Below are 276,301 nucleotides of genomic sequence, written 5' to 3' on the forward strand. Positions count from 1 at the left end.
CGTCCATGTGATGTCGTGGGATAAGGAACTGGTCCGCGGAACTTGGCCAAGGGCAGTTGCAGCGGCGAATCCAACGTTACTTATCACTGTGTGCCAACGAGTGAACCTCTCCGTTCGAAATGGTTAAGTGCCGTACCTCTGCCACAGCGCGCTGGCAAAGAGCCGAAAAATCACATAATGTGCTCGCTGCACTTTCGTCCAGAGGATTACGAGTTCAACGCTGAAGTCGCGTGGAGTGCCTTTCAAAGCAGGCCGCCGGCGTAGTAGTACGCAACAACGGCGGCAGCGCGAGCCCTCAGCAGCAGGTCACGTTCATCATTGCTTAAATCGCTGAACTCGAGCCCAGCATCGCGAGCCAATGTGTCGTTGTCAGGGTCGTCCATTGCAACGAGTGTCGAAGTTGGCGTCATAAAATAAAGAACAAGCTTATCGTCGCGCACTTTCCCTTCCGCTAGCCAGCATAGTTCCACTTTCGCGCTGCTGTCGGCTCTGTCTTGGCTCTGTTTCTGGCCGCGCGTTTGCGTTTTGTGCAGTAAAGCCGTAGCGCCGTCTGCGGGAGCCGTTTTACTCACCGACGGTGCAACGTCACTGTGAGACCATGACGTCAGTACTCCTCGATCGGAGGGCGGGTGATTTAAACTGCGCTAGAGGTACGCGGACGCTGCAGAACGCATTTTCTCTTAAAATAAGTCTCTTCTTCGCACGAAACAAACGTATCGAGGTTTCTGTGATGGTATTTCAACAGTCCCCGTTGACTTAATATTAACCTTTAGTGTCCCTTTAAGCAAGGTTTAGAAGCAAGGCCGTAGAAGTTCAACCTTGTTGACAAAAATACTGAAGGGCGTCGAAACACAATCGAGGCGCTTTCGTGCGCCTCTCCAAAGGCTTCGTATCGTGACTTCTGCTGCGCTGCCCTTCCTACACTGCGCAAGTTGCTACTCGATACGGGTACACGCACATGAGGCGAAATACTGATTGACAAAGAGGTAAGGCTGACCACACATGGATAACTAGAGCGCCATTAAATAACTTCTGGTACACCCTGCGTAAGTGTATAGCGCGCACTTCCTTCTTGCCTGGTTGCAGAAGACCGCGGTCGTCTGGACGCCGTCGCCGAAGAGAGCGTAGAGCGGCAGGTTAGCGTGGCCTCGGCGCAGCGTCGCGGCGAACGCGTCCGCCCCGTCGGAGCCTTCGTCCTCGACTTGCCGGTAGCGCACCCCTCTCGCTGTAAGCTCTACGCAGCAGTAGAGCACAACGGTGCATAGCGGCACCGGCACGTCCCGCAGGTGGTAACCGCGCCGGCCGGGCTCGTACACGCACCACAGCTGGCGACCGCCGGCTGCAGCGGCGGTGGTGGTGGAGCCGCGATCGGCTTGGACATTGTTGTCGCGACGCCCCCAGGAAGACTTGGCGTTGGCGCGTCCGTCCGCGTAGCGGCCCGACACTCTGGGCTTCTGCAGGGCGCATGCGAGTCGACCGCGATAACGTAACACTGTGGACTCTACATGGAACAAATTTATCCCTACATAACCTAACCTAATCAACAATAAACCTTGGAACTATGGCCAAGATCTTTCAAGGAAGACCCGCGACCCGCTGAAGACGAGTCGCCGGCGCGTCATTCCGCGATGCGGTCTGTCGCTCCGGCGTTCTGCAGAGCGCATATGAGTAGTCCGCGAAGACGTAACACTGTGGACTTTACATGAGAAACGTTGGTCCTAGCGTAAGCTAAACTAATTAGCAAGAAACCTTGGGGCTATGGCCAAAAAGAGATCTACGAAGGCGTGCAGGCAGGATCACTATGGCGATTTTATTTTTCAGGTATACGTGGGCCTCAACGAAATTGGCGTCGTACGCTGCCAGCCACCGAGACTTGTGTTGTTCTTTCGCTAAGCAATTTGAAACTTTGCCGTCCTTACTCAAGATGTTTGCGCTTGAACGGATGATTTGTCTGCCTCATTCTCCGCGCTTGCATGCCTGTTACCAGTTTGTGACATCAGCGCAAAAGCGGCAGCGATAGTGTCAATGGCTTTAGAAGGGTTTTATGCTTTAGTTGACACGCTAAGCTATCGGACAGTGAGAATATTTTTGAGTTCACAGGTGCCGTTTCTCTTCGTCGAGTGAAAACCGATGCATCCAAATATTTTACAACACATAAACACACCGCGGCTGATGATATGCACGTGACATGTTTGGGTAGCCACGAGAAATTTTCCCATACTGTACTTACTGCTACGCCGAAAGGCTATCACAGTGTTTCTTCGACGACCTTCCGTGAACTGACGTCAGGCAAATTTAACGTAGAACGAGATAAACCATCTCCAAATCGTTCCGCAGCACGCGACAGCAACACGTTTAAGCAGTGCACGAACTTTCGACAATATTCGCTTTGAAAATATGACACATAGTGTTGATCACTTAACCGATAGACCGGCGGTATCGACCAAGAAGGCTATATTTTAAAGCTTCTGGAGTGCAGGCGGCTCAACGGAAGTGAAGCTGGTCGCCGCCATCTTGCTAGGGGCAAAACGCCCGCGCCGCCGTCGTTAGGGGTCGTAGCTTCGCCAATTCCCGGAAGGCGAGTGCTTGTTTCGGTTTCGGGGAACATGCGCGCTCCAAGCGGTTGCCGATTATCCTAACTTGATTTTTTATTTCTCTTTTTGACAATTTAAAATCGGGAGATACGCGGGAAGAGGTTGTCTTCGTGCGTCCGTCGAGCTTACCTCCGCTCATCCTTGCCACTCGCTCAGCGATATCGCAAGTCGGATCGCGCTTGGTCATCTGCTTCGGTTGTCGTCCCAAGTATAAAGATTGGAAAGATAACACAGAGAAGCTTGATCAGGCGTGCAACGAACGGAAGACGCCGGAAACCAGGCCAGCCAAGCGTTAGACGAAGACGGTCAAATGGGGGAATCACATGCGTTGCGCGGCTCTGTGGTGTTGCAACACCGGGAATTGCACTTCTGCGAAGTTTTTCTGGTTTCCTAATGACAGCAGGTAAGCACAAGTATTTCATTTTATTTCCTGAGCAGGCATTCATTAGCACCAGTAAAAAAGTTATGTGCAAGCATGAGTGGACTGACATAGGAGCAGTGTCGCTCGACCTATTCGTCATGACGGCAGCCCATCTGCTGTCGGTGAAATACTTGTACATACTGTAGGGCTTGAGTGCGTTTGTTTGTTCTTATTGCTTAGTTACTTTGCTTTAGGTTCAGCTTCGGTGTGTGCAAGCTTTTGAACACTTGTATAACAGACGAGGCGCAATGTTATTTGTTTTGCCAGCAAAACGTATTTACTAATACGAGTAATACAAGTACAGACTATTTAATGCTAATTAACTACCAGCTGGTAATCCCCCTTGCGATGAAGAGTGCTATTAAGTTCTTTCTTTATGAATGGTTGGTTCCTTGCGTTGCTGTAGTGTGAAAATAGTGTTCCAATACTCGCCGTGCTTTTCTGTATATATGAGTATGACACAAAGAATGACAGGCACATTATATGCGCTTGTAAGCGCTATAGATATATGCTCCGTCATTCGGCTTGTAGTTCAAATAATGAGATCAATTATAGGCTATTTCCTGTTCATGCAGATGCGTGTAGCGAGTTTAATATTCTGTGGGTCCTTACTTCTCATACTGTCAGTGAAATACATGTATTGAACTCGGCGTTCTTTCTGTAAGCCACAAAATGTGTCACCGTCATAACATACGTGATAGTCAAGTACCGTGTCACCAGCCCGTGATGGTTAAGTTTCGCATTGGTTTGGATCTGCTGGAATCTATGTTCGCTCATTATGTACAAATTTCAGTTGTGAATGCAAATTGCTTCCGCAGATTGACACTTTCACACTACGTGGAGGTCAGTCTCTTTCTAGAACGGAATGCGTGAATAAAAAAAAATACAACCATTCCACTGTGTGAAGATGGAATGGCAGCGAAAGCTCACGACAGTCAAAGCTCTCAAACGAAAAGCCAAGTGCTTTCGCTGCCATTCCATATTCACAGAGTGGAATGGTTGTCATTCGTTCGTTCAGCATCGCGGGAACGTTCTTCGTTGGTGGTTGTTTCGCGCCGGCGCTGTTTACATTCTCGTTGCTGTTACCTCGGCGGCGCTCCTCGTACGCATGTTGTTCTTCGGGGGTGCGAACTATACGTGTCTGCCCCATCGATAACGCAGCTGTTTTTAGCGCCGATACGCACCTCTCGTGCTTATATACTGCGATATGCTTGACGTGACGCTATTTTTCACGGCGAGCGTTCTAATCTGTTCCGCATTTTGACATCTGCGCCGCCGCACTGCCTCCGTTTGGGTTTGTTAGAACTCACTAAGTCCGTTTCTGTTGCTGGACACCGAAAAAAAACTACGGAAGGTTAGTCATATACAGCTTTCGCTGTAAAACCTTCAACAATTACTTGTGTTGAGTTTTGGCTGACTGAGAAATCGGCCAGCTGCAGTTGATCCATTTCACAACACACGACTCACTGACTCAACTCTTTTACCTAGATGATGCCACCCTCCTTTTAACAAGAAAGGAGCACCTCCGGCGCCGCACAGGTTCTCTCATACCTCCGTGTACGGTAAACCTCCCCCGTGGTCTTATCCGTGCAGAGGAGGTTGCGCTTCGGAGGATCAGGGTCGGGGTTGCCCTCACTCCTGCCGTGACTAGGAAGTGGCCGCACTTTCGCCCGTTATATCCTCGCCCTGAGTGTCCACTTTGCAAGTCGCGAAATGCTGAAGCCGACATCCACCACCTGCTGTGGGTTTGCCCTGCACTGAAACCGACGAGGCTCCGGCACCTCGCAGCAGCGGGACTCTCGCCGCATAATCCGAGCGGTTACACTGCTTGGACACAGGGACCACATTATCGATCCCTCTTGGACTTCATTAGGTCAGCAAATCTTTTTTCATTCATTTAATCATCCTTATTCACCCCCATCCCATACCCCTGTATGCCCTGAGGCATTTACCCTCGCATGAAAAAAAAATTAATAATCGGTGGTGCCAGGAAGTTATCTTCTTTATACTACCTTCCATTATATCTGCGGACTAGCTGAACTGTAGCCCTGAACTTAACAACCCAGGAATTTCAAAGCGACTCGCTACTTTCACGAAATGACGAAATGTAATATATTGCCTGCGAATATTGGTAGTTAACGACGGTTTGCTATATAAATATTTTTGATTATAATTGCTTGGCACTGGTGTGTACGAGCGCTGTCCAAAAAAACAATAGAAGCTTCCAGGGTAAACGCGACAGAGAAAACAGCGCTTCATAAACACGGCACGCTTCAGCGGGTACTGCTACGCGATTTACGCAAAGTCGTCGCGCGGCCAGCGGAGCTGCAGGAGAGCACGAACATAAAGGGGCTTTACACGAACACAGCCCACTTGCATGCGAAGTGGGAAAGAAGGGCTACGCCGCAAGCCTCTTCCTCCTCTAAAGGGTGTTGCTTCCTCCCGGTGGCGCGCCCTCTTCCTCTACCTTATGACGTCGTCAGTGACGTCATTGAGGCATTGTTTTGTTTGTGAATTATTTCCAGTTGGATATCTGGCAACCATCAGGGGTGAAAGCAGATATCCGCCGCATGGAGTTTCCGCATCCTGGTTTCACTCGCTCCCGTAGGCGGCCACTCCAGAAGCTTTAGTATATAACCTGTTGCTTGGCACCGACAAGTCACTGTTTTGAGCCACACCTGACGTGGTTCGCTCGGCTCCCGCTTTTTGCCATCGTTTTCGGATGTTTTTCGAGTGTGTACCCCTGAACTTTCCACATTTCCGGATCTGTGAAGTCACGAGGAACACGCCGATACCCGACTTTTGTGGGTGGGTGGACTTTTGTGACATTTATTCCCGTTTTTCTTTCGACTACGCCATCACTGTGTGCTGAGCCTAACCGTGTTAGGGTTCGCGAGGCGAGGCATCGCTCGCCCACCCCTTCTCGTCAGAGGCTTTTTCCACGGAATTTGTGATGGAGTGTGAGGTGGAAGGGGAGCTTTTATCCCCCGAGGACTTCACTAAAGACTCCGGGTGGCAGCTCGTTGCCGCCAGACGTTCTTTAGGGAGCAAGAGAAATGCGGCCAATGCCAGTGCGGCCGACGTTCAGCATAACGCCGGTTCCAACGCTCGGCGTCCCGCCGACCGCGCGGGCATTAAAAGCAAGATAATTCGAGGGGCCAGGATGCCTCCGCTGCCCAAAGAAGAGGCAAAGATCGTCGTGCGGCCCAGGGGAGGCCTGTGTATCAGCAAGTGTGGACCTACCGCAGTCGCAGACGCCATATGGCAGGCTGCCGGGCTCGATCCGGCGTCGCGAGACACGGACACGATGTGTCCCAACTTCCAACAAAACATAATGGTGATCAGCACACCAAACCGGGACAACGCTGCACGCTACGTCGGCATCGAAGGCATCTCCGTCGCCGGTCAACGTTTCGAGGTGAGCGCCTACGAGGCCGCCCCCCACTACACGTGCAAGGGCGTCATCCGAGGCGTCTCCCTTACCGACGGGCCCGCGGTGCTCGACAAAAAACTCGTAAACCCGAGAAATCCCACGGCGCTGGGCGCCAAAAGAATCAAGAACACCGGCACCGTGGTGGTCCTGTTCGAGGGGTACCGAGTGCCAAATTTTGTCTCCTACGGCGGCACGATCGTCAGGTGCACTTTATTTCGCAAGCAAATGGACGTGTGTTACAGCTGCGGCAGGCTCGGACACCGCTCCGACGTCTCCCCTTCGCCCAACGACGCCATCTGCAGAGGATGCGGAGAAGCAAACCCTGACGCCCAGCATAGGTGCGATCCCAAATGCAAGCTGTGCGGTGGCGACCACCTTACCGCCGCCAAGGAGTGCAAGCGACGATTTCAGACGCCATATCTCGTCAGGCGCAGACGGGGGGAACGCTCCCGCGCCCTCAACGCCGAACATTTCCCGCCCATGGAGAGCGCGAATCAAGCCCGGCAAGCATCGCCTGAACGCCAATACGGTCGCAGCCGCTCCCGGTCCAGGGGGGGATCCAAGTCTCGTGGCCGCTCCAGGGGTCGCACCAGGAGCCGCTCCGTCTCCAGGGCCAGGTCGATGTCAAGATCCCGAGTCCGATCACGATCCAGATCCGGCTCCAGGGACCGCCCAGGTTGCAGAACCCAGCCAGCATCTGGACCTCAGCCGGCCTCCACGCGTTTGGGGAAGCAGCCGACCCTCCTTTGGGCCGATCTGGCACGTCCCAAGCCCGGTGCCAATATAGAAGCTGCTCAGGCACCTCGTAACGACCCACACCCAGAGCGAGCTAGGGACGCGGAAGTCATTCGCTTACGAAAAGAGAACGACGACCTCAAGAGCATGATCAAGAGGCTAGTTAACGAAATGGCAGAGATTCGGAAACTCGTTACGAATGCGTCTGATAACGTTGCGCCAGGCAGGGCCACAGAGACTCCAATCCCAGCCCCAGTAGACGGTACTGCGACGTCCTCCAAACGTAGAGCAGTAGTAAAACAAACAGGTGAATCGGGAGCGATGTCCTCAGAAGTCAGCGAGATTAAGCAATCTCTCATTGGGCTGGCAGATGGCCTCAAACAGGTCACTGCTAGCGTCAATTGTCTCACTGATAACGTTCGTCAAATTCAGGTTGCACTCGGAGACCCCAACAGGGGCCTCGGAGCTCTCGCTGATCGCATAGACGCCATTGAGGCGCGAATGGCTACACCCGCCTCCGTCGTACAACCGCTCACCGTTCCCGCCATACTAAAGGAAGCTAGACTTCAATATCCAACCAGGGCGGCGTCAGGAGGTCCCAGTCTTTGCACAGCCCTAACTGCCCCGTTAGGTGGTAGTCCATCCGGTCCGCCATAATGGATAGGTCCAAAGAAAGTTTTCGCATTTGGCAATGGAACTGCAGGGGATATTCTAACAAAAAAGCCCCTCTGCAGCAGTTCTTCAGGTCCTTCGCTGTCAAACCTCAAGTCATTGCTCTCCAGGAAACATTAGTCTCCGCCGCCTCGCTCCAGGGCTACAGGGCCGTGTCGGGCCTGCCCGGGGGGCGAGGGATTTGCACCTTGATTGATAAAAGGCTGACTCATCTCAGCCACGACCTCAAGCTGGGGTGTGGTAGAATTGAATATGTCATGGTTGAGATCCTGCTCGACGTACCACACCAGAATCAGCGCAGAAACAGCGTGTTCGTCCTCAATATCTACAGCAACCCCAGGGACTCGCGCCAGCAGTTCAAGACCATCCTCAAGAAAGCGACCGACTTGGCCGGCCCTCGACCCTTGGTCGTCGTCGGTGACTTCAACGCACCGTACGGCATCTGGGGTTACGTCTACGACACTACCAAGGGGCGCAACCTGTGGCAAGACGCCAACGAGATGGACCTCACTCTGGTCACTGACAAGAATTTTCCTACTCGCATCGGCAACTCCGTCACCCGGGACTCGACACCTGACCTAGCGTTCGTCAGGAACGTTGAGGACGTGGGCTGGGAGAACACCGCCATGGAGTTCGGCAGCGACCACTACATTCTCGAGACCAACTTCAAGGTGTCTCGGAGTAGGATCAAGGAATTCACGTTCATCGATTGGGACCACTTTCGCAAGATTCGCGAAGAACCCAGCAGAGCCAGGGCACCCGCCACCCTCGAAGAATGGTGTGAAGGCGTCCGGAACGACGCTTCCGCGGCTACCAAGAAAGTGGAAACCGATCTCGACGTCGAGCGGATGGACAGCAGACTTGCCCACCTGATCGAGGCCAAGAACGCCCTGCTCCGCCGATGGAAGGGTCAAAGGCTCAATCGCAGACTCCGAAAAAAGATCTCGGAGCTCAACAAGGTCATCCATGACCACTGCAAGGCGCTATGCCAGCAGCAGTGGGACGAGCTCTGCGAATCCATCGACGGACAGATGCGCAACGGCAAATCCTGGGGTATGCTGAAGCACCTTCTCGACGAAAGCGGCTCAAAGTCAAATCAGAGGCATACGTTGGCCAGGGCCCTTCACGAGGCCACCAGGTCTCACACGGTCGATGAGCTCGTCGCAAAACTGGTACAGAGGTACTTGCCCGTCCGTCGCGACGGAGATCCAGTGACCCAACTCCCAGACTACCGAGGCCCTCCACGCCCCGAGCTCGACGAAGACTTCTCCATTGCCGAGGTTAGACAGGCCATCTTCGCGCTCAACCGCAAGTCTGCGCCGGGTCCAGACGGAGTCACCAACAGAATGTTGAGAAACCTCGAGGACACGTCGATCGTCTTCCTGACCGACAAAATCAACGAGTCCTGGATTAGCGGCGTTGTTCCTGCAGAATGGAAGATGGCCTGCACGGTGCTCATTCCCAAGCCCGGCAAGGCCCCGAACATCGAGAACCTCAGGCCGATTTCTCTAACCTCCTGCGTCGGCAAGGTCTTGGAGCGCGTCGTCCTCAACAGGCTTAACGGGTACCTCGAAGACAACGAGGTTTACACGTACAACATGATCGGCTTCCGCGCCGGACTCTCAACGCAGGATGCCATGAAACTAACCAAGCATCAGATTGTGGATGGCCGTTCCAGAGACGTCAAGGCTCTGCTGGGTCTGGACCTCGAGAAGGCTTTCGACAACGTGCTCCACACCTTCATCGTCAAGACCATTTCAGACCTGGGTCTGGGTTCCAGATTCCACAACTACGTCAGCTCTTTTCTGACTGACAGGAAGGCCAAGCTTCGCATTGGAGACTTCCGCTCCGAAGATGTGCCCCTCGGAGGGCGGGGCACTCCTCAGGGCGCCGTCATCTCCCCAACATTGTTTAACATCTGTATGATTGGTCTTTCCGAGAGGTTGGCGCGCGTCGAGAACGTCAAGCACACCATTTACGCCGATGACATCACCATATGGTGCTCCCGCGGCTGCGAGGGCAGAGTCGAAGAAGCCATGCAGGAGGCGATTGACGTGATCGAGGAGTATCTCCGCCCCACCGGACTTCGATGCTCCCCCGCCAAGTCGGAGCTGCTACTTTACAGAAAAGAGAAGGGAGGCAGACCCAAAGATTGGAAGCCAGTCTCTGAAAGCAGCATCAGACTTCGCACTTGTGACGGGGGGGTGATACCCAGGGTCGACGTTATTCGGGTCCTGGGCATGTTTGTCGAATACAACGGCGGAAACGGAACTGCTCTCCGCAAGATTATCGCGAAGACGGACAACGCTTTCCGCCTCGTTCGCAGAATCGCAAACCGGCATCGAGGCATGAAGGAAAGCAATCTTCTCAGGCTGATCAATGCCTTCGTACTCTGCCACCTCACGTACACGATTTCTATGCACAACTGGCTCAGAGCGGAGCGAGACAAGCTCAATGTTCTTATCCGCAAAATAGTCAAGAGGGCTCTCGGGCTACCCATCAGGACCCATACCGAGGATCTCTTGAAGCTGGGGGTACATAACACCGCCGAGGAGATTGCCGAAGCCCAAGAACGCGCGCAACTCACTCGCCTGGGCACCACAGCAGCAGGTAAACGCATCCTCGAAGAGCTGGGTTACCACCCTGCGGGATTCCCGATGGTCAGTACCCCGATCCCTAGGTGCATTCGAGACAAGTTCGAAGTCGCCCCTGTGCCCCGAAACGTCCATCCCGTCCACAACGAGGGCAGACGCAAGGCCAGAGCAGCCGCCATCCTCAAACAGATCAAGCGACACGACATTAGCGCAAGCTTCGTCGACGCTGCGGAGTACAGTGACGGGAAGACCTTTGCCGTCGTTGTGGTCGACTCGGGCGGCAACATTTCCAATAGCGCCTCAATTCGCACTTCAGACCCCGGAGTCGCCGAGCAAGTCGCCATCGCCCTCGCCCTGCTAGACGGTCGTGGGTCCGAAATTTATAGTGATTCCAAAACGGCAGTTAGGGCTTTTCAAAAGGGTTGCATCGCCAAGGAAGCTGTTCGTCTTCTTAGCGGCTCGAGTCCACATGCTCTCACAAACCATTCAATTCACTGGTTTCCCGCTCACGTAGGATCGATCGAGGGTGCTCCCCCGAACCTCAATGAGTCTGCCCACGAGGCTGCGCGTGACCTCACCGACCGCGCTTCCTCTATAAGGAGCACTGACTCCCCTCCTCTCTACGGTCACAGGGACGCTCCCGCTACTCACAATGAGATTATTAAATATTTCTACATGTCCAGAAGGGTCTTTCCACCCCCTCACCCCAAGTTGAATAGGGCGCAAGCCGTTTCACTTAGGCTCCTACAGACCAGCACATATCCGTGTCTGTCCGCTCTCCACGAGGCTTACCCCGACGTGTATCGCGACGACGCCTGCCCGTCCTGCGGCCAGACCTCCACTCTACCTCACATGCTCTGGGAGTGCGGGTCGACATACCCCAAGTTCATCAAGGAGGAGTGGGACTCGCTTTTGCGTAGCCCCGCTCTAGAAAAGCAAATCCTGGCCGTCCGGCGTGCCCGCGACCGGGCCGGTGGGCTAGACCTGCCGGTCCCGACGTGGGACTAGCCGGGTGCGCGACGAGTTCGCGTCCTCGCCGGACCTACAATAAAGTTTATTCACTCACTCACAAGTCACTGTTTACGCAGCGAATTAGGAGTAGACGCTGAAGTGATATCTTGGCTCGGAGCAGACCGGTATATATATATATATATATATATATATATATATATATATATATATATATATATATATATATATATATATATATATATATATATATATATATATATATATATATTCGCGAGGTGAACATTTGTTTGCTGACTACATTACCTATTTAAAGAAATAGAGCTTAGACCTTGGAAACACTTCTTTACTCGACGTTTCGGCCCAAAGTTTGTGATAAAGGCCGGTTGTCCGGCCGAAACATCGCGTAAAAAAACATCTTAGAGGATCACGCTCCATCCATACATGCGTATACAGCTACTTTTGACGTTTCGGCTAAAACGCCGAAAATAAATTCATGTTTTCAAGAATTTAGCAACTGCCAGGTACATGCATTTTCTCAACAATATATATGTTTACACACACACATACATGCGTACTTCTACCACGTGACCGGCTTCCCACACTTCCACACATGCTTGAACTTTCACACTCCTAATGATAACGCAGTGCGAAAAAAAAAAAAAAAAAAACACGGGAAAGGTCTCACCGAGATTTGAACTCGGATCGCTGGATTCAGAGTCCAGAGTGCTAACCATTACACCATGAGACCCTAACCAAACATTCCGACGCCGGGAATCGAACCCGGGCCTCCTGGGTGAGAGCCAGGTATCCTAACCACTAGACCACGCCGGAACGGGAACTTTTCAATTTAAGGGAGCGATTGCATCCTGGTTAAAAGCGGATCTTCAGCAGAAGAAGCAAAGAGATCTAGCAAATGATGTTTCGTACTTGTTTGATCTGCGGTTATGGTTTCTAAGCCGTCCACTATGCTGCACTGCCACTACAGAACTCCATCGCGGGCGTGCCTGCTTTGCGTACCATGCAAAGCCTCCGTGATCGAGCGGTGCACAAGTGTGCAGTTTTCTTATTTGTCGCGAGATGGCGCCACGTACATAGACGTTTGCTACGTGGAGAACCGGAGACACGAAATTTGATTTCTTGAGCAACGCATGGTCCACATTTTATTTTTCCTATTCATAGGAATCTACAGAGGGAGGTAGAGAGACAGAGAGAGAAAGAAAGGAATATGAGGGGCGGGCACAGTTACGCTTAACTGCGAGTTGCGAAGTTGATAATAATGAAACCGGTAATTTGAAGTTCAGACGATTAAATATATTCTTGCTCGCGACGCTGTTCGTTTGTTTGTTTTAATGTTCCCATTCTCGGCAAAATATTTTTTTTTTTTTCGTTGACACCGGTTACGAAACGTAGTGTGAAGATGCAACCGTCGGTCACGTCTTGCGCGTGTTCGGGGCCATACTGGAAATTGGGCGATAACTTGTGCCGAAGTAAACTGAAGCCGTCGCCCTTCGATTGCAACAGAATATCCGGTGAAGCCTTTCATGTCTGGTAGCATTCCAGTATGAATGGATGTCCAGTCGTTAGCCAGCAAACGAGGTGGATGAGAGGGAGACAGATTCTTTTTACGGGTGCTGGTGAGGTTTGCAATGGCCGTACGCCAGGCATGTCACCCTCAGGGGACACAAGCGACGCGTGAAAAATGACTCACCCATGCACAATGACCAACGCACGCCAGATGCACAAGCAACAGCAAGCCCTCGTGGTAACAAGCAACTGTAGGTCGTCTGGATCAAGCCGGTGTGCCGAACGAAGTGAATGCCAGCTCTTTGCACTCTGGGATGTGTAGCTGCTGGAGTTGAGCAGGTCTCTTGGTTGCTCTGTTAATGGGATCGCATTCTTTACCTAGCTCGCCCGCACATGAAGTTTGAAGTTTATTTGTACTGCCTGCTTACAGGAACGGGAGCAAAGGCTAAAGGCTACGTAGCCTGACAAAAGGCCTCTGCTCCTATTACAGTTCGTGTATAACGCCGGTGTACAGCGGGTGTACACCGTCTCGTTATTTCGCGACTTGTGGGTGTCTTACAGTGTGTCCCAGGCAACGACGATGATTATGACGATAAAGGACGATGATGATGACGGCGACAGGAAGACTATGACGGCATGGTGACAGCGAAGAAAAAATTTTCATTTCCTTAAGTGGAGTAAAACTGTAATATTGAAGTATCAGAATAAATTTATTAGTATAAAAAGTATTAGGAGTATTGCATAACGGGTGGGGTAACATGTTGCTGTTTATTGTTACACAAGTTCTGTTTGCTTTTGCAAAGGGATCGGTGTACAACTGAAGGAACCGGCGGACGAACGACTAAAAGGCTTGCCAGTCAAATCCGTGCGGTAGTTGAAGGCCACACGAAGGACCACGTATTCCAGTGACTCTACCACGTATGCACTGAAAACTGCCCTATTTTCCCATTCTTATTGTGCGCTTCTCATAGAAACATCGGGGAACCCAAACGGCTTTTCCCTCCCGTCCCGTTGAGTGGTGATGAACTCACCTTTTCATGGCACGGTCACGGCGTGCGTGAATGCACAAGCGGTGTCTACTGCGCCATCTTCCGCATCGGGTTCCGGTGACGCGAACAGTTTGCTCTTTTACGTCAGGAGCCCCACAGCGCCGACGCGCGTTTTGAACTGGTACTAGTAGCCTTCAAGTGTAACGTAACTAATTACTTGCTGTATTATCGAGTAGAGTTGAGGCTACATGGCGTGATTACCGGATTAACAGTTATCCGTAAAGAAGTAAGGCAATGCTTTTATGCCGGTGCTCCTTTAAGAAAACGTAATCGAGAGTAGATGTAAGCATGAAACGGCTACCGGCAAATCAGATTGGTTGGAGATGATGCTACAGCCACGATCTTAAAATGGCTGCAGTGAATGTTCGCAACGGCACATCCTACCACGTCACACCGCACCACGCCATGCTGTGCACTGGTCCACGTGAACGCAATAGTTTCGTGTCACAGAAAGAGCCTCATTGCAAATATAGTCTCGGCCAAACGGCCATTCGCGGTGCGCTGGACTCGCCGCGGAACTTGCGGACCGCTGGCGTTGAAAAGAGCACTCAGCGTGAAAAGATGTCCCGTATCTGGCTTTTGAACGTCGCTACTGGAAATGAGAACTAAAACTTCAGCGTACCAGAAGTTACAGCTTAAGTGATTTGTGAGCGAACATTATAGGAAGGACGTCCCGTTGCAGTCATTGACTTTGGGACCCTCGTCTGCATACTATTTGTTGTTTACTTACTGTTTTTGGAATGACGAATAAACTGAAACTGAAACTCGGAAGCAATATTTCTTTAACTCGTTTGGGAAGTAACTGGCGTATGAAATGGTGTTCTGACTGATTGCCCGGATGGTCTCGTTTTGTTCTCGCAACTTTCCCGGATGTTCTCGTGTGAGTGCCCGGATAACGGCTCTGGTTTTGGCTGAAGGTCACTTGAAGGTCGCCGACAACGGGAGCTAAAAGCATTTCATGCTTAAAATATACTATTTCGACGAGCGCGTTGCCAGAACTGTTTCCCGTCATTTCACATGAGTAAAAGGTAGGGTGCTGCCGTCCCGAGATAAGTGAGGCCGCGGTTGAAGTTGCCTCCCTGAGCCACAATAATGGAGTTATGCGGTACATCACCACCATAAGAACGTTATCGCGTTAAAGAAAGGTTAAACTGTGTGAATTAATACGCAGCCTCAATGTCCATACTAGCACAGCGACACTAATCTAAATTTAAGATAATTTACTTAATTTCATTGAGTAAACATGGGCACGATTGTCCGCCCACTTTTTCCTCCCCGCGGGGAAAGAAACTAGAAAAACAGCTCTCTTTCCAAAAAATTCAATTTTTTTTTTTGCGAACCCTCACAACTCTAGTGACGTATATGCAACGTTAGGTGCAAGATGCAGTGAACCCCTTGAAAACATACGGAAGGAACGGAGGGTGACATACTCTACGACGACGATAGGAACTGGCAAGTTGCTTTCGGCTTTCAAAGACAACACTGGTGCCTTAAGAATATATGATCAATGAATATGAACCTATATCCCCGCGATGTTGAAGTTGTTCGAGGTCATATTTAATTGTATTCTTGGCGAGAGGTTCAAGACGGGCGGGGCGTGCATATTCTAGTTTTTATATATAGTCAAGTTACTGTTTAAACCAGTTAAAAAAAAAACAGACACACACGACACAGCAGTTGCCGAGCGCTTGCAATGTATTCCTCGTTCCGCACAACGCGAGCACGTGCTTCACTCCCGCTTTATGCGCATGTCGTGCACTGGATCTCTCTTCGTTGCCGGAACAAAGCGGGTTCTGAGATCCGCGGCCGCCGCCGAGCAGAGCACCGCACCGCCGAGGGTCTCTGAAGCGCGAGCGCCGCTTTGTCAGTTCAACGTATCGAGATCCTGCGCACAACCGATTGAAGGCGATCAGCATTGTAGGAAAGTATTGTTTCAAGCGAGGGCAAACCCGAAAAAAATGCAAGGAGCTAGTTATTATACTTATCGCAGGTACGTGCTAATACGCTATATTCGTACATTCGCATATCATGTATAAAGTTTTTTTCTGCTTTCCTTTCTGTAATCCTAGGGCTATATATATATAAAACTTTCTGCCTCTACTGTCTTACGCTTCTCACTTTATTAAATTGTTTCGTATTTGCTACCCTTGAAGGTTCTCACTAGAATATATTTAAGGACAGCAAATACGAAAAGCAGGCTTCTTAAAGGTTCTCACTGGAACCTTTAAGGGTGAACTGAGTGATGACGAAGACGACGCGTTGAGCTTAGGCAGTCCGCCAGGCGGACGCTTGAAGAAAGCGTAGACATGCACATTGCTGAACAGAGAGATCTGTAGATGAATGGTTTGAAGCATCGGTATTGTTATTTTTTTATCTTCCTCTTTCTTCCTGTCATTTGACTGTGATTGAAGGTAAGCTGTAGATTCGACGGATTGTATATTTATTACAGTTACAAAGAGGTGTTCTGTATTGAGATGGAGGCCTTGATAGGTAGAGAGCGATATATGCCAGCGTAGGCCTTGAAGGCAGCGACAACCACATTACTAAAGCACTTTTCTTTCGTGGCTACTACAATTACTGCGGCTACTAATCCTATTACTATACTACTACTGCTGTAGTACTATTATTGTCTAGTATTACTAAACCTTATTACTTCCGCTACCTCTACCATACTACCTGTTACTACTGCTATTATTACTACTGCTGTATACTGAATACTTGTAACATGAGCCAACTTATAGAAATAAATTCTGATTCTGACTCTAACACTTCTAATGGCACTACGACTCCTACTGTTGCCACAATCACTATTGTGCTACTTGTAGTGTGTCCTCTAAGTACCAGTACCGCTTCTACTAGCTACTACTACCCCTAATACTGACTGCTACTACTAATACTATTACTATATCGCACTACTTCCACTACCACAACGATTGCCACCACTTCACCACTTTACTACCACCACTGACGTACTACTGTCCCTGCTGGCGCTGCCGCTGCTGCTGCTGTCGCCATGCGCGACTACCACCACCACAGTGACACGGGTTAATTATAACACTGACGCAAAACTTGTTTCCCGCGACGTGCAGGCACGTTTTTTGCGGCCTTAACTGTTGCGCTTGAAGTTGAGATAGCTCCACCATGTGCCACTGTGGCGCTGTTTCTTTCATTGCTTATGCATATAGAATACTTCGTCATTGTAATGTTTATTTTGGGCAATTAAGAAACCAAGGAAGAAGCGCAGACAGCGCCCCGTATAAGCGGAAAAGAATAACATCACCGTCACCTCGCAATCCAATAATGCAGCCAAACCACGGCTTTCAGAGTGCCACGGCTACAAACCTTTCTGCTTTCTATTCTTTTCGATAATACATTGATTAATTCAGTACAATAATGCAATCATGATAATAATACAACCATTAATTCCAGGGCTCACGAAAGCCTGCAAGTACGAGCCAACCAGCCCATCAAAACGTTGCTTTAATCTATTGACATTAAAATGTAAACAAACGGGGCCACAGGCTGTCCTCATGCTACTAATGCACTTCACTGAATAACGTCTATTGATTATCTATAGTCTAGTTCAGAAGATGGTGTTTGTTTCGTTTCACATATAAGGAGGGACGTCTACAGGACTTGCCTCCCTACTCGAATTCGCGACCAGAAAATAGTGCGTCACATATGAAAGAAATACATGGAGATGCGTCATATAATCCGATGCAACGTGAAGTACAATAAATTCATCTCGCAAAATGTGGCACAATTTTTACGTGGAAGGCATGGCAGGTCTAAACTATTTACCACCGAATGGGCGGTGCGACACGGATCTCGGTGCCAGCAGCCACAGCTCAAAGCATGCTCTCACCACTCAAACATATATAGTGTGTCGCATTAGGGCTGCGAAAATGTGCACGTGGTACATAACGCGTGATTTAGCGCAACGTGAAGTTCGCGAAGTTCTAATTATTATGTGTGAAGTAGACATGCGGTAGAAAGCGTCGCAGATCAAATGCAACTACACTGCGAAATGCGCGTAGTGGGACCTCTCTATCACCGCACTATACTCAGTAGCTTCAGCAGTGTCACCTGCTTATGTATGTTAGGCATCTCGCCTGATAAATATATTGTCCCCTGGACTCACCTCGATTAAGGCCTTCAGAGAAACTGCCTCTTCTGGGCGCACCCGGGAAGGACGAAAAAGCGTCAGGATTAACGTCACCTGCACGGGCGGAGAACGAAACAGACGGCACCTATGCGGACGCTACAAAGAAATGTTCACGAGCGTTAAAGCGGCAAGCTGTTTGAAACTCTAGGATCCATGACTTGTGCTGGCAACACTGTCCAAATAAAGAAAAGATGGCTACGAAGTTCATGTTGACGGCGGCTCTCTCGCTTGGTGCATGGTGCGCTCACATTTCGCGTCGGCCCACGGCGCCGAATTGAGGTGTTTCGTCGAAGCCGAAAGGGCCCTTGCTGTCTATCAGCTTATTTAGATCGGTCTCAACTATTTCAGCGACAATACAGCGGAACTAGTTGAGCTGTACGTGGCAAACGTACAGCCTGCCCAGCGAGCCGCGCATCAGTCATTTTTTTTTATAGACAAAAGCCATTTGAAGCGAGCGGGGCATTAAAAAAAAAAAGAGAAAAAAAAACGGAAGTGTTTGCGCGTAGCGAGCCTCTGCGAAAGGTGCAAGCACTTGTTCGCGGGGTCGCTCCACTGCTGCAAATACGATACATGACTGTTTTCCTTCTTAGGCAACCCTGCCCTGCAACACGTGTTGTCTATCACGCATATCTCACAATGTATAGGCAGTATAGCGACTGCCGTGCTTTCAGCAGCTGAATACGAATATCGTGCACTGATATAACGAGGCTAACGAACTGTAGTGTTACCCGGTCAGTGTGTCTTGGGATAAAACCAAATGAAAGTTCCGTTGGTGAGTCGAGGCCGCACCCTTTCATTTATAGTTAGCTGGTGCGTGTGACAAGGTCGGCCGCGTCCCATGACCATAGCGCTTGTTCTGGGCTCGTATATAGTGCGCAGTGTTCGAGGTGTGCGGCTCGGGCTTGGAAACACAACGGTCACCCGCCGCCCGTAGGAATTCTCAGACTCCGGCGAAATAAGCGGGTAATGACTGATCGGACCAAGTTGAGCCTCTTCCAACATCTTTCCAATTCTTTAACAAACGGCGCGAATAACGGGACACAGAAAAGAGACACACGGCGCAGGCGCGAACAAGCCCGGTTAGCCACTATGCTGAAGTTTATGTCTCCAAAATTTAGCGAGGGTTTTCTTTTGGCAAAGTCAGTTGCATTAGTCTATAAGTACACGACTTGGAAATGAATTCAGCCAGTTGTAATGGACATTAGCTGTGTGTGCAAAGTGTCGGAAAGCAACCTAAAGCGGCGCCGTGCGGCCGGTCGAACCCTGCAAAGCTGGGACGATCGAGCGCTGTTTGAAGCAGTTGCTTCCAAATTTATTGTGAGGGAAATAAACTGACAGTTCGACGCGTTCAATGAAAAAAAAAAAACGGCATCCTCTGCTTACACCACTAAACTAAAGCATGCTATGAAAACGATATATCGCCTCGCGACATGATGTGTGTCATGATCATCAGGCTTACCGAGGTATCATTCCTGCCATACCGTGCCCGAAAACAAAAGTACATTAGCAAGGATATTCCTGGTGCTTAAAGCGTTAGTAACAGTAACGCTGTGGCAGAAAACTATAAACGAACAACATCAAATGAAGCTTAAGAGTACATTACTATAATTCTATAATTTATTAAATCCTCTGCATATATATATATATATATATATATATATATATATATATATATATATATATATATATATATATAATGCGCGCGCGCACACACACGTGCGCGCGCACCCACACACACACACACGCACGCACGCACGCACGCACATGCACACAGTACCGCGATTTGACACGCCAGCAAGGTATTTTAAATAAATAAAAGTAAACCAATGGTCTACTCGCAGAGAAGAAAGAACTCATCCCGAGTGAAGTGTTCCGAGCAAACCAGCACAGTCTCGGTCCCCTTTTCCCAAAGACATCCGTCGCTCTTCATTTTCGCGCTTGTGCGCGGCGGCATCCCGTCGAAAATTACGCTACAGCTGCGTAGCTTTCCAGACACTTCAGTGAACTTACGCAGGGCAGCTGTAATAGGCCTGTCGTTGGCAGTTAGGTGACTTGCGCCGAATAGGTTTGACAGTGACAAAGTTGAGGCAGAGTTGGCCGGCTCAGCTTGTTTCTTCCTTTCTACGTAGCGCTGTACCAGTTTTACAATGCAATACCAACTCGCCCAATCCTCAACCCCGGGAAACCCGATGCAAAACTGCATCGACGAGCCATCCGTCGGCACGGTGCCTGCTGTCGCGGCCGGCGTGTCATTTTGGATTCCCTGACGAGCTATATATCATGGGTGCGCCGCTCGCGACAAGATGGCTGCGTAAACAGCTACCAGTTAACGCAAAAGATGAAGAGTCGAAAATATAGCGTCGGCATTCCTTCGACGAATTCTTTCTTTTGTTCTGAGAACCATAAGCTTTCAGATTGGTTGTCTGCCAGGAGAAAATAGTTACGAATTTACGAAACACAGCACACGAGACCGAACTCTCTATACAGAAGTTCTATTAACCTCGTAGCAGAACATTTATAGACTTTCTGTGAACTCGAGTTTAACAATACATTTTTTTCTAAGTGAATACCAGAAGTGAATACCACAAGTGCTTTCGTCGAGCGCGGCCGCACCGTGTGCAGCCGGGGATTCGAACCCGGGCCCAGCGCTTACGCGCCTTACCTGCAAGGCCAGCACCGCGGCTGCCATGCAGAAGACGATGACGGCGCGCTTGTGGCCACCCAGGCGCTGCAGGGGGGGCCGGCTCGAGGAAGGCACGTCTTCCGGCCGAATGTCGACCAGCGCCTGCTGGGACTGTCCGCTAGACGAGTTCAGGTACATGGCCGAAGGCACGGGTATAAGTGGGTGCGCGCGTTCGAGCGGGGATGGTGTCCTGGATGCAGTCGCCCTGAATAACGCCGGATGTCGGCGGACACAGCACGATCCAGGCTTTGGGTGGCAACTCCGTAAAGGGAGCACGCGATCTTCTTCTTCATCCTTTACGACGATACTGACGTCATTTTTCAGATATACGTTCCTCTGCTTCCGACTAGTGGTCTAGCATCAACTTTGTCTATATGAAACCTATTCGGCGCATGTCATCTAACTACCAAGGACAGGTCTGTTACAGCTGCTCTGGATAAGTTCACTGAAGCGTCTGGAAAGTTACGCTGCTGTAGCGTAATTTTCTATATGAGGGGGGTAGGGGGGGTAGAGCTCGATCATACTTAAGGTTTCTTTCTCTGAAGCCCAACCAAAATTTAGGTATGGCTAAGTTGCGCAATCTGGCATTTCTTGCTTGATTTTCTGCTTTTCTTCTTTGTTGTGCCAGTGTGGCCAACCCACCTCGTCAGTACGAGCCACGTGTTGAGGCCACAAGAAGGCAATCCTTTACATGGAAACCTATTGTCATAGAGGTATTTCGTCTGCCTTTAAGGATGTTCTGTTTACTGAAAGCTAAAAATATTTTGTTTTTTTCGAATTTTCTTTGACGGTATCTTCTTGTGATTATCATCTTCTTCTAGAATTGCTGCCCGTTATATGTCATTCTCAAATGCCACCCGATTTTCAGATATCCCCTCATAGTTGATGAGCACCATCATGTTCAGTCAAATAAGTTAATAAATCGTAAAGCGGTTTAATTAACAAGCCAGAACGTTGCACGATACACAGGCAGGTCTGTTGATCAAGCGTCGGGCACCGAGCGCGCGAGGTCTGTTCTCGAGCGAGGCGTTGACGATGCGCCTGAAGCACACGCCTGTCTTCGCTGCAACTTCCCCCCGGAGAAGAGGCCGCCATCTTGTCGACTCAAGGGGAGGAGAGGACAACCGGGTCATAGTAAGGTTTAGTCGCTGCACGTGTACAGTCTCACTTCCACAGCGCCTTAAGTCAGCGGACAGCGTGAGAGGCTCGACAAGGTAATTCACAGGAGACGTCTGTTGCCCGACGCGGTAGGGACCGTAGGGACCGACGCGGTAGGGACCGGCAGAAGTTTAGAGGAAAGGCCGGGGAGGGGTGGAAAGTATCCGAGGCCAGACGAAAGTGTCTGGATGATTTGGTGTCTGGTGTGTAAGCCGTCATCGCGACGGAACTCTTGCTGTCATTGGTCTTCAGTCGTAAAAGAGCGGGCTAGCTGGCGGCATTCTTCGGCGTATCTGGGAGCTTCAGACAGTGGCGCGCACACCGATAGGTCAGGTCGGTAGGGGAGAATCGTGTCGAAGGTGAAGGAAGGTTCGAAGTCATATACGAGGAAGAATGGGGAAAAGCATGTCGTGGGCCTGTGAGGCGGTGTTGTATGCCTAGGCCACATACGGTAAAAAGAGGTCCCAGTTGCTGTGGTCGGACGCAATGTATATGGATAGCATATCGCCCAAAGTGCGATTGAATCGCTCATTCATGCCGTTAGTCTGCGGGTGATAGGCTGTAGTGGTGCGATGGACAGTACGGCAAGCAGTAAGGAGCGCGTTAACCACCTCGGAAAGGAGGACACGTCCTTTGTCACTGAGGAGTTCCCGGGGTGCACCATGGCGAAGTACGAAGTGTTGCAAGAGGAAGGACGCAACGTCGCGGGCTGTGGCTGATGGTAGGGCAGCTGTTTCTGCATAACGTGTGAGGTCATCTACGGAAGCAACCATCCAGTGATTCCCATCAGGTGTGTAGGGTAGAGGGCCGTAGAGGTCGATGTCGACGCGTTCGAATGGTCGAGAGGGGCACGGGATTGGCTGCAAGGGGCCAGGAAACTTGCGGCGTTGGCATTCTGAATATGAGCGGAAGTACTTCTGCAGAAAACTGCACATCCCACGCCAATAAAAGCGCAAGCGGAGAGGCCTGCTGTACGTTTTGAAGAGGCCAGCGTGGGCGCATTGGGGGTCTGCATGGAAAGAGCACACATCTGCGCGGAGGTGGCGAGGGACGACGAACAACTATTTGCGACCGTTTGAAGTGTAGCTGCGGCGATAGAGCAGTCCATCCCATACCGTAAAGTGAGAAGATGGACGGCAGCGAGCACGAGAAGCGCGAGTAGCCGGGGTGTCAGATAGGCAATCCAAAGAGCTGCAATCCACGGATCTTTGCGCTGCTCCGCAGCCATATCGATGAGCGCTGGTGACGAAAACACCGAGTCGATGGCAGAAAGGCCAGTCGTGTCACTTGACGTGGGGGAGCGAGAGAGAGCGTCGGCGTCGGTGTGTTTGCGGCCAGACCGATAGACAACGCACATGTCGGAGTCTTGTAACCGGAGGACCCCGCTGGCAAGGCGGCCTGATGGGACTTTCAGTGTCGACAGCCAACATATGGCGTGATGGTCGGCTACGACATCGAAGGGACGGCCGCGGTGCAAGTATGGTCGAAATTTTCCAAGGGTCCTAATTATAGGTAAGCACTTCTTTTCAATTACGAAGTAATTAGATTCGGCCTTGGTTATTGTACTGCTGGCGTATGCTACCACGTATTTGCCGTATCCACTTTTGCGCTCAGCGAGGACAGCACCAAGTCCTACGCCGCTGGCGTCCGTGTGAACTGTGGGAGACACGGGGTCGAAATGGCGCAGTACAGGCGGCGATGTGAGCAGACGGCGCAATGTTGTAAACACGTTGTCACAAGCTGGGAACCAGGTAGAAAGGCCGATGTCGCCTCGCAGAAGGTGGGTTAACGGAGCAATGATAGAAGCAAAATTCCTGATAAGACGACACAAGTATGGGCAGAGCCCGGTGAAGCTTCGAAGTTCGTTCAGGGTCGTTCGTTTCAGGAAATCGGTGACAGCGCGAACTTTAGAAGCGTTGGGTAAAATGCCGTCTTTGAAAACCATGTGTCCGAGTATCGTTAGTTGCTTGGCTCCAAAGCGACATTTCTTCATATTGAGTTGGAGGCCTGCATTAGTCAAGCGCTGCAAGACCAGCTCAAGACGGCACAGATGAGAGGCGAAGTCAGGAGAAAAGACGACCACGTCATCAAGGTAACATAAGCACGTCTCCCATTTTAAACCACGGAGGAGATCGTCCATCATCCGTTCAAAAGTAGCAGGAGCATTGCAAAGACCAAACAGCATAACGTTGAATTCATACAGGGCGTCTGGTGTTACAAAAGCTGTTTTTTGGCGATCGGCTGGTGCCATGGGTACTTGCCAATAGCCAGACCGTAAGGCGAGTGAGGAAAAGTACTCCGCGCCTTCCAAAGAATCAAGGGCGTCGTCAACGCGCGGCAAAGGATATACATCTCTGCGCGGTATCTTGTTAAGACGGCGGTGGCCAACGCAAAATTGGATGGACCCAGCCTTTTTATTCACAAGGACTACAGGGGACGCCCAGGGACTGTTAGAAGGTTGAACAACTCCGCGCTGAAGCATATCGCTAACTTGGTCTTCCATAGCACGGCGCTCTGTGGGTGACACACGATAAGGTCGCTGGCGCAGCGGAGCGTGGGCGCCCGTATCGATCTCGTGATACGTACACCGTCGATGTGCGGCCCAAAGTCACTTGTTGACACTTGAATGTAGAAGAGTACTTATGAAGAAGGTTGAGAAGCTGGGAACATTGTGCGGGGATCAGGTTGGTATTCATAGAACTGTCGAAGACGTCCGGCGGAGACAGGGGGAAAGCAGGGCAACAAGCCAATGTACTGATCTCGGAGTAGGTGCCATCAAGAGGGGCATCGAAGTTGGTCGTAGAGTCGATGCGCTCAAAACGTCCAAGGCACTCACCGCGACGCAAAGTGAGGGGCGAGGCATAATCGTTGGAGACAAGCATATGAGTGAAGCTCCCGTTGACAGTGAGGACAGCGAAGGGAAGAAAAGATCGTCGATGAACAAAAATATGCAACGGTGTAAAAAGAGTAGTGTCATCTGTAACATCGTTCGAACAGGTAGTTGAAATCACTGATTAGTGCGGAGGTACCGTAATGTCGTCAGCAACAAGCAGCTTGGCGCCGGAATCATTAGCATCATCAAGTTGGGCGTCAGGAAGCGGCGAAAATTCGATTCGGCGCGAGAACAGTCAATGACGGCCTTGTTATTGGAAAGGAAGTCCCACCCCAAGACGATGTCGTATGAGCGTGATGACAGAACAACAAATTCGACTGTGTACATGAGTCTTTGAATGGTGATGCGGGTACTGCATGCAGCAACAGGGGTAATGTGCTGTGCACTTGCTGTACGGAGCGACAGGGCAGACAAGGGCGTCACTACTTTTCTGAGGGAGCGACAAAGTTCTTTGCTAATTACAGAAACGGCGGCTACTGTGTCAACTAGCGCAAGTGCGACAGTTCCATCTACAGATACTTCAGTAACGTTCGTCGGAGAATAGCGAGACTCTGTGCTGTTCGACATAGACGCAGTTCTTGCCTCGGGAACTGCGGCGACTAGTTTTCCTTTTCGGTAGGAGTCGGACGACGGCGCATTGGCGAAAGCGAACGGCGTCGGGGAGATGGCGAGCGGCGCTCGTAGTCAGGGCTTGCGGTGCGTTGAGAAGTCGGGCCTGACTCACGAGTCGACAAGAAGAACGGAATTCGAGGGGCGTACGATGGCGCAGGTTGGTCAACTCGGGTTGAGTTGACGGCGACAGAACCGTGCCACATGACCAAGTATGCCGCAGTAGAAGCATATTGGGCGGTTGTCGGACGTGCGCCATGGTCCAGTGTTGGCTGGTATCCTGATGGGAAACGCTGGCGGACGTGATAGTACAGCGGGCTGTGGTGGCGAGAACGTCGGTAGCACGGTCCTCGCTACAACTTCAGCGTATTTTTACAGGTTCAGGCGATGGCAACAGTGCACGCGGGGACAGAATAGCCTCAGATACTTGCTCCTGTATCATTTGTCGCAGGTTTGGAGTAAAAGATGGCATAGAGCTTGGAACGGCAGACAGTAGAGACAGATGCCGAGCGACTTCGGCACGGACGAACTCTTTGATCTCACAGAGCCGGGGGCCGTGGTCGGGAGCTGCAGTTAAGCTAGAAACAGAGACATCCTGCGTGGAAGAACGCCGGGTTAGGAGACGTTGTCTGCGGAGTTCATCGTAACTCTGACAAAGATAATCGATTTCGACGACGGTCTGCAGGTTTTTTGATAGGAGGATTTGAAACGCGTCATCTACAATGCTCTTCAAGATACGACGGATCTTATCGGATTCGGTCACTGATGCATTGACGCGTTTGCAAAGGTCGACGATGTCTTCTATGTGGTTGGTGAAGTTCTCAGCGGGCTGCTAGGAACAGTTGTGCAAGCGCTCTTCGGCACGAAGCTTTCGCACCGCGGGCCGACCGAAAACTTGGCCTGAAGGTCGCCTTGAAATTTGACCAGGTGCGAAGGTGGGATTCGTGGTTGCGGAACCACACGTTCGCGACGCCCGTGAGGTAGAAGACCGCGTTGTTCAACTTATGAGCGTCGTCCCATTTGTTGTGGGTACTCACGCTTTCATAGGATGGTATGGTATGGTATGGTACTCCTTATGCGATGGCGCACACCCACTGTGGGGGATTGGCCAAGATTTGGGTGAAATTAGGCTATCTTTATTAAAAGACTGAAATTGGTAAAGCTAACTGGAGAAAATGAACAAAAATAAAATCTTTAAGAATTCAAGACAATCTCTTTGTAGAACTTATAAAATCCTCCACGGTTGAGCAAATATCCCTGTGGCACTTTCCAAGAGAGGAGGCTCCTAGGGAAAGGATATTTATAATTGAAAAGCTCAAACCAAGCTGTGTAAATCTTAATTCTAGATTTTTTCTTAAAGAAGTGAAACGGCGGCAGAATATGAAAAAATGATCTATTGTTTCATCTTCTCCACAGACTGGGCACAGAGGGGAGGGCACCAGACCAGCCCTGTGACGATAGAAGTTTAATTTTGGTATTCGACAACGTAATCGGGTAAAGATGACTTCAGTTTTTCTGGTGTGAAAGGAATTTTTGGGCCAAGGGAATAGGAGGTGTCGATATTCTGAAAAATTAGCTACAGCTGGGTTCAAAAAGTCTTGAGTAATTGTGTATCTCCTGAATCTTGTAGTCGTCAGGTAAGCTATTGTAGGAAGTAATGGTAATACAGGGCCACTGAGGGCCTCTCTCGTGAGACTGTCAGCCATTTCGTTCATGACTAATCCTTTATGTCCAGGCACCCAAAGCAATCTAATTAAATTTATGTGGGCAGGCACTAGAAAATGAAATGTACGTAAAAGGTTAGTGACACCATTTGCTGTGAGCGAGGAACATAAGGATAAAGAATCTGTTATAATTACTACCACCGATGTTGAAAAATTTAGTTTGCGTAAGGCTAGGACTACAGCTAGAAATTCAGCCAAAAATACGGAATAGAAGTCCGGAATCCTGATTGCAAATGACCAGTCTAGAGCGGGAGAGAAAATGCCAATTCCAGATTTTTCTTCACACTGTGAGGCGTCTGTCGCAATGACCGTACTTATAGATAAACTCAATAAATGGTCCTGTAATAAGCCGTTTAATATATTATAAGGGAGATGTTTTGCATTATTTGGGTAGATGTCATCATATATAATCTGTAGGTTCTCTCGCACATCACAAATAGGCGGTACCTCCCATAGACGTACATTTAAGGGATTTATCAATGTTTGTGCGAAGACCACCTGTGGTGTATGAAAACGATGCCAATGTACTCCGAAGAAAAGTGCAGGCTGGGAAATGAATATGCATTTCATTCTTGTAATAGGGGATTCATACAATTTTAATACTGTTTGCACCGTCAGTAACCGAAATCTACACAATATTGAGGGCAACCTGACTTCTTGGTGCAATATGTTATTGGCAACATATTTCGGTAACCCGCAACACAGTCGTAGGGCTTCCCGCTCAAGTAGAACAAGGGGACGTAATTTATAAGCTCGAGCACCAGAAAATAAAACACATCCAAATTCTAAAATGGGCCGTACATACATTTTGTATATTATTAAAAGTGGATCTCTCCGCATTCCGGACCGACTGTTGCACAGCTTACGTAGCATACCAACTGCTCGCACTCCTTTTTTAACTATATGGTCAATATGGCCGAGCCAGCTGAGGGAACCGTCATATACTACACCTAAGTATTTCACCGACTCCACTTGAGGTATAGTCTCGAGGCGATAGGATATCGATATATTAACGGGATTGTTAAGAGGGAAAACCAATATCGAGCATTTTCTAACGTTAAGTGAAAGGTGAATTTTGTTTAACCAGGTTTCTATGGCGTTGAGGTAGTTTTGTAGTCGATAATATAGAGAGTGAATATCACTGTCTGATGCAAAGAAAGCAATGTCATCCGCGTATACGTATGTTTGTACTTCTTGATGTAGAGGAATGGAACACATCAGAATATTAAATAGTAACGGTGAAGTGACAGCTCCTTGTGGAACACCTCGCGATTGATTATATATACTCGAGGAAACGCCTCTCAGACTGCAGTAAAATGTTCTTCCATTTAAAAATTCACCAATCCAGTTTGAAAAGTAATTTGGAATCTCTAGATTTCGCAATATATCTAATAAAATAAAGTGTTCTACACTGTCGTAGGCTTTGGAAATGTCTAATGTCACAAGAGCACCTATTTGCCTCTGTCGCCGTGCTAATTTTATTCTGCTTTCTAGATCCACGTGAGCATGCCAAATTGAACATGATGGTCGGAATCCAATTTGGCAGGGGCTAAGCAAAAAGTCCTTGTTCTGCATAAATTTAATCATGCGGGCATATAGAATTCTTTCAATTAATTTAACCAAATTTGAGGTTAGCGCAATTGGCCTAATGTTATCTATTGTATATCCTTCCCCATGATTTTTAAGAATAGGATGAGAGCCAGTCTTCGACGTCGTTTTCGTCGCAGCCGCTGAAGATGGCTGAATTACGCTGACGCAGCGAACCGGGATAGAGAAGCGTGGGCGAGGCCGGCGGTGGTGTTTGGCTTGCGTCTTCAGGCATCATGGGTGGCAATTTCCCACTGCGGAGTTCCAGCGTTGGGGAAAACGTAGCAACCTCCACCAAAATATAGGCGGTTTAATTAACAAGCCAGAATGTTGCACGATACACAGGCAGGTCTGTTGATCAAGGGTCGGACACCGAGCGCGCGAGCTCTGTTCTCGAGTGAGGCGCTGACGATGCGCCTGAAGCACACGCCCGTCTTCATGGCTACAAAATAAATAAATAAATAAATAAATAAATAAATAAATAAATAAATAAATAAATAAATAAATAAATAAATTGTCAGGAAGATCGGCACGCTGAAAAGCCATGTTGCCATCGCGCGGCTCGGACCCAGTTCGCTTTCTGGCTGGGCCCTACCTGCTGGTACTGCGCATGTCGCTGCTATTCTACGACCCCAATAAACCCCCTTTACAATTGTTGGAGCTGCTGGGGCACAACAGGAAATTTGGAACTTCGCGATCAGACACTGCAGCCCGTCTTCTTCGTCATGGTCTGTTGTACCGCTGGAGATGGGTGGGTTGGGTTGACGCAGCGGGCCAGGCCAGACCGCGGTAGTCCGGTATAAGGAAGACTCGCTGACTGCGACCGGGTAAGCATCCACAAACAGTGGAACGACACCAAAAAACTGAATTAAGCGTCGTTTTATCTGAACGGTGTCGACAGCGTGTGGCACCACAACCATGAACGTGATCTAACGAAGTGGACGGTTTTCAAAACTAAAATGACGGAGCTATTCGGGCACCCTACCATTCGCAAGCTTCGCGCTGAGCAACCTTTACGTGGTCGTGCGCAACAGAGTGGATACACATTTGCAAGTTATGTAGCAGATGTTGTCGACCTCTGTGACCGCATTCACGTAACAATGGCTGATGCCGAGAAGATCAGGCATATCTTAAAAGGCATTGAAGATGCCGCGTTCCAGATGTTGTTGGCCCGAAATCCGGTAACAGTGTCTGAACTCGTCAGTCTCCGTCAAACCTTCGATGAACTCCACAAACAATGCGTAGCCACCCGCGAATCTCCTCCTCAGGCCACTTCAATGTCGGTCTTGTCTGTAGCCCCGGATAAAAGTTAGCCGCTGCTACAGATCAAGGAGAGCTCTTTACGATTTTTTTGCTTTGGCATATATTAGCTGCAATAACGGAGCATTCGCACCCGTGGAAGCCACCTTGCGCAACGCATTGCATCGCTCCGACGTGGTCTAGTGGCTAGGACACCTGGCTCACACCCTGGAAGGCCGGGTTCGATTCCCAGCGTCGGAATGTTTGGTTATGGTCTCATGGTGTAATGGTCAGCACTCTGGACTTTGAATCCAGCGATGCGATTTCAAATATCGGTGAGACCTTCCCACAATTTCATTCGCACTGATTGAAGCCACCTTGCGCAGCGTCTTGAAGAAGAAGAAGAAGCCGTGTGGAACGGCTGTGCTCCAAAATGCTCTCTGCTGGAAACAGCGTATCGGCCCCAGGCCGAGGATCGTCGACGCCGTTTTTGAACGAAGATGCAAGCTACAAAGTTGTCCTCCCGCGTCTACCAACCGGTAACGATGTTTTGAATTCTATCTTCCTTCATGCGGACTTGAGTGGCAGACCATACCGTGCTCCCGACTTCCGAGACGCTCTGCTTGAGGTAGTGAATACTTCAGATATTGTCGGTGTCGGACAGTATCAAATGAGCCATGTATGGATGGTTACTTGCGCTAGTAGTGCGGCAAAACAGACTCTCGTCGCCTGTGGTGAGCTCCGTGTCAAAGGGCTGCATGGTGATAGATCCGGAGACTAAAAACATCAAGCTTAAATTACTATGGCTTCCACCTCACCTTGAACCACGACGCGTTGAAGAGGCGTTCCAGGCCTATGGTCAGGTGAAGTCGGTGGAGAGAGAAGTATGGAGATGCACTGGCATGGAACAGTGGGTGACAACAAACCGGGAGGTCTTGGTGCTCAAGGACACTATCACCGTAACCTCAATACCGCACATTATGTCCATTTATGGACACCAGTGCCTTGTACTTATCCCCGGTAGGCCTCCGCTGTGCCTTCGTTGCAAGCGCGTGGGACACGTTCGACGGCAATGCAGAACACCGAGATGCTTACAGTGCCACCGATTTGGTCATTCAGCGGACGCCTGCGTGTCCACCTACGCCAATAAGCTTCGTTCTGGGCAATATAGCGCAGACGAGCCACATCTGGACCATCTCATGGATTCTACAGAGGTAGTAGATGCCACCGGAGAGACTACAGGTGGCATTAAGGACGAGGACCAGGAGTCCTTGAAGCCAATGCCAACCAGTCACAACAGCTCAAGTAATACTAGCGAAGCTACCGGCGAGGATGACTCAGTTTGCCCACCTGGCCTAGCAAGCCTTAAAGAAAAGCCCCCGATGACAAGAAAGAAGAGGAAGAGGCGATAAGTCAGGCAAGGAAACGTCCGGCACCATGCAACGACGAAGCAACGGAAAGTGCACTACAGGCGCGCGAGAAAGTGTCTCCTAGTGCTCAGCGAACTCCCTCTCCTGGTGACAAAGTCCAAAGGGCGCAAGACCACAGATTTACCTGTGGGGCGATGAAACACAAAAGCTTTAGGTGAGCAAAATGGCTACCGCCTTCACCCTCCCCTTATGTGTAGCGACACTCAACGTACGTGGGGGATATAAGGCGTCAGCAGCAGTTACTACACGTGCTTAGGCAACATGAAGTTGATGTTGGTGCAGTGCAAGAGACAAAGATATCGTCTGCTGGTGATGTCAACCTGGCGCTGCAAACTTTTCAACCTGATTACGAGGTGTGTATTAGCCAAGCATGTGGTGCTTCCGCTGGATGCTTTTTGTTAGTCAGAAAGCAGTTAAATCATTCTTCATTGTCGCTGCGTGTTGATGGGGAAGGCCGCCTTATATGCTGTGACCTCTGTTTTCATTCCCGTAATTGGCGGTTTATTTGCGTTTATGCTCCCTCAAAAGTGAGTGACAGGAAGGCTTTCTTCCTCTCACTTGTCCCGCTCCCAGATACTGACAGAGATTTGGTACTGTTGGGAGACTTCAACTGTGTTTGTCATTCCAGAGACCACTCATACCTAACTAATCGTTATGATGCAAGTGCTACTTTCCTGCATCAGTTAACCGAAGATCACAATCTAGTAGACGTGGGCGCCTACACACCATCTTCGGTGCGGTTCACGCACTTTCAAGACGTCTCCCATGCTCGACTTGATCGTGTGTATGTTTCGACGAATCTCTGGTCTAACATTCACAACTACCCCGTGAAGCCTGTATTTTTCACAGACCACTGTTTAGTAGCTGTTTCATGGGGTCCGCGAAAATTTCGCAGGTTTGCTCCAAACTGGGAACTGTGGAAACTTAATACACAACTTTTGCGAGAGGAAAGTTTTGTAAACAAAGTGAAAGAATTATGGCTAGAAATAACACAATGTCAACAGCTTCCTTTGTTTGCTCAATGGGAAATGTTCAAAAATAGAGTAAAAAATGAGGCGATTGCCATTTCATGTGAGCTGTCTCAAAGAAAAAATAAAGCTGAAAAGCATTACCTTCATGATCTACTTCACAAGCTGCACGCTTTCGAAAGCCAGGAACCAGGGTTGTATAGCGATCAAATAAACACAGTTCGCGCACAAATACAGAAATATGAGACGGAAGTGTACAAAGGAGCAATGGTGCGTTCTGTAAGGGTTGAGGGACGGACTTCGGGATGAAACAAAACTTGGGAAGGTTTATTTTACATTATGTACAGAGAGGTGAGACTCAAGTAACAGTCGTACAGTCATTACGGGCCGGCAGCAACTCGGACGCTGCGGCCCGCGGCAAGAAGTTCGAGAGAGGTGAATCAGGGAATGCTCTGGTCTCTCTGGAATGCTTCTTTTTAAACCCTTCGAGCACTGGAAGTCGCATCATGTTCGGCCAATGAGAGAGTCCGCTCAGATGACGCCATTTTCAGCCAATGGTAGGCGCCCGGGCAGTGGTGTCACACCCGGCGAAGAGAGTCGCCGTGGTACCCCCCCCCCCACCGCGGCCTTGCCTTGCGGACTTCCGCACCGTCTGGTTGTCACGGCGAATTACCGCCGTCAGGCCGACCCGGTACAATAGCGCCGTCTTGGTCCGGGACCCACTTCCAACAGTGCCGGGCTATCCCCTCGCTTTTCTGGAAGAGTCAAGCAGTGAATAGCGACCGCGGAGCACACGAAGTGGGGGCCGCCAACTTGTTTGCACGTGTCTTGCCTCAGGAATGTGTCATCCATGTTTCTGCATTCCTTACTTAGCAGTGGCGCGATTCGATGTGGTCTGGGGAACTCGGAAGTAGGCACAGGAAACAGCCCCATATCTAACAGTTCACGCACAACTCGCTTCACAGAGGAATAGCCCACAAAAAGGGCTCTCGGGGATGAGAAGCGATACGCGCTTTCCAAGCAAATATTAGAAATTGAGTCTGGTGGGTCTATATACACAGACACGTCCCAAATAATAAGCCATTTGAAGCTCACTATAAAGTTCTTTTCGCTGCAGTTAAGCCTCAGAATGGATACGAAGAAAACGCTGATCAGTTTATTTCGCTTATGCCACGCTTAGAAGAAGATGATCGACTCAGCGTTGATGGGCCAATAACTCGAGAAGAAATTAATTTTGCCGTCGAAACGCTGCAGAAGAACAAGACGCCTGGTCCTGATGGCCTTAGTGCTGAATATTATATAAAATTTCAGGAATTCCTGTGTCCTTTTCTGGAGCAGCTTTTGGAGGAAGCCTATCAATATGGTGAGCTTCCTCCATCTTTCTATCAGGGCCACACAACCTTAATACCAAAAAGCACTGATGATGAAACAATAAAGAGAGTAAACGGATATAGGCCGATATCGTTATTTAACGTGGATTACAAGATATTTGCAAAAATACTGACAAATAGATTGCAGACAGTCACAACAAAATTAGTAGATGATCATCAAGCATGCGGAATTCGAGGCCACTCTATACAGACAAATGTTCATATCGCACGTTCAGTCCTTGAGTGCACAGAGGGTAGTACGGATCAAGTAGCTCTTCTCCAGCTTGACCTCGCCAAAGCCTTTGATAAGGTTCAACACGAATTTTTGTTCCAACTATTGCGACATCTTCAGTTAGGGGATGTATTATATAATGGTATAACACTTTGTTATAAACATTGCACCACAAAGTTAATTGTGAACCGTACACTCTCAGATATAATACAAGTACAGTCATCCGTTCGTCAAGTACAGTCACTCTTCGCCATATACTTAGAACCGCTTTGCTTAAGCGTGGTTTGCGACTCGAGCCTTAAAGGATACATGTATGCCGATGAGGAAATTGAAGTGCTAGCTTATGCAGATGACATTGCGTTCTTTTGCGTTGATAAGCCAAGCATTACGAAGGCAATAAACGCTACCCTGCATACTGAAAATATTTTGCGCCAAAAAACAACACACACAAGAAAGACGACGACCCCTGCGTTTCTGTGAGACTGCAGGAGCTACTGTAAATTTTGACAAAAGTAGAGGCTTTTGGCTAGGCATGTGGGCGCTCACTCCCTCTGTATTCGCGAATATTCATTGGAATCAGTCTCCGTTGAGATATCTTGGAGTACCTCTCGATAACTTCCGTAATAGTGGACCTCATTGGACGTCCACGATAACCACTATCCATCGAAAGGTTACAACCTGGCAAGGATGTCACCTTTCGATTTTTGCGAGAGCTAAGGCATGCAATACATTTCTCGCTTCTAAGCTTCTTTATGTTCTGCAGGTCTTGCACTGCTCACGTGTCCATGTCCAGGCATTTCATAGAATATTTGCATGTTTTATTTGGCATTCATCATGGGAAGCCATGAGAAGGGACAACCTTTTTCTCCCGCTTGAATAGGGAGGCCTGGGTCTTGTGCATTTGTTTGTGCGACAATTGGTCATGCGCTTATTTTACCTTAAAAATGTCCGTCATCCATTCCTTCTCGCAGTTAATCGAGCACGTCTTGCGTCACACCTCCCTTTTCTTTTTGTCACGACAAACTTTGCTCAGGAACTACCGTTATGGGGCTTCTTAAAGGAACTTGTCGACACTATTTCATTCTTAAAAACCAGATTCAACCTTGAATATTTGTTTACCGTTAATCGCACATCATTAAATGTAGCACTTATAGATAACCTTTTCCCTGAACCTCTGTACCGAAAGCCGTATCTGTCTCTGTTTGGTCAAGATGTTCTTTGCCGTGTCCGTAGAATGTGCATAGCACCAGCAGCGAAAATGTTTTTCTTCAAGCTGCACACCTCCACACTGCCAGTTAAAACGTGGCTTCAGGAAAAAGGAGTGTATGTACCATGGAATTCAAATTGTAGACTTTGCAATCAACCCGAGACAATAGAACATTGCTTTATACTTTGTCGTGACGCATTTCTTTTTTGGGACAGCTTACAAAAAACTATCAAAAAAGACTTTCTTCTCACATGTTTTGGTATCCGGTTCCTTCCGTTCAAAAAGACAGCCAGTAATACACCATATGATTTGTTTATGTTATTAGGACTTTATTCATTATGGAGAAGTCGAATGATCGACAGACATACCGAGCCACCTTGCTCGACAAGGTCTATCTTCCGAGAAGAGACTGCTCAAGTCCGTAGTGTGGTAGCTACATATGATCCCGTCCCTGAATGGATTTCGCGTCGTGACGCTTGTGTTTGTTTGCCAGAATTTTGAACTGTCATTGGACTGCATACTGTGAATTTGTTTCTCTTGTATGTTCATATGTAATGCAACTGCATTGGTTTGCCAGTACCGATAATTCCATGCAATGAAGAAAAAAAAAATTCTGGCGTGGTCTAGTGGCTAGGATACCTGGCTCTCACCCAGGAGGCCCGGTTTCGATTCCCGGCGTGGGAAAATTTGGCTATGGTCTCATGGTGTAATGGTCAGCACTTTGGACTTTGAATCCAGCGATCCGAGTTCAAATCTCGGTGAGACTTTCCCGCAATTTTTTAGCTGCTTTGACGTGTATTAGATGCCATAGCAGAGCATTCGCACTGATTGAAGTCAACTTTCGCAGCGTGTTACTCCGTTCCGGCGTGGTCTAGTGGTTAGGATACCTGGCTCTCACCCAGGAGGCCCGGGTTCGATTCCCGGCGTCGGAAAATTTGGATATGGTCTCATGATGTAACGGTCAGAACTTTGAATCCAGCGATCCGAGTTCAAATCTCGGTGAGACCTTCCCACAATTGTTTGCTTGCTTTGGCGAATATTTTAGATGCCATAGCAGAGCATTCGCACTGATTGAAGCCAACTTGCGCAGCGTGTTACTCCGTTCCGGCGTGGTCTAGTGGCTAGGATACCTGGCTCTCACCCAGGAGGCCCGGGTTCGATTCCCGGCGTCGGAAAATTTGGATATGGTCTCATGGTGTGATGGTCAGAACTTGGAATCCAGCAATCCGAGTTCAAATCTCGGTGAGACCTTCCCACAATTTTTTGCTTGCTTTGGCGAATATTTTAGATGCCATAGCAGAGCATTCGCACTGATTGAAGCCAACTTGCGCAGCGTTTTACTCCGTTCCGGCGTGGTCTAGTGGCTAGGATACCTGGCTCTCACCCAGGAGGCCCGGGTTCGATTCCCGGCGTCGGAAAATTTGGCTATGGTCTCATGGTGTAATGGTCAGCACTTTGGACTTTGAATGCAGCGATCCGAGTTCAAATCTCGGTGAGACCTTCCCACAATTTTTTGCTTGCTTTGGCGAATATTTTAGATGCCATAGCAGAGCATTCGCACTGATTGAAGCCAACTTGCGCAGCGTGCTACTCCGTTCCGGCGTGGTCTAGTGGCTAGGATACCTGGCCCTCACCCAGGAGGCCCGGGTTCGATTCCCGGCGTCGGAAAATTTGGATATGGTCTCATGGTGTACTGGTCAGAACTTTGAATCCAGCGATCCGAGTTCAAATCTCGGTGAGACCTTCCCACAATTTTTTGCTTGCTTTGGCGAATATTTTAGATGCCATAGCAGAGCATTCGCACTGATTGAAGCCAACTTGTGCAGCGTGTTACTCCGTTCCGGCGTGGTCTAGTGGCTAGGATACCTGGCTCTCACCCAGGAGGCCCGGGTTCGATTCCCGGCGTCGGAAAATTTGGCTATGGTCTCATGGTGTAATGGTCAGGACTTTGAATCGAGCGATCCGAGTTCAAATCTCGGTGAGACCTTTCCACAATTTTTTACTTGCTTTGACGAATATTTTAGGTACCATAGCAGAGCGTTCGCACTGATTGAAGCCAACTTGCGCAGCGTGTTACTCCGTTCCGGCGTGGTCTAGTGGCTAGGACACCTGGCTCTCACCCAGGAGGCCCGGGTTCAATTCACGGCGTCGGAAAATTTGGCTATGGTCTCATGGTGTAATGGTCAGCACTTTGGACTTTGAATCCAGTGATCCGAGTTCAAATCTCGGTGAGACCTTTCCAGTATTTTTTGCTTGCTTTGGCGAATATTTTAGATGCCATAGCAGAGCATTCGCACTGATTGAAGCCAACTTGCGCAGCGTGTTACTCCGTTCCGGCGTAGTCTAGTGGCTAGGATACCTGGCTCTCACCCAGGAGGCCCGGGTTCGATTCCCGGCGTCGGAAAATTTGGCTATGGTCTCATGGTGTAATGGTCAGCACTTGGAATCCAGCAATCCGAGTTCAAAGTGAGACCAATCCGAGTTCAAGTGAGGTCTCGGTGAGACCTTTCCACAATCTTTTACTTGCTTTTGCGAATATTAGGTACCATAGCAGAGCATTCGCACTGATTGAAGCCAACTTGCGCAGCGTTTGACTCCGTTCCGGCGTGGTCTAGTGGCTAGGATACCTGGCTCTCACCCAGGAGGCCCGGGTTCGATTCCCGGCGTCGGAAAATTTGGCTATGGTCTCATGGTGTAATGGTCAGCGCTTTGGACTTTGAATCAAGCGATGCGGGTTCAAATCTCGGTGAGACCTTTCCGCCATTTTTTAGCTGCTTTGACGTATATTAGATGCCATAGCAGAGCATTCGCACTGATTGAAGCCAACTTGCGCAGCGTTTTACTCCGTTCCGGCGTGGTCTAGTGGCTAGGATACCTGGCTCTCACCCAGGAGGCCCGGGTTCGATTCCCGGCGTCGGAAAATTTGGATATGGTCTCATGATGTAACGGTCAGAACTTTGAATCCAGCGATCCGAGTTCAAATGTCGGTGAGACCTTCCCACAATTGTTTGCTTGCTTTGGCGAATATTTTAGATGCCATAGCAGAGCATTCGCACTGATTGAAGCCAACTTGCGCAGCGTGTTACTCCGTTCCGGCGTGGTCTAGTGGCTAGGATACCTGGCTCTCACCCAGGAGGCCCGGGTTCGATTCCCGGCGTCGGAAAATTTGGATATGGTCTCATGGTGTGATGGTCAGAACTTGGAATCCAGCAATCCGAGTTCAAATCTCGGTGAGACCTTCCCACAATTTTTTGCTTGCTTTGGCGAATATTTTAGATGCCATAGCAGAGCATTCGCACTGATTGAAGCCAACTTGCGCAGCGTTTTACTCCGTTCCGGCGTGGTCTAGTGGCTAGGATACCTGGCTCTCACCCAGGAGGCCCGGGTTCGATTCCCGGCGTCGGAAAATTTGGCTATGGTCTCATGGTGTAATGGTCAGCACTTTGGACTTTGAATGCAGCGATCCGAGTTCAAATCTCGGTGAGACCTTCCCACAATTTTTTGCTTGCTTTGGCGAATATTTTAGATGCCATAGCAGAGCATTCGCACTGATTGAAGCCAACTTGCGCAGCGTGCTACTCCGTTCCGGCGTGGTCTAGTGGCTAGGATACCTGGCCCTCACCCAGGAGGCCCGGGTTCGATTCCCGGCGTCGGAAAATTTGGATATGGTCTCATGGTGTACTGGTCAGAACTTTGAATCCAGCGATCCGAGTTCAAATCTCGGTGAGACCTTCCCACAATTTTTTGCTTGCTTTGGCGAATATTTTAGATGCCATAGCAGAGCATTCGCACTGATTGAAGCCAACTTGTGCAGCGTGTTACTCCGTTCCGGCGTGGTCTAGTGGCTAGGATACCTGGCTCTCACCCAGGAGGCCCGGGTTCGATTCCCGGCGTCGGAAAATTTGGCTATGGTCTCATGGTGTAATGGTCAGGACTTTGAATCGAGCGATCCGAGTTCAAATCTCGGTGAGACCTTTCCACAATTTTTTACTTGCTTTGACGAATATTTTAGGTACCATAGCAGAGCGTTCGCACTGATTGAAGCCAACTTGCGCAGCGTGTTACTCCGTTCCGGCGTGGTCTAGTGGCTAGGACACCTGGCTCTCACCCAGGAGGCCCGGGTTCGATTCACGGCGTCGGAAAATTTGGATATGGTCTCATGATGTAACGGTCAGAACTTTGAATCCAGCGATCCGAGTTCAAATCTCGGTGAGACCTTCCCACAATTGTTTGCTTGCTTTGGCGAATATTTTAGATGCCATAGCAGAGCATTCGCACTGATTGAAGCCAACTTGCGCAGCGTGTTACTCCGTTCCGGCGTGGTCTAGTGGATTCTACTTCCGGCTACCGTACGGTACGGTCGCAGAATGTCTTGCTCCGTTGGGGCGGTTGAAGCGGCCCAGCAGGGCCGTGGAATCAGGTTTACGGAGTCGACTACACAGGAATACCAGCTTGTTTTGCCTCATCTGCCTTCAGGTATGACGGTTTCTAAGACAGTGTTTTTGCACGGAGACTTAAAAGCAAGACCGTATCGCGTAGAACATTTTCGCGATGCGCTTGTCAGAGTACAGCTTATGCCGGAAGTGCTGGCCCTTGGGGCCTATCAAATGAATCATGTGTGGGCGATAACCTTCAAGGATGAAGACGCAAAGAAAAAGATACTTTCCCTCGAGGCGTTCAGCGTCAAGGAGCACCGGTGCGTTGTTATTGACCCGTGCAAACAGGATGTGCGGATGAAGCTTCACTGGCTCCTGCACACCACGCCCGACGACGAAGTTCGAACGGCTTTGGCACCTTTTGGCAAAGTTATTGAAATTTCCAAAGAGAAGTGGCGTGTTTCAGGCTGTTACGAGAAGGGCTCGCACACACGTTTGGTGTCCTTGCGCCTGAAGTCCGGTTTGACGGTCGAAGACCTGCCGCACCAGTTGCGCATAGGCGAAGACAACGCACTTGTATTCGTATCTGGTAGAGCGCCGCTCTGCCTCCGGTGCCACGGCACCGGTCACATACGGCGCGAGTGCCGGGTACCGCGCTGCGGTGCCTGCCGTCGCTATGGCCACGAGGAGAGCCAGTGTGTACGCAGCTATGCCAACGTAACCGGAACAGGTGGAAGCGACATTGTGCAAGAGCACCTTATGGACCAGGCCGACGCCGAAGAAGCTTCTGTGGGAAGTGGGCATCAGGCGAGCAGGCAAGAGAACCCGCCTGTAGCGTCTTCTGAAAAGGACAAAGAAGTAAGAACGGAGGACGAAAACCGACAACCGTCCCACCCAAGCACACCCGAAAGTACTCCCGAGATGGAAACAAATCTCGGAGGTGGCGCATCGGCTTCGCAGAATGACTCGGAGAACGAGGCTCTCCCGAAAAGTGAAAAAGGAAGTCAACCGGCAACAGCCATTACTAAGAGACCTCATGAGAAGGTGGCTAGCGACGAGGATTGCTCCGACCCAACGAGCGCTGTGGGACCACCACCGCTGAAGTCAACGACCACTCGTAGGAGCAGCTTCAAGCCCAAGCCGACGGTCCCACCAGACCGGTTGCAAGGGCTGCGAGTGCCTCCGCGTTAGCGGGGGTACTTTTTTGCCTTCTTGTTCAAGTGTATGTACGAGGACAATCATGTTGAGACTTTGGTTGAGTTTAGTGTCTTCAAGGTAGAAGCCGGGCTAATTACCCGTGTGGACGAATCCGCCTGCTGTGCACACTGACCGGTGATGTAAGTCTCCCTCGCCTGTTTTTGCGTAGCGTATTAGGTATTGTGGAAAAAAAAAATAAGAAAATGGACCCAAATCTTTCTGCACTTCGTATTGCAACGTTGAATGTACGGGGATTGACAGCAAGACGACGGCAAGTGCAAGTTAGTCGCCTAATGCTCGATAATGACATAGATATTTTGGCTATTCAGGAGACAAAAATCGAGAGTCAGGAAGCAACAGACCGGATGGTCGAGACCTTTAAAGCAAGATATAACGTTTGTGTGTGTCATGCTGCTGGCAAGTCCGGAGGATGTGCCCTTTTTTTGCGCAATAGTATCGGAATATTAGAGGAAGCAGTCCTCACCAGTGAAAATGGTCGGCTAGTCCTGTGTGATTTTTCTTTTAATGAAGCTGAGTGGCGTCTTTTGTGCATCTACGCCCCGAATAGAGAGAGGGAGCGCAAGGTTTTCTTCGAGTATGTTGAACCGTTTTTGTCTTGTGAAAGGAAAGTTGTGCTTCTTGGTGATTTTAACTGTGTATGCTTGCCTGAGGACACAGTCAAAAATGTACATATTAGAGATTTGAGCGCTGATCTATTGAACACAGTTACACAAGAAAAATATATGTTTGATGTTGGGGATGTACTGCGTGGTAATTGTGTGCAGTATACGCATTTCCAAGGTGCGAGTCATGCCAGGTTAGATCGCGCATACATTTCAGCAAGCCTTATGCCATTATGCTTCAAATACATGGTAAAGCATGTAAGCTTCAGCGACCACAGCCTGGTCATGTTTGAAATAGGCACGAAACGAAAAACTTCACAGTTTAATTGGAATCTTTGGAAGCTTAACGAAAAGCTGCTACATGATGAAACTTTTATGCGGGCAGTGACAGAAAGAATTGAAGCTGTTAACTCTGATAAGTCTGACAGGATTGGTGCGTTGTGGGAACAACTTAAAATTGATGTTAAAATTACTGCAATTGATAGAGCATGCGCACTGCGGCACAAATCTAAACAGGAAGAAAAAGAACTGCGAAATACTCTGCACTATCTTTTAAATGCTGAAACCACAATACCTGGGCTGTTTTCAAAAGAGATTAAAGAAGTTAAAAGAAAGATGGAAGCCATGGAAGCTGAAAAATATAGAGGGGCCGTGATAAGAGCGCGGGCTGAACGGCTCTGGCTGGGGGAAACCCCAACCAAGCGTGCACTGGGAGACGAAAGATGCTACGGCGCAAAGAACGAAATCAAAAGAATTTGCTATCGTGATGAAGTCACGACTGATCAAAATGTGATCCAGACAGCATTTGTTGAAAGATACACGGGTTTGCTGGGGTGTAAGACACCTGTACACGAAGGCTTCTTTACAGAATTTATGCCACTAATGCCGAGGTTGGACGACGATGCGAAAAATACCCTGGAAGCTCCCATTAGTGTTAATGAAATCGAAACAGCAATAAAAGAGTTAAGTGTAGGAAAGTCGCCTGGGCCTGATGGCCTTGGCGCGTCATTCTACAAAGCTTTTAAACAGGAATTGGCTGAAATACTCTACCATGTTATTAATGAAGCGTATGACAGCCGTGGAATGCCTCCATCTTTTAAAACAAGCCATATTGTACTAATACCTAAAACAGATGACCCCTCGAAATTACTTTCAGTGGAAGCATATCGACCGATAAGCCTTGCAAATGTTGATTACAGGATATTCATGAAAGTGTTAGCTAAAAGACTGCAAAGTGTAATAACATTGGTAGTTGGTAAACACCAAACATGTGGCATAAAGGGGAGGACAATTTTCACGAATGTTCATACAGCTCGAAGTGTACTGGAGTGCTGTGATATGGTACGCGGGAACGTGGCGATGGTACAGCTGGACCTTGAGAAAGCCTTTGATAGGGTAGCGCACGAGGCGATCTTTAGATTACTGGAATATACTAACGTTGGCAAGGTGGTCCTAGATGGGGTAAAAATGGCTTACACTGATTGTACTACCAATCTAATAATTAATAAGACATTAAGTGATCGAATATCAGTTGTAACTGGTGTAAAACAGGGAGATCCGATTTCAGCATTATTATTTGCAATGTTCTTGGAACCTTTTTGTCTTAAAGTGCAGAACAACCAGAATATACGAGGTTTCCGTTTCTTGACGCATGAAATTAAAATCTTGTCTTACGCAGATGACATTGCAATTTTTTGTGGAGACAAAACAAGCATTAAAGAAGCAGTAAAAGATGCCAAAGAATTTTGTAGCTTTACTGGCAGTGCCATAAACTGGCAGAAGTGTTTAGGTTTCTGGCACGGAGAATGGGAAGATAAGCCAGAATGCTATGAAAGCATAAAGTTCACAACTGTGCCATCCAGCTACCTTGGTGTTCCGCTTCAATATTATAAAGATGCAACGAGCCAGTGGGCAGAGCCAACTGAAAAAATGAAAGCGCAAACATCAAAGTGGGGCGGACGAAGTATGTCTATTTTCACCCGTGCGACGGTGTGTAACTTGTTTTTGGTAGCGAAAGTGTTTTATATGTTACAAGTGCTGTGTATGTCAAGAATTTGTGTGCAGAAATTGCACAGAATATTTGCTGTTTTTTTGTGGGCATCTGGTTGGGAAAGGATGAGTCGTGTAAACTTATTTCATGCGGTGGGGAATGGAGGTGTAGGTTTATCTCATTTGTTCTTGAAACAGGTCGTGTCGAGATTTGTGTTTTTTCGCGACCAAAGTGACGCGTTCTTGCGCACTGTTATTCAACTGCGATTGTGTGATGCATTGCCGGATTTTATTGTTACGTCACACACGCTTCGTAATGTAGCTGTGAAAGGATTTATGCGTGAAGTTGTGGATAGTGTCCGTTTTCTGAGAGCGCATTTTTCAGTAGATTATCTGTCAGATGTTTCCAAAAAGAAGCTTTACAAGGACCTTATTTATGTCATGTGCCCTACACCGATTTATCGTTCAGCATACCATTTAGGACAAGAGCGGAATGTGCTGAAACGTGTAAAAGGTTTTCCTGTGAAGGCTTCTACAAAAACTTTCTTCTTTATGTAACACTGCGGCACACTACCTGTCAAACCTTGGCTCCAGGAAAAAGGTATCTTTGTGCCTGGGAGCGTCAACTGCATCATTTGTAAAAAGCCAGAGACAATAGAGCATATTTTCTTGAATTGCTGGGATTCCATATTCTTATGGGACATCCTACAGAGAACTCTCAAAAAAGATTTGCCATTAACGCCTTTCGGGATAAGGTTTCTGCCTGTTGAGCAAACAGAGATGGTGCCGTACGACCTAATAATGTTGTTGTGCATGCACAGTCTCTGGAGGACGCGAATGGCGGTCAGAAATGCAGACCAAGTTGCACGACCAGCAAAAGAGTATTTTGTTGAAAATATTGTATATGTACGTGACGCATATAGGTCTTTATGCGAGCCCCCAGAATGGCTATGGATCTTTGACCACCTCACGACAACAAAATACCTTTAACCAAGCTGTATAATGTGTAATACAGCCGGTGTTTTTATCGCCTCATTTTATTGTGAATGTGGTTTTGCTTTGATTTCAAAATTGTGAATGTAGTCATTCCATGTTTTTTTTTCCGTATTGTATCGCTAACAGGCAATAAATAAAAAAAAACAAAAAAAAGTTCCGGCGTAGTCTAGTGGCTAGGATACCTGGCTCTCACCCAGGAGGCCCGGGTTCGATTCCCGGCGTCGGAAAATTTGGCTATGGTCTCATGGTGTAATGGTCAGCACTTTGGACTTTGAATGCAGTGATCCGAGTTCAAATCTCGTTGAGACCTTCCCACAATTTTTTGCTTGCTTTGGCGAATATTTTAGATGCCATAGCAGAGCATTTGCACTGATTGAAGTCAACTTTCGCAGCGTGTTACTCCGTTCCGGCGTGGTCTAGTGGCTAGGATACCTGGCTCTCACACAGGAGGCCCGGGTTCGATTCCCGGGGTCGGAAAATTTGGATATGGTCTCATGGTGTGATGGTCAGAACTTGGAATCCAGCAATCCGAGTTCAAAGTGAGACCAATCCGAGTTCAAGTGAGGTCTCGGTGAGACCTTTCCACAATCTTTTACTTGCTTTTGCGAATATTAGGTACCATAGCAGAGCATTCGCACTGATTGAAGCCAACTTGCGCAGCGTTTGACTCCGTTCCGGCGTGGTCTAGTGGCTAGGATACCTGGCTCTCACCCAGGAGGCCCGGGTTCGATTCCCGGCGTCGGAAAATTTGGCTATGGTCTCATGGTGTAATGGTCAGCGCTTTGGACTTTGAATCAAGCGATGCGGGTTCAAATCTCGGTGAGACCTTTCCGCCATTTTTTAGCTGCTTTGACGTATATTAGATGCCATAGCAGAGCATTCGCACTGATTGAAGTCAACTTTCGCAGCGTGTTACTCCGTTCCGGCGTGGTCTAGTGGCTAGGATACCTGGCTCTCACCCAGGAGGCCCGGGTTCGATTCCCGGCGTCGGAAAATTTGGCTATGATCTCATGGTGTAATGGTCAGCACTTTGGACTTTGAATGCAGCGATCCGAGTTCAAATCTCGGTGAGACCTTCCCACAATTTTTTGCTTGCTTTGGCGAATATTTTAGATGCCATAGCAGAGCATTCGCACTGATTGAAGCCAACTTGCGCAGCGTGTTACTCCGTTCCGGCGTGGTCTAGTGGCTAGGATACCTGGCCCTCACCCAGGAGGCCCGGGTTCGATTCCCGGCGTCGGAAAATTTGGATATGGTCTCATGGTGTAATGGTCAGAACTTTGAATCCAGCGATCCGAGTTCAAATCTCGGTGAGACCTTCCCACAATTTTTTGCTTGCTTTGGCGAATATTTTAGATGCCATAGCAGAGCATTCGCACTGATTGAAGCCAACTTGTGCAGCGTGTTACTCCGTTCCGGCGTGGTCTAGTGGCTAGGATACCTGGCTCTCACCCAGGAGGCCCGGGTTCGATTCCCGGCGTCGGAAAATTTGGCTATGGTCTCATGGTGTAATGGTCAGCACTTTGGACTTTGAATGCAGCGATCCGAGTTCAAATCTCGGTGAGACCTTCCCACAATTTTTTGCTTGCTTTGGCGAATATTTTAGATGCCATAGCAGAGCATTCGCACTGATTGAAGCCAACTTGCGCAGCGTGCTACTCCGTTCCGGCGTGGTCTAGTGGCTAGGATACCTGGCCCTCACCCAGGAGGCCCGGGTTCGATTCCCGGCGTCGGAAAATTTGGATATGGTCTCATGGTGTACTGGTCAGAACTTTGACTCCAGCGATCCGAGTTCAAATCTCGGTGAGACCTTCCCACAATTTTTTACTTGCTTTGACGAATATTTTAGGTACCATAGCAGAGCGTTCGCACTGATTGAAGCCAACTTGCGCAGCGTGTTACTCCGTTCCGGCGTGGTCTAGTGGCTAGGATACCTGGCTCTCACCCAGGAGGCCCGGGTTCGATTCCCGGCGTCGGAAAATTTGGCTATGGTCTCATGGTGTAATGGTCAGCACTTTGGACTTTGAATCCAGCGATCCGAGTTCAAATCTCGGTGAGACATTTCCACAATTTTTTACTTGCTTTGACGAATATTTTAGGTACCATAGCAGAGCGTTCGCACTGATTGAAGCCAACTTGCGCAGCGTGTTACTCCGTTCCGGCGTGGTCTAGTGGCTAGGATACCTGGCTCTCACCCAGGAGGCCCGCGTTCGATTCACGGCGTCGGAAAATTTGGCTATGGTCTCATGGTGTAATGGTCAGCACTTTGGACTTTGAATCCAGCGATCCGAGTTCAAATCTCGGTGAGACCTTTCCAGTATTTTTTGCTTGCTTTGGCGAATATTTTAGATGCCATAGCAGAGCATTCGCACTGATTGAAGCCAGCTTGCGCAGCGTGTTACTCCGTTCCGGCGTAGTCTAGTGATTCTACTTCCGGCTACCGTTCGGTGCGGACGCAGAATGCCTTGCTCCGTTGGGGCGGTGTTTGCGGCTCAGACGAGCCGCGGTAACAGGAATGCTGCTATGGATAGCCAGGACTACCAAGTTATTTTGCCGCCTCTGCCTACAGGACCATGCGTGGCCAACACGCTCTTTCTTCACGGAGACGTAAAGGCAAGGCCCTACCGAGTCGAAGATTTTCGAGACACGCTGGTTCGTCTGGGTCTGCTTCCCGAGGTTGAGGCCTTGGGGGCTTTCCAGATGAACCACGTGTGGGCGGTTACTTTCAGAAGCCCAGATGCTATGAAGAAAATGCTGGCCCTTGAAGACATTACGGTTAAGGAGCGTCGCTGCCTGGTGGTTAACCCAGCCAGCCAGGATGTGCGGCTTAAGCTCCACTGGCTCCTTCACAACGTGCAAGATGAGGACGTCCGCGCCGCGCTCACGCCTTTTGGGAAGGTTACGGAGGTCTTCAAGGAACGCTGGCGCGTGCAAGGCATCACCGATAAAGGTTCGTCAACCCGCATCGTATCGATGAAGCTGAAACCCGGAGTTACCATAGACGACCTCCCGCATCAACTTCGGGTCGCCGGCATCATGACACTGCTGGTTGCGCCTGGGCGTGCCCCGCTCTGCCTGAGGTGTAATCGCACAGGTCATATTAGGCGAGAGTGTCGCGTACCGCGCTGTGCTTTGTGTCGACGCTTCGGGCACGACGAAAGCTCGTGCGTACGAACGTACGCGAATGTGGCGGGACCATCCAAAAGTGATGAAGTCATCCAGGAGCACACAATGGACGCATTCGATGCTGAAGAGACGGCTGGAAAAGGTGGCGTGGTGCAACGTCCTGATCCAAAGGAAGGCATCCGTGAACCAGCGACGAAAGCGGACACCAAAGAATTAGAGGAGAAGCCCGCTCGAGCTGAAGAAAAAGAGCAGCACGCGGAAAATAATGACAAGAACAAGACAAGCAACGAGCCTCCGGAATCGCTCGGACCCTCTCCGAGTCCCATGGACACGACGGAGCCCCTTAAAGGAGCGGGCCCGGTAAAACGTCCACTCGAAGTTAACGAGAAAAAGGACGGAGGATCAAGTGGATCAAGCCATGAGGAACCGCTTGCGAAAACACCGAGTGGCCGTCGGTCGAGCTTCAAGCCGACGCCTAATATCCCACCTGGCAGGAAAGGGCCAGCGTCGGGACTGACGTGAGCCCCCAGCAAGTGTTCGCAGTATGTGTGAGTACTGAGGTGAGGGAGGGGAGGATGTAAAGACTCACGTTGCATTCGAACGAAATGAGTGTCAGTAGTCTGTTTAAGAAGGACTTCAGTCTCACGCGCCTCCTCACATTACCATGAAAATACGTCTAGACACAGCCTTACGATTTGGTACAATTAATGTCCGAGGTCTTGCAGGAAGGCGCAAGCAATATCAGCTTTGTCGCCTGCTCATGAAAAAGAATCTTGACGTAATCGGTGTACAAGAAACAAAAGTCGATAGTGAAGAAGGGACAGATCAAATGTTGCATTCATTTAGGTCACGTTTTTACGTGTGTGTTTCGCACGCATGCGGTACTTCAGGTGGTTGTGCGCTTTTTCTGAGGAGTGCTATAGGCCTCTCAGTAGAAAATGTGTTCACAGACGATAGTGGCCGGCTTATTGTTTGTGATTTATGTTTCTGTGATAATAAGTGGCGCGTCATTTGCTTGTATGCGCCTAACAAGGTGAACGACCGAAAGAATTTCTTTGAAAGTGTTGAAAACCATTTGCAGTGTGATCGAATTGTTGTGATGATGGGTGATTTCAATTGCGTCTGTAATGTAAAAGACAGAGCTGGAAGCCCACCTATTCATGATGCAAGTGTGCAGTCTTTGAACGTAGCGATAGAAAAATACAATTTAGAGGATGTTGGGGATGTGATGTCCAATGCAGAGACGCCACCATTCACCCACTATCAGCGAAATAGCCATGCCAGGTTGGATCGCGCCTACGTTTCAGCGGATATAATACCATTGTGTTTTCTATATGAAGTAAATCATGTTTCCTTTACCGATCACAGCTTAGTCAACTTTGTAGTTGGTCCGAAAAAGCCGACCAGTTTTAACTGGGAGTTGTGGAAATTTAACTTTAAGCTCTTAGAAGATGAATTATTTTTGATGGGTGTTAATGATAGCCTTCACGGATGGTTCGAGACAGAACGCAAAAGTTATGCAGAAGCGTGGGAGAATTTCAAACAAGACGTTAAAATGTTAGTCATAGAGAGGTCTGGTGCCTTGCGCCGAGAGGAAAAGAAAAAAGAATTACAAATGCAAAATAATTTAAATTTTTATTTAAGTACTGAGAATGTCAGTCCCGGAAAGTATACGAAGGAAATAAAAGAAATTAAATCCCAGTTAGAACTAGTCGAAGCTGAAAGATACAAAGGGGCCGTCGTACGCGCACGCGCAGAAATGTTATGGTGCGGAGAACAGCCGACGAAGCGTTCACTCGGGGACGAACGAGCTTATTCCTCGCGGAACGAGATAACAGCCGTAACATACGGCAGTGAGGTTGTACGAGATAAAGAAACAATAAGACAGGCTTTTTATGAGCATTACTGCGAACTACTAGGACAAGAAAGCATTCGCGATGAAGGATTCGATACTGAATTCCTGCCGCTATTGCCAAGCCTTGAAAGGGAAGTAACGGAAAGGCTCGAAGAACCGATTACTTTAGAAGAAATAAAATGTGCGATCGACTCACTAAGTTCCGGAAAAACGCCAGGGCCAGACGGTCTCAGCGCCGCTTTCTACCAAGCTTTTAAGCAAGACATAGCCACTGCCCTTCATAAAGTAATTGTGGAAGCGTATGAGAACTGCGTGCTGCCCCCTTCTTTTCGTCAGAGTCACACGGTGTTGATACCAAAGTCCGAAGACCCTCATGTACTACTGTCGACAGGGGCGTACCGCCCGATAAGTCTCACAAACACAGATTATAAAATATACACGAAGGTTCTTGCACGGAGACTCCAAAACGTGATACAACAATTAGTAGGGTCGCACCAGACATGTGGCATAAGAGGACGATCCATTGTCACCAATATACATGTAGCGAGAACAATATTGGAAAGTTGTGACGCCTTCTCAGAAAAGGTAGCACTGTTGCAACTCGATCTTGAAAAAGCGTTTGACAGAGTGTCACATGATATCCTTTTTCTTGTTTTAAAACATGCCAAGATAGGTTCTGTTCTTTTGCAAGGTGTTAAAATGTGCTACGCTGGCGTATCTACGAAACTAATAGTTAACAAACAGCCTACGGCTATGATAGAAATTAAGTCAGCACTCCGCCAAGGATGCGCCTTATCGTCTCTACTTTTTGCATTGTACGTTGAACCATTTTGCTTAAAGGTTATCAGTAGTAATAACATAAGGGGATTTGCAATGGACTCCAGAGAAGTTAAAACCTAAGCGTACGCGGACGATATCGCCATATTCTGTCGAGACAAGCAAAGCATCTCCAATGCAGTACAAGTGGCGAACAGATTCTGCAAGGTCACCGGAAGTGCGATAAACTGGAGTAAGTCATTGGGCATCTGGCATGGTAATTGGAATGATAAAGTGGAATTTTTTGAAAATATGCAGTGGACCACGACCCCTGCGCGGTACCTTGGGGTACCTCTGCAATATTACCATGATACAAAAGACTATTGGCAAGAAGAACTAGAGCAAGTTAAAGTTAAAACAACAAAGTACGGGGGTAGAAATTTATCGATTTTCGCGAGATCAACCGTATGCAATGTTTTCCTTTTTGCAAAAATCTGGTATGTACTGCAAGCACTGTGCATGTCAAGAATGACCATCCAAAAGATACACAGAGCATGCGCTGTTTTTATATGGGGATCCACATGGGAGAGAACGAGCCGCACTAATTTATTTCGGTCGGTGAAGTCAGGAGGCCTTGGTTTGGCGCATTTGTTTTTGAGGCAAGTTGTCTCAAGATTTCTTTTTTTGCGAGATCAGAAGGATCCCTTCTTGCGAACAGTGTGCCAACTACGTTTACGAAACGCGTTACCTCAATTTATCGTAACCTCAAGAACTGCAAATGGCGCAAGTCTCCGCGGATTTTTACGGGAGGTAGCTTGGTCCGTAGAATTCTTGCATGCTCGCTTTTCATTTCATTATCTTGCTATTGTTGCAAGAAAAAAATTGTATAAGGACCTAGTTGACGTTTGTATGCCTGTTCCTTTGTACCGATCTATGTATTCACCGAGCACAGGAGCAGATGTATTGAAGCGAGTGAAACGGATGCCAGTGCGATCTGGGGTTAAAACGTTTTTCTTCCAATTGCATACTGGAACTCTTCCCGTCAAACCTTGGCTACAAGAAAAAGGCCTCTTTGTCGCATGGTCGGTCAACTGCAGCAGGTGTAGAAAACCAGAGACGATCGAACACATATTTTTGGATTGCTCAGACGCACTTTTCTTGTGGGACATTCTGCAACGTACACTAAAAAAGGAGTTACCTATCACACCGTACGGCATCCGTTTCCTTCCAATTGCCAGTGAAGATGGTGTTCCTTATGATATGCTTATGGCGCTGATTCTACACAGTCTGTGGAAAACACGCATGGACGTCAGGCATGAAAGACTGGTTATTCGCCCAGCTAGAGAGCACTTTACTGAAAGTATTTTGTTCTTGCGCGAGGCTTGCAATGTACGACTAGATAAGCCTGAATGGGCTACCTTGTTAGATGAACTCGTCTGTCTAAAGAGGTTCTAACAATGCACGCTTGCCAAATGACGGCAGGCGGTTATATCACCACAGCACTGTACATATCATCCTTACGCCATCTGTATGTCTGTTTCAGTTGTCAAAGAATGGCAATAAAGAAAAAAAAAAAAAAAATCCGGCGTAGTCTAGTGGCTAGGATACCTGGCTCTCACCCAGGAGGCCCGGGTTCGATTCCCGGCGTCGGAAAACTTGGCTATGGTCTCATGGTGTAATGGTCAGCACTTTGGACTTTGAATGCAGCGATCCGAGTTCAAATCTCGTTGAGACCTTCCCACAATTTTTTGCTTGCTTTGGCGAATATTTTAGATGCCATAGCAGAGCATTTGCACTGATTGAAGTCAACTTTCGCAGCGTGTTACTCCGTTCCGGCGTGGTCTAGTGGCTAGGATACCTGGCTCTCACCCAGGAGGCCCGGGTTCGATTCCCGGCGTCGGAAAATTTGGATATGGTCTCATGGTGTGATGGTCAGAACTTGGAATCCAGCAATCCGAGTTCAAAGTGAGACCAATCCGAGTTCAAGTGAGGTCTCGGTGAGACCTTTCCACAATATTTTGCGAATATTAGGTACCATAGCAGAGCATTCGCACTGATTGAAGCCAACTTGCGCAGCGTGCTACTCCGTTCCGGCGTGGTCTAGTGGCTAGGATACCTGGCCCTCACCCAGGAGGCCCGGGTTCGATTCCCGGCGTCGGAAAATTTGGATATGGTCTCATGGTGTACTGGTCAGAACTTTGAATCCAGCGATCCGAGTTCAAATCTCGGTGAGACCTTCCCACAATTTCTTGCTTGCTTTGGCGAATATTTTAGATGCCATAGCAGAGCATTCGCACTGATTGAAGCCAACTTGTGCAGCGTGTTACTCCGTTCCGGCGTGGTCTAGTGGCTAGGATACCTGGCTCTCACCCAGGAGGCCCGGGTTCGATTCCCGGCGTCGGAAAATTTGGCTATGGTCTCATGGTGTAATGGTCAGGACTTTGAATCGAGCGATCCGAGTTCAAATCTCGGTGAGACCTTTCCACAATTTTTTACTTGCTTTGACGAATATTTTAGGTACCATAGCAGAGCGTTCGCACTGATTGAAGCCAACTTGCGCAGCGTGTTACTCCGTTCCGGCGTGGTCTAGTGGCTAGGATACCTGGCTCTCACCCAGGAGGCCCGGGTTCGATTCACGGCGTCGGAAAATTTGGCTATGGTCTCATGGTGTAATGGTCAGCACTTTGGACTTTGAATCCAGCGATCCGAGTTCAAATCTCGGTGAGACCTTTCCAGTATTTTTTGCTTGCTTTGGCGAATATTTTAGATGCCATAGCAGAGCATTCGCACTGATTGAAGCCAACTTGCGCAGCGTGTTACTCCGTTCCGGCGTAGTCTAGTGGCTAGGATACCTGGCTCTCACCCAGGAGGCCCGGGTTCGATTCCCGGCGTCGGAAAATTTGGCTATGGTCTCATGGTGTAATGGTCAGCACTTTGGACTTTGAATGCAGCGATCCGAGTGCAAATCTCGTTGAGACCTTGCCACAATTTTTTGCTTGCTTTGGCGAATATTTTAGATGCCATAGCAGAGCATTTGCACTGATTGAAGTCAACTTTCGCAGCGTGTTACTCCGTTCCGGCGTGGTCTAGTGGCTAGGATACCTGGCTCTCACCCAGGAGGCCCGGGTTCGATTCCCGGCGTCGGAAAATTTGGATATGGTCTCATGGTGTGATGGTCAGAACTTGGAATCCAGCAATCCGAGTTCAAAGTGAGACCAATCCGAGTTCAAGTGAGGTCTCGGTGAGACCTTTCCACAATCTTTTACTTGCTTTTGCGAATATTAGGTACCATAGCAGAGCATTCGCACTGATTGAAGCCAACTTGCGCAGCGTTTTACTCCGTTCCGGCGTGGTCTAGTGGCTAGGATACCTGGCTCTCACCCAGGAGGCCCGGGTTCGATTCCCGGCGTCGGAAAATTTGGCTATGGTCTCATGGTGTAATGGTCAGCGCTTTGGACTTTGAATCAAGCGATGCGGGTTCAAATCTCGGTGAGACCTTTCCGCCATTTTTTAGCTGCTTTGACGTATATTAGATGCCATAGCAGAGCATTCGCACTGATTGAAGTCAACTTTCGCAGCGTGTTACTCCGTTCCGGCGTGGTCTAGTGGCTAGGATACCTGGCTCTCACCCAGGAGGCCCGGGTTCGATTCCCGGCGTCGGAAAATTTGGCTATGATCTCATGGTGTAATGGTCAGCACTTTGGACTTTGAATGCAGCGATCCGAGTTCAAATCTCGGTGAGACCTTCCCACAATTTTTTGCTTGCTTTGGCGAATATTTTAGATGCCATAGCAGAGCATTCGCACTGATTGAAGCCAACTTGCGCAGCGTGTTACTCCGTTCCGGCGTGGTCTAGTGGCTAGGATACCTGGCCCTCACCCAGGAGGCCCGGGTTCGATTCCCGGCGTCGGAAAATTTGGATATGGTCTCATGGTGTAATGGTCAGAACTTTGAATCCAGCGATCCGAGTTCAAATCTCGGTGAGACCTTCCCACAATTTTTTGCTTGCTTTGGCGAATATTTTAGATGCCATAGCAGAGCATTCGCACTGATTGAAGCCAACTTGTGCAGCGTGTTACTCCGTTCCGGCGTGGTCTAGTGGCTAGGATACCTGGCTCTCACCCAGGAGGCCCGGGTTCGATTCCCGGCGTCGGAAAATTTGGCTATGGTCTCATGGTGTAATGGTCAGCACTTTGGACTTTGAATGCAGCGATCCGAGTTCAAATCTCGGTGAGACCTTCCCACAATTTTTTGCTTGCTTTGGCGAATATTTTAGATGCCATAGCAGAGCATTCGCACTGATTGAAGCCAACTTGCGCAGCGTGCTACTCCGTTCCGGCGTGGTCTAGTGGCTAGGATACCTGGCCCTCACCCAGGAGGCCCGGGTTCGATTCCCGGCGTCGGAAAATTTGGATATGGTCTCATGGTGTACTGGTCAGAACTTTGACTCCAGCGATCCGAGTTCAAATCTCGGTGAGACCTTCCCACAATTTTTTGCTTGCTTTGGCGAATATTTTAGATGCCATAGCAGAGCATTCGCACTGATTGAAGCCAACTTGTGCAGCGTGTTACTCCGTTCCGGCGTGGTCTAGTGGCTAGGATACCTGGCTCTCACCCAGGAGGCCCGGGTTCGATTCCCGGCGTCGGAAAATTTGGCTATGGTCTCATGGTGTAATGGTCAGGACTTTGAATCGAGCGATCCGAGTTCAAATCTCGGTGAGACCTTTCCACAATTTTTTACTTGCTTTGACGAATATTTTAGGTACCATAGCAGAGCGTTCGCACTGATTGAAGCCAACTTGCGCAGCGTGTTACTCCGTTCCGGCGTGGTCTAGTGGCTAGGATACCTGGCTCTCACCCAGGAGGCCCGGGTTCGATTCACGGCGTCGGAAAATTTGGCTATGGTCTCATGGTGTAATGGTCAGCACTTTGGACTTTGAATCCAGCGATCCGAGTTCAAATCTCGGTGAGACCTTTCCAGTATTTTTTGCTTGCTTTGGCGAATATTTTAGATGCCATAGCAGAGCATTCGCACTGATTGAAGCCAACTTGCGCAGCGTGTTACTCCGTTCCGGCGTGGTCTAGTGGCTAGGATACCTGGTTCTCACCCAGGAGGCCCGGGTTCGATTCCCGGCGTCGGAAAATTTGGATATGGTCTCATGGTGTAATGGTCAGCACTTTGGACTTTGAATCCAGCGATCCGAGTTCAAAGTGAGACCAAGTGAGGTCTCGGTGAGACCTTTCCACAATCTTTTACTTGCTTTTGCGAATATTAGGTACCATAGCAGAGCATTCGCACTGATTGAAGCCAACTTGCGCAGCGTTTTACTCCGTTCCGGCGTGGTCTAGTGGCATTCTGCTTCCGGCTCCCGAGCTGAACGGATCGCGGGATCATGAGCTCCAGTGGAGCGGCTTATGCGGCTGTTAGCCGCGGCAACAGGCTTTCGACATCGGAAGATAAGGACTACCAGATTATTTTGCCTCGTCTACCTACAGGACGCATCGTGTTAAACACAGTTTTTTTGCACGGCGACACTCGTGTTCGCCCGTTTCGCGTAGAGGATTTTCGGGACGCGCTTCAAGCTCTTGGTATGCTCTCTGGCGTCGTCGCCCTTGGAGCGTACCAAATCAACCACGTATGGGCTGTGACGATGAAGACAGCCGAGATGGCCCAAAAGCTGGCTGCACTGAAGGAGCTTCAGGTCAAGGGGCGTCGCTGCCTGGTCATCGACCCTAAAGAACAGCAGGTGAAGCTTCGTCTTCACTGGCTTCTTCATGGTGTGGATGATGAAGACGTAAAGACTGCGCTGGCTTCCTTTGGCAAAGTCACGGAAGTAACCCGGGAGCGCTGGCGGGTGGATGGCGTTTCCGACAAGGGCTCGACGACCCGAGCTGTGCTGCTGCAGCTGAAGGCTGGACTGAAAGTCGACGACCTGCCCCACCAGATCCGCGTCGCCGGCGAGCTTGCGCTGGTCGTAGCCCCAGGTCGCCCCATGCAGTGCCTGCGCTGCCGGGGCTCTGGTCACGTTCGTCGAGAATGTAAGGTTCCCCGTTGCTCCCGGTGCAGGCTTTTCGGACACAACGACACGGACTGTGTACGTTCATACGCAGCAGCCGCGGGGTCGGCGGAGAGCGAGCCGTTGACATCAGACCACATGATGGACGTGACCGAGGCCGAGGATGCGGCCAAGGGAGCTGGAAGCGGCAATGCGGTGGCAGAAGCGAGCGGGACGACGACGCCGACTAAAGGAGGACCGAATAATGTCCCTCCTCCCGACGAGCCAGAAACCGCACTAATCAGCGTCAGGGTGACCCAGACAGAAAATGAGAGCCGCCAGCCGGCTACAGATACTACGGAGGCAGCGGAAAACGACAACGCGACCCCTGCTAGCGCCCGCGTCGAAAGCGTCTCGGCACCGGTGAAGAGGTCCCTGCAGCAGGAGGAGAAAGTGGACGGAAAGGCCAGCGGTGACTCCGAGGCGCCGCCAGCTAAGACGCTACCCGGCAGGCGCTCCACCCTCAAGCCTAAGCCTAACCTGGAGGCTGACCGTAGGCTCACCCCGAAGCCGACCAAAGACGAACTCGGACGACGGCCACCGGATGGCCACGGAGGCGTCTAGCGGTCAGCTAGACGTTAAGGTGAGCACCATGCTCCGGGCCTTCTCCCCTCCCGTTTAAATCAGTAATGGCTACCAACCCGTCGCTTAGCCTCGGCACGCTAAACGTTCGAGGTCTGGCCGCCAAAAGGAAACAGAGTCAGGTGTATCGACTGCTAGTGGACCACGACCTCGACGTTTTAGCAGTGCAAGAAACCAAGGTAGACGGCGAGGAGGAGACCGGGAGCATGGTGCAAAGGTTCACGTACAACTACTATACGGTAGTGAGCCACGCCTTAGGGACTTCGGCGGGGTGTGTCTTGTTCGTGAGGAAGCTTCCAGGCCTGGTTATAGACGGTTACTTCTCGTGCTCTTCCGGTCGACTTGTCGTTTGTGATTTCAGCTATTGCGATGTCCAATGGCGCGTGCTGTGCATTTATGCGCCTAATACGATGCAAGAAAGGGTAAATTTCTTTTTGAACTTGAGGCACCACTTGTCTGTGCACAAAACGATAGCCTGTGTTGGGGACTTCAATTGTGTATTGAACATCGAAGACAGGTCTACGCGACGCGTAATTTACGACAAAAGCAGCGATATCATGGCGCAGATCATACATGAATTTGAATTAGAGGATATCGCTCAGTGTTTCGGGGCTGACCGAGAAGTGAAGTACACCCACTTCCAGGGAACAAGTCATGCACGATTAGACCGTATCTACCTGTCATATCATTTAGTAGAAAAATGCCAGTGCTATGCAGTTACTGCCGTATCCTTTTCTGACCACTGCCTGGTAAAATGCAGGGTGGGCCGCAAAAAAGAACGAAACGAATTCGTCTGGGAACTGTGGAAAATGAATGCTGAGCTTCTACGGGACGATACTTTTAACGAGACGGTAGTGAATGCTCTGAATTCTTTTGGAAAAGACAGTTCTATGAAATTGGGCGAGGAATGGGAGCTGTCGAAACAAACTATTAAAATCAAGGCAATTGAAAGAAGTAGCGTACTACGATATGAAGAGAAGGCAAGAGAAAGGGATTTAAAAACATTACTGGAAAAATTCGTGACGCTCGAATGCATGCAACCCGGAGCTTATCAAGAAGATATGCGTGCTATTAAGAAAAAGCTCGAGGTTTTCGATGAAGAGCGTTATCGAGGTGCGCTCGTGCGCGCGAGAGCAGAAAGACTAGCATGCGGGGAAATGCCTTCGAAAAGAGCACTGGGATTAGAAAAAAAGCACTCCAGACGCAAACAGATTGAGGCCATCGAATATAACGGGCTGGTAGTAACTGATACGAAGAATATAGGGCGTGCCTTCTTTGAACATTTCCAAAAGCTTTTCGCATTCAGGCCCGTCAACATGCAAAGTTTCAAGGACTTATTTTTGCAGCGAATGCCACAGCTGTCGAGTGACGTTAAAGAAACGTTGGAAGGACAAATAACTGAACAGGAAGTGATAAAGGCCATCGAAGACCTGAACCCTGGCAAGTCACCAGGTCCAGACGGTCTTTGTGCCGCTTGGTACAAATCGTTCAAAAGCCACCTAGCTCCTATCTTGACCGCAATTTTCAATGAAGCATACCAAATGAAAATATTTCCACCATCTTTCGGCCAGTCCCATACAGTACTAATACCTAAAACAGAAGAGACCGAGAAGCTCAAGCAACTTTCCTCCTATAGACCCATAGCGCTTACTAACTGTGACTACAAAATACTGATGAAGGTGCTGGCATGGCGTATGCAGTCAGTCATTAAGGAAGTAGTCGGCCCACACCAAACGTGTGGCATTCGCGGAAGAACAATCTTCACTAACATTCACAAGTTGAAGTGTGTGCTGGAGTGTTGTGATGCCATGTGTGATGCAGTAGCGATCCTCCAGCTTGACTTGGAGAAAGCGTTTGATTGCGTTTCTCACGAGATATTGCTCACCATCCTTGAACATGTTAATTTTGGCCACATAATCACTGAGGGGGTGACCATGGCGTACCGGAGTTGCTATACAAGACTTATAATTAATCAAAGGCTGGGGGCCCCCATTAACGTGAAGCGCTCCGTTCGCCAGGGTTGTCCACTCAGCCCACTCCTGTTTTGTGTTTACATAGAAACGCTATGTCAGGCCATCATTGAAAATGAATACATTAAGGGATTTTGCCTCCAAGCAGCAGAGGTGAAGTTATTGGCATATGCTGACGATGTGGCCGTATGTTGTAAAGATACGCAAAGTGTATTGAACGCTGTGAGTATCGTCAGACTGTTTGGTAATGCCACTAATAGCTTCGTGAACTGGCAGAAATGTTTGGGGTTTTGGCACGGGGGATGGGCGTCCACCCCAGACCACTTTTCGAACGTCACCTGGGTCACGACGCCAGTTAAGTACCTTGGCGCACCCCTTGATGCCTACAAGGACAGTAGCGAGTACTGGAAGGAGCGGACAAAAGAAATAAAAGAAAAAGCCGACCGATGGAACGCCGGTCACCTGTCAATGTTCGCGAAAGCAACAGCGTGCAACATGTTTCTCGTAACAAAGATCTTGTACGTAATGCAGGTCCTACAGTGCTCTCGGATTAATGTGCAGAAACTGCACCGCGTGTTCGCTGTTTTCGTGTGGGCATCGAGCTGGGAGCGATGTAGCCGAGATAATCTCTTTCGGCGCGTGAAGGATGGTGGTCTGGGGTTGGCGCACCTCTTCTTGCGTCAACTAGTAAACAGGTTCTTCTTTTTTCGAGACACAAATGACCCATTTCTACGCACCGCTATCCAAATGAGGTTGTCAAGATCACTTCCCGAATTCGTTGTAGGCACCGAAATAATGCCAGGACCAGTTCGTGGTTTCTTTAGGGAAATAATTCAGTGTTTCCTTTTTGCGTGTTCGTTTTTCTAGTGCATATTTGTGGAGTGTAAAACGGAAAACGTTATATCGTGATTTATGTGACAGTGTATTGCTGGTACCCATGTACAGAGCCCTGTACAGTGGAGGCCCAGGCCTAGATGTATTGAAAAGGGTGAAGAAGATGCCAGTTCAACCAGCCACTAAATCGTTCTTCTTTAAATTACACACCGGTACTCTACCTGTTAAAATCTTTCTTGAACAACGTGGGTTCTACATGCCATGGGGAACCCACTGCCTTATATGTAAAAAAGCAGAAAGCATAGATCATGTCTTCATCCACTGTTGGGAAGGGGTCTTTTTCTGGGACGTGTTACAAAGGACTCTAAAAAAAGAGCTACCTATAGATCCCCACGGAATCAGGTTTCTGCCAGTATATGACGACGAAGGTTTCCCGTACGACGTCATCATGCTTACGGGCCTCCACTGTTTATGGCGCGCAAGAATGGCGGGCTACCATTGTGACCCGGATGCCCGACCAGCGCGTGTATACTTCCGGGAATGCATGCAACGGTATGTGGAAGTGCAGAAGTTGCAACAGCCTGTTCCTGAGTGGCTGTCGAGGGTTGAACCCCTTACAGCACTAAAGGAATTTTAATCCGACAACGTCGTGCCACAGTAGCGGACGGCAACGAATGTAAATATTACTGTTCTTTGTTCCGTTTGTGTATTCATTCGTTTTTGCTTCTTTGGTCTTTGTTTATATCATTTAAGGAATGTGTGTTGTGGTGACATGTCGAGGATTGGCAATAAAGAAAAAAAAAAAGGCGTGGTCTAGTGGCTAGGATACCTGGCTCTCACCCAGGAGGCCCGGGTTCGATTCCCGGCCTCGGAAAATTTGGCTATGGTCTCATGGTGTAATGGTCAGCGCTTTGGACTTTGAATCAAGCGATGCGGGTTCAAATCTCGGTGAGACCTTTCCGCCATTTTTTAGCTGCTTTGACGTATATTAGATGCCATAGCAGAGCATTCGCACTGATTGAAGTCAACTTTCGCAGCGTGTTACTCCGTTCCTTCGTGGTCTAGTGGCTAGGATACCTGGCTCTCACCCAGGAGGCCCGGGTTCGATTCCCGGCGTCGGAAAATTTGGCTATGATCTCATGGTGTAATGGTCAGCACTTTGGACTTTGAATGCAGCGATCCGAGTTCAAATCTCGGTGAGACCTTCCCACAATTTTTTGCTTGCTTTGGCGAATATTTTAGATGCCATAGCAGAGCATTCGCACTGATTGAAGCCAACTTGCGCAGCGTGTTACTCCGTTCCGGCGTGGTCTAGTGGCTAGGATACCTGGCCCTCACCCAGGAGGCCCGGGTTCGATTCCCGGCGTCGGAAAATTTGGATATGGTCTCATGGTGTAATGGTCAGAACTTTGAATCCAGCGATCCGAGTTCAAATCTCGGTGAGACCTTCCCACAATTTTTTGCTTGCTTTGGCAAATATTTTAGATGCCATAGCAGAGCATTCGCACTGATTGAAGCCAACTTGTGCAGCGTGTTACTCCGTTCCGGCGTGGTCTAGTGGCTAGGATACCTGGTTCTCACCCAGGAGGCCCGGGTTCGATTCCCGGCGTCGGAAAATTTGGCTATGGTCTCATGGTGTAATGGTCAGCACTTTGGACTTTGAATCCAGCGATCCGAGTTCAAATCTCGGTGAGACCTTTCCACAATTTTTTACTTGCTTTGACGAATATTTTAGGTACCATAGCAGAGCGTTCGCACTGATTGAAGCCAACTTGCGCAGCGTGTTACTCCGTTCCGGCGTGGTCTAGTGGCTAGGATACCTGGCTCTCACCCAGGAGGCCCGGGTTCGATTCCCGGCGTCGGAAAATTTGGCTATGGTCTCATGGTGTAATGGTCAGCACTTTGGACTTTGAATCCAGCGATCCGAGTTCAAATCTCGGTGAGACCTTTCCAGTATTTTTTGCTTGCTTTGGCGAATATTTTAGATGCCATAGCAGAGCATTCGCACTGATTGAAGCCAACTTGCGCAGCGTGTTACTCCGTTCCGGCGTGGTCTAGTGGCTAGGATACCTGGCTCTCACCCAGGAGGCCCGGGTTCGATTCCCGGCGTTGGAAAATTTGGATATGGTCTCATGATGTAACGGTCAGAACTTTGAATCCAGCGATCCGAGTTCAAATCTCGGTGAGACCTTCCCACAATTTTTTCCTTGCTTTGGCGAATATTTTAGATGCCATAGCAGAGCATTCGCACTGATTGAAGCCAACTTGCGCAGCGTGTTACTCCGTTCCGGCGTGGTCTAGTGGCTAGGATACCTGGCTCTCACCCAGGAGGCCCGGGTTCGATTCCCGGCGTCGGAAAATTTGGATATGGTCTCATGGTGTGATGGTCAGAACTTGGAATCCAGCAATCCGAGTTCAAATCTCGGTGAGACCTTCCCACAATTTTTTGCTTGCTTTGGCGAATATTTTAGATGCCATAGCAGAGCATTCGCACTGATTGAAGCCAACTTGCGCAGCGTTTTACTCCGTTCCGGCGTGGTCTAGTGGCTAGGATACCTGGCTCTCACCCAGGAGGCCCGGGTTCGATTCCCGGCGTTGGAAAATTTGGCTATGGTCTCATGGTGTAATGGTCAGCACTTTGGACTTTGAATGCAGCGATCCGAGTTCAAATCACGGTGAGACCTTCCCACAATTTTTTGCTTGCTTTGGCGAATATTTTAGATGCCATAGCACAGCATTCGCACTGATTGAAGCCAACTTGCGCAGCGTGTTACTCCGTTCCGGCGTGGTCTAGTGGCTAGGATACCTGGCTCTCACCCAGGAGGCCCGGGTTCGATTCCCGGCGTCGGAAAATTTGGATATGGTCTCATGGTGTAATGGTCAGAACTTTGAATCCAGCGATCCGAGTTCAAATTTCGGTGAGACCTTCCCACAATTTTTTGCTTGCTTTGGCGAATATTTTAGATGCCATAGCAGAGCATTCGCACTGATTGAAGCCAACTTGTGCAGCGTGTTACTCCGTTCCGGCGTGGTCTAGTGGCTAGGATACCTGGCTCTCACCACGGAGGCCCGGGTTCGATTCCCGGCGTCGGAAAATTTGGATATGTTCTCATGGTGTAATGGTCAGCACTTTGGACTTTGAATCCAGCGATCCGAGTTCAAATCTCGGTGAGACCTTTCCACAATTTTTTACTTGCTTTGACGAATATTTTAGGTACCATAGCAGAGCGTTCGCACTGATTGAAGCCAACTTGCGCAGCGTGTTACACCGTTCCGGCGTGGTCTAGTGGATTCTACTTCCGGCTACCGTAGGGTACGGTCGCAGAATGTCTTGCTCCGTTGGGGCGGTTGAAGCGGCCCAGCAGGGCCGTGGAATCAGGTTTACGGAGTCGACTACACAGGAATACCAGCTTGTTTTGCCTCATCTGCCTTCAGGTATGACGGTTTCTAAGACAGTGTTTTTGCACGGAGACTTAAAAGCAAGACCGTATCGCGTAGAACATTTTCGCGATGCGTTTGTCAGAGTACAGCTGATGCCGGAAGTGCTGATTCTTGGGGCCTATCAAATGAATCATGCGTGGGCGATAACCTTCAAGGATGAAGACGCAAAGAAAAAAATACTTTCCCTCGAGGCGTTCAGCGTCAAGGAGCACCGGTGCGTTGTTATTGACCCGTGCAAACAGGATGTGCGGATGAAGCTTCACTGGCTCCTGCACACCACGTCCGACGACGAAGTTCGAACGGCTTTGGCACCTTTTGGCAAAGTTATTGAAATTTCCAAAGAGAAGTGGCGTGTCTCAGGCTGTTACGAGAAGGGCTCGCACACACGTTTGGTGTCCTTGCGCCTGAAGTCCGGTTTGACGGTCGAAGACCTGCCGCACCAGTTGCGCATAGGCGAAGACAACGCACTTGTATTCGTATCTGGTAGAGCGCCACTCTGCCTCCGGTGCCACGGCACCGGTCACATACGGCGCGAGTGCAGGGTACCGCGCTGCGGTGCCTGCCGTCGCTATGGCCACGAGGAGAGCCAGTGTGTACGCAGCTATGCCAACGTAGCCGGAACAGGTGGAAGCGACATTGTGCAAGAGCACCTTATGGACCAGGCCGACGCCGAAGAAGCTTCTGTGGGAAGTGGGCATAAGGCGAGCAGGCAAGAGAACCCGCCTGTAGCGTCTTCTGAAAAGGACAAAGAAGCAAGAACGGAGGACGAAAAACGACAACCGGCCCACCCAAGCACACCCGAAAGTACTCCCGAAATGGAAACAAATCTCGGAGGTGGCGCATCGGCTTCGCAGAATGACTCGGAGAACGAGGCACACCCGAAAAGTGAAAAAGGAAGTCAACCTGCAACAGCCGTTACTAAGAGACCTCATGAGAAGGTGGCTAGCGACGAGGATTACTCCGACCCAGCGAGCGCTGTGGGACCACCGCTGCTGAAGTCAACGACCACTCGTAGGAGCAGCTTCAAGCCCAAGCCGACGGTCCCACCAGACCGGTTGCAAGGGCCGCGAGTGCCTCCGCGTTAGCGGGGGTACTTTTTTGCCTTCTTGTTCAACTGTATGTATGAGGACAATCATGTTGAGACTTTGGTTGAGTTGAGTGTCTTCAAGGTAGAAGCGGGGCTAATTACCCGTGTGGACGAATCCGCCTGCTGTGCACACTGACCGGTGATGTAAGTCTCCCTCACCTGTATTTGCGTAGCGTATTAGGTATTGTGAAAAAAAAAAATAAGACAATGGACCCAAATCTTTCTGCACTTCGTATTGCAATGTTGAATGTACGGGGATTGACAGCAAGACGACGGCAAGTGCAAGTTAGTCGCCTAATGCTCGATAATGACATAGATATTTTGGCTATTCAGGAGACAAAAATCGAGAGTCAGGAAGCAACAGACCGGATGGTCGTGACCTTTAAAGCAAGATATAACGTTTGTGTGTGTCATGCTGCTGGCAAGTCCGGAGGATGTGCCCTTTTTTTGCGCAATAGTATCGGAATATTAGAGGAAGCAGTCCTCACCAGTGAAAATGGTCGGCTAGTCCTGTGTGATTTTTCTTTTAATGAAGCTGAGTGGCGTCTTTTGTGCATCTACGCCCCGAATAGAGAGAGGGAGCGCAAGGTTTTCTTCGAGTATGTTGAACCGTTTTTGTCTTGTGAAAGGAAAGTTGTGCTTCTTGGTGATTTTAACTGTGTATGCTTGCCTGAGGACACAGTCAAAAATGTACCTATTGGAGATTTGAGCGCTGATCTATTGAACGCAGTTACACAAGAAAAATATATGTTTGATGTGGGGGATGTACTCCGTGGTAACTGTGTGCAGTATACGCATTTCCAAGGTGCGAGTCATGCCAGGTTAGATCGCGCATACATTTCAGCAAGCCTTATGCCATTATGCTTCAAATACATGGTAAAGCATGTAAGCTTCAGCGACCATAGCCTGGTCATGTTTGAAATAGGCACGAAACGAAAAACTTCACAGTTTAATTGGAATCTTTGGAAGCTTAACGAAAAGCTGCTACATGATGAAACTTTTATGCGGGCAGTGACAGAAAGAATTGAAGCTGTTAACTCTGATAAGTCTGACAGGATTGGTGCGTTGTGGGAACAATTTAAAATTGATGTTAAAATTACTGCAATTGATAGAGCATGCGCACTGCGGCACAAATCTAAACAGGAAGAAAAAGAACTGCGAAATACTCTGGACTATCTTTTAAATGCTGAAACCACAATACCTGGGCTGTTCGCAAAAGAGATTAAAGAAGTTAAAAGAAAGATGGAAGCCATGGAAGCTGAAAAATATAGAGGGGCCGTGATAAGAGCGCGGGCTGAACGGCTCTGGCTGGGGGAAACCCCAACCAAGCGTGCACTGGGAGACGAAAGATGCTACGGTGCAAAGAACGAAATCAAAAGAATTTGCTATCGTGATGAAGTCACGACTGATCAAAATGTGATCCAGAAAGCATTTGTTGAAAGATACACGGGTTTGCTGGGGTGTAAGACACCTGTACACGAAGGTTTCTTTACAGAATTTATGCCACTAATGCCGAGGTTGGACGACGATGCGAAAAATACACTGGAAGCTCCCATTAGTGTCAATGAAATCGAAACAGCAATAAAAGAGTTAAGTGTAGGAAAGTCGCCTGGGCCTGATGGCCTTGGCGCGTCATTCTACAAAGCTTTTAAACAGGAATTGGCTGAAATACTCTACCATGTTATTAATGAAGCGTATGACAGCCGTGGAATGCCTCCATCTTTTAAAACAAGCCATATTGTACTAATACCTAAAACAGATGACCCCTCGAAATTACTTTCAGTGGAAGCATATCGACCGATAAGCCTTGCAAATGTTGATTACAGGATATTCATGAAAGTGTTAGCTAAAGGACTGCAAAGTGTAATAACATTGGTAGTTGGTAAACACCAAACATGTGGCATAAAGGGGAGGACAATTTTCACGAATGTTCATACAGCTCGAAGTGTACTGGAGTGCTGTGACATGGTATGCGGGAACGTGGCGATGGTACAGCTGGACCTTGAGAAAGCCTTTGATATGGTAGCGCACGAGGCGGTCTTTAGATTACTGGAATATACTAACGTTGGCAAGGTGGTCCTAGATGGGGTAAAAATGGCTTACACTGATTGTACTACCAATCTAATAATAAGACATTAAGTGATCGAATATCAGTTGTAACTGGTGTAAAACAGGGAGATCCGATTTCAGCATTATTATTTGCAATGTTCTTGGAACCTTTTTGTCTTAAAGTGCAGAACAACCAGAATATACGAGGTTTCCGTTTCTTCACGCATGAAATTAAAATCTTGTCTTACGCAGATGACATTGCAATTTTTTGTGGAGACAAAACAAGCATTAAAGAAGCAGTAAAAGATGCCAAAGAATTTTGTAGCTTTACTGGCAGTGCCATAAACTGGCAGAAGTGTTTAGGTTTCTGGCACGGAGAATGGGAAGATAAGCCAGAATGCTATGAAAGCATAAAGTTCACAACTGTGCCATCCAGCTACCTTGGTGTTCCGCTTCAATATTATACAGATGCAACGAGCCAGTGGGCAGGGCCAACTGAAAAAATGAAAGCGCAGACATCAAAGTGGGGCGGACGAAGTATGTCTATTTTCACCCGTGCGACGGTGTGTAACTTGTTTTTGGTAGCGAAAGTGTTTTATATGTTACAAGTGTTGTGTATGTCAAGAATTTGTGTGCAGAAATTGCACAGAATATTTGCTGTTTTTATGTGGGCATCTGGTTGGGAAAGGATGAGTCGTGTAAACGTATTTCATGCGGTGGGGAATGGAGGTGTAGGTTTATCTCATTTGTTCTTGAAACAGGTCGTGTCGAGATTTGTGTTTTTTCGCGACCAAAGTGACGCGTTCTTGCGCACTGTTATTCAACTGCGATTGTGTGATGCATTGCCTGATTTTATTGTTACGTCACACACGCTTCGTAATGTAGCTGTGAAAGGATTTATGCGTGAAGTTGTGGATAGTGTCCGTTTTCTGAGAGCGCATTTTTCAGATGTTTCCAGAAAGAAGCTTTAGAAGGACCTTATTTATGTCATGTGCCCTACACCGATTTATCGTTCAGCATATCATTTAGGACAAGAGCGGAATGTGCTGAAACGTGTAAAATGTTTCCCTGTGAAGGCTTCTACAAAAACTTTCTTCTTTATGTTACACTGCGGCACACTACCTGTCAAACCTTGGCTCCAGGAAAAAGGTATCTTTGTACCTGGGAGCGTCAACTGCATCATTTGTAAAAAGCCAGAGACAATAGAGCATACTTTCTTGAATTGCTGGGATTCCATATTCTTATGGGACATCCTACAGAGAACTCTCAAAAAAGATTTGCCATTAACGCCTTTCGGGATAAGGTTTCTGCCTGTTGAGCAAACAGAGATGGTGCCGTACGACCTAATAATGTTGTTGTGCATGCACAGTCTCTGGAGGACGCGAATGGCGGTCAGAAATGCAGACCAAGTTGCACGACCAGCAAAAGAGTATTTTGTTGAAAATATTGTATATGTACGTGACGCATATAGATCTTTATGCGAGCCCCCAGAATGGCTATGGATCTTTGATCACCTCACGACAACAAAATACCTTTAACCAAGCTGTATAATGTGTAATACAGCCGGTGTTTTTATCGCCTCATTTTATTGTGAATGTGGTTTTCCTTTCATTTCAAAATTGTGAATTGAGTCATTCCACGTTTTTTTTTTCGTATTGTATCGCTAACAGGCAATAATAAAAAAAAAAAAACCGGCGTGGTCTAGTGGCTAGGATACCTGGCTCTCACCCAGGAGGCCCGGGTTCGATTCCCGGCGTCGGAAAATTTGGATATGGTCTCATGGTGTAACGGTCAGCACTTTCGACTTTGAATCCAGCTATCCGAGTTCAAATCTCGGTGAGACCTTCCCACAATTTTTTACTTGCTTTGACGAATATTTTAGGTACCATAGCAGAGCGTTCGCACTGATTGAAGCCAACTTGCGCAGCGTGTTACTCCGTTCCGGCGTGGTCTAGTGGCTAGGATACCTGGCTCTCACCCAGGAGGCCCGGGTTCGATTCCCGGCGTCGGAAAATTTGGATATGGTCTCATGGTGTAACAGTCAGCACTTTCGACTTTGAATCCAGCGATCCGAGTTCAAATCTCGGTGAGACCTTCCCACAATTCTTTACTTGCTTTGACGAATATTTTAGGTACCATAGCAGAGCGTTCGCACTGATTGAAGCCAACTTGCGCAGCGTGTTACTCCGTTCCGGCGTGGTCTAGTGGCTAGGATACATGGCTCTCACCCAGGAGGCCCGGGTTTGATTCCCGGCGTCGGAAAATTTGGATATGGTCTCATGGTGTAATGGTCAGAACTTTGAATCCAGCGATCCGAGTTCAAATCTCGGTGAGACCTTCCCACAATTTTTTGCTTGCTTTGGCGAATATTTTAGATGCCATAGCAGAGCATTCGCACTGATTGAAGCCAACTTGCGCAGCGGGTTACTCCGTTCCGGCGTGGTCTAGTGGCTAGGATACCTGGCTCTCACTCAGGAGGCCCGGGTTCGATTCTCGGCGTCGGAAAATTTGAATATGGTCTCATGGTGTAATGGTCAGAAATTTGAATCCAGCGATCCGAGTTCAAATCTCGGTGAGACATTCCCACAATTTTTTGCTTGCTTTGGCGAATATTTTTGATGCCATAGCAGAGCATTCGCACTGATTGAAGCCAACTTGTACAGCGTGTTACTCCGTTCCGGCGTGGTCTAGTGCATTCCACTTCCGGCCACCGTTGTGTGCGGACGTGGGTAATATGGGCTCCCAAGGAGCGGATTCAGCGGCCCTTTCAAGCCGCGGAAACAGGTCTTTTGGTTCAGTCGACCAGGACTACCAAGTTGTATTGCCTCAACTGCCAACAGGTCAGGTTGTTACGGATACCATTTTTCTTCATGCGGATTTACGAGCGCGCCCATACCGAGTGGAAGATTTTCGCGATGCCTTGGAAAATCTTGGAGCACTTTCGGACGTTATCGCTTTGGGGGCGTACAGGAGGAATCACGTTTGGGCCGTGACATTCAAGAGCGCTGAAGCAACGAAGAAAATGTTGTCAAAAGGGGAATTCCGAGTGAAGAGTCGCCGGTGCCTGGTAGTCAACCCAAACGACCAAGGCTTACGACTGAAACTGCACTGGCTTCTTTACGGGGTCAGCGACGATGAAGTACGTGCGGCCTTGGCTCCGTATGGAAAGGTTACGGAAGTAACGAAGGGAAAATGGCGCGTACGTGGTATCACGGAAAGAGCATCGACAACCCGCCTATAGTGGCCATGAAACTTGGAGCCGGAGTCACTATCGACGACCTACCCCACCAGTTGCGTGTAGGAAGCGAACTCGCCCTAGTTGTTGTGCCCAACCGAGCACCATTATGCCTCCGTTGCAACACCACTGGCCACATTCGACGTGACTGCCGTGTGCCTCGCTGTTCCCAGTGTAGGCGCTTCGGCCACACGGGCCTAGACTGCGTGACCACATATGCGAGCATCACAGGAAAAGCAAAGAAGGACGCGGATGCAGAGCTCATCATGGATGAAGCAGACGCCGAAGAAGCCGCTGGTGGGCGAAAGCAGGCCGACACAAAGAGCGCAAATCAAAAAGTTGCCCCTACCGACGCGTTGAAAGGTGTTTTTGCTGATAACACCACAGCCCAGACAAACGGAGCCCCTGTGACGGGGGAAACAGAAGAGACGGACAAAGTCAAACCCGTAGAAGCAGCGTTGGGTGCGGAAGCAGAAGCGGACGCACAGCCAATGGAACTTGAGCCAGGTGCTTCTACCAAGAGACCGCGCGACGATGCAGGCAGCGAAATGGGCAAGCCCAGTGCAAGTAGCGGAGAAGAACCGCCCACCAAGACAGTCGTGAAGACCGGCCTTCAATTGGGCAGACGACCCAGCTTCAAACCGAAACCCAGCCTCCCTCCTGACTGGAAAACTGAGGGAAATAAGCCCTCGTAACAACGAGGGTCAACGCATAGAGCAGCGATTCCACCACTTACGAACACCGAGCACCTACCATGGCGTGAGGTCCCCTAGCAACAGAGCCACAGCGGCATCGACCCGAGAACTGCTGGCTGGACGCGACGTTGCCCGTCGCCGGAAAGAATCGACCGAGTGGCAACATAAAAGATCGAGGTAAACTCCATGCGGTCCACCTGTTTCAGATTAACCATGACACTTAACCTTAAGAAGCCCCTTCGTCCAGGCACTTTAAACGTTCGCGGTTTGGCGAGCAGGAGACGCCAGTACCAATTAAGCCGGCTTTTTCAAGAAAATGATTTAGATATTGTCGCCGTGCAAGAGACAAAGGTGGAAGGCCAGGAACAGACGGACCGCATGGTGCAACCATTTAGAGCAATGTATAACGTCTGCGTGTGTCATGCGGTTGGAACTTCTGGAGGATGCGCAGTCTTTATCCGTAACAGTGCTGGTATTGTAGAGGAACAAGTTATTATATGTGGAACTGGCCGATTTGTCATACTTGATTGTTCTTTTTCTGGCTTTAAGTGGCGCATTTTGTGCGTGTATGCTCCTAATGATGAATGTGCACGTAGAATTTTTTTTCAACAGCTAGAAGAATACTTGAAGTGCGAGCGATACCTTATATTGACGGGGGATTTCAACTGTGTGTGCAGAGCACAAGACCGAGCTAATCAAATGAAACGAAGGGATACGAGCGCACAGTTTTTAAACATACTTGTGAATGATTATGAATTGGAAGATGTCGGTATTCTGTTATCGACAGGCAAAGCTTCCGTTTATACGCACTATCAAGGTGAAAGTCATGCGCGATTAGACCGAGCTTATATTGCAATGCAGCTCGTGCCATCGTGTCAAAGTTACGAGATTAAACATGTATCCTTTTCTGATCATAGTCTAGTGACGTTTGATTTAGGGCAAAAACGAAAAGAAACGAAATTTAATTGGGATCTTTGGAAGTTTAATACCAAACTGCTAGATGATGAAAGCTTTATTAGAGATATAAGTGAAATGATTAATTCCTCTATGACAGCGCAAACTAATCACTGTATTGGAACATGGGAAACTCTCAAAACTGACGTTAAGAGAAAAGCGATAGAAAAAGCTACTGCGCTGCGCCGCAAGGAAAAACAAGAAGAAAAAGAATTAACAAGCGAACTAGAATTGCTCATGTCTACAGAATGTCAGAGCGCTGGATCTTGCATGAAGCAGATAAAGGAAACAAAAAGTAAGCTGGAACTTATCGACCAAGAACGATACAAGGGAGCCATGGTACGAGCGCGAGCGGAACGATTGTGGAATGGGGAAACGCCTACTAAACGGGCGCTAAGTGACGAGAAGAGATATGCGACAAAAAATGAAATACAAGCAATAATATATCAAAACGAGGAAACTTCCGAACCCACAATGATAGAGCGAGCATTCGTAGATTATTATCGTGAACTGCTTGGGAACAAGAAAAAAATAATAGAAGGGTTTGAGCGAGATTTTCTTCATCTTATGCCACGTCTAGAAGATGACATCAAAGCAAGCCTGGAATTTCCAATCACATTGCGAGAAATTGAAGACGCTATAGATGGACTTGGTGCAGGAAAGGCTCCCGGGCCTGATGGTTTAGGTGCGCCTTTTTACAAGGCTTTCAAATGTCAGCTCAGCCAATTATTGCATAATGTCTTCAAGGAAATGTATGCAACACAGCGAATGCCGCCATCGTTCCGAACGGCTCATACAGTGCTAATCCCTAAGTGCGAGGATCCGATTAAACTGATGTCAGTAAAGTCTTATCGACCAATAAGCCTCACGAACTGTGATTACAAAATATTCACGAAAGTGTTAGCAAAGAGACTTCAAAGTGTTGTAACGCGACTAGTGGGACCGCATCAAACATGTGGAATCAAGGGCAGGACAATTTCCACCAATACACATGTAGCTCGCTGTGTTCTTGAGTGCTGTGATGCTCTCTCATGTCGGGTTGCAGTGTTGCAACTAGATTTGGAGAAAGCGTTTGACAATGTGTCACATGAAGTACTATTTTCAATATTAGAATATGTTAATGTCGGCGGACTGATATTAGAAGGAGTAAAAATGGCCTACACAGAGTGCAGCACACGCATCATTATAAACAAGAAGTTAAGTGAACCAATCCAGCTTCTCTCCAGTGTGAGGCAGGGATGTGCAATTTCCTCATTACTTTTTGATATTTACTTGGAACCTTTCTGCTTGAGTTTAATTAATAGTCAAAGTGTACGCGGTTTTATGCTTGAAACGGCGGAAGTCAAGGTCCTCGCATACGCTGATGACATTGCTGTCTTTTGCAAAGATGCCGAAAGTATCAAAGAGGTGGTTAGGTTGACTGGCGAGTTTTGCAAGGAATCTGGCTGCAAGATAAATTGGGAGAAGACCGTAGGTTTCTGGCATGGAGAGTGGAGCGAGAAGCCTGAATTATTTGCTGGCATCCAATGGACAGCAATGCCAACAGCGTACTTAGGTGTCCCATTACAATGTTATGAAGACACCGAACTGTATTGGAACGAGGAAACAGAACGCTTGAAAGAGAAGACGCAGGGATGGCAAGGTCGAAATTTGTCAATGCTTGCCCGTGCAACTACTTGCAATCTATTCTTAGTTGCCAAGTTATGGTATGTTATGCAAGTATTGTTTATGTCGCGTACTAACGTACGAAAAATTAATAGAGTCTTTGCAGTGTTTATTTGGGGAGGATGTTGGGAACGAACGAGTCGAACTAACCTGTTTTTGTTCGTCAGAAAAGGTGGTCTTGGTCTGTCGCACCTGTTTATCAGACAGATTGTGTCGCTTTTTATGTTTTTAAGAGATCAGTGTGACCCATTTCTGCGTACAGTTATGCAAGTTTTTTTACATAATGCACTACCTGAATTCATCGTCTCTACTAACAAGACTGCGATGCACCGTATAAAAGGTTATTGGCGCGAGGTTGTTGTAGCCTTTCGCATGCTTAAAGTAAGGTTTTCCATAGAAAAAAGAAAAAGCTCTACAAGGATTTGCTGGATGTTATGTTACCTCTGCCAGTGTACAGAAGGATATACACTGGAGGCTGTGAACAAGACGTCTTAAAACGGGTTAAAGGAATGCCGATACGACCGCATTTAACATCCTTTTTCTTCAAACTCCATACAAACACTCTACCTGTAAAAACGTGGCTACAAGATAAAGGAATGGTTGTACCGTGGACAGTCAACTGCATACTGTGCCAAAAACCAGAGACAATAGAACATGTATTTATTGAATGCTGGGATCCCATATTTCACTGGGACATCCTTCAGCGAACTATCAAAAAGGACTTACCTATTACACCACATGGAATCCGATACTTACCAGTCGAGAATCACGGCGACATTCCCTACGACATGATAATGATACTCAGCCTCCATAGTATATGGAAAACCCGAATGTCGGTAAGACATGCCGACACTAACGCTCGGCCTGTAAAGGAAAATTTTATTGAACATGTAGCGTATATGCGAGAGCTGTACCGAGCCCAGCCAGAAACACCTGATTGGGTTACACTGTTTGATGAGTTGATCAATTTCAAAAGTTTTTGAGATCCTTCTGTTGTTTCTGTATGATGTAAACAGGCAATAAAGAAAAAAAAAATCCGGCGTGGTCTAGTGGCTAGGATACCTGGCTCTCACCCAGGAGGCCCGGGTTCGATTCCAGGCGTCGGAAAATTTGGTTGTGGTCTCATGGTGTAGATTCTGCTTCCGGCTCCCGAGCTAAACGGATCGTAGGATCATGGGCTCCAATGGAGCGGCATATGCGGCTGTTAGCCGCGGCAACAGGCTTTCGACGGAGGAAGATAAGGATTTCCAGATTATTTTGCCTCGGCTACCTACAGGACGCATTGTTTTAAATACAGTTTTTTTGCACGGCGACGCTCGTGTTCGCCCGTTCCGTGTGGAAGATTTCCGGGACGCGCTTCAAGCTGTTGGTATGCTCTCTGGCGTCGTCGCCCTTGGAGCATACCAAATCAACCATGTATGGGCGGTGACGATGAAGACAGCCGAGGCTGCCGAAAAGCTGGCTGCCCTGAAGGAGCTACAGGTGAAGGGGCGTCGCTGCCTGGTCATCGACCCCAAGGAACAACAGGTGAAGCTTCGTATCCACTGGCTTCTGCATGGGGTGGACGACGAAGACGTCAAGACCGCGCTGGCCTCCTTCGGCAAAGTGACGGAAGTGACCCGGGAGCGCTGGCGAGTGGATGGCGTTTCCGACAAGGGCTCGACGACCCGAGCAGTGCTGCTGCAGCTGAAAGCCGGAATGAAAGTTGACGACCTGCCCCACCAGATCCGCGTCGCCGGCGAGCTTGCGCTGGTGGTAGCCCCAGGTCGCCCCATGCAGTGCCTACGCTGCCGGGGCTCTGGCCACGTTCGACGAGAATGCAAGGTTCCCCGTTGTTCCCGGTGCAGGCTTTTTGGACACAACGACGCGGACTGTGTACGCTCTTACGCAGTAGCCGCGGGCTCGGCGCAGAGCGAGCCGTCGGCATCAGAACATATGATGGACGTGACCGAGGCGGAGGAAGCGGCCAAGGGTGCTGGAAACAGCAACGTGGCGGCAGAAACGAGCGCGACGACCAAGCAGGCCGAAGCAGGAAGGAATAATATCCCTCCCCCTAAGGAACCAGCAGCTACAGTCGAGAGCGTGCAGACGGCCCCGCAAGAAAATGAGAGCCACCAGCGAGCTACGGATGCAACGCAGGCAGAGGCGGACGACAACGCGACCCATGCTAGCGCCCGCGTCGAATCCGTCTCGGCACCGGTCAAGAGATCCCTGCAGCACGAGGAGAAAGTCGACGGAAAGGCCGGCGGTGACTCCGAGCCACCACCCGCTAAGACGCTACCCGGAAGGCGCTCCACCATCAAGCCTAAGCCGAACTTGGAGGCTGACCGCAGGCTCACCCCGAAGCCGACCAAAAACGAACTCGGACGACGGCCACCGGATGGCCACGGAGGCGTCTAGCGGTCAGCTAGACGTTAAGGTGAGCACCATGCTCCGGGCCTTCTCCCCTCCCGTTTAAATCAGTAATGGCTACCAACCCGTCGCTTAGCCTCGGCACGCTAAACGTTCGAGGTCTGGCCGCCAAAAAGAAACAGAGTCAGGTTTACAGACTACTAGTGGACCACGACCTCGACGTTTTAGCCGTGCAAGAAACCAAGGTAGACGGCGAGGAGGAGACCGGGAGCATGGTGCAAAGGTTCACGTACAACTACTATACGGTAGTGAGCCACGCCTTAGGGACTTCGGCGGGATGTGTATTGTTCGTGAGGAAGCTTCCAGGACTGGTTATTGACGGTTACTTCTCGTGCACTTCCGGTCGACTTGTCGTTTGTGATTTCAGTTATTGCGATGTCAAATGGCGCGTGTTGTGCATTTATGCACCTAATACAGTGCAAGAGAGGGCAACTTTCTTTTTGAACCTAAAGCATCACTTCTCTGTGCAAAAAACAATAGCCTGTGTAGGGGATTTCAACTGCGTATTGAATGCTGAGGATAGGTCTACGCGACGCGTAGTTTATGACAAAAGCAGCGATATCCTCGCACAAATTATACATGAGTTCGAATTAGAAGATGTCGCTGAGTGTTTTCGGGCTGACCGAGACGTGATGTACACTCACTTTCAGGGCACAAGTCACGCACGATTAGACCGGATCTATCTATCATACGATTTGGTAGAAAAATGCCAGTGCTATGCAGTTACAGCCATATCATTCTCGGATCACTGCCTGGTAAAATGCAGGGTAGGCAGCAAGAAAGAACGAAACAAATTCGTTTGGGAACTGTGGAAAATGAATTCTGAGCTGCTACGAGATGAAACTTTTAATGAAAAGGTAGTGGCTGCTCTGAATTCTTTTGCAACGGATAGTTCTATAAAGTTTGGCGAGGAATGGGAGTTGTTGAAGCAAACCATCAAAATGAAAGCAATTGAAAGAAGTAGCGTACTGCGTTATGAAGAAAAGGCCAGTGAAAAGGATTTAAAAACATTGCTGGCAAAATTGGCGACGCTGGAATGCAAGCAACCGGGCGCTTATCAAGACGATATGCGCGCTGTCAAGAAAAAGCTCGAAGTGTTCGACGAAGAACGCTATCGAGGCGCACTCGTGCGTGCTAGAGCAGAAAGACTAACATGCGGGGAAACGCCAACGAAAAGAGCGATGGGACTAGAAAAAAAACATTCCAGACGTAAGCAGATTGAGGCCATTGAATATGAAGGGGTGGTATTAACCGATAACAATAACATAGGGCATGCGTTCCTTGAGCATTACAAAAAACTTTTTGCATTCAGGCCTGTCAACATGCACGATTTCAATAATTTATTTTTGCAACGAATGCCACAGCTGTCGTCTGAAGTTAAAGAAACCTTAGAACGACCATTAACAGAACATGAAGTGATGAAGGCCATCGAAGACCTGAATCCTGGCAAGTCGCCAGGTCCAGACGGTCTTTGTGCCGCCTGGTACAAATCTTTTAAAGGCCACCTAGCTCATATCTTAACCGCCGTTTACAACGAAGCATACGAACTGAAAATACTTCCACCATCCTTTGGCCAGTCCCATACCGTACTAATACCGAAAACAGAAGACACCGAAAAGCTCAAGCAACTTTCATCATACAGACCCATTGCGCTTACTAATTGCGACTACAAAATATTGATGAAGGTGTTGGCACGGCGTATGCAGTCAGTCATTAAGGATGTAGTCGGCCCACACCAGACGTGTGGAATTCGCGGAAGAACCATCTTTACTAACATTCATAAGTTGAAGTGTGTGCTGGAGTGTTGTGATGCCATGTGTGAGGCAGTTGCGATCCTCCAGCTAGACTTGGAGAAAGCATTTGACTGTGTTTCTCACGAGATATTGCTCACCATCCTTCAACATGTTAATTTTGGCCACATAATCACTGAGGGGGTGACCATGGCGTACCGGAGTTGCTATACGAGACTTATAATTAATCAAATGCTGGGGGCCCCCATTAACGTGAAGCGCTCCGTTCGCCAGGGTTGTCCACTCAGCCCACTCCTGTTTTGTGTTTACATAGAAACGCTATGTCAGGCCATCATTGAAAATGAATACATTAAGGGATTTTGCCTCCAAGCAGCAGAGGTGAAGTTATTGGCATATGCTGACGATGTGGCTGTATGTTGTAAAGATACGCAAAGTGTATTGAACGCAGTGAGTATCGTCAGACAGTTTGGTAATGCCACTAATAGCTTCGTGAACTGGCAGAAATGTTTGGGGTTTTGGCACGGGGAATGGGCGTCCACACCAGACCACTTTTCCAACGTAACCTGGGTCACGACGCCAGTTAAGTACCTTGGCGCACCCCTTGATGCCTACAAGGACAGTAGCGAATACTGGAAGGAGCGAACAAAAGAAGTAAAAGAAAAAGCCGACCGATGGAACGCCGTTCACTTGTCCATGTTCGCGCGAGCTACAGCGTGCAACACGTTTCTCGTGACAAAGATCTGGTACGTGATGCAGGTCCTACAGTGCTCTCGGATTAATGTGCAGAAACTGCACCGCGTGTTCGCTGTGTTCGTGTGGGCATCGAGCTGGGAGCGATGCAGCCGAGATAATCTCTTCCGACGCGTGAAGGATGGTGGTCTGGGGTTGGCGCACCTTTTCTTGCGTCAACTGGTGAATAGATTCTTCTTCTTTCGAGATACAAACGACCCATTTCTGCGCACGGTGATCCAAATGAGGCTTTCAAGATCACTTCCCGAGTTTGTAGTAGGTACCGAAATAATGCCAGGATCTGTCCGTGGGTTCTTTCGGGAAATAGTTGATAGTGTTTCTTTTTTGCGTGTTCGTTTTTCAAGTGAATATTTGTGGAATGCAAAACGGAAAAAGTTATACCGTGATTTGTGTGATAGTGTATTGCTTGTACCCATGTACAGAGCCGTGTACAGTGGAGGCCCAGGCCTAGACGTCTTGAAAAGGGTGAAGATGATGCCAGTTCAACCAGCCACGAAATCTTTCTTCTTTAAATTACATACCGGTACCTTATCTGTTAAAATTTTCCTGGAACAACGTGGGTTCTACATGCCGTGGGGAACCCACTGCCTCATTTGTAAAAAACCGGAAAGCATAGATCATGTCTTCATCCACTGTTGGGAGGGGGTTTTCTTCTGGGACGTGTTGCAAAGGACTTTGAAAAAGGAGTTACCGATAGATCCACACGGAATCAGGTTTCTGGCAGTTAATGATGACGAAGGATTCCCGTACGACCTTATCATGCTAACAGGCCTCCACTGTTTATGGCGCGCAAGAATGGCGGGCTACCATTGTGACCCGGATGCCCGACCGGCGCGTTTATACTTTCGAGAATGTATGCAAAAATATGTAGAAGTGCAGAAGTTGCAACAGCCTGTTCCTGAGTGGCTGCCGAGGGTTGAACCCCTGACAGCGCTCAAGGAATTTTAAGACGACAATGTCATGCCACAGTAGCGGACGGCAACGAATGTGTATATTACTGTTTCTTGTTCCGTTTTTGTATTCATTATTTCCTTTTTGTCTTTTTCTTTCGTTTCTGTGTATATCATTTAAGGAATGTGTGTTGTGGTGACATGTCGAGGATTGGCAATAAAGAAAAAAAAAAAAAAAAAAGTGGTCTCATGGTGTAATGGTCAGCACTTTGGACTTTGAATCCAGCGATGCGGGTTCAAATCCCGGTGAGACCTTTCCGCAATTTTTTAGCTGCTTTGACGTATATTAGATGCCATAGCAGAGCATTCGCACTGATTGAAGTCAACTTTCGCAGCGTGCTACTCCGTTCCGGCGTGGTCTAGTGGCTAGGATACCTGGCTCTCACCCAGAAGGCCCGGGTTCGATTCCCGGCGTCGGAAAATATGGTTATGGTCTCATGGTGTAATGGTCAGCACTTTGGACTTTGAATCCAGCGATCCGAGTTTAAATCTCGGTGAGACCTCTCCGCAATTTTTTAGCTGCTTTGACGTATATTAGATGCCATAGCAGAGCATTCGCACTGATTGAAGTCAACTTTCGCAGCGTGTTACTCCGTTCCGGCGTGGTCTAGTGGTTAGGATACCTGGCTCTCACCCAGAAGGCCCGGGTTCGATTCCCGGCGTCGGAAAATTTGGATATGGTCTCATGGTGTAATGGTCAGCACTTTGGACTTTGAATCCAGCGATACGAGTTCAAATCTTGGTGAGACCTTTCCGCAATTTCTTAGCTGCTTTGACGTATATTAGATGCCATAGCAGAGCATTCGCACTGATTGAAGTCAACTTTCGCAACGTGTTACTCCGTTCCGGCGTGGTCTAGTGGTTAGGATACCTGGCTCTCACCCAGAAGGCCCGGGTTCGATTCCCGGCGTCGGAAAATTTGGATATGGTCTCATGGTGTAATGGTCAGCACTTTGGACTTTGAATCCAGCGATACGAGTTCAAATCTTGGTGAGACCTTTCCGCAATTTTTTAGCTGCTTTGACGTATATTAGATGCCATAGCAGAGCATTCGCACTGATTGAAGTCAACTTTCGCAGCGTGTTACTCCGTTCCGGCGTGGTCTAGTGGTTAGGATACCTGGCTCTCACCCAGGAGGCCCGGGTTCGATTGCCGCCGTCGGAAAATTTGGATATGGTCTCATGGTGTAATGGTCAGCACTTTGGACTTTGATTCCAGCGATCCGAGTTCAAATCTCGGTGAGACCTTCCCGCAATTTTTTAGCTGCTTTGACGTGTATTAGATGCCATAGCAGAGCATTCGCACTGATTGAAGTCAACTTTCGCAGCGTGTTACTCCGTTCCGGCGTGGTCTAGTGGTTAGGATACCTGGCTCTCACCCAGGAGGCCCGGGTTCGATTCCCGGCGTCGGAAAATTTGGATATGGTCTCATGGTGTAATGGTCAGCACCTTGGACTTTGATTCCAGAGATCCGAGTTCAAATCTCGGTGAGACCTTCCCGCAATTTTTTAGCTGCTTTGACGTATATTAGATGCCATAGCAGAGCATTCGCACTGATTGAAGTCAACTTTCGCAGCGTGTTACTCCGTTCCGGCGTGGTCAAGTGGCTAGGATACCTGGCTCTCACCCAGGAGGCCCGGGTTCGATTCCCGGCGTCGGAAAATTTTGATATGGTCTCATGGTGTAATGGTCAGCACTTTGAATCCAGCGATCCGAGTTCAAATCTCGGTGAGACCTTTCCACAATCTTTTACTTGCTTTTGCGAATATTAGGTACCATAGCAGAGCATTCGCATTGATTGAAGTCAACTTTCGCAGCGTGTTACTCCGTTCCGGCGTGGTCTGGGGATTCCACTTCCGGCCACCGTAGTGTACGGTCGTGTAATGTCGAGCTCCCTTGGAGCGGCGAATGCGGCCCAGCAGGGCCGCGGTAACAGGACGGATGCACAGGATTCTACGGACTATGATGTTATTTTGCCACAACTGCCATCAGGTTCATCTGTTTTAAATACTGTTTTTCATCACGGCAGCGTTAAAGCCAGGCCGTTTCGAGCTGAGGACTTCCAAGATACTTTGAATCGTCTGGAACTGCTCCCCGAGGTAGTTGCCTTGGGGGCGTTTCAGAATAACCACGTGTGGGCGGTGATCTTCAAGACTGCGGAAGGAATGAAGAAGTTGCTCGGCGTAACTGATGTGACTGTGAAGAATCACCGCTGCCTCGTGATAGATCCGAGCACCCATACTCTCCGCCTAAGGCTCTATTGGCTGCTTTACCACATACAAGATGAAGACGTGCGCGCTGCTCTTGCGCCGTACAGAACAGTGACGGACGTTTGCAGAGAGCAATGGCGTGTACCAGGACTCGGCGATAAGGGCTCCTCAACACGGACGGTGAATCTGCAGCTGAAGGGTGGCGTGACTTTGGACGACTTGCCACACCAGCTACGAGTGTCTGGCATTACGGCCCTTGTGGTGGCACCGGGGAGACCGCCGCTTTGCCTGCGGTGTCAGCGAACAGGGCACATTCGCCGAGACTGCCGTGTCCCACGGTGCAAGCTCTGTCGGCGGTTCGGACATGACGATAACCAGTGCGCTAAAACCTACGCAAGCGTAGCAAGCCAAAGGAGCCGGGAGGACCCCACCGAGCACATCATGGACGAGGCTCACGCGGCGGAGGCTGCGGGAATCAAGGACAGACAACCTACGTCGGCAGCTGTTGAAACGTCCGAGAAGGAAATTGTGAAACGTGTTGGAAGCGACAACAGTGAGGTAGCACCTGTACGACAGGTTACCGCTACGCCAACGTGCGCCGTCAAACACGTCTCTGACACCACTCAAGCCTCGCCGAGTAGCGACCAAGAAGACATGGACGTCGCGAGCAGTTCGTCTGCGAAACGCCCACGCACGCAAGTTTCCGAAGGTGACGAAGGGGGCAGCGGGAAGGCACAGGAGCCGCCCAGGAAAGAAAGTTCGTACCGCCGTCCTTCCTTCAAACCAAAGCCTCACATTCCGCCGGATTCCAGTCCGACTGTACCGAAGGCGCCCCGTTAATAACGAGGGCGTCGTCCAGCAATGCCTGTATGCGAGGTGAGGGACGGACTGCAGAGCACAATCGTAAAGTTCGATCGCTTTTGCCTAGAAAGTATTGTGCGCGTTCCGAGAAATGGCAGGATGTATGGGTTCGCTTGAACTAGTATGCTTGTTTTTCTTCTTCTAAAAAAAAAAAGGGAAATGGCTTCGAAATCTGTAATAGCGCTACGCATTGGTACGCTCAATGTCCGTGGCCTGGGCGCGAAAAGGCGGCAGTACCAGGTCAGCCGGTTATTCCAAGAAAATGATTTAGACATAGTCGCTCTACAGGAAACAAAAATTGAAAGTGAAGAGCGCACCGACCGAATGGTTGAAACATTTAGAGCGCGGTACAGTGCGTGCGTTTCCCATGCTGTCGGCAGTTCCGGTGGGTGTGTTTTGTTGTTGCGGACATCTTTAGAAATTGTTCCGCAATCTGTATTTGTTTGTGATGAAGGTCGAATGATTGTGTGTGACTTTTCGCTCTGGGATTCGGAGTGGTGGGTAATTTGCATATACGCCCCAAATAATGAAAGAGAACGCCGTGACTTATTTGGAAAACTTGATGTCTATTTGAAATCTGAGCGCTATATTATCTTGCTGGGAGACTTCAATTGTGTTTGTTTTTTCTGACGACCGGAATAACAACTTGCTCGTACGCGATCAAAGTGCAGGTTTCTTGCTCGCAGCAACCCGAGAGCGTGAATTAGAAGATGTTGGTGCGGTGTTTTGCAGTGGAAAGCATACTGTGTTTACGCATTTCCAACGGGGCAGTCACGCGAGATTAGATCGAGCTTCTATATCAGCGAGACTGGTTCCGTTGTGTAGAAGCTATGACGTGAGGCACGTATCCTTCAGCGACCACAGTCTTGTAATGTTCTCGCTCGGCAAGAGAAAAGAAAACCGCCCTTTTAATTGGTACTTCATCATCATCATCATCATCAGCCTGGTTACGCCCACTGCAGGGCAAAGGCCTCTCCCATACTTCTCCAACAACCCCGGTCATGTACTAATTGCGGCCATGCTGTCCCTGCAAACTTCTTAATCTCATCCGCCCACCTAACTTTCTGCCGCCCCCTGCTACGCTTCCCTTCCCTTGGGATCCAGTCCGTAAACCTTAATGACCATCGGTTATCATCCCTCCTCATTACATGTCCTGCCCATGCCCATTTCTTTTTCTTGATTTCAACTAAGATGTCATTAACTCGCGTTTGTTCCCTCACCCAATCTGCTCTTTTCTTATCCCTTAACGTTACACCTATCATTCACCTACACCTATCAATTGGTACTTATGGAAATTCAACGTCAATCTTCTGGACGACGCAACCTTTCTCGCGTTTATAGAAGAACGTATACGAGAGATGCTTGCTAGTGAATCGGCGGGGTTTATAGCGATGTGGGAACAGTTTAAACAGGAATTTAAAATAACAGCCATTGAAAGAGCATCTGTGTTACGCTACAATGAAAAAAGAAAAGAAAATGAATTACGAAATAAGCTTAACGTATTGCTGTCGATAAAATGCACACAGCCAGAAGATTTGTCAACAGAGATAAGGAATATAAAAAATGTGCTTGAAATCATTGATGTAAAGAGATATAGGGGGTCAGTGATACGTGCGCGCTCAAAGCATTTGTGGCTCGGGGAAACGCCCACAAGACGCGCTTTGAGCGAAGAGAAAAGATACGCATCGCAAAATGAATTAAAAGAAATTGAATACGGCAACGTGCGTAGTAGCGATAGTAAGACAATACAGCGTGCCTTCTTCGAGCACTACAGAGAGTTGTTAAGCTGCAAAGGAGCGGTAGAAGCCGGCTTTGATAGCGAATACTTGCCTTTAATGCCGAGGCTAGATGATGACGTCAAGATAGTCCTCGAGGAACCGATTACGTTGAATGAGATCGAAACCGCAATTGATGAACTCAAACCTGGAAAGGCGCCCGGACCTGATGGCCTAGGGGCAGCTTTCTACAAGGCATTTAACCATCAACTAGCAGCTATTTTACACCGTGTTCTAGCCGAGGCTTATAAAGTAAAATACATGCCGCCTTCTTTCCGAAAAACCCATACAGTGCTGATCCAGAAATGCGATGACCCTGTAAAGCTGCTCTCAGTACGGTCGTATCGCCCCATAACTTTATCCAATGTAGATTATAAGATATTCATGAAGGTGTTAGCAAGAAGGTTGCAATCAGTGATGACATCAATAGTAGGCCCACACCAAACTTGTGGCATAAGAGGCCGGTCGATACTTAATAACATACATGTGGCAAGAAGTATTCTGGAGTGTTGTGATGCCTGGGAAGGAAGAGTTGCTATGATGCAACTAGACATGGAGAAGGCCTTCGACCGTGTTGTGCACAGTGTGCTCTTTTCTATTCTAGAGCACGTGAATGTTGGAAACATTATATTAGAAGGCATAAAACTGTCTTACGAAGGGTGTAGCACGAACTTATTAGTGAATAAACAACTCTCTGGTAACATTAACTTATGTAGAAGCATAAAACAAGGATGCCTGGCTTCGTCACTTCTCTTCGCAATTTACTTGGAGCCTTTTTGCTTGAAAGTTATACACAATGAGAAAATACGCGGTTTTCGTTTAATGGCCAGTGAAGTCAAAATTCTCTCGTATGAGGATGATGTAGCCGTCTTTTGTGGGGATAAAGAAAGTGTTCGTGAAACTGTTAAACAAGCTCGAACGTATTGCAAGATGTCTGGAAGCGCTGTTAACTGGGAGAAGTGCGCCGGTTTTTGGCATGGCAGCTAGGATGAGAAGCCGAATGTCTTTGAAAATTTACAGTGGACAGTCTCTCCTACAAAATATATAGGAGCACCTTTAAACTGGTATGATGAGCCTTCAGAATACTGGAGAGAAGAAGGTGAGAAAATGCGCGAGAAAACTACGAAATGGGGCGGAAAAAATTTATCCATATTTACCAGGTCAACTATTTGCAATACGTTCCTTGTTGCGCGAATTTGGTATGTGTTGCAGGTGCTCGCTATGTCACGAACTAGTGCGCAGAAATTGTATAGAATTCTTGCATCGTTTGTATGGAATTCAACATGGGAACGCACAAGTCGTCTCAACTTATTTCACTCACTGAAAGCAGGAGGGCTTGGCTTAGCTCATCTTTTTCTGAGGCAGATTGTCTCAAGGTTTATTTTCTTGCGGGACCAGCATGACCCATTTTTGCGAGCAGTGCTTCAAGTGAGACTGCATAATGCTCTCCCTGAGTTTATTGTGTCATCGTGTGGCGGTACTGGAAGCGGCTTGTGCGGGTATCTACGCGAAGTTGTAAGTGCTTTCAAGATTCTTCGAGTACGTTTCTCGTTTGATTATCTCATTATAGTATCAAAGAAACAATTGTACAAAGATCTCCGTGATGTGATGCTTCCAGTACCTTTATATCGAGCCATATTTTCTGCCGGTCCGGGTAAGGATGTTTTAAAGAGAGTTAAAAAAATGACAGTTCGGTCGTCTGTGAAAACTTTCTTTTTTCAACTCCACAGTGGCACGCTCCCAGTCAAACCCTGGCTGCAGGAAAAGGGCTTTTTTCTTCCCTGGTCAGTTGACTGCATTTTATGCCGCAAGCCAGAAACAGTAACACATATATTTCTAGACTGTTTAGATTCAATTTTTCATTGGGACGTCCTCCAGAGAACGCTGAAAGAAGATTTGCCCCTCACACCATATGGAATTAACTTTATTGCGGTTAACAATGACGGGGGTGTGCCCTATGACATGTTCATGGTATTAAGCCTGCATAGCATGTGGAAAACAAGAATGGCTGTCAGACATGCAGATCCTATTGTAAGATCGGTAAGAGAAAACTTCATTGAAAGTATTGCCTATATCCGAGATGTGTACCAATCCCAGGACGAACAGCCAACATGGTATCCTGTACTTAATGACCTAGTGTCATTAAAACGTTTTTAGCAATGTCGCGTCAACAAGCTACTGGTTGGCTCTTTTAACATTTTTGTATTGGTTTCTCTGCTTTGTTTTGTCACATTGGAAATAAAGAAAAAAAGTCTAAAGAAAAAAAAATTCCGGCGTGGTCTAGTGGCTAGGATACCTGGCTCTCACCCAGGAGGCCCAGGTTCGATTCCCGGCGTCGGAAAATTTTGATATGGTCTCATGGTGTAATGGTCAGCACTTTGGACTTTGAATCCAGCGATGCGGGTTCAAATCTCGGTGAGACCTTTCCGCAATTTTTTAGCTGCTTTGACGTATATTAGATGCCATAGCAGAGCATTCGCACTGATTGAAGTCAACTTTCGCAGCGTGTTACTCCGTTCCGGCGTGGTCTAGTGGTTAGGATACCTGGCTCTCACCCAGGAGGCCCGGGTTCGATTCCCGGCGTCGGAAAATTTGGATATGGTCTCATGGTGTAATGGTCAGTGCTTTGGACTTTGAATCAAGCGATGCGGGTTCAAATCTCGGTGAGACCTTTCCGCCATTTTTTAGCTGCTTTGACGTATATTAGATGCCATAGCAGAGCATTCGCACTGATTGAAGTCAACTTTCGCAGCGTGTTACTCCGTTCCGGCGTGGTCTAGTGGCTAGGATACCTGGCTCTCACCCAGGAGGCTCGGGTTCGATTCCCGGCGTCGGAAGATTTGGATATGGTCTCATGGTGTAATGGTCAGCACTTTGGACTTTGAATCCAGCGATCCGAGTTCAAATCTCGGTGAGACCTTTCCACAATCTTTTACTTGCTTTTGCGAATATTAGGTACCATAGCAGAGCATTCGCACTAATTGAAGCCAACTTGCGCAAGGTGTTACTCCGTTCCGTCATTCTACTTCCGGCCACCGAGCGTGACGGACGGCGAATCATGAGCTCCAGCGCAGCGGCGATTGCGGCCTTCGGCGGCCGCGGAAACATGCCTGAAGAAGTTCAAGATAGCGAGTATCAGATTATTTTGCCAACTCTGCCCACCGGACGTGTTGTTTTGAACACGGTTTTTTTGCACGGAGACCCACGAGTGCGACCGTTTAGAGTCGAAGATTTCCGAGACGCGCTGACCAAGACCGGTACGCTGCCTGACGTGGTGGCTTTGGGGGCGTACCAAATCAACCACGTCTGGGCGGTGACTTTAGGCAGCGCGGAAGCAACGAAGCGGCTTCTCGCCTTCAAGGAGCTGAACGTAAAGGGGCGCCGGTGCCTTGTCCTGGACCCAGAGGACCAACAGGTGAAGCTTCGACTCCACTGGATGCTTCATGGCGTGGCCGACGACGACATTCGGACGGCGCTTACGGCGTTTGGGAAGGTCACTGAAGTTACCCGTGAGCGCTGGCGTGTTCAAGGCGTCCACGAAAAGGGTTCAACCACGAGAACCGTGCTCCTAAAGATGAAGCCTGGTATGAAGATCGAGGACCTGCCGCATCAGATAAGAGTTGCAGGAGAGCTGGCCCTAGTAGTCGTGCCCGGACGGCCGATGCAGTGCTTGCGCTGCCGCGGCACGGGCCACGTACGGCGAGAATGCAAGATACCAAGGTGTTCGAAATGTAGACGCTTCGGCCACGGTGAGGAGGAGTGCGTACGGACCTACGCAGTTGCTACAGGAACTGCGATGGCAGTAGATTCGGCGGACCACATCATGGACGTTGACGAAGCGGAAGCAGCTGCAAAAGGAGCCGGGCAATGCGAGAAGCCTGCAGTGACTGCAAAGACTTCGGTGACCGAGGAAGAAGTAAAAGAAACGATAACCAAAGAAAGCAAAGAAACGGCAACGATACGCTGCGAAGGAAAAGAAGACGGGGGGGCGACTGGTGCCGAGGGAGCACCAGAGCCGGACGTGTCTGAACCAGGGAACAGCCAGGAGCCCCTCGACAAGAGCGGCGGCCGAGCGTTGAGTGTCACCGGCACAGCGAAACGCACGCACACCGAACGCGGCAACGAAAAGGACCAGGCGGCGGTCGCTAGCAGCGAGGAGCCACCGACAAAAACGACACAAGGGAGACGACCACTCTTCAAAACAAAGCCAAATGTGAGGACGGAAACGAGAGTCGCCGAAAAGCAGGCCTTGCAGCTAGGCCTACCTGGTCAAAAAGGTGACCCCGGCACCAACAAAAGCGTCTAGCGACGTGCTGGACGCGAAAGGTAAGCACCATGCTCTCGGCCTCTTATCACCGCAGCAAAATGGCTTCCGTTCTCACGCTTAAAGTTGCCAGCCTAAATGTACGAGGCTTAGCCACAAAGAAAAAGCAGAGTCATGTGCTGCGCCTTCTAACTGACCAAGATATCGATATGCTTGGTCTACAAGAAACAAAGGTCGAAGGGGAAGAAGAGACTGAGAGCATGGTGCAGCGTTTCACGTCTAGATTTTACGCCATTGTCAGTCACGCAGTTGGTACTTCTGCCGGGCGTGTCATGTTTGTCAAAAAACTGCCTGGTCTAGTTATTCAGTCGCATGTTTCACTTCCTTCAGGACGAGGGCTTGTCTGCGATTTCGTTTTTTGTGCTACTGAATGGCGCGCTGTCTGTATATATGCACCCACCGCAGTTGACGAGAGGACTGTCTTTTTTGAATTTATTAAGCAACGCCTGAACACGGAAAGGCAGCTCATTCTGTTGGGTGACTTCAATTGTGTTCTGAGCGCCGATGACAAAACTAGTACGCGTACTTTCAGGGATAGTAGTACTGCCGTTCTTATTCGATTAATTGATGAATTTGCTTTATAGGACGTGGGAGAATGCCTGGTGAGCAGGTGTCCAGTTAAGTACATTCATTTCCAAGGTACCAGCCACGCCCGACTCGACAGGATTTACGTGACTGCATGTTTGGTCCCAAAGTGTCATGGCTATGACGTAGTTACGCCCGCGCCCTTCTCGGATCACTGCATGGTTCAATGTTTTATTGGTGTAAAAAAGCGAAGCAGCTGTTTTCAGTGGGATCTTTGGAAGTTAAACAACAAACTGCTCAATGATCAAGAGTTCGCTAAGGGAACGGAGGAAGAAATTAGTAAAGTCACTGAAGGGGGAATACATGAATTGGGCCAGGAATGGGAACTGTGCAAGCAGCAGATCAAAATAAAAGGAATTGAAAGGGCGAGCTGCATACGGTACCAAGAAAAACTAAATGAAACGCAGTTAAAGTCTATGCTAGAAAAATTATTAGCTCTGGAGTGCAAGGCACCGGGATTATACATGGAGGACGTTAGGAAAATAAAACAAAAACTAGAAATTAATGAAGAAGAACGCTATTGTGGAGCGCTTGTGCGCGCGAGAGCTGAACATCTAGCCGTGGCGGAGACGCCCACAAAACGGGCGCTAGGGATGGAAAAAGCGCACGCAAGAAGGAACCATGTCACTGAGGTACAATGGGCGGGTCGCACCGCAACAGATAATAGAGAAATCGGGCAAGCTTTCTTTGAGTATTACCAGGCATTGTTCGATTTGCGTAATGTCGACCTGGACCGGTTTAAAGAATTGTATCTGCGGGCGATGCCACGACTAGAAGAGGAACAAAAAGCAAGACTGGACACGGCCATTAGCGAGCAGGAAGTAGAGCGTGCAATAGATAATTTAAACCCTGGTAAATCGCCTGGGCCTGATGGCTTGAGTGCAGCGTTCTACAAAACTTTCAAGCAACAACTAGCTCCATTGCTGACTGCGGTATTCAATGAGGCATATAAAATAAATGTTTTACCAGTGTCGTTTGGAACGTCACACACTGTACTTATTCCGAAAACCGACAAAGCAGATAAACTTAAGCAGGTATCGTCGTACAGACCTATCGCTCTGACAAACGTAGTCTACAAAATCTACATGAAGGTTCTTGCTAGCAGATTACAGAGTGTTATAGGCGAAATAGTTGGCCCCCATCAAACGTGTGGGATCAAAGGCCGTTCCATCGTTTACAACATTCACAAGTCGAGGTGTGTACTCGAATGCTGTGACGCCACATATGCACGTGTCGCACTACTACAATTAGATTTGGAAAAGGCATTTGATTGTGTGCCACATTGTATTTTGTTTTGCATCCTGGACTACATCAATATAGGTTCGGTCATCCGGGAGGGAGTGAGCTTGGCGTACCGAAACTGCACTACGAGGCTACTTGTTAATAAGTTGCTGGGGGCCCCCATAAACGTACGACGGTCGGTGCGCCAAGGTTGCCCCCTCATCCCTCTGTTGTGTGATATATATATTGAGGCACTGTGGTCTGAACATAATACAAAGCGATGAAATTCATGGATTTAGACTACAAGCAACCGAAGTGAAATTGCTTGCGTATGCAGACGATGTTGCAGTTCTTTGTAGGGACAAGGAAAGTGTTAGTAAAACAGTTGAAAGGGTGCAGTGCTTCAGTGAGCTAACCGGAAGTCGAGTGAATTGGGATAAGTGCCTGGGATTTTGGCACGGAGAATGGCCTTCAACCCCAGTCACTTTTGCCAACGTGGCTTGGGTAACAACGCCTCCGAAGTACTTGGGGGTGCCGCTGCAATTTTATAGAGACACTGATCCGTACTGGCGAGCGCAGCTGCAAGAGACGCGAGAAAAAGCGGACAAATGGATAAGCGCTCATCTATCTGTCTTCGCAAGAGCTACGGTGTGCAATCTTTTTTTTATTACTAAGTTGTGGTATGCAATGCAAGTGCTACATTGCTCCCGAGTAAACGTGCAGAAGCTGCACCGTGTATTTGCTGTCTTTGTTTGGGCGTCCACATGGGAGAGGTGCAGCCGCACGAACTTGTTTCGGCAGGTGAAGGCCGGTGGTGTAGGACTGGGACATTTGTTTGCGCGACAGATTGTAAACAGGTTTTTATTTTTCCGTGATGTTAGAGACCCATTCCTGCGCACAGTGTGTCAACAAAGACTCGGGGAAGTTTTGCCTGAGTATGTTGTTACAACGCAATGTATTTCAAGAAGCGTTTGTGGTTTCTTTAGAGAAATTGTTCAAAGTGTCAAATTTCTAAGTGTACGTTTTTCGATGCAGTATTTGAGTAGCGTTAAAAGGAAAACATTGTATAGGGATGTTTGTGACGCGCTGTTACCAGTGCCCTTGTAAAGGACCATACACTCTGGAGGCCCAGGTGGCAATGTTTTAAATAGAGTTAAAAAAATGCAGGTGTCGCCGGGAGCCAAATCTTTCTTTTTCAAGTTACACACTGGAACTTTAACTGTTAAGTCCTTTCTAGAGGAAAGGGGTTTATTTCTACCGTGGGGTTCCCACTGCCTTATATGCAAGCAGCTTGAGACAATCGACCACGTTTTTCTTCATTGCTGGCAAGGGGTATTTTTCTGGGACGTGCTCCAAAGAACCATTACAAAAGAATTACCGCTAGACTCTCACGGGATCCGGTACCTGCCAACCGATAATGAGGATGGCGTCCCCTTCGACCAGATTATGCTGATGGGCCTCCACAGTATATGGCGCTCCCGAATGGCTGGCTATTTTTGTGATCCGGACGCGCGACCAACACGTATGTATTTTCGCGAAGGCGTACACAGATTCCTGGAGGCTTTGAAAGCGCAAACAGATGTTCCTGAGTGGCTGTCAAGGCTGGAGCCTTTGGTAGAGGTCCGGGAATTTTAAAGATGACAACGCCAGGCCTCCGTGGCAGTTAGGCCACTCGTGCCTTCTCGCGCACTATATATTTTGTGTACTTTTGTTGTATACTGTGTCGAAGACCGGCAATAAAGAGAAAAAAATAGTGGCTAGGATACCTGGCTCTCACCCAGGAGGCCCGGGTGCGATTCCCGGCGTCGGAAAATTTGGATATGGTGTAATGGTCAGCACTTTGGACTTTGAATCCTGTGATCCGAGTTCAAATCTCGGTGAGACCTTTCCACGATTCTTTAGTTGCTTTGGTCAATATACATGATATAGCAGAACATTCGCACTGATTGAAGCCACCTTGCGCAGCGTGTTGCTCCGTTCCGGCGAGGTCTAGTGGCTGGATACCCGGCTCTCACCCAGGAGGCCAGGGTGCGATTCCCGGCGTCGGAAAATTTGGATATGGTGTAATGGTCAGCACTTTGGACTTTGAATCCTGTGATCCGAGTTCAAATCTCGGTGAGACCTTTCCACCATTCTTTAGTTGCTTTGGTCAATATACATGATATAGCAGAACATTCGCACTGATTGAAGCCACCTTGCGCAGCGTGTTGCTCCGTTCCGGCGAGGTCTAGTGGCTGGATACCCGGCTCTCACCCAGGAGGCCAGGGTGCGATTCCCGGCGTCGGAAAATTTGGATATGGTGTAATGGTCAGCACTTTGGACTTTGAATCCTGTGATCCGAGTTCAAATCTCGGTGAGACCTTTCCACGATTCTTTAGTTGCTTTGGTCAATATACTTGATATAGCAGAACATTCGCACTGATTGAAGCCACCTTGCGCAGCGTGTTGCTCCGTTCCGGCGAGGTCTAGTGGCTGGATACCCGGCTCTCACCCAGGAGGCCAGGGTGCGATTCCCGGCGTCGGAAAATTTGGATATGGTGTAATGGTCAGCACTTTGGACTTTGAATCCTGTGATCCGAGTTCAAATCTCGGTGAGACCTTTCCACGATTCTTTAGTTGCTTTGGTCAATATACATGATATAGCAGAACATTCGCACTGATTGAAGCCACCTTGCGCAGCGTGTTGCTCCGTTCCGGCGTGGTCTAGTGGCTAGGATACCTGGCTCTCACCCAGGAGGCCCGGGTGCGATTCCCGGCATCGGAAAATTTGGGTATGGTGTAATGGTCAGCACTTTGGACTTTGAATCCTGTGATCCGAGTTCAAATCTCGGTGAGACCTTTCCACGATTTTTTAGTTGCTTTGGTCAATATACATGATATAGCAGAACATTCGCACTGATTGAAGCCACCTTGCGCAGCGTGTTGCTCCGTTCCGGCGTGGTCTAGTGGCTGGATACCCGGCTCTCACCCAGGAGGCCAGGGTGCGATTCCCGGCGTCGGAAAATTTGGATATGGTGTAATGGTCAGCACTTTGGACTTTGAATCCTGTGATCCGAGTTCAAATCTCGGTGAGACCTTTCCACGATTCTTTAGTTGCTTTGGTCAATATACATGATATAGCAGAACATTCGCACTGATTGAAGCCACCTTGCGCAGCGTGTTGCTCCGTTCCGGCGTGGTCTAGTGGCTAGGATACCTGGCTCTCACCCAGGAGGCCCGGGTGCGATTCCCGGCATCGGAAAATTTGGGTATGGTGTAATGGTCAGCACTTTGGACTTTGAATCCTGTGATCCGAGTTCAAATCTCGGTGAGACCTTTCCACGATTCTTTAGTTGCTTTGGTCAATATACATGATATAGCAGAACATTCGCACTGATTGAAGCCACCTTGCGCAGCGTGTTGCTCCGTTCCGGCGTGGTCTAGTGGCTAGGACACCTGGCTCTCACCCAGGAGGCCCGGGTGCGATTCCCGGCATCGGAAAATTTGGATATGGTGTAATGGTCAGCACTTTGGACTTTGAATCCTGTGATCCGAGTTCAAATCTCGGTGAGACCTTTCCACGATTTTTTAGTTGCTTTGGTCAATATACATGATATAGCAGAACATTCGCACTGATTGAAGCCACCTTGCGCAGCGTGTTGCTCCGTTCCGGCATGGTCTAGTGGCTAGGATACCTAGCTCTCACCCAGGAGGCCAGGGTGCGATTCCCGGCGTCGGAAAATTTGGATATGGTGTAATGGTCAGCACTTTGGACTTTGAATCCAGTGATCCGAGTTCAAATCTCGGTGAGACCTTTCCACGATTTTTTAGTTGCTTTGGTCAATATACATGATATAGCAGAACATTCGCACTGATTGAAGCCACCTTGCGCAGCGTGTTGCTCCGTTCCGGCATGGTCTAGTGGCTAGGATACCTGGCTCTCACCCAGGAGGCCAGGGTGCGATTCCCGGCGTCGGAAAATTTGGATATGGTGTAATGGTCAGCACTTTGGACTTTGAATCCAGTGATCCGAGTTCAAATCTCGGTGAGACCTTTCCACGATTTTTTAGTTGCTTTGGTCAATATACATGATATAGCAGAACATTCGCACTGATTGAAGCCACCTTGCGCAGCGTGTTGCTCCGTTCCGGCATGGTCTAGTGGCTAGGATATCTGGCTCTCACCCAGGAGGCCAGGGTGCGATTCCCGGCGTCGGAAAATTTGGATATGGTGTAATGGTCAGCACTTTGGACTTTGAATCCTGTGATCCGAGTTCAAATCTCGGTGAGACCTTTCCACGATTTTTTAGTTGCTTTGGTCAATATACATGATATAGCAGAACATTCGCACTGATTGAAGCCACCTTGCGCAGCGTGTTGCTCCGTTCCGGCATGGTCTAGTGGCTAGGATACCTGGCTCTCACCCAGGAGGCCAGGGTGCGATTCCCGGCGTCAGAAGATTTGGATATGGTGTAATGGTCAGCACTTTGGACTTTGAATCCAGTGATCCGAGTTCAAATCTCGGTGAGACCTTTCCACGATTCTTTAGTTGCTTTGGTCAATATACATGATATAGCAGAACATTCGCACTGATTGAAGCCACCTTGCGCAGCGTGTTGCTCCGTTCCGGCGTGGTCTAGTGGCTAGGATACCTGGCTCTCACCCAGGAGGCCCGGGTGCGATTCCCGGCATCGGAAAATTTGGGTATGGTGTAATGGTCAGCACTTTGGACTTTGAATCCTGTGATCCGAGTTCAAATCTCGGTGAGACCTTTCCACGATTCTTTAGTTGCTTTGGTCAATATACATGATATAGCAGAACATTCGCACTGATTGAAGCCACCTTGCGCAGCGTGTTGCTCCGTTCCGGCGTGGTCTAGTGGCTAGGACACCTGGCTCTCACCCAGGAGGCCCGGGTGCGATTCCCGGCATCGGAAAATTTGGATATGGTGTAATGGTCAGCACTTTGGACTTTGAATCCTGTGATCCGAGTTCAAATCTCGGTGAGACCTTTCCACGATTTTTTAGTTGCTTTGGTCAATATACATGATATAGCAGAACATTCGCACTGATTGAAGCCACCTTGCGCAGCGTGTTGCTCCGTTCCGGCATGGTCTAGTGGCTAGGATACCTAGCTCTCACCCAGGAGGCCAGGGTGCGATTCCCGGCGTCGGAAAATTTGGATATGGTGTAATGGTCAGCACTTTGGACTTTGAATCCAGTGATCCGAGTTCAAATCTCGGTGAGACCTTTCCACGATTTTTTAGTTGCTTTGGTCAATATACATGATATAGCAGAACATTCGCACTGATTGAAGCCACCTTGCGCAGCGTGTTGCTCCGTTCCGGCATGGTCTAGTGGCTAGGATACCTGGCTCTCACCCAGGAGGCCAGGGTGCGATTCCCGGCGTCGGAAAATTTGGATATGGTGTAATGGTCAGCACTTTGGACTTTGAATCCAGTGATCCGAGTTCAAATCTCGGTGAGACCTTTCCACGATTTTTTAGTTGCTTTGGTCAATATACATGATATAGCAGAACATTCGCACTGATTGAAGCCACCTTGCGCAGCGTGTTGCTCCGTTCCGGCATGGTCTAGTGGCTAGGATATCTGGCTCTCACCCAGGAGGCCAGGGTGCGATTCCCGGCGTCGGAAAATTTGGATATGGTGTAATGGTCAGCACTTTGGACTTTGAATCCTGTGATCCGAGTTCAAATCTCGGTGAGACCTTTCCACGATTTTTTAGTTGCTTTGGTCAATATACATGATATAGCAGAACATTCGCACTGATTGAAGCCACCTTGCGCAGCGTGTTGCTCCGTTCCGGCGTGGTCTAGTGGCTAGGACACCTGGCTCTCACCCAGGAGGCCAGGGTGCGATTCCCGGCGTCGGAAAATTTGGATATGGTGTAATGGTCAGCACTTTGGACTTTGAATCCTGTGATCCGAGTTCAAATCTCGGTGAGACCTTTCCACGATTTTTTAGTTGCTTTGGTCAATATACATGATATAGCAGAACATTCGCACTGATTGAAGCCACCTTGCGCAGCGTGTTGCTCCGTTCCGGCATGGTCTAGTGGCTAGGATACCTGGCTCTCACCCAGGAGGCCAGGGTGCGATTCCCGGCGTCGGAAAATTTGGATATGGTGTAATGGTCAGCACTTTGGACTTTGAATCCTGTGATCCGAGTTCAAATCTCGGTGAGACCTTTCCACGATTTTTTAGTTGCTTTGGTCAATATACATGATATAGCAGAACATTCGCACTGATTGAAGCCACCTTGCGCAGCGTGTTGCTCCGTTCCGGCATGGTCTAGTGGCTAGGATATCTGGCTCTCACCCAGGAGGCCAGGGTGCGATTCCCGGCGTCGGAAAATTTGGATATGGTGTAATGGTCAGCACTTTGGACTTTGAATCCTGTGATCCGAGTTCAAATCTCGGTGAGACCTTTCCACGATTTTTTAGTTGCTTTGGTCAATATACATGATATAGCAGAACATTCGCACTGATTGAAGCCACCTTGCGCAGCGTGTTGCTCCGTTCCGGCATGGTCTAGTGGCTAGGATACCTGGCTCTCACCCAGGAGGCCAGGGTGAGATTCCCGGCATCGGAAAATTTGGATATGGTGTAATGGTCAGCACTTTGGACTTTGAATCCAGTGATCCGAGTTCAAATCTCGGTGAGACCTTTCCACGATTTTTTAGTTGCTTTGGTCAATATACATGATATAGCAGAACATTCGCACTGATTGAAGCCACCTTGCGCAGCGTGTTGCTCCGTTCCGGCGTGGTCTAGTGGCTAGGACACCTGGCTCTCACCCAGGAGGCCAGGGTGCGATTCCCGGCGTCGGAAAATTTGGATATGGTGTAATGGTCAGCACTTTGGACTTTGAATCCTGTGATCCGAGTTCAAATCTCGGTGAGACCTTTCCACGATTTTTTAGTTGCTTTGGTCAATATACATGATATAGCAGAACATTCGCACTGATTGAAGCCACCTTGCGCAGCGTGTTGCTCCGTTCCGGCATGGTCTAGTGGCTAGGATACCTGGCTCTCACCCAGGAGGCCAGGGTGCGATTCCCGGCGTCGGAAAATTTGGATATGGTGTAATGGTCAGCACTTTGGACTTTGAATCCTGTGATCCGAGTTCAAATCTCGGTGAGACCTTTCCACGATTTTTTAGTTGCTTTGGTCAATATACATGATATAGCAGAACATTCGCACTGATTGAAGCCACCTTGCGCAGCGTGTTGCTCCGTTACGGCGTGGTCTGATTCTACTTCCGGCTACCGTTCGGTGCGGACGCAGAATGCCTTGCTCCGTTGGGGCGGTGTTTGCGGCTCAGACGAGCCGCGGTAACAGGAATGCTGCTATGGATAGCCAGGACTACCAAGTTATTTTGCCGCCTCTGCCTACAGGACCATGCGTGGCCAACACGCTCTTTCTTCACGGAGACGTAAAGGCAAGGCCCTACCGAGTCGAAGATTTTCGAGACACGCTGGTTCGTCAGGGTCTGCTTCCCGAGGTTGACGCCTTGGGGGCTTTCCAGATGAACCACGTGTGGGCGGTTACTTTCAGAAGCCCAGATGCTATGTAGAAAATGCTGGCCCTTGGAGACATTACGGTTAAGGAGCGTCGCTGCCTGGTGGTTAACCCAGCCAGCCAGGATGTGCGGCTTAAGCTCTACTGGCTCCTTCACAACGTGCAAGATGAGGACGTCCGCGCCGCGCTCACGCCTTTTGGGAAGGTTACGGAGGTCTTCAAGGAACGCTGGCGTGTGCAAGGCATCACCGATAAAGGTTCGTCAACCCGCATCGTATCGATGAAGCTGAAACCCGGAGTTACCATAGACGACCTCCCGCATCAACTTCGGGTCGCCGGCATCATGACACTGCTGGTTGCGCCTGGGCGTGCCCCGCTCTGCCTGAGGTGTAATCGCACAGGTCATATTAGGCGAGAGTGTCGCGTACCGCGCTGTGCTTTGTGTCGACGCTTCGGGCACGACGAAAGCTCGTGCGCGCGAACGTACGCGAATGTGGCGGGACCATCCAAAAGTGATGAAGTCATCCAGGAGCAAACAATGGACGCTTTCGATGCTGAAGAGACGGCTGGAAAAGGTGGCGTGGTGCAACGTCCTGATCCAAAGGAAGGCACCCGTGAACCAGCGAAGAAAGCGGACACCAAAGAATTAGAGGAGAAGCCCGCTCGAGCTCAAGAAAAAGAGCAGCACGCGGAAAATAATGACAAGAACAAGACAAGCAACGAGCCTGCGGAATCGCTCGGACCCTCTCCGAGTCCCATGGACACGACGGAGCCCCTTAAAGGAGCGGGCCCGGTAAAACGTCCACTCGAAGCTAACGAGAAAAAGGACGGAGGATCAAGTGGATCAAGCCACGAGGAACCGCTTGCGAAAGCACCGAGTGGCCGTCGGTCGAGCTTCAAGCCGACGCCTAATATCCCACCTGGCAGGAAAGGGCCATCGTCGGGACCGACGTGAGCCCCCAGCAAGTGTTCGCAGTATGTGTGAGTACTGAGGTGGGGGAGGGGAGGATGTAAAGACTGACGTCGCATTCGAACAAAGTGAGTGTCAGTAGTCTGTTTAAGAAGGACTTTAGTCTCACGCGCCTCCTCACATTACCATGAAAATACGTCTAGACACAGCCTTACGATTTGGTACAATTAATGTCCGAGGCCTTGCAGGAAGGCGCAAGCAATATCAGCTTTGTCGCCTGCTCATGAAAAAGAATCTTGACGTAATCGGTGTACAAGAAACAAAAGTCGATAGTGAAGAAGGGACAGATCAAATGTTGCATTCATTTAGGTCACGTTTTTACGTGTGTGTTTCGCACGCACGCGGTACTTCAGGTGGTTGTGCGCTTTTTCTGAGAAGCGCTATAGGCTTCTCAGTAGAAACTGTGTTCACAGACGATAGTGGCCGGCTTATTGTTTGCGATTTATGTTTCTGTGATATTAAGTGGAGCGTCATTTGCTTGTATGCGCCTAACAAGGTGAACGACCGAAAGAATTTCTTTGAAAGTGTTGAAAACCATTTGCAGTGTGATCGAATTGTTGTGATGATGGGTGATTTCAATTGCGTCTGTAATGTAAAAGACAGAGTGGGAAGCCCACCTATTCATGATGCAAGTGTGCAGTCTTTGAACGTAGCGATAGAAAAATACAATTTAGAGGATGTTGGGGATGTGATGTCCAATGCAGAGACGCCACCATTCACCCACTATCAGCGAAATAGTCATGCCAGGTTGGATCGCGCCTACGTTTCAGCGGATATAATACCATTGTGTTTTCTATATGAAGTAAATCATGTTTCCTTTACCGATCACAGCTTAGTCAACTTTGTAGTTGGTCCGGAAAAGCCGACCAGTTTTAACTGGAAGTTGTGGAAATTTAACCTTAAGCTCTTAGAAGATGAATTATTTTTGATGGTTGTTAATGATAGCCTTCACGGATGGTTCGAGACAGAACGCAAAAGTTATGCAGAAGCGTGGGAGAATTTCAAACAAGACGTTAAAATGTTAGCCATAGAGAGGTCTGGTGCCTTGCGCCGAGAGGAAAAGAAAAAAGAATTAGAAATGCAAAACAATTTAAATTTTTATTGAAGTGTTGAGAATGTCAGTCCCGGAAAGTATACGAAGGAAATAAAAGAAATTAAATCCCAGTTAGAACTAGTCGAAGCTGAAAGATACAAAGGGGCCGTCGTACGCGCACGCGCGGAAAAGTTATGGTGCGGAGAACAGCCGACGAAGCGTTCACTCGGGGACGAACGAGCTTATTCCTCGCGGAACGAGATAACAGCCGTAACATACGGCAGTGAGGTTGTACGAGATAAAGAAACAATAAGACAGGCTTTTTATGAGCATTACTGCGAACTACTAGGGCAAGAACGCATTCGCGATGAAGGATTCGATACTGAATTCCTGACGCTATTGCCAAGCCTTGAAAGGGAAGTAACGGAAAGGCTCGAAGAACCGATTACATTAGAAGAAATAAAATGGGCGATCGACGCACTAAGTTCCGGAAGAACGCCAGGGCCAGACGGTCTCAGCGCCGCTTTCTACCAAGCTTTTAAGCAAGACATAGCCACTGCCCTTCATAAAGTAATTGCGGAAGCGTATGAGAACTGCGTGCTGCCCCCTTCTTTTCGTCAGAGTCACACGGTGTTGATACCAAAGTCCGAAGACCCTCATGTACTACTGTCGACAGGGGCGTACCGCCCGATAAGTCTCACAAACACAGATTATAAAATATACACGAAGGTTCTTGCACGGAGACTCCAAAACGTGATACAACAATTAGTAGGGTCGCACCAGACATGTGGCATAAGAGGACGATCCATTGTCACCAATATACATGTAGCGAGAACAATCTTGGAAAGTTGTGACGCCTTCTCAGAAAAGGTAGCACTGTTGCAACTTGATCTTGAAAAAGCGTTTGACAGAGTGTCACATGAAATACTTTTTCTTGTTTTAAAACATGCCAAGATAGGTTCTGTTCTTTTGCAAGGTGTTAAAATGTGATACGCTGGCGTATCTACGGAACTAATAGTTAACAAACAGCCTACGGCTATGATAGAAATTAAGCCAGCACTCCGCCAAGGATGCGCCTTATCGTCTCTACTTTTTGCATTGTACGTTGAACCATTTTGCTTAAAGGTTATTAGTAGTAATAACATAAGGAGATTTGCAATGGACTCCAGAGAAGTTAAAATCTTAGCGTACGCGGACGATATCGCCATATTCTGTCGAGACAAGCAAAGCATCTCTAATGCAGTAGAAGTGGCGAACAGATTCTGCAAGGTCACCGGAAGTGCGATAAACTGGAGTAAGTCATTGGGCATCTGGCATGGTAATTGGAAAGATAAAACGGAATTTTTTGAAAATATGCAGTGGACCAGGACCCCTGCGCGGTACCTAGGGGTACCTCTGCAATATTATCATGATACAAAAGACTATTGGCAAGAAGAACTAGAGCAAGTTAAAGTTAAAACAAAGTTTGGAGGTAGAAATTTATCGATTTTCGCGAGATCAACCGTATGCAATGTTTTCCTTTTTGCAAAAATCTGGTATGTACTGCAAGCACTGTGCATGTCAAGAATGACCATCCAAAAGATACACAGAGCATGCGCTGTTTTTATATGGGGATCCACATGGGAGAGAACAAGCCGCACTAATTTATTTCGGTCGGTGAAGTCAGGAGGCCTTGGTTTGGCGCATTTGTTTTTGAGGCAAATTGTCTCAAGATTTCTTTTTTTGCGAGATCAGAAGGATCCCTTTTTGCGAACAGTGTGCCAACTACGTTTACGAAATGCGTTACCTCAATTTATCGTAACCTCAAGAACGGCAAATGGCGCAAGTCTCCGCGGATTTTTACGGGAGGTAGCTTGGTCCGTAGAATTCTTGCATGCTCGCTTTTCATTTGATTATCTTGCTATTGTTGCAAGAAAAAAAATGTATAAGGACCTAGTTGACGTTTGTATGCCTGTTCCTTTGTACCGATCTATGTATTCACCGAGCACAGGAGCAGATGTATTGAAGCGAGTGAAACGGATGCCAGTGCGATCTGGGGTTAAAACGTTTTTCTTCCAATTACATACTGGAACTCTTCCCGTCAAACCTTGGCTACAAGAAAAAGGCCTCTTTCTCGCATGGTCGGTCAACTGCAGCAGGTGTAGAAAACCAGAGACGATCGAACACATATTTTTGGATTGCTCAGACGCACTTTTCTTGTGGGACATTCTGCAACGTACACTAAAAAAGGAGTTGCCTATCACACCGTACGGCATCCGTTTCCTTCCAATTGCCAGTGAAGATGGTGTTCCTTATGATATGCTTATGGCGCTGATTCTACACAGTCTGTGGAAAACACGCATGGACGTCAGGCATGAAAGACTGGTTATTCGCCCAGCTAGAGAGCACTTTACTGAAAGTATTTTGTTCTTGCGCGAGGCTTGCAATGTACGACTAGATAAGCCTGAATGGGCTACCTTGTTAGATGAACTCGTCTGTCTAAAGAGGTTCTAACAATGCACGCTTGCCAAATGACGGGAGGTGGTTATATCACCACAGCACTGTACATATCATCCTTACGCCATCTGTATGTCTGTTTCAGTTGTCAAAGAATGGCAATAAAGAAAAAAAAATCATTCTGCTTCCGGCTCCCGAGCTGAACGGATCGCGGGATCATGAGCTCCAGTGGAGCGGCTTATGCGGCTGTTAGCCGCGGCAACAGGCTTTCGACATCGGAAGATAAGGACTACCAGATTATTTTGCCTCGTCTACCTACAGGACGCATCGTGTTAAACACAGTTTTTTTGCACGGCGACACTCGTGTTCGCCCGTTTCGCGTAGAGGATTTTCGGGACGCGCTTCAAGCTCTTGGTATGCTCTCTGGCGTCGTCGCCCTTGGAGCGTACCAAATCAACCACGTATGGGCTGTGACGATGAAGACAGCCGAGATGGCCCAAAAGCTGGCTGCACTGAAGGAGCTTCAGGTCAAGGGGCGTCGCTGCCTGGTCATCGACCCTAAAGAACAGCAGGTGAAGCTTCGTCTTCACTGGCTTCTTCATGGTGTGGATGATGAAGACGTAAAGACTGCGCTGGCTTCCTTTGGCAAAGTCACGGAAGTAACCCGGGAGCGCTGGCGGGTGGATGGCGTTTCCGACAAGGGCTCGACGACCCGAGCTGTGCTGCTGCAGCTGAAGGCTGGACTGAAAGTCGACGACCTGCCCCACCAGATCCGCGTCGCCGGCGAGCTTGCGCTGGTCGTAGCCCCAGGTCGCCCCATGCAGTGCCTGCGCTGCCGGGGCTCTGGTCACGTTCGTCGAGAATGTAAGGTTCCCCGTTGCTCCCGGTGCAGGCTTTTCGGACACAACGACACGGACTGTGTACGTTCATACGCAGCAGCCGCGGGGTCGGCGGAGAGCGAGCCGTTGACATCAGACCACATGATGGACGTGACCGAGGCCGAGGATGCGGCCAAGGGAGCTGGAAGCGGCAATGCGGTGGCAGAAGCGAGCGGGACGACGACGCCGACTAAAGGAGGACCGAATAATGTCCCTCCTCCCGACGAGCCAGAAACCGCACTAATCAGCGTCAGGGTGACCCAGACAGAAAATGAGAGCCGCCAGCCGGCTACAGATACTACGGAGGCAGCGGAAAACGACAACGCGACCCCTGCTAGCGCCCGCGTCGAAAGCGTCTCGGCACCGGTGAAGAGGTCCCTGCAGCAGGAGGAGAAAGTGGACGGAAAGGCCAGCGGTGACTCCGAGGCGCCGCCAGCTAAGACGCTACCCGGCAGGCGCTCCACCCTCAAGCCTAAGCCTAACCTGGAGGCTGACCGTAGGCTCACCCCGAAGCCGACCAAAGACGAACTCGGACGACGGCCACCGGATGGCCACGGAGGCGTCTAGCGGTCAGCTAGACGTTAAGGTGAGCACCATGCTCCGGGCCTTCTCCCCTCCCGTTTAAATCAGTAATGGCTACCAACCCGTCGCTTAGCCTCGGCACGCTAAACGTTCGAGGTCTGGCCGCCAAAAGGAAACAGAGTCAGGTGTATCGACTGCTAGTGGACCACGACCTCGACGTTTTAGCAGTGCAAGAAACCAAGGTAGACGGCGAGGAGGAGACCGGGAGCATGGTGCAAAGGTTCACGTACAACTACTATACGGTAGTGAGCCACGCCTTAGGGACTTCGGCGGGGTGTGTCTTGTTCGTGAGGAAGCTTCCAGGCCTGGTTATAGACGGTTACTTCTCGTGCTCTTCCGGTCGACTTGTCGTTTGTGATTTCAGCTATTGCGATGTCCAATGGCGCGTGCTGTGCATTTATGCGCCTAATACGGTGCAAGAAAGGGTAAATTTCTTTTTGAACTTGAGGCACCACTTGTCTGTGCACAAAACGATAGCCTGTGTTGGGGACTTCAATTGTGTATTGAACATCGAAGACAGGTCTACGCGACGCGTAATTTACGACAAAAGCAGCGATATCATGGCGCAGATCATACATGAATTTGAATTAGAGGATATCGCTCAGTGTTTCGGGGCTGACCGAGAAGTGAAGTACACCCACTTCCAGGGAACAAGTCATGCACGATTAGACCGTATCTACCTGTCATATCATTTAGTAGAAAAATGCCAGTGCTATGCAGTTACTGCCGTATCCTTTTCTGACCACTGCCTGGTAAAATGCAGGGTGGGCCGCAAAAAAGAACGAAACGAATTCGTCTGGGAACTGTGGAAAATGAATGCTGAGCTTCTACGGGACGATACTTTTAACGAGACGGTAGTGAATGCTCTGAATTCTTTTGGAAAAGACAGTTCTATGAAATTGGGCGAGGAATGGGAGCTGTCGAAACAATCTATTAAAATCAAGGCAATTGAAAGAAGTAGCGTACTACGATATGAAGAGAAGGCAAGAGAAAGGGATTTAAAAACATTACTGGAAAAATTCGTGACGCTCGAATGCATGCAACCCGGAGCTTATCAAGAAGATATGCGTGCTATTAAGAAAAAGCTCGAGGTTTTCGATGAAGAGCGTTATCGAGGTGCGCTCGTGCGCGCGAGAGCAGAAAGACTAGCATGCGGGGAAATGCCTTCGAAAAGAGCACTGGGATTAGAAAAAAAGCACTCCAGACGCAAACAGATTGAGGCCATCGAATATAACGGGCTGGTAGTAACTGATACGAAGAATATAGGGCGTGCCTTCTTTGAACATTTCCAAAAGCTTTTCGCATTCAGGCCCGTCAACATGCAAAGTTTCAAGGACTTATTTTTGCAGCGAATGCCACAGCTGTCGAGTGACGTTAAAGAAACGTTGGAAGGACAAATAACTGAACAGGAAGTGATAAAGGCCATCGAAGACCTGAACCCTGGCAAGTCACCAGGTCCAGACGGTCTTTGTGCCGCTTGGTACAAATCGTTCAAAAGCCACCTAGCTCCTATCTTGACCGCAATTTTCAATGAAGCATACCAAATGAAAATATTTCCACCATCTTTCGGCCAGTCCCATACAGTACTAATACCTAAAACAGAAGAGACCGAGAAGCTCAAGCAACTTTCCTCCTATAGACCCATAGCGCTTACTAACTGTGACTACAAAATACTGATGAAGGTGCTGGCACGGCGTATGCAGTCAGTCATTAAGGAAGTAGTCGGCCCACACCAAACGTGTGGCATTCACGGAAGAACAATCTTCACTAACATTCACAAGTTGAAGTGTGTGCTGGAGTGTTGTGATGCCATGTGTGATGCAGTAGCGATCCTCCAGCTTGACTTGGAGAAAGCGTTTGATTGCGTTTCTCACGAGATATTGCTCACCATCCTTGAACATGTTAATTTTGGCCACATAATCACTGAGGGGGTGACCATGGCGTACCGGAGTTGCTATACGAGACTTATAATTAATCAAAGGCTGGGGGCCCCCATTAACGTGAAGCGCTCCGTTCGCCAGGGTTGTCCACTCAGCCCACTCCTGTTTTGTGTTTACATAGAAACGCTATGTCAGGCCATCATTGAAAATGAATACATTAAGGGATTTTGCCTCCAAGCAGCAGAGGTGAAGTTATTGGCATATGCTGACGATGTGGCCGTATGTTGTAAAGATACGCAAAGTGTATTGAACGCTGTGAGTATCGTCAGACTGTTTGGTAATGCCACTAATAGCTTCGTGAACTGGCAGAAATGTTTGGGGTTTTGGCACAGGGGATGGGCGTCCACCCCAGACCACTTTTCGAACGTCACCTGGGTCACGACGCCAGTTAAGTACCTTGGCGCACCCCTTGATGCCTACAAGGACAGTAGCGAGTACTGGAAGGAGCGGACAAAAGAAATAAAAGAAAAAGCCGACCGATGGAACGCCGGTCACCTGTCAATGTTCGCGAAAGCAACAGCGTGCAACATGTTTCTCGTAACAAAGATCTGGTACGTAATGCAGGTCCTACAGTGCTCTCGGATTAATGTGCAGAAACTGCACCGCGTGTTCGCTGTTTTCGTGTGGGCATCGAGCTGGGAGCGATGTAGCCGAGATAATCTCTTTCGGCGCGTGAAGGATGGTGGTCTGGGGTTGGCGCACCTCTTCTTGCGTCAACTAGTAAACAGGTTCTTCTTTTTTCGAGACACAAATGACCCATTTCTACGCACCGCTATCCAAATGAGGTTGTCAAGATCACTTCCCGAATTCGTTGTAGGCACCGAAATAATGCCAGGACCAGTTCGTGGTTTCTTTAGGGAAATAATTCAGAGTGTTTCCTTTTTGCGTGTTCGTTTTTCTAGTGCATATTTGTGGAGTGTAAAACGGAAAACGTTATATCGTGATTTATGTGACAGTGTATTGCTGGTACCCATGTACAGAGCCCTGTACAGTGGAGGCCCAGGCCTAGATGTATTGAAAAGGGTGAAGAAGATGCCAGTTCAACCAGCCACTAAATCGTTCTTCTTTAAATTACACACCGGTACTCTACCTGTTAAAATCTTTCTTGAACAACGTGGGTTCTACATGCCATGGGGAACCCACTGCCTTATATGTAAAAAAGCAGAAAGCATAGATCATGTCTTCATCCACTGTTGGGAAGGGGTCTTTTTCTGGGACGTGTTACAAAGGACTCTAAAAAAAAGAGCTACCTATAGATCCCCACGGAATCAGGTTTCTGCCAGTATATGACGACGAAGGTTTCCCGTACGACGTCATCATGCTTACGGGCCTCCACTGTTTATGGCGCGCAAGAATGGCGGGCTACCATTGTGACCCGGATGCCCGACCAGCGCGTGTATACTTCCGGGAATGCATGCAACGGTATGTGGAAGTGCAGAAGTTGCAACAGCCTGTTCCTGAGTGGCTGTCGAGGGTTGAACCCCTTACAGCACTAAAGGAATTTTAATCCGACAACGTCGTGCCACAGTAGCGGACGGCAACGAATGTAAATATTACTGTTCTTTGTTCCGTTTGTGTATTCTTTCGTTTTTGCTTCTTTGGTCTTTGTTTATATCATTTAAGGAATGTGTGTTGTGGTGACATGTCGAGGATTGGCAATAAAGAAAAAAAAAAAAAAAAAAATCCGGCGTGGTCTAGTGGCTAGGATACCTGGCTCTCACCCAGGAGGCCCGGGTTCGATTCCCGGCGTCGGAAAATTTGGCTATGGTCTCATGGTGTAATGGTCAGAACTTTGAATCCAGCGATCCGAGTTCAAATCTCGGTGAGACCTTCCCGCAATTTTTTACTTGCTTTGACAAATATTTTAGGTACCATAGCAGAGCGTTCGCACTGATTGAAGCCAACTTGCGCAGCGTGTTACTCCGTTCCGGCGTGGTCTAGTGGCTAGGATACCTGGCTCTCACCCAGGAGGCCCGGGTTCGATTCCCGGCGTCGGAAAATTTGGATATGGTTTCATGGTGTAATGGTCAGAACTTTGAATCCAGCGATCTGAGTTCAAATCTCGGTGAGCCCATCCCACAATTTCTTGCTTGCTTTGGCGAATATTTTAGATGCCATAGCAGAGCATTCGCACTGATTGAAGCCAACTTGCGCAGCGTGTTACTCCGTTCCGGCGTGGTCTAGTGGCTAGGATACCTGGCTCTCACCCAGGAGGCCCGGGTTCGATTCCCGGCGTCGGAAAATTTGGCTATGGTCTCATGGTGTAATGGTCAGAACTTTGAATCCAGCGATCCGAGTTCAAATCTCGGTGAGACCTTGCCACAATTTTTTGCTTGTTTTGGCGGATATTTTAGATGCCATGGCAGAGCGTTCGCACTGATTGAAGCCAACTTGCGCAGCGTGTTACTCCGTTCCGGCGTGGTCTAGTGGCTAGGATACCTGGCTCTCACCCAGGAGGCCCGGGTTCGATTCCCGGCGTCGGAAAATTTGGCTATGGTCTCATGGTGTAATGGTCAGAACTTTGAATCTAGCGATCCGAGTCCAAATCTCGGTGAGACCTTCCCACAATTTTTTACTTGCTTTGACGAATATTTTAGGTACCATAGCAGAGCATTCGCACTGATTGAAGCCAACTTGGGCAGCGTGTTGCTCCGTTCTGGCGTGGTCTAGTGGATTCCACTTCCGGCCACCGTAGTGTACGCTCGTGTAATGTCGAGCTCCCTTGGAGCGGCGAATGCGGCCCAGCAGGGCCGCGGTAACCGGACAGATGCACAGGATTCTACGGACTATGACGTTATTTTGCCACAACTGCCTTCAGGTTCGTCTGTTTTAAATACTGTTTTTCTTCACGGCAGCGTTAAAGCCAGGCCGTTTCGAGCTGAGGACTTCCGAGATACATTGGATCGTCTGGAACTGCTCCCCGAGGTAGTTGCCTTGGGGGCGTTTCAGATGAACCACGTGTGGGCGGTGACCTTCAAGAGCGCGGAAGGAATGAAAAAGTTGCTCGCCGAAACTGATGTGACTGTGAAGAATCACCGCTGCCTCGTGATAGATCCGAGCACCCATGCTGTCCGCCTAAGGCTCTATTGGCTGCTTTACCACATACAAGATGAAGACGTGCGCGCTGCTCTTGCACCGTACGGCAAAGTGACGGACGTTTGCAGAGAACAACGGCGTTTACCAGGACTCGGCGATAAGGGCTCTTCGACACGGACGGTTAATCTGCAGCTGAAGGGTGGCGTGACTTTGGACGACCTGCCACACCAGCTACGAGTGTCTAGCATTACGGCCCTTGTGGTGGCACCGGGGAGACCGCCGCTTTGCCTGCGGTGTCAGCGAACAGGGCACATTCGCCGAGACTGCCGCGTTCCACGGTGCAAGCTCTGTCGGCGGTTCGGACATGACGATAACCAGTGCGCTAAAACCTACGCAAGCGTAGCAAGCCAAAGGAGCCGGGAGGACCCCACCGAGCACATCATGGACGAGGCGGACGCGGCGGAGGCTGCGGGAATCAAGGACAGACAACCTACGTCGACAGCTGTTGAAACGTCCGAGAAGGAAATTGCGAAAAGTGTTGGAAGCGACAACGGTGACGTGGCACCTGTACGACAGGTTACCGCTACGCCAACGTGCGCCGTCAAAGACGTCTCTGACACCACTCAAGCCTCGCCGAGTAGCGACCAAGAAGACATGGACGTCGCGAGCAGCTCGTCTGCGAAACGCCCACACACGCAAGTTTCCGAAGGTGACGAAGGGGGCCGCGGGAAGGCACAGGAGCCGCCCAGGAAAGAAAGTTCGTACCGCCGTCCTTCTTTCAAACCAAAGCCTCACATTCCGCCGGATTCCAGTCCGACTCTACCGAAGGCGCCCCCGTAATAACGAGGGCGTCGCCCAGTAATGCCTGTATGCGAGGTGAGGGACGGGCTGCAGAGTACAATTGTAAAGTTCGGTTGCTTTTGCCAAGAAAGAATTGTGCGCGATCCGAGAAATGGCAGGATGTATGGGTTCGCTTGAACTAGTATGCTTGTTTTTCTTCTAAAAAAAAAAGGAAATGGCTTCAAAATCTGTGATAGCTTTACGCATTGGTACGCTGAATGTCCGAGGCCTGGGCGCGAAAAGGCGGCAGTACCAGGTCAGCCGGTTATTGCAAGAAAATGATTTAGACATTGTCGCTCTACAGAAAACAAGAATTGAAAGTGAAGAGCGCACCGACCGAATGGTTCAAACATTTAGTGCGCGGTACAGTGCGTGCGTTTCCCATGCTGTCGGCAGTTCCGGTGGGTGTGTTTTGTTGTTGCGGAAATCTTTAGAAATTGTTCCGCAATCTGTATTTGTTTGTGATGAAGGTCGAATGATTGTGTGTGACTTTTTGCTCTGGAATTCGGAGTGGCGGGTAATTTGCATATACGCCCCAAATAATGAAAGAGAACGCCGTGACTTTTTTGGAAAACTTGATGTCTATATGAAATCTGAGCGCTATGTTATCTTGCTGGGAGACTTCAATTGTGTTTGTTTTTCTGACGACCGGAATAACAACTTGCTTGTACGCGATCAAAGTGCAGGTTTCTTGCTCGCAGCAACCCGAGAGCGTGAATTAGAAGACGTTGGTGCGGTGTTTTGCAGTGGAAAGCATACTGTGTTTACGCATTTCCAACGGGGCAGTCACGCGAGATTAGATCGAGCTTATATATTGGCGAGACTGGTTCCGTTGTGTAGAAGCTATGACGTGAGGCACGTATCCTTCAGCGACCACAGTCTTGTAATGTTCTCGCTCGGCAAGAGAAAAGAAAACCACCCTTTTATTTGGTACTTATGGAAATTCAACGTCAATCTTCTGGACGACGCAACCTTTCTCGCGTTTATAAAAGAACGTATACGAGAGATGCTTGCTAGTGAATCTGCGGGGTTTATAGCGATGTGGGAAGAGATTAAACAGGAATTTAAAAAAACAGCCATTGAAAGAGCATCTGTGTTACGCTACAATAAACAAAAGAAAAGAAAATGAATTACGAAATAAGCTTAACGTATTGTTGTCGATAAAATGCACACAGCCAGAAGATTTGTCAACAGAGATAAGGAATATAAAAGATGAGCTTGAAATCATTGATGTCAAGAGATATAGGGGGTCAGTGATACGTGCGCGCTCAGAGCATTTGTGGCTCGGGGAAACGCCCACAAGACGCGCTTTGAGCGAAGAGAAAAGATACGCATCGCAAAATGAAATAAAAGAAATCGAATACGGTGACGTGCGTAGTAGCGATAGTAAGACAATACAGCGTGCCTTCTTCGAGCACTACAGAGAGTTGTTAAGCTGCAAAGGAGCGGTAGAAGCTGGCTTTGATAGCGAATACTTGCCTTTAATGCCGAGGCTAGATGATGACGTCAAGACAGTCCTCGAGGAACCGATTACGTTGAATGAGATCGAAACTGCAATTGACGAACTCAAACCTGGAAAGGCGCCCGGACCTGATGGCCTAGGGGCAGCTTTCTACAAGGCATTTAAGCATCAACTAGCAGCCATTTTACACCGTGTTCTAGCCGAGGCTTATAAAGTAAAATACATGCCACCTTCTTTCCGAAAAACCCATACAGTGCTGATCCCGGAATGCGATGACCCTGTAAAGCTGCTCTCAGTACGGTCGTATCGCCCCATAACTTTATCCAATGTAGATTATAAGATATTCATGAAGGTGTTAGCAAGAAGGTTGCAATCAGTGATGACATCAATAGTAGGCCCACACCAAACTTGTGGCATAAGAGGCCGGTCGATACTTAATAACATACATGTGGCAAGAAGTATTCTGGAGTGTTGCGATGCCTGGGAAGGAAGAGTTGCTATGATGCAAATAGACATGGAGAAGGCCTTCGACCGTGTTGTGCACAGTGTGCTCTTTTCTATTCTAGAGCACGTGAATGTTGGAAACATTATATTAGAAGGCATAAAACTGTCTTACGAAGGGTGTAGCACGAACTTATTAGTGAATAAACAACTCTCTGGTAACATTAACTTATGTAGAAGCATAAAACAAGGATGCCCGGCTTCGTCACTTCTCTTCGCAATTTACTTGGAGCCTTTTTGCTTGAAAGTTATACACAATGAGAAAATACGCGGTTTTCGTTTAATGGCCAGTGAAGTCAAAATTCTCTCCTATGCGGATGATGTAGCCGTCTTTTGTGGGGATAAAAAAAGTGTTCGTGAAACTCTTAAACAAGCTCGAACGTATTGCAAAATGTCTGGAAGCGCTGTTAACTGGGAGAAGTGCGCCGGTTTTTGGCATGGCAGCTGGGATGAGAAGCCGAATGTCTTTGAAGATTTACAGTGGACAGACTCTCCTACAAAATATCTAGGAGCACCTTTAAACTGGTATGATGAGCCTTCAGAATACTGGAGAGAAGAAGCTGAGAAAATGCGCCAGAAAACTACGAAATGGGGCGGAAAAAATTTATCCATATTTACCAGGTCAACTATTTGCAATACGTTCCGTGTTGCGCGAATTCGGTATGTGTTGCAGGTGCTCGCTATGTCACGAACTAGTGCGCAGAAATTGCATAGAATTCTCGCATCGTTTGTATGGAATTCAACATGGGAACGCACAAGTCGTCTCAACTTATTTCACTCACTCAAAGCAGGAGGGCTTGGCTTAGCTCATCTTTTTCTGTGGCAGATTGTCTCAAGGTTTAGTTTCTTGCGGGACCAGCATGACCCATTTTTGCGAGCAGTGCTTCAAGTGAGACTGCAGAATGCTCTCCCTGAGTTTATTGTGTCATCGTGTGGCGTTACTGGAAGCGGCTTGTGCGGGTATCTACGTGAAGTTGTAAGTGCTTTCAAGATTCTTCGAGTACGTTTCTCGTTTGATTATCTCATTATAGTATCAAAGAAACAATTGTACAAAGATCTCCGTGATGTGATGCTTCCAGTACCTTTATATCGAGCCATTTTTTCTGCCGGTCCGGGTAAGGATGTTTTAAAGAGAGTTAAAAAAATGCCGGTTCGGTCGTCTGTGAAAACTTTCTTTTTTCAACTCCACAGTGGCACGCTCCCAGTCAAACCCTGGCTGCAGGAAAAGGGCTTTTTTCTTCCCTGGTCAGTTGACTGCATTTTATGCCGCAAGCCAGAAACAGTAACACATATATTTATAGACTGTTTAGATTCAATTTTTCATTGGGACGTCCTCCAGAGAACGCTGAAAAAAAGATCTGCCCCTCACACCATATGGAATTAACTTTCTTGCGGTTAACAATGACGGGGGTGTGCCCTATGACATGTTCATGGTATTAAGCATGCATAGCATGTGGAAAACAAGAATGGCTGTCAGACATGCAGATCCTATTGTAAGATTGGTAAGAGAAAACTTCATTGAAAGTATTGCCGATATCCGAGATGTGTACCAATCCCAGGACGAACAGCCAACATGGTAACCTGTACTTAATGACCTAGTGTCATTAAAACGTTTTTAGCAATGTCGCGTCAACAAGCTACTGGTTGGCGCTGTTAACATTTTTGTATTGGTTTCTCTGTTTTGTTTTGTCACATTGGAAATAAAGAAAAAAAAACTTCCGGCGTGGTCTAGTGGCTAGGATACCTGGCTCTCACCCAGGAGGCCCGGGTTCGATTCCCGGCGTCGGAAAATTTGAATATGGTTTCATGGTGTAATGGTCAGCACTTTGGACTTTGAATCCAGCGATCCGAGTTCAAATCTCGGTGAGACCTTTCCACAATTTTTTACTTGCTTTGGCGAATATTAGATGCCTTAGCAGTGCATTCGCACTGATTGAAGCCAACTTGCGCAGCGTGTTGCTCCGTTCCGGCGTGGTCTAGTGGCTAGGATACCTGGCTCTCACCCAGGAGGCCCGGGTTCGATTCCCGGCGTCGGAAAATTTTGATATGGTCTCATGGTGTAATGGTCAGCACTTTGGACTTTGAATCCAGCGATCCGAGTTCAAATCTCGGCGAGACCTTTCCACAATTTTTTACTTGCTTTGGCGAATATTAAATGCCATAGCAGACCATACGCACTGATTGAAGCCAACTTGCGCAGCGTGTTGCTCCGTTCCGGCGTGGTCTAGTGGCTAGGATACCTGGCTCTCACCCAGGAGACCCGGGTTCGATTCCCGGCGTCGGAAAATTTGGATATGGTCGCATGGTGTAACGGTCAGCACTTTGGACTTTGAATCCAGCCATCCGAGTTCAAATCTGGGTGAGACCTTTCCACAATTTTTTACTTGCTTTGGCGAATATTAAATGCCATAGCAGACCATACGCACTGATTGAAGCCAACTTGCGCAGCGTGTTGCTCCGTTCCGGCGTGGTCTAGTGGCTAGGATACCTGGCTTTCACCCAGGAGGCCCGGGTTCGATTCCCGGCGTCGGAAAATTTGGATATGGTCTCATGGTGAAATGGTCAGCACTTTGGACTTTGAATCCAGCGATCCGAGTTCAAATCTCGGTGAGACCTGTCCACAATTTTTTACTTGCTTTGGCGAATATTAGATGCCTTAGCAGTGCATTCGCACTGATTGAAGCCAACTTGCGCAGCGTGTTGCTCCGTTCCGGCGTGGTCTAGTGGCTAGGATACCTGGCTCTCACCCAGGAGGCCCGGGTTCGATTCCCGGCGTCGGAAAATTTGGATATGGTCTCATGGTGTAATGGTCAGCACTTTGGAATTTGAATCCAGTGATCCGAGTTCAAATCTCGGTGAGACCTTTCCACAATTTTTTACTTGCTTTGGCGAATATTAAATGCCATAGCAGACCATACGCACTGATTGAAGCCAACTTGCGCAGCGTGTTGCTCCGTTCCGGCGTGGTCTAGTGGCTAGGATACCTGGCTCTCACCCAGGAGACCCGGGTTCGATTCCCGGCGTCGGAAAATTTGGATTGGTCGCATGGTGTAACGGTCAGCACTTTGGACTTTGAATCCAGCCATCCGAGTTCAAATCTGGGTGAGACCTTTCCACAATTTTTTACTTGCTTTGGCGAATATTAGATGCCTTAGCAGTGCATTCGCACTGATTGAAGCCATCTTGCGCAACGTGTTGCTCCGTTCCGGCGTGGTCTAGCGATTCGGCTTTCTGCCGCGCTAGCGAGAGGACGTGCCGATCATGAGCTCCGTAGAAGCGGTGCTTCAGCGGCCCAGCAGGGCCGCGGTACCAGGAGTTTTGCCTCAGAAGACCCGGAATACCCTTGCTGCCTCAACTTCCGACAGGTCGGATTGTTTTAAATAGTTTTTCTGCATGCGGATGTGAGTTCCAGGCCGTATCGTGTGGAGCATTTCTGAGATGCGTTGGCTAGCTTAGGCCTACTTCCTGATGTCATCGCCCTATAGGGGCGTATCAGATGAGCCACGTTTGGGCGGTGACTTTCAAGAGCGACGAGGGCGTGAAGAGGCTTTCAAGCGCCAAGGACCTCAAGGTGAATGAACATCAGTGCATTGTCATTGATCCATCCGATCAGGCCGTGCGGCTGAAGCTGCATTGGATGCTACATAACGTGTCGGACGAGGATATACGGACAGCCCTGTTATCGTACGGAAAGGTCACGGGCGTTTTCCATGAAAAGTGGCGTGTTCACGCAGTTCAAGATAAAGCATCGCCGACACGTGCGGTGTCCCTGGTTCTGAAGACGGGTATGACCGTAGAAGACCTGCCCCAACAATTTCGTGTAGCTGGTGAGCAGACCCTAATTGTTGTACCGGGGAGAGCACCCCTTTGCCTGAAGAGCCGAATCACCGGACATGTCGGACGTGATTACCGCGTCCCGAGATGTGCAGTTTGCCGTCGCTACGGCCACGAGGAGACGGAATGTGTTAAGACTTACGCATCCGTCACAGAACCTGCGCTTCGAGGGGACGTGGCTGACCTGTTAATGGACGAGGCTGACGTTGATGAGGCTTCCCGCGTGCTATATATAGTTTCACCGTCGGACACAGTTGCAACACCTTCTGTTCCGGCTGCTATATCCACGAAGGTGGGAAATGTGCTGCCTACGGACCCGAAAGATGCAGTGCAAAGGGCATGCGACGAAGGAGGCAAGGAAGAATCGGCCGCAAAATCCGCCACGGCCGAGGTGTCCGCCACGGAGCACGGACCGGCAACACCCTTGATGGACGTCGAAGAATCGAGTGCAAGCAATGCGGCTATGAAAAGAGCGAGGGGCTCAACCGGCAACCTGGGCGGCAACCTTGACAACGGGGCCATAGACGAGCCGCCGCCAAAAGCGCAGGCGGATCGTCGTGTACGCGTGCGCCTGAAACCAACCATCCCGCCGGACAGACGGCCGGCGGCAAAGCCGCCTAAGTAGGACCCGGCGCCTACTGGGGCGCCCGGAGTAACGTCGTGAAGAGATGGCTGCATTTTCGGAATCAGCCTTCGCGTACGCTCTAAAGGTACGCGTGTGGATCGAGCGGTTGTCAGTGGAAAAGTTATGTATGCAATGTTTTCTGCAGTGTGTTCGGATCGCTTGTCTTCCAGCGGCACCGTGCGATCGGCTTGCTTTTGTAGATGAATGGCGGTGAAACTAGAGACATCATTGAAAGTTGCCACGTTAAATGTTCGGGGCCTTGGAGCGCGACGGCGGCAATATCAACTTAGCCGCTTGTGTATAAAGAAGGAACTCGATGTAGTTGCCTTGCATGAAACTAAGGTTGAAACTCAAGAGCAGACCGATCGCATGGTGACGCCTTTCACGGCGCATTAAAATGTGTGCGTGTGCCATGCGAATGGCACATCAGGCGGATGTGCGTTGCTAATACGGAAGAGTGCTGGTATTATTGAAGAAAGTGTAACTGTTTGGGAAACTGGTCGCATGCCTATTGTAGATTTTTCTTTCTCTCGCGTGTTGTAGCGGCACATATGCGTCTATGCGCCAAACGATGTCAATGATCGATTGCTGTTTTTTGAATGCATCGAACAATATCTATAGTGTGATCGCTTCGTCATATTTCTTGGTGATTTTAACTGTGTGTGTTCTCCGGAATGCCGACTAAAAGGGAGACGGGTTCGCGATAAAAGTGCTCTCCATTTGAGCACACTAACTGAAAAACCACAACTTAGAAGATGTGGGCTGAGTCCTCACTGAGGGTATGATTCCGCAGTACACGCACATTCAGCGAAACAGCCGAGCAAGGTTGGACAGAGTGTATGTTTCTGACGACATGGTCCCCATTTGTAATAGTTATAACGTCACACCACAATCGTTCACGGATCATAGCTTGGTAAGCTTCTCGATAGGGGAGGAAGTTAAAAAAACACGATTCAACTGGAACATGTGGAAATTCAACGAAAAGCTGCTTGAGGATGAACCATTTGTGCGCAGAGTTAAGGAAAAGATAACGGAGTTGATGACAAATGAGGATGAATATTTTATTGCTACATGGGAGGAATTTAACATTCAAGTTAAGTTCATTGCAATAGAAAGAGGAATCAGCCTTCAGCACGATAAACTGCAGAAACAAAGAGAGCTTCAAAGACAGCTAGAATATCTGTCAAGCGCAGAAAATACAGTTCATGATCAATTAGCTGAAAACGTAAAGAAAGTAAGACATGAGCCCTCCCACTCCAGAATATCCCAGAATATGTTGCAGTCTACGTTGTCATAGGCTCCTGTAATGTCTAAAAAGGCCACATATGACGGTCAGCTTTCTACTTTTGATGTTTCAATACACTGAGTAAGAACAAATAAGTTATCATCTAAACACCTACCTATTGTGAAGCCATTCTGAAGTTCTCCCAAAATGACATTATTGTTGAGTAGCCTTTACGGAATCCTGCCTGGTCCTTTGGTTGACGGAAGTCTACTAAGGTGTTCCTGATTCTATTTGCAATTACCTTAGTAAATACTTTGTAGGCAACGGACAGTAAACTGATCGGTTTATAATTTTTCAAGTCTTTGGCGTCCCCTTTCTTATGGATTAGGATTATGTTAGCGTTTTTCCAAGATTCGGGTACGCTCGAAGTCATGAGCCATTGCGTATACAGGGTGGCCAGTTTCTGTAGAACAATCTGCCCACCATCCTTCAACAAACTTGCTGTTACCTGATCCTCCCCAGCTGCCTTCCCCCTTTGCATAGCTCCCAAGGCTTTCTTTACTTCTTCCGGCGTTACCTGTGGGATTTCGAATTCCTCTAGACTATTCTCTCTTCCATTATCGTCGTGGGTGCCACTGGTACTGTATAAATCTCTATAGAACTCCTCAGCCACTTGAACTATCTCATCCATATTAGTAATGATATTGCCGGCTTTGTCTCTTAACGCATACATCTGATTCTTGCCAATTCCTAGCTTCTTCTTCACTGCTTTGAGGGTTCCTCCGTTCCTGAGAGCATGTTCAATTATATCCATATTATACTTCCTTATGTCAGCTGTCTTACGCTTGTTGATTAACTTGGAATGTTCTGCCAGTTCTAGCTGTAGGGTTAGAGGCTTTCATGCATTGGCGTGTCTTGATCAGACCTTTCGTCTCCTGCGGTAGCTTACTGTCTGACGGAGTTACCACCGACTTCTATTGTACACTCCTTAATGATTCCCATAAGATTGTCGTTCATTGCTTCATCACTAAGACCCTCCTGCCGAGTTAAACCCGAATATCTGTTACGTAGCTTGATAAGGAATTCCTCTATTTTCCCTCTTATCGCTTACTCATCGATCGGCTTATGTCCCAGTTTCTTCCGTTCCCTCCTCAAGTCTAGGCTAACTCGAATTTTTACCATCCTATGGTGACTGCAGCGCACCTTGCCGAGCACGTCCACATCTTGTATGATGCCAGTGTTAGCGCAGAGTACGAGGTCTATTTCATTTGTAGTCTCGTCATTCGGGCTCCTCCACGCCCATCTTCGGTTATCCCGCCTGCGGAAGGAGGTATTCATTATCCGCAAAATGTTTCGTTCTGCAAACTCTACTAACAACGCTCCATGGTAGAGTGTATAAGCGCGACTGGACGAGGACGAAGAAAGAAACAGATACACAGACACAGCGCTTTCTTTTCTTTTCACAGAGCTTTCTGTTTCTTTCTTCGTCCTCGTCCAGTCGCGCTTATACACTCTACCATGGATTCTAACCAACTAGCCCACCAACGTGTTTTAATTACGCTCCCCTGCTATTCCTATAACCTATATGCCATGTTCCCCCACTAACTTGTCTCCAGCCTGCTTCTTGCCAACCCTGGCATTGAAGTCGCCCGTCAGTACAGTGTTTTTGTTTTGACATTACCCATCGCCGATTCCACGTCTTCATAGAAGCTTTTGACTGCCTGGTCATCATGACTGGATGTAGGCGCGTAGACCTGTACAACCTTCAATTTGTACCTCTTGTTTATTTTCGCAAGACCTGCCACCCCCTCATTAATGCTATACTATAACCTCTACTACAATAAATCTTTATTCTGCCCGTCTCTGAAGGCACGGCATATTTCGCGCATAGTCCAAGCTGCCTCCTTAATGGTCGCGCACCGCCATAGTTGACCTGCCCCGACGTCCTTCAAGCACCACAGGCTGCACAGGTGTTACAGGGCCGTAGACGTGTGCGGGCGGGAATGACTGCAGGTGTGTCTGCTGCTGGAGCTGTTGGGAGAACAGGTTCCGGTACACGGGTTGCAGCAGAAGGTTCAGCTTCGCATGGAGACTACCGATCTCGTAGTGGAGCCTCGCGTTCTCCTGTTCCAGGAAGGCAACCCGCATAGCAGTCAGTTTCTCCTTGGCCTTTCGGGTATCCCGGGACCTCTTGGCGGCCTCGTTGTTCCTGCGGCGTCGTTCCCTGTACGCACTGTCCTCGTATTTGGGTAGGCGGGGGCGTCGCTGCCGGTTGCGGGTGGGGCCGCCGTTCGGGGGGCCACCGGTTGCGGCGACGACGCCTCCGTTGGCGGTGAGTGCTCCTCCGTGCTTAGCAGTTTCGCCGTTGGCGACGGGCCCGCTGGTAGATGTGTCGCCATTGGTGATGGTCGAAACGGACGAGTTGCTGTTCTCCGGCGACGTCGGGTCGCCTTCTTCACCGTTGTCGGCACGGCACGTCGCGGCGCCGTTGCTCAGTGGCGGAGGCGACGTCGTGGCTAGCTGGCGCGCATAGCCGGCGGCGCCAGATGGAGAGCCCGTCGTCCTCGAGCCCGTGTGGTGTCCTTCTTGGCATCCTTTCACGAACTCGGCCCGCAGGCAGGTGTCGGGAAACACCGCGGACCCCGCTTCGGCCGCCTGGACGGCGTGGTGGAGACCCGTCGTCGTAGCTGGAGCCGCAGGCAAGAACTGGTCGGAAACGCTGTACAGATCCATGCCGAGTCGCTCGCACTTGCTCGTCGTTGACGAGGCACTCGGCGGCGGGCTAGTAGACGCGTTGACCGACGGATGAAACTGCAGGGGCGTGGTCGCCGGCCGCCGGCCGTATCCGTTCTGGAACGGGGCCGGCGGTGACGTTGAGGCGGGCGTGTTCGTCGTCGTGCGAGGTATCAGCAGCAACGGGTTACGATGATGTAACTCCGGGGACGGCAGCGGGTTCGACGCTTCTGGGTGCGAGCAGGCGGCGCCGAGAGAAACGCTGTCCGGAGACGGCCTCCGGTCGTCTACGGGGGACAACGGCGAGGAACAGGAGGACGCCGCTGCGCTCTTGAGGGAGAAGTCTAGCGGTTGTACGGGCGGCTCGCGGTCTCCTTTCGCGCTCCCGCGAGCGCTGCGGCCGCAAAAGTTGCGGTCAGGACAGCAGCTGGCATTCGGGGACAGGTGGTCCATGTCGATCAGTGGGCTTGACGGGCGGACGGGTTCGGGGTGCCGCGTCACCTGCTGGTGGTGGCGGTCCGTGACGTTCCTTACGATGCTTCCAGAATAAATGTTGTGCTGCGTTGAGAAGAAGCAGAAAAAATATGCATTTTGATTGCTTCACTATATAAATTTGAACGAGAGCATTCGGGGTGATCATTCTTAAATTTCTCGCAACTTGTTAAAGATCGGCTGTGGCTGAGAACATAATTCTAGTCTCTCAGCTGTATTATTAAGACAGGCCGAGATTACTTGCACAAGAAATCAAAGCACATATATCCAACGACAGAGAGAGAACTTTATTTAGGTCCTGAGGTAGGCCACCGCTCAAAGATATAGAGCAGCGGGCCGCTCCCACGTCGGGACGGGTAGGCCGAGCCTCGCTGCCGCGTCGCGGGCCCTCTGGACGGGCCTGAGCAGATGTAGAAGGTCTGAGCTCCTGAGCATGGAGCTCCATTACTCTTCGGTCATGCGTTGACGACCCCGTAATGAGGCGCACTGCTAGAGCATGTGATCTAACGTACAAGCGACGCCTTCGATGAGGCCTTCGATGAAATGGCATCGGAAACAAGGACTAGGGTGTGACCTGGTATGAAGCATGCGGAGGGTAGGCGCCTATGCTCTAGAGAGCTTCTCATGGGGTACGGGGAAGACCCTCCTGCCCAATTCATGTTTGATGATCTGATTAAAGGTGAGGAGAACGGCCCTAAAGCGCGCTAGGTCGTAGTCCGAAGATCTCCCAGGCTGCCAAGTGCGGTGAATTGATTCGCGCCCTCGGACGTGGACGATCTCGTTCAGTATGGCCATGGTGGCCACATGTGATCCGAGGTGAGCCGGAAACCAGGTGATTGTGCGAGGAGAAACATCCCTGTGACCTAAAATGCGACTTACTTCAGCTGTTACCGATCCGGACGCGAAGGCCTTGACCGCTGCTCGTGAGTCTGTGTATATCTGTTACCTATAATCGTCAAGGAGAGTGAGGGCGATAGCTACCTGCTCAGCCTTAGCGGGAGTGGCGTTCCGGATAGAAGTGGAGTGGAGAACAGAACCTGTGTGATCAGCCTTGATGGCCGAGAAGCTAGCCGGTCGACTGTACTGCACAGCGACTACAAAGAATGCGGACTCCGGGTTTGCACGAAAGTTTTTAGCGGTCCTTCACCCCTGGCCCTCCGCCTGCCCGCATCGTGCTGTGAAGGCACGTTGCGAGAAAAAGGAGAGACCGTAATGTAAGCCCTTTGCTCATTGAATAATTACTATATATATATATATATATATATATATATATATATATATATATATATATATATATATCACTGTAAACGAAAATAAACCCACCTGGGAGTTTTTAAGAGGTGATGTGCCCTAAAACCTCCCCTCCTCAAATATTTACTCCGATGTATGGGAGCAAAACAGCGCCATTCCCTCGTTTCACTCCGCTGGCTAGCTGCGGGAGTATTAAGGCGACATGACGCGATTTTACTCCGTTTAAAAATCTTGTTCTCCCGTGAAACTCCGACAGGAAGTTTTAAAAAACTCCCCTCCGCCGATACAGGTTGGTCACGTGGCGCTTCCCATGAGGCTGTGCGCCTCGACAGTGACCGGGCGCGTTCGGCGGAGCGGGCAGTGCTCATGGCTGACGGTTTGTTTACGTCTGTGAAGTGTCGTTCCGTGACAGCGTTTCGTCAATTTGTTTCCCGTATTTCCTTCCAGAAAGTGTTATAGGCATGCCTGCTCACTGTATCTCAGCTTCAAGTACATTAGCTGTGATCACTTTGCTGAGAACGATGATTGCAAGAGCCACGTTTTCAAGTGCGGAAAAAGGCTTAGGTATACCTCGAAGCTGCTCACTGGCTCGTGATGTCGGCTCACGTTCTGGCTGTGTTTTCGTGCTGCGTCATCCTGTCTTGTGTTCTTCAGTACGTGAAACGCGACTTCTATGTCCTTTTGAGTACATGCTGACAACGTCCAGTGCAGTGTTTGAAAGGACCGCGTAGCAATGGCAACAGCAGCCACTGTTCGAGCGACGACATCCGTGCTAGTCGCGCATGAATGGCGTAACCCAAGTTCGTTGCGGTGCTGTGTTACCAGTGAGAAAGACCGGAGTGCAAGCAACTGTTTTTATGCATCTGTGAACGGATATCCTCGCCCGAAGAAAAACGATAGGACATAAGTATGCGTGCTGAAAATAAAGCTTCTTATTGAGCGATGTGACTCGAATTGTTATCGCGCATATAGGTTTTGGTCACGTCGTTGCTTCCGATATTGCATTAACATTACGCTCTATCCGAGACACTGGTTTAGACGCATGCCTGCTGGCTCGGAGTTTAGGGATTCACTCGACAGATCAGCTATGTAGCTCCTTTTCGCAACCGAGACAGATTGCTTGGACGCAGAGAAAGTAGTGCGGTGTATAAAATGTATGACTGCGCATTTTTCGGTGTTACGTCGGCTGCTGCGGGTCATGCTCACACGTAATAATTTCTTGCTACGCTACCACTATATCGCAAAAATTTAATTTGGCTATGCAGGACATGTACTTACATTTTTCTTGCTTACTGTAACTAACGCACTACTTTTTGGCCGCGAACGCCGGCTGTGTGCGAAGTCGCTTCAGCACTCACAGAATGAGATGATAATTTTGAAAAATTACGCCATTACCTTTTTTCCTCTCACAATTTTGAATTAACAGTTTTGTGTTGATTAAGGTATTCTGTTAATTTCAGAGAGGCAGATCTCGTATGAACGAGCATGTGAGTCGTAATTCTGAAAACAGCACAGCTGCTCCCTAGGCGGTTTCGAGGCACACAGTATCGTGGCTATATATACTGGCACCGTTGCTTCTTGAGTATCGCGTGTACGTGGGATGTCTTTCAAATTTCTGCATTGGGCGTTTCTGAAATGTCTATGTATGTCATGATATATGTGCTTTCATTGACTTGTTTCGTCGAATTTGACGCGGTCTCGTGTGAATATTTTGAAATTTGACCAGCAACCTCTGCATGTAAACATGTTCGTGCAAACTCACGCGATGCCTCTTTTTATACTCCCGTTGCACCTCGAAAAAACTCCGTCCATTGCAAAACAAAAAAGAAAGAAAAAGTAACCCCCATAATTCCACGCAAAAATTCCGCTCGTACGGAGTAAAAATTCTACTCCGATCATACGGAGCATAAAAAACTCCGAACCGGGGGGTCGCTAGAGGACAAGCAGTATACTCCCACCTCGGAGTGATTTCCGTTTACAGTGATACAGCACATATTGCAATTTAGGAATTGTAGCCGGTGAGCTTCCAACTCGTATTCACTTGGAATCAGTTTCCAGAATAGACGGGTTTAGTTTAGCGTGTTTAGCGTAATAGCGGGCTCAGGGGAATAGCGGAATCGAAATGCGCATACGCAGAACGCTAGATGACCCACACCGCTCAGCGTACGCACGCGCTTTCGCAGATTTATAGGGGCCGTGAACAACACCTCGGGCTCGGCGAAAAACATAGTCCGCGGGTAGCATAGGCTGCTGTGAATATCTCAGCCAAGTTGTGCTGTCGTAGGCGGTGCGCGAAGTCACCTTCCTCTAAAACACTTTTTCAATACCTGCAGCTTATTTTCTTCTGGACGCTTTATTTCGTAATAAAGGGGATACCCAAACGCGACTGCTATTGGTAGCTGCGGTCGCCTACGTAGCGTAGATATCGCGGTCGCCGCGAGGTGCCGCCACGAGTCCATTGTGCAAGCGCACTGCGGCTCGCCGCGTTTGGCTTATGTTTATTGCGTCAAAGGCGTCGAAATCAACTCGTGGCATCTATGTTAGTATCCAAAATGAAATTTGAACAACAGGCCGCGGTGACATAAAAAGCGGAGTTTTGTGGGCACGCCCCACTCCGCCTTAACCTTCGCAGAGCAAGGCATTTGAGAAGGAACGGGAGCACAGCGGAGGCCGTGTTTGATTGCAAATAACTGCGCTCCTGCTAAATGCATTGGGGTACTTCTTGCGGCGAAGTATTTCTGAAATACCCTATTTTCACTTCAAACGCCTTTCTCTACTTCGATAAAAAGTGGTTAAGAACCCTTTGACGTCACCGTCTTTGCGTGGTTTACGTAGCTTACGCAAAACATGGCTGCGGTCTCGGCCGCCCGCTTCGAACTGAATATGGCGCGGTTTTTGTAGAATTCACTCCCTTTCACCCAAAAGGAAATGATGAAGCTCATTAGGGCCCAGGACCAGATTTCTCAAATCCTGGCAGTCCAGAGGGCCCGCGAGTGGGCCTAGCCAGGTGACGTTGAGTTTACTCGCGTCTATTGCGGACCGAAGAAAGTTTCACTCACTCACTTACTCGTTGCAAATGACCACGTCTCAGGTCACTTCGACGACATAGTATTTCTGTTTTCGGATAACCTTGAGGAATTTTCGAGATAGCTTCTTGTTTAGAACGCGTCCAAGCTTAACGAGAGAAACCTCCTCAAATGATGATGATGAAGATGAAGTCGTACCTTTCCGGGTGGCCGTTACAATTACGGCCGGGCGAAATGGCATTAAAAAACACTACAAATATGCGTTCCAGGTAGAATGGCTGTGTCGGAGATACCAACGTCACCTATCCACGAAGTAGGTAGATAGGCGCGACTACGGCATATGGCCTCTGAGATCAAAAGGTTCCAGGGACTATGGTAGACAGCTTGTACTGTTTCAACACATATCGGCGGTCATGGAGAGTAAAATACACCGTACGCCTGCGTTTCATTGCACAGCCTCGCACACTTTCCGCAAGTACACACAGACAGAATCACTTGAGTGCACTATGTATTCAAAATTCAAAATGTCATTGAATAGCCACCCGCACGTAAACTACGCTATTAGCACCGAGAACGACCTAGAGGGGCGCTGCGAGCGCCGCTCGCGTGACGTCAGGGCACGGACTCGCGCCTGTCGTCTGCTGCAGTTCGGGCGGTGTCCGGACGCCTTCTGCAGTGTTTCCGTTTGTTCGCTCTCGTTCCCAATGCTTGTATACTTATGACGGGCCTCTCAAATGTATATTTTACGATGTCTTCGTTCGCGAAAATGTAATCAAGGAGCTTATTTCCTAGACAATATATTTCTCGAAGGAAACGCTATAGTGTCACCCGAGGGAGCTCAGACCAGCCCATTACGGGTTTTTCATGCGCGGATCTACACTTTCCAGTTGTAGCTAATGTGAAGAATAAAAGCATAGACGCAAAAGCACAGCACATAAGAATCTATTTAGGATTCCATACCAACCATGATGCAACATGAGTGTCACAAATAAACACTGACTATATATGACTTCTGCAACGTTTATCTTGATTTTAACCCGCTAAAACATGTTTGCTCACGACGAATTTTTCTATTTCTTCAAGGAAACCCCTCTGCAATAACACGTGGACTTAACTACCACTGCAGTTTAGATTCGGCCCGCACCACTTGCGTTTTTAACTGGTTCTCAAAATTAGGCCGTTCTTCACCGGTTAAATTTAAGTGGCGGTAACTTGAAGCAAAGCTGATTGAGGTTTACAGCTGGTTTCAGTACACAGAAAGGAATCTACCAATATTTATTGCCTTTCCGTGCTACACGTTCAACTCACTTGAGCAATTTACTGGTGCTTCTTGCTTGAGAAACAGGCATGATGAATCTGTTTGGAGAACTGACACAGGCTGCTTCGGTCAAATATTTGAGTGAAATATGCCTTTTGGTCCGGTTCGCTGCAGCCAGCAAGAAGCCTAAGGCCCATTCATTAGTAGTGTTGCACATATTCAAGATATCATTGTTCCCCAGTGGAGGTCAAGTGTTCATGTGAGACTTGTGGTGTCTTCTTTAAGATGCGGGTACGCGACGTTTTCTCTCATGCACTGACGAAGCAAATAGTTTGTGTAATTAAACACCGAAGTATCGAGACATGTTCAGGCAGGATGTGCTTGCACTTTCCATTTCAACGCAGCCTAAGCTGCCCTGTAGTGCCTCGAGTATGCTATAGGCATTGTAATTGAAGCTGTAAAGAGCTACTTCATGGTTTCAATTCGAAGTTGTTGTGAAATGCTGGGTTTGGCGAACAAAGCGCGCCTCGCCATAACGACAGTCGGTTGCTTCCGTTGCGGGAGGAGTGTGCCACAGCGTCGATAAAAGCTAGTGAGGGCCACTGACACATTTCATCGCTTGCAGGTGATTGCATGTTTCTCGATCTTAGGCACAAAATTTTCTTTCATATGTTTGCTGTTATGGTGTTCGTGAAGTATATATATACTATACACGATGCGCCGTCGTGTTAACAGCCAATGCGTTTCTGGGTGCATATTTCAGAGAATGGTGAAAGTAGTACCAAACCTTCTCACGCAAAATGCGCGCCTATCTCTTCTATTTAGGCCTTAATACAGTTGCCACATTTGATCAAAACAACTCACCGGAGAATTATGAAGAAAGCTTCGCTGGGCAGTGTCCTTCTAATACGGATTTATAATGTTGACACCAAACATCAAGGTGTTTCTTCCACGTAAAATGCTATGTCTCTCATACTTAAGTAATAAGGGAATGTTAAGTGTTTAAAGAAGCATCATAAATAACTTCGCGTGTTGAACTTGCAGACGTTCTTTTTAAGCAAAATTTATGAACAGACCGGGTGCATATATGCATTGCAAGACCAGTAGACCCCTTCAGCACTACATAGCTTGCGATATCCAAGTAGCAAATTTTCATGACTCACGCGGTTTCAAAGAAACTGCGGTCCACGCATGGCAAGAGAAATAATCCGAAATAACCGTCTGAAAGTACGGCTCAAGCCGCCAATACCCCAAGCACGCACCAAGAAAACGAGCGCGCGTGGCAGCCGAGCGAGCCGGAGCGAGCGAGGTCCTGGCTGTGATGTCGCTCGCGAGAGGGCGCCACTCCAAATTCTCGCCGCTAGTAACGCCATACTAATTCGCCCTTTCCAGATACGCTAGCGCCACCGCGCGGATGTTTTCGGTACCCGGGAAGGGGTGATGGATTTCCCGCTCACGCGGTTTCTGCATCTGTGTGGGCGTTTTGGTACTCTTCGATATGGAAAAAGAAAACAGTCGACGAGTGAAGAACAACCGCATGTGTAGTGTGCCACAATGCACAAATCATGCAGTATTTGGAAAAGTAAGCCTGCACCACTTCCCAAACAAAAAAAGAAACAGAGGAAGTTGGGGGCGGTCAAGCTCCGCATCGGGAAGCAAGTGAGCGAAGAAATGGTCGCATGTAGCGAGCATTTCAACAGACTTGTCTTGGAGGTACCTTGGTGAGTTTAACTGACTGTTGCTCAACGATTTCATGCTATTTTTGTGGCAAGCCCTTACGAAAGCCGGCTGAAGAGAAACGCCGTGCCTCCGCAAAAGATCCCGCTGCGGTCCCACGAAGCAAGAGCCAGACCTAGGGTTGGCCGAAGAACTCCCTCTACAGATTCCCAAAGTAAATTTAAGTACGCAATTGTGTCACCATTTATTAAGTTTTCTGCCTGCACTCGAGCTGTTTCGGCAAATACTCTGCGATGGTGCCTGACGCTGCGTCGCGAGCATTGCAAACTAGAGAACGTATTCCGCAACTGTTCTTATTCGTTTTATGCGAGAATGAGGCAGGCGGTCTATGCACCAGGCGCTTGCCGATTTTTTTTTTTTTCCGTAGTGAAAGGTGTGTACCAATCGGAGGTCGAGCGCACGCCTTTCTGATACTGTATTTTTGTTTGGCCTGAAAGCATCTCTTCTATAACAATGTTGCAAGAAACAAGGGCCATGGACTACGTACCTGAAGCGGTCATTGATGAAGAATGCGCATGCGAGCTTCCCTACAGCACGCGAAAACGCTAATCGTGCTGGAAACGGGGCGCGCTGGCACACCTCTTCGTGTCGCTGATATATTGTAAGTCGGCACTACTGAAATGTTTACGTGTTATCTGGCATCATCAACAAGCATTCCGCATCTAAGCCGGTGCATGGAGCCATTTATCTCGCTGATCTCGCCGTGAATGCACACAACGTTTACTTTATGCAGCGACACGGGAAGTACTGCGCTTTGTTTACATCCGAGCGCTACCGATTAACTGCTTGGTGTCAGTTCTTGTACATCGCGTACAGATTACAAAACGTAAGGAGAAATAGTGACCACTTATCTCGTCGTGAATGCACACAACGTTTACATTATGCAGCGGCATGGTGGTGGGGGGGGGGGGGGGGGGTGTTACTGCGCTTTGTTTACATCCGAGCGCTACCGATCAACTGCTTGGTGTCAATTCTTGTACATCGCGTATAGATTACAAAACGTAAGGATAAATAGTGACCTTTACGGTGCCGGTTACACTCCAGACTTGCACTTCTATATTATGCAGCGGGCCTCTCACGGCGCTTGTCTGCAGGCAGAGTGACTCGATCAGGACAGCCGCTCTTGTTGTCTCTCATATTCCACATCATACTATAAACCGTTTTTTCGCAGGCGCCGCCATATTGTGAGCGCAGTGGCGCCGCCTATGAGCAGCGCCATACTGGCTTGGGTGAAAGCGGTCTTTTGCATGGCAGGTGTACGCTCGGCGGTTGGTTTTGGCGTTTGTTTTCGCGGTCGTGCGGTCTGTTTAGTATGACGTGCGTCTTCTACGTGGTAAATGGTTCTGTGAAACGTGCTGGAGTGGTTTAAGGCGTGATGGCCGGAATTTCTGCTGGCGTTGAGGTGGACGGAACACGCAGCGCGATGTGTGCGCGCATATTTGAGCCTACGATCAGCTTAGATCAATTGTGTATTTCTGAATATTCCAATCACTAATGTTACCTTATTGAAGTATTATCCTGTATTTCTAAGCTGCGGTTTAGGAGCCATGAAACATACGCGACGATCGTTCTGTTACAATAGAAGCTGTGCTGTTATACTTTGACAAGCGTTCAAACTGTTCGCTGTAGGTTACATTGCGTGACTACTTGCATGGTTGGATGGATGAGGTTTCCACCCATGAATAAAATAGTTTTGGCTGGTAATAGCAGCATACCTTACAGTCTGAATTAAGCTTGTCCAGCAAAGCGACCGTTTACGAACTGCGCGAGCGTCCTAAGCAGTAGTAGGTGCTGGATTACAGATATATCTGTTCTATATAGCGCATGGTCCAAGCATACGGCATCAGCGGGTATATATTTATAAACGTTGTGCGGCGTTAGCCCGTTTTCTCTTGCTTTTTAGAGAAAGAGGATGATAACCGAATTTTTTTTTTCGGTTATGTTCGTTCATTTCTCTACCACGCACTGACTCTTATTACGGAAATTTTGCGCTCAAAAATAGCCATCGCATTCTTTTTATGCGAGCCCTCTCATATATTATGGCTGTATACAGGCCAAAAAGGCAATGCCGAAGCACACAGCTTATATATGTATCGTGCTGGCTCACCAACCGCAGTGATCGCTGTGTTGAACAGCGCCATGGGCCTCATGCAGCAAGGCTAGCGTAGACATAATTTCAAGCATACTAGACTTGAAATGCGTGAGAACGATGCCAGTGTACCACAAATATTTGATAGCGCCTGCCGCTCAGCTGTTTCGTGGTTGCCTCAGTTTGGCCGTGCAGGAGCACGCGCTCTTATGTTTTATGTTTTACTCCCTACGCCAATCGATCAGACAGTGAGCTGATTTACCATTTAATGCTGGTGATACAGAGACGCCGGTTTTCTTTGTTGAATTAAAATCGATATAAGCAAAATAGTAAACAACACATACACGTACCGCGACTGATAATGCGCGTACACCGCGGCTGATTATGCGCGTACACCGCGGCTGATTATGCGCGTCACATTTTTACGCCCCCAAGACATATTTCTGCCCACAGTAGTTACCGATGCACTGAAAGGCTTCCCTGACGACCTTATATGAACGAACATGGCGTAAATTTCACAAAGTACGATCTAAAACATCTCGAAATCGTTCCGCAGCACGCGACAGCAATACTTTCAAGCAGCGCCACGCCGGATCGCCCAAGCCAGAGAGGAGGAAAGGCTCTCCACGCGCCCTATCCTCCTCGCCCGATGAAACGGTCTACATGGCCAGCGTTAAACGTAGCCTCTCCATCTACAACACATCTCCGCGTTTCCTTAGCAATGTCAAGGATCGCGCTTAGAGATACCAGAGGCCCGTGGGCCGCCTGCTTCTGTTGATGCGCACGCTTTCGTATCGCCTCCATCACCTCTATCCCCGCCGAAACCCCGCCGAAACGAACGCGAGCGTTCAGCAAGGCTAGCTGGTACATATTGCGGGACAAAGCAGGAACTCGAACGATAAAGCGCCAGCCTGCAACTAACGTTTATTCCTGCTTGAGTCCAGTGTATTGGCAAATAGCCTGGAAAGAGAATCGCAAGTGGAAAGGAATCTGGACAATGTGATTACGTCTGATTTCATACTAAGTGCCACTGACCCTGCCGGCATTGCGGAGTGCGGTCGAGTTCGTTCACGCTCCGCCGCTGGATGCCCGCGCGGTGACGCAGTGGTCACGGTCGCTCCATTTGGTGATCGCCATGTCTGAAGGGGCAAGGTGCTCACTGGTGTTGTATAAGTCACGGGTCGCATTTGTCGTCGCGACGATAGATTGGATTTTTTGCAAGCACTGCTCCAGGAGAGCACATGTAACAGACAAACGGAGGCCACAGGAGAGCACCTGAGGTTATAATAAAGCAGGAGGTGCAGGATCTCCGGGGCACCCAAGGGGTAGCAGACGGATCAAAGCTGGAAGCAGGGTGGCCCGTGGGTTGGGGCAAAGAGGCCGAAGCGTGCGAGGGGGTGTTCGCATAAAAAAAATTGGCTGTCCGCGACAGCGGACAGCCGATCTTATACGCCCCTGGCACGCGCAAGCCTCTGCGAGCCGCAACCCACGGACCAGTCCGGGTTCTAGCTTTGGTGTCCTGGAGGCGTCACAAATAATGCGAAATTTTGACACGTTGCGTCAATTAGTAACAAACACGATTGGATAAATATAATTACGTCCAGCCGCCAACTCGCGACGCTAAGTTCAGCACTTGCGCGCCCCGCGACTTCTGCCGGCACGCCGAGGGACAAACGCATACAACACGCGCTAAGAAACTCCTCCGTAGTGCCTAGGCAGAGTCACATATTCAAGAGTCATATATATCGATGGGCTCGGGGGCACAACAGCCGCTTACCTGCGACGCCTTTTCATTCTGCAGCTTCTGCTCTGGTGTAGCCCTCCACCATGCGGCAACGGACGCGCTGGTTACATGCCGGAGGTCTCTAGGCTCCCGGCTTGGCCAGACGCAGAAAATGACCTTGATTTGCCACACCGGACGGATCGTACCCCACCGATATCGCGAGTGACTACTACATCGCCGCCCAATGCTCCGCTTCACGAGCCATCGCCTTGGCTCTCACAACTGCGCCCCCTGGTTCTGCCGATACCAAGCCACCAGATAACGTCGCATTTATCACAGGACTGTATAAGTGTGACACCGTGACTCGTGGCTTTCTATGGGCTCGGGAGCACGACAGCCATGTCAACAGCGGCTTACCTGCGACGCCTTTTTGCTCTGCAGGTAAGTTATCAGTATTCATTGTATGCATGGCGTACTCGCTATATGGCCCTTGTTGTGCTGCCGTGCCCACAGTGTTGTAATCATATTGCTTTCGATTGTACACGTGTCCTTCATCGATCACTAATGCTGCCAGGAAACGTCGAGTTAAACCCGGGCCCAAACACCCGTGCAAGCGAAACGCAAACGTCCGGTGACATAATGACAGTACTGACTGAAATTCAATCTGCACAAACTTCACTGATAAAGAAAATGAAATCCATGCAACGTAAGCTGACCCAGAGCGACAGCGCTACAAAGGACATTAAAGACCGTCTTGCCGAAATCGAAGAAGACTGCGCATCCCTGGTACCAATAAAGAACAAAAACAAAAAGTGGGCGATATCCGGACTCTTGCCGATCAAAATGCAAAAGATATCTCATTGACAAAGACCAGGCTGGATGACTCGGAAGAGCGAGCACGACGCTCAAACCTAGTCTTCTTTGGATTAACAGATCGCGAACGTGAAACGTGGGCCGAGTCAAAATCGTTAATAATAGAACTATGCCGTAAAGAAATAAATATAGCTGTTCAGTCGGTGGACATCGAACGTGCCCACCGTTTGGGCAAATTCAAGGCAAACAACAACAGACCGATTATTGTTAAACTTTATCATTTCTAAGTAAAGGAACAAATTCTTTCACAAGGTAGGAAACTCAAGGGCACTGAATATGGAATTTGAGAAGGTCACTCTCCTAATACTCTAACAGCTAGAAGGCGTTTAGCCGAATTCGCCAAGACACAACAGAAACAATTCAAGCTCCGACACGACAAGCTAACAATTGGCAACAAAGCTTACACGTTCAATCGTAACAGCCGAAAGGTTTTCCCTTGTACTTTATATCCCTAGGGCCGAGGAATGCTAACTACAAGAAGACTTTCTTTTCATTTGTATTTACTAACATTAGAAGCATTTTACCGAAGCTTGACGCTCTCAGTAATCTTGCCGACACAACATTGTCTGGTCTAATCTTAATTACTGAAACATGGCGTAACTCTACAATAGAAGACTCTTGAAATACTACCATTTTCCCATTATTTCAATATCTTCAGGCATGATCGAACTACCAAACGTGGTGGCGGCGTATTCATTGGCGCACGTAAGGACTTTCAGTGTGCTTAAATTAAGACATCGTCCTCCCTAGAAATTATGTTCGTCCTATATGTAGCGCCTCTTACCCACTCGCAATAATCGCAGTCTGCTATCGCCCCCCTGGTAATGATCCTAACTTTGCTGCAGAATTCCACGAAACATTGCGTTCGGTAACTGAATTACATCACCACTCTCCGATGTTGCTGTTCGGTGATTTTAACTTTCCCGCAATAAACTGGACTAACCTGACATCAACTTCGCAACACAGTACCGAAAGCGATTTTGTTAACTCATGCCTAACCTTTGGATTAGCGCAACCTGTCACTGAACCTACATGCCAAAGTTTTAATTCTTCTAGCATACTCGACCTCATTTTTGCTTCTTATCCTCACAAAGTATCTGCAATTACGCATCTGCCTGGTCTTAGTGATCATTCCATAATCCATGCATCGTACTCCTGTCAACTTACGCGTCCACAACCTACAAAGATAACCAAAGCGATCAGACTGTATGACAAAGGGAATTACTCGGCAACTAACTCGGAACTCGCACATTTTGCTCCTTCATTCCACACCAGTTTTTTTATGCGTTCTGTCGACACTAACTGGCTGCTTTTTAAAAACAAAATTCTCGATGTATTCGCAAGATACGTACCCGTTATCACCCTAACCGAAAAACAGTCATCCCCGTGGTTTAACATCACACTAAAGCGTCTTAACAATGAAAAGAAAGGCTTTTTCGCTCGGCTAAACGGTTTAACAACGCAAGCGCATCGAATAAATATAACCTTTCAGAAAAAGAATTCCAAGCTCTAGCCAATAAAGAAACGCGCACTTTTTTTTCGCAACCGCTGCCGACTATGTTAAAAAAAAAAGAAAACAATTCTGGAAGGTTATTAAGAGGAAGCTTTAGCTCGGGTGCTCCTATCTAAATACATGTAAAAGGAGAATTCGTTTTCTTGGCAATCACTGCACCAAATTTGATGAGGTTTGTTGCATTTAAAAGCAAAACTTAAATTCTAGTGATTGTTGGTCTCGAATTTTCGAGTTATTCGTCCTTTTTTTATTAAAAATTGACAAAAATCGAAAATTTTCAAAGAACCAAACTATCAAGTTTACAACTCTGTAACTCAATAACGAAAAATGATAATACAATTATGGGAATTGTATCTAATAGTATATCTAAAGCGGACAAAATTGATATGTTACACATGAATATAAAAAAAAAATTTAGTAATAGGGAAATACAACTGTTGCAGAACTCTTGTAACCAACGTAACAAATTCACGTAACATCTAAAATGACATATCGAATTTGTCCGCTTTGAATGATTTAATGGATGCCGTTTACAGAACCGCGATATCAGTTCTCTATGCAGAGCTATGAATTTGTAAACTTCGCGCTTCTATTTTTTTCAAACGGTCAAATATTTGAAAATCCTTGTAGGAAAATTCAAGCCCGAAATCGAAATTCCGCTTCCAACAGTCACTAGAACTTAACTTTCTCTTTCAAATGCAACAAATTTCATTAAAATCGGTGCAGGGGTTATTTCATAAAAACGTTTTTGCCTTTTACGTGCATTTGAATAGGCCGCGTCGGAGTTGGGCCCGAGCTAAAGCTTCCTCTTAACCCTAATAGCTCCCAGCCATTAGCCCTTTCTGCTGAACAAGACCATCGTATTCCCGATTGTGAAACTGCTGAACAGCTTAACCGTACTTTTTCTTCCGTCTTCCCAATTGAACCTGTCAACATATTACCTCGCTTCCCTTATTTGGATCATGCAGTCATGCCTGATATTACCTTTTGTCCTTACGGCATTGAGAAACTAATTGATTGATTAAGACTTACATCATCGTCTGGTGTCGAAGAAATAAATGCTAAAATGCTGAAAAACACCAAAACAAATGTGAGTGCGATTTTATGTGCTATTTTTCAGCAGTCATTGTCATCAGGAGTGGTGCCGGAAGACTGGAGAGTAGGCAACATTGTTCCAGTCCCCAAAAAAGGTCCTCCATGATTGTGCACTAGTTATCGTCCCATTTCACTCACCAGTGTTTGTTGCAAACTAATGGAGCACGTTATTTACTCTCAGATCGTAAACATTTTATATCCAATAACCTATTTCATCCTGCTCAATATGGCTTCCGTAAAGGTCTTTCATGTGACGCTCAACTAGCTTTATTTCTTCATGATCTAAGTTCTAACCTTGACTTGAACGTACCTGTTGATACCATCTTAGACTTTGAAAAGGCATTTGACAAAGTTTCACACCAACGGCTACTCCTAAAACTTTCCCGTCTCAAGGTTAATCCATTTGTACTAGACTGGATACGTAGCTATCTCACTAACCGGCAGCAGTTTGTATTTGCTAACACGCAGACTTCTAAACGATCTTCTGTACTTTCGGGCGTACCATAAGGCACAGTTCTCGGACCACTATTCTTTCTAATTTACATTAATGACCTTTCTACTGAGAACTCTTCTAATATTCGATTTTTCGCAGAGGATTGTGTAGTTTATCGACGCATAACTAACATTTCAGATATGGATTTGCTTCAAAATGACCTAAAACGCATTGAATTATGGTGTGAAGTATGGTTGAGGTCTTTAAATAGCAAAAAAAACCTCACTAATTTCTTTCCATCGCAGACAGCATCACCAATCAGGGAAATACACCATATACGACTTCGAAATCTCGTCCATTGACTCATATAAATACCTCGGCATAACCTTTTCAACTACCCTAACTTGGTGACATCATGTCATTAACTTAGCCAATGCCGCGAATCGAACCCTCAGTTTTCTCCGCTGGAACCTAAGACTTGCTCTCCCATCTGTAAAATTATTAGCTTATGTTACATATGTCCGGCCCTGAGTTAAAATATGCATGCTCTGTCTGGGATCCTCATCAACATAACCTATCTAATATACTTGAATCAGTTCAAGTATATTAGATAGTAAATAAGCCCGGCTTATTTACTATGAATATACTTGAACTGATTCAAGTATATTAGAATTCTTATCGTGCAAGCGTGTCTGGACTAAAAACCCGAGCCGGTCTTACTAATCTAGAATCCCGACGTCATATTTCTAGATTGTGTCTTTCTCACAAGTTCTATCATTCACCACTCCAGATTTCAGCTATATTACCAGCTCATCGTCAGTCCAGCCGCATTAACCATGCAAGAGCATGGGCGCTTAAGCTTCGCCTTCAAGAGTGTAAAGCGATAGCATTCAAAGATCCCTGGCTGTTTCTCACGCTTCCCGGAAACTGGAGCGGATGCAATCGTAATGTTTACCCGGAAACGCTGGCCGCGAACGCTATGCACGGATTCGGATTTTTTTGTAGAAACGCGGCCTCTTGCGTGGGCCACGATGCGGCGGAGGCGAGCGCCAGCCGGAGGTATTGCAAGGAACCGGGTGCGCCGCTCCGTGGCCCCCGAGACACGCGCGCGCCGGCGCGCGAACGGCGGACGCCGCGGCCCATCTGTGAATTGTAGAAACGCTGAAAAAAAAACGCGAGCTTTCGCGTAACAGAATTGTTTTCTCGTATAGTAAAATTACAATCCGAGTTGTGTGTATGTCTTAGTTTACTATTTCTTTCATATATTTTAGCTTGAGAATCTCAATTCGTTCAGTAAGTTCCTTGCGTCACATCATTGGGCTGGGTATGTGTGGTTCGAAAATATGTTTCCTGTAATGATGTCCGACGCTGGATTTTCGGCGACACGGATGTTAAAAGAGCCGGTGGGCAACGCGCAAACGAATGTCGCGGCGGCATTCTACGTCGGCGGCGCCCTGAGCGAAATGAGCGGCGGCAGTTGGCAACTCTGCCGACGGCGCCTCCCTATTTAGTCTCGGCGTCTTGACAGGCACAGAGTTTGTCGAGGAGGCTATGCCTTGCGTCATCTCACCTTCCTCCCTACAAGTCTAAGTAGCTTCCTTCCGGACCCATTCGATGCGAATGACGTTAAGACGTCCAGGGAAAACACGGGAAGGCGGGAGACGGAAATTCAAGACCATGAGCAAAACGAGAACAAGGTAAAAGCGGGAGCCAACATTTATCTACAAGTGGGCTTTTTCTGTGCACACGGCCGTGTCACTGGCCTTGTCGACAGCACTAATTTATTCTCATTTCTACATCCTCGCCGCTAACACACCTTCGGTCATTGCCGCATCCGCCTGCATTACCCCCTCTAGCCTTTAGGAGAACCTTACCTTGGTTATTTCAACCTCAGTTATCTTCAAAGTGTACTTCTTTAAGCAGTCACTCATAAGCCAATGAGCTCTTGCAAATGGCTGACACGTGCATTGCCTGTCATGATAGCCTTCCCGATGTAAAGATGCATATCACTTGCTGCGCGTGCTATTTTAGTTATCACTTGGGCACCTACGCAGGAGCAAATGAATCTACGTACAAAAAGAAGTCAGATGCCGCAAAAAAAAAAAACTTGGCAATGCACCACGTGCCGAACAACCAAGGCGCGAAGCAATTCTGATACCTCAAAAGAATCTGAGAAAGCAAAGCTCAACGTGGCGGATGAAATGGCAGACATTAATCTGAAACTAGGTTTGCTGATTACAGTGAAATAAAAGATAGACGTCATTGACAGCATCGAGCGCACTATTGATTGCATAGTGAATTCAGTGTATGTGTTGTCAAAACAGTACGATGAGATTATTATTGAAATGAAAAAAAAGAAAACTAGACAACAGCAAGCTACGAAGCAAGAAATCAACACATTGGGCCAAAATAGCAAGCGGCTCAATTTGGAAATCAGTGGGCTACCACATCATGCCGACGAAAATTTGCTTCAGAAACTAAAGTGCTTAGCAGATGACCTCAAGCTGCCACAGCTTTCAGCAACGGACATTGAAGCTGCGCACCGGCTGAGTGTTAGACATTCGCCTGATAAGACAGACGGTAGGGAAATTGACAGAACGGTTCCTGTGCTTGTTTTTTTTTTTCATCCCACCGTATCAGGGACGCTGGGCACGAAAAGAGATCGGAACTAAGAAAAGCAAGAATAAAAATCTTCATATATGAAAACCTTACTGCGTGGAACAAAAAGTTGTCCTGGAAGATGCGGTCGAGAGCCCCAGAAATAGTTTACGAGCCGCCGTGACCGCGTCTTGAGAATCGGCACAACGGACGATCTTGAGAGAATTCGATAACTCATCTTTACTCACCCTTTTTTAGAGCTTGTAAAGCACGATGGGCAGCTATTGCAACACTGTTTTTTTTTCAGGCATTGCAAGACGTTATGCAATAACAAACAACTTTCCCTGTTTCACTTAAATGCTCAATGTTTAGTGCACAAGAGTGATATAATCGAAATGATCATGGATTCACTAGAACACCGGTTTGATATTCTGGCTTTCACTGAAACTTGGTTTTCAGACAATTGCAGCCCTATAAATTTTTCACTGGATACAACTGCACTTCTGTATCTCGAAAAAAATACGAACGGAGGCGGTATTGCAATTTACGTCAGAAACAATGTACATTTCAACGTCATTTCAGAACACTCTTTGACAAATGATCATTACGAATCCATCATGTTTCGATCTGTCCGCACTATAGCAGTCGTGCATCGGCCTCCATCCGGTTCAGTTAGCGCCTTTATTGAATACCTAGAAAGTGTACTACAAAGTGTACTACAAATGCCTGTTGTTCTCAGTGGTGACCTCAATATTGATGTGATGTCTTTGGGCCCCAGCAAACAAAAGCTTCATGACTGTTTTCTTTCTTACGGCTACAAAAATGTAACACGCGTACTGACAATGATCACGGCAGCACGTCAATTCTTGCTTGACTTTTGTTTTATAAGTTCTGGCATTAACAAATTAAGAGCGGGTGTCTTAGTGTCTTCTGTTAGCAACCACTTGCCCATATTTATCGTTTTTCAAACAAGCAAGTTGCAACCCAGGTCATCTCCATGTACAACCATTACATACAGGAAAATTGACAATGCTAGCATTTTAGTGTTTTAGAGTTTAGTTTCTGTAATTAACTGAGACGAGGAACTGTGAACCAACGACTCCACGGCTGCATACGTCTTATTCATTAAAAAAATTAGAAACATTTATTGGGCCGTATGTCCCATCACTAAAATGAAAGAAAGTAACAAATCGCGTAAACAGTGGATTGACAGCACACTTTTAAAGAGAATACGACACCGAGACAAACTCTTCGCCCTATTCACAGAAACTAGGCGTACAGAATTTTTAGAACCGTAAAATATATCAAGAACAAACTAGGATTTGATATTAAGCGGGTACGCGCCACATATTATGAGCAAAACGTTTGTAATATAGATGACTCAAAAAGTGTGGTAAACAATTAATAACCTGACATCAAAGGATGACAGACATAACATTCTCGAACTCACAATAAATGGTACGCCATGCGCAGGAATTGAACTTGCTAACAAGACTAACTAGCACTTTTAAGCGCTGAAAACTCTGATGCTTTTGCTGCAAATGACTGTGGCTACAACTTACAATCTGTTAAAAACATTCAAGATTCAATATATTTAGTTCCCACTACAGAAACGGAAGCGTACAGCCTCCTACATAAATTAAAAAATGGAAGTACATGCGGCGGCGATGAGATAAAGGCTCAACCGATTAAAGCAATCGCACATCTTATTCGTAAACTTCTGTCTCATATTGGCAACCTAATACTGTCTGCAGGTGTCTTTCTTGATGAATTGAAAATTGCTAGGGTGCCAGTGTTGTACAAAAAAGGTGATCCTAACGACTTCAATGATTATAGGCCAATCTCAGTTTTGCCAATATTTTCTAAAATTTTCGAAGAAATTATAAACGGCAGGTTAGTCAACTTCTGTAATTCAAAGGAGATTATTCTTGATGAACAGTATGGTATTCAAGAAAAAATTGACAGAACAGGCGCTGTTATCAATTAAGGATAAAATAATTAATGACACTGAGCAGAAATTATTTACACTCGGGTTACGTCTAGATTTTGAAAAAAAGTATTTGATTCCGTAAAACACGATATTTCATTAGAAAAACTAAGGATGTATGGTATTAGAGAAATTCATTTTGAATTAATCAACAGCTAATTAACAAACCGCGTTCAGTATGCTAATATCAATCGCGATAAATCAGAAATAGGTAAAGTTAAATATGGTGTCCCGCAGGGTTCCATTCTAGGCCCACTTTTATATTTGTTGTATATAAATGACATTATTAACATACCCTATAAACCATGTATTTTACTCTACGCTGATGACACAAATGTATTTTTTTTCTGGAACAGTCCTGACCGCACTGCAGAGGGAAGCTAATAGGTGGCTTGAAGGCCTGGCAACTTGGCTACAAATAAATAAACTTGAAATAAATGTGAAAGAAAATTACGTTATTTTTCATCCAAGCAACAAGCACCTTTCCCATCCGATAACAGATAAATTTCTTAGCCTTACTTTTGATCGCGTTACTGCACACAGTTTTCTTGGCGTGCTTTTCCAGGAAAATCTAAACTGGTCACCTCACATCAATGAAGTTCGATCTGCTATCTCACGTTCCATTCGAATCATTTCTAGATTCAGACACTTGCTGCCCGCTTGGCTGAAAAAGCAGTTGTACTACACACTTGTCCACTCTCGTTTGAATTACTGTCTTCTAGTGTGGGGAACCACAACCAAAACCAACTTATCTTGCCTGTTCTTGTTACAGGAAAGAATCTTACGCGTAATTGAAAGCAAATCGTACCTTAGGCACACCGCGCCACTCTTCAGTAAACACCAAATATTAAGTATTAACGGCGTCTTTAAAAGAAAGCAATTTTTATTTATAACAAAACGAAGACTGAACCGAATTCATTTTTATCTGGCTATCTCCATACGGAACGTCGTTATGACTTCCGGCGCAAGAATTATCACAAGGAGCAAATACGTACTAACTATGGTGCCCAAAAATTGACCTGTCAAATACCGGATTTCATAAACCGTAATCCGGTCCTTATACCTATGATGACGAAAAACATGTCTATACACATTTTCAAAAAAACATCACCACGTATTTTTCGTCGTCCCCGTTTATGAACACAACATTAATGTTGTCCTTGCAATGTAAAATACTTGTTTTTTTTTTACATCAGCCTAGAATGTGCATATTTTTTTTTCTCCCGCATTTCTTTTATGGCCTGCTTTATGTGCTTGTTTAAAAATATGTTTTTGCAACAGTACATTACTGTAACACATGTTTAACTCACTGTATTTGTATGTTTTGTTTTTTTATTTCTCAAGGTATCTTTCTTTTGAATTTCTTTATTTTCCCCGCTGAGTGGTGTGTCACCCGGTGAGGAGGGTTCTTGACGCTTTTTCAGGCACTAGTTTGCCTTTTCGTCAGTTACCTTGACAGCTATGTTTTTCGTTGTCTAAATAAAAAACTAGGAAAGCATATGTCGCCTTGAAGAAGACAAGTCCACCAGTCGAAACGTTGGCTCGCGATTTTACCTTGTTCTCGTTTTGATCATTGCATTAAAACGTCGAGTGTGACACGCGTATAATATGGCGACACCCATGGAGCTCCAGAGGGCGTTGTTCACATTTGACGCGCTGCAATTTCTGCAATGGTTTCGCGGGACGGGGGTCCCGGATAATTACAGCTGTCAAGAAGCTAAAGTGTCAACTTAGAAGAACTTCTTGTTGGGTGAGTTGGTGCATCTTAGCAAACAACTTTATAACTGCACAAACAAACGACCACAGAGAGAGAGAAAGCACACAAGGACTGCGCCTGTCCTTGCACAGTGACCTCTGCCCTCCAGAGGTCATTGTGCAGATTCAGGGGTCCAGATCAGCTGCTCGCTCCTGTCATGCCTAGCACGCTTCGGACACGCGCTACCAACCGTGCTGTGTGTCGTTACGGTGTCCTTCGATTGTGACATCTGTGCTGTACGGTGGAGCCTCGTCCTTTCGTTGCAAGCTAGTTACGGCGCGAAGTTGCAGCAAGACGCACGCCGAAATGCATAAAACGGCTGTCGCTGCGCGCGTTTAAACCAATTCGGATAGAGGCCGGTCACCGGCCGCAACGTTGAAAATAAGTTTACGTTTTAAAGCGAAACTTTTTTTTTTTTGCATTTTGCTTCTACTTTCCCGCTGCTGCTGCTGTCCGGCACACCGCGTCGTGGATTGGTTCAGAGCGTGTCTACAATCGTCCGCACGCCAAGTTTCATCCTAGTGTTTCATCCTACTATTTCATCCGCTCTATTTCATCCTAGACGGCAGCGCTCGTTTCTCCCCTGGCGGAACGATTTCCCCTCCCACGGGTTTCCGCCGCTTCCCTTCAAGGTCGCGCACGCGCTGCGCGCGAAACGCCTCTCGTTTACGACTGCGCCTCGTCGGATGACTGGAAATTATTATTGTGCTGTTAACAGTCACGACATCCATGTAAACACGAAAGCGTTGATGCCACTAGTCAAATTATGCCGATTCTCGAGAAAATGGTACGAAAAAAGCAGACGACAGACATGGATTACTGCGGTGCGCCGAACGAAATAAGCTGGCAAACGAAGCCATCTCCTTCATAAATCACTCGTGAGTGTATGACCACTTTTACATGTAGTCCACATGAATTCCATGATTACTGGTTATTTCATCCTTATTATTAAAATAAAAGCTTTCAGGTGTTCGACCACGCTTGTCCTGTCTTCTTTCGAAATTGTGGGATTTTACGTGCCAAAATCACTTTCTGATTTTAAGGCACACCGTAGTGGGGGACTCTGGAAAATTCGACTACCTGGGGTTCCTTAACGTCCACCTAAATCTAAGTACATGGGTGTTGTCGCATTCCACCCCCATCGAAATGCGGCCGCCGTGGCCGGAATTCGACCCTGCGACCTCGTGCTCAGCAGCCCAACACTAAAGCCACTAAGCAACCCCGGCGGGTATCTTCCTTCGCGTGTTTCGTTTGTGTGTGTGCTGCCCAAGAATGGAAACCACTTCAGCTGCATGCGCAAGCAGTGGCCTGAGTGCCGAGAGATTTGATATGTGCACGATGCGCTGAACATGGCCGGAGTTCATTCCTGCATCACCACTGCACCGATAGATGGAGTTACTGGGCGATACACGCCCGCGTCTTGGTCGCGCGGGCATTGCTAAAGCAGAAATTATTTCCAGTATTTTCAACTTCCGTCTCTTGAGCACACTTAAAAAATGGCCAAGCTATTTACATTGCTGCCTCTAACATGTATTTCAGGGGACGTACTGCTTAAGGTTGTATGTACATGTCGTGTTTGTGCTATGCGGCGATATATTTTGTTTATTTCCGCACAGTGGCGATGGAAGTCCGGTGTCGCCAACAGAGACGACACGGATTTGTAGCAAACATTTTGTGGGAAACTGCGAAAATGACTTTAGCTAACAGGCATCGCATGTGCCGACGATCTTTTTTTCCGGCGGCACATACGATGTTTCCAATTACCTGCCCAGTGTCACTTACATGTCTAAGCAGGCGCTGCCCTTTCACCCCATCGCAGCCATGAAAATAATCGTCAAACGTACCGATCTTCTTAAAGGCAAATAGAAGCGTGTACATGGTCCTTCGAATAAAACATTCCACGCACACACACGTAGGCACACACCGCGCGCGGCACGAAACGTGGCCGAACACGCGCAGTGCAAGAGGCAATCAAGGCGGTGCGAACGAGAGGTGGGAGAGGTATCGGCGGTGCCGTTCTTGTCTGTACATGCAACGAGCGTGACAGAAGAAAAGAGAACGCGTGTGTCGAATCAGCTAGGTAGGGCGGGAGATGAGCAAGAGCGTACTTGAGTCATGTGAAAAAAGGTTGTTGACCTTTTTCACTTTTATTTTGGTTTCGACGCCTCTGATGATTATCGCCTGTACCAAGGAAAAAAATTTGCTTGGTCCGGTGCACTAGCATGACCCCCCCTTTCTACCAACGTCCAAATACGGAGGGAAGCTAGATAGAATGAACTTTCCAGAAATGGCTACCCTGACCATCTTGTGGCAAGCATTGAAAAGAAAGTTTTGCAGCCAGTGACAGCTAATTCGAAGTTTTTTTTCCGCCAGCGCAGGCATTCCGTATCTTCGCGGGATAATTGAAGCTTTGTCCCGCTTGTTTACGAAGTGCCACTTGCACATTGGGCACGTGCCAAACTCCAAGCTACAGAACATGCTTCTGAACGTTAAGGACTGCCTACCAGGGGCGCGATCGGAGACCTTTGTTCAATACTCGTTCTGTTAAGTTGCTGCAACGTCACAAAGTTGCAGTATGCAAAATTTGCGAGAACGTGGCAGAGAGAGCAGCCAATCGGCAAGCGGTGAACTCCCCGGAAGTTTACTTCCCTTGTTTGTCGTCTGCTTGCAGACAGTATACTACAAAACGAAATGTTTCTCGTCTTCCAACGAATGAAATATTTATCTAAAAATTATTTTTTTTTCTAATGCTTAAACACGTTTTCGAATAGTAGTAGGTGTGACTACTACAATTTATAACTATTCGTTTCTCTGCGTCATCCCTAGGTGGTGTCGCGCACAGCGAGAAAGAGAATGGAAAAAGAAACGACGGGAACAGTGGCTCGCTGACACCCGATGATGGGGTCGATTTCGCTGTACAACCAACGCACTATTTGCTTCGAGAAATTAGGACCACGTGGAGTCCACATGCACCTAAATCCAAGTACCCGGGTGTTTTCGCACCCATCGAGATGCGGCCGCCGTTGCCAGGCTACGATCCCGCGACCTCGTGCCTAGCAGCCCAGCATCGTAGCCGCTAAGCAACCACCGCGGGTGACACAACACTCCGTTGCACACATAGCAGTCAACGCTGTGGAAACTACGCGACAGGTTCGGTAAACAAAAATCACTCCGCGCGTTCCGTCCATGCTTCGCAGGGCGCCAACAGTGTTCGCTCGCGCTAGCATGCACGTGTGCCTCCTCTCCTCGTGACGTGTTGCAAATAAAAGGCCCGAAATAAACATGGTCCAAAGCAGTCCTGGGTCTCTGGATCGAAGCCAGGGGAACAAACACGGAAACTATAACACGCCTGGAAAAGAAAGTCACGGTGACCATTCGGCTAATACAGAGAGTCTCCAACAGCAGGAGGGGCATTAAAGAAAGAAACGTCGTACGGCTCGTTCAGGCCTTCGCGATCAGCCACGTCGCGTACGTGGCGGCGTTCGTCCACTGTAACAAGGCTGAGAAAGACAAGATCGACGCGCTCATTGGAAAAGCGTACAGAACAGCACTGGGTCTCCCCCGATACACAAGAAACGAAAGGTTACTACAACTCGGGGTACATAACACGCTGGAGGAAATCGCAGAAGCACAGAGGATAGCGCAGCTCGAAAGACTCTCCGGATCCACGGCGGACAGAGAAATCTTGGAAAAGATCGGCATAAACTACCACGGAATGAACGGCCCCAAGATGCAGATTCACCCAGACGTCCGAGCCGCAATCAACACGGAAAATATCCCGAAGAACATGCACCCCGTGCACAATGTCGAGAGAAGAAAATGCCGCACGAAAACGATTCTCAAAAACCACGGCGCGCGGGAGGGGGTGCACTTCGTAGACGCCGTGCGGTACCCCCGAAACCGGGACGACAATGGTGGTGTCGGCGCTGACAAAGGTAACTCTCTCTTTGCAATGGCGGTCGTATGCACGAAAGGAAAGACCGTGACTAGGTCACGGTCTTTCGGCGGGGCTCTTTCGAGCGTGTTTCGTCGAGGCTCCGTAATAAAGCCCGGAATACATGGAGCGAATAACCGGCGTCCGAGCGACGAACTTCCTTGGGCGGCGAACGCCCGACGGCCGGCGTCCAAAAATTTGACGGCCGCCGCCGACCTGCCTGTCCAAATATTTTCGTCGGGCCGCCGGAAGCGTCGAGCGCGCAGCGGCGGACGACAGCAAATCGGGAGGTGCCAGTTCCGGTCGCTAGAGATGCTGGTCTTTCGCGCGTGGGCCTTTTCTCGTCTTCTGCAACCACGTTGGTGCCCCTGTTCGCCGCGCCGCGTTCGCCGTGACAATTCGCTCCATGTAGCCCGCGCTTTAGGACCTGATCGTCGGAGGCAGCGGAAGGAACGGCAATCGCATTGGCTGTAATCAACGGTCGGCAACAATACAGAACAATAATCAGCGACTCCAAGACGACTATTAGGAATTTCACAAAGGGCTGGGTCTCCACCGAGGCGGCCAAAATACTGAACCACAGAGGAGAAGACTTTAAGAACGGCACAATTACACCCAAATACCTCAAATGGACCCCGGCACATATGGGGGAAGTTACCATGAATGCCCCTCCCAACCTCAACGAGAAGGCCCACCGAGTCGCGCGAAAACTAACCCACCGCGGCACGGAGGAGGCGAAGACGACCAAGAAGCGATAAAAGACGACAGGGACAGACTGGTCACGTACCACGACATACTGACACACTACACGAAACAAAGAGGAGCATACCCACAACTCCACAAACAACTCGACAGGTCTCAAGAAACAGAGTGGAGAAGATTGCAAACCAGAACGTTCCGAAACCCAGTACACTTAAAGAGAATAAATTCAACACAATATCCAGACGCGAGCTGCAAGCTCTGCAAGCACGAACCCGCAGACATAGCGCACATCTTATGGAAGTGCACACAGATCAGTTCAGTATACGTAGAGGACAAGATAGAACCGGACCTTCTCGAGGAGCGATGGATAAGCGCTCTGACTAGCTCAGAAGTACACGACCAGTTATGGGCTATCCAGCGGGCCCGGGCAGCGGTGGAAAGGCTATGCCTCACCGCACACAATGCCCGGGTGGCCTGAGCCCGGGCTGGCAACCTCGCAGGTCCTTTTTCCATTAAAGTTTTTTCCATCCGTCCATCTAAAACAACGCATTACCAGCCGTATACAACAGCGTGTTCGTTTCTAAGGATTAAAACTTGTTTCATCCAATATTGAACCTATATAAGAAACAGTTGCACACAATTGCGGTCAGAAAACGTCGAACTATATCCATGTGCGAATGAAGCCAGTGCAAGAAGTCTATCTAGCCTTCACGTCGTTGACTGCTACGTATAGAGAACGGAGCTGCTTGAGCGCTTTCGAAGACATTTCAATTGTTGGCGGCGCGTTATCTTTATCACGGTTCGTTTTTCTGCGTTTAAGTCCGCAATATAAAAATAAAGAAGGAAAATAAAAATGAAGCATACCGTACGACAAGTCTCGATGTTGCCACAGCCCGTTGTCCTTGAGCAGCTGCTGGACAGTGACTAGAATATTAGCCTGGAAAGCCACCACAGGGGAGGTGTGGCGTTGCTATCGCTCTGACGTGGCGAACGACATCACGTGACTCGCCTTCAAGGCCAATCTAAATTGGTCGCGAAGCTTGGAACGAAAGGCGTGCATAAACGATCGAGCGCCCCTACTTGGGTGGGGGGGGGGGGGGGGGCAAACACTGAAACTAGATAACCTACGTGGAAAAAAAAAAGTTCAGAAATATTAAGCAGAATATTGTCATACGAGTAAATATTCCGTTTCAAATATTTTTGATCTACTAATACAACAAATGTTAATTCTTTCCTATTCCCCAATTTATTAGTTCGCTCTCGGGGACCCCTACCAACCAGTGATCCTGGCTCAAGACTGTGCAAACAAGCTATGGAAGGCGATGCTTTGTTTGCCTCTTTCGTCGAATTTCCCACTGCTGTTGCTGCTACTTTGGGCTGCTTCTTTCACGAACACCGCGTCGGGTGTTCCCCCACCGCGTCGAGTGTGCACAATGTTCTCTGCAGCTCCCTGGGCGTCGCTACACTAGTCGCTTGAGAGCTGTAAATATCCCTGACTCCCCTCAGAAGCATTGGACATACTTTAACATACTTGAGGAAAAGAAAAAAAAAACACGAAAGAAAGAAGAAAAGCGTCTTTGTAGCTCACCCTGCTTTTCCTTCAAGGGACGTAGATACAACTGTGGAGAGGAAGAAAAAGAGGCAGTTCCCATACAAGAGAGGGGGAAGGTGACGCGATGAGGCAAGGAAACGCCATACGACAGCGCTTGGAGGGAGAGTAAAACATCTTTATTAACAATATTTGAATGGCATGAGCAGTGTCGGAGGAATCCTCAGTCCAGGGTCCCTAAGATTATTCCGGCGATATTTCGGGCCCCTTGTATCACAGCTCGGAGGACCTCGGGAGGTCCGTCGCGGAGGGCATCGTCCCACAGCTCGGGGAAACAGCATATGCCTAAGTACGTTCTTGCTATTTCTGAAAAATAAACAGCATGCAACTATGTGAAGCGGACAAATTGCGCAGCGCTTGCAGAAGCAGAGCCGCATTAATTAAAGCGCACCGAAATGTCACGTGACACCACAGAAGCGGTTGACCCTCAAATCAGCACTTCTGTGACCGCCGCAGCAGCTTTGCGGCTATGGCATTGCTAGAGGCCGTGGATTTGATCCCGACTTTGATCCGACTTGATTCGATTTGTTATCGTGCTAGTTCACGCTGCGGCATCCGACGTGCTGGTCGTGACGATAAGTACGGAACGCTCCGCGAAGAAACGACGCGCTATGTTCGTTTACTCTCCGTAACGCAGGCTCTGAGTGTCCGACGGACCGCAAAATTAGTAAGTCGAATGTTTTCTAAATGGTATTGTTGGCCAATGTTGTCTTGTCTGATAACTGTTGCATATGAATACATTGTGTCGCAAGGAATTATGAATGTTTCAGTGAAAAAGATCCGCATATGGTCATACAATACAACTGTCTGCTGGCCACGGTATTTTTCATCCACTGAAACATGTTTTCCTTGGTGAGTTATATTGGTTGCATTATTCAAGACGAACAAAAGTGAAGTTGCTTTCGATACCTCTGTAGCAGTGTCATTTATTTCCATACTATTCGCTCACTTTAGTAAGGGAGCTACTGGAGCAATTGTCGTCAATAATAGCCTAATTACGTTCGCATTAAGACATACACCATTACTATATAGTTAAAGGACACGCTAGCCTTTCAGCTGAGGCGAGTCGGAAGCTCGCCTCAGCATAGGCCTCAGACTCAGTCAGTCAGTCAAGAACTTTATTGAGGTCCTGAGGGGGTTTAAGCCGTTGGAGATCGCACGCGGGGAGCTCCTTGGGCCGAAACCGTAGGCGACGCCCAAGTCGGGACGGGAACGTGGTGACGCTCCGCCAGTTCTTGGGCCCTCTGGACGGCCTTGAGTTGGAGGTTGAGGTCCGTGCTTTTGAGGGCTTCTTCCCAATCGGGCTCACTGGAGAGAGGGCCCTCTGGTAACGCGGTTCATTGCCAAAGCATGTGCGAGAGTGGGCCTCAGACTCAAAATAATTTTTTTTGCTTGTTATTACTTGTCTCCACTGTACGTAGATGGCTACAGTTGCAACTACCTGGCGTGGTATATTTTGGCGAATGGACATGCTTATCAGGGCTCTGTGGCGGCGACGAAATCATAAGTTCTTGTGCATGCATTGAGCTTGCTTCTGTTTTTGATTTGCAGATTTTTTTAGCCAGTAAATATTAATTGAGTAGTTTACTTCTCTTTTTTTTCTCTCTTTTTTCGTGTACGCAGGTCTGTTTCGTCTGCATTTCGTTTTGCAGGATACTCAGAGTTGAGTTGCTGTATATTGTTAGGTATGGCCGGACGCCAAGGGCCATACGTCATCCCCTTCCCCTCTCAACTTGGTCGGGCACGGTGGGTGAGACGTCATCCCCTTCCCCTCTCAATTTGGACGGGCACCGTGGGTGAGACGTCATCCCCTTCCCCTTTCAACTTGGTCGGGCACCGTGGGTGAGACGTCATCCCCTTCCCCTCTCAACTTGGTCGGGCACCGTGGGTGAGACGTCATCCCCTTCCCCTCTCAACTTGGTCGGGCACCGTGGGTGAGACGTCATCCCCTTCCCCTCTCAACTTGGTCGGGCACCGTGGGTGAGACGTCATCCCCTTCCCCTCTCATGGCCGGACCCCACGCTACCGGAGAGGTCACTCACCCGACTCTTGCTACCCATTCTGTCACCCTAATGGTCCGACGTTTATCTAATCTGCGCATTACATGACCTGCCCAGCGCCATTTTTTTTCGCTTTATGTCTATTCGAATATCGTCTGTACCCGTTTGCTCTCTGATCCAAAGCGCTCTCTTCCTGTCTCTTAAAGTTATGCCTAGCATTCTTCGTTCCACCGCTCTTTTCCCGATCCTTAACTTGATCTCAAGTTTCTTTGTCAGTCTCCAAGTCTCTGCCCCATATGTCAGCACTGATGAAATGCACTGATTATATACCTTCCTTTTCAATGATAACGGTAAGCTTACAGTCAGGAGCTCACGATGTCTGCCGAATGCAATGCAATCCATTTTTATTCTTCTGTGAATTTCCCTGTCATGGTAAGGGTTCCCTCTGATTAGTTGACCTAGGTAAACGTAATCCTTCACAGACTGGCGATCCTGAATTCTTGTTCCCTTGCCTGATTATTCATCATTATCTTTGTCTTATGCATATTAATCGTCAGCCCCACTCTTACACTCTTTCTGGTAAGGTGCTCAATCATTTGTTGTAACTCGTCTGCTGTGTTAGTGAATAGATCAATGTCATCGGCAAACCGAAGGTTGATAAGGCATTCGCCGTCGATCCTTACTCCTAAACCTCCCCAGTTTAATAGCTTGAATATTTCTTCCAAGCACGCGGTGAATAGCATTGGAAAGATTGTGTATCCTTGTCTGACTCCTTCCTCTGTAGGTATCGTCCTACTTTTCTTGTGTAGAATTAAGGTGGTTGTCGAATCTTTGTAGATATTTTCCAAGGTATTTACGTAAGCGGTCTGTACTCCTTGATTACGCGATGCCTCTGTGACTGATCGTATCTCTACTGAATCTAATGCTTTTTCGTAATCTATGAAACTCATATAGAGATGTTTATTGTACTCTGCGGATTTCTCGATAACCTGATTAATGACATGGACGTGATCTATTGTGGAGAATCCCTAGCTGAAGCATACCTGTACCCTTGGTCGACTTAAGTCCAGTGTAGCCCTTATCCTGTTGGAGATTATTTTGGTAAATATTTTTTATAATACTGGGAGTAAGCTCATAGGCAGTTCATTTCAGTAATATTTCAGTTCTTTAATTTTACCTTTTTTGTGGATAAGTATAGTGTTTGCATTCTTCCAGTTTTCTGGGACCCTTGCAGTTCTGGGACCCTTGCAGTTGATAGACATTTCGTATAGAGAGCCGCCATTTTTCAAGGATTATGTCTCCTCCATCTTTGATTAAATCGACTGTTATTCCATATTCTCCTGCCGCTTTTCCCCGTTTTGTGCCTTGCAAAGCCTTCTCACCTCATCTCTATAGTTATAGAAGGAGTTTTTATATCCTGTTCATTATCATTTCGAATGATGTTCTACTGAATCCTCTCGGTACTGTACAGGTCAGTACAGAATCATTCTGCTGCAGTTATTATGCCTTCGAGGTTGCTGATGATATTACCCTGCTTATCTTTCAGTGCATACATCTTGGTTTGTCCTATGTCAAGTTTCCTTCTCACTGATTTCAGGCTGCGTCCATTTTTTACGGCTTCTTCAGTCTTTCTCACGTTATAATTTCGAATATCACTTATTTTCGTTTTGTTGATCAGTTTTGACAGTTCCGCGAATTCTATATCGCGAGTTGGACACTTTCATTTTTTGCCGATTCTTAATTAGGTGCTTTGTTGTTTGGGAGAGCTTGCCTACTGGTTGCCTTGGTGCCTTGCCTTCCACTTCAGTTGCTGCCTCTGAAGCCAGCCTCGTTACGGTTTCTTTCATTACCTCTATGTCATCATCATCAAATCTCTATTCTAATGCTGCGTATTTGTTCGCAAGTACCAGCCTAAAGTTGTCTGCTTTTACCCTTATAAATATATACTGCCTCTAAGTTGACTTCTTTTTTCTTGACCAATTTTAATCTTTCTCTCTTCAAACTGATGTGAATCTTAGCCCTCACTAACATATATAGCCACTGCACTTTACCCTACCTATCACTTCTACATCCTGCACTATGCTGGGATCGGCAGAAAGTATGAAATCAATTTCATTCCTTGTTTCACCATTAGGGCTTTTCCAGGTCCACTTCCTGTTGATGCGCTTCCTGAAAAAGGTGTTCATTATTCTCAGCTTATTCCTTTCTGCGAATTCTACCAGCACCTCTCCTGTAGTGTTTCTAGAATCGACGCCGTAGTTGCCAATTGCCTGTTCACCCACCTGCTTTTTCCCGACTTTTGTATTCAAGTCGCCCATTACTACTGTATACCGAGTTTGCACTTTCCTGATCGCTAATTCAACCTCTTCATAAAACTGATCTACTTCCTCATCGTCGTGACTGGGCGTCGGAGCGTAGGTTTGTACTAGCCGTTAATCTACACCTCTTATTGAGTTTGATTACGACCACTGCTACCCTCTCATTTGTGCTGTAGAATTCGTCAATATATATAGCCCGCTATGTCCTTATGGTATAGGAATCCTACTCCATATTGCTTCTTATCAGAGAGAGCTCTATAGCAGAGGACATGACCATTATTCAGCAACGTATAAGCCTCGCCAGTTCTTCTAATCTCACTATAAGGACAATGCTATCCCAAACAATGTATGATACTTCGTCAAAGAGTAGTGCCAAAATTAGACAGGGTCAGTTTTCATTGGCGGCCAGTCCGGACCCAGAGATTCTTAGCACCCTCTGCTGCGTTACAGGTATGACCGCCGCCTTGGACAGGTGCTCCGCACCTGCTGGGGACTCAGGGCCGTCAGTTAAGTGTAGATATCATTGGGGAGGTTGTGGCCGAATACTGCACCAAGGAGGCCAATTCCTGTTCTAGTGAGGGAGTGTCTTTGTTCAAGCTTAGTCGGCCCTCCTATTTTGGTTGTACCTGGATTAGTACAGCCCCACTCGCTCTCGGCATCTTTCGCCGGTGTCAGGCGCCACTCCAAGCCTGCAGATGTAGTGCATTGGAGGATGTCATGTTCAGATACACCATCGTAGATGATAAATAAAGGCGGGAGGGGGGGATTTGAACTTCCGACTATCGCAACTGAGCATACGACATAGCTCTGTAAAATAATCCCGCAGTTTGCTTGGCTACCTTGTCGCCGAAAAGTGCGGCCCGGAGGTCCCTATAGTGTTTAAGAGATCCGCTGATTTGTCTGCCTTTTACGGGTTGCAGAATATAGTATAAATTCTCCAGGGTCTTAATATCTTGGTTCCCGAATTTCACGCATGCACGCGGTCTTGAACGCGCCTAGGTACACGATGTATTTTCGCTGAAATTGAACAGCACTTAAGAGGAAGCTTTAGCTCGGGCCCAACTCCGACGCGGCCTATTCAAATACATGTAAAACGCAAAAACGTTTTTATGAGATAACCCATGGACCGATTTTAATGAAATTTGTTGCATTTGAAAGGGAAAGTAAAATTCTAGTGGCTGTTGTAAGCGGAATTTCTATTTAGGGCTTGAATTTTCTTAAAACGATTTTCAAATATATCACCGTTTGAAAAAAATAGAAGCGCGGAGTTTACAAATTCATAGCTCTGCATCAAGAACTGATATCGCGGTTCTGTAAACGGCATCCATTAGATCATTCAAAGCGGACAAATTCAATATGTCATTTTACATCTTACGTGAATTTGTTACGTTGGTTACAACGGTTTTGCAAAAGTTGTATTTCCCTGCGATTAAATTTTTTTATATTCATGTGTAACATATCAATTTTGTCCGCTTTAGATGTACTACTAGATGCAATTCACATAATTGTATTATCATTTTTAGTGGTTGAGTTACAGAGTTGTAAACTTGATAGTTCCGTTTTTTTTTTTAATTTTCAATTTTTGCCAATTTTTAATAAAATATTGACGACCTAACTCAAAAATTCGATACCAACAGTCACTAGATTTTAAGTTTGTCTTTTAAATGCAACAAACCTCGTCAAATTTGGTTCAGTGGTTGCCGAGAAAAACGAATTCTTCTTTTACATGTATTTAGATAGGAGCACCCGAGCTAAAGCTTCCTCTTAAAGCTACTAATGGTGTCTCCACCCTTTCTTCAGCTTTGGACAGTGGTTATAATAGAGCTAATGAGAATGAGGAACTTGGGGGGGGGGTAACTGGCCCTGAAGTTTTTCTGGCAACGCTGCGGCCCTAAACGCTAGAAAGTTGGGAATTGTATTTTATTTTTTATTTATTTCATAATACCCCCAAAGATATGCCTCCTTTATCCTACAGTGGTGCCTTCTTCGATCAGTCAGACATGGTTTGGACATTTCGCGCTTGTAAACTGTTGGCTGCTCTGTGGCCGCCGCGGTTGCAATACAATTCTCGGTATCACAAACGAAAATAAGCAAGAAAGAATAACTGCAGATGTAGACGAAAGGAATGGACGCATATACGATCGTTCTGACGTGCTGCAAATCTGTGTGTTAATTTTACAGCTAGGTGTTGTTGCTACATGCTTTTCTTTCTTCTTTGCGTGAATATTGTAAACAACAATCTTCCCGTCATTTCTCTCTGTTCCTTTTGTGCGGAAATTTCGCATCCTGTAATTTCGCATCCGCTGCCAAAACGGGCTGTTTTGGCAGCGCGCCTCGTAAGTTGCTGAGGATAAGTTCTAGAACATTTGTAGTGTTGAGGAGTGTGTAGTGCAAACACCTATACGTGTATTAGCTTCCCCGAACACGTTTTCAAGATCTGTATAAGCTAGCTTCTATGTATTGTGGGCTTATAAAGAGGGAATCGCGGCTGGTGCAGATGCTCGGGATTTGTCTGCGTTATATTTTCTAGCGTTGTCACTAGAAAGTATGTGCAAGGTATGTCGATGGTGTATTTGTAAAGCCCTTTTCGTAAAGATTTAGTGTTGCATGAAGTATTTATAGCCTTTAAACAGTAGCTTGGAAGCGGTAAGACTAATAACTATTAGGGGTTTTACGGTGTGTGCTTTGGTATCGGGAATATTACTTCAATAAAATAAAATACAATCACCGTAATTAGTAGAGAAAGACAATTGTCTTTCTCTGCTGTTAATAATGTACATGGTGAGGATGGAGAGGGCGCTGGAAGGAACTAATATCAGGTTTAATCTCTCATACAAACAGGCGGGTACAGTAGTAGAGCAGCAGCTCCGAGGTTTATTTTATGCCAACGACATTGTGTTGCTAGCTAACAAGAAAAGTGTTTTTGAACGTCTGGCTAATATCTGTGGACAGGAAAGCGAAAATTTAGGTTTTAAATTTGGTATTCAAAAATCAGGTGTTATGGTATTCAATGAAACCAGTGAACAGACAGTAGAAATACAGGGCCAGGAAATACCTCGGGTAAAAGAATATAAATACCTTGGTATATGGATAAAGGAAGGCAATAGATATATGGAAACACGGGAAAAAGACAATAATGATGGAAGCGCCGAGCCCATGGTGGACAGCACCGTGAGTTGTTATAATCTGGTGTCGGTCTTTGTCTTATTTCGGTTGCTTAGAATGTCAGTCTGACGGGTAATGAGCAAGATATAGTCACAATCGAGGTATTTTGGGCATGCGGTAGACAAGTCATTTTAAATGCAACCACTCTCGCCCTCAACTTACCGCGAGCAGGGCAATTTAGTATTGTTCCCGTTCAATAGCTGTGCCTATACCATCGCCGAACTCCTTTGCTCGGTGAGGGTGCAGCTGCGGTAAATGCTATTGAATGACAACAACAACTTGTTCCTTCTTGCCAAGTGTGGGAACTGGGATGACTGACAGAGTGGTACGCGAAAAACATTCGTGCTCCCTCTTCCTCCCTGGATATGGACAACTCTTAAAATGCAGACCATTCTGGCACCTCCAACCAAAAACTCTTGTCCACAGACTGCGTACCTCCTGTGTGCGCGTGCTCCCAAGGCACGTAGGTTCTTTTCTTGAAACCCCTCCCCCCTCTAGCAGCAGGAAAAACCTATAACTACCAGTAAAAATCATAATCATAATAAAAATAAAAAAGAGAGGCAGATCCGACGCACTGTGGGAATAAGCGGAGCTTGCTGGTCCATTTGCGTTCACTGAAGATATTTGACGTTGATGTTGGCGGCCTACCAGAGTCGTGATGTGATGTTGAACGTTATAACACAGAGAGACGTATTTGCTCGAGGGGCTGTTGTGCGCCATTCTTCGTAGCTTACGTGAAAGTTCTAATTCCTTTACACGAGCGCATCGCATCAGTGCTAGAGCGTTGATTTGCTGGAGCGCGGCTTGCGAGTTGTCTTGACGCTGCGGGGCTTTAGTGCGGCTTTGCGTCTCTGCACGCCCTGTGCCAGTTACCCACGCGCACGAAAATTGGGCGGTGCTTATTTTTTAGAAACAGCGGAAACGTGCCCTATCATAGTTTGAAGTAAAATTATTACTGTTTGCCCGCAACTGTTGCCATGCCTAGCAGTAGCGTTTCTCTTATTGAGGAGACCCCAAAACGAAGCACGCTTCGTGTTTGTAGGGTGTGAGACCGGGCTAGTTGGTATTCCGTGCTGAGGTGACTAGCGCAGGAGTGGAGATGGGGCACTAAAGGTCGACAAGGGCGACAGCGTCCTTAACTTCTCCGGCAATCATCCCATGTATGCGAGCTACCACGTGCGAAAAGTGGCTATTATTCACCCATTTCGTCTGCGTGTTGGCTTTAAGCATTCTCTTGTCCCTCCGTAGCAGTGGCGTAGCCAGAAATTTCGTTCGGCGGGGGCTCACGTTGCAGGTGGGATGGTCGGATGCTCCTATCCAAATACATGTAGCAGGAGAATTCGTTTTTCTCGGCAACCACTGCACCAAATTTGACGAGGTTTGTTGCATTTAAAAAAAAAAAAAAACCTGAATTCTAGTGACTGTGTTTCGAATTTTCTATTTAGGTCGTCAATATTTTATTGAAAAGTGGCAAAATTAGAAAATTTTCAGAAAACGAAGCAATTAAGTTTACAACTCTGTAAATCAGCAATGAAAATTGATGTCACAATGCTGTGAATTGCACATAATAGTACATCTACAGCGGACAAAATTGATATGTTACACATGAGACTCAAAAAATTAAGTGTTATGGAAATACGGCTTTTGCAGAATCCTTGTATATAACATAACCAATTCACGTAAGATACAAATTGACACATAGAATTTGTCCTCTTTGAATGGTGTAATGGATGTCGTTTACAGAACCGCGATATCTGTTCTTGATGCAGAGCTATTAATTTGTAAACTTCGTGCTCCTATTTTTTTTTTTTTGAACTTCGGAATTTTTAAAAATATTTTAAACAGAGTTCAGGCCCTAAATCGAAATTCCGCTTCCAACAGACACTAGAATTTAACTTACTCTCCCAAATGCAACAAATTTCATTAAAAGCTATTCAGGAGTTATCTCAGAAAATCGTTTCTGCGTTTTACATGTATCCGTATAGCCCGCGTCGGAGTTGGGCCCGACCTAAAGCTTCCTCTTAAACAATTTGCCTAGGGATCAAATACACGAATAATGACTGCATTGCCATTGCCAAATATACTGCAAACGAATTCTTGAACGCTAAGCACTGTCAATACAAGTAAACTATGTATTTTTTCATAAAACAATAAGCTCGTATGTGCCAAACATTGTGCCCAACATAACTGATGTCAATGCTTCCATGTATTTTGTCTATTTAATAAGTAAAGAATATATAACACGAACTTTAGAACTACATCAGTTCGAAGCCAACAAAGCAGTGCATGCCGCTGATATGAAAAATGTAAAGGCGACAGGTCTGAGCTGTGTGGCGGATGTTGCAGCGTTTCCCGCTTGAACTTTGCCAGTTTTGTATTAACCACATCAGCGACGTGGGAACGGGCATTATCGTGGAACAGGATGACCCCATTCGTCAATTTTCCACGTAGTTTGTTCTTGATTGCGACACGCAGCCGATCCGGCGTTTCACAATATCGAAATCAATTGATAGTCTCTCAAGATTTAGCAAATTCTATCAGTAATGGCCCCTGACGATCGAAAAATAAAAGTCAACAGCACCTTTCTGGCGGAAATGACTGCCTTTGCTTTCTTTGGGGGAGGTGAATTTGAATGTTTCCATTGTAAGCTTTGCCGTCGTGTTTCAGGCTCGTAGTAGTGACATGATGGTACGTCTCCGATCACAATTGCAGACAAGAAATCGTCACCTTTATTGTGATACAAGATCAGATGAGTAAAGGCAGCGCCAATCTTCTCCTTATTCTGGCGGTGGTTCAAAATCTTGCGCCTCCATTGCGCACACAAGAGCCGATAACCGAGATGTTCATGAATTATGGCGTGAACCAAACCGTGACTGATGTTCACACACTCTGCCAGTTTATCGATGCTTATCCTCCGTTCTTGTCTCATCAGCTCATCAACCTTTGCAATATTGTTAGGGGTGCACGATGGCTTTGGTCCGGTCTGGGATCGCTTTTGCAACTTTCACGTCTTCTTTGAACCGTTTGTTCCAACGCTTCACAGTGGCCAATGAAATGCAATGTTCCATGTACACGGCAGCCATACGGCGACTAATTTCTTTTTGGTAAACACCTTCAGCTGTCAAAAACCTGACGGCACCACGCTGCTCAACTTCTGGAGAGTCCATTACGGCACGCAACCATGTTCAACCTAGTGTATGAGAGCACTAAAGAACATTTATCCTCACACCTGCGGGTCACTGTTGTTAATGAGAGATGCCTGTGTGCTACGCGCAGGCCTTGCAGATAATGAACAGAACCATAATTGCGCGGGGTGGGTAGGCTCACTTTAATTTGACTCGCCTTCGTACATTAGAATTGCGAATATACAATGGAATATACAAATGCGAAGATACAGCTTGATAAAGGGCAAAAAAGTGCCACTGGAAACGAAGTTCACTCCACGTATACACAAAATCTCGCAACAAGACACTTAAACATACGTATAAGTAAGTCTCCAATAAATCTACGTATCTAAGAAAAAGTAACGGTATATGATGCGTCAAACAAGGCAAATAAACATGTTGCGCAATCACAGATTCACAGAATCCTAGATCCTGCCCCCATTCCATCCACCCCCCCGATGTATCACGCGCGACGGAAGGCGGCGTGCTTGCTCCTCACTTTTCTCCCTTGCGCACACAAGACTGAGCCACTATCGTCGGCCCCCCCACCCCCCACACGCTTTCACTCGCTCATACAGCATGCGGCGCGGGGTCAAGATGTTATCGCACTTGGACTTTATGCGGAATATGAGGGCGACGGCGACGGCAGGAATGCGCATAGAGCGTCCATATAATTGCTGTCGCAATAATATAATAAGAGTATCCGGCAGCTGAAGCGTCCCATGGCCCACTACTTTCCACAAAAGAAGTAACAGAATACCACTTTCACCATGCGACAATTCGCTGCACTACCACAACGCTTCTTTTTTCCTTTTGTGGAGCGGGGGCACGGCAATCAACAAAAAAGAAACGCAAGGTATGTTGGTCACAATCGAATGCCTACTTTGGGCAACTAATATGGCTATTAAAGGAATATTGAAGAAAACACGAGACGCCTGGTCCTCCAAGAACCATGCGCATACTGCTCGGTATCCTATGGGCGTCTTGCGCTGGAGTTTGAGGTATAATAGCGGCGCCTGGTGGCGGCGCGGGAAACGACATCTGGGTCGTACCAGCTTGGGTCGTATTGAGCCCTGGCTGTGGCGAAGCACGTTTCTAGGCCGAGTTTTGCGTCGATTCGCACTTTTTTCTGCCCTGTTGCGAGTGCGAAAAGGCTCGTCACTTCTCACAGACCACGTCGACCACGCTGCGAGCTGGTCGCAGCCTATAGTTTAACGAAAACGGACTCTCCGTGTGCCGTGGGACGTAATGCTGGAAGCAGAAGGAATCGGCGACGCCGATCCGGAGGGACCTAGCTCAGCATCGAAAAAGCGTCACCGTTTCATCGTCACCGTCACCGTCATCGCATTTCTAGCGCATCACATTCATGTAAACAGCGGTAATGCGCTAGGAAGGCGCATCGCATTAATGCGCCAGGCGGGGGTAGATTTACGGGCGCGAGTCGACTCTCGCGAAGCATGTAAACGCAGGATCGTCGCATTAGGAATTATGGGAAGGAATTAGCCACCAACATGGCGGCGGTCCCGGCTGCCCGCTTCGAATTGAATTTGGCGTTTCTTTTGTAAAATGCGCTTCGTTCGCAGCAAATGATTGTGCAAACGGCTTTCGCTTAGTCTCAGGCCGCTTCGACGACAGAGTATTATGAATAACCTTGTGGTGTTTTCGAGATCGCTTCTCGTTTCGAACGAGTTGAAGCCTAACGAAAGAAACGTTCGAGATGTCAGCGCTACCTACCGTTAGAGTTGAGAAATAGCCCCAAAGACGGCATATGGCCTCTGAGATTCGAAGATCTCGCTGGCCAACTAAAACTAAAAAACGTGCGCTGCTTAGCGTACGTTATACTATAGCGTATAGCGCACGGTATAAGTTGCGGACGCTCAACTAAAGCTGTCTATTTCTCGGCACTCAGCCACCAACGTGCACTCGGCCCACCACCGGAAACCAGTTACACCGGAAGTCGACTGCACTTCCCTTAAACGACACCACGTGGCGCTACGTTCTCGCGAGAGTTAATGCTCTACATGTAAACGGCGTCGCATCGCCTTTCCCAAATGCGCTTGGAAATGCGATGCGCCACTGTCGCATTCATGTAAACGGGGCTAATGTGATGCGCTAGAAATGCGATGCGATGCGACACTGTCGCATTCATGTAAACGCGGCTATTATCTCGGGGGGAAGGGATTGGGGTAGGGGAGGGCCCGCTTCTGGATCCGCTACTGTTTTTTAGTGCCGTGGGACAAGTTTTCTCTTCGGACACCTGTATGTTTGTGAATGTAATAAAACTAAACAAAAACACCCTTGCACCCCCCCCCCCCCACCTCAATATTCTTAGTCAGTGCACCCTTTCTGTGGGTAAAAGGGTATATTCTTAGTCAGTGCACCCTTTCTGTGGTAAAACTTCCCTATGCTTCGCAAGAAGTCATGATGATGGGATGTTGCTTGAATGAAAACACCCTTCAAGGGTGTTATGATTCGCAATTCTCACCATCATGGGTGTAAATTATTTTACTTTGATGGGTATACAATAGATACGAGGTGCTCCGGGGTTTGTGGAAAGGTGTAGTGGCTCAAGGACTTACTTTTGGAAATGCAATTGTTTGCTTTAAATCAGGGGTACAATCAGGACTCGATGGGAACCCAAGGTCAGTGGGACGCCTCGCACTGGGCGCTCACGGGAACGCTACTAATGAAGCTGTGCAGGGTGATATGGGCTGGACTAGTTTTGAAGTGAGGGAAGCGCGCACTAAAATTGATTATGAAGAACGACTGAGGAATATGGAAGAAAGTAAATAGGCTGGGAGATTGTTGAGGTATCTGTACGGGAAAAACATTGATTCACAGTGGAGGAAAAGAACTAGGAAGCTTACCACCAAGTATGCGGCCTGTATAGGGTGGGCAGCACAGCAACAAAGAACGTCAAGCAGAAAGTCAGAAAGGCCGAAATAATCTCGTGGGTGGCGGCAATGGAAAAGAAACCTGCCATGAGTAACTACAGCAGAAATCAGGAACAAAACAATGTTTGATAACTCAAAGGGAAGCTCATTACTTTTCCAAGCGAGATCAGGATGCCTTAGAACACGCACCTATAAGCGAGATATAAGAAGGAAGAAGAAGCATGTGTTTGCTGCGGTATAAAGCTAGGGAAACGGTGGATCATGTCTTATTAGAATGTGCAGACATCTGCCCAGCGGTCTATTTAGGCACCACTGGCCTCCTTGAAGCGCTTGGGTTCAGCCAGAGCAGGGGAAAAGTAAACATGTCCGCAATAGAGATTAGTAAGAGGTGATTGGAAGATTTGTGGAAGAAAAGTAGGGAAACGACGAAAAAAAAAACGGAGACATCCAGAACCAGAGTTCACCAAAGGGGATTTCTTTGTGGGAGTTCACCGTGCTTTCCTTTTTTTTTCTTGTGTGGGAGTTTATCTTTTTCTCAAATGTCCCCTCATCTGCCTTGAGGGACGCCCCGCACACTGCACGCTTTCCCGGCTTTCTTCCCATGTATTGCACGGCTTTTTTCTAATGGAAATACTATAATACTTTAATAATTCAAAGCACATGCCTTCTAGCAAGAACCGATACGCCTTGTATCTAAATCCTTAAAATGCCCCAAAGTAATTCTCGCCTGTGTTGTAAAAGCAATCGATGCCGCATCGACTTAAGGTATGACACGTCTTCGCACGTGTTCAACCACGCCTCCACGCTCTCGCTTTCCCCCCAAAGCATGTGCGCATGTCGTCTGCTGCACGAACCGACGACGCCGTACATGACCTCCTAGGTCCACCGCGGCGCGCGTGGGGGTAAATCTCGAAGGCCATGCGCCGTACGAAACGATTCTGGCACTCGCCGCTAGGGTACAGCCAGTGCATGCACAATCGGAACATGCGAAAGGTGAATTTACGACGACACATTCATGCGTACTGGCGCATTCAGGAATGCGTTGCCTCTTACTTAGAATTGGCCACTGCTGCTGCTGCTGCTGCTGCAGTGCACGCCGCCCCGGGGGTTGGTTGTGACGTCACGAGAGGGGTGCGGGAGACGAGAGCTCCGGCATAGGGAGGTCACAATGCCCTCGGGAGGCCGTAATTAGGCGTGGCTGCCGCAAAATCATTTAGGCACGGCATGGTCATTTAAGCAGCTGTCTGACTGTCACACTTACTTTTTTTTTTTCCGCGAGAGATAGGAATCACATATGAGTACACCCCGCCAGTGATCCGGGGCACTAAATCTTTCCCGTTTTTCGTAGAATTGTTTACCTTCAATGTTCAAGCGGCGCAGCAATGCGCTCAGCCGCGTCAATTCCGTGTCACCTTGTCAGTTCCGCGAAACACCGAGGCGGCCACTGCTAAGGAGGTATGCTTTTGCGGCGCTCGTTTGAAACGTGTCGGTCGTTCTAAATTGTGATTTTAAGGCAATCGAAGACATCGAGGCTAACTTTGGACCACCGACGTTTGACAGTTAACTTCAAATTTAGCACTACAACCATGTATATCGTGTCAAAGAAGTAAACAGCACGAACATCGCAGCGAAGTGCTGAAATTAAATAATGGAGTTTTAGGTGCCAGAACCGCGATCTGATGATGAGGCACGCCATAGTGGGGGACTCCGGAATAATTTGGACCACCTGGGGTTGTTTAACGTGGATTGCAATGCGGCTGCACGATTGGGATCAAATCCACGACCTCTAGCATTGCCATAGCCGCAAAGCTAACGCGGCGGGCACAGAAGTGTTGATTTGACGGTCGACCGCTTCCGTAGTGTCTCGTCGACCCTGCGGGGCGATTTAATTAACGCGGCTCTGCTTCTGCACGCCCTGCGCAAGTTGCCCGCTTGACACATTTGCATGGCGTTTATTTTTCAGAAATAGCAGCAACGTACGGTACCGTACCTTGAGCTTATCCTGTTTCCCCGCAACCACTGTCGTATAGCAGTGGGTTTTCCTTGCCTTCTCACGTCACCTCCCACCATTTCTTGTATGGAATATGCCTTTTCTCCCTCTCCTTCTTCTTCAGTGCTTCTCTCTACAGTTCTATCTGTGTCCCCTCTGGATTCGCACGTTAGTAGAAAGGGAAGCGCTGCAGTTTCCTCAATGCTTCTGAGGGGAGTCATGGATAATTACAGCGGCTAAAGTGGCGACGGCCAGGGAGCTCCAGAGGACGTTATGCACATTCGACGCGGTAGGGTGAAAACGATTTTCGCCGGTCGCACTTTCTTCTCTTACTCGCGCTTGTCATCTATACGCGTAGTGCCAACACCCTCTAGAGTTGGTAGTGCGCGCAGAACACACGGGAGAGGAGCCAGCCGGGCGCCTTAGTTTGTTGTGTCGTTGACAGTGCTTCTCTGTGTTATTCACGTTTTCAGAGCAAAATGGGCAACCCCTTCGCATGTGTGGGGTGGATAAAGCTTCAAGGAATGTCGAAGAATTGTTGCCGGATGAGGGGCTCAAATGCCGGCGAAAACGTGCCGGCGATACGGTTCTGAGTATTCCCCGCAAAGCCTCATCAGCGGGAGCAACGGTAGCAATGGATCGTCGCTTCGGCGATAAATTTCTTGTTCGCATCCTTTCCTTTGTTGCCTCGGTCTTTTTTTCCACTCGATCATAGTTAGACACGTAAGCGACGAAGTTCGTCTGCAGTGCAGCATGCGGTTTAAAGTGACACTAAAGGTTAATATTAAGTCAACGTGGACTTTAAATACCATCTCAGAAACCTCGAAACGCTTGTTTCGTGCGAAGAAGAAACTTATTTTAAGAGAAAATGCGTTCTGAAGCGTCCGCGTACCTCTAGCGCAGTTCAAATCACCCGCCCTCCGATCTAGGAGTGTTGACGTCATGGTCTCATAGTGACGTTGCGCCGTCGGTGAGTAAAACGCCGTGGTAAAACGGCTCCCGCAGACGGCGCTACGGCTTTTCTGCACAAAACGCAAACGCGCAGCCAGAAACAGAGCCAAGACAGAGGCGACAGCAGCGCTAAAGCGGAACTATATGGTGGCTAGCGGAAGGGAAAGCGCGCGACGAAAAGCTAGTTCTTTATTTTATGACGCCAATTTCGACGCTCGTTGCAATGGACGACCCTGTCAGCAACACATTGGATCGCGATGCTGGGCTCGAGTTCAGCGATTTAAGCACTGATGAACGTGACCTGCTGCTGAGGGCTCGCGCTGCCGGCGTCGTTGCGTACTACTATACGCCGGCGGCCTGCTTTGAAAGGCACTCCACGCGACTTCAGTAAGTCGGCGTTGAACTCGTAATCTTCTGGACGAAAGTGCAGCGAGCACACTACGTGATTTTTCGGCTCTTTGCCAGCGCATTGTGGCGTATGTACGGCACTTAACCACTTCGAACGGAGAGGTTTACTCGTTGGCACACAGTGAGAAGTAACGTTGGATTCGCCGCTGCAACTGGCCTTGGCCAAGCTCCGCGGACCGTTCGCGCATCCCACGACATCACATGGACGTGGCATTCTCGCTGCTTGTTCCAAATGCAAGTTTCGCGAGCAAGCAGGACCACCACAGTACGACGCGATAAAGAAACAACTGAAACTCCAAAGCGCGCGCGGCGCAAAGTCGAGCGAAAACGAAACCTTCCGACCACTCATACTATACTGAAGGGTAACGTTAAAATGTTATTGTTTCTTAGAATCTAACAGAAGTAGACAAGTAGCATTTTATTCCGTCTTATAATCTAATGAAATGATCTTTTTAATACGAGTAGTTGAGTACTAGCGGCATAAATTATGATGAGGAGTGCCTTCGTCATCTGGCTATATATAGTACCGGAATTTCGCTAACATTGGTTCCAAGGCAGTTATGCCTTGGAACCATCTTATATAGGCAAGATGTTTCGACCTATGCTAATACCTTCTTTTGTCCGAGTCTTGTGTAGCGCTGTAACGAACTATGACTACTATGAACTACTATGACCCAACCAACTGGCCCAACTTGCCATCTGTGATGTGTGGTGCGCGACATGTTGCGGTGATCGGGACGGTCGAGAGCAGACGACGCTGAGTGCACGCGCGCCGAGCTGGAAGGAGGAAAACGACGACGCCGAAGAGCGCCCGGCACGTGAACGCGCGGTGCATGAAAGACAACTAAAAGAAGAAAAGCCTCGCCAATCAAGATTCGACGGTGCCAGGCATCGTTCCTGCGAAGCTCCCGATCACTGGTTCTGGTCAAGTAGCTGGCGGTTTCTTTTAATCTGTGTGTTTTACGTAATTGGTTTTGAGCTTTTGTTTAATATCTGATAAGCTTCCAGAGTAATTTCCTATTTCTTGGCAATGTCACTCTCATCGCCAGGCCAGGAGGTTTCCTCCTGGTCGGCTTCTGTTCCTAACTCTGATTTGCCGGTGGAGCTTTTCTTACGCAGTGGGACGAGCAGCGTACCTGTGGCTTTGGTTCCGAGTGATGGCGGGGCGATTCGCATGAAGAATCCCAAAGCAATTCAAACCGAACTCCGGATGGCCTCGGCCAATTTTCAACTAATCACCGAGGTTCGACAGTTTGGCCGAGGGGGCATTCTTTGCTGCTCGTCAGACCAGGCTTGTGTTCAAGATTTGCTGAAGTGCGATGTTTTTGCGACACATCCGGTGAGCAGTTTCATTCCTCATCACCTTGCATGTACCAAAGGCCTAGTCCGCGGTGTCGACATAAGTCTATGTCCGGCAGAAATCTTGGAAATGCTTTCAGCGGCAGGCGTGATTTCTGTGTATCGTTGCAGCCGTGTCGCTGATAATAAGCGCATGCCCACTGAAACAGTCATAGCTACTTTCCCTGGAATGAACCGCCCATCGGAAATCAAGGCATGGCCACTTATATACCGAGTTGAGCCTCTATCACCTCGCGTCCTTCAGTGCCTAAAGTGCTGGCGGTTTGGGCACTCGATAAAAGCCTGCAGGTCAAACACACGATGCCGAATTTGTGGAGAAGGCCATCATTCAAATGACTGTTCTTCCCGAAATGAGTCCTGCTGCCTTTGCAGTGGTCCCCACCCTGCAAATGAACCTAATTGCCCTGCAAGGGCAAAAGAAATGCAAATCCTCGAAATAATTGACAGACGTCGATGCTCTCGTCGTGAGGCCATTGGAGAAATTCAGAGCAGATCTCAAGGGTATGCTGGTATAACGGCCCGTCAAACATTGTCTATGGAGAACTCAATCTCTGAGGCTGTGGCAGCTTCCGTAGAAAAGGCATTGGAGAAAGCAATGGAGCGCTTGATGGCAAATCTCACCGACTCCCTCGTTCAGGTGCTGTCCTCACAACTAACTCCGTGGCTTCAACTAACTAATAAACCCAATATTGTTGATCCGGTGTCGGGTCTACCGCGGAGTCCACCTATTGAAATATCGACCGCGCAGCCATTCACAAATAACGATTCACCAAAGCCATCAACTCCTGAGAAAGTCGACCAAATCTGTCTCTCCGACACAGATGGGCTGGAAAATCAAGATGTAGACATGGACCCCCGATCTCTTAAACGAACAAGGTCCCCGACAGAGAAAAAATCTAGCTCTCCCATCAACTCCAAAGCAAAAAAGTACGTTAGAGAGACTCCGACTAAGAAGGACTTCTTAAAAGAGAACGTTTTAGACCAAGCAGTCTCTGCTGCTCGGATTTATTCACCATAGGAACTTTAACAGTAATTCAGTGCAACTGTCGTTCCATACTTTCGGCCGCAACAGATTTATTATATCTTATTTCTACATACTCTCCAGATATTATTATTTTACAGGAAACTTGGCTTGCTGCTGGTCAATCTTTTCATCTAAAGAATTTCAGATGTTTTCGATTGGATCGCCCATCCCGAGGCGGTGGTTTAGTGTTGTTTGTGTCATCAAAAATCTGCCATAGAGCTACTATAGCATACCAGATAATGTCCCCAGACTGTGAAATCCTAGCACTGGATATAATACTACCTGGTTGCACACCTTTTTCTATAATAAACACGTACTTCCCCATTGGAGTACACGATACCCGTTATCCAGATACCTCTATTGCTCGCAGTCAGAAGAACATCATACTAGTGGGAGATTTTAATTCTCATCATGTATCGTGGGGTTTCCGAACGGACACTTGTGGCAAACGCCTGTGGGATTGGGTCTTAATGAATCATTTCTCCTGCTTAAATTCGAGAGCACATACCTTCGTGCATGGTCAGTCCCGATCTGCCCTAGATCTTACGTTTGCTACCCCGAGCATGACAGTCACCTCCTGGAAGACTCTAGATTCCGGAACTAACAGTGATCACCTTCCTATAATTTTTGAACTGCTTACTCCGTTAACTAGTTTAAATAATAATATGCGTACTTTTGCTAACTACGAAAACTTTAAAAATGCTTTAAAATCAGCTTTACAAGCCCAGGAGGGCATGGAGATGGATATAAAAGCAATGAGCCTATGTTCAATACTAAAACAGTCATCAAAAAAAGCTAAATTTGCTGTGAAATCTTATAAGGGTGGATCGTATTGTCACGTGGTAGTGACGGTGAAGAAAGCAGCAATACGGTGGAATACAAAACTAGCTTTTATTGGGCGAACCTGTGCCCACAAAACCAGGCTACACTTATAGCACAACGATAGCGGCGAACACGGTCTGCGATCGTCGGAAATCTGATCAGCGGGTCAAGCGCGTCGGCTTTTATAGAGCAGTCATCGAATGTTCCAGACTAATCGTTGGGACCCGCGTGCCTTCCACAGAGTTCTACACCATTCGCGTCAGGCGATGAAATCCGATAACACAAGGTTCGGCGACAATTGACCGCGGATAGAAGCATCGATAACTTTCCAGAAACTTCGGATACATGCTGGCGCGTCCCGCGCTGTGTGATAGCATTTGTTAGGCGGCGAAGCGTGGTCGCCCGATAAAGATAAGTACACGTGTCAATACCCCCCTCTTAAAAAAGCATCGACCCGATGCTGCAACCAAACGAAAGTAATAAACAAAAGCACTCGTAGTAAAGAAAACGACAAAAGTAACGAAGCTCGTCAGCGTCCGTAAAAGGGTTTAAGGCGCACCACGTGGACCACTTCAGATCGTGCGCGTCGCCGCTGTGAATGCGAAATGCCGTCTGGCGCGACCTCATAGTCCAGAGCGCCAATACGTCGGATGACCTTGTAGGGTCCGAAATAGCGACGCAAGAGCTTCTCGCTCAGTCCTCGTCGGCGTATAGGGGTCCAAACCCAAACACGGTCACCGGGCTGGTACTCGACAAAGCGTCGTCGGAGGTTGTAGTGTCGGCTGTCGGTCCTCTGTTGGTTCTTGATCCGCAGGCGGGCGAGCTGTCGGGCTTCTTCGGCGCGCTGGAGATAGCTAGCGACGTCAACATTCTCTTCGTCAGTGACGTGGGGCAGCATGGCGTCGAGCGTCGTCGTCGGATTCCTGCCGTAAACCAGCTTAAACGGCGTGATCTGTGTTGTTTCTTGCACCGCCGTGTTGTACGCAAAGGTTACGTACGGCAGGATCGCGTCCCACGTCTTGTGTTCGACGTCGACGTACATTGCTAGCATGTCGGCGAGGGTCTTGTTGAGACGCTCCGTGAGACCATTCGTCTGCGGATGGTAGGCAGTTGTCCTCCTGTGGCTTGTCTGGCTGTACTGCAGAATGGCCTGGGTGAGCTCTGCTGTAAAAGCCGTTCCCCTGTCGGTGATGAGGACTTCTGGAGCACCATGTCGCAGCAGGATGTTCTCGACAAAAAATTTCGCCACTTCGGCTGCGCTGCCTTTTGGTAGAGCTTTAGTTTCAGCAAAGCGGGTGAGATAGTCCGTCGCCACGACGATCCACTTATTACCGGATGTTGACATCGGAAACGGCCCCAACAAATCCATCCCAATCTGCTGGAATGGTCGGCGAGGAGGTTCGATCGGCTGTAGTAATCCTGCTGGCCTTGTCGGTGGTGTCTTGCGTCGTTGACAGTCTCGGCATGTCTTGACGTAACGGGCGACGTCGGCGGTCAGACGCGGCCAGTAATACCTTTCCTGTATTCTCGACAGCGTCCGGGAGAATCCGAGGTGCCCAGCGGTTGGATCGTCGTGTAGGGCGTGCAGTATCTCTGGACGCAGCACTGACGGTACAACAAGAAGGTAGCTGGCGCGGACTGGTGAGAAGTTTTTCTTCACGAGTAGGTTGTTTTGAAGCGTGAACGAAGATAATCCACGCTTAAATGCCCTAGGGACAACATCGGTGTGCCCTTCCAAATACTCGACTAGGCCTTTTAGCTCCGGGTCCCCTCGTTGTTGTTCGGCGAAGTCTTCCGCGCTTATTATGCCAAGGAAGGCGTCGTCATCCTCGTCATCTTGCGGCGGTGGGTCAATGGGGGCGCGTGATAGGCAATCGGCATCTGAGTGTTTTCTTCCGGACTTGTATGTTACAGTGATGTCGTATTCTTGTAGTCTGAGGCTCCACCGCGCCAGCCGTCCTGAAGGGTCCTTTAAGTTAGCTAGCCAACACAACGCGTGGTGGTCGCTGACGACTTTGAATTGCCTGCCATAGAGGTAAGGGCGGAATTTAGCTGTAGCCCAAATGATGGCGAGGCATTCCTTTTCAGTCGTAGAATAATTGCTTTCCGCTTTTGACAGCGACCGGCTAGCATACGATATCACCCGTTCAAATCCTTCTTTCCTCTGGACTAGGACGGCACCGAGGCCTAGGCTACTGGCGTCAGTGTGGATTTCGGTATCGGCGTCCTCGTCGAAGTGTGCAAGTACCGGCGGCGACTGCATGCGTCGTTTGAGTTCTTGAAATGCCTTGGCCTGCGGCGTTTCCCACTTGAACTCGACATCACATTTGGTTATATGTGTTAGCGGCTCCGCGAGGCGTGAAAAGTCCTTGACAAAGCGCCTATAGTAGGCACACATGCCAAGGAATCTGCGCACTGCCTTCTTGTCGGTTGGCTGCGGGAACTTTGCGATGGCAGCTGTCTTCTGTGGGTCGGGGCGTACGCCTGATTTGCTGATGACGTGGCCTAGGAACAAAAGCTCATCGTAAGCGAATCGACACTTTTCCGGCTTCAGAGTGAGCCCTGATGACTTGATGGCCTCTAGTACTGTCGCAAGCCGCCTCAGGTGATCGTCGAAATTTCCGGCGAAGACGACGACGTCATCCAAGTAAACGAGACAGGTCTGCCACTTCAATCCTGCTAAAACTGTGTCCATCACGCGCTGGAACGTTGCAGGAGCCGAGCACAGTCCGAATGGCATAACCTTGAACTCGTAGAGGCCGTCTGGGGTGACGAAGGCCGTCTTTTCGCGATCTCTTTCGTCGACTTCTATTTGCCAATAGCCAGACTTGAGGTCCATTGACGAGAAGTATTTAGCGTTGCAGAGCCGATCCAGTGCGTCGTCTATCCGTGGGAGGGGGTATACGTCCTTCTTCGTGATCTTGTTCAGACGACGATAATCGACGCAGAAACGCAAGGTTCCGTCCTTTTTTTTCACTAAAACGACTGGAGACGCCCACGGGCTTTTCGACGGCTGGATGATGTCGTCGCGCAGCATTTCGTCGACTTGTTGTCTTATAGCTTCGCGTTCTCGCGTCGAAACTCGGTAAGGGCTCTGGCGGAGAGGTCGAGCGCCCTCTTCGGTTATTATGCGATGCTTTGCGACTGGGGTTTGTCGAATCCTCGATGACGTCGAAAAGCACTCTTTGTATCGTCGAAGTAAACTTCTGAGCTGTTGTTGCTTAATCGTGGGGAGACTTGGATTTATGTCGAAGTCTGGCTCGGGAACTACGGTCGTCGGGGTAGATGCGGCAGAATCCGAGAGGACAAACGCATTGCTGTTTTCCAGAATTTCCTCGATGTATGCGATCGTCGTGCCCTTGTTGATGTGCTTGAACTCCTGGCTGAAGTTTGTCAGCAACACTTTCGTGTGTCCTCCGTGCAGTCGAGCGATCCCTCTTGCGACGCAAATTTCACGGTCTAGCAGTAGACGTTGGTCACCTTCGATGACGCCTTCTACGTCAGCGGGTGTTTCGGTGCCGACCGAAATAAAAATGCTGGAGCGAGGCGGGATGCTCACTTGATGTTCGAGCACACTCAAGGCGTGGTGACTACGAGGGCTCTCCGGCAGTATCGCATTATCTTCCGACAGCGTTATTGACTTCGACTTCAGGTCGATGACTGCGCCGTGTTGGTTGAGGAAGTCCATGCCGAGAATGACGTCTCGTGAACACTGTTGGAGGATAACGAAGGTGACAGGGTAAGTCCGGTCGTGGATGGTAATTCTTGCCGTGCACATTCCTGTCGGCGTAATCAGGTGTCCTCCAGCGGTCCGAATTTGAGGGCCTTCCCATGCAGTCTTAACCTTCTTCAACTGGACGGCGATGTGTCCACTCATGACTGAGTAATCGGCGCCTGTGTCGACTAAGGCGGTGACTGCGTGGCCATCTAGAAGCACGTCGAGGTCGGTGGTTCTTTGTCTTGCGTTGCAGTTGGGTCTTGGCGTCGGATCACGGCTGCGTCGTGTTGAACTGAAGCTGGTACGTCGCGTCGTCAAGTCGTCTTTCATCGGTGTAGTCTTGGCTTCCTGATTTCGTCGGGACGGCGGGGTGTCGTTATGTCGTCGAGGTAGTTTCGTCGGTGTCTTCGTCGGCGGCGGAGGATCTTCGTCAGTTCGACGAACAGCAACCGCACCTCCATCGGTTGCTGCTTTTAGTTTTCCGGATATGGGCTCGCTGACCGGCCCCGGGCTGGGCCAGTGTATGGTCGGCGCTGCGGCGAGAGGTAGCGGCCTGGTGATGGCGAACGCGACGGTCGTCGAGAGCTCCACTGAGTAGCGGCGAGGTAGTCGGCGATATCGCGAGGGCGTTCACCTTGCTGCGGGCGCGGAGCGTTGACGGCGAAACCTCGCAGTCCCATCTCCCGGTATGGGCATCGGCGATAAACATGGCCGGCTTCTCCGCAGTGATAGCAGAGCGGGCGGTGGTCGGGGGCTCGCCAAATGTCCGTCTTCCTCGCGTAGGTGCGCTGGGCGATGGGTGGGCGTGCTGGCGGCGGCGGCGGCGGCGGCGGACGACGGAATTGCGTCGTTGCAGGGCCCTGGCGTGGTCGCGGAGGGGGACCTTGACGGCGTGCGATGGCGGCGTATGTCATCGCTTCTGGCTGGGGCTGCGGTAGTTGTGGTTGCAGCTCGGGAACTCCAAGCGATCGGTGCACCTCTTCTTTCACGATGTCGGCGATCGAAGCCACTTGGGGCTGCGACGAAGGCAGGACCTTGCGCAGTTCTTCACGCACAATGGCCCTGATTGTCTCCTGAAGGTCGCCGGAATCCAGTCCTTGGATGGCGTGCTGCGGCGTGAGCCCCTGGCGGTTATATTGCCGGGTGCGCATCTCCAGAGTTTTCTCGATCGTCGATGCTTCTGCAGAAAACTCAGCTACGGTCTTCGGCGGGTTACGAATAAGTCCTGCGAAAAGTTCTTGTTTGACGCCCCGCATCAGGAAGCGGACTTTTTTCTCCTCTGACATTTCCGGGTCGGCGTGCCGGAAAAGGCGGGCCATCTCCTCCGTGAAGATCGCGATCGTCTCGTTTGGCAGCTGCACTCTGGTTTCTAGTACTGCTTGGGCTCGCTCTTTTCGCACGACGCTTGTAAACGTTTGCAAGAAACCGCTTCGGAACAGGTCCCACGTTGTTAAGGTGGCTTCTCGATTCTCGAACCAGGTCCTGGCGGCGTCTTCCAGTGCGAAATAGACATGCCGCAGCTTGTCGTCGCTGTCCCAACCGTTAAACGTAGCGACCCTCTCATACGTCTCGAGCCAGGTTTCCGGGTCCTCGAATGTTGATCCGCGGAACGTCGGAGGTTCCCTGGGCTGCTGCAGCACGATGGGGGACGCTGGGGCTGCCATTGGGGTTGCCTTGTCCACGATCTTCTTGGTCTTCCCTGGTAGAAGTCCGTGCTCCGGGGGCAGCTGTTGAAGACGGCGGCTTGCTCGATGCTCCGGGACTACGTTGGTGTTCTCTTTGCGGTCCGGGCTTGGATCACGGCTTGTCGGGGGCGTCCGGTACATGAAAGAAAAAGCACCTCCACCAGATGTCACGTGGTAGTGACGGTGAAGAAAGCAGCAATACGGTGGAATACAAAACTAGCTTTTATTGGGCGAACCTGTGCCCACAAAACCAGGCTACACTTATAGCACAACGATAGCGGCGAACACGGTCTGCGATCGTCGGAAATCTGATCAGCGGGTCAAGCGCGTCGGCTTTTATAGAGCAGTCATCGAATGTTCCAGACTAATCGTTGGGACCCGCGTGCCTTCCACAGAGTTCTACACCATTCGCGTCAGGCGATGAAATCCGATAACACAAGGTTCGGCGACAATTGACCGCGGATAGAAGCATCGATAACTTTCCAGAAACTTCGGATACATGCTGGCGCGTCCCGCGCTGTGTGATAGCATTTGTTAGGCGGCGAAGCGTGGTCGCCCGATAAAGATAAGTACACGTGTCAGTATTGTCCCTGGTGGAATTCTGAGTGCGAACGAGATTTTAGACGTAGAAAAGCTGCATGGAAAAAGCTTTTATACAACCAGTGTCCTGTTAATTGGGCTGATTATACATATATAGCTACCACATTTAAACGAACAGTCTCAAAAGCTAAGGAGGATTACGATTCCAGGCACTACACATACCTTTCGAAGTCTAGCAATAAAAAAGCCCTGTTTAAATTTCTTCGATCTCGCAAAGCTATACCGGCCCCCGTGAACGTCGAATCTGTTGTTCTATCAACAAAAGAATTATCAGAATCACTTGAGAAAATTGCTCAAGGACTTGCGCGACGTTTCACAAATCAATTGCCGATAGGACTAAAGAAACCTCCCTTGGTAGACGACTTTATAGCAGTAACAGCGACAGAGCTTGAAGGCATTATTAATGCTTTGCCGGCGTCAGCCCCCGGTCCAGATGAAATTACAACAGGAATGCTAAAAGTTTTATTTGATTATGCGCCTCAGGACCTACTAAACATAATAAATTTCTCTCTCAAGAATTCATGGGTTCCAAGAGAGTGGAGAGAAGCTAAAATTATCCCACTATTGAAGAAAAAATCATCAGGACTTGACTTAGAAAACATAAGACCGATTTCTCTTACCTCAAATGTGGTAAAATTAATAGAAAGGGTTCTTCACGGCCGTATCAAAAATTTTATGCAGGATGATAACCTTCTCAGTCCTTGTCAGATTGGATTTCGTCCGGGCCACTCCATATGGTGCGCTCATGTAGATTTAGAGAGCCGCATTAAACTTGCTCAACGCAAACGAGAGTACGCAGCTTTGGTGACACTAGATTTAGCAAAAGCATACGACTCTGTAGAACTTTGCATTCTATTCGATAAGCTTCACTCTACGAATTTCCCAAAATATATAACCGCTTGGATCTGCGAATTTATAAGGGATAGAGAATTTTATTGTTATCAACACGGTATTTCGACGTCTAAACATAAGCAGACAAGAGGTGTACCACAGGGTTCCGTTCTTTCCCCTGTATTATTTAATATTTTGCTAAGCACCATTCCTTTGTCTCCGGAAGTACATGTTTATGTTTATGCGGACGATATCGCATTTTTTGCCTCCGCAAGCAATATACATTCCCTACAACAGTCGTTGCAAAATTACTTAGGAATGCTGGAGACATGGCTAGAGAGATTAAGTATGTCATTAAATATTAGTAAAAGTTCGCTCTTAGTCTTCCCATTAACTGCACAAGTGCATATATCTTTGCAATATCGACAGGAAATCATTCCTCAAGTTGACGAAGGCAAGTACCTTGGTGTTATTTACGATGGCAAACTCACCTGGCGCAGTCACATTGAACATATTAAAACAAAGGCAGAACGAGCCGTAACTATGCTCCGCCGGCTCAGCCACCGTCGCTCTGTACTACGCAGGGATACCCTACTGATGATCTATAAAATGTATGTTCGGCCCATATTAGAATTCGGCTGCGTGATACTTTCCGGTGGCCCCGCCTACAAAATTAAACCTCTCATACTTTTAGAAAGAGAAGCTCTACGGTCATGCCTCGGGCTTCCTAGATTTGTTGCCAACGCTGTTTTATATCAGGAAGCCCATATACCCGCCCTAGATTGCAGATTCCGCATGCTTACGGTTCAGACATATTTAAAAATTTATGAGTTTTCAAAAATGCGTACGCAATATGCTTTTATCACTGAACCATCTGAGTTTTTTCAGGTATCGTGGTCAAGATTCCACAGCCCTCAGATACTATTTGTGCAAGCACAGTTACAACAATTGGACGTGTCCATACGCCAAGTTTGTCATTCAAATAATGACTTAACAGACCTCAAAATTGAGTTCGAGGACATATTTCCGAATCATGCTAAACTGTTACCAAGGCGAGATTTAATTAACATCTTACATGACCACCTACACCAACTAACCACTGAAAATGTAATAGCCACTGACGCTTCTGTGTGCAATGAGAAGGCGGGAGTGGGGATCTTCTCTGAATCTCTCCAATGGTCTTACTCGCTTCGTCTTCCCGATTTCACACCTATATTTCAAGCAGAATTATTAGCAATTATATTAGCGTTACGAAAACTTCCCCAAAACGACCCATTAGCTGTTATTGTGACCGACTCGCTATCTGTATGTGCAGCACTGACTGCATCTTTAGATACAAGAATTCAAAGAACATTTCGTTCGATGGTACCTCCGTACTTACGGAAAGTATGTTTGCTTTGGGTACCGGGACATCATGGGTTACACTTGAATGAAATGGCCGATTCACTCGCACGAGCATCCCTCAACGGCCCTATCATATCTGTTTTGCCGACATCAGCTTATGTCACCGCGGCTAGGTATAGAAATTTCGCTATATCCCAAAACTCTACAACATCCATACTAACACCGTCTTCTGATTTCCACCATCTTGGCTTCCCATGGAATAATAATTGGTGTCCTTCAAGACAATTGAAAGTTTCTTTTACAAAATTGAGATGCCGTATACCTCCTCTAAATTTTTACTTACACAGGTCTGGTCTCGCTATGTCCCCTCTATGTTCTTTTTGCAGTGCACCTGAAACGATCGAACATTATTTTCTCTCCTGCCGCCGCTTTATAAGACAAAGAAAATTATTAGTACACTCATTCACCATACTTGGGCTATCCCTAACCTCACCAACCATTCTTTCTTTTGGTGCGACCTCACTGGGATCAAGCCACAGGGATGCTTTTCTTGCAATTTACAATTTTATTAGAGATACAAAAAGAGTACCTTGCTGACTTTCTAAAATTATCAATATTTTCTATTATTTCATTTATTTACGTTAACTTACTTTATCAAAATTCACAATATTTTCATCATACGTCTAAATTACAGTTCTAGTCTCATGCTCCACAATTTAAATCTAGTTTGGCTTTACTACTAAGCATACGAAAAACCGCCTGCTTCTTGGCCAATCCCCCATAGTGGGTATGCGCCATTGTCTGGGACACAAGACAAGACAAGACAAGAAAGACCACGGAGCGTCGGGCAGCCAATCCGAAAATGCCTAATCGGCCAGACCAAAAGAAAAAGCATGGTGCGCTGGCAGAAGGGGGGGGGGGGGTGGGGGGGGCACGCAAGAGGACACGCAGGGAGACGCCAGGAGAGTCCCAGGAAGCGACGGCAGGAGGAGGTCAACCACCGGAGCGGGCGTTGAAGACGGCCCGGGCCGTCGGGTTCCGGACCAGGACTTCACCCGCCCGGGGCCTCCTGCCAACCTGTTCCTGTGCGTCGCCCGTCTACCCGAGCGTGCCGTCAGCTCCTCAACGCCGGTGAGCTTCTGCGCCAGTGGGCAGGACGAGAACAGTCGGGCTTCGGGCCCGAGTTCTACGCCAGCTGCCCGGCCAGAACGCCACCCCCGTCTGCCGTGCCGCCTCCTGCGCGAGGCCGGCGTTCGAGCTTCTGCACCCGTGGGCGAGACGAGAACAGTCGGGCTACGGGCCCGAGTTCTACGCCAGCTGCCCGGCCAGAACGCCACCCCCGTCTGCCGTGCCGCCTGCTGCTCGAGGCTGGCGTTCGAGCTTCTGCGCCCGTGGTGGAGACGGGAGCAGTCGGGCTACGGGCCCGAGCTCTCTGCCCGGCCAGAACGCCGCCGCCGTCCACTCCTGCCACCAAGCCGACCACTTTTCCTCGCCTAGCCAGAGCGGGCGCACTCCGGTCGCCCGGTCGGTCAGCCTACACCGCGACCCATGGTGAGACCGGCACCACTCCTTTCGCCTGCTTGTCGCCGCGTCGAGACTGTGACGCGTCCCCACCCTCGTGGCAAGCCCGGACTCGCGCACCCGTTAACCACATGCAAGCCCTATGTGTGTTCTTTGCCGCAATGTCTTGTTGAGTGTTTATTTTAGGCATGCTTTCTGTTCCCTTCTATTTACTTTATGCCTTTTTTTTTAGTTTGATTAAAAGTCTTTGTGTGTGTGTTCAAACCAACGGCTTTGTCCTCAATTGGGTTCTCGGAGGCTCCGCCTAAGAGAACCGTTAAAACATTGAGTACACGAACCTTTGCCCCCATAAGTGGGTCATCACACCATCTTGCTACATAGACGAACACTGCTCGAGTTGCCTACATGCATATGCCTTGGAACGATCTTATATAGTCATGATCTTTCGACCTGCATTGTAGTGCCAGTGAATGACTCTCTGTTATACGTAATTCAGCAATTCGGGATTCGAGAAAGCTGTTGGGCATCGTCGAACTCGAACGTCGGTACGAAGCGAAACCACCCTATCTCAAGCAGAAAGCACGGCTATAGCACGGCGCAGACACAGCTATGCTGTAGAGGCACTGGAAGAGAGACGGCATATATCAAAGTCGCAGCTATCCTTCCGGGTCACTTGTCGCGAATTTCGATAGAATACTTGTTTGGGTATAGTCACCTGATAGGCACGGCAAATCCGCACAGACCTGTTGATATAAAACCGCACTATAATCAATGCTTTTGACTAGCGACTTTCAATTATCAATACGGTGGCGACGGTGATCTAAGCCTCTCACTTAGAAATCATATAGGGTGGCCCTTCCAGAACTGCTGACGTTTACAAAATTCATTCTGTTGAGATCTCTTCAACGTTTTTTCGACTAATTTCATACAGAAATGGCAAAAACATCTGCCATCTGCGGCGTCCGTATATACGCCGCTGCATATATCGGGTATACGTGCGAGCCGGCGCGCATTGTGCCGGCGGCCGTACTTGAGGCCGGGCGTATGGTATAGGGATGAATCTGACCGGGACGCTGAAGCCACCGCTTTCGAGCAAGCCTTCGAAATCATGTTTTGCCTTTCTCTCTACAGACTAACATATTCCGCTACGACGAGGACGTCGTTCGCTGCTACACGCTGAACAGCTGTGTGCGATTTGCAAGGATATTGGAGGAGAGTGGACGTAAATAGTCGCATAGCATCCAAGGAGACTATGATACGAGTTACCCGCCGTTGTTGAGATACTACCACATACGAGAAACAAAGATTGCCCACCGTTGTTGGCGTGACTAGCCCGCTCACCATGGACGATATCAGAAGGCTAACTGCTGGTGTCTGTTGTGTTCCATCTCCAGGAGAGTCGTGGTAACGAAGATTGTTGCGATGCAGTCTACTATAGGCTAAAACTACTATAACCATAGCGTAAATACAGTGGCTGAAGCGCAACCGCCGCGACAAGTGACCGGGAAGGATAGCTCCGACTTTGATATATGCCGTCTCTCTTCGAGCGCCTCTACAGCATAGCTGTGTCTGCGCCGTGCTAGCCTTGCTTTCTGCTTGAGATAGGGTGGTTTCGCTTCGTACCGACGTTCGAGTTTGACAGTGCCCGATAGCTTTCTCGAATCCCGGCACTCGAGAAAGTGTACAACATTGCCGTGCCCATATGTGTCCCATTAGGTTGGTCTCCCGTCCACATCTGCATTGGCATATCTGTTTGCGCCGTACCCTCATGTCTTTCATTACGCTTTTCGTACTTTGTAGTTTTAATTGTCCCTCTACATGTTATCTTCAAGAGTGTCTCCTTTTCTCCACAGACGCCGATAGCCGTGTGTGCAAAACTGCAACGCGGAAGTCAGCAATTTGTAAAAGCTTTTTATATAGCGAAAGCTTTACTGGCCGCGAACTTGTGATTGCGCCGTGGCGGTGCTCCGGGGAGGCACATGACGTCACACCGCGTTCCTCGTCGTTGCGTTCGCCTCCTCTCGCTTCGCCAGCTGCGTCGCATGCCTGATAACATGTCGGAGGATTGAAAAGGAGAACTCGCATGCGCCGCAACCAAAGTTGAGGCGGCAGTATGGACGGTGTTACGTTTCGCCTACAACGCGCGGTAATGCCGGCGCGGATGCAACGGACGCCGGGGCTTCGTTCAAAGCGGCGAACATTTTGGCCCGTTCGACGCCGCCGCAACGCCTCCCCGCCAAGCGTGTCCAGGCGTGTTTCAGTGCCACGTGTCTTCGTATGTGCGTGTGTGTGTGTGTGCCCACGCTTGTCAAAGCGCGGCAGCCGGGGAGCGGAGCTCCCCAAGTGAGGTGCCAGGAGGTCTGTCCGTCGGCGGGTTGGCGATGCGTCACTACACTCGGCTCACCATGTCTCTCGGCTCGACCGTGCGCGCCGTCGTGGGCTCATGCTCCGCCGTCGCGTGGGCTCATCCCGTGACCTTCCTTCTGGCCCGCGACGCCGAGAGTATAAGAGCAGCTGCCCCCGGACGCCAGGAGAGAGGCTCCGATTTCTTCTGTTGAGTTACGTGCTCTCCCGTCTCTCCACTTCGGTCGACCTGACCGGCCGCTCTTTTGCTATGTTAGAATAAACAAGTTGTTCTGTTACCAGTCTACTCTTGCTTTGCCGGGACCTTCGGATGCTTCCAGTGCCCCAGGCCGCCAGGCCAACGCTACCCTTGGGGCTTGCGACCCATTCGCAATAACGGGCGTCAGCACCGAGTCCCCAACAACTGGTTGCCAGCGGTGAGATCGCGACAACGGAGGCCAGCAGCGAAGAGATGCGGTTGACTGTATGCTGAGCAGCACAACGACCATCCGGGAGCAGCGCAACGAGCCCTGTGTGATGACTGGTTGCCTGCAGCGGAACGACTGCGCTGAATTCTTGGCTGCGAGGTTTGGTGAGTGCGGGACTTTCTTCTTCTGAGTTTTGCCAGGCTTTTGTTAGTGTCAGAAACAGAGCTGGTAATTGTGGTTGTCGTTGCTGCCGGGTTAGTTTGCGGCAAGACAATAGTAGGCAGTAGAGAAAGCAGCATTCAGAGCAGCCATGGATTTGAAGTCGTTGCGCAAACCGAAATTGCTGGAGCTTGCAAGAGAGTTGGGTCTGGATGTCTCAGACAAACTCAGAAAACCAGAACTGCTAAGGGCTATTCTTGAGTTAGAAGCTGAGGATGACTAGCTGTCGGAATGCCTTTAGACCATTGAGGAGAGGGAGACGGCAAAAAGACAGGAGCGCGAACTTAAAGAGCAAAAAGAGAAAGAAAAAGAAGAGCGCGACCGTTAACACGCTTTGGAAATGAAGCGTCTCGAGTTAGAGATGGAACGCGCTCGTAATGGAAGTCAGGCACACGGTGCAGGAGAACGAGTATTGTTCAAAATGACTGACCTGATGCGGCCGTTTAAGCTTGGAGAGGACATTGGTTTGTTCCTGGTTAACTTTGAGCGAACGTGCGAGAAGCAGGGGTTCTCTCGGGAAACGTGGCCACAGCGCTTGCTCACTTTGCTACCCGGCGAGGCGGCCGACGTAGTCGCTCGCTTGGAGAGAGAGGAGGCAGAGGATTTCGACAAAGTGAAATCGAGTCTGCTAAAAAAGTACCGGCTGTCAGCGGAGGCGTTCCGTCGGAAGTTTCGGGAAAACGAGATAGGCAGAAGTGAGTCATATACAGAGTTTGCGTACAGGCTTATGTCAAACATGCAGGAGTGGCTCAAAGAAGAGAAAGCGTTTGGTGACCACGAGAAAGTTCTGCAGTGTTTCGGGCTAGAACAGTTTTATAGTCGGTTACCTGAGAACGTGCGGTACTGGGTCTTGGATAGGCCAGACGTTAGTACGGTGGCTCGAGCCGCTGAGCTAGCCGAGGAGTTTGTGACGCGTCGGGCTCGTGGAGCTAAGGACGGTCAAAAGGGTGAATTTGGCTCCAAGTTTGAGAGGCCAAAGTTCACGCCCATGAGAGCAAAGGGGGACACACGTAGTTCGGATGCGAGTGAAAGCAGTCCGACCGAACGTACGGAGACGGCGGCAACCGAAGCCGAACGCAGAAAGCGGTTCGAGACGAGGCAAGCGCGCGTTTGTTATACGTGCCAGAAGCCGGGTCACTTTTCGGCGCAGTGTCCAGAAACAAAAACAAAAGTCGTGTTTTTGTCTTTATGCAGCACTGACGAGAACATGAAGCTTCTCGAGCCTTACATGCGAGACCTCCTCGTGAACGGGAAAGAGTGCCGAGTGCTTCGCGATTCCGCAGCTACAATGGATGTAGTTCACCCCTCTTACGTAGAACCCGATATGTTCACGGGCGAGTGCGCATGGATCAAGCAAGCAGTGGAAGCTCATAGCGTGTGTCTGCCGGTAGCAAAAGTGCTTATTGAAGGACCTTTCGGAGCACTTGAGACGGAGGCCGCAGTGTCATCTATGCTGCCCCCCCAGTACCCGTACCTATTTTCGAACAGGTCCGATCACCTCCTGCGCGAGAAGGGGCTTTTGTTTGGTGAGGCTAGCGTTCAGGCCTTAACCAGATCGAAGGTTCGGGAGCTCGCTGCAAAGGCGGTAGTTGCAGGGTCGACGTTGTTGAACGATGAAAAAGGGTCAGAGGCGCAGCAAGCTGGTATTCAGAGCACGCCCGAACTGAATAAAATTGAGCCTGTAGCGTTAAAGGCACCAGATACTGGAGAGGAAAATCCCGATGCGGGAAAGTTAGAAGAGCTTCCGGTCGAGCTTCCGGGACTAGGCTCAGTGACGAACAGGAAAGACACCGATCAAGTCATTAGTGACTTAATAAGTAAAGCATCGCTGTCGCCTGAGCAGAAAACCGAACTACACCAGCTCTTACAAGAGTTTCAAGGTCTGTTCTCTGAGAGGCCTGGTAGGACTTCTGTCCTTACTCATGACATAGAACTTACCTCCCCAGAGCCAGTACGATCCAAGGCGTACCGGGTGTCACCCCGCCAGAGCGATATTATGGAGGCTGAGGTAAAGAAAATGCTACAGCTCGGTGTTATTGAGGCGGGTGAGAGTGATTATACCTCCCCTTTGATTTTAGTTGAGGTACCGGGCAAGGAACCTCGTCCTTGCGTCGACTACCGCAGGCTTAATTCCATCACTAAGGATCAAATTTATCCGATCCCTAACATCGAGGAGCGCCTTGAGAGAGTGAGTAGCGCTCAGTTTATTTCCACCCTAGATCTTGTCAGGGGTTATTGGCAGGTTCCACTTACAGAAGAGGCTAGTAGGTATGCGGCGTTCATTTCACCAATGGGGACATTCCGTCCTAAAGTTTTGAGTTTTGGTTTGAAGAACGCGCCATACTGCTTTTCAAGCCTCATGGATAAAGTGTTGCAGGGACAGCAAGAATTCGCTTTACCGTATCTAGACGACGTAGCGATATTCTCCGCATCCTGGCCTGAGCATATGGCGCACTTGCGGGCAGTGCTAACCCGCCTGCGCGATGCGGGCTTGACAGTCAAGGCTCCCAAGTGCCAGTTAGCACAGGCCGAGGTTGTCTACCTCGGACACGTGATTGGTCGGGGTCGTCGCCGCCCCTCTGAAATAAAGGTGGCCGCTGTGCGAGACTTCCCGCAACCGCGCACGAAGACCGATATTCGGTCGTTCTTAGGTGTCGCCGGCTACTATCAGAGGTACATCCCCAGGTACTCTGATATCGCGGCTCCCCTAACGGATGCTCTAAGAAAGACAGAGCCGCAAACAGTCGTCTGGGATGAGACAAAGGAAAGAGCTTTTAGCGCCCTAAAGAGCGCCCTAACAAGCCAGCCTGTGCTACGATCGCCCGACTACACAAAAGGGTTCGTTGTTCAGTGCGATGCTAGTGAGCGAGGCATGGGCGTTGTACTGTGCCAACGGGAAAATGGAGAAGTAGAACACCCCGTCCTGTATGCTAGTCGTAAGCTGACGAGTCGTGAGCAGGCGTATAGCGCCACCGAGAAAGAGTGCGCGTGTATCGTGTGGGCCGTTCAGAAATTGTCATGTTACCTAGCTGGCTCGAGGTTTATCATTGAGACGGATCACTGCCCTCTCCAATGGCTGCAGACCATCTCTCCCAAAAATGGCCGCCTCCTGCGCTGGAGCCTCGCTTTGCAACAATATTCCTTTGAGGTGCGTTACAAAAAGGGGAGTCTCAACGGTAACGCCGATGGCTTAAGTCGAAGCCCCTAACGTGGGAATCAGCCTCAAAATTGCTTGTTACTGATGTTTTTCTTCCTGAGGCAGGATTTTTAACTTATTGCTTTTGTGTAGTGTTTCAAAGTGATGATGTGCTTTCTAGTGCAATTTTCCGATTTGTGGACGCGTTCTGAGTGCTGCTAAACTACTGTAAGGAACTAGGCAGCAGTATAAAAGGGGAAAGAGCCTGGCAGGGCTTAGTGAGGGTTGTGCCGTGTTTGCTGACTGAGCGGTTGACTTTCGGCGTAGTTCTAACGCTTGCCGGAAACGAGAACAAAAATGTCAACTCTCCCGAAGTCACTTTGCAGTGTCCTGTGTGCACCTGAACGTGAGAACGAGGCCTTCTCTGTGCGCTGCGCTCAAGAAACGCCAAAGGACGCCCGACTTCGGTTATGAACATCATCGAGCGACATCCCTCCGGACAGCGGATGCAGTCCCCTGACCATCGGGATCTCCTTCCCCCGGCGGGGCGGTCTGTTACGTTTCGCCTACAACGCGCGGTAATGCCGGCGCGGATGCAACGGACGCCGGGGCTTCGTTCAAAGCGGCGAACATTTTGGCCCGTTCGACGCCGCCGCAACGCCTCCCCGCCATGTGTCCAGGCGTGTTTCAGTGCCACGTGTCTTCGTATGTGCGTGTGTGTGTGTGTGCCCACGCTTGTCAAAGCGCGGCAGCCGGGGAGCGGAGCTCCCCAAGTGAGGTGCCAGGAGGTCTGTCCGTCGGCGGGTTGGCGATGCGTCACTACACTCGGCTCACCATGTCTCTCGGCTCGACCGTGCGCGCCGTCGTGGGCTCATGCTCCGCCGTCGCGTGGGCTCATCCCGTGACCTTCCTTCTGGCCCGCGACGCCGAGAGTATAAGAGCAGCTGCCCCCGGACGCCAGGAGAGAGGCTCCGATTTCTTCTGTTGAGTTACGTGCTCTCCCGTCTCTCCACTTCGGTCGACCTGACCGGCCGCTCTTTTGCTATGTTAGAATAAACAAGTTGTTCTGTTACCAGTCTACTCTTGCTTTGCCGGGACCTTCGGATGCTTCCAGTGCCCCAGGCCGCCAGGCCAACGCTACCCTTGGGGCTTGCGACCCATTCGCAATAACGGGCGTCAGCACCGAGTCCCCAACAACTGGTTGCCAGCGGTGAGATCGCGACAACGGAGGCCAGCAGCGAAGAGATGCGGTTGACTGTATGCTGAGCAGCACAACGACCATCCGGGAGCAGCGCAACGAGCCCTGTGTGATGACTGGTTGCCTGCAGCGGAACGACTGCGCTGAATTCTTGGCTGCGAGGTTTGGTGAGTGCGGGACTTTCTTCTTCTGAGTTTTGCCAGGCTTTTGTTAGTGTCAGAAACAGAGCTGGTAATTGTGGTTGTCGTTGCTGCCGGGTTAGTTTGCGGCAAGACAATAGTAGGCAGTAGAGAAAGCAGCATTCAGAGCAGCCATGGATTTGAAGTCGTTGCGCAAACCGAAATTGCTGGAGCTTGCAAGAGAGTTGGGTCTGGATGTCTCAGACAAACTCAGAAAACCAGAACTGCTAAGGGCTATTCTTGAGTTAGAAGCTGAGGATGACTAGCTGTCGGAATGCCTTTAGACCATTGAGGAGAGGGAGACGGCAAAAAGACAGGAGCGCGAACTTAAAGAGCAAAAAGAGAAAGAAAAAGAAGAGCGCGACCGTCAACACGCTTTGGAAATGAAGCGTCTCGAGTTAGAGATGGAACGCGCTCGTAATGGAAGTCAGGCACACGGTGCAGGAGAACGAGTATTGTTCAAAATGACTGACCTGATGCGGCCGTTTAAGCTTGGAGAGGACATTGGTTTGTTCCTGGTTAACTTTGAGCGAACGTGCGAGAAGCAGGGGTTCTCTCGGGAAACGTGGCCACAGCGCTTGCTCACTTTGCTACCCGGCGAGGCGGCCGACGTAGTCGCTCGCTTGGAGAGAGAGGAGGCAGAGGATTTCGACAAAGTGAAATCGAGTCTGCTAAAAAAGTACCGGCTGTCAGCGGAGGCGTTCCGTCGGAAGTTTCGGGAAAACGAGATAGGCAGAAGTCAGTCATATACAGAGTTTGCGTACAGGCTTATGTCAAACATGCAGGAGTGGCTCAAAGAAGAGAAAGCGTTTGGTGACCACGAGAAAGTTCTGCAGTGTTTCGGGCTAGAACAGTTTTATAGTCGGTTACCTGAGAACGTGCGGTACTGGGTCTTGGATAGGCCAGACGTTAGTACGGTGGCTCGAGCCGCTGAGCTAGCCGAGGAGTTTGTGACGCGTCGGGCTCGTGGAGCTAAGGACGGTCAAAAGGGTGAATTTGGCTCCAAGTTTGAGAGGCCAAAGTTCACGCCCATGAGAGCAAAGGGGGACACACGTAGTTCGGATGCGAGTGAAAGCAGTCCGACCGAACGTACGGAGACGGCGGCAACCGAAGCCGAACGCAGAAAGCGGTTCGAGACGAGGCAAGCGCGCGTTTGTTATACGTGCCAGAAGCCGGGTCACTTTTCGGCGCAGTGTCCAGAAACAAAAACAAAAGTCGTGTTTTTGTCTTTATGCAGCACTGACGAGAACATGAAGCTTCTCGAGCCTTACATGCGAGACCTCCTCGTGAACGGGAAAGAGTGCCGAGTGCTTCGCGATTCCGCAGCTACAATGGATGTAGTTCACCCCTCTTACGTAGAACCCGATATGTTCACGGGCGAGTGCGCATGGATCAAGCAAGCAGTGGAAGCTCATAGCGTGTGTCTGCCGGTAGCAAAAGTGCTTATTGAAGGACCTTTCGGAGCACTTGAGACGGAGGCCGCAGTGTCATCTATGCTGCCCCCCCAGTACCCGTACCTATTTTCGAACAGGTCCGATCACCTCCTGCGCGAGAAGGGGCTTTTGTTTGGTGAGGCTAGCGTTCAGGCCTTAACCAGATCGAAGGTTCGGGAGCTCGCTGCAAAGGCGGTAGTTGCGGGGTCGACGTTGTTGAACGATGAAAAAGGGTCAGAGGCGCAGCAAGCTGGTATTCAGAGCACGCCCGAACTGAATAAAATTGAGCCTGTAGCGTTAAAGGCACCAGATACTGGAGAGGAAAATCCCGATGCGGGAAAGTTAGAAGAGCTTCCGGTCGAGCTTCCGGGACTAGGCTCAGTGACGAACAGGAAAGACACCGATCAAGTCATTAGTGACTTAATAAGTAAAGCATCGCTGTCGCCTGAGCAGAAAACCGAACTACACCAGCTCTTACAAGAGTTTCAAGGTCTGTTCTCTGAGAGGCCTGGTAGGACTTCTGTCCTTACTCATGACATAGAACTTACCTCCCCAGAGCCAGTACGATCCAAGGCGTACCGGGTGTCACCCCGCCAGAGCGATATTATGGAGGCTGAGGTAAAGAAAATGCTACAGCTCGGTGTTATTGAGGCGGGTGAGAGTGATTATACCTCCCCTTTGATTTTAGTTGAGGTACCGGGCAAGGAACCTCGTCCTTGCGTCGACTACCGCAGGCTTAATTCCATCACTAAGGATCAAATTTATCCGATCCCTAACATCGAGGAGCGCCTTGAGAGAGTGAGTAGCGCTCAGTTTATTTCCACCCTAGATCTTGTCAGGGGTTATTGGCAGGTTCCACTTACAGAAGAGGCTAGTAGGTATGCGGCGTTCATTTCACCAATGGGGACATTCCGTCCTAAAGTTTTGAGTTTTGGTTTGAAGAACGCGCCATACTGCTTTTCAAGCCTCATGGATAAAGTGTTGCGGGGACAGCAAGAATTCGCTTTACCGTATCTAGACGACGTAGCGATATTCTCCGCATCCTGGCCTGAGCATATGGCGCACTTGCGGGCAGTGCTAACCCGCCTGCGCGATGCGGGCTTGACAGTCAAGGCTCCCAAGTGCCAGTTAGCACAGGCCGAGGTTGTCTACCTCGGACACGTGATTGGTCGGGGTCGTCGCCGCCCCTCTGAAATAAAGGTGGCCGCTGTGCGAGACTTCCCGCAACCGCGCACGAAGACCGATATTCGGTCGTTCTTAGGTGTCGCCGGCTACTATCAGAGGTACATCCCCAGGTACTCTGATATCGCGGCTCCCCTAACGGATGCTCTAAGAAAGACAGAGCCGCAAACAGTCATCTGGGATGAGACAAAGGAAAGAGCTTTTAGCGCCCTAAAGAGCGCCCTAACAAGCCAGCCTGTGCTACGATCGCCCGACTACACAAAAGGGTTCGTTGTTCAGTGCGATGCTAGTGAGCGAGGCATGGGCGTTGTACTGTGCCAACGGGAAAATGGAGAAGTAGAACACCCCGTCCTGTATGCTAGTCGTAAGCTGACGAGTCGTGAGCAGGCGTATAGCGCCACCGAGAAAGAGTGCGCGTGTATCGTGTGGGCCGTTCAGAAATTGTCATGTTACCTAGCTGGCTCGAGGTTTATCATTGAGACGGATCACTGCCCTCTCCAATGGCTGCAGACCATCTCTCCCAAAAATGGCCGCCTCCTGCGCTGGAGCCTCGCTTTGCAACAATATTCCTTGGAGGTGCGTTACAAAAAGGGGAGTCTCAACGGTAACGCCGATGGCTTAAGTCGAAGCCCCTAACGTGGGAATCAGCCTCAAAATTGCTTGTTACTGATGTTTTTCTTCCTGAGGCAGGATTTTTAACTTATTGCTTTTGTGTAGTGTTTCAAAGTGATGATGTGCTTTCTAGTGCAATTTTCCGATTTGTGGACGCGTTCTGAGTGCTGCTAAACTACTGTAAGGAACTAGGCAGCAGTATAAAAGGGGAAAGAGCCTGGCAGGGCTTAGTGAGGGTTGTGCCGTGTTTGCTGACTGAGCGGTTGACTTTCGGCGTAGTTCTAACGCTTGCCGGAAACGAGAACAAAAATGTCAACTCTCCCGAAGTCACTTTGCAGTGTCCTGTGTGCACCTGAACGTGAGAACGAGGCCTTCTCTGTGCGCTGCGCTCAAGAAACGCCAAAGGACGCCCGACTTCGGTTATGAACATCATCGAGCGACATCCCTCCGGACAGCGGATGCAGTCCCCTGACCATCGGGATCTCCTTCCCCCGGCGGGGCGGTCTGTTACGTTTCGCCTACAACGCGCGGTAATGCCGGCGCGGATGCAACGGACGCCGGGGCTTCGTTCAAAGCGGCGAAAATTTTGGCCCGTTCGACGCCGCCGCAACGCCTCCCCGCCAAGCGTGTCCAGGCGTGTTTCAGTGCCACGTGTCTTCGTATGTGCGTGTGTGTGTGTGTGCCCACGCTTGTCAAAGCGCGGCAGCCGGGGAGCGGAGCTCCCCAAGTGAGGTGCCAGGAGGTCTGTCCGTCGGCGGGTTGGCGATGCGTCACTACACTCGGCTCACCATGTCTCTCGGCTCGACCGTGCGCGCCGTCGTGGGCTCATGCTCCGCCGTCGCGTGGGCTCATCCCGTGACCTTCCTTCTGGCCCGCGACGCCGAGAGTATAAGAGCAGCTGCCCCCGGACGCCAGGAGAGAGGCTCCGATTTCTTCTGTTGAGTTACGTGCTCTCCCGTCTCTCCACTTCGGTCGACCTGACCGGCCGCTCTTTTGCTATGTTAGAATAAACAAGTTGTTCTGTTACCAGTCTACTCTTGCTTTGCCGGGACCTTCGGATGCTTCCAGTGCCCCAGGCCGCCAGGCCAACGCTACCCTTGGGGCTTGCGACCCATTCGCAATAACGGGCGTCAGCACCGAGTCCCCAACAACGGCGACAATTCTGATAAGCAGGAGGAGGCCTGGGGTGCTATGCAGGATACGCCGAGTTTGGCGAAACTCGGGATCTTCACGAGCTCTAGCGACACCCCAAGATGAAAGTAAAAATGGTACCGGGACACAGTTTATCTTTCCACAAGCCTCCAGTTTCATTGGTTTATCTAGATTCACTGTGGGTGGCTATCATTCCTTGGGCGTTGCCTTCTGGGCGATCGACAAACTGGGGCTCACGTGATCATACCGTCGGTGCATGGGCGTGCCTTCTTTCTCTTGTTTGTCGTTCCACCGAGTGCATTACATGCAGAAGCAAGTTATGAAACAAATGCATTTAGTACAGTATTATTAGTTACTTTAACGTGGTTTAGAAGCATTTAAAGCTTACAAGATGTTCACTGAATGTGTATTAGACTAATTTGTAATATAGAACGCTTCGCATTATACCACGAGGGAACGCTCTGCACGGTCGCGTCATCACATCCATTCACCGGTCGAGCATGGCGGCTAAACATCGAAGAGTCCCAGCGTAAACAAACTCGTACAACGAGCTTGCGGTGCGCGACGTAGTGATCAGGCTCGACGATGACCACTATTTCTTGGATAGTTCTGTTCCTCCGTGAGCAATCTTTCCGTGCACCCCATAAGACTGCCAATAGCTTCGGCGATTTTACAGATCGCAACGCGCATCTACGGTTCACGGCGCAATGCTCAAGAAACAACTTGCCCGGTGCTGCTTCTGCGAGGGCGCCGAGTTCCTCCACTCTGCAAGCGTCACGAATATTACATAGTGTGTGCAAAAGAAAGAAAGCCTATATAGCTACGATGCGACAAGGAGGTGGTGCCGACGATGGATCTCGCAACCAACACAGTGAAGGAGACATCGACAAACTGCAGATAAGTGTATTTCTGCAGTTTCATAATTAGCATAATGATAGTGCACGGATTAAGTCACTTTCATAGTAACGAACTGAATGTCCAGCAGTTTAAAAAAAGGCATTGAGAGCGAATGAGTGTTCGTGCTTTTACATGCACGCGGACCCGCGAAAATATAGAAAAGATGAAGGTAACCTTCACTAACTTGGTGAGATAACAGAAATTCATGAGTGACATTAAGCCCGCAGAACCTATGGAAGAGTATCCTTATCCAGGTGAAATATCAGTAGCAGGTACAGATATAAAGCAGGAAACTTATACAAAAGTTTCATGGTTTGAACAGCACATGGAAGCCATTACCGAATCGTGATCGCCACGTTACCGATATCCTTGAAAAAAGTTTAGAATAATTGCATTCTACCGGTTATGCAACATGGGACATAAACCTGGAGGTTAACAAAGAAACTTGAGAAGTAGAGCGCTGTGCAGAAAGCGAAGTAACAAAAATTGTTGGAGATAGCATTAAGGCAGGAAGACAGTGGCGTAGTAAACCGTGGCAACTGATATGCTAGTTGAGATTAAGAAAAAAGATGGAATCTTCGGGCAGGCCATGCACGTCTTCAATCACTTGTTGCCAATTGATAGCAGGTGATCAGATAAGCGTGACAGAATGGATGTCAAGGAGAGAGAACTGCAGCTGAGGGTGGTAGAAAATTGCGTAATTGGACAAAAATATGATGTTTGTAGGCATAGGATGCAATCAGCTCGCATAAGACGGGATTGTAGCGAGAGGCATTTGTTTTGCAGTCAACAAAAATAGGTTTGTGCTGCTGACAGTAGACTCGTGAAGGTGCGGGGACACCTCAGCTGCTGGCACACTAATGAACATGACAATTGGCTCTGAAAGAGACAACCTCTAGTTATGAAAAATAAGGCAACGTTGTCGCGACACAGTTTTACTATGCATACTACACGAAAGGCTTCCACAGCTAAGGGCACTTAGTACCAATAGTGCAACGAGCATTTTTCTTTGTAAATAATGGTTTATATGCGGTTGATTCATTCCAGTAATCCTTTTTTTTTTTTTTGCAGCGAAACATTCTGCTGCTGGAGGCACTCAATCGCCTGGTGGCAGTAGGCGAGCGCCAGGCACGTGCTCTTCAGAATGTGACAGAGGTCCAGAGGGCTGCTCCGCAACTGTAGTATCGGTGCCCCCACTGCTCTCCAGTCAAGCCCCCAGAATACACCTTATAAAGGAGCTTTCAGTTTATTATTTTGTTTATTATTCAAGAACATTATTAAAATTATTGCAGTAAACATTGTGCTGTGCATATTAGTACACTTGTAACATGCACTTGGTGTCTCTTAAAAATAGGCAAACATAAGACAACCTGTGCCACTCTTGGACCATGTAAATGAAAAATACACTAATGCAGCATACACGTCATTGTGCTGTTTGTTTTTTCGATGTGCAAGAATACATTGCGTGTTGATTAGCCACAAGATGAACGGTGTGCATAATTCACAATGAAGACAGGAAACAGCAGGAGCTTAATAATGCTATCACCTATAGACTGTGCATATGACTGCAACACTCCCCGATTCAAACGTGCCATTACATGCATGTTAGATACCACATATTCTTTAACAATGTCATATATTTGCTTGTACAAATTTTCACACAGCTTAAGCCCTTAAGGACTATGCCACCACCTCATCCGGGCTTGACCCGTAAGGAAGGGGTTCTATATCGACAACTTCGAATGGGGTCGTTATTCACCCCGGTGCTGATGAGGCACGTGTGTCCAAGTGTTTATATAAGTGACCTGTGTTGTGTGTGCCAAAAGGAAAGAGCCACTGCAGCTCACATCCTTTGGGACTGTGCTAAATGTCCGCACGAAGCTGCAACGATAGCAACGATCCCGCCGCGGCTCGAGGCCGCAACAAGGTGCTATGATCAGGATGTCCAAGCCCAGGCCGTCCAGCAGATCTCGGCGGCCCTCGAAAGGCAACGACCGAGCGAAACCGGAGGGAGGCTGCCACCCCAAAAGAGGGGCAGGCGCGGTCGGCCGAAGGAAGTAGTGCGGCCGCGGCCGAAGTAGAGGCGCCACACGCCGCGAAGACGTCATGGCCGCGTCACGGTGACGCCTCCCTAAAGGCGCCAATACACTCCGACGTAACGCGCGCGCGCGCGCGCGCTCGTCATGGCGACGTTACGTTGGCGAAAACACGACCCTCTACAGTCCGGCGGCATCTGGCGCCGACGCGACCGGCGGCATTCGGCGCGCTCGGACGTCGTCCGGCGCGCAGTGGTTGCGCTACGTCACGCCAGGTCGGCTACGCCGCGTCAGGCGTAAATCCGTCCCCATACAGTACAACGCCGCGCCCCTGCCGCAGCTAGGGTAGCGCATGCGCAGAACACCGCGCCGCTCCGTGCGCCTGTCATGGAACATCGAAACAAATCTTTCGCGCGCTTTCTCTGTCGGTAGCGATTGCGACCGCGGACTGGACTGTTGCTCGGCGATGGCACGGATGCAGACACATTCCGCAAGACGAAATTAAGCAGGAGACACACGGTACGATTCGGCGTCCGAGCCGACGTGCGGCGCCACATGCTCCGGCATGCGGCATACGACGATTCGGGGCACACGGTGCGTGCATCCGAAAGATTGAGCGGCGCGTAAGCTCCGCCCAGATACAGCCCCCCAGCTTCACTTCATATCCACATCGAGAAACACAATACAAACAACTCTGCACAACACTGCTTCGCTTTACGCGAATACTGTCAATAAAATGATGCCCCTGCGAGTGACGGAACACTTCACAACGGCGCGTTGTCTACAGACGGCTCCGCCAACAACCAGTGATACGGCCGGTAGGCCTAGCAAGGCGGACGCTGCGGCCGACGGCGCTGGCGATCCAAAGCGAGCTCGTCAAAGAGCGCTTATTTTTGCCAAAACAATTAACACTTTACGTTTAGGTCGCCCGTAATTAAATACAATTGGTTTACTCGACGCAGTCGTTGCGAAGGGCAAACGTGCAAGCGAAGCGAGCAGCCTTGCTCAGACGGTCGGTGTCTGCTGTCTGCCCGCGAAAAGCCCTCGCGTCACGGCTCCCGATCTCGCCAGTAGCTTGGTGCTAGTGTATTAGGCGCTGCTTTGCATAACAGGCACACGTTCGAGATAATTTTACTGAACTGGTAACTATTTCGTGTCGGAAACAAACTGCAGCAGGCAAGGAAAAAAATAAGACTGCGAGAAACCGGCCAGCCAGCGCCGCCTCCGTGGAGGGAGCGTCAGAGAACGTCACATGCCAGCTAGGCTGTCATTGGCTGCGGCCAAACGACGGTGCGGTTGTCGGACGCGTCGGACGATGAAAATCTCTCCGGTTTGTCGCACGCCGGACGTGCGATCCGGCACTTCGGCACGGCAAAACACCTCGATTCCGGCTGCCGTTCCGATGCGTCGGACGCCGGATCGCACACCGAATCGGACCGTGTGTCGCGTGGTCTGCGTCGAAGGAGGAACAGGTCTCTCTACATAACACAGACACGTAGCCGCTGCCACTCCTTTTCGTCGCTTCAACAGCTTTCAGTTCACGAGCATAGCGGTCCCTCAGCCGCTTCCATAGTTTCAGGCACTCTTCGACTGAAACAGGGGAAAACAAGACAAACAGGCGCTGAATGAATAGCATATCCAGAGACGTACACACACGTGCGTAGCATTGACGCTCCTGTTGAGAGGCCAGAGTACATGCCTATCTGCTCCCGCGCGTTGTTTTCCCGCTCCGCATCCCAGTAATCCATTCTTTTGGTGTCGTAGACACACGGGTGTTGCTGGATGACGTCCAGAAACCTTTCGATTTTGGAGCCGCACAGGTCGGGCACGCTTTCTTGCGAAGAGGCCATCTCGTTCTGGCTCAGCCTGCCGAGTAGTGAGTCTCTACCTCGACGAGAGAGGGCGCTAGGTGCTAACTTGCTCGGCGCGGTCGGCGCGAAATGCAGTCGGTTGCATTCGGCGCCGGACCACGTCCGAGCGCGCCGAATGCCGCCGGTCGCGTCGGCGCCAGATGCCGCCGGACTGTAGAGGGTCGTGTTTTCGCCAACGTAACGTCGCCATGACGAGCGCGCGCGCGCGCGCGCGTTACGTCGGAGTGTATTGGCGCCTTTAGCTCTACCTGAGAGTAATTTTTTAAGCCCATTCTGTACTTTGTTGGAGCTGATCTCGCATTATTTTTTTACCTCGTTCATCAGGTTTTCTCGGTTCTTTCCGCGAGTGATATTTCAAGCCCGTTCTGGAGTTTCGTGGGGCTGATGTGGAAGTATTTCGAAGACAATTGAAAGATTACAGGGATGATTTCAAGGATCCCAAGCATGAGTGATTGTTTATTAGTTCTGACATGTTTCTCATAAAAAAGTCAGGCATGAGTTAATCATCAAAGAACTATGGCCTTAAAAACGCTGTGATAAGCATAATAAATATTTGTACTAATGCACAGACTGGGGCTGGTAACTGCCCATTAGATCTCTCATAGCAAAATAAAATATATCCCAACACATTCAATGTGCAATCCCACCTTTTCTTCCACCAATCCTCCAATCGCCTCTTACTAATCCCTAATGCGGACATGTTTACTTTTCCACTGCTCTCGCTGAACACAAGGGTTTCAAGGAGGCCAGTGGTGCCTAAATCGACCGCTGGGCAGACGTCTTCACATTCTAATAAAACATGCTCCGTAGTTTCCCTAGCTTCACCGCAGCAAGCACATGCTTCTTCTCACCTTCTTGTATCTCGCTTTATAGGTGCGTGTTCTAAGGCATCCCGATCTCGCTTAAAAAAGTAATGAGCTTCGCTTTGAGTTATCGTAAATTGTTTCTTTTCTGATTTCGTTTTTTCCTCTTAAGTAGTTACTCATGGCAGGTTTGTTTTCCATTGCCGCCACTCATGAGATTATTTCAGCCCACGGAGGAAGGAAACTAAGGAGAGGCCCTACCCCCTCCGCGCGCTAGGAGAAAAGTGTGGCGGAAATGACGTAGTAGGTTCTCATTTTTTTTGCTGCTTTTTTATTTTTTCTGTTGTATGGCCACCCCTTTTGGGCCACAATGGCGGCGTTGTTATGATTTTGAGCGCTCACACGTGTTGCTCTGGTAGGTTTCGGGCCGTGGCAAAGGCGCTGAGTGGGCAGGTTTGCGTTAGTCACTGTGTCTTGTTGCGCTGTGTTACCTGCACCGTGCTCTGCCAGATGTTGCGCGAGCGCGCACGCTCCGCGCGCGACACCACGCGCAGCGCGGCGTGGTTTCGCGAAAGATGTAAACAAGAGAGGAGGGTGGCCCAAAAGGCGGGGCATCGCCATGAGCAACGCCAAATTCCGGCTTCACTTTTGCTTCACAAAGAGTGACGTCAGGGCCTCTCCTTAGTTTCCTTCCTCCGTGTTTCAGCCTCTCTGAATTCCCGCTTACCATATTGCTACGCAGTGGCGCCATCTGTGGGCAGTGTGATGCAGTGGCGCAACGCAGTGGCGCCATCTGTGGGCATCTGTGGGCAGTCGGCATGCTGCCTGTGGCGTTGACAAACGCCTGCCCTGAGTCAAAAGGGATCAGGACCACTTACTTAATTACTTACTTACTTACTTGCTTGGGCGAGCGCTCCGTCTTTCATTGCAGGTATGCGCTCGGCGGTAGTTTCAGGCGTTTGTTTTCGCTGCTCGTGTGGTCTACTTACTGTGACGTGGCGTCTTCTCCGTGGAAAATGGTTCGGTGAGACGTGCTGAAGTGGCTTAAGTCGGCGTGGCCGGAGTTTCTGCTGGCGCTGGTGCGGACGGAGCCCGCAGCGCGATGTGCTAGGGCATGTTTGAGCCTACCATCAGCCTCGGAGATCAGTGGTGTGTTTCTGAATGTCCCATTCACGAATGTCAATTCCTTGGTTCTTAGCAGTGCTTTAGGAGCCATGAAACGTATACGCGACGATCGTAACAGCGTGCGTACCGTTCTGCTACGATATGAGCATGTCCTGTCATACTTTGAGAAGCGTTCAAATTGTTAGCTGCAGATTACATTGCGTTACTATACTGGATGAGGTTTCCACTCATGAATAAAATACTTTTGGTTAGTAAAAACGGTATACCTTACAGCGCGAAGTATACGTGTCCAGCAAAGCGACCGTTTGCGAACTGCGCGAGCATCCTAAGCAGTGGCAGGTGCTAGATTACAGATATCTTTGTTCTATATATAGCGCATGGTCCAAGCCTGCGGCATCAACGTTTCTATATCTACAAACTTTGTGCGGCGTGACTATGCGAGGTCGTACTGCGGCGCTGGCCCGTTTTCTCTTTCTTTTTCGAGAAAGAGGATGATAACCAAATTTTTTTTTCGGTTGTGTTCGTTCCGTTTTCTACAACGCACTCACACGTATAATGGAAATTTTCTCTCCAAAAATAGCCATCTCATTCTCTTTATGCAATCCCTCTCATATATTACGACTTCACAGGGCAGAAAGGCAATGCCGAAGCGCATATCTTATGTATCACGCTGGTTCATCAACCGCTGTGATCGCTGTGTTCAGCAGCGCCATCGGCCTCATGCAAGGCTAGCGTAGACAGTGATTTCAAGCCTACCAGACTTGAAATGCGTGAGCACAATGACGATGTATCACAAACGTCTGATAGGGCCTGCCGCTTAGATGTTTCGTAGTTGCCTTAATTATATTGGCCGTACTTGAGCATATGTATTAGTCCCTGCTACAAGCGATCAGATAGTGAGCAGATTTACCATTTTATGCTGGTAATACAGAGACACCGCTAATTCTTGTTCCCTTGCCAGGTTATTGAACATTACCTGCATATTAATCTTAAACCTCACTCGTACACTTCCTCGGTTCAATTCCTCAATCATTTGTTGCAGTTCATTCCCGGCGTTGCTGAAGAGGACAGTGCCACCTGCAATCCGATACTCACACCTAAGCCTTCCCAGCATAACAGCTTGAATATTTGTAAGCATGCAGTTAATAGCATTGTAGAGATTTTGTCTCCTTGCCATATACCCCTTTCTTGATAAGTTTTCTACTTTTCATGTGGAGAGCAAGGGCAGCTGTGGAATCCCTGTAGCGATTTCCCAAGATATACAGGTATTATGTGTTATAGATTGGTACTCCGGACAAGGCCATCACAACAAATGTTTTATTTTTCAGAGAATGAGTGGCTTTCTGTGTATTCTATAAGAGTTATACAGCTCAACTGCCCTTTTCGTTTTCGTTTAGGGCCAGCACTGAGGTACAGAAATACTATAACGAAAGGAGACAATAGAGCTGTGTCGAGTTCGAAACTTTCGAACCCTTTTGAGAGAGTTCGAAGAAGAAAACGAAAACCTGCAGAAATGTTTTTTGGTACGATTACACCGGTGAAACGCGGTCACTGGTTGCAATAATTAGTTTTCGTTCTCCGATGTCCTCGCGAAATATGCGCAAATGGGCCGCGGCTTCTGTGTGCGTCGTATAATACACTCGTGGTAGCTGTATAGTAGACGTCCTTGCTATACCTGTTTTAGGGCTATAGCAATTGCTATAGCGAAAGCGCCATGGCATCTTCTTTCTTGCTCCCAAGAACAAACGAACGGACCAACTTTCGTTCATGTTTTTATTGCTGAACAATCACAGTGTTGGTCGATGACTAACACGACACACACACATACATACAAACACAAACAGAGAATAAAATGAAAGCTATATGGGTAGGGTGAAGGAGACAAAACTAAACATGCACAAAAACACACACATTTAAGTCACAAAATTCATTTACAAAGTAGGAACATAAAATACCGATAGGCATGCACAATAAATTCAACGCTGTACAGTAAGGTAAGCTCGATTAGTGGGAGGGGCAGTCTGGTACACGATAAACACACAAGAAAAAAGGAATGCAAGCAGATCGCGCGACCTCTCGTTCAGACTGCACAGACACGTTTCTTTTGACCTCCTGAATTACCGGAGAATTACCGCAATTACCGATGCCAGCTGGCATCGTATACACTGACCGCAAGTACACATACTATGCGGGGTGCCCCAGCCACCAGAGCTTAAAGATATCCAAATGCCACGTAGCTGGACAGAACCAAGGTAATGTTTGCCATTTTTCCAGTCTATTTTATTACATGAATTAATGAACTTCTCAAATATTACAATTAGATGAAAAGTGCCAATGAGAAAATTGTAGAGAATCACGAAAAACTCCCGACACAGCTTTCTGTTGCCCAATACGAGCTGCACAAATGTTTTTCCGAGTATGATAGAAGCCCGCGAATGCACGCAAAATGCCTCGAGCGGCCAGTCGCGCGGCAATTTTAGTAAGCTTTAGTGAGTTTCGTCTTCTAATCTGCATTAGGCCGATGCACAAGACGGAGCCTACTAAAGCTCCCATCGCTGTCGGCGACATAGAAGGGACGAGGCAATACGCAAAGTGCACTACATGATGTCTGTAGAGCGCCATCGAGGCGTAGATATGATCTGCACCTGATGTATGTGCAGTAGATTACGAGCATTTAGAGACAAAGGACTAGATGTACGCCACAACGCACGCGGATGGTCACACAAGTAGCTATCGCCGCAACAACGCAAGCTCATTTAAAACAGCATCATCGCGTTGAGCGCCTTGCTCCCCATCCGCAAGGTTTTAGCTGTTTTTCTTTTTTCTCTCGATTTCTGGATGTCTTATTAAAGGCTCCAAGCACAAGGTCGGCAGTAGTAGGCTACTGTAATTCGTTCTCAAACCGAAGACCGCGAGACATATAGTGTTACCATAGAGTTTCATACAATAACTACTAGAGGGAACTCTTGCGGCAGCGTCCACGGGAGCGGCAATGAGGGAGGCTGAGCTAGCATAAGGAATTATGGGAAGTACATGGATTTGCCTAAACTTCGTCCCTTCTTTGGCTTCAAACGGCTTCGTGACTTTGTAACCTCGTCACCTTCAACACTGTACTACGTGATAAACATATAAACATGCTTAAAATTGTCCTACGGGAGTATTCGTACGCAGGACTTCTGTATCACAGACATCCGATATGGAAATCACCAGGCCACGGACTCGTGCACCGGCAAGCGACGCAATAACGCCTTTATGAATTTATCAGGGGCCAAGCTGCAGCGCCTTGAGATGCTGTGCGCTTCGATTCGGCCACCTCGACAAGCGATCGTGCGCGTTCGCACCGTCTTCTGCGCTTATGAAAGTATGGATTGCTCCGAAAATTTACGATAATGAAGGCGCAGACATGTAATAAACGAATCCGCAAGAACGTGCGAATCCACAAGCACGAAGATCAGACAAATCCACATACATCCCGTCATTCCCCTGGTGACTCGACGACTGCGGTGCCGTGGAGTTCCCTCTATAGTATGCATTGTAAACCGAGTCCAAGCTTGCGGAATCGAATGCGATTCGAGTCGCGCGTTCGCAATGAGCCAATTGAATTGGCTCATTGGCATTGGCAAATAATCCAAAGCTAGGACTTAACCGGGAGACACATGCGCGGTAGACGTCACCGGCGCGCAGCACCGCTCACCGCTTGCGAACTGCCGGCGGGTTCACATGGGAGCGACGGCAGCGACCGCAGCGACGGCGGCTGGATGGATGGATGGATGTTATGAGCGTCCCCTTTGGAACGGGGCGGTGGCTTGCGCCACCAAGCTCTTCCTACTATGCTGCCTAATATCCTACCTAGGTTAACCAATGAAGAAAAGAAAAACACTATGAACTACGACGTCCAAATTTTCTGATCCCCTATTGCGAACTGTGCTTTTGTACGTCTCCGTCTTTTGTCGTTCCCCTACTTTTCTTCCACCAATCCTCCGATCGCCTCTTAGTGATGTCTATTGCGGACCTGTTTGCTTTACCACTGCTCCCGCTGAACCCAAGGGCTTCAAGGAGGCCAGTGGTGCCTAAATCGACCGCTGGGTACACGTCTTCACATTCTAATAAAATATGCTCCGTCGTTTCCCTAGCTTTACCGCAGCAAGCACATGCTTCTTCCTTCTTATATCTCGCTTTATAGGTGCGTGTTCTAAGGCATCCCGATCTCGCTTCGAAAAGTAATGAGCTTCCCTTTGAGTTATCATAAATGGTTTCTTTCCTAATTTCGTTTTTTCCTCTTAAGTAGTTACTCATGGCAGGTTTCTTTTCTATTGCCGCCACCCATGAGATTAATTCAGCCTCTCTGACTTTCCGCTTTACCTTCTTTGTTGCTGTGTTGCCCACCCCACAGGCCGCATACTTGCTGGTAAGCTTCCTAGTTCTTTTCCTCCACTGTGAATCAATGTTTTGCCCGCACAGATACCTGAACACTCTCCCAGCCCATTTACTTTCCTCCATATTCCTCAGCAGTTCTTCGAACTCAATTTTACTGCGAGCTTCCCTCACTTCAAAACTAGTCCGGTTCGGTGAAGCTCCGCCTATTTTCAATGTTGCCAGACTGCTCTCGACTTCTTCAGAATCCGCGTGAAGAAGTCGAAAACACGTGGGCAGCTCACGCTCCTATAACGTGCGGCACCGTCGTCTTGCATTATAAATAAACTCCCCTGTACGTTCATGGTGTGCCATAATTGCGGTAATGAAAGAGTCACGAAGCACGTTTAACTTTAGCGCGAGCTTTGTTATGACGCTTATAACGTGCTTTAAAATAAGTTTTAAATAAGTTTAAAATAAGTAAGTTGTGAAAGTATGAAAGCCCGAAGTTTCCAAACATTATATTAAAAAATGGATGCCGCCGATCTGCCGGTTGCGCCCACTAGAGAATCTAGAGTGGACAAAATTTATGGAGAAATGTACAGCTCACGTGATATTTTTTGAAATATTCACAAGTTTCGCGAAGTCCCATTCACATAACAGCGGTATGTATGTAACAGCGCCGAATGATCAGGGCATGCGAACTGAAATTGAGGCTGCACCCCGGTACAAAATACAGTATCACTATTTACAATGTCTTTACAAGTAGCACAGTCTTTTTTTTTTTACTGACTGAGGCTGAAATTTGACATTGTCGCTAAAAAAGCATCTCGCAATTTTTTTGACGCCGTCTGCTATTGCACTTGGAAAGGAGGTGTTCGCTATTCTCTCAGCTGTTGTTTGCAACAGGCCGGACGTACAATGCAACGTATGCCCGGCGACAAAGGGTCGAGATGGAAACATTAAAATAAAGCCGGCGGCCTCGAACTCCCATTGCTCTGAGACTGGGTGCATCTCGCGTTATGCTAAAGTTTTCTTCAATGCTAACTTTAACATCACTGTCGCATAAGCAAAGGCTGAGATTAAAATCAAAGCTTGCGCACAGGCCGCGATGCGCGCAGGCATCGCACCCAACTGCTCGTTGGCGCCCAGCTCTGAGTATGGTCGAGCGCCTTTACAACGAACTGGCCTGTATAACGAATTTTTTTCGCAGGCTCCAAGTGCTTCGTTATAAATTCGTTCCGACTGCATAACGCTGGGAGTGGCCGCAGGTCTCTTTTCACGACCCGGGTTACGAGTTTCCTAAAAGAGGCTCCGTGCAATGCTGTACAATGATAAGCACGTGCCCATGTGGCTTATGTACAGTGAGACGATGGTGACAGTGCCAAAAGCGAAAAATGGATGAGCACATTGATAAAACACTAACAGTCTCGTGTTTATAAAATCGTGATCAATGTGACGTCGGTGATCGTCGCAATGGTGTAAATAAATACAGCTTGCCTGGGACGGATGCACAATTTTTGGGCATTTCCCGTCTACGCAGGAAGTCCTCTTTAGCCTAGCAGTCCAGCAAGTACCGTGGCAAGCATCGCGCTCGAAATGGACAGTCTCTGATGGGATGAAAGTCTCGCAGTGTAAAAAACTATCGCAGCACGTATGTAGCCGGCAGCGAGGTCAGCTAGCACTGCACTCCCACACGTGCACTGTAAACACCGCATCCGAGCGCACCCCCGAGTTCCAGAGCGACTGTGTCCCAAGGCACGGCATCTTCCGCGCGTCGTCCAAGCTGTTTCCTTGGGTGGTCGCGCACCGCCGGAATTGACGTGCCCCGATGTCTTCCGACCAGCACAGGCCGGACGTGTAACGGCGGCGCGTACGTGTGCAGCCTGGAATCAGTGCAGGCGTGTCTGCTACTGGCAAAACGCGTTCGCGTACATGGTGGCTTTGCGCAGAACGCTGAGCTCGTTGTGGAGACGGACCATCTCGTTGCGGAGACTGGTGATCTCGCAGTGGAGCTGCGTGTTCTCATTTTGCAGCAAGGTGCACCGTATGGCAATCTCGTCCTCCTTGGCCCTGCGCGCGTCCCGGGACCTCTTGGCGGCCTCGTTGTTCTTGCGGCGGCGTTGCCAGTACGCTTCGTCCTTCTGGCTGTCGGGTAGGCGGGAGCGTCGCCGCCCGTTGCGGACGGGGCCGCCGCCCGTGGCGGCAGAGGGAGCGCCGTTCGGGGGGTCACCGTTTGCGGCGACGACGCCGCCTCCGTTGGCGGTGGGCGCGCCTCCGTTCGTGGTAGTGCCGCCGTTGGTGACGGGCCCGCTGGTAGACGCGTCACCGTTGGTGACGGCCAAAGCGGACGAGTCGCTGTTCTCCGGCGACGTCGAGCCTTCCTCACCGCTGTCCGCGCGGCACGTCGTCGGGGCGCCGTTGCTCTGTGGCGGTGGCGACGTCGAGGACAGCTGGTGCGCAGAGCCGGCGGCGGCAGAGGCCGAGCCCGCCGGCCTCGACCTCCGGTGTTGTCGTTCCTGGCGTCCGTTCGCGTGCACGGCCTGCAGAAAGCGCTTGCAATATGCCACGAACTCCGGCTGGGCCGCCCTGTCGGCGAGCCGGAAGCCCGCCGCGGCAGCCGAGGCCGCAGGAAAGAGCTGGTTGGAAACGCTGTACAGATCCATGGGGAGTAGGTCTACGGGCTTGTAAGCCTTGAAAGGCCGCACGTACTTGCCCGTCTGTGACGGGGCACTCGGCTGCGGGCTAGTAGGCGCGTTGACCGACGGAGGCGACCGCAGCGACGGGAACGCCGGCTGCTGCGGCGGTGGTCTGACGAGCGGAGGCGCCGGGGAGACCGACAGGTTGCTCCTGGGAGGCGACCGCAGAAACGTCATGAGCGGGGAGCTTTGCAGGCCCTGCAACGGGCCGCTCGCCCCGGCGTAGCCGTTCACGTATCCGTTCTGGAACGGGGCCGGCGGTGACGTCGAGGCGGACGTGTTCGTCGCCGTGCGCGGGATCAACAGCGACGGGTTGCACTGGTGGGACTCCGGGCACGGCAGCCGGTTCGACGCCTCGGGTTGCGAGCAGGCGGCGCCCAGAGCCACGCATTCCGGGGACGGCCTCCGGTCGTCTTCGGAAGACAACGGCGAGGAACAGGAGGACGCAGCTGCGCTCTTGAGGGAGAAGTCCAGCGGCTGTTCGAGCGGTGGATCGCGGACTCCGCCGGCGCTGCCGCGAGCGCTGTGGCCGAAAAAGTTGCGGTCGGGCGAGCGGCTGGCATTCGGGGACCGAGGGTCCACGTCGGTAAACGGGCTTGACGTGAGGACGGGGTCCCGCGCCTCCTGCTGGTGGTGGCGGTCCATGGGGTGGTATTGAAAGTTTCGTGAGTGATAGTAGTGCTGCGTAGAGAAATGGCACGAGAAAAACAAAAGAAACGTTAGAATCGCACCACTAGATATCTTTGAACGAGAGTATACAGGGTGACCACTCCTAAGTTCTCCGGAATTTGTTGAAGATCACCTGAGGCAGAGAACGTAATTCTAGTCCCTCAGCTGTATACTATTAGACAGGCGGACATTACTCGCACGCAAAATCGAAGCACATGTCGAACTAATTAAAAATAATCACTAATTAACTACTTGAACAATCACCTTACAGCGCATATGGCAATTTACCAATTCTAGCCCGTGAGCTTCCGACGCGTTTCCTCACGCCAGCGTTCCTCACGCCCGCAGTCATGCCTCGAATCAGATGCTTGCGCGTGCGTGACGTCATGCTCGTTAATTTAGTTAGTGGGCCTATGTTTACAAGTTTATACGGCCGATAAAGCTATTATCCTTGCTTCGCATAGCTGTCCACTAATTTGCCATCGCAATCGACGCTTCGTCTTTCGGCCGAAAGAGCGACTTTATTTTTATTTCTTTTATTTCCTTTGGCGCGACCGTGGCTCTTGTCGGCATGTTACCAATCGCGATTTCAGCCCTTCGAACTGCTGTCTTCGACGCAGACTTCTAAGAGTAACACGTTATTTTGTCACAGCAGCCATCGATCTGCAGAATGAAGCTACGTAAGAAAATGTCGTTTTGTTTCACGCCCGTTTCTTGTTGGTAGAGCACGGACAACAAATGAAGAAAACAATGTTACAGCGAAATAAACCAGATTGAAGTGCCCGGCGGCAAGAAGAGAAGCGGATGACTAAACGTCTCGGTAAATCAGATGCTACATAGACATATTCACGACACATATACATAACAGAAAAAAATATCAGATACTCTAAGTGCACTAATTGAGAAAGTGATAACTCTCGACAGCATCGAGCGAACTGACCACGCTGCGTCTCGCTTCAACGCGAACTACGCGTCGAAAGCGCAGCGCATACGAAACTATCAGCACTCGGTGCCCTCTGTACACATCGCAAGGTCGCTTTCAAGTTATGGGCACCCAGGCGGCGTGCGCAGCAGTCGCCGGTAGTGACAGGCTAAGTCCCAGTTTGGCCTTGTTTGAGCTTGAAAGTCAAGAGTTACGGAACCAGGCGTTTTCTGGGTTTGCACCTGGAGTAGTAAGAGCTCTGTCGCTCGAATAATCGTTCTCCAAGGCAACTAAAATGGCATGGCAGAATGACACCGCGGCCGCAATGCACCCGCAATCACCGCTCGGCATAAAAACACAGAAATTATTAAGACACGTCACGTATAATTCGGAACACAATTTGAGCGTTCTGTATCGCAAACAGCACCGCACGAAGCAGCACGAACAGAACCCCGCCGAGCAGAACCGCCAGCAGTTTCCAACGGCGCGACCTCGATCCGGCCCAAACCACAGTATTTTCGTCGTCGGGTGCCTCACTGCAAAGCATGCGCTGCTCCGGCCGCTGGTACCACTCCAACCGCATTTCTAGTACACTGCACTGCCACAGCGAGTTGCAGCTGAGCTAGGTAGGGGCGCGCTAATCGGGTCACTCTAGAGCTAGGGTGGCCACCTGAGGAGGTTCCGAAGCGTACGGCAGACGGAGGACAAAAAAAAAAAAATCGCATGTACGCGGTAATTTCGCTACGACACATTCATGCGCAATGACATGTCCAGAAATTTCCGTTTATAGCGAAGCCTGCTTTGACTCTTCCTTCTGCTAACGATATATAACGATATTTCTGCCGTAGTGGGGGACTCCGCAAATTTGGGCCACCTGGGGATCTTTAACGTGTACCTAAATCTAAGTACGCGGGAGTTTTCGCTTTTTGCCCCCATCGAAATGCGGCCGCCGTGGCGGGAATTCTATCCCGCGACCTCGTGCTTAGCAGCCCCGCACCCATAGCCACTAACCAACCGCGGCGGGCATTAAGTTTTCTGCAAACTCGCTTCCGCACATATACAGATAAAACACTATCATAAGCTATGAGTCAATATTCTTGTGCTTAAATCTGAATATTGATATGTCAAAACAGCGCAGCGCAGTATATAGGACGCTGGGCCTTACAAAGTTAAACAAATGAAGCAGAAGTACAAAGTTTCCCATCAATCAAATCAAATAGTTTGACGAAATTAAATGTGCAGATTCGCCGGCACCCGAAACGCAGATGACAGAGCTTCCGCGAACATTGCCGGGAATCGACGGGCTAAGTACGTTGTCACCTGGAAGCAGCCTCGTACGCAGCAGGTGTGACGTCATCCGCTATAACCTCATGCTCCTTTCGACGCTGCGCAACGCGTCAGCGAAACGAGCCCGCGCTGAGCACCCACTTCTGCGCGCATCACGCCACATCCAAAAACGTCGCTCGACGAAGAGGCCGATCAACTTTCGGAGCGCGCGCGCGGACTCCCTGTCGCGTGTGCAATTTAAGCGTCAATTTCCCGACTGCGTGCATGCGGTAGTCTACACAATAAGGCGCTTCGGCGTCCTCCTCACCCGCCGCTCTGGCGGAGGAAGATGTGAGCGTTGAGGGTGAGGCTTACAGTCATGTAAAGCCAGTCGTCAAGCCGGTAGCGCCACCTATGGGGTGCTGTGGAGAGCGGAGGCGTTCCGAACGTCGAATCAATCGCCGGACAGTGGCGCCATCTCTCCGTTCGCGAGAACCACTAATGATGATAACAGTCACATAGTCTTTCTTTCTCCGTTGCCAGCGCTAGTGCGCTCTGCCAACGGAGCCGATACCCCTCACATTCATTCCCTACCTTTCCCCATCTCCTCGTCTGAATCGATGGCGCCCCTCCCGAGCGTATCGAACGACTGGAAAACCGCGCAGTGGGGAAAACAAGAAAAAAAAATGTCAAGCTAATAACGGGGATTAAGAAAAAAAATGATATGGCATATTTATGCGCCTGTAATACGTATATATAGGCGTGTATATTACCAATATATGTATATATATATATATGCACGCGTAATAGGCCATGTACTGTTATGGGAGTCCTTACGAAGGGTACTCCTGTGATAGTCCATATCTACGCGCATTCATTGCTTATGTCTTTTCCGGTTACCATTTTTCACCTGCTAACAACAGTTAAAGTTGTCCTCCCCTCGGCGTAAAATGCGCCTGCACGTGTCGCAACTTTCTGGAACGTTGTCGCCGCCGATTCTGTCGCGAGAGCATCTAATCAGAGTGCACGTCACTGTAGGACGCGTACACCGGCACGTTGAGTGATGCGTAAATAGTCGACGCGCCTAAAGGGGCCACGAAGCACTCTTTCTTTAACTAATCATAGAATGACCTTACTATTAAAGGAAGCCGCCATACCTTCTCCATACCCTAATCTCCATACCTCAAAGTATGGGAGGAGTCGAAACGTCGTTATCGTACCGACGAGCGGCTATTTCATTTCGCCTCCACATAGCTTGCTAAAAGTTACAGAGAAGAAGCCAAGGGGGCGGGGGATTGTAGAGGCGTTGCGGCAGTTTGGAGTGTGTCCTACAAAAATATGTGGACGCCGCCCGATAACGACGGCCGCGAAAATAGTCTACAGCGAGTTTTAGGTTAGGCGACTCAGGCGGCCTGCGTACGCAACTAGGGGCGACGGTACTGCGCAGGCCCGGACGTATGGGTCTACGTATGCGCAGTACCTGTGGCGCCTAGTTCTTGCGTACGCAAGCTGCTTGCGTCCCCTAATCTAAAACGATTTGGAACGATGAAGTACACGCGCCCGCATCAACCTCAGACGAAACGCGCAATTAAACGCGACCCCGAGGCTGAACTTCCTCAGTACGGCGGCGCCACTTAGTTCGGGCGCCTATATAGAAACGCACCCTTAAACATTAACTTGGGTTTCACGTGCCAGAAACCGCAACCTGAATAAGAGGAACGCCGTGCATAGAGAGGGACGGACTAATTTCGGCTACCTGCAGGGTTCTTTAACGTGCACCCAATGTATGATAGACGGGCGTTTTCTGCATTTCGTCCGCCACCGAAAACAAACACACCCTTTCACGCACCTCAAATTGTATGCATATAAATTTGATAAATATCCGTCGGACCTTTTTATATTTATATATACAAATTAACTTTACACACTGCCCATAAGTGTAAATACTTGTTTTTTGCATCATTTATTTTGCAGCATATATTTCGGTTACCTTTAGCATTGCAAAAATGAGAAGTACCAACATGGCGGCCCCTCAGCACTTTGCAGTTGAACCGAGGCAAACTTTTCACCCAGCTTCTGCTGTAGAGTTAAGTATTCTATCATGGTGTCATGTGTTGACCAGCACTGCAAATATGAAATGGCTTTTCAGTCTTTCTGAGATTATGTAATCCAAATAGCAATTACATTATCACGCAGAATGTTCTCGCGATATCAGCCAATAAATATAGAAGGGAAGCTATTGGTGGACTTTCTCTGCTTGCCATGACGCTGCATGACGACATTGCGGAGGCGAGAGCGAGCGATTATTTTTTTGTCACTGTTTTCCACAAGAGATTGTAAATTCCCTGCTGCAGGCAGTGGCATCAATATTTGGCTCACATGATTACAAGAGCCTCGTTTACAGATCGGCAACGTTGTGTTCCGAATTTTACAATTGTTTTCCGTGGGCAGACGTTCGCAAAAAGAGTAGTCAACTTCTTACATCACGCCTTTGGCAGTGCCTTATCTTGACAGGCACGAGGAGACGATATTAAACCTGCGTATGGGGTAATAAACGCAGCTTTTCGGTACTGAGCCCTCATGTGTTAGTGTGCATTCAACATTGTGCATATACACGTGTAAATTCATTCTTGTGCAAGTGCGTGTTCTCTATTGATCTAAGCAGCAATGCATATTAAGAGTTAGTCAGTAGACTCGGACATTTCTGTGGACACATACCGTGTGTACAATGCACGCAGTCGTCGGCTTTACCAATTTCGTCGCAATTAGATCATAGAGCCAGCTTTATGTTAATAAAAAAACGTGTTCATTCCTTCACCATTCCCTTAACAGCTTCGGTGTAAAATAACATGCAAAGGAAATGCGAAGGGTGTATCCATGGCAACGGAAAAAGCAGACGTACGCGTCGTCTGCTCACTCCGTCCGTTTCTTCCCTGTGGAGAATGACGTCTCCGTGATACATCGGACTCCACTTAAACGGAACTCGAAGGTACAGACAATAGTTCTCCGTTTCTCAGAAGTACGGTTTATGCGAAGGACGCAACACTGTCGAAAAACATTGCTTCGTTTCAATAGCGTGGGGCGGTTCAATTACACAGCAGCGAAAAAGAATGCGTTATCGTACTCTGCTCGGAGTATCGCCGGCACTATGCACACAGGGAATGCGAAAACCACGCAACGCGAACCAGAGCAGCCGAGGAGGAGCCACCAGCGCGCTATCGACCGCGCGACTCCCTCTCTGCCTCTCCGCCATCGCTCCCATTGGCAACGTAACGACGAATCAGGCGCCCGCCGCAAAAATCCAGCCGCCAATTGCGACACTGCCCTCGACTTCCTTTTACTCGCTTTACTCTCGCGGGGTGTCAGCGCGACGAGAGCAGTTGCAGGAAAAGAGCGGTGGCTGGAGAGGGGGTGTTACGTAACAACGACCGAGGGACGTTGGCTCTTCCCGCATGGGTTGCAGAAGATAGTGCTAGCCTGTCCCTTCCCCGCAAGAACGACTCTCTCTCTCCGGATATTTGCCCAAGAGCTCGCTCTCTGGATTGGCAGAGACGGGAGCCACTCGCCGTGACGCAACACGCCCAGTCGGATATGTTGTAATCGTCGTTCTTGCGTCCAATCTTGCGTCGCGTGGCGACACGTAGGCGTGTATGGTTTAGCGCGAAAGCTGGTGGGAGGCGTATGCACGTCGCTCATTCTTCGCGACCGACAAACCGTGTAAACATTGCACAACGCCAACGAGAAAAGGGGTGGGCCGTGTGCGCTCTAGAAGAACGGCTGCTGCAATCTTGATTGGTATGGGGAACGTCGATGGGGCTGTGAAGCAGTCTGCCAAGCTCCGCACAGCCCCCCCATTTTTGCATAATGAATCCTTACCAACTAGCTCTGATTTCTGTCGATCTAATGTGCAATCAGATTGCCGGACGAGAGTTGGGCGGGTGAGCGGTAACGCGGAGATTTACCTCGGGCCTTCATTCGTGATGATATTCCGCTCTAGAACGTTTCGTAAGGATGAGAGGCAACAGATCGTGGCGTCGATATTGGCGTCGATATCGTGGCGACGAAATGCTTTCAAAATGCCACTCGAGGGCCGTGCCCCTTCATAAAGACACCTGTTTTTTTTTTTTTTCCTCACGTAAGAGTGGCATTAATGTCGACGCGTTGCATGTGTAAATTCAGTTAGATAAGTTCAGCTGCCGGAAGAATGGATTCGCAGGAAGCAGCAAGACACAGCAGTGTTGGCGACATATTCTGGCGCATTGTTTCACTACGCTGTGCTGCGACACATCGCAGCAAGGAAGTTTGGGTTACCTCATTTCAAGCAGAGGGGGAAAGAACGGAGGTAATATACATTGATGATAATGATACTGCTAAGTATAGCACGCATAGCAGGGGTGCCCCTACAGGGGCCGAGAGGGGGGAGGATTTATCTGTAGTGGGGGACTGCGAATTAATTTTGACTACCGGGGGGTCTTCTAACGTACCCACAATGGACGAGACACTGTGGCTGTTTTGCATTTCGCCCCCATCGTGACATAACAGAACGTATATTGGAAACTGCCGTTCATAACTTCTACAGCCCTGAGCCGTATAAATCGGGATTGGATTGGATTACCACGACCGCCCTGCAATAGCGCCGCTTGAACACAGCGGCAACGATGACGTCAGATCACGTGGCTAAACCATTGGAAATCGGTAATCTGCGCGTTAAGATGCCGCAAGGCATGCGGTGTCGCTGAAATCATCTGTGATGCGGAGACCGTGACAACCCGAGCAAATTATGTCAGTCACCGAGTCATAATTGAGAGTGGGGTTGAGGTCATTGCGATAATGTGCATCAATTTATCATCTTTTCGCTAAGCTGAACACAGTCATGGCCAAACGTACGTGAGCATATTGACTAACTCATCCTTAAGCACCCAGATAGTGCGATCGAATACTGATTTTACGTCAACACAATGCTTGGTGGTGCGATAGTTATCCCCTGACTGATTGAATAAGAGAATCTGCGGTATCTTGCATAGTTAGAGCTTCAGCGTTAAGATTATAGAGTGTAACTTCATCAAAAGCCGTGCTGATGTCGAGCTACTAAGCTCAACTCGGTTAAAATTACGTTCCAGACGAGGAGCCCTTCCGGAAAGCATGCTGTAAATGCAGGATTACCACAAGACACACTGACAGAATGTGAAACGAGGCGTCAAAGAGTCTGCAACAGGGTGAAGCTATCTATACGAAGCAGTGGTTTCGCTTAAGTAACCCGTCATTATTTCTTCACAATGAGCAGTACTCCGATCTCCTGGCAGTTCACGAAAGACTTTCTTGATATCGAGATGAGTGGAAACACATGGGCTGCGAGACGCCAGCTATATACGGAGTTAGCTGCGAAAACTTATTTTGAAAACGTTCTGGGGAACCTAGCGAGGTTGAGTGAAAATGTAAAAGGTTAGAAACCAACACGAATGCGTACACTCGTAATAAGGCCTACCACACACCTTCCCCACTTTTGCTGGTTAAAAAAAAATTGTTTTCAGAGCGTCTCATATAGGCACCGATGCGCGCGCACATGTACGAAGAAACGGACTTTGCAGGATTTCGTATTAATGCTTATCGGCTGCAGCTCAATGTCGGGATACTAGGTGAGCATGTCATTCATCAGTGAAGCGTATTTGCATTAATGTCTCAATAATACCGCTTCTTTAATAGTTCTTTTTTAACGAGGGTGTACGCAAGAAGTATGCAACCGGCGAACCTGTGCAGTGCTTTTTCCGGACTACAATCTGCACCGACGCGAAGCGTCTCTTCTGTGTCGGTTGTGGTTGAAAGTGACCTTACACGAAAGCTTACTCAGCAGTAATTTGAATGGCTGACAGTCCTGCATGCCATCTCTATGGCTGCGATGACAACACTGAACGCCTATTGTGTCACTTTTGTGCTTTCTGGGAACGTCTGGCTTGTGCGAGCGCCTTTGAATCTGTAGGGCTCTTCATGCACCGTCTCTCAACCCCCCCCCCCCCATCTCTCTATTTATCTCCCTTTTTTCTATTCCCCTTTTCCCAGCGCAGGATAGCCAACCGGCCTCTTCACGGTTGACATCCCTGCCTTCCTTTCATAGCCAACACTGACATCAAGGACAACATAGCGGAAATTACTTGTGCTTAATAAATAAAATAAAGAAACGATAAATTCATGGAAATGAAAGTGGATAAAAAACTTTCCTCAGGTGGGAACCTAACCCACAACCTTCGCATTTCGCGGGTTCGGTTCCCACCTGCGGCAAGTTGTTTTTTCATCTACTTTTAACTTCCACTAATTTATCGCTTCTTTATTTCATTTATTAAGCACAAGTAATTTCCGTTATGTTGTCCGTGGTGTCAGTGTTTGTTGGCTTCTGATGATATGACTAATAAAAATCGGGCCCCTCTGCTAACACGTATATATATATAGTTGAAATACCGGCTTGTCGCGGCGATCTTTGAAACAAACATGAAACAGTTGCTGGTACGCGTACAACATTTCTGTGAAAGTCCGGCCTTTCGACAGAATTTTGAAAACTTGAAAGAATTCAACAGTCTAAGCAGTTTTAGGGCAGACCTTTAGATTCCCCTTAACTTTTAACCAGAGGTGGTGGATGTCGAAACGATATGCGAAAGCGAACGCAACATATGGCTCTTTTTCTTATATACTGAGAGTGGGGCGATAATCGGTCGATAGTGTCACCGTCGCCTCCGAGATCGGGCGCAGCGTGCTGTCCCAGCATAATCTTGGAGATCGCGGTTTGACAAAGGCGGACTTCCAGACTGCGGAATGGTTGCCGAGATCGCGACCAGCAAAGAAAGAAATCCGACAAGCTGGATACACGCGAACCGAACCTTCGAACATGCGGTGGTAACTATTTGCTGTTAGAATATTGTAACACTCGTTTTTTTTTCTCAAACGCTGCAGATAGCGTGCGGCACGAGATACCGAGCCATATGGTAAATTGATGTGTAAACGCGACTATTGGTGGCTGCCATACCGACATCTCGACGGCAGCTGGGATGAAACTTTCGCTTGTGCGATATTTCGGTACCCACTCCAACCTTTCTCTTCGAATACAGCGAAACCTGCTCATAACGAAACTGAATATAACGAAATAACGTATCTAATGGAGTGGAACTTCCCCTTGAAATCCCCATAGCAATTCATAGTTCATTTCGTGCAATAACGAATATAACGAAGTAACGGATACAACGAAGTAATTCTGGCTCCTGCTTCAACTTCGTTATAGCGAGGTTGTAGTGGGAAAAAAAGCAGTAATGCTCTAATTCGTCCAGCTCTGAAGCAATTAAATAGCATTTAATAGGTTTATGTGAGTAATAAGGCTTTTGAGTGCACAATTTCTTCGTAAGATGTTTTCTCGGTGTTCACATTGCAAAATTTCGTGGATACATTCTGTTCTCTACCTGCATGGCGTTTCTGGCTTAGTATTGACATTACCCCCTAAAACATTTCTCCGATGCTGTGTAGCATGGAATCCGCGCCATATACGTTCAGACAACCTTGCCCGACTGAACATTCACACGCGTGGACTTTGTAAGTAAATAAGCAAGCAAGCTTGTTCTTAGTCCCTTTTAACGCAGTGAAGGCGTTTTAGGCGCCACAGGAAGAAATAAGGTTTTTGCTGTCTCTCACAGTTCACTGTTTTTTTCTCGTGTGCCGCGGCGACGCGTCTAGAGGGCGCAGCGTGTCCAGAGGGAATAGTAACACGGTTGTCCTGAACTATTAAAACGGATTCAAGCCGCTTTCTCGCAATAGAAAGCTACAAAATATAACAGTAATACAACTATTTACGTGAGTCATCTAAGCTTGGTGCGCGGCCAGCGAAAAGCTTTGCGTGTGTACCTGCGGATGTGGCTATTCGTTTTGCTCGAGTCGCTCGCTAAAGATTGCGCTGTTACCTTTTCCAAGTGGATTTCGAGAACAGGCTGATATTACTTGCGCGACAAATCGCATTCACTATGAGCAGCTAATTAAGAGGATTCACCTGATCTGACCTTTCGCTTTAATGCACACGTTTCAATTGCGAAATGGAAGTCGAGCTATATAGCGAAGCCTGCTCTGCAAAAGTATTGAGAATAGCGCCAGTTTAGAAATACGCCGCTCCTTAAAATGTGCTACGCGATATATTGACGTCCCAAAGAACGACTTTCCAAAGGCCTGCTCCTAACAATTCGAGACGAACTGAACTGGGCGGAAACGTCAATGCATTCTCTTTCTTTTTTTTTTTGCGGGCTTTGGGGAACGGATGTGATCTCTAAAGTTGGGCTATGACCTTTGCATTTACACTAAGCAGACATGGCCGCACTACTGCTGGGCTATGTATGGTTCATGTACGCGCAACGTATGTTCCAAAGTGAATGGTTAATTAGTGAATGCTCACCGTGATCTTCGATTGATATTCCTAATGAATGCAAAAAGTGTTTTCAACAAAACACGCAGTACATTGGATGAAAAGAGAAAAAAACGTCTTATTAAATTAGACTATGCAACTTCGTTATGACATGCTTTGACCATGAAAAACACGAGCGCGTTCTATAAACCGATGAAAAGCTTGGCTTCTCATCACCATAATGTGTTTACTGCGCAGGAGAAATTACCACTACAGTGATACTCTGGCATTCCGATATACTGTCTGTCTTTAGATGACATGAGGCGCCAGAATCATGTCTATAGGAGGAACAAGATTGGGAAATTCATTACTCCCAATTTCGTTGACCGATCTACATAGCCTGGTGCGCACGGAAGAAAGCTAAGATCAATAACACTTCTTTAAATCTACCCTTTAAAGTACTCCTCAAGACGTGCCAAGATTGCTAACGAGGTCTTGAATTCCGCATATTAGAGAGGTTTGAAACCTGGAAATTGAAAGTGTTTGAGCACCCGAGAACTTTGCTGCTTAATTATAATACGAGATACCATGTTTTTCTTTCCTTTCAAAATACTACCCGTCATAACCGAAAAAGAAAGATTCTTAACTGAAGAAACTCGTATATCGCAGTACCGCTACCGTATATACCGTATATAATACTCCCATATGAGTAAGCGGGTTCCCTTATAAAAAAAGATCCACCACATTTTTAGGTACGCACCTATATATCGCTGGAGTTACTAGGCAGAAATAGGCGATTTTTGTTTTCCCCGCAGGGAACTTACGATAATCTACGAATAAGCCGGCATTATAGGCGACTGGGAAATGTGCACGCGCTAAGCGTACCGCGTAACAGTTCCCCCAATTAGAAGAGGTTCCAAGCGTAACAACATGCTAACTGTGGAAAAGCAGCATCCATCTCACCGCGTGCGCGTCTGCAGTCACAAGGCACCACGTACCAGCAACGAGGCTAAATCTTGCGGGGGGGTGCCGTCGTTCTTCATGGCCGAAACGTCGTCAAGCGGGCCTCCGTCCTCGACGAGCACGGCGCCGTACCGTACAGAGCACACGCGCAAACTCAAAAGCAAACACACACGCAGAGACTCACTGGAACGACAGACCGAAGCAAGCACGACGCGTCACCGCACGGACTGAGAGGAGAGACGAGCTCTCCGGGACGGAACAGCCGCGAGCGCGAACAGTAGCGTACCGATGCGGTCACCGCGGGCACAGCCCAAGGAATGACTGCTGACGACGCAAGGGTCGCGAAGTTATAACGCCGCCGCAAGCCTGAAGTGAAAGGGGTGTCGGAGGATGACGCTGCTGCCGGTGGGAGAGGGGGAAGGTTCCCCTAGCGGCTACCTCCCATGACGTCAAAAGAGACGAGTTGGCCGATTGGCGAAGCGTCACTGGGCCCTGCAGGAAAGGGGTATTATACTCGGTCTGCACATGTAGTGGGGGAGGGAAGTGAGTACGGACACAGGTGAGAGAGAGAAAGAGTGAGAGAGTGGAGCAGAGCGCAACTGGCACGAGTGGTCAGCGCAGTTGTGAGGCAAACAGTCGTCAGCTTCTCCCAGCGTGCCTCACGACTCCTCTAGCGCCCCCCCCCCCCCCCCACGCCCCCCAGCAGATAAAAGATACCGCTGCTCAACCCTTTCAGCGTCCGCACAGTGGAGGAGCGCCTTCGCGTGAGCCCCCGCATCTTCGTGGAGAGGGCGTTTTCCTCCTCTCCAAGCTACCGGCCTCACTCCGTTGTGGCACTAGGTTCCCCCTTCGTTGTCCGTTCGCCTTTGTTGTTGCGCTTATCCCGGTCGCCTCGTATCACCCACTGCGGCTTAATTTCCGTGCCAGATAAAGAGGGCCATTTCCTCTTCTCGCAAGTTCTTAGTCAACATTTTTTTTTTTTTTTTTTTTTTTAAGTTCGCCCCGAAACGCCGGGGCTAGTATGCCAGCATGACGTCACGGACTGCGGAAGAATTTTGATGCATTTCGGCCGTTGTCGTTCGGCAAACTTTGTTGAAGCTTCGTAGGTTCAGCCTTCGGCTCTTTTAAATACAGTGTAGTCCATTATTTTACCAATAAAAGATTTAAAATATAGGCCAGAGGAAAGGGCGTTATAATGCGTGGTGTCTCGGCAAGCTGGTGCAACAACTTCAAGGCGACGTCGCAACCCGTTCATCGTTCTTGCACCTTTTCTGGCTCACCAAGCATGCTCTCGCAGTAGAAGGTTTAGTATTGCGGAAGGGCAATTTACCCAAAGCTCAAGATAATGCTTTCTCTTTAGCGTCCCTTAAAATGAAGCGAACTTTGCGCTCAGCGTTATGTCGAAGCGCAAACCGCACACGCGCAAACAAGAAAAAAAAAACGACAGAACAACACATGAAGCCACCATGAGCTATTGCATGGTGCGTGTTCCTTAGCGGTTGTCATTTCGCGCTGCCTGCATTGTCTCTTGTCCCCGTCTTGCCAAACAACAAGTTGTCTAGCACTGACAGTGGCACTGCCGCGTCACCGTAAAGGAACAGAGATTAACAAGTTCCATCGGCATGTCGCATCATACCGCGCGTCTTTTTCAAACCTCTATATCTATGAACCAATTAGCCCAGCAACAAGAAGTGACACAGTGGCGGTCAGTTAAAAATAATGAGCACACAGACGCCAAGCCGTAGATTTCATTTGCCTAAAACAGCATCACGCATCGGCCACCGAGCCAGCAGTATAGATACGCATGCCGCAGCGCCGTATTCGCTATAAGCCCGAAGTCTGAATACGTATACAGACAATCACGCTGGCCTCATCACCACAGCAACGTCGTAATCGAAAATCCTTTACCGAGAACGTGTCAAATGGTCACCGCGGGGACTCGAGAAACGGACCTGAACTGAGCAGCGCATGGTTTGATACGACCTCGAGCCGGCCGGTGACGTAAGACGTTACCACAACAACCACGTGACGAGAAATTAGGCCGAGCAGAAAGCCGATGCGTCAGACTCTTGATCAGGCATCCGACTTCTCCTGCCACAAAGTCGTGGCTATGTATAGACAAGACTGGACCCCCTAACCACACAGTAACGTGTCACCGCGAACAAGAAAGCAACAACAACAAAAAAGACGGCACAGGAGAGAGATCTGATAGCTGAATGGTCACTCGCGTACGGCACAAGAGTGAGATCGCGTGCAAGGACAAAATCATTGCCCATGACCTCTTATCCACCTAAAGCCGGCAGCTCCAAGACCGGCAGCTCCACTGCGTCACCGTCTCAACGCAATGAATGACATAGCTGCATGTCGCCACGTTTCCCTCTCTGCACTCCCAGTCCTCACACTGCAGACCACACCTATCCACACGATCGCATCTTGCAATCACGTGTGACTCATGACTCAAAAATTTAAAAGAATTAAATTATGGGGTTTTACGTGCCAAAACCACTTTCTGATTATGAGGCACGCCGTAGCGGAGGACTCCGGAAATTTCGACCACCTGGGGTTCTTTAACGTGCACCTAAATCTAAGTACACGAGTGTTTTCGCATTTCGCCTCCATCGAAATGCGGCCGCCGTGGCCGGGATTCGATCCCGCGACCTCGTGCTCAGCAGCCCAACACCATAGCCACTGAGCAACCATGGCAGGTGACTCATGACTCTCTGCATATGAAAACATGTGTCATGCTCGAGGCGACCCCCCGTTCCCCAGCGTCTTGGAGAAGGAAAATTATTTTTCTTTCACAAGTTGCTGACTCATTCCGATAAGAAAAGCTACTGTGGGCTAATCACAAGGAAAATATTGTTTCACCTGCAGAACAAAGTTCCCTTTTGGTGGGAGTGATGACGAAAGTTCGCGCTCCTTTATATTAATTAAAGCATTTATGTTGGCCGACTGACTCTGTACAGAAATTAACAAGTTTGCTTGCACTCTTAAAAGAAAGCTTGCCATCTTGTTTGTCCCCATACAATTAAATAATCATCTGTCCTGCGTGCCTTTCCTTTCTACAATATCTGCGCGCCCCGGTACACTCCGCGGCTCACCAAGGGCACACGTGCGTCATCAGCATGAAACGACATTCTTCACAGGAGACTGCCAAGTCCACAGTTTTCCAAGAAAGAAAACGAGTGGACAGAAGATGATTGCCGTTTTGGGGACAAGATATGCGGTGAGTCAGCGCGACACCGGGCAACCTGACCCCGGAATTGTAAGATCTAAAACACGTGCACGTAGAAAAATCGATAATAGCGTGCGTATAGAGCAACACCAATCGTTCGGAGCGTTCGAATCTGTTCGTTACTAGAAAAACCTAACGAAGTGCAAAAAACAAACAAAAACGCGGTCAATGACAAAGAAGACGTCAGCGCTCGTCCTGCCGTTTTCCTTGCGATTGCGCTATGAAGGAACGGTCTAAAAATCTGCGTTTTTATGGAGCTTTAGTCTGTTTCCAAACATATGAACAATTGTAGATTGCGTAAAGAAAATGAAAAGCACAAGAACAAGAACACGCGACAGTGGAAAAGGCTGGACATAGGCAACTGCGCACACAAAAGTGGAAAGCGCTTGTTAAGAATCCTAACAGCCTAGGGAACACCGTAGATGTACGCGTGTGACGGACGAATGGATGTATGTAACGAATATCTCCTTTAAAACCGGCTACCATAAGGTGGCGCAACCAAATTAGTTATAGTAACCATATCCAAAGCCTAGCTAATCAATGCAGGTGACCCATTGCCTCCACCAGTGCGACTTTAATCCATCTCCACTTTCGTGAATCACCCTTCACGCATAGCCGCCGCGTAAAGCCAGTTTCACATGCAAGCGATTGAGCGAATGGAGCCAACGGCGGCGCGGCGCCGCGAATAGCAATGTTGCCGGCAAAAAAACACGGGACTTTCAGCCCAGTTTCGGTAGTTTGCGACTACCAACATAAGCATCGCTTGGTCCCTCCCTCTCGAATTTTTATTTTATGAATAGGTATCCTGCGCTTAGCAATTCGTTGAAAAGCTCTCTTGGGACGTTGCCCGTACCACGTGTAGCAAGTAAATAAACATCGTCCTATGCGCAGGTCTTCCCGCACTATAGTCCTCCACTGGTCACGTGTCGGGGCGACGCTGCTCCGAAGCGATGCTGCCGCTCTGCCGCCGCGATGAAATTCATTACAACTTGCCCGAACCTCGCCGCTCCCGCCGCTATAAAGATGTTCGCGAATCCTGCCGCCGCGCCGCAGAAATCTGTTTCGGGCGGCGGCACTGCAGCTCGCGAAGCCTGACGTCGCGCCCGAGTGACACGTATCTTTGCGTCGGCGGGATCGAGACTGCGATACGCATGTCTCTATCGTCGTCCGATGTGATTTATGCCCACCCAAGGATGAAGGGGCTTCATCACGATCGGAGCCCCGTTAGGCATCAGCCGAATTCATTCTACAGATATGCCCTGCCAATTCGAGCTATATTTAGGGACCTGCGAATACTAATTTTGCAGAACGAAACGAATCCGAATCAAACGGCGCCAGATTTGGATGGAGCTAACGAATATGTTTTCGGATAACGAACTGCTGCTATCACCATCGATCTTCGCACCGCATACTCTAACCTCATTGGTAGCAAGCTTTTTTTTTCGCCATTGCACTACACAAACAACTCAACATTCTAAGCAAAGAAGCATGTTATTCGCATGCTCTGTACTCATAGGGGTGATTCCACGAGAGATGAACACGGGTCAAAAATTTCATATTTTAGATTTCACTGAATATTTTATATTTTATGCGCATGTCACTAGGTAGCACTAAAGTGAACGTGGGTTCTTTGCCAAATGAATATTTTAGGAGGAAAAAAATAACGAGATTCTTCAGTGTGGAGGTGCCTATTTAATGCACAAGGCATTTTCACAAATTCACAACGATGTGAAATACAGTATGTTACCGCTACAAAGAATACATTCTTGTGTGTAAAGCCTAGACGTAAAGAAGGGTCAGCTAGCACTGTTTCAGGCTTCCGTGCAAAACGGAAGTGTTCTTAAAAAATTGCTTAATTTGCTACAATCTTCAAAAGTTGCTATATTTACGATTTTTTATTAACTAAACCAGTACATGTAGCCTTTTGAAATTTGCTGGACTGTGAAACCTTAACCTATTCAACAATTGTGCTGAATATTCTTTCTGTATCACAAATTACCATTTCTACAATTCGCCTCAAGTTTGAAGTTTTGACAAAAATGAACGCTATTTAAAAATGAAAATAAGAAAAACCCAATCGTAAATTTTTCTCAAAATTTTGTAAACAACTATTCACAGGCACGTGAAAAAGAATATTAAAAGACATGTTGCATTATTTTGTTTGTAATCACAATACAGGTGGTAGAAATGAGAGCTTTGCCAGAATGCAGCAAGGTGCTGAGGAAAAGGGGACATCGGGGCAAAAAAAGCGTGCATAAGGCTCTGACTTGCCTAAACTTGACCGTAATGGCGACGTAAAGCAAGTTTTGACCTTACAATTAATACTTCTGCATAAAAGTGCCTTTAGTACACTACTTATTCGCTTGAATGGGAATAACAAAGCGTCAGCATAACCATTACGTGGCTCAATTATTTAACAGCAAGTTAACAGCAAGTGCGCCTTGCAGCTTAGATAATTTGTGCCTTCTGTTAATGCAGGGTTTTTATTTCTTTGCGTGCTACAGAATTAACAGTTAACTCTGTATAAATGTACACAGGTAACAGAATGTACGGCAGGTAAATGCCTCTAAAAATGTCGTACTGGTCATTACATGAACGTCATTATACAACCTAAGAGGCGGTGGTGGGAGTGGCGATGGTGTTGGTTAAGGCAGGGTTAGCTGGCAGGTAGCTCCAGCGATTGCTTATTTTACCGCCTCTGAAGAAAAAGAAAAAAAGGAACTGTTAGAATACTATGTAATCAAAAGTTCACAGTCCCTAAGGATCACCACTTGTCGGAAAGTTCACAGTTTCTTAGAAAAGCTGGAAAGGAGCACGAGACTTCCTCTTTCAGATACTTGGGTCTCTTGCGAAACATTACCTGGTCCGCGCACTCTCGAGGAAATTGCCTTCTGTGCAAAGCCTCAAGTAGAGCATTTATTTCTTCATTGAAGTATTGGCAGGACCAGATGAACTCTCGATCAATCTTGCTAGTATACAATGTATGGAATAGTTGTTGAAGCACCACTGACGAATGCTAAACGATGATAGCGTGCTGAAAACACGTCCTAAGTTTACGAAGCGCTGCAGTACTGGCAGTGCTTTCCGCATTTTTCTATAGGATCAGCTGATCCAGAGGGCCAGATCACGCAGTTCTAATGGAGCGAATCAAATACGCAGTGGCACAGTTTCTTGCCTGTTGACTTACTGACCTGTCAGTGCACACTTGTTGATGATCCACATATGCCGCATTGAAGTGCTCTAGCATGGAGGCAGGGAGAGGGCACAAGGAACTTCGAGCTTACCCGCTGTATACGCTCAGAAAGGCTCGATCATTTTCCATTTACCTGCAGCAGTGCGAGACACTAATACAACGCGATCGAAATTGGTGGCGTCAGGCTCGCTTAACCAAATGTGCCATGACCGTATGCCGGGAACACGTGGCAAAGATTTCCACTGGTTCCTCTTGAAGCGGCGAAAGTTCTCTACTTCATCCACATCTGCATAGAGCAGTTTTACGTTTTTCAGCGTTGCGGCCATCTGCGCCACCATTTCAGAGGCTTATAATGACTGTAGTGCTGTCTGCTCCGAGATTGTACAGCGAGGCTTGGTGCTTTACTAAGCCACCAACACCATCGCAAGCGTTTTTTCCATGTCCTGTGGCCGAAAAAAGCCACTTTGTTGATGCGTGCTCCTTCTGTGACAGCTGCTAAAGCTGATAATTGTTTTTGAAATGGCCACTGGCGCCGTCAGACACGCATGTAGCATGTTTGCAAAGCTGAAGTTCTTCCTTCATGCACTCATAGATTTTTTTCCAGCGCAAAGCAAGCGTGCGCAGCATCATGACATACGTCATCACTGAGAACCGCAAAACATTGAGTGGATCCGCTACTCGGGACGACACAAGTAAATAGCGAGACCTGTTTTTTTTTTCGTGCCAATGGTTTGATTGTACGTCGTTCGGTACAACAGCTGTCCAATTCTCTGCAAAGTCAAAGACACGGGATCCGTGCTGTTGATTCCGTTTGGCGTCGTGTATTGCTGATGCTTGAATGGCCTAATATAATCATGGGTGATCCACTTGAATCGGTCGTGGGCGAGGTGTAAAGACATAGTTCTTTGAGGTGGGTAATTGTGTAGGCCCCTTCAATGAGCTCTTCTAGCGCAGAAACACACTGTGTGGCGTTGGCGCAATACATGCAAAGGTACGCTTCTTGTTGTGGAGCAAGAAGAACCCATTTCGGCCGGAGAGAATAAAGCTTTGAGAGCCCAATAGATGTATCCGGATTGGCTTCCTTAAAGAGACCATATGTCTCCCGTACCGAGCGGGTCATGAATCTCTTGGCAGCATACTGTTTGTTTACATCAATCGAAACAGACACTACGTCCTTTTTTGTTGGGACTCTGCCGAGCACGTCCATGCTCGTCTTTGGTATAATATTCCACAGTGGTCTAAACGTCTGTTGGCTTCAACCGTGTTCTCTCAGGTGCGTCTGGTGCTGACCACATCCCACGTTTCTCGCGCCAACGTCGGGATTTGTATGTCATGTAGGCTGACAAATTTGGAATGAGAGCTTGAACTTTTCGGCGCTCCAGCTGGCTACGCAGTAGAGTCATCAAGCGCATTCGCTTTTGGTACGAAGAGCACATGTCATAGCTTTGTATAAATTTGGCGAACCATTCGGTGCACATGCCGCATTTGGTACCTGAGGGGTCCAAATGGCACTTGCAATATACGAAGTAAGATTTGGACCTTCAGTGCCACCGAGTTGAATTTGCTTTAGCACCGGGCGAAAGTTCCTTCGTCGCAGATCCGACTGCTGCTGATGAACGTGAGGCAAAGTTTCAAGTGGCACTTCTTTCTACCTCCCAGTTCGTCTTTTTCCGGTAAGAATTCATCGCCGCCCGTGGATTCACTTCCCATTCTTCTACCCTCTACCAAATCGATCAAAAGAGACGATTTTTACAGCAGCCGCATCTGAAAGAGTGAACTAAATATGGGCGCCAATGATGGCCGAGGAGAGGCATGACTCCACGAATTTATGTCGGAAATTCAGACATTTTAGGACGGCGTGGTTGAAACAGTTATAGTTTACCAAAACTGTCTTTACGTCGCAATTAGGGCAAAGTTTAGGCAAGTCAGAGCCTTATGCACGCTTTTTTTACCCCGATGTCCCCTTTTCCTCAGCACCTTGCTGCATTCTGGCAAAGCTCTAATTTCTACCACCTGTATTGTGATTACAAACAAAATAATGCAACATGTTTTTTAATATTCTTTTTCGCGTGCCTGTGAATAGTTGTTTACGAAATTTTGAGAAAAATTTACGATGGGGTTTTTCTTATTTTCATTTTTAAATAGCGTTCATTTTTGTCAAAACTTCAGATTTGAGGCGAATTGTAGAAATGGTAATTTGTGATACAGCAAGAATATTCAGCACAATTGTTGAATAGGTTAAGGTTTCACAGTCCAGCAAATTTCAGAAGGCTACATGTACTGGTTTAGTTGATAAAAAAATCGTAAATATAGCAACTTTTGAAGATTGTAGCAAATTAAGCAATTTTTTAAAAACACTTCCGTTTTGCACGGAAGCCTGAAACAGTGCTAGCTGACCCTTCTTTACGTCTAGGTTTTACACACAGGAATGTATTCTTTGTAGAGGTAACATACTGTATTTCACATCGTTGTGAATTTGTGAAAATGCCTTGTGCATTAAATAGGCACCTCCACACTGAAGAATCTCGTTATTTTTTTCCTCCTAAAATATTCATTTGGCAAAGAAGCCACGTTCACTTTAGTGCTACCGAGTGATATGTGCATAAAATATAAAATATTCAATAAAATATAAAATATGAAATTTTCGACCCGTGTTGATCTCTCGTGGAATCACCCATAGGTGAGTGCGAATGTCATCGACTTAGCCGAAGTCTGACCCGCTGAGAGTGGGGGGGGGGAGGCATACATAGCCTGCCCCATATGCGTAGCTTCTCGCGTTTTATGCCTACTATATATGGCCGCCAGGTTCGATTTTACGGCGCAGTTGGCGATTAGAAGTGTTCTAAAGATATTCGAAGAAAAAAGAAAGAATCGGCGCTTAGGAATGCATAGAGGCCCCTCGAATAAGGTACATATATACGATTCGCTACCCGAAAGTTTCGGCATATTCACGCGCACCCCCTATACGTACAAATTTCCTAACCTCGCCGCACAATCCTTTCGCCATCTTCTACCGAGTCTCCTGCGCGCCCCTGAAAGAATGCCACGCCAGAGTTAGCTGTTCAGCCCAACACAAACAAACAACAATAATTAGCTGAGCAGCGGGAGGTACAGCTCGCCAGCTCGGACCCGGGGGTGCAGAGGACACTCCTCCAGCAAGTCCAGCGGGAGGCCAAGGACAGTGGAGCCCTGGACTAAGGGAGCCGCCCATTGACCCCTTCTCCCTCATTCCCTTTCTTAATAAAGCTTTACTACAACTCGGCAATGGAGACGAAAGAGCAATCGCTGTCGCATGCCCCGCCGTCTTTGTGGTCGCTTATCCGTCGACTCGTCTCCGCTGCTAAGAAGACATCGATTGCGTTCTCCGTAATCAACGACGCTTGGCACTGGAAAAAAACATGGCTGAAAAAAAAAACAATAAAAGCTAAGGCCATAGTCCTTCCATTTTTCATGGAAGAACTCTGCTAAGGAGCAACTGCGGTCGAAAGAAGTTTAGATTGCTGGCGAGGCGAAACTCGGTTCCGACGCGGTTACTACAAAGGATTTCGCTTTAAAGATTGCAGACCTTCGGGCAACAGGCCGCGTGCGTGGTCGACGCAATCGGAGGAGGATAAGGGAAGCGAGCGCGCATCAAAAGCACGCCGGAGGGGTCTTCGAGCGCAAGTAATCGGCGCGAGGGACCAGATGTGACGCTCCGGTCCACTTGTCCAGGAGGTGGTGTTCGGGAACGCACAAAAGCGGCTATGCGCGTGGAGATGGGAGGATGAAATCGCGAGAATCGTTCGACACGGCTGTTAAGGACGGGTCGCCGAGCACTCGACTATTATTTCTAACCCTATCGCGGCAAGGCGGCGACAATTGTTCCCGCTTTTCGGGCGGTTCTTCAAAGAAAGGAAAACGGGAACCCTCTGCAGGAAGCTGCGACCTCTCGCAAGCTCCTCTTGTTAGCGCATCCCCTGTCGCACGTATACCAGTGCATTCCAGTGGCTTAAGACTGGTCTTTCCTCCCTTGTGGACACGACTGAGTGTGCACCTGTTAAACACGTGGGTTATTCAGACTCCCTATCTGGTTTGCTTTCCTTCGGGGATTTTTTTCTTTCTTTAATGCCACTGTTTTGTACACGTGTGCGTTCGTACAGTTTGCATTCACGTTTTTGTTCTTTCCCTCGCTTCCCCCCTATTTTAACGGAGCAACGTTTGCAAATTGAACTCTGTGTGCTTGCAATCGTACTCTCGATGAAGGGCGAACCCCGGCCGAAACGTCTATAAAGTCCCGTTTTTTTGTTTCTACGTTCTCCTATTTTTTTAACTGATGCTATGCTTCACCGATTTGTGCGCGCGTGCGTGCGTGTGCGTTAAGTAAGGGAAATATGCGCGGCGTTAAAGTAGTGAAGTCACATGCTCACACGATAATATCTTCTCGAAGTCGGAGCCACCGAAGTCTGAGCACAAAATCTGTTCTAGAACAGCAGACGCCATACAATCGTGTTGTGTCAATACATCATTCGCCAAAATGTCCGGCCGGTATAGCTTGCGAATGAGAAGCTTTGCAATTTCGACGTCACGAAAAAATAAAGGCAGCGCTTCAAGGTGCCACGATACACGTGAAAGCGCAATCACAGAGACAGCTTCACTGCGTGTCGTCCTTCGTCGCGGAGCGCCCGGTGATTTTCCTGTAGCCATGAGCCAGCTATGATAGACCCACACGAGTCGGTCCTGCAAAAAGAGATCGCGTTTCCGCCCTTCCAAGAAGACGAGTTACGCTTTATCGAGTTTCTCACACTCGTCAAACACGCGTTATATACTCAGGCATCCGCCCACTGTGACGATAGAGCTATCTGGCGCTGCATTTCGAAGCCAGATGGCCGGCCGTGACTGAACCTTGCGCTGCATTATATCTCATACCAGCTTATCTGCGGATGATCACAGACGACCGACTTGGGCCGCGTGCATGCCATCGGAATTAGCTGCCTTTCTACAATGTAACGAGGAGAATTATCTTTGAGAAACGCAGCCATGCTAATGCCATCTCACAATGACTCGTTATCGGTTTCCATTCGTTCGTGAAGTCAAGCAAGCAGATGCAGGGCTTCCAAAGTTTGATTTGACAGCGAAGCTGCCTGTGGCTAGGATCCGGGACATTATGGCGTCCGCGTGGAAAACTCTGCCAGAAAAGCAAGAGTGAGAGAGCCAGCAGCAAATGCATATCCCAGCTCGCGTCAGAGCTCGGTTTAACGGCCACATGTCTTCAATATAATTCTCGGTCGCAGCTGCGTCTCTGCGAATGTATGACGTAGTGTGCTGCTGAGAAGGCGACCAGGGGAGATGTTTCCCCCTTTTATTAGAATGCCGCGCTAGCGCGTTTGATTTATGCGTTTCCGCGGGCACAATTTTTCTGATTAACAAAAAATTCGTAGCAAATTAAATTTCGCTATTATGATATCGATAATAATGAAATCTTGAAGACAACCGTATTCGAAAACTAGATCTCGTTTGAATCTTTTGAAGCGCTTCTGCTCCGAGATATCTGAAATGTGTGACTCAGTACCCCCACAGTTGGCCTTTCAGGGGCGGTATTGGCATATATACATGCACGCAACGTGGCACAGGTGATTACGAAAAAAGAAAAGGGGGGGGGGGGGGGGAGGAGTCAGTGTTGCTTCATAAGCCAAGAGCTAGGAGCGCCGCTAGAGATGTAAAATTTCAAGAAATTTTACACCTCTTACTGCCTGAGATCCAGCGGCTCAACCGCACGATTTGTCCTCCACCCCCGAAAAAAAAAAGAAAAAAAGACTCAGCTCTGGAGAGGCAGTAGCTCTCAAACTCATAAAAACAAACATTCCCAAACCTACACCGATACAGCAAAATGTACCCACTAACTATAGCGGCATCTGCCCCTGGTGCGGCGACACACGTCCTACACTCTTCAACATCTCGTGTTCCACGTCCACATAAAGAGGCGGAGAAAGAGAGAGAGAGAGAGAGAGAGACTAAAGAGAAAGGCAGTGAGGTTAACCACAGTTAAAACCTCCGGTTTGCTACCTTGCACTAGGAAAAGGGAAAGTAAAGACGGAAAGAAGAGTGGGAGCACAAAGAAAGGCGTGAAAAAAAATAATAAAGACTTGTATAGCACGTCATTTGAGCCATGCATGGAAGGTACAGCTGTCCGACAGTACCCTGGGCGGGCCAAGAAGCGCTCGTCGAGCAGCCATGGTCTGTGGAGTCCTGGAATGAGGACACCAACCACTCGACCTCAAAAGCAACGACCCTCGATGAATTTAAAATTTATTTGTTATATATGTTTCATTATTTATTTAATGTAACTATAGTTACATGCGTGACCGATGGGTGGTATCGAAGCTGTCTTCCAGCTCTGCAGCCAAATGCTCCGACCATTAGGCTACGATCGCGCTTGATTTAATGACCCGTGTGCTTGTCTCGTTCAAAAGTGGCTCCCTGAAACTCTGACACGTGCGCCACGTGCCAGTTCCTCGGATTCTTTCTTCGTTACAGCTAGCGCTGTGGTAGAGTGCACTGCATCCGGGACGGGCCCACATTTTTAGGCCAGACGGTAATGCCCTGAAAGTGGATGAAGCCTGCCTACAACGCTATCGCAAGAAAAATAAAAATAAAAAAAAAATGGAAAAGGGGTCTTTGTCGCATGCGCAGGAAATGAACGGCCAGAATTTTAGTGCTTGATAAGCCTATAGACTGGCTGCGGTTTTATCACACTCGGTCGCCGGAACACGACGCGGGGATGTCCAACAGCACGACTATATAAGCAACAACTCAAAAAATCCGTATGACGAACAGTTTTGCGAATATATAAGAGGCACTGGACACTAAAAAAGTTTACATGCTTCGGGGCTTATCTTTTGCCCAAGCAATAGTCGTCATCTGCCTTGCTGGCGGATCCTCTCCTGAAAACTCGGCGCTCGCTACTTTCCGGTCGAGAATGCTGCGTCACGTTGATAACGCGCAAGCCGTTCGTGATTAGGAAGTACCGGGCTCGCAGCGCTGCAGAAAGGAAATGCAGGCAAGACAGATGACAATTATCGTTTGGGGACAAAATACAACTCAACTGGTGTAAATTTTTTTTTAGAGTGAGCTCCTTAGATGTGCCAAGAGCGTGCGAAAAAGCATATCCATTCGTGCGGCTGTGCGACCATATATGTGCACGTTCCTATAATGCGGCACATTCAATTCGTGCCGCGCCTAATTTGAGAGTCCCAAATAGCAGCACTCCAGATGTGCCGCTCAACAGATGGCGTCGAAAACAAGGCGTCGATGACGCGTTTCCGGCGCCTCCGCAATCACTTCCGGCGCGCGCGCGCGGTTAGCAAGAAAAGCGCGGCTGTTTGACATAAGCTTCACTATTACGCAGAGATCGCCGTCGCTGAGCCGTGCATTTGGACACCACCTATTCGGGTAACCGCCTAGCGCAACGTTGTCATAAACGGAGTGTGTGGAGATAAATATCGAGTCAACGTCGATTACAATTGCTCCTTCTAGGACATTTCTCGGTCCTAGAAGCACATATAGGAACATGTATAGAAAGAGAAAATAGGAGAATACACTTCTACGCTTGTAAACCTGTCCGATTTCAAATGAAGTGCAATCTCTGTATCAGGACTATACTAGCGATCTATACACGCCCCCGCAGCAAAGAAATCCCACATTCTTACGGCACGAGGAGGCCTATACAGTGTATAAGCCGGTAAAGCCGCAGAACGACTGTTGATATGACGCCGCCGTGTCATATCAACGCGAGGCCGCCGCAAGGTCACGGATTTCGACAACGGCAATTTTTTGTGCACTTAACCCTTGCAGCGCAAGGGACGTGTACCGGCGCGCTTCCGCACTTCAGTGACAACCGAGTTCTCTATGTATGCCATTCCTTTTATCAGATGTAAATGTGAGGACCACACCGAAAGTGACATTTGCCATTACCTGCTTCAAATTTTTTTACATTTTCGCGCAACCAAGAACATAAACAGTCGTGTTCGTTTTACAATATCTTAGAAGCAAAAAAAAAAAAAAAAAAGAAAGGAAATAACGCTCGGAGTTCGGTTGTGCTGTTACTTTTCTTGTTTGTAACGCAGCTTCTCGGCGTGTTATAGTACCCCAGAACGTCAGGCACAGTGACGTCAGTGAAAACTATGTATACTTTAGTTGATTTACAGCATACCTGAGGACGCTGTCTAACGCGCTTATCGTCCCTATATTGGCCTCGGAATGCCCCCCACGTTTCTTGATTGCCCCCGATGTGTCGCGAAAGGTAAGATTGCTTCGTCGCGAAGAATCCTTATTAAATTCGCCGAGTCGGGCCGACAAACTTGAGAGACGCCGTGCAGTCGGTGCTCGCGCGCTATAAGAAAACCGAATATGCCTAAGCACATCTTACGAGTTGTGAATTCGAAAGCACACTCATGTCAAATTGAACGCCGCTGAGTGGTTCTTTGAGTAATGAAATCCTCGCGGGCAAGCGATCGAGCGCGCTGAGACGCATGGGGAATTAGGTTTGACCCATAGAGTTTCTCACTACATCACCTAGAGGGAAATCTGGCGCTGCTGCGCTGTGGTATGCATGGGAATGCCGGTATATTATGACTTCGGATTGGCATCGTTCTCGGAGAGACAGGACACCTTGAAGACGCGCTTGGCAAGTACCGTTCCGTCTGTCACAATGATTCATTTTGTACTAAAACAGCACGTGAAAAGCTGTTCTAGCTTAATTATTACGCGAAAACATGTTTTGTTTAACTATGAGAACTTGTTATTGCGTGTACGACAAATTTTACGTAAAAAGTATCAGCGAGCAGCTAAATTTGGAGGACGGACGACAAGGTTCGCCCTCGCTTTGAAACAGTTGGTCGTCTGTTCTTGCTTTTCTTCGCTTGGTCATGCATTGTAGGTGAGTAAAGATGTAATATGCGTGAATGGAAACATTTTATGAAGATTTTACTTTGAGGACGCGTTATTTGTGTAGCCATATCCACGTTTTAGACGAAGCCTCTGACAACACTAGCCAACACGAGCCTCGCAGACACATATACCGTCATTCCCATGACGGCACGGTGCCCCCTTAATAAACTCGCATAGACGGTGGCGCCAGATTTCCCTCTAGGTGTTGTAGTGAGGAACTCTATGGTTTGACCTTACCGAGGCGCAGTTGGAACGCAGGCGAGAGCTTGGGTGGACAAGGAACGCGCCGATAGCACAAGCAACTACAGAACAGCGTCTGCACGCGGCGTCGCGTTGCCGTATCTGCTCCGTCGAGGGGCGCTGGTGACGCGGCGTCGCGGCGACGCCCTCTCCCCTCACGCAACATTTGGTGCACTATACTGCGGCAGCTGGTGTTCCGATTGGCCCGCTCTGCTCCGTCGAGGCGCGCGCTCGCGACGTGGCGTTGCAGCCGTTTCGCTGCTGCGGACGCCGCCGGATTTTTCGCTCAACGGGTCGTTTGATGCTTCTGCATCAAACGGATGCACGGACGTACAAAGAGAAAAATGGTCACGTACCCGCGGCGCGCAACCCGGCGCAGCGTCGTCGCTTTCGGCGAAGCTGCTCGTGGGTTCGCCGAATAAGTTGTTCCGCGGGACATTTGCGTCGGCAGCGAATGACGGAACCGCCGACATTGCCGGATCGACTACGGAACGTTCCACGCTATATGCGCAGGATGCGAACGAAGCCGCTACTCACTCTCTCCAGCTGCGATCCCGTTCGTCGTGGGCCTCTCGACTTCGGGCAGCGGCGGCACCGGACGGTGCGGTCCAGAAACGCAGTTCGGCGCCGTCCCGGTAGTGGCGTACGACAGCGCGCAGCAGAGTGACAGAACTTGAACGGGGCAACAGTAACCGTTGCTGCCGAACAGTGTCATGACTGCAGTCCTTCCCCGGTGTACCGGTGGAAAGGTGGTGGCCGGGCATCTAAAGTTATGATGTCGGCTTCTAGTGAGGGCGGCGACGGTACACTGCTGGCCGGACAAAGACGAGGATGGTTGCCGAGGGTGCATGCAGTCGTGCACTGGACAGTTCGTGGCTGGGGCGCCGCGCTTGACACGAGGGCGGCGAGCAAAACGGTTCCGGATTTCCCGCTCGTCGGTGTCACGATCGACGCGCATGCGCATGCGTGGGAAAGAGACAAAAATCTGAAGAACGAGGCACAAAAAAAAAAAAAAAAAAAACAATTGCGCGAGAACCATCGACGACGATCGCCAATCAATATGGGAATTGCTCGAGTGAAGGAATTGAATTCTGTGGTTTAATGTGCGAGAACCACGATTTGACTACGAGGCACTAGGAATGAGTGAATGAAGGAAGGAAGGAAAGTACGAACGAACGGGAACGTTTTCCTTGTCGATTCCGACCACCGCCCAACCGCGAGAACGACCGAGAGAAGGCAAAGAAAGTCAGCCGCTTTAAAATCTGCCGAACGGTCCCGTAGCTCTCCCTCTTCGTTGAAAACTCACTGTTTCACTGTTCAGTGTAATTTTTCTATTCTAACCGTCATACTTTCTTTTGATTTTGCAATATTATTGTCGCTACTGCGGTGTTTATTGCTGCTGCAGTAACAACAACCAAGTACGATGTTGTCCGAAACAGTTGTTGTGCTAGAACTGTTCGCAGGAGAATATTTCAGCCAATTGTATAGTATCGGACATATCCTTAGAGAAGGCGGTCGGCCAGTGACAAACAGCGCTTACAAGCTAAAAATTCGGGCGCGTGCAAGTCACCTATACGACGACTTTCCAAGTGTGCCAGTAGCATTCTTTTGAATCGAAAAATGAAGTTGGTAACATTTGACAGGTTTTCTTTCTTTTTACTGACAGGTGCCATGTTAGGGGTTAGGAAAAGAGCCACTCCGCACATTAGGCCCACATCTTTTCGAATGCATGCACTATTCGCGGCAAAAGGAGGCATTGTTGCCTCCTTTTGCAGCGCCTCGCAGACATCCTGTATCACCTGTGTATGACCAAATAAACTGAATTGAATTGAATCTTGGGGATCGCCCCCCCCCCCAAAAAAAATGGTTATATAGGTACCCGAAAAGAAAATTGGCCTGACAATGCGAAAAATTCAATTAGTATTAACAGCTATACGCGGAAGTGTTGAACAGGTATAATGTTATGCTTAAGATTGCGTGGTCGGGTCGCCTTCGCTAATAATACTGACCCTTTTTACGGAGCAGTTTGTTCTAGAGAAACAAGATGGCGCTGTCGGTGGTGCGCCGCACGTGGCCTCAGCGACAGCGCACGAATACGAAACTATTACCGCTTCCGCCTCGCTTCTGTGCGATCAGCTGTCGGAAATGCGACTGCATTTTCGCTAACGCACTCTGCTCCAATCACGCTGGATTGAATCGTGTGGATTGAAGACGTGTGCAGCAGTAGGCTGCGAAAATAGTGACTGACGTATTAAGGAATGGAATGAATCTGTGTGGCCAAGTTTGCGGACCGTTGCTGCAATTGTCCGCACGAGTTACCGACACTTCGAGATGTACGGCTTTCATCGAGGATGCAGAAATTGGCTCATCCGCCAACGTTGTATCGCTAACCTCCAAAGAAAGTGCTTCAGCCCCGGAACGTCGGCAAGAGTGAGTACCGCTGGTTAAACAATGACAAAGGGAGTAGTGCCGCTTCATGTCATAGTACGTTATGCGCACAGTATCTACACACATCTACCATCAACTAGCACGGAACCTTACGTCCACTCTATCGCCAACGCGGCAATGAGTGAATGGGCGCGCACTTGAATATATGCGCACCACATATGCGCAAGAAATAAAGGAATACGCCGATAGTGCACGAATGGTCGAAGCTGAATGTTTCGTGACGGTCCACAAGAATAAGTAAGCTACTAGCGATGATACATCTATGCTACAATATATTAAATGCGCAAACTAGCTACATTTCAAGCCTTGCAATAGCATTTATATAGTGATAGCAGCTATACAGGGTGTCTCGGCTAACGTTAACCAAGCTCTTTAAAAAATAAGTTATATAGTATACGAGGACGCAAACAAAGATGCTCTGTCAGCAGTGACGTGGCACACCAGGAGTATTTTTTTTTTCGTAATAGAAGGATCGCTAATTAGATGAGATTAGGCGACAATCTTTTTAAATACTAAACTGGGGACGCGAATTTCGATATAGAACTAATAAGCGCGTTTTGAAGCACCCGATTTAGTTGTTTCGAGTGTGATGTGTCTCGCGTAACTATTTTTCCCGCATTATAAGAAAGAGAAAAAAAACGCACTAAAAATGAAAAGGGCTGCATGATTACGTGTCCGCGCACCGCGAAGCCAGCGGTACGTCTCAGGCATTACTCGGAAAAATAAACTATATATACCGCACCGTTTGGTATACAAAGAAAAAATAATTACGATGATGATACATGGGTTTTATTGGCGCAAGGGCCAGGTATGACCAAAGAGCGCCAATGCATAAAGTGGTCCGAGCAGAACCGACATCGATTGGGTCACTCGCAATGTACGAACGATGAAGCGTCTCGCTCTGTCCCCTCTCCAGTACGATTGAGGCGCAACGCCCGTAATGTCGAAGGAGTGCAGCTTGCTGATCAAGCTGGCGTAAGGCCCCTTTACGCCAACTTCCCTTTCCCATCCCCTAGTGCAGGGTAGCGAACCGGAGGTTTTACCTCTGGTTAACCTCCATGCTTTTCTCTCATTTGCATCTCTCTCTCTCTACAATGCCAGCTTTACGCTGGCATTGCGCGATGGCTAATAGCCGCCAGTGATCGAGCCCGCTGTTTCTGCCGCCCAGCGACAGTTTCCTCGCGTGCTGTGTCCAACCTGCTTGGTTTGTGTCGCCGCCAGCACGTCGCTCCAGCGTTTTCTTAGAACAGCCGTCTGAGGTGTTCTAAGAACACGTTAGATCGTGCTATATCGCTTAAGGCGAAACTGCCCAATTATTTGTTTCGTCTTCTTTCTTTTTTTGGTAAGAAGATAGAACGAAGGGAAAGCGAGACCTGTGGTGACTATCGGACCAAATTTTCCGACGTTTCTCCCGCTTTTTCTTTCTTTTCGCATCGCGCTTTCCGTCTCCCAGTCCTACGGACACGCATATACACGCAAGCACCACGCAGCCTGCAGAGCCAGGCGTTCGCGTGGGCGTCAGACGCAGACGTCGCATATACGGTCCCCCCTCGCAACCGCTTTCCGGCGGCAGATCGAAAACGCCTTGTTTGCGAAGCGTCATTCAAGTGGACGGGCGATGGGGGTATAGTGGAGGCCGGGTGCCCAAAGGGTTGCACAGCGCCAGCAGCAGTCTGGCGGGATGTCAGCGGGGGGGGGGGGGGGGGGGTTGGAAGAAGTACGCGACTGCTGCCGGGTGGGAGCGGGGGTACCCCTTACAAAAATCGGTTTGACCTTTCAGTCACTCATGAGTCACCTATCAGTCACCCCTGTCACCTATCTGTAGACTCGACCTTTCTGTAGACTAAGTCCGCAGAATGTCTGCAGACACCGTGCGGACTGCAAGTAGACTTGTCTGTAATATGCGTGCCCAGTGAGTGTGTGTGTAAATATGTATATGTATCTATATATACATACATATTCTGAACCATGACATATATTATAATTACGGTTGAATAGTTTTGACCTTTCAGTCACCCATGAGTCACCCACCAGTCACCTCCACGTAGACCTAGTCTGCAGAATGTCTGCAGACACCGTGCAGACTGCAAGTAGACTTGTCTGTAATATGCGTGCCCAGTGAGTGTGTGTGTAAATATGTATATGTATCTATATATACATACATATTCTGAACCATGACATTTTATAATTACGGTTGAATAGTTTTGACCTTTCAGTCACCCATGAGTCACCCACCAGTCACCTCCACGTAGACCTAGTCTGCAGAATGTCTGCAGACACCGTGCGGACTGCAAGTAGACTTGTCTGTAATATGCGTGCCCAGCGAGTGTGTGTGTGTGTGTAGATGTATATCTATATATAAACGCATATATATACATATTCTGAACCATGACACATTTTATAATTACGGTTCAATAGGTCTGACCTTTCAGTCACCCATGAGTCACCCACCAGTCACCTCCATGTAGAGCTAATCTACAGATTGTCTGCATATTGTCTGCAGACACTGTGTGCACGGCAAGTAGGTAGACTTGTATGTAATATGCATGCCATATATATATATATATATATATATATATATATATATATATATATATATATATATATTCTACATGACACATTTTATAAGAGTTAAATCGGCTTCACCTTTCAGCCACCCACGAATCACACACGCACACAAGCACACAAACACACACAAACACGTGTGCGCATCCTGAACCATGACACATTTTATCATTGCGCTCTGTTTTGCCATTTTAACATTTTGAAAACTTGGTCACTGATTGCTACAAGAACAGTCTGATAATGGCAGTTATGTAAATCAATTATTTAATACTAATTGAAATAAGGTAATTGTTACATAACGTACATTAAATGCAGCAGTTATACCATGGCTCGAACGCAGCCTGAATTTAAGGACATATCTACCGCGCGACGCCGACACCATCCATCCGACCACCGACTGCGTGGTTGCTTTCGGCGCCGGCCCCCAGGAGGCGCTGGCCGCGACCACCGGTAAAATTACGGGTGAGATTATTTTCCCCTCTTCACCTGGTCACCGACATGTCACAGCGTGCACGCGTGCACGCCATGTGCACGCCGCATTGACGGCGACCGATGAGGTAGTGTACATGCCGTGCCGAGAGGAATTGTGGCGATTTTTGTGTGTATTAATGATCCAAAACCCCTGTGACTGCATAACGTAGCTCTCAGTGTATTTCGTGTGGTGTGCCGATGCCAATTATCGTAGTTATGACCCGGTCGCGCTTTCTTTGTTACCGGCTCATGAAAAGCCGATGGTACTCTCGCTGCGCTCGCATTCCATCACAGCGCGCGGAAGAATTTTTTGAAAGTTGTGCTATCACGTGCTGTAGTTCGTCTGCAATTCTACGCTGTTGACGCCGGAGGCACCGGGCACAGACTGTCCTTCCTGCGGTACCTGTGCGATGCGGCAGCAGCTGTCACGGAGACTCGTTTACCGAGCACGCCTAGAAAGGTAAGTCCGGCGCGTACGCGCATTCTTGTGGTGCATGAAGTGTGCATTTCTGTACGGATAACAAGATGATTAGTAACGTGACAAAAATGATCGTGCTTTTCGAATGTTCGTTCTTGTCGCAGGGCGCATTTAGCGAACAGTTTGATGAAAATTGCCCTAAAACGTGATGTTGCCAAAATCTATCGATTATTTGCTTTCTGCTGTGAAGTTTCCTTGCGCCGGGGACAGTTTGATTTGAATAGGCGCAAACATTCAAGCAGGGAAAGTTACTATTTCTGTACGTAATTTTTCAGCGAGAAATCGCATAGCCATTTCTAGAGGTACGTCGATTTGTCGTCTTCACAGCTAACGGCTGCGCGAGATGGCACCCGATTGCTGTGTACGACGCATGGCCAGATTTTAGCTTGTATGCAAGTTCTTTTATTTATATAGTGTCTTCAGACAGCCTGTATTTCTTGCGTTGGGTGTCATGTGTTTTCGTGTATTTGTAAATGGCTCCGAGATTTCAACAACAGTATCTATCTTTAATGGAAAAAATTGTTTTCTCACCTGAAAAAGAGGGAGTCTGTTCTTTTTCAATGCATTGTCCTTTGGGGCAGGGCTTTGTTGCACCGCATAAATAAATTAGGTTTTCGAACGCTTATCATGTGTTAACGAGTTTTCTGCTTGTGCAATTCGCATTTGACTTGGTACAGACGTGCGTTTGTGTGAAGTTTTTTATAGTAGATTCATGTTTGCTCCAGTTCCATTTACATATTAACTGCCTGTAATGTAATAATCGGGTATTTGTGCAACCATGCAGCTTCATGTAGCTGTTTGTACGAGACGTTTCACAATGTCACAAGTTTACAGTTTCAGCAGGGCTTACAGCAAACTGAACATTTCTTCTTGTTTAGGGATGTCAGGATTTTGTGAGCCAGAGGAATCTACACCACTTGGGAGCCTGCGGCACTTCTGCAGGCTGAACAGCGCGTCAAAGCATCTGATTTGCATGCTGCGACAAGGTGTGTGCAAGACGGTCACTGCCACACACATGAGATGTCGGTACTCACTACTTCATTCCTTGGAAGCGATATTGTTGGTCCCAGCCAAGCAGCCCGGAAGAAATCGGAGACAAATAAAATGTGCAAAGAATACTATTGCGTCTGTTATTTTATTGCATGCATGCATGCCTGTTCCCCATAGTGGGGCTACAGAAATTCTCTCTAATGTCTGCCTAAATGCTGTAATCCTGTGACCACAATCTCGACAGACTTTCTGCAGAAATGCTGTATCCTGCAGCTACACAGATTGAGCAGACTTTCTGCAGAAAGGGTGTACGAATTGGGCGCTGGGAGGTGACAGGGGGTGACAGAAAGTCTGTCACCTGTCTTCAGATATTCTGCATCCCGGGTGACTGGGGGTATGCAGAATTTCTGCAGAAAGGGTGTACCAATTGGGCGCTGGGAGGTGACAGGGGGTGACAGAAAGTCTGTCACCTGTCTTCAGATATTCTGCATCCCGGGTGACTCGGGGTATGCAGAATTTCTGCAGCAAGTCTGCAATGATTTTTGTAAGGGACTCTATACGCTTTGTTTCGCTAAAAATGTGCAGTACAGCGGAAGCTGGCGAGCTTGCTTTCGCCATTCAGAAGGAAGCTCGCGTAATGGTGCAACGCGGTATTCCTACGCGCGTTCGACAAGCTTTCGTCTGCTAGGCGATCATCTGTTGTCAAGATGGATGAAGCAGACGGCACTCGTACAGAAACAGCCACGGCAGCCCAAAAGTGCGCTCATTTGCAGGGATAACCTAACAGTATGTATTTCATTTAACGTATAGTAGGCGTGAAACCACGGTTAGGCTTTCTGTGTGGCTTAAACATTGCTGAAGAAGCCCATCAGTGCCCCAGCCCGAGGCTGCAGTGGTTCGATTACACATGGTTATAACGTGCCCGTGAACTTATTGCACCACTGAGAATTTTATAGACCACAATATAAAACAAGAAAGAAGAAGATAACAGAGAGAGAAACATCACCCCCATCCACCCCTGACTTCAAGGCGGAGAAGAAGAACAGCGAGATGATCTTCTTCGTTCTATATCTTTTTTAACAGCCGAAAGACTCGACTTTCCAAGGTGTTTGGGTCAGCGCGCTTTAACTCTTCGATACGCGCAATTTATAGTTGAACAAGCGTTGGCAAAGCTTACATGTATACTTTCTGCACACTCGTCGTCTGCAGTCGAGACCGTCACACTGACTCGCTAAAATTTATGGGCGAAAAACAAAACAACAAATACCAAGAGACCAGATCTAAGCGTATGCGAACACAGGGCACCAAGTGCAAAGCACGAATGTTCGTGTATATATGCTTCAGCACGATCTTTCCGTGATTTTTCTCGCACAAATTTAAGTATGTTTAATCAAACTAGCCCGTTCTCGAATCTGCCTCAGTCTAGTGGACGTCACACGCAGCGAAACACAAGCCCGAAGTCAGTTCGTCTGCTTCCAAACGCTGTTGCCGACAGCCAGCGCGCCAGAAGGCCACCGTCGAAAAATTCGGCGCCATGCTTTCCTCCACACGCCACTTGGCCACTGCCTCACAGACCCGGCTCGTATAGCGTTCCACAACACTGCACGTCTTTATATCGAGCCAGTGCGCGCGAGCCCGGGGCGTCAACGCGTGCGCCTGACCCCCTTCTTCGAGACTGATGGACCTGTCTGTCTGACGTGCAACCCTTCCATCCCCTTTCTTTCCCTCTTCCTTCCCTACGGTCGCGCCGGACCAAATATAGGGAGAAGGCTCAGGGTGCCGGGGAATCCAGAAAATGGGTGTAGGGGAAGCTCACGAGAGAGTGAGTGATCCACTGGGTGGTGCAGTAGTACATAGAATGCGCCATGCCGACGCTTCGAGCTGGAAAGGCGGCGAACCATGTCTTCACGGTTCAAGGCCGGGGTCTCACTCCGGTCGTGGGGGCGTAACCCTTCTTGTCGTCGGGCGATGCAGTCGTTGTTCCATGTAGACAGACGCTCGGCGCGTGTATAAGGCGCCGTCCCTGAAACTGCGCATTTCCTGCAGCTCTTGCGTGCCCCCTCCCGACTGACCCAACGGCCCGAGGCTTCGATGTCGTCGGGGAGAGGGGGAGTTGCGAGCCCACAGAAACAGAAAGCTGGCTGACTTGGAGAGTCTGCCTATATAAGAATGTCTCGTTGTTGACCTGAGACCTCTTCGTTGATTAGTTCCCAATACTGGTGGGCGCGATCGGGCAGCTATAGTTTGTGTATCACACTCTTTTATACATATCGCTTATATACGCTTACGCGTTCTCAAAAATGACTTTGGAATGTGACAGTTCATTGACAATAAAATTGTTGGGAAAGGATAGATGAAAGTATATATATATATGGGTGAGTGTGCCTTCGATGCACGGACAGCTGTTGTCGCATATATATATATATATATGCGACAACAGCTGTCCGTGCATCGAAGGCACACTCACCCGCACGGCGCTGCAAAGCACGGGGTCGCGGGTGCGAATCCCGGTCGCGGCAGCCGCATTCAGAAGGGGGCGCAATGCAAAAGCGCTGGGGACTTGGATTTAGGTTCACGTTAAATAGACGCCGAGTTGTGAAAATTAATCCAGACTCCTGTACATTAATAGTGTGCCTCACAAGGAGTTCTTGGTTTTGGCACATAAAATCCCATAATTTAATTTTTGTTAAAGCACACTCAGGAGGATTATAAACTACAGCTCTAGTGTCAAATTATGCTTGTACAACTTACCGCGATATTTTAGGCGAGATATAGGCCAGGAAAGAACCAAAGTCAAGCGACAGCTGGCGACCTCGAGCTCAAGTTTTCGCAACAGCCCGTCGTGACGTCATGAATTTTGACAGCGTCGATACAGCTTGGTCGGGTTATATGCTTATATTGGGTATAAAAAAGGAACTACATTTAGTCCTAAGTGAACCAATTAAGAGTCAGGCTGTCAAACTTCAATAAGACAAGACCGCGCAGTTTTCTCTCTCTTTTTTCCCGGGCGTGTGTGCTGGCACATCATCATCATCGTCGTCGTCGTCATCATCATCATCAGCCTGGTTACGCCCACTGCAGGGCAAAGGCCTCTCCCATACTTCTCCAACTAGCCCGGTCATGTACTAATTGTGGCCATGTTGTCCCTGCAAATGTCTTAACGTCATCCGCCCACCTAACTTTCTGCCGCCCCCTGCTACGCTTCCCTTCCCTTGGAATCCAGTCCGTAACCCATAATGACCATCGGTTATCTTCCCTCCTCATTACATGTACGGCACATGCCCATTTCTTTTTCTTGATTTCAACTAAGATGTCATTTACCCGCGTTTGTTCCCTCACCCAATCTGCTCTTTTCTTATCCCTTAATGTCACACCCATCATCCTTCTTTCCATAGCTCGTTGCGTTGTCCTCAATTTCACCAAGACCATTCAAAAATCAATACCAAGCAACTATAGCCCTACTAACCACTCCGACGCACACACCCACACACACAAAAAAAGCTTTGAAATATTTGACGTAACATGGACTTACTGGCCTTGGAGTTTCGGCGAGAAAATTAAAGCATGGAACTTTGAACTTCATTTGCTCTTCTAATAAAGAACACATTACCGCGATATGTACGAAATATATTTTTGAAACAGCATTGTTTTATCAGTCTAAATTGCTGCGGCGCTTCTTCTTAGTGCCCCTTTAACGAGGAATAGGAGCGCTCCTGCTCTCACGACATGGCTCGAATAAACGAATACGCTGGATCGAACTCACTGGCAATGTTTGTCGTTCCCATCGCATAACACGCCCCCTAATGCATAGTTGATGCGTCACCGACTGTCGTCGTTCAAAACTTCGCCTTCCCCTCTTGGACTGTGGACGACCGCTTCGCTTGAACAGGAGGAACTAAGTCAAGTGGGCGTCGCTTAGCCCGGTGTTCGAGCCTGTGGCGCGTCGTGGCCTCAAGCGCGTTATTGATTCAGCGAGGGGCGTCAAATTTCTAGAGCAGTGCGCGAGGATCTGTGTGCTTCGAACGGCGAACCGAAAACCGCCTGTTGTACCGAAACTACGGCAAACACGCCTACACGCAATCACTATACGAGCGCGACATTAACCAGCCTCTGGAAATGATCTCCAAGAAGATGCGCGTCTCATTTTCTCAGTGCGCGCACATGTGTCACCTTCGTGCAGGAGTTTGGCACACCAAGTTGACAATTCGTCTATGTATGTATGTATGTATGTATGTATGTATGTATGTATGTATGTATGTATGTATGTATGTATGTATGTATGTATGTATGTATGTATGTATGTATGTATGTATGTATGTATGTATGTATGTATGTATGTATGTATGTATGTATGTATGTATGTATGTATGTATGTATGTATGTATGTATGTATGTATGTATGTATGTATGTATGTATGTATGTATGTATGTATGTATGTATGTATGTATGTATGTATGTATGTATGTATGTATGTATGTATGTATGTATGTATGTATGTATGTATGTATGTATGTATGTATGTATGTATGTATGTATGTATGTATGTATGTATGTATGTATGTATGTATGTATGTATGTATGTATGTATGTATGTATGTATGTATGTATGTATGTTTCGTTGACTCCATCCTTGGGCTTCCTGAACACAGTCGCAGGAATGCTGAGACTGCGACGTAGAGTTTCATACTCGATTCTGTAATTCTATAATTGCTCGTCATTATCACGATTATAATGTTTTTTTTTTATTTTCTTATTTTTCCCCTTCAGCTCCTGACCAGTTTCAGTGTTATAAGTTTCATGTTTGTTTTTCTCTCTTCTTGCAGAGCTTCGTACATTCATATAAAACTTAAGATTTCGCAAACTTACTTTGTGCACGCCGCCCGATTCCTCGGTGATACACCGCTGTAGCTTATACCATAGTTACTGAGAAGTTATCATTGTAATTACCACCGTAGTTACCATTGTCATCATCATCCTCATTTGGCCGTGCTTATTTATTGATGTGAATAAATAAGACCACTTTAGAACAATCTGCCGGCTTTAAAACAGTGCCGGCTACTCTTGTTCTCCAAAAAAGTACAAAAAACTTGAAAATGTAGTTGTATGTCAGATGTTACAGATAATTACAAAGGTGTGAGCTAATTACAAACGTTAAATTTCGTGCCACTGACTTGTAAGGTGGCAGAACTGTTCTAGTAGTTACAAAAAGAAAACTTTTCTTTAAGTGGCAGAAGCAAAATTGCCGCACGACTGGCCGCTCGAGGGACTTTGCGTGAATTCGTGGGCTTCTTTCACGCTCGGAAAAACACTCTTATGTAGCGCGTATTGAGCAACAGAAAATTGCTACAGCGACGCTGTTAGCATGTAGTTCGTCGGGATTTTCCGTGTCCCTCAGCAAAAAAAAAAGAAAAGAAAAAGTGCATATCAGCCTCCGCTCGCGCTGGAAGACCGCACTGCTCAGCTCGAACCTGACAGCACAACTCTGGGCCATCCAGCGAGCCGAAGAAGCCGCTCCGAGACAAGGTCTCGGAACCGCGTCCACGGCGGGTGCCCAGACCCTCTAAAAAGACGCCGGACTCGAATCTTATTGATTTGAAAATAAAGTTTACGCTCCTCCTTTAGAATTAGGCGTACAACACACAGCTCAGTATTCATTTCAATAAATAAGCGCACGAAACAAGCGTCAAAACGGCATGATGGATGATAAGGCCCCTGCGAACAATGCGAGGCACGTTGCTTCTGCCCGCGTGTGTTTCCAGGTGAAAATTACGCTTACATAAGCTGCTCCGGTGGGAAAGGGGCAACAGCAGCATACGAATCGGTGAGGGACGTCACCAAACTTCATATAGAACAGGGATACCTGCCTAGCAACTCATTCAGTTCATTGCAAGACCGCTATGGGTAGAGCACGCACTTTTAAGATTCCCGAAGAGCAGCGTGAATACGATGAACGTCGAAGAGTGCAAAATCGTCATGCTCAACAACGGTGTCGCGCTAAGACTAGGAAGAACAATAAAACATTTCGTATCCCCATCGACGGCATTTCAGTGGCTTTCTAACAGCTTCGCTGGCCATCCATTTTCGCAGGGTCGGGATGGCGATTCAGTTTCTTTCGTGTTGCTCTACAATTTTCTCCTTCACACTTTTTTTTATCTAATTAAGATATTTGAGAAGTCGGATAAGCAATAATTAATTAATTGATTGATACTGATTATGTAATTCGGCGGAATGCGAGATAACAATCTGAGTACCTCCAAGCGACGGCAAACGACATTACCATGGTTCTATCGAGCTACGTGGCGTTTGCATGTTATAAATCTTGGTGCATGACATAGTTGAGACACCCTGCGTGTGTGTGCGTGTGTGTGGTAAAATCAATACGTCGTAAAACGACATGCACACAACAAATACCAGAGAGCACGCGTTATCATGCACGCGTTGTTTAGCCCTTTCCGGAGACCAGCGAGCAACAAGCCCACCATCGTGGCTTTTCTTTATTTAGTTTTTCTTCTTGCGAGATGTTTTCGCGTTCGCCTCACTGTTGGCAAAGTCTTATTTCGGGTTTAAGCACCCGATGTCGTGGGAAAGTCAACAGGCGCTTATCCGTCACGAGAAATGAGCGAACAGCGTCGCGACCCCCGATGTGTTTTTCCTGTCCGAGGCGATAATAAACGCGAGCACGAGTTGAGAAACGGATGTCGTCAACGTTGCTGCAAGGCGGGGGCCGCTGCCATGCGCGATGACCACGTTCTCGCCCGCATAGTTTAACGACGCTGGGGGGCCCGAGCTCCTCGAATGGGGGGCGATTAGTTTGCCGCGGGGCAAACAGGACAACTTATTTGCGACAGCCACGCCGGCAGAGCATTTGCGTCGTTATCGCAGAGGGCATAGATACATATACGGTTGAGCGGGAAAAAGCTGATTTGCGTCAAATACGTATGCAGGCGCAACTGGCACGTTGGAGTCTATGCGACTCGAAGTTTTAGGGAAAAGCTGGAGCGGTTAATTAATTGCTGCACGCCCGAAATGCGATGCGTAGAATAGTGTCCATTTTCAGTCTATTCAGCGGGTAATTTCGGGTAGTTGTTTGTGTTTATGAACCACACAGTTCAAGATTAGGCTGTCCCGAAGTGCAAGCCCAAATTGGAGGTTTTTCTGCTTTTAGTCTGTGGGTATGTGTTTTCAGGGGCACAGCCAAGAGGCGGAAGTCGGGGGGGGGGGGGGGGGCACACTGGGCAGGTATACCTGTGCTCGGTGCCTGCCTGTTTTTAGCTCGGTGATGATGACAATGATGACAATGATGTCGCGTGTAACGATGCATTTAAAAGACTAGGTTACTTACATCGCACGCTTCGTTTTGCTCCTCAAGCAACTAAACATATAGAACCCTCATTCGCCCCATACTAGAATATGGCTGCGTTGTATGGCATCCATACAAACGCTATGACGTCAAAAAACTAGAATCAGCGCACAAAAGAAAATGAAGTGCTTTTTGTTTGTGGGAGATATGACAATTAATTTTCGCCGCCTAACTTTCTTCCCCTACTTGGTCTCACTCCTATCTTCACTTCATATCTCTGCTTCCTGACTTCATATCTCTATTGAAAGCTGCACCACCTGCTGCTTGGTCTTCTAACAAGCACGATGTGCTTAGATTGACCAGCAAACAAGATCTGTCGAAAAATGTATTTGAAATAAATTCTGATTTGAAACTCCTCTTGCAGAGCGTCGCAAACTTGAATGCCTAAAATTCCGTCACACGTTAGTCAATTCTCCTCGCCTCTCCTCTCTAGATAACTATTTGATTTTTTCCAAACCATTATGTACGAGGAGTCACCATGCTCTAAATATCTCAACCTTTTCTGCGCCCACTGATTCCTTTAAAGGCAGTTTTTTTTCATCAACGATTGAAGTCTGGAATTCTTTAGCGGGTAACATCCGTTCACCACCACTGAAACAATTCACAGAAGCTTGTTTATAAATGTTGTATGTTTGTTGTTCAACCCACTCCTGCAATAGCCTCATTGAGGCTGCAGTATAAATAAATAAATAAATAAATAAATAAATAAATAAATAAATAAATAAATAAATAAATAAATAAATAAATAAATAAATAAATAAATAAATAAATAAATAAATAAATAAATAAATAAATAAACTGAAATGTAGTAACAGCACAAATACACGTAAAGAAAAAAACGGCACCCCCACACGCGTACCATTAGTAGAAGTCGTGGTATAAAGCAGCGAAACGATATGCATATCACATCCTGGCAAAGAGATAGATGGTTCAGATACGCAAGCATCATGCTGCCTTTTCATACATGGAAAGCTTTGGCAAGTTCACCCACTATTTTTTTATCTGTGCGCTTAAGGATAAATTTAATTCGACTAAATAGATGATTGCAACCATGAGCATTACACAAGCACAACTAAGAAAAATCTCCTACTAAAGTTCACTTGTTATAATGCGCTCGTATTTTTCTTACTGGAAAAAAAAAACAGAAAGGAAACCCGTACGCCTCATAACTTCCATATCCAATAACATCATATGACATATATGCGAAAAGCGGGCTCTAATATATTATCCCATATGTTTCATATCGGTTTATTGGACATGGGAATTACCGGCATGTGTAATTTTTTTCAATAAGGCTTGTCCTTTTATATTGCCCTTGTTTCCCGCACTAATTTCAGCCGAGCGTGCGTCCATCCAAACTAGAAGAGATGTCTACCCTGACTATATTTCTTATCTTCCTACCACACCGTCTCCCACATTATTTATTTATTTATTTAAAGCTCCTAAAATCACCCCTTGCCCCACCCCCATTCTGGGATTGTTACATACGAAGTTGGGGAGTATGTACATATGAAAGCGAGTCAACTAACGGGAAGAAACGGCACCTACAAAAAAAGAACGCCAAGCATGAACAACAATAACCACAGACAAACCGAAAATACGAAGCTTATTAGAAGTAGCAACTATAAACACAAACATATATACCAGAATTATCACAACAGAAAAAAAGAAAAGTTACGTACGAAAACCAAAATGCGGCGCGACAAGTAGGCGGCATCGGCGAGTGCTCACAAAAAAAAAGTACATGTCGTACATACGGCAAGTTCGCTTGATATGGGTGTAGCAAACTGAATTGTTTCTGCTGGAATTGACCTACCTACCTTTCTCGTTTGTTTTTTTTCTTTCTCACTCACTCTGTGTCTACATCCAAGCAAAGGCTACATAACGCATGCAGGCCGCTCGCTTCGTCGGCGTTCTTATAGCCCGACTTCGATCTCCATGCAACGCGGCGGTTACGAACGAACGCGAACACAAAGGGCGGCTGCGAACAAAGTCAACATCTTTACGAATTCGTCGCCCACGCTGGCACCCGCTCCCTCTGGCTTTTTCTTTTCCTCAAAGAGAGCCGCTTTCTGCAACAAGAGCGCAAACAATTCACCTGCCTTTCACTCATGACTTATTCCTCTCTCTCAAACAATTCACACGTGCTCGTGCAAAGAAAAGAAAGAGAGGAAAAGACAATAGACAAACAAATATAACGTAATGAAAGTTACTGAGCGAAAGGTGGCAACGAGTGACTGACATCCGTTTGAAGAATCGATCGAGGTGTTTGCGGCTCCCTTTATGTAGTTCCATATCGCTCCGTGTACGAAGCTCGTTCGGAGGGAAGCTCGCGTAAGCGCTCGAGCGCACTTAGAAAGTACAGTGGCCGCGGCAGCAGCTCGCTCTGTGTCAACAAAGCGCGCGGCCCACTCGGCATTGATCGCAACGCCGGCGCTCGAACGCGTTGGCGCGCGTCAGCGCGTCCGCGATGCGTGCGCGTGTGGGCCACGCCCGGCGCTTTTCCCGCCCATGGAGTCCGGCCCTGTTTTTCTGACGCGCGGCGCGGCTCGATACGAGATTACACGGCAGCGACCCAACTCGTTTCCTGAGCTGTGGGGACGGCGGGGGAGGGCAATGGGGAGGGGAGAAGGTGTCGAGCTTCGTCGAAAGTTGTAGCCGTGTCGCGCGACGTCCTTTTTTTTCTTTCGTAAAAGCGGGGCTACATATATACAGTCAATGCCGTACTTAATTGACAACAAGGATAAATAAATAAGGAAGGAAGGAAGGAGTGATCGTCGGCCTGTACTGTTTTTCTCACGCCATGGCCCGTTTTGTGCAGAGTAGAATTTTTTTTTTTTTTTAGGAAGCACATACGGGTCGTATTCAGGAAGCTTTTCGTCCGTATGTATTCGTCGGCAACAGTCGGCCGCCTTCACCGATAATGTGTCTAACGTGCCGACAGTTGTATAGTGTATACAAGAACCTTCTTCTGAGTGTGTATGGCCCCGGATCCCCTTGTTTTGCAAATGGAACAGCGGCGGACGTTGAGCAAATGCCACGCTTATTTACGCGTTGGATAATGACGTCAGCTTTGATCAGTGGTTACGCGCTTTTGTGAGCGCGTTCTATCGTCTCGTTAGTAGATGAGGAGTTTGCTATACACTCTGGAGGGTATCGCAGGAGTAAAGGTGCCGATTGACTCTTCGAGGCACTGTTTTTTAGTTTCGCAAAATGCCGGGTGGAGTCAAATGCATTCACTCCGTAAGCAACGAGACAGTGAAATGCTCTTTGTACTCTGTTCATGTGAGGCAGACAGTACGGAACGTCCGTTCCACTCTTGCGGAAACGGAGAGAGAAACGTAGGGTGTGTATACTCCTGCTTCAATTGCGCAGGAGAAGGCGCTGATGCGGAACATGGCGAGTTTTGTACAATATGTACTCACATATTGTATAAAACGCGGCGTTACTCCCCCTGCATTTCTGAATACGGGTGAGTAACACCCGTACTCGGAAGTCCGCCCGCCGTGGTTGCTCAGTGGCTATGGTGTCGGGCTGCTAAGCACGAGGTTGCGGGATCGAATCCACGGCCACGGCGGCTACATTTCGATGGGGGCGAAATGCGAAAACCCCCGTGCTACTTAGATTTAGGCGCACGTTAGAGAACCCCAGGTGGTCCAAATTTCCGAAGTCCCCCGCTACGGCGTGCCTCATAATCAGATCTTGGTTTCGGCGCGTAAAACCCCTCAATTAAATTTTTTACTCGGAAATGCATCTTAACTTGAAGCCCATGCTTGCTTTGATATAAATGACGCCCCGTGCGAACGCGGCCAAGAAGCTCATTGCGTTTCCTTCGGTGCCTCCAGGACAGGCGTCGTTTAAATCGAGTCAAGCGTGGGCTTCACGTAAAGATGCACTTCTGAATGCGGGGGTAAGACGCCGGTTCGTAAGTCGAAACCAAGGCGACATCCATTGGCATAGTGTTTTAGGGGAGACAGACAAAAAAAAATAAGAGAGGGGAAAGGAGAACAAAAAAACGCCGCAGAGGAAGTAGGTCACTATGCGTGCGAACTCAAACATAATTACTAGGTGAGGTGCGTTGTTCAATACACCTGTCCGTGTTTATGGCTAGTTTCGCCGTCGCCTCTTTATAAATGCATGTGCATTGTCGTTGTACACAACGGATGCGTATACACACGTGTCACCCTGGACGAGTCTGCTAACGTGCTCGGGAGCTTTTCTTCTTTTTTTATTTCCAGTGCTGGATAGGCGATGGGAGACGACGAAGTAATTGTACGCTGTCATTACGAGCACCTCGCGAACCGGCATTTAAAGAACATTGACGCGTATTAGGCAGGCCGTGCGAGACATAATGCTCGTGATTAGGCGTCGACTTACAACGTACGAAAAAACAAAACAAAGAAACAAGAGTTCGTTGGAAGCTAGTCCATCGAATTCGATCGGTATAACGCTCGCCCCTTGCGTGGCAATATGCCAGCTTTCAATTAGCACTGCGCTGAGACAGAATAACTTTATTTGGTGTTTTTTTTATTTCTTTTCTTTGTATGTCATTAAGTCGTTAAGACAAAGCTCGCATCATGTCGTGCTCCCGTTTTTGTTGATGCAAAACGTAATGAGCGCATTGTGAATTGTGAAAATTATCAGTTAGGATCGTGATAAAGTTACATTTAGACTGTACAGTCAAATTATTCATATTAGTTAAAAAGAAAAATAGAAACATGTATACATTTGACAGAGGATAAAGGATAAGCGTGGAGCAGGCTGGCAACAGACTCCGCCAGGGGCAGAATGCTTGCCTGCTTTTGTAGGAAGGAGGAGGGCACAGGAAAAAAAAAGAACATAAAGGGAAGGAAAAACCACCGAATTAAATAATTACACTTTCATGTTTAACTTCCAGTAGCTGTACATTTGATTAGGAGGGACTCTGTACATCACTTGGAGACCTCAGGTATAATTTCGAAATTTCTCGCTTTCCGCCCTCGTCGGAATGCAGCCAACGCGGCCGCGACTCGAACCCTCGGCTTTGTTCTCAGCCAGACAACGCCACGGTCACGGAGCTACCACGACTGCTAAAAAGGCAGATCAAAAACAAAAAGACTAAAGTAAAACAATTACAAAGAATAGAGTACGGCAGGAAGAACAAAAAAAAAAAGGAAATCATGGCAAGTCGCGCGTATAGAAGAATGTTAAAAAATAAACGGTAATAAATAAGCAACAAAACAGAAGTACTAGGTAATAAAACAAAACGAAGCAACATCTGGTGTAAATACCCTACTCTTAAGTTTAAGCGATGTGGTTATGCAGCAAGCAAAACACTTCTTTTTTGTCCAACGAACTGACGAAAAACTAAATTGCTCGAAGCAAATGAAAGCAACAGGCGCAATTTGGTTGATGCCTGTAAGCAACACAACTGTGAGTCAGTCTAACAGGGACGAAGAAAAGGAGCAACACAAGGACGAGGGCTCGTCCTTGTGCTGCTCCTTTTCTTCGTCCCTGTTTGTTTTGCACACTAGAAGCTTTTTTTAATGGATCTGTAAACAAGTGTGCGTTTACAACCCTGAAAAACAGGCCTGCTGAAAAACAGCCAGTTTTTCAGCTGGCCGTAAGGATGTAGGCATGGAGCAACTTGCAGTCGACTTCATTAGGCAAGTTCGTGAACCATACGACGCGCTTCAAAAAAGGCAGAAGAAAAGGCAAAAATAAACGAACCCGAGACACGTGAAAAAAAAAGAAAAAAAAATAATAAAAAAAGACAACAGTTATCTTTTCTTGTTTGGGAAGTCCTAAGCGCTCTTCATTACGAGTTCCAGGAGGAGGCCTTAGATGATATACAAATAAAGAAAGGTAAAAAAAAAACAAGCCTTTTCAGCCCACTGTTGTCAACCCTTCCGTGTCGGAAAGTGTGACGCTAACAAATGGAAGGAAGCTCGCGTTTTTTTATCGCTTTTTCGGCGCACGTAGTATGCGTGTGCGTGTTTTCCACCTGCATTTGCGAAAAAATCAACTCGACACTTTAGAGACCCCCCGTAGAAAAAACGAAAAAAAAAACCGGAAGCTCCTCCTTAAACTTCAGCCGTCACACAAGCACGCGAGAAAAAAAAAATCCTACCGAAGTCAGTGTATAAAGAAAGAGCGCCCTTTGCTTCCGCAAAGCGCAAGGGGGCACAGAGATAGAGAAAGCGGGAAGAAAAAAATCGTGACGAATGGAAGGGAATGAAAGAAGATGCGGGGCTGGAAGAAGGGCGTGAACTCAGTGAAGAGGAGAGGGACGGGAAAAAAAAGTACCGGATGAGGGCTATAACACAGGAACTCAAGAGCGGAAAGAAGTAGTAGCTGCGACAGTTTAAAAAAGAAATGGTTGGAAAAGGCAGTTTCTTTCGCTTTTCTTTTTTTGACTCTTTCCCCTCAACCCGTTTCCGCAACCCTATCCGCAACCCTTTCCGTTAGGGGTTCAGGAATGCGACATTGAGCGGGCACTGGAAACAAGGGAAGGAGAACTTCCCGGAAGAAAGAGGGGGGAAAAAGAAAACGCCGCTTCGGCGCAACCGTAGGCAAGGAAGAAAGAGAAATGACGACGTGGAGATGAGAAAAAGAAAAGAAAAAGAGAAGAAAAGGTTGGAGCACAAAGCGGGAAGAAGCGCGGTGTTGGGATTCGGTTGCCCGGAAGCTTCTTTCGGGAAAAGAAAAAAAAAAGAAGGGAGGAAAAGAAGGAGCACAGCGGGACGTAGCTCCACCCCTCCGTTTGGGCCTCTTATTTCTTTACAAGGTCACCGAGCAAGTGTTGCGCCTTGCGGAAAAACGGGAGGCCGAAATGAGGTCGGCCAGCTAAGGAACCCCGCTCTCTACGTGCAGCCAGTTGGCCGGCTGATGCCGCTTGCCTTTCTTTCTTTCTTTCTTTCTTTCTTTCTTTCTTTCTTTCTTTCTTTCTTTCTTTCGTTTTGTTTCGTTTCGTCGACTCGTACCCTTTCGCTTCCAAACATTCTTTGCGTGGTAGGAAAAAAAGGGCGAGAAATATCCTCCAAAGGAAAGTTGCAGGAAGCGTGTTTCGCGCCTCCACTTGGAAGTTAGGAACCTAAAGAACGTTCGCGACAAGTTTATCGTAAGAACAAACCGTGGTAAAAAAAAACAGGGATATAGAGACCACACGCAGTGGGCCATATAAGAATGCAATATATTTTCAGATTCTACTTACCATTGGATGATTATCTATAGATACACGCATGACTTCTGCTTCCTCTTGGCCTTCGGCGAGTTGCCACAATATAATATACTGCAGTTGTCAGTACTGCTGTATAGCTGCTGCGGTCTACAAGTTTAGGTCGTGCCCCTTGGCCAACTGAAACACAACAGCACATCAACTTCTGTTTGTTTGTTGCTGATATAAACTAGGTATACGTATGCACCGCAGTTATCGTTGTGTAACATATTATGCGCAGCCAATGCTGCATAAAGGTCTTTCTTCCTAATTCTTCGCCGATTACCATTTCGAGCCATTAATGAACTGTCACCGAAGTTTGTTATTTCTTTCTCGCGATAGCAAGTTATGCTTAGTATTTTATCTCGTCCGCCAAGCCTGCTGTCCGAAACTTCGTGCGCGCCATATGTGCCTCCCAAAATGCGTGATCACAAACAAAAAATTCAGTTGCGAGAGCATGTTGTGCTTTGTGTACGCACTGGTACTCATTTTAAAGAATCCTTTGCTTTTCCGCGTCAGCAGGGAAGATAGTGCTGCGTGTGACCACTGCGGCGACGAGGAAACTATCCAGCACGCACTATCCCCGATTATAGCGCGCACAGGCAGTGCACTCGCGACCGCGCTGGCGCGTCCTGACCACCGGCCATTTTCGGAGCAGACAGTCCTGGAACGCCGAACTATACAGTCGTCACACCACAAGATAGTCAAGAAACTCTTGCATTTTTTGTGTGTGTGTTCGAGTGGCTTACTAGAGATACTCTAGTTCTCATGGACGTTCCCAACCTCCTCTATATTTTTAGTGCCCTTGCTTTCATCATCATCATCAGCCTGGTTACGCCCACTGCAGGGCAAAGGCCACTGCCATACTTCTCCAACTGCCCCGGTCATGTGCTAATTGTGGCCATGTTGACCCTCCAAACTTCCTAATCTCATCTGCCCACCTAACTTTCTGTCGCCCCCTGCTACGCTTCCCTTCCGTCGGAATCCAGTCCGTAACCCTTAATGAGCCCTTGCTTTGTCTCTCCGCTATTGTTTCCGTCCTTCACTCTCCCTTGCCCTTTCCTCAGTGCAGGGTAGCAAACCAGAATCTTCTCCGGTTATTTCCCCTGCCTTCCCCACCCGTTTCCCTACGTCTCTCTGATGACTGTGTTGTTTTGTGGCGCAAGGGCCGAATATGGCCAAAGAGCGCCAGACCGGTGTTAATGAGTTCGCGATGGTGGTATGAATAACGAGAGGTAGGTGTTACGTGGCTGTAAAGAGGCCTAAAAGAACAGTCGCTGTAACATGCATGAAACCTATTTGACAAAATTATGCCAATGGTTAATGAGCTGTACAATGGGTACGAAAGGTACATTGTGAAATAATGATGATATGGTAAAATGTGTCATCGATAAACATTTGCAGGAAGCCCTACTGCCTTAACAGAGCCCTTGAGATGCAAGTGCCTGAAAGCATGTGCTATGAAAAACTGCAGTCACAGCGGCATCCTCTGGAAAGAGGATGTGCTATGAATTTATTGGTCTAAAAACATGCAAGTCGACATCATTAAAAAATCCTAGAACTGTTTTCGTGCCGAAGAACGGTTCTGCACCAAGAAACATTGCAGGATTGAGAGGGTTGTGGTGGCGGTATATAGGAGGAAAATGTTTCTTTCTGTCAGCTTCGGCTTCCCGAGACTTCAGGAGGACGTGGACGATGGCCAACCTCTCACCACATCTACCACAAGTTGGAGGCTCATTTACAGTCAGTAAAAGAATATGGGTGTCCTAGCTGTGTCCTATCCTGAGTCGTCAGAATAGGTCATCGATCAGTTCGTCGTGTTTTCGTTTTCGGGGGCCAGAAACCTAACTGTGGCTTAATCAAGTGAAGCTTGTTCTTTGTTTCCACGTCCCACAAGCGTTTGCAGTGGCTTCGCAGCTTCATTCGCAAGAAAAGCTTCAGATCTGTGTCAGGGAAAGCAGCCGTAGGAATAATAGCTAGCGGTGTGAGTGATTTGGTCATTTGGTCAGCTAGTACATTACCCTCGATACCTCTATGGCTAGGTACTCAGCATATAATGACATGCTGGTTAGATATATAAGCTCTACAGACAGCGGAATAGAGCTCACTAAGTACCGGGTTTTTGTGTTTGCAGAGTGACTTTAAGGTTTTTACGAAGCTTAGGGAGCCTGTAAGTATAATTGTTCTTTGAAGTTTTGATTTCTTTATGTGATTCACAGCCGACACCTGTGCATGGGCCTCAGCCGTAAATATACTTGTTTCCGGGCGCAATACACAGGACTCTGAGAAGGATGGACCAACGGCTGCATAAGACCCTCCGGCATGCGACTTAGAATCGTCTGTGTAAAACTCTGTGCACGAGTATACTTGTACTACAGTCATAGGAAATGCATTTTTATATGTGCCTCTGGCGCGTGTTTAGCGACCTCTATACAAATGATGTGTCACACTTTATCAGCTGCCACTGCCATGGCAGCAACAGTTTCGCTGGAGCAATATAAGACAACGCTCAAGCACCTGGAACGCCAATTTCCTCACTACGATTCTTCGCACGCAAAGAGAACGGCCTTCTCGCTGCAGGACGGTTATAGAAAAGTGTGGCCGCGGTCATATCGTTTATGCGTGAATAATACGGATTTTCATGGTTTGAACTTATTTTCAGGAAATATGTAAAACTGCTATATGATCTCTAAGGATGGAGCGACCATACAATTGCTTCTGCATAAAGACTTTGTACGGGGCTTGTAGTGACGATTCCGGTCGCGAGGCGGACTCCTAAATGATGGACAGGATCCAACATCTTTAAAGCACTTGGTGTAGCTGACTGATATGCTATCGCGCCGTAATCAATACGTGAGCCGACAAGACACCTATACAAGTTCAAAAGACATTTCCTGTCACAGGCCCATGTTGTACTTGATAGGAGCTGCAATAAGTTTATTGTTTTGAGGCACTTGGCCTTAAAGTATTTAATATGCGAGTTGAATGTCAGTTTCGAGTCCCATATGATGTCGAGAAACTTGTGCCCGGCACCTATAGGGAATCTTCTACCAGAGAGCTCAATAGCAGGACGTGGTACTATTTCACTCTTATTCGTGAAAAGAACGCATGTACTTTTCTGTGGGCTCAACTTGACACCGTTTTTGTCAGCCCATTTCGCCCCTTTATTTAAGGCATGCTGGACGTGTCGTTCGCACATAGCAAGGTTGCATGTTGTAAAGCCAATTTGCACACCATCTACATATACAGAGCAGGACATTGTTAGTGGGATAGCCATGGGCAAAGAATTCATTTTCACAGTAAACAGTGTGCAGCTTAGCGCACAACCTTGCGGAACGCCAGTTTCCTGGGTGAAAGACCTCAACAGGGAATGGCACACCCTAACACGAGAGATGCGGTTAGAAAGGCAACTTTCTATGATACTTAAAGTTCTGCCGCGGACACCCATAGCGGAAAAGTCTCGAGGAAAGTCTCGACTAAAGCTCCATGGGGTATCACATGCCTTCTCCAAATAAAAAAATACGGAGAGCAAAAAACTGCTTGTGTATGAAGGCATCCCTTATATTTGCCTCAATGAGGACAAGATGGTCTGCAGTCGACCTGCCCTCTCTGAAACCACACTGGTAATGATCTAGTATAGTCCGTTGCTCTCAAGGAAATAGACTAGGTGCCGGTTTATCATCTTTACAGAGCTTGCACAGCTTGTCAAAGCGATAGGTCTGTAGCTACTAGGTAAGGACGGGTCCTTACCTTGTTGGAGTATGGGTATTATTATATCTTCTTTCCAACAAGATGGAATATACCCAGCAGCCCACATGACATTAAACAGTGAGAGGAGTGTTTTCTATGTTTCAGGGTGGAGGCACTTGATCATTTCATATATGATGCGGTCCCCACCTGGTGCTGAGCTGTTGCAACAAGCAGGATAAGTTTTAAGCTCAGCTAAACTGAACGGGCGGTTGTAATCTTCATTTCGGGCGCGTTTCCGATATAAAGGGGCCTTCGCTCTGCTTGTTCTTTCAATCTCAGGAATGATTGTGTGTAATGAGACGCACTGGAGATATATTCAAAGCGTTCATCCAAACAGTCTACCTGGTCTTTCAGGTCATCTCCTTGGCTACTTACTAAGGGCAGAGGGTTCGTCTCCCGGCCTTTTAATTTATTCGCTCTATTCCACACCTTTGCCTCGTCTATGTAAGAATTTATTCCAGATGTGTACCACTCCCAGCTCTGTCTCTCTCTCTCTCTCTTTGCACGTCGACATGTTCTCCTGGCTTGTGATTTGACCTGTTTGAAATTAATAAGGTTTTCAGCTGTTGGAGAATTCCGAACCAATCCACAAGCTTTGTATTGATATTTGCGGGCTTTCCGGCATTCGTCGTTCCGCCATTGGATGTGACGGTTCTTTGCCAGTCCGTTGGTTTGTTTAATGCATTTTGTTGCAACATCAATAGTAAAACCTGTTAGGTATGCCACAGCATCGTCTACAATAAAATCAGAACTGCGACCCCGCATAAATATGTGAGTTCTCGAAACAGTTCCCAGTTCGCTGATTCGAGTTCCCATCGAGGAAAATGCGGCGAGCATGTATCTGGTTTGGTTAGGTTTAATGTAATTGGGAAGTGCTCACTCCCATAGGGGTTCTTGACAACAGACCACTCCAGGTACGGAAATAGTGAACTCGAAACGATGCTCAAGTCTATGGACGAGTAAGTGTTATGTGTAATATTGTAATACGTTGGTTCTTTTTTGTTCAATAAACATGCACCTGAAGAAAACAGAAAATTTTCTATAAGGCGCACGCGCATCGGAACGCGAGTCACCCCACAGGGAGCTATGTGCGTTTAGATCACCAACTACTATGTATGGCGAAGGAAGTTCATCAATAAAGCTTTGAAACTCTGTTTCAGAAAGTTAACAGCAAGGGAGGGCGTACATCGAACTAATAGTAATTAGCTTACCAAGCAGCACAACTCAGACTGCAACTGCCTTGAGGGAAGTTCGGAGTGCGCCCTTATCGACTATTAAGGCTACACCCCCCGAGAATGTGAGTGCATCATCGCGGTCTTCACGCAAAGTGGCATATTGCCTTAGAACGTCGGTCTGTGTTAATTTTAGGTGTGTTTCTTGACACACAGCACCTTTGGATTGAACTTGTGGAGGAGTTCTTTAACATCGTCAAGATTGTGGATAAGTTCTCTCACGTTCCACTGTAATATTTGAGGAGGAGTAGACTTTAATGAAGATAATGGAGGAGAGGTCGGCCTGGAGAGCGTGTCTCAAGCCTGATACTCTTCACTGGGGAAAGGGGAAGTGGGAATATAGGGAAAGGTTGGTGGCAGGTGATTAGGTTATGGTACAATGAGCTACTATATACACGTTGTCCAATACGCGGATTGGCACTGTAAACACAATACACGCAAGAGTAATCTTACCCACACAATAAATTATCGCGTAAAGACATTTCGCATCTTCTGCACGTCTCACAGGTTCTATAGGCGATCGTCTAAACCAGCCTCACGTAGAAAGTATAAGAGTGACTTTATGGCACGTGGGGCATAGTCAACTCTTCTCCACGCGCCTAAAATCTTTTCTGCGTCAGCCTGTGCATTTCAAGCTATTCCACAATGGCTAGAAATACACTGCAGCCCGGATTGAGACGCCTCAGCAAGCAGAGGCATGATATCATAAACCAGAGGACTATATGAGGCTCTGTGATTGATATAATTGCTGATGAGTTGCAATGCTGGTTTTGAGTCACAGAGCACTGTCCACTTCTCGAGACTTTGTTGGAGTATACAGCGAATTGCTTCTGGAACTGCGGTATACTCAGCTCCTGTAGACGACGTTCTGTGTGCTGTCTTGAACCATTGTGCGAAGCCCATTCCAGGTGCCGTGTAAGCCGCCGCGGAAGAGGTCTGTGTCACAGAACCATCTGCAAAAACATGTTCGGTATATCCATACGTGTAAGAAATGTAGGATAACGCGAAATGCTTGAGTCCAGCAAGCGGCATTTTCGACTTCTTCGTTATTCCGGGGATCGAGAGCCTCACCGTTGGCTTTGACATCGTCCAGAGTGGAACTTTTGGTATGTCATGCGGTTCGAAGTCCGACGGCAATAAGTCTTGCTGCGACAACACGGCTTCTGAGTAGGCGGCGACAGGCCGTATGCTTGTGAAGTTCGTCAGTGGATGATTCCTGTGTGTAGTCAGTAGCCTTAGATGCACTCGCAATGGCTCATGTTGCAGATAAACTCGAGCTGGGCACGCACGTGCCTCTGCAATAGTGCCCCATGTTTACGCACATCGTGGTAGTCCTAGGCAAATTCTCAGTGCGCGAGCCTTAGTACTTTCAAGTGTGCGCACAGCAGCAGTACTAACCCGAGAAAGTACAGGCGCACTGTAGCGGAGGTAGCCAACAAAACGTGCCTGGTAGAAGTGCAGAAGAGATTATTTGGATGGCCCCCACGGTTTTCCGGAGTTATGTCGAATGATTTTAGTAAAGCTGTCCAGCCTTTTTCTTAATGCAGAGATGTGCTTCGGCCAAGGTAAGTCACGGTCGACTCCCAGAAATTTGTAGTAGGTTACCAAGGTATAATCTTCCCATCCATAGCGGGGTAGCAGGCCGTTGACCTCTGTGTAAACGCCATGGTTACACTTCTTGTCGGTAATAGCTGCAGTCCTCGACTTTTTAGGTATGTCGACATTATTGACGCCGCACGCTGCAGCTTCGTTCTGGGTATCCATAATGAGGACGAGGTTAGTGTTGTGTATCTAGCAAGAAAAGTTAGGTTACAGGGCCATCTCCCTTTCCCGTAATGCAATATGTTTCTCTCTTTCTTGAGCGGTCAAGAGATTCTGGCCGCTCCTTAGGCGCTGGCGGCGCCGTTTGACTAGGTCGGTTTGACTAGGCACCGCTCCTGTCTTTTTTGTCCTTCTTCAGTCCGGGTCTCTTGTGCCTTGCCTTTACTCATTCAAGCATGAACCAACTAGCACAAGCAAGAGTTTTACTTGACTAGGTGGCGTGTTCATCGCCTTCTGCGAAGCGCTGGAAAGCCGCTTTTGTGAGCCCTTTGTTTGTCTCTTGGCCTCTTTCCAAGGGATGGGCCCTTGCGGCCGCCAACTGGCAGGTCGATGGCCCCTTCTTCGCGGAAGGCGGAGTAGCGTCAGTCGCAGCCGCCGGCGCCGCCGAGGGGCCGGGTGACGTCACTGCCGGCTCACTGTGTGTGGGCAGAACAGCCGCCGGAGGCCGTTGTAGCGCTGCCCCCTGACGCGCCACTTCGGCAAAGCTATTCTTTAGCAGGAAGGATATGCGTCTGCGTGCCTCCTTAAATGAAATGTTCTCTTTGATTTTGATTGCCACTACTTAATTCTTTTTTCCAAGATGGGCAGGACAGCGAGTACGCGGCGTGCTCCCCTTCACAATTCACACAGTGTGGAGGAGTGTTCTCGCATGACTCGGATGGATGTTGATGGTCGCTACATTTGGCACAGCTTAGTCGGCCTCGGCAGTTCTGAGAACTGTGGCCGACCTCCGGAAATTTAAAGCATCGGAGGGTATTTACGATATACGGCCTGACCCTGATTTTCACAAAGCCTGCCTCGATTGTTTCGGGCAGAGCACTTGAACAGAATGTGAGAATAAGATGCTTTGTCTGTATTTTTTTTTTTACCATCGCGCCTCATTTTGATTCGTTTTACACTGATTACATTCTGATGACTCCAGCCTTCAGCCTCTGTCAGATCAATCAGGTCACGATCAGATACGACACCACGGCTGGTGTTCACGGTCCGATGCGGGGTCAGATTCACTGGAACGTCCCCAAAAGACACAAGATTCGGCCGCCTTTCATACTGATTCTCATCTCGGATTCCCAAAACAAGATCTCCATTTGGAAGTTTGGAAACTTTATAGCCTTGGCCTAGAACTTCGGTTGTTGATTTTGAAACCAGAAAAGAAGAGATCATTCTCGCTGACCTTGCGATTTTCTCGGAGTGTACGACATGGAATTTGAGGAAATTTTCACTATGATGGCCAAAGAACCTAAATACTTCTTCGGTGCGCCTTCGTTCGTGAGGGTGATCAGGAAGGGGGGGGGGGGGGGAAATGAACTTGCCGTGCGGAATTTCGGTATCACCGCAAGCCACCCACCATGGAGCCCAACAAGGGAATGCTGCAGGACCGTGAAAAGACACGTCCTGCATGCGCCAGATGTACGACGTCATCATCATCATCATCATCATCAGCCTGGTTACGCCCACTGCAGGGCAAAGGCCTCTCCCATACTTCTCCAACAACCCCGGTCATGTACTAATTGCGGCCATGCCGTCCCTGCAAACTTCTTAATCTCATCCGCCCACCTAACTTTCTGCCGCCCCCTGCTACGCTTCCCTTCCCTTGGGATCCAGTCCGTAACCCTTAATGACCATCGGTTATCTTCCCTCCTCATTACATGTCCTGCCCATGCCCATTTCTTTTTCTTGATTTCAACTAAGATGTCATTAACTCGCGTTTGTTCCCTCACCCAATCTGCTCTTTTCTTATCCCTTAACGTTACACCTATCATTCTTCTTTCCATAGCTCGTTGCGTCGTCCTCAATTTGAGTTGAACCCTTTTCGTAAGCCTCCAGGTTTCTGCCCCGTAGGTGAGTACTGGTAAGACACAGCTATTATACACTTTTCTCTTGAGGGATAATGGCAACCTGCTGTTCATGATCTGAGAATGCCTGCCAAACGCACCCCAGCCCATTCTTATTCTTCTGATTATTTCCGTCTCATGATCCGGATCCGCCGTCACTACCTGCCCTAAGTAGATGTATTCCCTTACGACTTCCAGTGCCTCGCTGCCTATTGTAAATTGCTGTTCTCTTCCGAGACTGTTAAACATTACTTTAGTTTTCTGCAGATTAATTTTTAGACCCACTCTTCTGCTTTGCCTCTCCAGGTCAGTGAGCATGCATTGCAATTGGTCCCCTGAGTTACTAAGCAAGGCAATATCATCAGCGAATCGCAAGTTACTAAGGTATTCTCCATTAATTTTTATCCCCAATTCTTCCCAATCCAGGTCTCTGAATACCTCCTGTAAACACGCTGTGAATAGCATTGGAGAGATCGTATCTCCCTGCCTGACGCCTTTCTTTATTGGGATTTTGTTGCTTTCTTTATGGAGGACTACGGTGGCTGTGGAGCCGCTATAGATATTTTTCAGTATTTTTACATACGGCTCGTCTACACCCTGATTCCTTAATGCCTCCATGACTGCTGAGGTTTCGACAGAATCAAACGCTTTCTCATAATCAATGAAAGCTATATATAAGGGTTGGTTATATTCCGCACATTTCTCTATCACCTGATTGATAGTGTGAATATGATCTATTGTTGAGTAGCCTTTACGGAATCCTGCCTGGTCCTTTGCTTGACAGAAATCTAAGGTGTTCCTGATTCTATTTGCGATTACCTTAGTAAATATTTTGTAGGCAACGGACAGTAAGCTGATCGGTCTATAATTTTTCAAGTCTTTGGCGTCCCCTTTCTTATGGATTAGGATTATGTTAGCGTTCTTCCAAGATTCCGGTACGCTCGACGTCATGAGGCATTGCGTATACAGGGTGGCCAGTTTCTCTAGAACAATCTGCCCACCATCCTTCAACAAATCTGCTGTTACCTGATCCTCCCCAGCTGCCTTCCCCCTTTGCATTTCTCCCAAGGCTTTCTTTACTTCTTCCGGCGTTACCTTTGGGACTTCGAATTCCTCTAGACTATTTTCTCTTCCATTATCGTCGTGGGTGCCACTGGTACTGTATAAATCTCTATAGAACTCCTCAGCCACTTGAACTATCTCATCCATATTAGTAATGATATTGCCGGCTTTGTCTCTTAACGCATACATCTGATTCTTGCCAATTCCTAGTTTCTTCTTCACTGTTTTTAGGCTTCCGCCGTTCCTGAGAGCATGTTCAATTCTATCCATATTATACTTCCTTATGTCAGCTGTCTTACGCTTGTTGATTAACTTCGAAAGTTCTGCCAGTTCTATTCTAGCTGTAGGGTTAGAGGTTTTCATACATTGGCGTTTCTTGATCAGATCTTTCGTCGCCTGCGATAGTTTACTGGTATCCTGCCTAATCGAGTTACCACCGACTTCCATTGCACACTTCTTAATGATGCCCACAAGATTGTCGTTCATTGCTTCAACACTAAGGTCCTCTTCCTGAGTTAAAGCCGAATACCTGTTCTGTAGCTTGATCTGGAATTCCTCTATTTTCCCTCTTACCGCTAACTCATTGATCGGCTTCTTATGTACCAGTTTCTTCCGTTCCCTCCTCAGGTCTAGGCTAATTCGAGTTCTTACCATCCTGTGGTCACTGCAGCGCACCTTGCCGAGCACGTCCACATCTTGTATGATACCAGGGTTAGCGCAGAGTATGAAGTCTATTTCATTTCTAGTCTCGCCGTTCGGGCTCCTCCACGTCCACTTTCGGCTATCCCGCTTGCGGAATAAAGTATTCATTATCCTCATATTATTCTGTTCCGCAAACTCGACTAATAACTCCCCCCTGCTATTCCTAGTGCCTATGCCATATTCCCCCACTGCCTTGTCTCCAGCCTGCTTCTTGCCTACCTTGGCATTAAAGTCGCCCATTAGTATAGTGTATTTGGTTTTCACTCTACCCATCGCCGATTCCACGTCTTCATAGAAGCATTCGACTTCCTGGTCATCATGACTGGATGTAGGGGCGTAGACCTGTACAATCTTCATTTTGTACCTCTTATTAAGTTTAACAACAAGACCTGCCACCCTCTCGTTAATGCTATAGAATTCCTGTATGTTACCAGCTATATTCTTATTAATCAGGAATCCGACTCCTAGTTCTCTTCTTTCCTCTAGGCCGCGGTAGCACAGGACGTGCCCGCTTTTTAGCACTGTATATGCTTCTTTTGGCCTCCTAACTTCACTGAGCCCTATTATGTACGACGTACACTACTATAACAAAATCTGTTATAACCAAGGTTGGCTATGCCACACGAGGTTAACTCTTGCTGCCTGGAAAAAAATGGAAGTAAAAGGAAGCCAAGAGAAAACAGGAAAGAGCGAAAGTAAGAGAAAGACGATAATTGTAGAAGATGATATGGAAAAGGCAGCTACCGATTTCCCCCGAGCGGGTCAGTCCGGGGGTGCAGTCTGCGGGAAGCCGAGGCCAAAGAGGTGTGTTGCCGCCGCCGAGGGGCCGTGAAGGTCCAAACACCAGGCGCAGGATCAACCCGATCCCCTTTTCCCCGGACACGGCTAACCCGCGCCCGGTTAGACGCGAGAGGATGCAACCCTCGTATGCTAGGGTATGTGGTGTCGCAACACACCAAACGCCTGCTGACGCAGATGCCCCAGCGGCGCTCTATAGGCATATCTCTCTCACTGGTTCTTATCATCATGTCTGACGACTCTTGTGTGTTATAAGTATGATCACACAGATGCACGCGCAAAAAGCAAAAGTAATATAATAAAGGCGGACGAATTAGGCAATGGCGTGCTCCGAAATCCTCGCGGCAACAGCACTAGTTAGTTCGTCAAGTGCATGCTATAGTTACCGCCACCAAACCGTGCGGCTTGCAAACACGGAGTCTTAAGTAAGGCGCGTGAAGCTTTTGTACGTTTTCTCCCCGGCTATTCTGCTGGTCAGTGTTGAGGTGTCGGCGTCAACTAAGGTTGGACAGCGATCTTTCTTTCTATCATTATACGAAAGATTTGCTGCAACCGTATGGAACAAAAAAGTTATACATTCCCCATGGCTCCCATATCGAATAATACCGTATGATCATGGGATAACGTACGGGTGCTTATTGTGATCCCATATGTTCCAACTGGTTGGTGACGCATAGAACACACAGACGATAAGGGAAGGAACGGGCGGGGTCGCGAACGCGAACTCTCAACTAGTCTTTTTTTATTGAATGAACACACAAATCTGTGTGTTATAGTTGCGCAACCGAAGTATGGCTTATGAGGTGTGCGATATTTTTTTTCGCAATGGTAGGCGTAATCAGAAGACAAAATTGTGATAAAATTATATAAGAGAAATGCAGCTCTGCGACGTGCGATAACTGCAGCAACGTCTCCCCAAAACTTGTTGTCCGTACAACTGCGCGAATATAGTTGTCAGGGGCATTCAGCTTCAGTAACACCTTCTCTCGGCATCCACAGCTTTGTTGTCAGGGCACAGCCAAGGCATGTGGGCCGACCGTCGATTGCCGCGGGAGTGGAGCATTCGAACGTAGCCTCCGAGATTGGGATGCCATGATTTGAGAAACGTTCCCCAGTAGCTAGCCGTTGTCGATCCCCAGGCCCATTCGATGGATGGTATGCACATACAAGCCTGTCATGTATAAGCTTCAATCTCGAGAAGTAACCACGTTCAAACGGGACACAGAACATTGGTACGTTATCGTGGTGCAAACTGTTCCAAGTAACTCCTAAGTGGACATGTCTCTACACAAGCGGAGACGATGCGGCGTGCAGCCCATACTCGATAAATCGGTGCTCAAAAACTCCTCGAACAAGCGGCTTTCCGCGCTTGCAATGCTTTATTTAGGCAGCTCTTTCTTTTTGTTCATTTATTTTGATCCCTACAGTTATGTTCTTTTGCTAACCTACGATACTATTTATAGGACACCGCGGTCGGTATCAAATAACGGTACCGAATGATGTATGGCCTAACTCGATCACGCCTGATAGAACCGTATGCGTCGCCTGGCGCCGTTGCGCTAACAAAAGTATAGTAGACGTCCCTTCGTGTTGGCTTTATTGTTGGCTTGCGCCTAACCCTTCCCGTTTCTGGTTCTTTCGAATCGGACCACGTGACTTCTTCGTGATAACAGCGCCCGTGGTGCTTATGAACGGTTGAGCAAACAATTGCGGAGGGGAAAAAACGGGGAGGGGCTATTTATTCACCGGTATACCTTCCTTCTCTTTCTATCAGCGGGTACGATGTCAATATCTCATCCACGTGACGCGTACATCTGCCCCACGTCTTTCCAAAAATAGTATTCGGCCGCGTTCGTTTTCACCCATCTCCTTTTTTTGGTGCGCGAGGAAGGATCCACAGAAATGAGATCCACGACAATCACGACGTGGGGCCAGAGCAGGCAAAATAAGTAAATAAAAGAAGGAAAGAAAGAAAGGCCAATCGCTCATGCGTGTCTCTGCCTTTAGGCTACATCGGACATCACACGCTATAATCGGAAAGCGGCGATCGGTTCTTTCAGGCTCCGCTACTGCCATAACGAATTTTCGTTTTTTTTTTCCTCGCCCTGTGCGCACAATAACGACATATTCCGTATGGAAGCACATGTTGTTGACCGCAAGCTCGTCGGGTATCACGCAGGAATGATCGCCGCCTAGCCTCTGTATACGTATATCCCTTTCGTCGACAACCTCGCTGTGTAAGACGCCCGCGAGTCTTTTGCCCTGCAACCACGTGCGCGCTTTGCATTTTTGTTTACACCGTCTGATTCGCAATTTTTCGTACCTTCGCTATGTCATATATGGTTCCACGTGTTTACGCATCACGGGGCCTACGTGCTTTCGCTATGTAGTGCTCGACCGGTAACTATGGAAACGTGTGCAGACTATGTTCACGTTGCATCTCTTTTTTCAGACTGCCGTGCGGGGTACGATCCCGGGGTGAAGGAAACGAAAGGAAGAAGGAAGGAATAAATTTCTGAATGAACTGGTTGTGATCGATTCTTTCTTTTGTTCTTTCTTTGTCCGTATTTCCTCTTTTTCTTTTTCTTTGTGGATAAAGCGGCTATTGGGGGAGGGAGCAGAGGGGGGCGCTGCACGAATACACGATTCAGCAAGTCATTGAGGGCTGAATTCGCAAAATATTTAATTCATAAGTGCTCTTTGCCAATCGTCAGCCGCCTTCAGAGATAATATGTCCAGCATCGGGATTGGATGAAGCTTTCTCTTAAGACCAATAATCTATAGCGTAAGAGCTTCTTGACAATACCGGCCCGATTCATGGGAAATCCGTAACCTGGAGGAAGTTTCGTGCTAGAGTAATATTGTCCTCCGTCCCGCGAGAGGGGTGGGGGTGGGGGTAGTAGCATGAGGCTACTCCCGAGAGTAGCACGACGCCAAGGAGCTACTCTCGGACGGACGAGGATTTTCTCTTTTCGAGGCTGGTTGTTTTACCATTCCGTTGTTGTTTATCATCGTTTGAGTACGCAAAAGGTCGCGGCTTATAAGGTACCTGCCTGCAGCGAAACTCTAAAGCAAGAGAGAACAAGAATAGACATAAAAAAGATAAAAAGAAAACAAGGTGGAAGGAAATAAGGTAAGGAAACAACGAAGAGATACAACTGAAACGATGCCAAAAAGAAATAAAAAAAAAAACGGGTTCGAGGGATGTCGGTCAGGTACGTAGATGAATAAATGACAGTTAAATAGAAAAAGAAAGGGGAAATAATGCAGATGTATAGACGCACACGACCTTGTTGACGTCCTCCTGTATCGTGGGAGAAGGTACGGGAGTTACGCTATTCTTCGCGGGTTCCTTCTTTTACTGTCTCTCTCTCTCTCTCTCTCCATCTATAATACTCACTCTTCGCATTTCTCTCTTTTCTAAGTTCTATACCGGGTCAATGCCGCCGTCGTATGCAGCGGGACCTTGGAGGTCGTCGGAGATGGATTCAGACATGGTGCTCAAAGGGGTAAAAAAGAAAGTAAGAAAAAAAAAAACGTCCGTTTCGGGAAACCGGAAGCGAAGCGGAGTGCACTGACCCCCCGCGACCGCTATGCCGCGTTTCCGCAAACGGGGCAACCCAGACGGCAACGGGATGACTCCTTTTGTGCCCTCCGGTCCCTGAAGCGCTCTGGTGGTGTTCGGAAACCGGCTGGCAAGCGCCGACGAACCGATGAACGAACGAGTGGATACACCATATATAGGCAGGGTTGTTTTTTCCGCCCTTGCTACGTTTCGTCTCGTTTCGACCATCGCTTTAAAGTTAATGTGCCATTTTGCCAGACCATCGGAGACTACCATTCATTCGCACCGAAGGCCGCCATCTGAACGGAGCCCCGCCGCCAGCGCGAGCGACCCGAATTACATTTCATTCAAGCCTGCCAATTTGGGCGTGCTTTACTCCGACTCTTCTCTGTAGTGCCGTGATGGAATCGATAGTAATAAGTAAATAAAGTATAAAAGAGTCGTCGCCAACAACGCACCAGGAAAGCACCACCAAAGAGGAGTGTTATGTTAACCTGCATTATAATAATCTATATTATAACTAGGTCTGGATATCGATTAAAAAATGTGACCACATCAATCGGAACCTTCCAAACGAATAATTAATTGATCTTGTGCCACTGCGTACGAGAGCCCCCCCTCCCCCCATGAAAAAAAAAAAATCTAAACAGGGAAAATTCGTTACGTAAACATCAAAAAAGGAGAGAGGGGATAACTTGTTGAGGAATTGAGGAAACACCGAGAGGTAGGCCTGAGGTGGAAGTCCTGAGAACCGTGATATACATATATATATATATATATATATATATATATATATATATATATATATATATATATATATATATATATATATATATGTACAAGAATGATTGTTTAAGGAATTGTCTTGCATGTTGCACGCTTTAATTTATGCATCAAAATTGTTGATTTCAAAATTTATTCAAGTTATTCCCTTAACATACGCCTAAAATCTGCCCGACGACTCGTGGCCAATCCCCCTGAGTTGGCATGTGCCAATGACTTTAAGGCAATCATCATCGTCAATCGGCTCTGCAGTAGAGCCATGGCAGCGTTTCCTTTACCGCTGCTGGCACGTGGCGTTGCGCGCACAGACATTCCATAGAGTTCCTGTCGAGGAGCTGTCTGCGTGCCACGCCGTCCAGCACGCATTTAACGGGCAGCGCACTTCAAGCTATAACAACGCTGACGCTTCTGTCTTCTGCCTCTTCTCGTGCCTTCTGCCTCTTCTCGTGCCTTCTGCCTCTTCTCGTGCCTTCTGTCTTTTCTCGTGCCTTCTGCCTCTTCTCGTGCACCATAGAGGTGCGGCGGTGGCGACGCTCTTTATCATGTCAGCGTTGTGAGACGCCTGATGCCTCCCAGGCTGATGTTTCTGTTTTGGCACTACAGTATACATTGGAAAATAATTCACACCCTTAAAAGTGAATAAAGATGTAAATCTGTCCATAACTCACACCCACACGCCATTTTTGGAGTACAAGGGTGTTGTGTAAGTTATAGATCAATTTACTCCCTTATTCACGTTTGAGGGTGTAACTTAGTTTACAGCGCAGTTTCTGCTGGGCAGCAGCAGACGTCTCGCATGCTGTGTGGCTCGAGTGTCGCGTCTGTGAAGCTTCACTGCAGCGCTTGAAGTTGCTACCGCTTTCAACGCTTTGCTTTTCGGGTGAAACTGCGCAATCTCTTTTTCGACATCAGGTTAATCACGTGAGTGACATGGTCTCTAATCTCGGAGGCAACGAGTTCTATTCTGGGTAGAAACAGAAGTGTCTAAACCAGCACCAGCACGCCTCTAGTCCTTGTATAGTACCTCCATAAACTTCGGGTGGAGATGCGAGTTGCAGATGAAATGAATGCGTACAACGTGTAGGCGTAGATACAGGAGCTGAAAGTAAGCGCGCTGTAGCTTTGGGAAGAAAATTCGAGTTGAAGGCGCTAATGATGTCAGCTACGTGTGTGAGCGCGCTTGTTCCGCGAGCAAGTTTATTGATCTGCGGCTCTGACGTTTGTGCCGACTTAACGGTTCTTTTGTGAGCTGTCGGTTCTCGCGGCTATCATTTTCAATTCTTTAGGACGTGATTATGACATTTTATTTTTATTTTATTTATCAATACTGTAGGTCTTCTGCAGACCCATACAGGGAGCGGGCTTTCATCATCATAGGCATGTAATAAGATATAACAAGTTCTCAAGAAGACAACAGGAAAACATGAGGTAGATCAGAACAGTTCAACAACAATTGCATCAATATTATATTACCTACATGGTGACGCCTCGCGTACACGAAAACAGAAAATTTAGCATTATGCGTCGTATGCTATACATGAGAAAAATGTACACACGAAAATAATACAACACTACAGATACTTTCTGGGGTTTTACAACAGGAAAAAGTTATACAGGGTCCATTAGTTGCTCCACTAGAGAACAAAACTGATCTAAATTTGGATTATTTACAACTTCGCTTGGTAGCGCATTCCAAGCGTTCACAGCGCGAGGGAAGTAGGAAAACTTAAATGTATTGCAATGCGTATTAAATGGCCGGACGCACTTATCGTGGTTTGTCCTACTAGACCGACGACCAGGCGGATGAATATAGTCGTCTTTTACGATTTTGATGTGTCCGTTAAAGAGGAGATAAAAAAACTTCATAGATGCAACATGACGCCGGCAGGAAAGAGTTGCCAAATGCGCTTGATTGCGCATGTCCGTTACACTGTCGTGCCAAGAATACTTTGAATAGATAAACCTAAGAGCCCTATTCTGTAATCTTTCAAGTTTATCGCGAAGGTACTTTTGATGAGGGTCCCGCACTATGCTTCCGTATTCTAAAATAGGTCGGACCAGAGTTTTATAGGCAGTTAATTTTACGGTTTGAGGTGCGTTACTCAGTCTTCTGCGTAGAAACCCAAATTGCTTGAATGCCTTGGCGCATGTATCGGTGATGTGCTTATCCCATTTTAAGCCTTGCGAGAATCATCCGCACCCACCACGGTAGCTCATTGGAGCTGCTATGCTGAGCTCGAGGTCATGGGTTTGACCGTGGCCGCCACATTTCCATGGGCGAGAGATGCAAGAAAGCCCGTTGTGGGCCTCATAATCAGATCGTGGTTTTGGCACTTAAATCTGCAGAGTTATTTTTATAAATTTATTCATTTTTCGCCTTAGTACACAGCGAACTGTAATATGTTTTAATGGTGTGATTGTCGCTGTTATTTTTTTTCGCTGTGCAGAACATCACTGATCGTCTACCGTCTGTCTAAGAACGGAATATTCTTTCACTTATGCGATGGCGGCCACTCTCCTGCCATGGCTCACCAGGCATTGGGATAGCGCAATTATCCTTTAGCGCTTCGCGCGAATCAGATGTGAATAACTCAAGCTACGTAATGTATCCTGAACGAAGAATCATCTACGGAATATATTGGGTCAATGTACTGAATGAACGAGGAAAGGAAATCTAATGTTTGACATTGCTTTGAAAGACAAGTCATGGGACCTACATAGTCCCGACATGTAGAAGGCTACCACTTTCTGACGAGGACATTAGGCGAAAAAAAGACAAGGACGAGCGTTGCTTGTCCTTATCTGCTCTTTGGTTCATCTCATTGTGAAGTGTAAGTACTGCCACATCTTCAATAATACAGAAACGACTATAGCTTAATCATTGACGTCACTAAGACCCAACGTATTCTTCCCCAAGTGTAGTGGTTCTTGTAAGATTGCTACGCTCGGAACGCAGGGTTTCATGGGAAACAGTTACATATGAAGAAGCTCTGCAAAGTAGCTCCCCCCCCCCCCCCAGAATGTGTTGTTCTTATGACCACTGTGTGTAGCCCATATTTCACCCAACAAATGTAATGTATATAGCATGACACCTGACACATGGCGACAAGCCGTCAGCCAGGCAAATATATCCAACTTATCGATAAAGACAGCACACTCTCTCGCCACACTTTAACTAGTTTAGCCGTGTCCAGAGCCGGGATAACGTAACAATTCTGTTCCAATTCCATTTCATCTCCCCCTTTTCCAGTGGTCCAAAAGGTGCTCCGCCCGCGTGATCACCGATATCGGCCAGCCGTCAATGGTGAACGATGTATAAAAGAAATAGAATCGAGCTAAAGGAATCCTTACGTTATACTGGCACAGGCTTTTCGTAAGGCCGCGTCGACACTATGCTAAAGCCGAGTTTTAGCAGCCCTTTGGCGATATCGCATCCTTAGGGCAGTAACACTGTAATCCTCTGACTCGTGCTTACTCCGTTTTGCCGGACTGAAAGTTTACCATACTTCTAAGTGCCATCTTCAACATTCTGCGTCTCGTAGAGGCGCTATGGATATTGCAACGCGCAGTGTCACCCCTTTGAGAGTCTTTTTTTTTCTTTTCTTTTTTCAATGAGCTCGGAGAAATTCGCTATCGTGACAGAGGAGGAGCCCCTAGACTAGATGCTTTTTGAAGGGGACCATACGAAAGGGTCACTAGGGCGCTTCAATACTGGGTCTCCGCTCTGGCACCGAGGCACGCGAAAGCACCCACACATGGACCCACGACGAAGCGCAGCTGCTACGTTCAGCACGAAGAGCTGAATGGGGAACCATCGGACGTACGCGAAGGGAGAAGAAGCAAAAGAAGTTGCGGGACAAGTCGTGTAAAGAAATATGAATTCTAAAAGAAACACGAAAATGTGATCGAACGCCAAGAAAAGACGAGAACGCACAATACGTCGCCAGCAGAAAGATGCCTATCCCCTGCACACACCTATAAGCCCGCATGCGAACAAGACGCGAGTCCAGCGTGCAGAACGGAGGCGAAACGCAATCTGTCCTTTTTATGACGTTTCTCGTCGTCGCCGTTGCAAGGGGGAACACGTACTACGTATGTAGCCTTCCCGAGAAACCCAAGCCCGGTGCAGACTGGACTCGCATCAGAATGGGCTCGGACAAGCGGACGCAACGCGATTGTGGGGGAGGTTGGGGGAGGGCACGACGCCGCGGAGTTTGAGGAGAGGAGAAGACGCGAAACGGTCGTTCCCGATGGAAGTGCTTTGCAGCTTCCGAACAGGCGGTGCGGGATGCGCACGGAAGGAGAGACATGGGGGAGGTTAAAGTAAAGGGTTTTCTTTTTCTTTTGTTCAAGAGAGCGGTTCGCGCGTCCCCGTCTGCAAGTACTGGACGACGTCACAAGCCACACTGCACGCGCGCGGACCTCGGCATATGCTGTTTGATCGTCGCCTTCCGATGGGAACTGAACGTAGGCCGGGAGAGGGTTCTACAAATGGTCAGATGCTGCTGCCGGCTTCGGATCGGAGGCCCGGAGAATAAAGGGTTACGGGGAAAGCAGAGAACCCCCCCCCCCCCCCCACCCACGAAATACTTTTTTTTGACAGCCCGAGATGAAGGATGTGCGAAAGACGGAAGAAGTAAAAAAGGTACAAGAACGGGGCAAAAACGTCTAAAGCGAGACTAAAGGCGCCGAGAGGGCAGCAGCTGAAAAGAGGCCGGGCCGACGGGTATGCGCGTACGCAAGTTTTGCGCGGGGGCGGTTGGTTGCGAAGCGCGGCGCCTCTTGGAACGGGGAGGGGGAGGAAGGGACCCCTATAGGGGAGTAGGAGAGAGCGGTCTTTGTGCGAAAGGGTTACGGCGCAACGGAGCCGCGCAACACGCAGAGGGAGAGACGAGCTGCGCGAGAGCGGGCGCACGCGAACTTCGAACAATGGGAAACGGCGGGATACACAGACAGTGAGGAAGGGAACACCCACCCTCCTTCCTACGGTCACCCCGACCCTCCTTAACCTTGAATCCTCCGCGGTTGAGGCTGCCCTCTTGCCTTCCTCCTCCACCGTGAACCGGCGGCCGTATTTCATCTTTCGCGAGCAGCAGCCGTGCGGACGCGTCGTCGTCGTGCTTTCTTCGTCGCGAGCGCGGTTATGCATGTGCCATTTTTCCTTTGTCCGCGATGGTGGGGGGAAAGAGGGAAAAAGGGAAAGGAGGCAGTTCGGGGAAGCTTGCGTAGGTGCGCGTTATGGCTCCTGGAAGGGATTGAAGCAGAGAAGGGTTGTCATGGGGTGGCGGGGTGTTCGGGAGGTCTTGCGGCGTGGTTGCCCAAAAAGCCATACGTTCCGGGAACTTGTAGAAGCGAAGAAGCAAGCAAACGCGAAAGCAAAAACAACAAAAGTAAGATTGAGAGAGAAAAAAGAAACGTTTTCTGCGGCGCGTAGAAAGAAGGAAACGCGCGAGTGAGCGGGGACGAAGACGCTTTCGGAATATGAAAAATGGAAGAAAATAAGGGCAGGACAAAGTAAAGGAGCCTCGAAACTGCGCAAAACGACGCATAGCAACGAAAACACCTTTCAAACGAGAAAGAAACAAACATAAATAAACGATTTAATGGCAGCGAGGGGGCGACCTGCCAAGAAGGTTTGTGGTTTCTCGAGCCTTGCTCTTCGCTTCCTTACTCTTCAAGAAGCGCCACACGTTCGTCTTCACTCCTTCTCTTCGACCCTCTTCTCCTTGTTATGGAAGACGTGTGCACGTGACTGCCGTGTTGCGTTTTTCGGTGGCGAATGCCAGCTGCCGGCCCCGATTGTTGCGAGCGGGTTCGACGTGGTTCGGTTTTTCCCTAGAAACAGAAGCGAACAGATGCACATAAAGGAAAAAAAAGGAGGAAAACTCGGGACGCAGTTTCCATTGGCGCCGTGCACCGTGGCAGCCCGAACCCTCCTTTCCCACTCTACCGGCTGACCACGCGGTGCCGCCACCGTAGGCTCCCCGGTTCGACGAAAGCCGTCGTGGTTATTATGATTGCACTTCGGGACGGCCCCTTTTCCGACCCCTTTGCTTGCTGCCTCTTGCGCTTTCCCTAAAGGCGCTCGCTCGCTTCTGGTTATGATGAATGCGACGGGTTTTCAGGGCCACTATGGACGTTTTTCATCTGGCGAGGAGGAAACGGTGCGCGGAGAGTCTTTCCTCCTCTCTGGCATGTGCGATCCGGCGCCGCGCTGCTTGAAAGTATTGCTGTCGCGTGCTGCGGAACGATTTCGGAATGTTGTAGACCGTACTTTGTGAAATTTGCCCTATGTCCGTTCATATAAGGCGGTCAGGGAAGCCGTTCGGTGCATCGGTAACTACAGTACGCGGAAACATCTTTCGGGGGCGCAAACATTCTCGTGTGTACATGTATGTGTTGTGAACTATTTTGCGTATATCGATTTTAATTCAACGAAGAGAACCGGTATCTGTGCATTACCAGTATGAAATGGTAAATCTGCTCGCTATCTGATCGCTTGGCGTAGGGACTAAAACATAAGAGCGCATGCTCGTGTTCGGCCAACCTAAGGCACCTACGAAACATCTAAGCGACAGGTGCAATCAGATATTTGTGATACACCGACATCCTTCTGACGCATTTCAAGTATAGTAGGCTTGAAATCACTATATGTCTGCGCTAGCCTCCTGCATGAGGCCGCTGGCGCTGCCCAACACAGCGATCACTGCGGTTGGTGGACCAGCATGAAACATACATAACCTATGTGCTTCGGCATTGCCTTTTTGCCCTGTAAAGCCGTAATATATAAGAGGGATTACATAAAAAGAATGCAATGGCTATTTTTGAGGACAAAATTTCCGTAAGACATATGAGTGCGTCGTAGAGAACGGAACGAACACAACCGAAAAAGAAATTCGGTTATCATTCTCTTTCTCGAAAAACAAAGAAAAACGGGCTAACGCCACAGTACGACCTCGCATAGTCACGCCGCACAACATTTATAGATCTTTAAACGTTGATGTCGCAAGCATCGACCAGGCGCTACATAGAACAAAGATATCTGTAATCTAGCACCTACCACTGCTTAGGATGCTCGCACAGTTCGTCAAAGGTCGCTTTGTTGGACAAGTGAACTTCACGCTGTAAGCTATACTGTTTTTACTAACCAAAACTATTTTATTAATGGGTGGAAACCTCATCCACAGAACCAAGTAACCACGCAATGTAATCTGCAGCTAACAGTTTGAACGCTTGTCAAAGTATAACAGCACAGCTCAGAATTATCGTAGCAGAACGGTGCCCACGCTATTACGATCGTTGCGTATGCTTTATTGCACCTAAACCACAGCTCAGAACTAGAGGATAATACTGCAATAAGGTCACATTAGTGAATGGAACTTTCAGAAATGCACAGTCGACCTCCGAGGCTCATTGTAGGCTCAAAGATGCGCGCGGTGTGCTCCGTCCGCGCCAACGCCAGCAGAAAGCCCCGCCATACCGACTTAAACCACTTCAGGACGTCTCACTGAACCGTTTTCCACATAGAAGACGCCACGTCGTACTAAATAGACCACACGAACGCGACAACAAACGCCAGAAACTACCGCCGAGCGTATACCTCGCCCAAGCCAGCATGCCGACTGCCCATAAATGGCGCCACTGCGTAGCAATATGGCGGCGCCCATGAGGCTGGCAGCTTTTTCATTCTTTAGGTTTTCTCAAGAGCTCGAAGAAAGGGACGGCACACCTTTGTGCAACCATTTCTTGTTGCTGCTGTAGTCGTGGTCTATTGATGTTGTTGTGCTTCTCTCCCCCTTTTCCTGTTTCTCCCCCGACGCATCGTCATCATCATCAGCCTTTTTTCTGTCCACTGCAGGACGAAGGCCTCTCACTTTGATGTGCAATTACCCCTGTCCTGCGGCAACCTATTCGAACTTGCGCCTTCGAATTTCCAAATTTCATCACCCCACCTCGTTTTCTGTCATCCTCGACCGGGCTTCCCTTCTCTTGGCGCCCATTATGTAACTCTAATGGTCCACCGGTTATCTATCATACGCATTACATAACCTTTCCAGCTCCATTTTTTTTCTCTTAATGTCAATTAGAATATTGGCTATCTTCACTTGCTCTCTGATCCACACCGCTTTCTTCCTGTCTCTTAACGTTACGCCTAACATTCTTCGTTGTATGGCTATTTGCGCGACCCTTAACTTGTTCTCGAGCTTCTTGGTAAACCTCCAAATTCCTGCCCCATATCTTAGCACCGGCAGGATGCATTGGTTGTACACCTTTCTTTTCAATGGTAGTGGTAAGCTCCCAGTCAGAATCTTGCAATGTCTGCCGTATGCGCTCGAAACCATTGTTATTCTGTAGATTTCCCTCTCATGATCTGGATCCCCTGTGAGCAAATGACCTAGGCAAACGTACTCCTCCACAAACTCTAAAGGCTAACTGGCGATCCCGAACTCTTGTTCCCTTGCCAGGCTATTGATCGTTATCTTTGTCTTCGGCGTGTTAATCACCCCAACCCCACCCTTATAGTCTCTCATTTAAGGTCCTCAACCATTTTATGCAACTCGTCCCCGGTGTTTCTGAACAGGACAACGTCATCCGCAAACCAAAGGTTTCCGAGATATTCGCCGCTGATGGCAGGCGGCCCCCTCTTGAAATGGGGCTACGTACACTATGCATTTCAACAAGTTTCAACAGCGCTTAAACGAGAAGGGAGCGGGGAAAAGGTGGCCGAGCGGGCT

The 276,301-nt window shown here is 48.3% G+C and overlaps 3 protein-coding genes, 1 long non-coding RNA gene, 113 other non-coding genes and 1 pseudogene across 117 annotated transcripts; 114 read left to right on the plus strand and 4 right to left on the minus strand.

Moving 5' to 3' along the window:
• Positions 1-12,097: 12,097 nt before the first annotated feature.
• On the minus strand, positions 12,098-12,169 carry TRNAQ-CUG (transfer RNA glutamine (anticodon CUG)). Its single transcript has one exon. It is a non-coding gene; the product is annotated as a tRNA-Gln (tRNA).
• Positions 12,170-12,180: 11 nt separating this feature from the next.
• On the minus strand, positions 12,181-12,252 carry TRNAE-CUC (transfer RNA glutamic acid (anticodon CUC)). The gene has a single exon. It is a non-coding gene; the product is annotated as a tRNA-Glu (tRNA).
• A 17,989-nt stretch (positions 12,253-30,241) lies between these two features.
• On the plus strand, positions 30,242-30,313 carry TRNAV-CAC (transfer RNA valine (anticodon CAC)). Its single transcript has one exon. It is a non-coding gene; the product is annotated as a tRNA-Val (tRNA).
• Positions 30,314-34,584: 4,271 nt separating this feature from the next.
• Positions 34,585-35,760, plus strand: LOC126534945 (uncharacterized; annotated as a pseudogene).
• A 111-nt stretch (positions 35,761-35,871) lies between these two features.
• TRNAE-CUC (transfer RNA glutamic acid (anticodon CUC)) lies at positions 35,872-35,943 on the plus strand. Its single transcript has one exon. It is a non-coding gene; the product is annotated as a tRNA-Glu (tRNA).
• Positions 35,944-35,954: 11 nt separating this feature from the next.
• Positions 35,955-36,026, plus strand: TRNAQ-UUG (transfer RNA glutamine (anticodon UUG)). The gene has a single exon. It is a non-coding gene; the product is annotated as a tRNA-Gln (tRNA).
• Positions 36,027-36,119: 93 nt separating this feature from the next.
• Positions 36,120-36,191, plus strand: TRNAE-CUC (transfer RNA glutamic acid (anticodon CUC)). The gene has a single exon. It is a non-coding gene; the product is annotated as a tRNA-Glu (tRNA).
• Positions 36,192-36,362: 171 nt separating this feature from the next.
• TRNAE-CUC (transfer RNA glutamic acid (anticodon CUC)) lies at positions 36,363-36,434 on the plus strand. The gene has a single exon. It is a non-coding gene; the product is annotated as a tRNA-Glu (tRNA).
• Positions 36,435-36,605: 171 nt separating this feature from the next.
• On the plus strand, positions 36,606-36,677 carry TRNAE-CUC (transfer RNA glutamic acid (anticodon CUC)). Its single transcript has one exon. It is a non-coding gene; the product is annotated as a tRNA-Glu (tRNA).
• An 11-nt stretch (positions 36,678-36,688) lies between these two features.
• TRNAQ-UUG (transfer RNA glutamine (anticodon UUG)) lies at positions 36,689-36,760 on the plus strand. The gene has a single exon. It is a non-coding gene; the product is annotated as a tRNA-Gln (tRNA).
• A 95-nt stretch (positions 36,761-36,855) lies between these two features.
• TRNAE-CUC (transfer RNA glutamic acid (anticodon CUC)) lies at positions 36,856-36,927 on the plus strand. The gene has a single exon. It is a non-coding gene; the product is annotated as a tRNA-Glu (tRNA).
• Positions 36,928-37,098: 171 nt separating this feature from the next.
• TRNAE-CUC (transfer RNA glutamic acid (anticodon CUC)) lies at positions 37,099-37,170 on the plus strand. The gene has a single exon. It is a non-coding gene; the product is annotated as a tRNA-Glu (tRNA).
• Positions 37,171-37,341: 171 nt separating this feature from the next.
• TRNAE-CUC (transfer RNA glutamic acid (anticodon CUC)) lies at positions 37,342-37,413 on the plus strand. Its single transcript has one exon. It is a non-coding gene; the product is annotated as a tRNA-Glu (tRNA).
• Positions 37,414-37,424: 11 nt separating this feature from the next.
• TRNAQ-UUG (transfer RNA glutamine (anticodon UUG)) lies at positions 37,425-37,496 on the plus strand. The gene has a single exon. It is a non-coding gene; the product is annotated as a tRNA-Gln (tRNA).
• Positions 37,497-37,591: 95 nt separating this feature from the next.
• TRNAE-CUC (transfer RNA glutamic acid (anticodon CUC)) lies at positions 37,592-37,663 on the plus strand. The gene has a single exon. It is a non-coding gene; the product is annotated as a tRNA-Glu (tRNA).
• Positions 37,664-37,859: 196 nt separating this feature from the next.
• On the plus strand, positions 37,860-37,931 carry TRNAE-CUC (transfer RNA glutamic acid (anticodon CUC)). The gene has a single exon. It is a non-coding gene; the product is annotated as a tRNA-Glu (tRNA).
• A 176-nt stretch (positions 37,932-38,107) lies between these two features.
• Positions 38,108-38,179, plus strand: TRNAE-CUC (transfer RNA glutamic acid (anticodon CUC)). Its single transcript has one exon. It is a non-coding gene; the product is annotated as a tRNA-Glu (tRNA).
• A 171-nt stretch (positions 38,180-38,350) lies between these two features.
• TRNAE-CUC (transfer RNA glutamic acid (anticodon CUC)) lies at positions 38,351-38,422 on the plus strand. The gene has a single exon. It is a non-coding gene; the product is annotated as a tRNA-Glu (tRNA).
• Positions 38,423-38,593: 171 nt separating this feature from the next.
• TRNAE-CUC (transfer RNA glutamic acid (anticodon CUC)) lies at positions 38,594-38,665 on the plus strand. Its single transcript has one exon. It is a non-coding gene; the product is annotated as a tRNA-Glu (tRNA).
• Positions 38,666-38,676: 11 nt separating this feature from the next.
• TRNAQ-UUG (transfer RNA glutamine (anticodon UUG)) lies at positions 38,677-38,748 on the plus strand. Its single transcript has one exon. It is a non-coding gene; the product is annotated as a tRNA-Gln (tRNA).
• Positions 38,749-38,843: 95 nt separating this feature from the next.
• TRNAE-CUC (transfer RNA glutamic acid (anticodon CUC)) lies at positions 38,844-38,915 on the plus strand. The gene has a single exon. It is a non-coding gene; the product is annotated as a tRNA-Glu (tRNA).
• Positions 38,916-39,086: 171 nt separating this feature from the next.
• On the plus strand, positions 39,087-39,158 carry TRNAE-CUC (transfer RNA glutamic acid (anticodon CUC)). Its single transcript has one exon. It is a non-coding gene; the product is annotated as a tRNA-Glu (tRNA).
• A 171-nt stretch (positions 39,159-39,329) lies between these two features.
• On the plus strand, positions 39,330-39,401 carry TRNAE-CUC (transfer RNA glutamic acid (anticodon CUC)). Its single transcript has one exon. It is a non-coding gene; the product is annotated as a tRNA-Glu (tRNA).
• Positions 39,402-44,595: 5,194 nt separating this feature from the next.
• TRNAE-CUC (transfer RNA glutamic acid (anticodon CUC)) lies at positions 44,596-44,667 on the plus strand. The gene has a single exon. It is a non-coding gene; the product is annotated as a tRNA-Glu (tRNA).
• An 11-nt stretch (positions 44,668-44,678) lies between these two features.
• TRNAQ-UUG (transfer RNA glutamine (anticodon UUG)) lies at positions 44,679-44,750 on the plus strand. The gene has a single exon. It is a non-coding gene; the product is annotated as a tRNA-Gln (tRNA).
• Positions 44,751-44,845: 95 nt separating this feature from the next.
• Positions 44,846-44,917, plus strand: TRNAE-CUC (transfer RNA glutamic acid (anticodon CUC)). The gene has a single exon. It is a non-coding gene; the product is annotated as a tRNA-Glu (tRNA).
• A 196-nt stretch (positions 44,918-45,113) lies between these two features.
• TRNAE-CUC (transfer RNA glutamic acid (anticodon CUC)) lies at positions 45,114-45,185 on the plus strand. Its single transcript has one exon. It is a non-coding gene; the product is annotated as a tRNA-Glu (tRNA).
• A 176-nt stretch (positions 45,186-45,361) lies between these two features.
• On the plus strand, positions 45,362-45,433 carry TRNAE-CUC (transfer RNA glutamic acid (anticodon CUC)). Its single transcript has one exon. It is a non-coding gene; the product is annotated as a tRNA-Glu (tRNA).
• A 178-nt stretch (positions 45,434-45,611) lies between these two features.
• On the plus strand, positions 45,612-45,683 carry TRNAE-CUC (transfer RNA glutamic acid (anticodon CUC)). Its single transcript has one exon. It is a non-coding gene; the product is annotated as a tRNA-Glu (tRNA).
• A 171-nt stretch (positions 45,684-45,854) lies between these two features.
• Positions 45,855-45,926, plus strand: TRNAE-CUC (transfer RNA glutamic acid (anticodon CUC)). Its single transcript has one exon. It is a non-coding gene; the product is annotated as a tRNA-Glu (tRNA).
• Positions 45,927-45,937: 11 nt separating this feature from the next.
• Positions 45,938-46,009, plus strand: TRNAQ-UUG (transfer RNA glutamine (anticodon UUG)). Its single transcript has one exon. It is a non-coding gene; the product is annotated as a tRNA-Gln (tRNA).
• Positions 46,010-46,104: 95 nt separating this feature from the next.
• Positions 46,105-46,176, plus strand: TRNAE-CUC (transfer RNA glutamic acid (anticodon CUC)). The gene has a single exon. It is a non-coding gene; the product is annotated as a tRNA-Glu (tRNA).
• A 171-nt stretch (positions 46,177-46,347) lies between these two features.
• On the plus strand, positions 46,348-46,419 carry TRNAE-CUC (transfer RNA glutamic acid (anticodon CUC)). The gene has a single exon. It is a non-coding gene; the product is annotated as a tRNA-Glu (tRNA).
• An 11-nt stretch (positions 46,420-46,430) lies between these two features.
• TRNAQ-UUG (transfer RNA glutamine (anticodon UUG)) lies at positions 46,431-46,507 on the plus strand. Its single transcript has one exon. It is a non-coding gene; the product is annotated as a tRNA-Gln (tRNA).
• A 90-nt stretch (positions 46,508-46,597) lies between these two features.
• On the plus strand, positions 46,598-46,669 carry TRNAE-CUC (transfer RNA glutamic acid (anticodon CUC)). The gene has a single exon. It is a non-coding gene; the product is annotated as a tRNA-Glu (tRNA).
• Positions 46,670-46,680: 11 nt separating this feature from the next.
• On the plus strand, positions 46,681-46,752 carry TRNAQ-UUG (transfer RNA glutamine (anticodon UUG)). The gene has a single exon. It is a non-coding gene; the product is annotated as a tRNA-Gln (tRNA).
• Positions 46,753-46,871: 119 nt separating this feature from the next.
• On the plus strand, positions 46,872-48,088 carry LOC126534805 (uncharacterized). Its single transcript, XM_050182040.3, has one exon. It carries the CDS (start codon positions 46,901-46,903, stop codon positions 48,086-48,088), a length of 1,188 nt encoding a protein of 395 aa, XP_050037997.1. The 5' UTR covers positions 46,872-46,900.
• Positions 48,089-51,758: 3,670 nt separating this feature from the next.
• Positions 51,759-51,830, plus strand: TRNAE-CUC (transfer RNA glutamic acid (anticodon CUC)). Its single transcript has one exon. It is a non-coding gene; the product is annotated as a tRNA-Glu (tRNA).
• Positions 51,831-52,008: 178 nt separating this feature from the next.
• TRNAE-CUC (transfer RNA glutamic acid (anticodon CUC)) lies at positions 52,009-52,080 on the plus strand. The gene has a single exon. It is a non-coding gene; the product is annotated as a tRNA-Glu (tRNA).
• A 186-nt stretch (positions 52,081-52,266) lies between these two features.
• Positions 52,267-52,338, plus strand: TRNAE-CUC (transfer RNA glutamic acid (anticodon CUC)). Its single transcript has one exon. It is a non-coding gene; the product is annotated as a tRNA-Glu (tRNA).
• Positions 52,339-52,509: 171 nt separating this feature from the next.
• Positions 52,510-52,581, plus strand: TRNAE-CUC (transfer RNA glutamic acid (anticodon CUC)). Its single transcript has one exon. It is a non-coding gene; the product is annotated as a tRNA-Glu (tRNA).
• Positions 52,582-52,752: 171 nt separating this feature from the next.
• Positions 52,753-52,824, plus strand: TRNAE-CUC (transfer RNA glutamic acid (anticodon CUC)). Its single transcript has one exon. It is a non-coding gene; the product is annotated as a tRNA-Glu (tRNA).
• An 11-nt stretch (positions 52,825-52,835) lies between these two features.
• TRNAQ-UUG (transfer RNA glutamine (anticodon UUG)) lies at positions 52,836-52,907 on the plus strand. The gene has a single exon. It is a non-coding gene; the product is annotated as a tRNA-Gln (tRNA).
• A 95-nt stretch (positions 52,908-53,002) lies between these two features.
• On the plus strand, positions 53,003-53,074 carry TRNAE-CUC (transfer RNA glutamic acid (anticodon CUC)). Its single transcript has one exon. It is a non-coding gene; the product is annotated as a tRNA-Glu (tRNA).
• Positions 53,075-53,252: 178 nt separating this feature from the next.
• TRNAE-CUC (transfer RNA glutamic acid (anticodon CUC)) lies at positions 53,253-53,324 on the plus strand. The gene has a single exon. It is a non-coding gene; the product is annotated as a tRNA-Glu (tRNA).
• Positions 53,325-53,520: 196 nt separating this feature from the next.
• Positions 53,521-53,592, plus strand: TRNAE-CUC (transfer RNA glutamic acid (anticodon CUC)). The gene has a single exon. It is a non-coding gene; the product is annotated as a tRNA-Glu (tRNA).
• A 176-nt stretch (positions 53,593-53,768) lies between these two features.
• On the plus strand, positions 53,769-53,840 carry TRNAE-CUC (transfer RNA glutamic acid (anticodon CUC)). The gene has a single exon. It is a non-coding gene; the product is annotated as a tRNA-Glu (tRNA).
• Positions 53,841-54,018: 178 nt separating this feature from the next.
• TRNAE-CUC (transfer RNA glutamic acid (anticodon CUC)) lies at positions 54,019-54,090 on the plus strand. The gene has a single exon. It is a non-coding gene; the product is annotated as a tRNA-Glu (tRNA).
• A 171-nt stretch (positions 54,091-54,261) lies between these two features.
• TRNAE-CUC (transfer RNA glutamic acid (anticodon CUC)) lies at positions 54,262-54,333 on the plus strand. The gene has a single exon. It is a non-coding gene; the product is annotated as a tRNA-Glu (tRNA).
• Positions 54,334-54,344: 11 nt separating this feature from the next.
• TRNAQ-UUG (transfer RNA glutamine (anticodon UUG)) lies at positions 54,345-54,416 on the plus strand. The gene has a single exon. It is a non-coding gene; the product is annotated as a tRNA-Gln (tRNA).
• Positions 54,417-54,511: 95 nt separating this feature from the next.
• TRNAE-CUC (transfer RNA glutamic acid (anticodon CUC)) lies at positions 54,512-54,583 on the plus strand. The gene has a single exon. It is a non-coding gene; the product is annotated as a tRNA-Glu (tRNA).
• A 171-nt stretch (positions 54,584-54,754) lies between these two features.
• On the plus strand, positions 54,755-54,826 carry TRNAE-CUC (transfer RNA glutamic acid (anticodon CUC)). The gene has a single exon. It is a non-coding gene; the product is annotated as a tRNA-Glu (tRNA).
• Positions 54,827-54,997: 171 nt separating this feature from the next.
• TRNAE-CUC (transfer RNA glutamic acid (anticodon CUC)) lies at positions 54,998-55,069 on the plus strand. Its single transcript has one exon. It is a non-coding gene; the product is annotated as a tRNA-Glu (tRNA).
• An 11-nt stretch (positions 55,070-55,080) lies between these two features.
• Positions 55,081-55,152, plus strand: TRNAQ-UUG (transfer RNA glutamine (anticodon CUG)). Its single transcript has one exon. It is a non-coding gene; the product is annotated as a tRNA-Gln (tRNA).
• Positions 55,153-55,247: 95 nt separating this feature from the next.
• TRNAE-CUC (transfer RNA glutamic acid (anticodon CUC)) lies at positions 55,248-55,319 on the plus strand. The gene has a single exon. It is a non-coding gene; the product is annotated as a tRNA-Glu (tRNA).
• Positions 55,320-55,330: 11 nt separating this feature from the next.
• TRNAQ-UUG (transfer RNA glutamine (anticodon UUG)) lies at positions 55,331-55,418 on the plus strand. Its single transcript has one exon. It is a non-coding gene; the product is annotated as a tRNA-Gln (tRNA).
• A 5,251-nt stretch (positions 55,419-60,669) lies between these two features.
• On the plus strand, positions 60,670-60,741 carry TRNAE-CUC (transfer RNA glutamic acid (anticodon CUC)). Its single transcript has one exon. It is a non-coding gene; the product is annotated as a tRNA-Glu (tRNA).
• Positions 60,742-60,919: 178 nt separating this feature from the next.
• On the plus strand, positions 60,920-60,991 carry TRNAE-CUC (transfer RNA glutamic acid (anticodon CUC)). Its single transcript has one exon. It is a non-coding gene; the product is annotated as a tRNA-Glu (tRNA).
• A 171-nt stretch (positions 60,992-61,162) lies between these two features.
• On the plus strand, positions 61,163-61,234 carry TRNAE-CUC (transfer RNA glutamic acid (anticodon CUC)). Its single transcript has one exon. It is a non-coding gene; the product is annotated as a tRNA-Glu (tRNA).
• An 11-nt stretch (positions 61,235-61,245) lies between these two features.
• TRNAQ-UUG (transfer RNA glutamine (anticodon UUG)) lies at positions 61,246-61,317 on the plus strand. Its single transcript has one exon. It is a non-coding gene; the product is annotated as a tRNA-Gln (tRNA).
• A 95-nt stretch (positions 61,318-61,412) lies between these two features.
• On the plus strand, positions 61,413-61,484 carry TRNAE-CUC (transfer RNA glutamic acid (anticodon CUC)). Its single transcript has one exon. It is a non-coding gene; the product is annotated as a tRNA-Glu (tRNA).
• An 11-nt stretch (positions 61,485-61,495) lies between these two features.
• Positions 61,496-61,567, plus strand: TRNAQ-UUG (transfer RNA glutamine (anticodon UUG)). Its single transcript has one exon. It is a non-coding gene; the product is annotated as a tRNA-Gln (tRNA).
• A 95-nt stretch (positions 61,568-61,662) lies between these two features.
• TRNAE-CUC (transfer RNA glutamic acid (anticodon CUC)) lies at positions 61,663-61,734 on the plus strand. The gene has a single exon. It is a non-coding gene; the product is annotated as a tRNA-Glu (tRNA).
• A 171-nt stretch (positions 61,735-61,905) lies between these two features.
• TRNAE-CUC (transfer RNA glutamic acid (anticodon CUC)) lies at positions 61,906-61,977 on the plus strand. The gene has a single exon. It is a non-coding gene; the product is annotated as a tRNA-Glu (tRNA).
• A 171-nt stretch (positions 61,978-62,148) lies between these two features.
• On the plus strand, positions 62,149-62,220 carry TRNAE-CUC (transfer RNA glutamic acid (anticodon CUC)). Its single transcript has one exon. It is a non-coding gene; the product is annotated as a tRNA-Glu (tRNA).
• A 178-nt stretch (positions 62,221-62,398) lies between these two features.
• TRNAE-CUC (transfer RNA glutamic acid (anticodon CUC)) lies at positions 62,399-62,470 on the plus strand. The gene has a single exon. It is a non-coding gene; the product is annotated as a tRNA-Glu (tRNA).
• Positions 62,471-62,641: 171 nt separating this feature from the next.
• TRNAE-CUC (transfer RNA glutamic acid (anticodon CUC)) lies at positions 62,642-62,713 on the plus strand. Its single transcript has one exon. It is a non-coding gene; the product is annotated as a tRNA-Glu (tRNA).
• An 11-nt stretch (positions 62,714-62,724) lies between these two features.
• Positions 62,725-62,796, plus strand: TRNAQ-UUG (transfer RNA glutamine (anticodon UUG)). The gene has a single exon. It is a non-coding gene; the product is annotated as a tRNA-Gln (tRNA).
• A 5,090-nt stretch (positions 62,797-67,886) lies between these two features.
• TRNAE-CUC (transfer RNA glutamic acid (anticodon CUC)) lies at positions 67,887-67,958 on the plus strand. The gene has a single exon. It is a non-coding gene; the product is annotated as a tRNA-Glu (tRNA).
• A 178-nt stretch (positions 67,959-68,136) lies between these two features.
• Positions 68,137-68,208, plus strand: TRNAE-CUC (transfer RNA glutamic acid (anticodon CUC)). The gene has a single exon. It is a non-coding gene; the product is annotated as a tRNA-Glu (tRNA).
• Positions 68,209-68,386: 178 nt separating this feature from the next.
• On the plus strand, positions 68,387-68,458 carry TRNAE-CUC (transfer RNA glutamic acid (anticodon CUC)). The gene has a single exon. It is a non-coding gene; the product is annotated as a tRNA-Glu (tRNA).
• A 171-nt stretch (positions 68,459-68,629) lies between these two features.
• On the plus strand, positions 68,630-68,701 carry TRNAE-CUC (transfer RNA glutamic acid (anticodon CUC)). Its single transcript has one exon. It is a non-coding gene; the product is annotated as a tRNA-Glu (tRNA).
• Positions 68,702-73,780: 5,079 nt separating this feature from the next.
• Positions 73,781-73,852, plus strand: TRNAE-CUC (transfer RNA glutamic acid (anticodon CUC)). The gene has a single exon. It is a non-coding gene; the product is annotated as a tRNA-Glu (tRNA).
• Positions 73,853-78,791: 4,939 nt separating this feature from the next.
• On the plus strand, positions 78,792-78,863 carry TRNAQ-UUG (transfer RNA glutamine (anticodon UUG)). The gene has a single exon. It is a non-coding gene; the product is annotated as a tRNA-Gln (tRNA).
• Positions 78,864-78,956: 93 nt separating this feature from the next.
• Positions 78,957-79,028, plus strand: TRNAE-CUC (transfer RNA glutamic acid (anticodon CUC)). The gene has a single exon. It is a non-coding gene; the product is annotated as a tRNA-Glu (tRNA).
• An 11-nt stretch (positions 79,029-79,039) lies between these two features.
• Positions 79,040-79,111, plus strand: TRNAQ-UUG (transfer RNA glutamine (anticodon UUG)). The gene has a single exon. It is a non-coding gene; the product is annotated as a tRNA-Gln (tRNA).
• A 93-nt stretch (positions 79,112-79,204) lies between these two features.
• Positions 79,205-79,276, plus strand: TRNAE-CUC (transfer RNA glutamic acid (anticodon CUC)). Its single transcript has one exon. It is a non-coding gene; the product is annotated as a tRNA-Glu (tRNA).
• An 11-nt stretch (positions 79,277-79,287) lies between these two features.
• Positions 79,288-79,359, plus strand: TRNAQ-UUG (transfer RNA glutamine (anticodon UUG)). The gene has a single exon. It is a non-coding gene; the product is annotated as a tRNA-Gln (tRNA).
• Positions 79,360-79,452: 93 nt separating this feature from the next.
• Positions 79,453-79,524, plus strand: TRNAE-CUC (transfer RNA glutamic acid (anticodon CUC)). Its single transcript has one exon. It is a non-coding gene; the product is annotated as a tRNA-Glu (tRNA).
• An 11-nt stretch (positions 79,525-79,535) lies between these two features.
• TRNAQ-UUG (transfer RNA glutamine (anticodon UUG)) lies at positions 79,536-79,607 on the plus strand. The gene has a single exon. It is a non-coding gene; the product is annotated as a tRNA-Gln (tRNA).
• A 93-nt stretch (positions 79,608-79,700) lies between these two features.
• On the plus strand, positions 79,701-79,772 carry TRNAE-CUC (transfer RNA glutamic acid (anticodon CUC)). Its single transcript has one exon. It is a non-coding gene; the product is annotated as a tRNA-Glu (tRNA).
• Positions 79,773-79,783: 11 nt separating this feature from the next.
• On the plus strand, positions 79,784-79,855 carry TRNAQ-UUG (transfer RNA glutamine (anticodon UUG)). The gene has a single exon. It is a non-coding gene; the product is annotated as a tRNA-Gln (tRNA).
• Positions 79,856-79,948: 93 nt separating this feature from the next.
• Positions 79,949-80,020, plus strand: TRNAE-CUC (transfer RNA glutamic acid (anticodon CUC)). Its single transcript has one exon. It is a non-coding gene; the product is annotated as a tRNA-Glu (tRNA).
• An 11-nt stretch (positions 80,021-80,031) lies between these two features.
• On the plus strand, positions 80,032-80,103 carry TRNAQ-UUG (transfer RNA glutamine (anticodon UUG)). The gene has a single exon. It is a non-coding gene; the product is annotated as a tRNA-Gln (tRNA).
• A 93-nt stretch (positions 80,104-80,196) lies between these two features.
• On the plus strand, positions 80,197-80,268 carry TRNAE-CUC (transfer RNA glutamic acid (anticodon CUC)). Its single transcript has one exon. It is a non-coding gene; the product is annotated as a tRNA-Glu (tRNA).
• Positions 80,269-85,722: 5,454 nt separating this feature from the next.
• On the plus strand, positions 85,723-85,794 carry TRNAE-CUC (transfer RNA glutamic acid (anticodon CUC)). Its single transcript has one exon. It is a non-coding gene; the product is annotated as a tRNA-Glu (tRNA).
• An 11-nt stretch (positions 85,795-85,805) lies between these two features.
• On the plus strand, positions 85,806-85,877 carry TRNAQ-UUG (transfer RNA glutamine (anticodon UUG)). Its single transcript has one exon. It is a non-coding gene; the product is annotated as a tRNA-Gln (tRNA).
• A 93-nt stretch (positions 85,878-85,970) lies between these two features.
• TRNAE-CUC (transfer RNA glutamic acid (anticodon CUC)) lies at positions 85,971-86,042 on the plus strand. The gene has a single exon. It is a non-coding gene; the product is annotated as a tRNA-Glu (tRNA).
• A 176-nt stretch (positions 86,043-86,218) lies between these two features.
• Positions 86,219-86,290, plus strand: TRNAE-CUC (transfer RNA glutamic acid (anticodon CUC)). The gene has a single exon. It is a non-coding gene; the product is annotated as a tRNA-Glu (tRNA).
• Positions 86,291-86,301: 11 nt separating this feature from the next.
• Positions 86,302-86,373, plus strand: TRNAQ-UUG (transfer RNA glutamine (anticodon UUG)). Its single transcript has one exon. It is a non-coding gene; the product is annotated as a tRNA-Gln (tRNA).
• A 5,902-nt stretch (positions 86,374-92,275) lies between these two features.
• TRNAE-CUC (transfer RNA glutamic acid (anticodon CUC)) lies at positions 92,276-92,347 on the plus strand. The gene has a single exon. It is a non-coding gene; the product is annotated as a tRNA-Glu (tRNA).
• Positions 92,348-92,752: 405 nt separating this feature from the next.
• On the plus strand, positions 92,753-92,824 carry TRNAE-CUC (transfer RNA glutamic acid (anticodon CUC)). Its single transcript has one exon. It is a non-coding gene; the product is annotated as a tRNA-Glu (tRNA).
• A 167-nt stretch (positions 92,825-92,991) lies between these two features.
• On the plus strand, positions 92,992-93,063 carry TRNAE-CUC (transfer RNA glutamic acid (anticodon CUC)). Its single transcript has one exon. It is a non-coding gene; the product is annotated as a tRNA-Glu (tRNA).
• Positions 93,064-93,469: 406 nt separating this feature from the next.
• On the plus strand, positions 93,470-93,541 carry TRNAE-CUC (transfer RNA glutamic acid (anticodon CUC)). The gene has a single exon. It is a non-coding gene; the product is annotated as a tRNA-Glu (tRNA).
• Positions 93,542-94,186: 645 nt separating this feature from the next.
• TRNAE-CUC (transfer RNA glutamic acid (anticodon CUC)) lies at positions 94,187-94,258 on the plus strand. Its single transcript has one exon. It is a non-coding gene; the product is annotated as a tRNA-Glu (tRNA).
• A 167-nt stretch (positions 94,259-94,425) lies between these two features.
• Positions 94,426-94,497, plus strand: TRNAE-CUC (transfer RNA glutamic acid (anticodon CUC)). Its single transcript has one exon. It is a non-coding gene; the product is annotated as a tRNA-Glu (tRNA).
• A 406-nt stretch (positions 94,498-94,903) lies between these two features.
• Positions 94,904-94,975, plus strand: TRNAE-CUC (transfer RNA glutamic acid (anticodon CUC)). The gene has a single exon. It is a non-coding gene; the product is annotated as a tRNA-Glu (tRNA).
• Positions 94,976-95,381: 406 nt separating this feature from the next.
• On the plus strand, positions 95,382-95,453 carry TRNAE-CUC (transfer RNA glutamic acid (anticodon CUC)). Its single transcript has one exon. It is a non-coding gene; the product is annotated as a tRNA-Glu (tRNA).
• A 167-nt stretch (positions 95,454-95,620) lies between these two features.
• On the plus strand, positions 95,621-95,692 carry TRNAE-CUC (transfer RNA glutamic acid (anticodon CUC)). The gene has a single exon. It is a non-coding gene; the product is annotated as a tRNA-Glu (tRNA).
• Positions 95,693-96,337: 645 nt separating this feature from the next.
• On the plus strand, positions 96,338-96,409 carry TRNAE-CUC (transfer RNA glutamic acid (anticodon CUC)). The gene has a single exon. It is a non-coding gene; the product is annotated as a tRNA-Glu (tRNA).
• A 167-nt stretch (positions 96,410-96,576) lies between these two features.
• Positions 96,577-96,648, plus strand: TRNAE-CUC (transfer RNA glutamic acid (anticodon CUC)). Its single transcript has one exon. It is a non-coding gene; the product is annotated as a tRNA-Glu (tRNA).
• A 9,972-nt stretch (positions 96,649-106,620) lies between these two features.
• TRNAE-CUC (transfer RNA glutamic acid (anticodon CUC)) lies at positions 106,621-106,692 on the plus strand. The gene has a single exon. It is a non-coding gene; the product is annotated as a tRNA-Glu (tRNA).
• A 171-nt stretch (positions 106,693-106,863) lies between these two features.
• TRNAE-CUC (transfer RNA glutamic acid (anticodon CUC)) lies at positions 106,864-106,935 on the plus strand. Its single transcript has one exon. It is a non-coding gene; the product is annotated as a tRNA-Glu (tRNA).
• Positions 106,936-107,106: 171 nt separating this feature from the next.
• TRNAE-CUC (transfer RNA glutamic acid (anticodon CUC)) lies at positions 107,107-107,178 on the plus strand. Its single transcript has one exon. It is a non-coding gene; the product is annotated as a tRNA-Glu (tRNA).
• Positions 107,179-107,349: 171 nt separating this feature from the next.
• TRNAE-CUC (transfer RNA glutamic acid (anticodon CUC)) lies at positions 107,350-107,421 on the plus strand. Its single transcript has one exon. It is a non-coding gene; the product is annotated as a tRNA-Glu (tRNA).
• A 5,072-nt stretch (positions 107,422-112,493) lies between these two features.
• On the plus strand, positions 112,494-112,565 carry TRNAE-CUC (transfer RNA glutamic acid (anticodon CUC)). The gene has a single exon. It is a non-coding gene; the product is annotated as a tRNA-Glu (tRNA).
• Positions 112,566-112,576: 11 nt separating this feature from the next.
• Positions 112,577-112,648, plus strand: TRNAQ-UUG (transfer RNA glutamine (anticodon UUG)). Its single transcript has one exon. It is a non-coding gene; the product is annotated as a tRNA-Gln (tRNA).
• A 93-nt stretch (positions 112,649-112,741) lies between these two features.
• Positions 112,742-112,813, plus strand: TRNAE-CUC (transfer RNA glutamic acid (anticodon CUC)). Its single transcript has one exon. It is a non-coding gene; the product is annotated as a tRNA-Glu (tRNA).
• An 11-nt stretch (positions 112,814-112,824) lies between these two features.
• TRNAQ-UUG (transfer RNA glutamine (anticodon UUG)) lies at positions 112,825-112,896 on the plus strand. The gene has a single exon. It is a non-coding gene; the product is annotated as a tRNA-Gln (tRNA).
• A 93-nt stretch (positions 112,897-112,989) lies between these two features.
• Positions 112,990-113,061, plus strand: TRNAE-CUC (transfer RNA glutamic acid (anticodon CUC)). Its single transcript has one exon. It is a non-coding gene; the product is annotated as a tRNA-Glu (tRNA).
• A 176-nt stretch (positions 113,062-113,237) lies between these two features.
• Positions 113,238-113,309, plus strand: TRNAE-UUC (transfer RNA glutamic acid (anticodon UUC)). The gene has a single exon. It is a non-coding gene; the product is annotated as a tRNA-Glu (tRNA).
• Positions 113,310-113,320: 11 nt separating this feature from the next.
• On the plus strand, positions 113,321-113,392 carry TRNAQ-UUG (transfer RNA glutamine (anticodon UUG)). The gene has a single exon. It is a non-coding gene; the product is annotated as a tRNA-Gln (tRNA).
• Positions 113,393-113,485: 93 nt separating this feature from the next.
• Positions 113,486-113,557, plus strand: TRNAE-CUC (transfer RNA glutamic acid (anticodon CUC)). Its single transcript has one exon. It is a non-coding gene; the product is annotated as a tRNA-Glu (tRNA).
• Positions 113,558-113,568: 11 nt separating this feature from the next.
• On the plus strand, positions 113,569-113,640 carry TRNAQ-UUG (transfer RNA glutamine (anticodon UUG)). Its single transcript has one exon. It is a non-coding gene; the product is annotated as a tRNA-Gln (tRNA).
• A 93-nt stretch (positions 113,641-113,733) lies between these two features.
• TRNAE-CUC (transfer RNA glutamic acid (anticodon CUC)) lies at positions 113,734-113,805 on the plus strand. The gene has a single exon. It is a non-coding gene; the product is annotated as a tRNA-Glu (tRNA).
• A 4,452-nt stretch (positions 113,806-118,257) lies between these two features.
• LOC129385472 (uncharacterized) lies at positions 118,258-119,746 on the minus strand. The gene has a single exon (XM_055072105.2). It carries the CDS (start codon positions 119,644-119,646, stop codon positions 118,366-118,368), a length of 1,281 nt encoding a protein of 426 aa, XP_054928080.1. The 5' UTR covers positions 119,647-119,746; the 3' UTR covers positions 118,258-118,365.
• A 77,691-nt stretch (positions 119,747-197,437) lies between these two features.
• LOC126534804 (uncharacterized) lies at positions 197,438-231,784 on the minus strand. Its single transcript, XM_055072761.2, has 2 exons — positions 231,048-231,784; positions 197,438-203,410 (listed from the first exon to the last, which is right to left on the minus strand). The coding sequence occupies exon 2, from the start codon at positions 203,372-203,374 to the stop codon at positions 201,941-201,943; it is 1,434 nt and encodes a 477-aa protein (XP_054928736.1). The 5' UTR covers positions 203,375-203,410; positions 231,048-231,784; the 3' UTR covers positions 197,438-201,940.
• Positions 231,785-236,029: 4,245 nt separating this feature from the next.
• LOC129385471 (uncharacterized) lies at positions 236,030-237,590 on the plus strand. Its single transcript, XR_008612989.2, has 2 exons — positions 236,030-236,454; positions 237,351-237,590. It is a non-coding gene; the product is annotated as an uncharacterized lncRNA (long non-coding RNA).
• Positions 237,591-276,301: the final 38,711 nt, after the last annotated feature.

This window comes from Dermacentor andersoni, chromosome 7 (genome assembly GCF_023375885.2).
Source record: "Dermacentor andersoni chromosome 7, qqDerAnde1_hic_scaffold, whole genome shotgun sequence".
In the NCBI taxonomy this organism is placed as follows: Eukaryota; Metazoa; Arthropoda; class Arachnida; order Ixodida; family Ixodidae; genus Dermacentor; species Dermacentor andersoni.

Excerpts from the sequence above, each read along its gene's own strand:
- LOC126534805 (XM_050182040.3), top strand. The coding sequence starts at position 46,901 with ATGCCTTGCTCCGTTGGGGCGGTGTTTGCGGCTCAGACGAGCCGCGGT.
- LOC126534804 (XM_055072761.2), bottom strand. The coding sequence starts at position 203,374 with ATGGACCGCCACCACCAGCAGGAGGCGCGGGACCCCGTCCTCACGTCA.
- LOC129385472 (XM_055072105.2), bottom strand. The coding sequence starts at position 119,646 with ATGGACCACCTGTCCCCGAATGCCAGCTGCTGTCCTGACCGCAACTTT.